The following is a 278,622-nucleotide window of genomic DNA, read 5'->3' on the forward strand; positions in this document are numbered from 1 at the left end:
TGAAGCATGGTTTTGGTTCAGTAAAAAGCATGTAGATTAGGTTAAAATGCAACTAAAATCCAGGGTTTTCACTCACCCCACCTGCATTGTGATTTTTCTTAGAAGATATATATTACTCAAAAAACAATGTGTATGCTGAATACAGGCGGAGGATATTGGTGTGTTCATGCAACACAAGCCTCAAAGCCAGCTTGATATCTAGAGGTAGCAGCCATTCATATGATGTTGATACAACCAGAGTCAGAAACCATATCCTAGCAACACAAGCTTGGTCATAACAATGAGCCAACTACTATGCTGATGTTGGTAAGCTGAGAAGCTTCTTCAAAACGTAGCCTTTTGATACGTACTACACCACAAAGAGCAAGGGGCTCTCGTTCAATGAAAATTTGCGCATTTCTAGAACTCCTCGGTAATACTGTTGGTAACACGATTGGCTTGGAGAAAGAAAACTCTGAGTGAGCGTGGGGCAGTCTAACAGGAAGGCTTTGTCGTTTTAGCCATAAATAACCCTCATTGAAAGTGACTTTCTGCTGCTGGGAAATGTGATTGCTTCATGATAAACACAGTAAATGCAGATGGTTGAGTTAAGTCAGCCCACATAGGCCAGTAGAAATGATAGTTGAGGTCCTATTGGACATAACAGGGAAGAATTTAATGTTGATAAATGGAAGAAATTCAAGTCGTTACCATGTTCACGTTTCCTTATACTTACTATTACATATGTACACAAAGGTTTCGATTACCTAGACTGCCACGGTTGAGGATAAGAACATATATACATATGTTATCAGCTTGTCTTGATGTTCACGAAAAAAAAAACCAAAGAAAAAAAACCTACTCATACACAAAATCTATTTCGAGTCAGCAGAATGGTAAGAGATAGGCCTTCTTACTTAATACGATGCCATGACCCGTCCAGCAGTCAGCCCCGCTACTGGGGATATGTAATTTTGTGCAACCAATCCAACCAATCTTGTACTTCAGTTGGTCACATTCAGAGCTCAGGAGCAGGTGGGAGACCAGGCACGAAGCGGCAGCTGCTGTGGGGAGGTGGGTCCATCTGGCTGCACCGGACCACCCATGCCTTGCAACAGAGTGTGCCGTATTCATCCATGTACTCGAACCCTACGGTGTGTCAGAGACACCACACTACTCCCACCCGCCTCACCTCCTGCCAAACCACACACACACTCAGCAGGAGGAAACAGCAGGAAATTGTGAAAAGGGGTCCAAGCTCACAGCAGGGCCTCAGTCCCACCCCCCCCCCCATCCTAGCCAACCCCATAAACTCCCTCTCATTATCAAAGTTCCCTCTCTCACTAGTGTTTTGGGAGACCAGCTTGAATGAGGAATGAGCCCTGGGCTTTCAGGACGCAACAAGGCGCACCATCAAGCCGCAAGTTAGGCAGCGATTTGAAGCATGCTTGCACTGAGAGTGTAATTGCTCTCCAAGTCGTAAAAGGGAAAAAAATTAATTAGGAGAATTTCTACTTTGTGAAGACAGCAGTGCATTCTGCTCTGCCATATCTGTACCCTGCTGTTCCAGGGTGAACCAGGTCATTAGATTGCATTCGTCCAGTAAAATCTTCTTATTTCCCTTCTCATTTCTTCTTTTTTGGACACCAGACTTCAAACAGGTTTGGTTCGTTCTCGCTCTGACTGTGTGTAACCTAACTGGATAAAGACATAGATAAGCAGACACATTAGCATGGTGATGAAGGAGATCCAGGCCAATGGGTGGTACGGGCTCTTAATAAGGCACTATTGATGGGGATGCGGTCTATTAGAGCCTGCAGATGCATTACAGATGCAAGTGGTTCAAGTGACCTCCAGCAGAGCTCTGAACATGAGCTCCCCACTAGGGGATGACTATGTGTCTCTTCTAAAAAGAATATTTTCCCCTTTTGCATTCTTAATTGAATATTGAAATATTGAAATCAGCCTGCTCACAGGGCGGCTCACACTAGCTACACACAGCCAGTCCTGATCTTGAAAACACTGCACATAAAAGTCATTCTTCTCTTCGTAATATGCAACAGTGATTACCAACTCCCAGTGGCGATGTGGCTTACGTTATGTGAATGTGCCCCAGTGTTCCAGTTGTCATTAACAATTTTTTTGTGCTGTCTCGCTGCGTCACTGTCTAGCAGACAGGTTAGTGGCTGCACATTAGAGTCCCTCTGACTTTTTTTTAAAAATGAATGTTTGGGAACAGCATGAGGTTTTTAGAGGTTAGCTGAATATTCATCTCTGCTATCTCTCCTGTAGAGATTTGATCAATGTGACTCTCGATATCTCATTAGCTAAATTGCTTTAACAGTCAGTTTGGCACTCTGCATTTATTTTCATTGAGCACCAATAGGCCTCATTTCTTAGCTAAAATGTGCAAAGCTCGCAATTTCATCCTTTCAATCTCCTGCTTGATCTGCTCCACCCACTCACAGAATCATGTCCACCCCATTCTGCGGACAAGGTGGTGTGTAGATTGACTGACACGTCATGTTTCACGGCCCCAGGCCCAGAGAGGCGTGTTCCCTACATGCCTACAATTAACTCAGTGCATTTCCTGCAGCACTGCAGCACTCTGGGACTGGTGTTGAGGTCCTGTGAGAACTCTGTCATCCTCCGCTACCAATGAGAAAGCAGTCGGTCAAACTCAGACAGACCCCCAGCAACAGACACCATATGGCACCACTGAGACTCGAGCTCAGGTCAGGCATAGCAAGCCTGTCCCCTGACGGGTCAGAAACTGAAGTTGATCATAACATAGACTCTACTGCCACAAAAACCTTCATGCTGTTACGTGTCTGAATGAGGCAGACGCGTGCAAATCACTACTGATAAGGCTTTATTGAATAAGGGCATTCCCGATACGTTGTCAAATAACAGGCAGTGGTCCAAAACAAAGAACCAGGAGTGCAGGCAGAAGCGCCAGAGGGCATATCCAGAAAACCAATGTATTAGAAAGGCAAAGTCTGAGACACAAAAATGCTGACTAGAGAAAAAACACCACTCAGTATGCTAAGGGGAACCAGAGCAATACTTCAAAAAGACTGCAAATACGAGAGAAACAAATACACAAAACTAAATAAACAAACAGATGTACACAATTAGAAAGCCCGGGATGACGATCTAGGTAGACAATGCTGTGAGGTGGGTGCAGGTTCCGAGTCTTCTACCTGATGGGAGGGGAGATGATGGGAAATCCAGGCCGCGGTAGCCAAGCTGGTAGGAGGTGTGACACATCCACATGACTGCCACTAGAGTGCCTCTACAAAGATGTGCGGATTTATATCTTATGGACCCTGCACATTGCAGTACGTTAGTTATCATTGCTCTAGGTTCATCTGCAGTACTGGAGCATGTCCACATTACAGAATTAAAATGTTTGCAATGTAAACAGTTAACGACGAGCAATGTGAAAGAAAACAAGTGTAGACTAAATGTAAATGACAGGCAATGTAAATGAGGATTCTTCAAGGCCAGTGCTTTTTAATGTATATGTTCTATTAGTCTATATCAAGCAAAAAATCTGATCTGAATAGTAGTAAGTAAATGATTTTATGAATGTTGTGCAGGGCATACAAATCCTGCGACAGCATACAAACAAAATAAAATTATGCAGCATTTGCAAATCACCATGCACAGGCAGAATGTGATGCCATATAGAGTAAACATGATGCTGGGAAAAGAGATTGTGTAGATGTGAGCATGTTGACCAGTACACTCTAGAGGTGTTAAAGATGGTGGTTTCTTTATTTCTTGTGTGCAAGTTCACTGTTAGAAAGAACCATGTCATTTGAACTATGCAAAGAAGAATAGATTTCAGAAATAAATATTATAAGTGTGATTTTTTTAAAAACATGTTGCTTCGGTGAGTTTACCTTATGACTATACAAATATCATAACATGATAAGTATGCATGACATTGACGTCAACTTGGGAATAAAACATTTATCACCTGTACTGCAAATCAGTTTTTAATTTCTGATTAGCGAGGGGTTACATGCAGGCAGATTTACATGCTAGTAGAAGAGAATGAAAGTTATTTGGCTGTAGAGATAAAGAACTGGAGCTGGACACTTGGGTGTGTATGAATGTAAGCACATTGTGTGTGAGGGGGTGTAAGGTGGAGTAGTGAAACAGATATAGGTCACAGAAGGAGAGAGAGAGAGAGAGAGAGAGAGAGAGAGAGAGAGAGAGAGAGAGAGAGGGAGAGGGAGGGAGAGAGAGAGAGAGAGAGAGAGAGAGAGAGAAAGAGAGAGAGAGAGAGAGAGAGAGAGAGAAAGAGAGAGAGAGAGAGGAGACTGTGGAGCTGTCATTGTGGGCTTGAGTTTGAGCAGGGGTAGTGAGAGAGAGAGAGGGTGAGAGAGAGGCTTGAGACAAACAAATCAAAGGGACAGATCATCACATGACACCAACACAGCAAAAGCACTTTTTCAGGGAGGAGTGTGAGGAAGAGGAGGAGAGAGAGAAGCACGAAGGAAGAGGGAAGGGGGAATCCCCACTGTGAAGCAGAGGCAGCTGAAGTTGTAAAGACGACCATTAAAATGGATGTGCTGCCCATCACACCCTGCGACATGTGCATGTCTGCCGGAGACAGTATGAAATGCCTGCACTGGCCCTGGACCTAACTCCACATCCATACTAGGCTCACACAGATGCATCGCTACATCCATGGACTCGACTCTGTCCCCTCACATGTCAAGAAATAACAATCTATTTCCCATCAGCCAGCATTTGCAGGTAAGTATACTGGCTCAAATGGGGATATATTACAAATGAGATACTTGGATTTGTAATTTTATTGTCTAGACATATTTATAATATTTATAATATTACCTTCATTTCAGTTCAAAGAGGACAACATTTGTAATTTTCTTTTAAAAATTACATTAAGTAAATGGGATGAAACAATAGTAGTATACAGAGACATAGTGAGTTCCTGTTTTGGGGAGGTTATTCTTGCTTTCCTATGTTGTTATTCCAGACTAAGCCCAAGCAAGATAATGATCTCTTTGGCATTCGTGTCCTACAGTATTGCGATTATCAGAAAATGAAACACATACATTTGCCTTGTGTAAATGTTGTTATTTATTACTTATTGATCGCAGACATATTCCGTTTGTTTTGGAATATGAACAAAAAAAAATTACTCTGCAACCAGGAGTGGGGTTATAAACATGCTGTATGTGATTGTGTTTAGACGTGAGTGTTAAAACCGTGAGCTCAGCTGAGTGTTATTTTACTGCTCATTTTGTATATGTTGTAATCAGTTACAACTATGCTTGACAGCTTCTAAAATGAATTCATCCAAACCAGAGGATCGGCCTAAAGGTGAGAGGTCAGCGGTCACAAATTAGTTATTTAAGAGTAGAAATGGCAAGAGAGAAATGGCTCTACTGGGCTGCAGGGGTCACACTGCCCCTCACTGTTATACGACAGGACTGTCTACCCCAGCCCACAGCCTGTTCGCCTTGCGTGGGCCCTTCTGTCTCACTGAACCAGCACCGTTCCGGAACCACTGGGCGGCTCTCCTCCACACGCAGCCGCTATATACCCAGCCCCTCCACGCATCACCTACCTCACCTCCTTCTACTCGGATTGTCTTGGTTACTGAGTTTGTTCTGCAGCCTGTCCCGTGAGCGAGCCCTGCACTTTTAAAGCCTGTTCATGTCTTATTTATTCAGCCAACGCACACATACAAACATCACACTCAGAACATTAGGCCGAGATTTAAACCAAGCCATTTATGGAAATGCAAGACACGGGGAAAGTTTGCTAAAGCACGTGTGTTGAGGAGATGCAGACTTGTTAGACAAAGAGGCGGAGTAAGTGCTTGTGCGTGTGTGTATGAGAGCGCTCGGCTAATCGCAGCATTGGAGCCCCTGCCCTGGCTCGGTTCCTGTCACCAGTGGTCTCAGCTAGCTGCCTCCTCCAGCGCTTAATATTTCGCTCGCAAAGTTGATGTCGGCGCGGCTGGCCACGCATGCCTAACAGAGCAGCTTGGGGCGGCGTGCGCGCCGTGTAGACAATGTCGCGGTGTAGCTCTGAAAGCGAGGTAATAGCAGAGGAGGTGGCTGAAGTATTGAAGTGGCGAGATGGGTAGAAACTGCACGCTTTGCACACCAGGACAGCGTCTGCACACTGTCTCTGCCTCTCTGTGGCTGCCAGGGTGCTCACACGCGCACACACATATTAGGGGAGTGTAAACACGTGCAGTAGTTCACAGAATCTTATCTATGTTCCCACACTGGTTTTCTCTGTGCTGCTGTGCTCCTTTGCATGAGGCTGCAGCGGAAATGAGGTTTTCTCACACTTGCAACAACAACAAAAAAGTCTCAGAAGTTTTCTCAGCTGTCAACTTTCATTGTCTGTAACGGAATAGATCAGCAAAAATCGGGTTTACACAATTTTCGCCAGATGTATTCGATCATCAAGGATATCTTCATTGTCTAATTTTCTTCTTTAGATTTGCAGTGGAACAAGGCCTAAAGTAGCTAGCAAGTAATTTAATCAATTAGAATTTTACAAGTGTCATGCCAAAATCATCAAAACATTTACCTCAAATTGTTATCTATACAAAGGGACAAAAGTATCACACAATGTCAGAAACCACAAGTCTGTTTCACATTAAGTAATAGCTCGATGTGGTTTGGGGCAGATGTGTTAGTATTTCAGCATGCAATGTTCATGATGTTCTCTAGTGAGTATACATTTCCCTTGTTGGTAATTATTCTTTTAACACCTGAGACCAGTCAGTTCCTTCATGCATTGTACTCAAGAACATTGGGAGACAAACAGAAGAGGCCAAGGTTTCTGCTTACACTAACAAAGGACCTCTGATTCCTTTCATCTAAACACAAAGACAGATTAAGTAAAGCATGAAAATTGATAAGAGTTATCAGCTAGATTTAAACAGAAATACAACACAAAAGATTTGGCTGCCTTGCCACTCAAGAGACAGAGATTATCATGGGGAAATAACATTGCCAGATGTAATGAATACATGTAGAAGCCTTGAAATTGGCCTTGAAATTCTCTCATTCAAACTGTGCTATTATTCATTGAGGGTAGCCACTTTTACTTTCACAGACATGATGCACTGAAACAATGGTACATAAAATACTATGTATAACCATGGCAACATCTGATTTTGCATTATGGGTAAAAATAGACAATGTTCTCATTGCCATGTCGCAAGCAACCAGATAAACCATTAGACATTTTGGTATTCAATTATATTCAGTTCTATTCTTCCTGAGTTCCCTTTTCTGTGGGAATGCTGAATACACATCTTTTTTCATTCATTTTTTTTCCCGCAGCGTTGCCGTCAAGCAAAGGAATCAGACGCCAGCCGCGGGTCCACTTGGGATCTTTCAGCACCTTTCTCTCTAACGGATGGCTTGGTAGCACGACATGGCTAACGCCAGCGTGCCCTGGGGGACCGGGGTGCTAATGGGCCTCGCGGACCCCAATCAGACAGTGGACGGCTCGGGGAGAGGGGGCCTTCCTCTGGTACCGCTCTGCACCATGTGTTGCTGTGGCCTGCTCAACCACGCACTGACCGTGGTATTCATGGTCACCTTAGCCTTCGCCATCGTCATCGGCAACGTGGTCACGCTCACGGTCTTCATGCAGACGCGCCAGTCCCGCACGCCACAGGGTTACCTCAAAGGTGCCCGCTAAGATTTTCACACTACGCTGCACGCATTGACTTTTTAACAGAGCTTGCAGTTCAACTTGCAGTCCAGAAGAGGGCTGTATGGAGCACATTTGGATAGAGTTTCTGACAGCAGGGTCAGATCGCTGACTCATATGAGCATAAATAAATAAAATTTCAGCTTGCACAGATAACCAAACCAATATTAGAGAACGTGAGATCAGTTTATTCTCCTTAATTTGTGTTTATGCATAACAAAGCCTCCGTATACCTTACAAAGGCCAAAAGGACAGGACAAAAAGCAATTAGTGAAATTTTAAATTTGGCATACATGAAGTTCCACACATTTTATACCTAACAAAATGAAATGTTGACGAATGCTTGCAGTCCAGTGCTAATGTATAATCTCTATACGCTTCTGGTTCCCAGTATCCCTGGCAATAGCTGATATGATTGTGGGAGTCTTGGTGGTGCCATTCTCGGTCTACACTGAAATATCGCTCATGGTGACCAGTGCTCCTCCAGTGTGGTTCGAGGGTGGAGCCGCAGCCCCAGCGAGAGGCGGCTCTGGCTCCACCTCCTGGCAGCCGTGCATGCTGATTGGCCCAGTATTTGCCAGCTGTACCTTCGTGTCCATCAGCACCATTTTCCTCATGACGGTGGAGCGTAGCGTGGCCATCCTGCGGCCGCTGCACAAGGACACACTGGTGACACGACGGCGGACGTTGCTCCTCATCCTCATCTCGTGGGTGGGCAGCTTTCTGCTGGCCAGTGCGCCACTCGTCCTGAGCGCCAACTTAACGCTGGAGTACAACGGGTGCAGCCGCATGTGCAACTACGTGCCGCAGCCGGCCAACGCCAACGTCATGCTGCTCTTCCCTGCTTTCGACTTCACCTTGCTAGGTGGCACGCTGGCCGCCAACGCACTCTCCTTCACCTGCATCCGCCGCTATGCCCACAAACGCAAGCGCTTGTCGGAGGGCGGCCAGGGGCCGGAGGCGGCCGCCAGTGGGGGCAGCAGCCTCCACCGGCCTTCTTTCTCAGACATCAAGGCAGCCAAGACCATCGGCATCCTCACGTTCGCCTTCACCGCCTCATTCTCGCCCATCGCCGTGTTCGTGCTGGGAAACGTGGTGGGCCATGTCTGGTGCGATTTCTCCTTTTTCGCCTTCTGGATCCTGACAGGCAATAGCTGCTGCAACGTCATCATCTATAGCATGCGGGACCATCGCTTCAGGAAAGGGGTGACGCTACTCTTTCAGAAGGACCGCTCACCCCCGCACTCTGAGAAGAGCTAAGCTGCTCAGACAGGGAGCCATATACGTCGCCGCCTCCATCTCTGTCTGCTGGGTTCCCGCTCAAGAGAACGTCAGAGTGCTTTTCAGGAATACCATGTACTTAAGGGACCAAAAGCGATCTAAACTGTGCCATGGCCTAGATTTTATTATTTAAATCTAAAGAGTCGTGCCATACTTGATGATCAACAATTTGGCAGAGGCAGCATTTTAAAAAGATTAGATTTTGCACTTTATTCTGCCCTTTAGGAGTGGATTTTTTAATTTTTTAAGATATCATTAAGGACACATTTTTTATCTGTTTTTCTGATTTTCTGTTTTGGACTTGTGAAAGTGTGTGGCTTCTTATCTGTAGAGATGCACTGGTTATTCAGATCATTGTTGACAGAAGCCTCTCAGGATTCTGTTTTCAGAAGCAGAAAGATAGTTGTCTTATTACACAAATGGCATTTGTATTTATTTACCACTAGTGCAGCCAAAATGCTTTCCTGTAAATTAGTGTTGTTTTACTCTTCCACTAACAGATTGACATAGTAGACAGTGCTTAGCTGATTAGCCTAAATTCCAACAGGCAACTCTCTTTGGGGACTGTAGTATGTCATAGAACACAGAAATGTTCAACCAAAAAGACAAGTTTGGGCTGAAAATCAAGGACCATTGACTCTGGTCTACAGTACATTCAGGTCATCTCCTTTGCAAATCTGCTGCATATGAAATAATTTTTATAATGTAATTCTTTCTATTACAAACCAGTAAACTGTTACATTTTCAAAATGCGTTAATATCATTAAACAAAACCACAAATTTCTGTTATGATGAAAGACTAGCAAACTAAAAAAAATTCCACACCCATTGAAACTTTATGCTTAATCTAAATCTAGCTGCAGTTAATTTTCTGTGGATGCAACAAAAAGGTTTAACTAACGTGATAAACATTGCCTGAGTATTTTGCTGTGATCTATACTCAGAACACCATAATGCATTTTCTTAGTGTTGCATTGTTCATTAGCTGATGATTTCAGTTTTTTTTTTTTTTAATAAATATGTTTTCAAATGCTGTTTTCTCAGCATATTCACTGAAGCTAATATTACGAGACAGATCATCTGGCAGCCCAGTGCTTCTGTGTTCCGTCTTCTGTCTGAGCTGCAGGACTAAAGTATCTCGGGTTACTTTAACCACCTCAGGATTCAACGTTTTACTTGTTGTGTCTAAGAATACAATACTGAAGGTGTGTATGCACAGTACAGTGCAGACAACATGTAATGCATGCTACATGGGCTACTGAATGTAATTGGGCAATGTAAGTGAATTGTATGATTTGATTTGGACAGTTTCTTCACATTCTGTCCCAGTAGGTGACCTCCCAGTTGGTTACTTCAACATTAGCCAACAACAAAACAACAGTAACTGGAACACGATTTCTTTGATGCCCCCGATGCGAATGTAATACAAATTCTATCTTCCTGGTATAAAATATTCAGTGCATATGATATGTTCCAGATATCGCATTTAGTCAGTATGTATGCTTCTTCTAGGAGCGTAAAGAACGCATATACAGATGCCAGACATGCCCTGATGTGTGCATATAAAGAAATGCATTCATAGCAAGAAGCTACTTAAATAGCTGTGAGTCTTACCTCAGATCATGCCAGTTCAGGACTAATGATGAGAAGAACCTTGAGGAGTTCAAACGCAGCGTCCCAGGGAGAGGGAGACACAAGGACAATAGCGAGCCTGGTTGAGGAGACAAGACGAAGAGTACTCATCACTGCAGTCCTATGAAACACATCAAACCTGCAGGCATATGCAGCCATTCCCATCGCAACGGGGTTAAAGGAAGGTACTCTGTGAAGGACAGCACTGAGCAAGAAGTGGGAGACAACAGAGAGCAAGAAAGGCCATAGAAATTCAGAAACAAATAAGGAAACCCAATAACATGCAACACTGCTGATTCAGAGGTTCATCAAACTTTGAAACTTAAGCCTAAACATAATCTAAGTTTCACTGCTGTATATCTTGTGGCTACTCCTACTACTGAATTTTTACAGATGTGTTTTCACTTTAAAATTTTGCAGTGGGCACACTGGCAATGACATGTTTCTATACGCATAATTGGCCTGAAAGAATTGCCTCATGCTTTGAGTCAGCGCAACGTTTGTATGTAGGAGAGAATCTTATTGGTCCGTATTGTTTGCTTCCCCAACTGTGTCGGGTCACAGTAGCATGATGTAACGGCTGTCACTTTCGCCTGCTTTTATCCCATTCACAAACAAATACGTGAAACAGCAACGCCGTTGGCAAGGAGACAGTTCAAGATGCAGTCAACACCTTTTTTCCCGCAGTCTTTGTCTTTTTATAGTCCATATTCAGTTTGGGATCTCTTAAGGGAAGATACAATTGAACGCAGGCCACCTGTGGCCTTGAATCACTTGTATTTACAGGCAACAGTGGCAGCATCACAGACTTGCTGCAGGGCAGACAGTCACTCGCACTAACCCCTAACCACACCACACCCCCACACCCCTCGTCAGAGCTGCAAACATAAACAACCATAATAACCAAGACGCGTGAGTCATTGGGTTTAGGCATGCTCGGCTGGAAATGATTAGGATGAGAATGCAGAGAGGCCTTGGAGCTATAATTTCATCAATGTGGACTGAATCTTAAAAATAAGTGGAAGATTCATATAATAAACAAACGAAAAGAAATAAATGTAACTGTAATACACAAAGATACAACACCAAGAGAGCAAGAGAGGAACATTTTCCTTCCTGTGAGGACATTTACAGAATATAGGCAGAGCCTCTCAAAATGAAACAGAAGACTCAATGCTAACTCTTCCAAGGGCACAGACTTAGTAGGTTAACTGCTAAACAATTTGCATAGAGCTGAAATTGCAGTAGGCAAGGACATCTGTCTCAGAAAGGCCCACTCACAATGGCTTTTATATTCAGTATGTCTATAAATGAATGCACAAGCACTTCTGTCAGTGATCTAAATCTGGTTTTGAATCTTAGGCAAAGAACAGACCATTATTTATCTTGCAAAAATGATTTACTATACCAATTTGCACATTAAATACTCTCAGCATGATTGGCAGATTAACCACATCCAGGAAAGTATAATAATTTAATGTGGCCTATCTCTGGCCTCTCAGTTCCCAGAAAAATTGGGCGCACAGAAAGAAATAATAATAATTTTTTAAAAACCTCATGGAAAAATAAGCTGAATATTTCATCAGTATAACAAATTAAGGGGGAGGTGAGTGCGTAGGGCATGAGCACTGGGTGACTTACCCCATGGTAAGTGTGCAAGGACTGGGTGTCCTCAGAGAGAAGGGGCCCTCTGACACCTTCTGATTCTCATACACTTGCCACACAGATTACTCCCTTAACCATCAACTCGTAGGTACAGGCAGAAGTTAAAACAGGACAGGCTAGCTGAACTGAAGTCAGCACCCTGGCAGGCTAAGATGGCCATCAATCACTCGACAAGCTTTCAATGACCTTGTAACCAAACATCTCCAAATAGTCTGTACACTGAACGCTTGCCTGCACTTCACTGTACTCACAGTCATGGTTTGCCAAGGAGAGCCTGTTTCTAATTTCATGACCCCAGCACTGTTATAATCCTCTCCCGATCTTTCAGCTGGCTTTCCTGGCACATTTGCGAGATGGTAATTGCCAGATAATGAAACAGCTCACAAGCGTCCAGTACTAATACAGCTGGAAACAAACTGTACCAATGGAGCCTTCATACTTATTAAGACTCGGGCTCCATAATCCGAACTCTCACTGGAGTGCACACAGTGCTGGAGTGAGGCACGTGAGCCGCAGGACAGGACTACGTTCCTGTTACTACGAAACGAAGTAGTGGGTTAATATTTTGTGCACTAATTCGCCAAGCCTGTACTGTTAAGATCATAGTATAATGTTAGAGTGTCAGTGCGTAGTGCGCAATGCTCAAGGTGAGACTCGTGAGCCGTCAAGGGTCAGTGAGCAGTCCGGTACTGAAGACTTTTCATTCGGTCTTACACTAACATGCTGTCACCAGAAGAATCTGTCACCAGCAACACCTGCAGCTGTCTGCTGTAACTCTTCATCCCTTCTGTAAAACATTTCAAAATAAAATGCAAAAATGTATTTATTGTTGTGAACCATATGTATTTCAATAAATGTAAATAAATAAACTACAACATATATGAGAGTATGACACAGATTATGTCATACACAGAGTATGGCGTGCTACCAGTTTGCTATCTTAGATATCTGTCCTGTTTGATCTTTGAATGCTCCAGAGCACAAACTCTGAAACATCACTCAGGATAACTGAGTGAACTGCTTTGGGGGATACTAAGCAGATGCAATTAAAGCTGAAACTATATCAACTCCATTCTAGTCAGGATAAGTACAAATGTAAGAATTTTTACAAATGTAAATGCTCCGAAATGTTCCCAGCACCTGATTAGCACCCCCTTTTCTTTGCATCTCTGGCTCCCTTTCTCTCTACAGCCAGTGGTCTTGTTAAATCAACATGGATAGTCTAGTATGCTCCGAGCTGCTACCTCTGGTCAAGACCCACAAGGCTGACAGGCATGCAGGGGATTATGTCATCATGGGTCCAGGCGAACAAGAACAGCGCACGCTTCATCGCCCACGGAGTCAGCTAGCACCCGCCTTCAGGCCAGCCATGTTCCCAGCTATCTGGCTTCAACGTGCTTCTCCACAATGCGCTCCATGTGTTTGAGATACGACGCCAAGAAGCCTCAGGGCAGAGATGATTGATGTCAACATGTCTCCTACTTTAGCGTTATTAGACAACACGATGTGTTGGTTCAAACACATCCTGAGCAAAATGCGCAAACCATAAAGTAATTGTTCTTGCTTTACTTTTCATATAGTCAATGGCAAAGTGAAAAACATAAGTTTACATGTACTCATGAGATAGTGACTTTCACTATCCACCCTTAGGCTGGAAGCTAAGCTATCCACAGAGCTATTGTCACATGACTCAGTAGAAGACACTTTCGCTCTTCTGCTGTAGTTCACTGGCTACCATTTTGGGACTGCACCAGACATGCTATCCTTTATAAAACGTGATGAAAAATCTGTCATATGGAATAGCTTTACACTGACTTTGTCTATGCATGCACATTGTCTGGAGGTGTTCCGGTAAATGTCAGGCAGGAAGGGTAAGAGAAGGTGGGGGTTTCCTGTTTGGCTCCTTTAATCTGGCTGGGCTCACTGGCCTGGGTGAAATAGGAACATAAAGAGAATGGCACGGTGAAATACATACAGTCGTGGCCAAAGGTTTTGAGACTGAAACAAATTTTGTTTTTCACAAAGTTTACTGCCTCAGTTTTTATCAGATGTTTATATGGTATATAGTGAAGTACGATTACAAGCATTTCATAAGTTGTTTGACTTTTTATTGGCAAATACATGCAGTTTAAAGCAAAGACGTCTGCAATTCACCTTGGCATGCTGAATATCAGCTACTGGGCAAAATCTTGCCTGATCAGTGCTTGGAGTTGATCAAAGTTTTTGTTTGTCCACCCTCTTTTTGAGGACTGACCACAGGCCAAGGAGAATGGCAGAAGTCTTAAAAAAGAAGGGTCAACACTAAATATTAAGACTAGATGCATAGGTTAAAACTGTATGAAATGCTTATAATTGTACTTCACTACACCATATAAACATCTGACAAAAGGATCTAAAAAAAAAACCAGGCAGTAAACTTTGTGAAAACCAAAATTTGTATCAGTCTCAAAACCTTTGGCCATGACTGTATTTTGAATGAAGAGATACATTTTACTTTTGATAATTAAGAATAGCAGTTGTCCTCACAGAAAAATCTCTGATTCCACTGTCTGTCCCAAGTAAAATAACCTTAAAAATCTGAGCACTCATTCTATATATCCCGTATGCATGTTTTGTATGTGTATGTTTATATGTACGATTTATATTTATGTTTTACTTTCATTCTTGATACTCAAATAAATTTTATTACATTTAATACAACTGTACATCTTTAACTCAAATGAAGGAACACTTCTTGTGTTCTTCTCTCACTGTTTCAATCTCCCTGCTAGCAGTAAGCATCAGTCAAACATAAGAGACCTGTTCACAAGCTTCATAGACCTGTGTCCTCCATTTCAGCTGGGTGGAGGATCCATGACAAGAACGAGATCCATTGTCTTCTGCATGATTCAAGACAGAGGGGAGAGGCTGAGAGAATTGGGATGGCATTCCAGCCCTTGTCTACGTGGTGCACGTTGCATCTGACAGATACTCAATCAAGATCTGAGAATCTCGCCTGGGTCCAAGTCGCCCAAGTTTGGGGTTCGGCGCGAGAGCTCGAGAGTGGATCCGTGCCAGTGCACATTTGCTGGCGCATCAGCAGGTGCCCTCCAGTCAAAAGCAGTTCAGGCAGCCACGGCCAGGGATGCAAGAGCTCCTCCAGGACGTATGTGACAGTATATACGCCCAGCATGGATGACATCCAATTACCCAGTGAACACCGGGGCGCAGCTCTTACGCTGCTGATTACTAGCCCTCTGACATAGCCCTGAGGCTCCTGCACAGGCATGAGGTCTGCTGAGGAGATGAGCAGATGAACTGAAGCCTGCGAGAGCTCTGCTTTCACTGCTCCCCGATGTCACAGCACTGAACGGGGCACACTGGAACATAGAGGGGGTATTATCAAAATGCGCCGCCGATTTTATCTGGACAAACGCTGCAGGATGCCAAAATTCAAACTGTTTAGGAAAATACAGTTGATCAGTTCTACAACATGGTTTCCAAGTAAGCCTATATACACCATTATTTATATTTTTTGGTAAAAAAATACTAAAAAAGCCTGAGGTCACCTCCTCAGCTCTTATTCAACCCCAGTATACATATATACACAGATTTACTATCATCACTGTGTCCACCTGTGAGATACACACTTTACCCTTTTCATCCATTTCAGTCAGGGAGTTGTTGGATGGTGATGTGTCTGTGTGTGCCCTGTCTACCAACCTACCTGGCTCTTCCCATACAGGACGTGAAAAACAGTAGCTGATGAGAGTGATGCTTAGCAAAGTGATGGGAGTAGCTGTGGATTGGGAAGAAAAAAGAGAAGAAAAAATAGGAAACGTCTTCCTAAAACTGACCCAACCAAATTTTAACAATAACAATTTTCTCAGTTGGTTACAATTGTATGTAGAGAGTCTTAAATAAACACTCACACAGTAGATGGACAGGGGAAAGAAAAATGAAAACTGCTTTTAGATCTACGTAAGCAAGCCTGTGGAAAAGTTCCTCCTCACATTTGAACTGGTATATAATCAACAGTTGAGGAGGTTTTGAAACATAAGCAAGACATAATTTATTAGAATAGACACATTTCTGTGCTTTAAAATGTTCTGCACTTTATCTAAATACATTTCTATGTACCAGTAACAATGACATCATATCTTAACAGAGAAATGTGTGTGCACAATTAATTGGTACCCATGTGAATTGTGGCTGTAATATATGACTACAAACCACATTTAATATTTGTTCAACATTTGTCTTTTTTTTTTTTTGGTAAGAAGGTAGTCCTGACATTACTTAGCAATTCTATAACCTCAAAATTATTTGAACATTTCTAAGACGCATCCTGATATAGCAGGCTCAAATCCCTGCCAGTCATCTCCCTTCCACCTGAACAGGCTCTACTGCAGCCAGTACTTGAATTAACGCAGAGCTGATTGTTTAGACAGGCAGTCACATTAGATCAAAACCATCCCCCCCGACATCTACGCAGATGATGTATTCCTTTAAGTCTGTGTAGCCGTCAGTCACTATACCAAGACCAAAATGGAATGCAGTCACATCAGCCCAAGACTATGTGACGAACCAGCAAACGAGACCAGCTAATGACAGTCAGTTCCAGTTCGGGTAGTTGGCATCTAACTGTAGCCAGAGTCATTCCCTTCCAGACCGCCCTGGAGCCTAGCTTTCTGGCTTTCCCATGGGATCAGGACGTGGACGAGCAATGTCCTTCTCGGGAGTGTACGATGAAGCTCCACCTTCACAAGCCCTGTGATCGGCGCCCACTGCTTCCGACACACTACTGAAGCCTTGTGCCCTGCAGAAACCACACAGTGCCTCACGGGTCAAGTGACAGCTGACTTATAATTAAGAAGTAGGTTTGTACATATTTTAAGTGTAATAACACCCTTACTCATGAATAGGTAATATATACTTATATATGTAATATAAATACATTATATATATATATATATATATATATATATATATATATATATATATATATATATATATATATATACACATACATACATACATACACACACACACACACACACACACACACACACACTAAACCATGCCTGAAAACAGATTCAAATTCATAATAAATATATCATACGTTTCAACTATTTTAGTTTGTGAGACAAAAAAAAGTTTTTTGACCAGTGTAAAGTACTGGAAGAATATCGGCGAATCAACGGCAAGAACGCTCACATTAAGAGCTCATGCAGTTCCCTCTTGATCTTGCTGACGACCGGATGGCCGTGGAACACCAGTGCTGTGTAGAGCTGCACCAGAGAGGCTCCAGCGCGGATCTTCTCCAGGGCGTCTCGTCCGCTGGCTACTCCGCCCACTCCAACTATAGGCACCTTCCCTGCAGGCAAGCATTTAGAGTCGTCGGCGAGGCGCAGTGCATGCTGGGCCTCGTGGACCCTCAGGAGGGCACGTTTTTGTTTTTACCTTTAGTCAGGGCGTACATCTCCCGTACTGTGCGTGTGGACAGCTCCCTGAGGGGCAGGCCGCTCAGCCCCCCGGCCTCCGTCTTGTTGGGGTCCTGCAGGCTGTCCGGTCTGGACACGGTGGTGTTGGAGACTATTAAACCATCCACGTCAAGCTAACAGACAAAGGTAAGCAAGTCAACACAGTGTGTAATTTCATGTCTTAAGAGATCTTTGTTTAGTATATTATGCAGAGTACACTGTCTTATACAGAGTACATTGTCTTCTTGTTTATGTGGATTTAAACAATGGGGAGCTGACACTCATAAAAACTTTTATACCAGATAACACCTAATTATACTACAGGTTTTTCCCCAAAAAGCTTTACTGAAGAATCCAATAAATCACTGATATGTTAAAATGTTACTTAGCTTGCTAGCTAATAAATATGCCTGTTGGGTTGTTAATAGACCTGAACAGCAATTTTTAACAGGGAAAATTTGAACATGCTAGATTCAAAATAATTAGTAATCTTTGTCACTATTAACATCATTACAGTCATCCTACATTACAAACCACCAAGGTAGAAACTAATGTTAGTTTAAAATAATCATTATTGGATGCATTCCATCTGTATAACTACTTGCTATATAACTAAGTATAGAGCATGTTTATAACTGACCTCTGTGATGACTTCAGCAATGTCCTGCTTGTCCTGTTCAGAAAGATCAGGTGCAATCTTTACCATTACTAGTGGTCGTCGTGTCCCTTGCAGAGAGTCTCGCTCTTTCAGGACCTGTGCCCGCCCACACACACACACACACACACACACAAATACATCACAAAAGAACCTTTCACCAACTAAACTGCTTTGAAAATGCATTCCAGATTACATAAAAATAGAATACATCACGAGAACAATAACAAGGAACACTAACACTCAGTGAGGAGAAGGAAACCAACCAACTCCCAACTGCAGCACAAAGCCATTGGCTTCGGAAGTCTGCTCTACCTTGGCCAGCAGATGGTGCAGTTCTTCCTTGCCCTGTAGATTTCTGAGGCCAGGGGTGTTAGGGCTGCTGACGTTCACCACCAGGTAGTCGGCCAGAGGGCCGAGAGCCCGCACCCCCTCCAGGTAATCGGCCACGGCGTCAGTAGACAGCTTGTTCTTGCCGAGGTTGATGCCAAGTGGCTTGCCTGCTGAGGGAGCACAAACAACCCAGTCACGGTGGGGCCACCATAGCAACAGCACAGTCAACACGTCCTTAAACGACCCTGTTGCAGAGCGGGGCGCCAGCACCCTCGACACTTCCTCAAACAGCTGCAGAAAAAGCAGGGTGTGTGTGGGGGTGTATGTGTGTGACAGGCGTTAGCAAGAGCTCACTTTTCTTAGCAGGTCCTATAACACCGCCGTTCAAGTGGGAAAATGGAATTCCTGGATTACCATGTGTTTCCATTTCATGTCAACATTTGTCAGGGTTTCACAGCAAAGAACAAATTGCAACTGTAAAATCATCTACCATGTGCAAGGCCAGAGGACGGGACACATAGTCAGGTTTACCTTTTGTGAGTTCTGACTGAACGTCTTCTCTGGCTTTTAATTTTTCATAAACGGCCAAAATGCCAGAGCTGTTGAACCCATATCTGAAACACACACAAACACACACACACTGTCAATTTGTTATTAAGGCTAATTTAATACCAACCAGTGAAGTCTGATATGCGGTAACCTTCAAAATTTTCAAATCAACTTTAAAAACCTTTAACATTAGGTTGATCAAATTACTAAAGCATCCTTCAAAGACAAATTAAAAGTATTTCAGAATCAAATATGAAGCATATCATTCTCAAGGCAAACTGTCTCACATCTGACACCATTTGGCTCACATTACTCTCAGGTTGTGTTTTTTATCTTGTATGCTTTAGGAAACTGTGAGATTTGGTAGTCGACTATTAATCCGTAACCTAGCTGACATCTTTCCCATCAGTCTAAAATGACAGTAATTGGTTTTGACTGCTACAAAAACATGGGCAGGGGATGGAATCCTCTGGAATCCTCCCTGAAATTAAGAATCATGCTCAATTACTACGGCATCAGTACAATGACTGTAAAAGTGCAAAGCAAGGAATACAAGCCGTCAGTAGCTGTTCTCAGAGAAAGGTGTCAAAATACCACAGGAGAGGGTGTATAATGAATGTTACGCAGTATGCGTACCTAAAAACGGATTTGCCATTCAAAACCCTCAGCAGTGACACTGAACTCTTACGTTGACGAGAGCGTGCCCAGCGTCTTTTAATTCCCTAGGAGGACCCTGCCGGATCCTTTGATACCAGTGTGAGACACATGCCAAAGCAATTCCCAACTGTGAATTTTAACACAAGTCATACAGCACAGACCCATATTTTGTGTTTACATTCTCCATACTTGTCTGTATGTCAGAGTGAAGTGCCAGCAGATGTTACTAATTCCGCCAGGTCAATTTTGAAACAAGCTGAACAAAGACTGCAACTCATTTACAGAAACTGTATAGTCACTTGACAGAGTACACAATCACTTCAGCAGAGCTTTAGGCCTGAGAAAGCATAATAACGGATTTCATGAGGTAAGTTACAGCTCATGCAGTCCCGCATGCAGTATTCCAGCACCAGTTTTCATGATATGTGCAATAGCCACAGGGGTTCTCTGTTTTGCACAGAGGCCCATCACAAGGAACAAGCTTGTGCCCCTCAGCATATCTGGTAGAATTTCCCATCTGCCATCAACTGGCCATTAAAGCAAAAATGAAACAAACAAACAAGCAAAATGGTGTTAGAAGAAAAAGACGGTACAGCTGAACCTGACACACTGGATTACACTGCCTAGCTGTAAAACAATACTTCCCAGGCAAGGTCCCAGATTCTCTCATGATGTCATGTTTTGAGGACTGGATAGCAGCCCTAACGCACACCTGTTAATGACCGCCTGGTCAGCCTCCAGTCTAAACAAGCGGGGCTTGGGGTTGCCCTCCTGGGGCTGAGGCGTGACCGTGCCCACCTCCACGAAGCCAAAGCCCAGCTGGTAGAGGGCATCGACTGCCTCCGCATGCTTGTCAAATCCTGCTGCTATGCCCACGGGGTTCCTGAACCGCTGACCCATCACGCTCACCTCCTGGCCAAACAAAAGTGGCAAGCAAAACATGCACAGAGCAGCACTGTCTTGCAACAATGGGAATCATGTCTGGGTAGTATTAGGCTCACTATCTCAGACAGCTTCAATGTACAACATAGCTTCAGTGTACGACATCTAAATCTACAGATGCTTATAATCACAGTTATAGCAAGTAACAGATGAACGAGTAAAGGTAGCAATACGGAACTCTACATTGTGGTACACCATAGTCCCACGTACAGTGTTTTATGGTATACGATCCAGGGTTAGTATAAAGCATAACAAGCATTCCAATGTCAATTAACACAATTAGGTTCCAAAGAAACCCAAGCAAAGCAGAGTACTCCGGGCACTGACCAGTGAGGCAGGATCCTGGTAACGGTTTCGGGGCACCAGCCCGAGGCCAAGAAGGCGCACGCTCATGACGTGGGCTGTCTCCGGGGCAACCAGCCTCCGCAAGGCGGGCATCAGAGTGGCCGCATAGAAGTGCTCGTCCCCGCTGATGGTGAGATAGCCCAGGAAGAGGGCACCACCACACCCCACGATCTTTACTGCCTCCTTCAGTCGCTCCTGTGCAAAGCAAAAGACCAGCTGGATGATCTGGGCAGGATATGCAGTGACACACTTTCAAATGTCTTATACTGTTTTCAACAGTGCATGCACTGCTGCACTGCAGTCTGTCACATGATATGAGCATGGATATCGTTTAACAGTATTATCAAAGTGGGCTAACCTGGAATAAAAATTGGAGAAAATAACAGATGCAGTCTGTCAAGAAAACTATTATCAACAACCAACCATGTCATTCAATTACTACTGAGATCCTTAATTTAGCATTTGTCGCAACCCTATAACAGCACAAAGCACTCTTCTTTAAACTTCTTTAAACTACTGTCCATTCCTGCCCATACAGAGCGTTTCTTTATCTTGATGTCAACAGGTCTATAGATTTCTTTGTGTCAACGCTCACAAATATCTCAAGTAGTGGGATAGTACTCTGGTACTAATCTGGGGGTCTTAATTGCGCAATACTGGTGGATTACGTGCGGGTGCAAGCATAGAAGAATAGACCGGGGTCATTGAGATAAATCTCACCGGATTACGCAAAACGATGGGGACACCATCTAACTAGACAAATAGCATTTATGTACGTTCGTGAAAGGTTGAGAGACAGAGACAGAGCAGAAAGAAAAAGTTATCTGGCTAGCGCGAAGCTTCCGTATATTTCGCTGTGCCATGTGCAGCATTCTGTGGAAGACTGAATAACGTTTGATGTTAAACGTGTCATACGTTACATAGTTATGATTGCTGTATAGTTATAATTGCTGTATCGTAATGTTTTTTTTCTTTTTGATACGGCTGCAGCAGAGTTGTGTTAATGTTAATAAAATAATTTAGAGGAGGACTATTTACCTTCAGCAGTCCCGCCATGGTGGCTCACGTTATAAATACGGCGGACTAAGTCTTCCCACTGCCTGAAGGAGTTCTCGCGATGTTTGGACTCGCCACGGCGCTGCGTCGCTGCCAAGACCCATCCAAAAATCGCTTACCCAGGAACACCCAGCGCTTCCATCTTCAGTTCCTTACTGTGCCACATTTACACCACTTTTGCTATATATTGGTGTTACAAGACATAGAAGAGTAGCACACATCAGACGCAGCCATGGTCATGGCCTGTCTTTACGAGATGATGGTGTTCTTTGTGTTAATTACTTCATTTGTATGGTTACACATTCATTAACCATTTTTTGCTCATGCAGGTTCATGACTGAGTTTAGCAAAAATTCTTACATTTTAATTAATTTTCTGTCTACAAATTACTTGGCATATTTCTTAACTTCAAATCTAGAAGTCAGACCTTAGGTTAAGACAAGTTAAATCAGACTTTGCATGTAGTTTGAGTGTCTCCTGTCATTTTCCTAATGAGGTTAGCTCACATTCACTGTTTTCACAAGAAGAGTTGTGCCATTTGCCTAAGACGGGACAGAAACTCCTTGTTTTCCAGTCTATAATCTTCACTGCAAGGAAAGTTTGCTTTTCAGGCCTTTCTACTATGGTGTTCCTAAGGCAGATATCTGTGTACTGCTGGATTTCAGGGGCTTTTTTCTTTGCCGCCTCTGAGTTCTGTGATGACAATAGCGGTGGCCCCACATATGATTACCGAGATGTCACTGAATGTGCTTTGGAGAACGTATGCTACGAATTTGCTGGAGAGCCCAAGACGTGGGCCCAGGCAAGAGACGCATGTGCAGAACGAGGGGGGAAACTTCTCAGTGTCCTAGACTGTAAAATTAAGCAGTTCTTACAAAACCGGTCGACTGAAGTCGGGGTCACAGCTGGAGCCTGGTGGGTCTCCGAGCCTTTGATGGGACTGTACATTAGCAACTCTGCGAGTGGTGAGTAGTAAGTCACAGACATATCAGTACAGGTTGCTTTTCTCACTTGTTTGTGTGGTTTGTTTGTGCGTGTGTGGGTGTGTGTTCGGGTAACTTAAATGTCCAAAAATCAAAAAATTCTGTGCCAAGAAAATGTCACTGTAAGTCTGACTGTAGAATAAAAGCAAATTGTTCGTGTAGGGTTTCAGACAGTTTTCCTGTTTTCCAATATGTAAAATAATACAGTATTCCATACAGTGTCAGAAACTACAGAAGCAATTGTATAAAGTCAATACACCAGCCTCAAATGAATACACTGCTGTATAGAATTCTCCAATGTTAAGGATGAAAGAAAAACATCCAAAACCAGTTTAAAATGCTCTGGAAAAATAATCCATAAAAAATCCTTAAAAAAAAAAATCCTTAAAAAATCTTTTTGAAGTTTAACACTCAACATGGTTGAGGTGAGTGTGTGGTGATTCAGGCATGTAGTTTGCACATGCTAAGTGGTAACCATAAACATCCTTAACCTATTAGCTGCATTAGCCTCGAAAGCTGCAGTACAACTAAAGAAAAAATTACACACCAAACATAGATTATTGATTACATTTGGGGTAAAAGGAAAATTGTGTAAATTAGATGTTTTGTTGAAACCCTTGATTTCTGTTGCCCTTTTTGCCTTATCTAGCTGCCATACAATAGATTTATAAAAAAAAATAGCATTATAAAAAAATAGCATTATAAAAAAAAAAAAGAAGAAAAGAAAAAAGGTTAACTTGATTGATTGATTGATTGATTGAACAATAGATTGATTGGTTGTTTATGGTAAATGCAGGTTCATACATTAATACGACTGCTAGCAGTAATGGAACTCTTCTTAACCCGCCATTTTGCACATATGTGACGATGGAGCCATTCCATCTGATGACAACATCTGACTGCAATATGACCTTGGGTTACCTGTGCACTCTAGGTAAACTAGATTGCATAAATGACACTTTTACTTTGAGTCAATGTAGATGACAAATTCACCGTTAATATGAGAATATGAGTATAAATTGTTAACTTGATTCAAAGATTTAAGATGCTTTATGACTCTCAGATTTTGAAACAGCAGTGAATTCTTCTGGAAATGTTAGAAAACAGAGAGATGCAAATCAGGATCAGCAAAGTAAGACAATATTATAACAATTTAATATAATATGATGAAGTCACATGTTCTGTACACAGATAGCTTTTCTCTCACACACACTCTTCCTCTCTCTCCATCTCTCTTTCTCTTCTAGTATACCTGCTGTTAGGTAATATGGATCCAACAATAATAGACTCAGTAGCATTCCTCAAGGTCAGTGAGATGTTTATTTAAATAAGTATATTTGGTAGGTGCTGATACACTTCTGTACTTCCCATCTAATCTCATGGTATAATTTGCAGAACGCCAAAAATATATTATCCCTACTGGAAACACAACAGGTCCAGATCTCACAACAACAAAAGGTGATGTATATCTAAATACTCTGATATATATATATATATATATATATATATATATATATATATATATATATATATATATATATATATATATATATATTTGTTATTTCAGCACTAAACTTTCTTAGTTTAGGCAATCACACTATGAATGCATCATTAAGAGTTTGACATGTGATGCTGAGGTTTTTCTCTGATCAGAGGTGAGAAGAGCAATCTAAGACAATTCTCATGTAAAAGTATTGTTACTTAAAATTCAAGCATAAGCCACCTACCAAGAAACAACCTGAGTAGAAGTAAAAGAACAGCAAGTTTGTTGGTTTTTCTTTTGTTATTCTTCCAGTCAAACTGTACATATAGTTTACTAATCATTTTTGCTGTGTTGAGTTTGCCTACATGTTTGTAGTGGCCTTTGACACGAATGCCACATTTTGTTTTTGTTTTGTTTTACAGTTTACGGGTGACTTTAATTTATTGCACCCTGTTTGGTATGAGTGTATGTGTGTGTGAGCTCAATTAGTTCTTCTTCCCGTTTCAACTGACAGATTAAATATCTCAAATACCTGTATAACTGGACAAAAATCAATGGTCCAAGCAACTACCAACTCATTGTTAACTGCACTGGTGGAATGCTCATGTACTCCCTAGAGCAGTGTGACATTGGTGGCCAATCAGACCAGAATGTAAGCCAAAGAAAAAAAAGAAAAAATTGTGTTGCACAGTGCACTTTACAAGCTGTAGACTGTAAATGCTGTTGCTACCAAGTGTGTCTTAATCCAACAGTATGGGGACCTGCTCGCTATTGCTGATATGATTTTTGAAGAGATTAGTCAACAGATGCTCAATGTAGGGAGTAACAAAAATGTTATGGTACTTGCCACAGGCACCCTTTATGCAAGCAGGTAAGTCAAGGACAAAAATAAAGTTGTACTTAACTGAGTGGCACTTAAATATACATTTGGTAATTACTAAACCAGTATTACTGCAAACTCATATGAATGCTTACAGCCATGCAGGTTTGGCATTTACCTTCTGTTGTTTTTTCTTTCTTCTAAAGGCAGATGCCAAAACAGATGGATAAAATGTTTATTGGGTCAAAGGAGACTGGCCCTTACTTCCAGTTGCCTTCTTTTTCTGCGATGGAGACACAACTTCCCACTGGCCCTATCACTGTTCAGGTGTGATGTTGCATTCAGCCAAGTTCAGACCATTGGAGCTTCCAAATATCAGCTTCCATGAACTATCTATGGACCATCTATGAACTATCTATGAACAATTTATGGTTGATTTCTAGGCTACTGCAGAACAGACTGCATCACAGTGTAGCATTGAAGGGTGTGAGCCACACAGATCATAATACGCAGGAGGATGAGTTTCTAATATGTTGCATTCTAAGCATGAGTTTGGGGATGAGTTTCTAATATGTGATTTATTTTCGTGAATATTGAATGTTCTTTGTCTGCACCTCTCCAGCTGATGAATTACCGTCTGAACCCACTGAGTGAAAGTTCAAATGAGAGCATCACTGGCACTGTTTGCAACCTCGCACTAAAGTCTGATTCATTAGAAATTAAACTCAGTAATCTCACAGATTTTATCGAGGTGATAACTGCTCATAACTTGGTTCTATAATAATTCATTATTAACTAATCCGAGAAAACACAATAATGGTGGACTGAAATACTCCATTTCTCTCTCTCTCTCTCTCTCTCTCTCTCTCTCTCTCTCTCTCTCTCTCTCTCTCTCTCTCTGCAGATGTTCCTACCTCGTTATGGAGCTGTGGACACCACACCTGTGAACATGTCCTTAAAAGAAGGATTTGCTCTCATCACATCCTTCAACATCTCTGACATAAATTCAACTGTGGTGATTTGTGCAAGGCCTGACCAGAATATTTCTCTCCAGCTGCAACTCTCTCAAACCTACAAGTCCAACCTTAACAGCACCCAGAAACAAACCATCCTCACCGACCAAGGTAAAGACTGTAAGGAAAAATCTAATTTTCTGTTTCCATATCATTGAAATGGCATTAAGTTCTAAAATGGATCAGACATAAGTAATTGGGTCTTAAAGCTACACTCTGTACATTAAGGCTATAATAAAATTGGACACCAAAAAGCTTAATTTGCCATATGGCTTAAAATAAGATATCTTGTAAGCATCAAATACTGACAGTTCTAGAATGGTTTAGTAGGAATGGCTTCCAGAATAATTGTAGATATACAATACTAAAGTGTTAATTATAAAACTGCTTTGAAAATCATAATCTACTTCACAATATCCAATTATGTTTGCACACCATGTCATACCAAAAAAAATCTCCTCGTTTGTTTTTACTTGCTGCACCTGAAACAGAGGATTACCAATGGCTCATCACCCCTGAAATGATGGGAGGTGTTAATGGCACCTGGCATGTGAGCATAACAGCACTCAACTCCAATTTAAGCAAACCAGTTACCATCTCAGTTTCCCTTCTGACATTTAAGTGTATGTTTTGGGATACAGTCCAAAATGAATGGAGTACCTTTGGTTGCAAGGTGAGCGTTTATCCATCACTGTGTTATTGCAAAGGCTCTGAATCTGTCTGTAGTCTACATACTACATCTTTTTTATACACCTAACTTATTCCCATTCACAAGAGGTCCGCAGTGTTCTAAAGTCTCTTTCATCTTTGTGAGCAGGAATACAGCACAAATGTGGACAGTATCAAGCACTTATGACAGCACTAAAATTATACACCATCAAATGATGGACATTTTAAGTGCTGTGTCTGTATATAATCTTTGTTACACAGGTTGGCCCCAAATCAGTACCCAACATGACCCACTGTTTATGTAATCACAACACATTTTACGGGAGTTCCTTTTTTGTGATGCCCAATCACGTGGACCTGTCCCAGACCGCAGTCCTCTTTGCCACTGTGAAGCAGAACTACGTGGTCGTGACTGTACTCAGTGCTTTCTTTCTACTGTATCTGATCATTGTGATGTGGGCGTGGTACGCCGACCGGTTCGCTCTCCGAACGGTACAGCATCTCTAGACACGCCTCCGTCCACAGTTCCATATATGTCACATGCATGCTGACCAGGTGACAGCACTTTCTCCATCTGTACGCTTCCCAGCGGAAGATGACGCTGTTGGAGGACAACCATCCATGTGCCCATTATAACTACCTGCTCAACATACAGACAGGAAGCCGGAGTGGGGCAGGCACCTCGGCCAAGGTTAGCAGGAGAACTCTTACTGGCTCTCAGGAAAAAATGGTTGCCGTCTGAGAAGTAAATGAAACACCATAAAAGGAGTTGTTGATTTAGGGAAAGTATTACCCTGGACACGGTGTCAGTAGCGCTTGTGTTCTGTGTAGGTTATGATCAGTATGGAAGGTACAGAAGGGGTGAGCAAGCCCCATCACCTGTCTGACCCAGACAAGCCGGTGTTTGAGAAGGGAGGGGTTGACATGTTTCTGCTCAGCAGTCCATTTCCTTTGGGAGAGCTACAGGGCATTAAGCTATGGCACGATAACTCCGGAGGGCACCCTGACTGGTGAACATGAGTTTAAATATCCCTCTCTTTGCATAGGCTTTGAATACATTTTCACATGGAATACACATGGAATACCTTTAAAAAATAAAACCATTCTGACCTTGTGGTCTATCATTTAACAATGGTTTGTGTAAAGCAATTTGGAGATTATATAAAGAAATAAGGCTTTCATGTCAGGAGAGCTTTAGTAGCTCAAATTTGAATGCACCTTATCTTCCCCTCCTACATGACCTTCTGATCAGACTTTTAGTCCTAAATGAAAATGCCAGGAACACATATACGGCAAGAAAAAGTCTTGTATAATTGTGTACTGTTATGCATTATTCTATTTGACCAGGTACTTGAACAAAGTGACAGTGCAGGACTTGCAGTCACGGAATGTCTGGCACTTTCTGTGTTCAACGTGGCTAACTTCGACAGGAGACAGCACGTGTGCTAGGACCTTCAACCCAGCAAAGAAGAACGAGATCGCCAGTTTCGGGTGCTAAAATAGAAATAGAAGTTATATGTATATATTTATTTATTTTAAAATTCAGTCCTGATGTGTGGGTTTGATAATGGTTTTATTTTCATGTCTTTTTTTTTTTTACCAATGGTACTTACTATGGTTTCTATGGAGCTCACACACATATTTCCTGTGTTCCATGCCAGCAACATTTTCCAAGCTCGTACATCCACTGGATTCCGGGACGAGCACATTTGGATGTCTGTCGTAGATCCACCACGACACAGCCCCTTCACCCGCATGCAGAGAGTGTCCTGCTGCATGTCGCTGCTACTGTGTACCATGGCCATCAATATCATGTTCTGGAATATTCCCAAAAATGAGGACTCTCCTGTCATCATCAAGATAGGTCCGAGAGCCCCTGCCCGGAGCAATCAGCATCAGAATGCAAATGTCACATCCTTGACTTTCATCATCTTGCCTTGTGCAGTATCAGGGGATTCAAAGTCATATATAATCAGCTTGACAAGCACCTCTGTGACTGAGATTCTGCACAGAATACACACATCTCCTTTGCCATATATGGGTATCAATCAACATAAGGGCAAGATAAAGAAGAAAATATAATTAATTAGGCATTGAAAAATAATGCCGCCGCAAAAATCTCAAACACACAGATGCTGTTCCTCTGATCCTGCAGGGTCTTTTTCGCTGACCTGGCAGCAAATCATGGTAGCGGTGGAGAGCGCCCTGCTCATGTTCCCGGTCAACATCCTCATCGTCACCATATTCCGCAGCATCAAGCCGCGTATTCTTGATGCCAAGGACAAGTCCGAGACCAGGGACAACAGCAAACCCCATGCTGTTTCCATGCACACCATTCTCAAGGTCCCCAACATGTGCCAGCGGAGCTGGGATGTTGTAGTGGCTGTGCTAACTTAAGCATCAGTCATTTTGCAAATATGGCCTTAAATACTTAGTTGTGTAAAGTGGCTTAAAATGCAACTAGCTTCAAGTTCCGAATATTATCACATTTTGATTTTGAAGGCTTATGAAAGATGTCTTATTCTCCATCTTTTAGGACACCGAGGATATTGTGACTCTTCTCAGCAAAAGCCCCAAAAACCAGATGGCACCCATGCAGCAAAAGGCTGAGTCGAGTGCAGATCTGTTCTCAGCTCTGAATCAACTGCATGAAATCATTTACATGATGCAAGGTTTCTCTGCTTCTAACAGCCATTGCATGTCTATCATTACTGTCTAGCATTTGAACGTCTTATATTAAAGTGAACTGAGATAATGAACCGATATTAAAACAGTTTTGCAATCTCTCTAAATGCTTGTCTTCATATAGAACATGCTGACACTGATGTGAATGGTTTGTTACAGGAGCTGTATTGCATGCACATTGCATGCATAGGCATATTTAGATGTGTACTAATTTGTACCCTTGGGTTATTGCTCTTTATCACATCTAGAAGTTAGAAAGCCCAGTTACAAGTTTTACTTGAAGGGTTTAAGGATTGTAACCTTGAACAAACACTGTGCACTTTGTCAGTGTGCCAAGTACTGTCTGTGTCTGTTAAATGGATACGAGTGCATTAGGCCTGAGGCTGGAGTTAAAGCCCTTCACGTGTGTGTGCTGGCAGGGCAGGGTGACAGCAGCCTGCACTGGGCTTATTGCAGCTCATTCGTGTTCTACTCGCTGTGCCATCTGGCTCTGCTGCTTGAGAATGTGGGCGAGAAGGCCTTCCTGAACCTCGAGGAGCTGCAGCTAGCCCGGAGCAATACAAGCCTGATGCTCAAGATGGCGGAGATGGTCTCCGTCAGCCACACGGTCCAGAGGTCGGAATTATGCTTCGTAAACCTTAGTAAATACAGGATTCTCTGAATCCTGTATTAATTATTCTGTATTATTCTCTGAATCCTGTATTAATAATGGATTATAAATGCAGTATATGGAATATATAATGCTTTATAATGTCTGCCATAAGCCTCATTAGTTATAGCTACACAACACCTTATCAAGCAAAAATGTATAAATTCATAGAGCCAGGTTTTATAAAGAATTATAACATTTGTTCATGATAACATTATTGTTGTAATGCACTATAATAGATTCTGACACACACACATACACACACACACCTCCGAAGAAGATTCCAGGTGGGTAACTGCAGTGCACTGCAGTCCCTATGGCCTTTTCCAAACCTTAGCCTGGCTCTTCTTTGCTTCTCATTGATGAAGGGCTTCTTTCAAGCTTTGCACATCATCCTTGCCCCTGGGAGCCTGTTTTGAACCTTTTTCACCAAGCACGTCTCTCTAGCTGCTGTTTCCCATTCCTGTGTAGGTCACTTGATGTCATCCTATGGTTATGGAGTGACATTTGAATGCGTGGTCATCCTGCTCAGTGGAGAGTTATTTTCGCTCTTATTATTTTGCTGCTTAGCCATATTCTTATGAACCTCCGTCTTTGACATTTTAAAAATGCGGGCACGCTGATGCTCACTGTATCACTCTGTGAGTAAAGCCAGGATTGAATCCTTCTTTTCTGCACTCAAAACTTTTCTTTTCCGGTCTTTTAACATAATCAATAGAGTGTTGGAATTCAACAGACATTGGAATACAATGGCTGCCATCCATGTAGAGATGCTGATATAAGTGACGTAGCTTACAGACACACCATATATATATATATATATATATATATATATATATATATATATATATATATATATATATATATATATATATATATATATATATATATATACATACATATATTTCAGACAGAAGTCCCTCGTCAGCTGTGCAAGCAAATAAGAAGCATTTCCTGTACTTGACTTCAAGATTTTACTCACCTCAAATCTTCTTCTGTGTGTGTATGTGTGTGTGTGTGTGTGTGTGTGTGTATTATAATGCATTATAACTTGTGATAAAGTAAACCAGAACCTGTTATAGTGCATTGCAATAATGTGTAATGTTCTTATGACCAATTATTAGAATTCTTTACAAAACCTCACTTTATGGAATCATATACTCTTGCTTTATAAGGCATTGTGTAGCTATAACTACTAATGAGGAATTATACAGATGTGTGGCATGCATTATAAAGCATTATATATGCCACCCAACACATTATAAATGCATTTATGCTTTATAAATACAGGGTTCACAGGACGCGCTTCCCCAGTGTCTGCTGTGCTTTATCTGTTCTTGTATCATTTGGTGTGTCATGTTTCCTCCCCTAAGAAATCTTCCTGACTTTCGTCATGCCTGCTACTCTCATCCCTTCTCTTGCTTCCTTTTATAATTACCCAGTGTGCACCCTCTGTTACATTCATTCAATCATCCTCTTTTCTCATTCATCAGTACTTTTGATCTCTTCCTCAGTTCCCTTCTCATGAGCTGTTCTGAACGACCTTCATTCGGTCGTCTCATGCATCTTGATGTTCTGACAAAAGCGATAAAGTGATGGTTTCTCTCACACCTTCTCCTCGACTGCACGCCGTCCCGTATTAACGGTTAATGTTTTATCGCCCTTTTCATCCTAGCCCTGCACCTGTGTCTGCAAAGAAGAAGAAACAAAGCTGCAAGCTCCCTTGGTGGTTTGTGTTTGTTGGTTGGACGCTTCTTTTTGGCATAAGTGGGGCGTCTACCTTCTTCACCCTGCTGTACGGCTTCCAGTATGGGAAGGAGTCCTCTGTTCAGTGGCTGATCACCCTGACGCTGTCCCTCTTCCAGAGTATTTTTATCATCCAGCCTCTGAAGGTAAATATGAAAGCTTTCAGATTCCATCTGATAATTACAGCACACCGTTGAACCTGACGTAGCTGATGGATGTCGGTTGAAACGGTAGGTTGTCGGTCTGGCCATCTTCTTCGCACTCATCCTGAGACCCGTGGCAGTGGAGGACAATGGAGAGGTGGAGCTCTTGCTGCAGGGTAAGAACAGGATGCTTCACTATGGTAATCAGTACACAACACACCGAGCCTGCAGCGCAGCATGCAGTTAAAATCAAACGAGTTTGCCTTCTTCTGCCTTTATGAGTCCTTAAGTCTGAGACTCTAGCAGTTTTTCCCTTAAAAAGGTACAATATATATTCTTACATATATTTGTATATTTCTGCAGAACAACGGAAAAGGTGCGAGATGTTCTGCGGACGGCAAACGTCATGATGTGAGGATGGCCAGCGATGCTGACATTCTACATTTTCATTCCTGAGAGTTTCATGTAGAAGATTGCAAGTCCAGTCTTTTGTATCAGAATGCGCTGTATATGTCTGGATTTTCCTCATAAATTAAATGTTGTATACAGTTCACTAGCAGTTTTCTGCAGATAAATCATACCCTGCAGTTTGTAAGTAACTGGACAAATAACACAGTCTTTTTTATGTTGAATTTGTACACGCTAAATTTAAAGCAATATTTAGTGCAGACTGTCAGCTTTAATTCAGGGGTATTTGCATATTATTGGGTGAACAAAATTGAACACTTAGTTCTTTTTATCTATAGTCCAATTGTCCCTTCATTTAAGGGGAACGCAAGTATTTAGACAAAAACATGTTTAAATACTCTTGAATTAAAACTGACATTATGTACTTACACTATTCCATTAATTCACTATGCCGGAGTACAAAGCCAAAACAACAAAACATCTCACTGTTCAGTTGCTTATGGACTGCACTAAATACTTATTATATATTTAAAAGTAGTTTTGTTGTATACAACAAAATTTTCAATAACTTCATCTGACATGCTGATGTGTAGCTAGACATTCAATATTCCAAGATTAGCAGAGCAAAAGAAAATATGTTGCTGCACTTTGTATAGTCTAGTATGTGAGAAGAGAAATGGACTGTGAACATAATCACAAAATAGACAATTTTTTTATAGTTTTATGGATTTTTTGAACTTATATTGATGTCTATTCTAAGGTCATAAACTTCAGTACTCATAAAAGAATTTACATGCTTTGTTTAAATGTCAGTGGAAAGAAAATATCCTTTTTTGGCAGAGATAACACTCCTGTCTGTGGAGTTTTATATTTATCAGAGAAGAGCTTTAAACACTTTTTACCTCTGTATGAAGAATTCAGGAATAAAGAGCTTGTTGCATTTTATTGCGAGTCTTGCGTCCAATTTTACAACCTTCGTTTCAATAGTAATTCCCACTGGTCGGATTTGTTCCATTTCTTTTACATTTAATGTTGAGAATTACCAGATGTAAATCATAGCCGGAGGATTGAACGTCATCAGTCTCCTTAAAGCTCTTCTATTTAGTGCACACTTCATGTATTGCCTGAAGGAGCTGGCAGCTGTCTCTGCGGGTCAGCGCTCTCACTGCCTATGCAGCGGTAATAAGGCACTCATCTGCATTTCAGCTTACCTTTTCTGCAGGAGGCTAATGGGAGGTGAGCAGTGAACTACCATTTGAAGCAGGTGCGGTAGTGGCAGACCTTTTCTGAAACTGGACTCTGAGAGAACAAGCAGGTGAAGGTTGCCAGAGAGCCACCCCCGACAGGCATTAAGCAGCTGTACCACAGCCTCCTGTACTCCTCGTCTTGGCCTTTCCGAGCATGCTGGTTTTTTTTGCTGCACATGGCACTGCACTAGGGTGGCCTGGCTCATGCTCTTAACCTCGAAGTCCTACCCTGAGTGTGTCTTGCTGGATACAAATGTGGCTGGTACGGGAACACCTGCAAGCATGATCTCTAGAGCTAGACATACTCTAGACCACAGGCACGTATTAACTGGGGGGGAGCATTCAGTATTCTACAGTCCCGCATAGATTTGGCAGATTCAGAGCAACAAATCAGCTGCCATTCATTGCTATCCAATTTATTTTTAAATATATAAATATCTACACAGCTGCAGTGTAGAATTTACACTGAATTTTATCATATATGTATGCAATGTATGTACTTTAGGCTCCTAACAAAACATACAACCTGGAGATAAAAGGTTCAATGATTGAGGTTTGTGGAAACCATAAGTACACAAACAGCACAAGGCCAGCCTCTAGTGGTCATGCTGCATAATCCACCTGGGCTCTGGAACCCGCCTTTTTTTCAACTAAAGTTTAAAAACTCTTTCCTCCTCCCTCAAATTAAGCAACCTTTTTTTGTTTCCCCCTGAAAGTAAGTTAAAAGCACAACATGCTATTAATAAAGAAAAGGAATACAATGAAACGCATAATTCAAATTAGTATTTTAATAAAATCATTATTTAGGAGTAGCATCAGAAAAGTTGAGTATATACTTTATTATATGACCATCTGATATGTTTCAGATACATACAAAGCATTCCTAAATTCCCCATATTGCTCCAATATCTGCTCTGTTCTCCACACAGTAGTGTTAGTCTTTTTCAGAGGGACAATGCAGAAATAATAAGCTAGCAATAAACACACAGCAACTTTACCAATAAAACACCATCAGCCAATCATCCTTCATACATCAGAAATATATTTCCAACACCACCCAGAAGCAAAATGAATGTATATTTCTCTCTCTCTCCCTCATATATATATATATAAACACACAAACACAGAACAAAGAAATGAAAACCTTCACCAAATAAGTGACTGACAATATACAGTTAATATTTTTAATGTCATTATCACTGCACCAGCTGACTGGATGGTCACGTGTCCCAAAGGGAGGAGTGGAACGAAAGGCCGCAGATGAGGCGCTGATAAAGGCAAAGGTGTTGTGGCAAGAATGCAGAGTAAATTGACACGCGTGTAAGCTACTCTGACAAAAGAACTGCTACAGGCAGTACTCTACAGCTTTGAATTACACATCACAACCTAATTTAAGAAAATGGTGGTTCAACAGGCTCTCTCGCAACTAAATTTCAGGGCATGTCGTCATATAACGAGTGTGCAAATTCTAATTCATTCCAATGAACGCTTTACATGTCAAAACTGAAACTCTCAACAACATTAATGTAAAATACAAAGAAATGGTGAGTTCAGTTCAACTGTTATGTCAACAGGTGGCTGTCACATTCTACACGTGATCTTATCTCGTCACACCGAGGAATGATGTACATCACAGGGTAAATATGGGTAAAAATATTCCTAACACTACACTGGGCATAATCAGTTACAACAGGTTAAACCAGTCTGTTCTTTAATTACTGAAAAAGACTGCTGATTCTTTGAAACAGACAGAAAAGGTACAAACCTACAAAGGTTGATACTTTTGGCTTAAACTCATACGTCATTGCATCATCATACTGTGAAACTGTGCCCTGACTGATGAGTCCACCAAAGTGACAAAGCTAAAAGCTGTCATGACAATATCATCATACTACCTGGGTGTGGCAATGCATTAATTGTATAACACATAGGTGACGATTTTGTCGTCAAAAAGGCCTTGTATGCAAAGTGCTTTAAAAAAAGGTTCAAATACGTTTTATACCAATAGTTCAGTGAAAAGTCTTAAATAATGATGTACATGTTCAATTTCCATCAGATCCTTCACTCGGTATGTTCAGAAATAAAATAGTTAAACCTCCTCCAGAAAAAACATCAGTGTGTTTCTGAATGAGGTAAGTTTACACTGATGTCTATAATGTTTAGAAACCATTTCTGCAGATGAAGATTTAGATAGCTATCTGACCTCTGCCCTTTCCAGTCCCATGAAGGCTTTGTCAACAGGACTACAGTGGGTACAGCTGGCACCTGAGGGTTTAGGTCTTCTTCTTCAGCTCCTCAAAGCGTCGGGACAGGTCATCAAAGTCGATTTCGTCTGAGGCAGCGGTGTTCCCACCCAAGGAGGAGATGGGGAGTGTGTCGGGAACTGACGGGAGCTCGGGAATGGTGTTGTTATCGTAGATCTGGGAGGATGGGCCAGGCCCTGCACAGACAAATCAAAAATAAATGGCTGAAGAAAACAAAAGCGGAACAAATAACTCAAGGTCTCCAACAAGCATATCAGTGGAACATACCTGCAATAACCTTGGGAGAATCAGAGGGTTTGACAGCCAACTCATCAATCTTCAAAAAAAGCATCACAGTATACACAAATTATAAAAATAATTGTACATATTAACATTTTGCTACTATACAAAATGTTATGTTTAGTTGATATTGGTATTAGTGTGTTATTTCACAAATTAAAAAGCATCACATTTTTCGCATTCCGGATTGGTCTTCTAACATTAGATTCATGCATGAGCAGCAACAGCAACAAGACACTGTTGGGAAAGATTCTGAGTACAAACAGCATGCACCTGAAGAACACCTGCATAAACAATCACTTGCAAAAACATTAAAGGCTAAATTTTCTAAAGTGGCCATCAATCACTGATTACAGTGAAAGTGATCCATTTCAAATTTATCTGGGGACCATGTTATAGATACACCTTTCATCCCAAGTATTTTAACTTTCTTATACCCACAAACATTTGCATTAGTCAAATATGGCATACTTGGAGGTTAGTCTATACACTATACATATTCATCTTTCTCCCCAAGTAAGAACATATAGAATTGCCTGAAAGCAGTGCTATAGGCCCAAGTAACGAGGTATATGAACTATAATAAACTCTCCTTCCCTGTAAGGTGAACAAGTCGTCCTGGTCTGTCTGGGAGGGTGAGAAGGGGCAGGGGCAGATGCACTTACAGACTCATAGGTGGGGGGGCAGCTAGGAAGCTGTGGGGGCTGCCCTCCTCTCACCGGAGGCTGGAAGTTGTTAAAGCCATCATAGGTGCCAACAGGACCATTAAAGGGTTCCTAAAGATAGGTTTGATCAAAATACATTAAGGTGTAAAGTGTTATAGGAAAAGCCACATTCTAAAAATGATTAGTCCTAAAACCTGATTGGCTAAGCAGAGTTGGAAGCCATTGTTGGAGTTGGAAGCACACCCATGACCACTTCACAATGACTGGATTCTGTATTAATGCAATCCTCCATTGAATAGTCAAGTTTTTACAATTGCGTGGCTTAGCAACAAAAGCTTGTTAACTGACTACATGGCCTGGTGGGAGATGTGTTTATGGTGAACATTGCTAACAATAAATTACAATAATTTATTGAGCTCTGATGTAGTTACTACTTGCTACTTGAGCTACTTGAGGCTGTGTGTTACAGCGATTTTATCACAGGTAAGGCCGTTTTAGGCACTTGACTTTGCGCTGTAAGACATGGCCGCTCCTGGCTTTTTGTTTTAATAAAAACTTCGACAGGATGAAGTCTCGTCCTTGACATTACGAGGGTTAATGCACTGCGGTTCGTGGATGACTGGTAAAGATGACTGCCTTACAGCTCCTTTGGGTGGAGGGTAGTTGAAGGCCGTGGGCATGGGCATGGGCATGGGCATGGGCATGGGCACGGGCACAGCAGCAGCAGGAGCAGTGAAGCCTCCTCCACCACCACCTCCTCCTCCACCGGGCTTCTTGAAGTCATGGTCCACATCTATGAGATCTGCCTCCTCCCCTGGGCATACCTCTGGCTGTAAATGCAGCAACAATTTGAGGTGGATGGACTGAATAAGGAGCAAGAGCCACATGACTGAAACTTGGGGGACTTACATGGACCATAGCATCAGGCTCATAGGGAACATTGTAATTTTTGGCAATCTCAATGAGGTAACGCTCCACCAGGATCTTTGGTGGGGCCTCCACACTCAGTTTGTGCATGAGCTGGTAAAATGAAGTTGAGTTATAGATTAAAGGAGAAAAACAGAAAATGATATTAAGTTATATTAACATGTAGTTTGATTGGGTAGGCAATTAATCCTACTCTGTCATTGACTGTTCCAATCTGGTTTGTCCTACAAAGTTTTCCATACTCCTTGCTGTATTTGGCACACAGCTGGTCTGAAACCTGTGAAAGAAACAACAGGTACGACTAATCAAAAAGTGGCAAACTGGTAACATGTGACATGTAACAATTCACATCCAAACATTTTCAGTCACATTTTAACCCCATATTGGTCCACAGGATACACCATGATATGGGCTACTAACAATTTTGAGTTCTGTAACTTCTGACTGCAGTCGAGGAGCAGCCCAGATAAGCGTGGACACTGCTTCCTGAAGGCCCGGGTCAAGCTCCCTGCAGGGAAGAAAGACAAACGTCAAGCACCGAACCAGGTACTGGTGACAGAACACAGAATATTGTCAGATAATTGCTTATGCATGAAACACACTTCATGGATTGGATTAAGCCAAAGCGTGCCAGCAGCAAATCACAGTATAACTCGAGGATCTCCATGGCTTCCACCAGATAATCTTCTCTAATGATGTGCTCTACTCTGATTCGTGCTCGCTCATCTTTCCCTGCTGACAAGTAGTCTGCGATCTCCTTCCGTGCCTTCTGAGCTAATTCAGCTAGAAAGAAAAGAAAGAATCATAGTTAAGAGAGAATTAACATCTGAGATTTTAACATGTGTGGGAGAAAATGTACTTACTTTTCTTCTTCTCGAGGAGTTTCAGGCGATTTATGACAAGTCTGAGATTGACACGCAATCGCTCTGCTTTGAATCCACCACCAAGCATGATGGTCAGCTCACTGTATACAACTAAATTACACAAGATAAACACACACAATCATTTCGCTAAGACAATGGGGCTAAATCTAAAAGTTAATCAGAACAAAAGTAGATAAAGAAGAAGAAGAAGAAGAAGCTAAATAAATGACTAAAAACTTAAAAACATTAACGACCGTGCCAGTGCTAACCACAGTCATATAACCTACAAGCGATCAGATCACATGCTAGCTATTAGCAATGTTTACCAGCTAGCTAATTCAGATATAAATACGCATTTAGCTACATTTACAAAATATCGAAGTTTGTTATACTGTTAACTTGAGCCTACGGAAAGCAAACCATTTCGGTAGAACCCATGTCACACCTCAAGTAAAACTAGACGTAAAAAACAAGGTAGCACTTATCTAGTTACCCCGACAACATCCAGCTAACCACACCAGGAAGGGAGAGCATATAGCCGTCTAGCTAACGCCATTTGAAGAAAGTAAACAAAAAACTGAACAGATATTAAAACCTACACAAACGAACAAAGCATCTCAACGGAATGACAGTACACAATATATAGATATACAGTAACTGTTACGTTTACCGTTCTACGTCGTCTCAAAAGTAGGCAGCTTATCGTATTTCGTTGTTCAAGCTTTTTCTTACTATGCAACCACTTCCGCATTGAACGTCTCTCCACTCATGACGCGTTACGTCAGCGTCTTTTTGGAAATAGTTACTCATCAACCATGATCACGTGTGTGCTTATTAAAGTATATATTTTATAAACTAACTATAAATATATATTTTATAAACTAACTATAACTGTATATTTTATAAACTAACCATAAGCATATATTTTATAAGCTATCTATAAGCATATATTTTATAAACTAAATATAAGTCTATATTATATAACTATAAGTATATATTTCATGGCACACTGGCTTTGGTAATATCAGATCTGGTGTACAAGAAAGTATGTGCTTGAAGCTTCCCTTTGCTTTTAGAGCCTTTGGGCCAATATTAACAAAACTTTAATGGGAGAATATTGGAAACTGGGACAGGAGATGATTTATTCACAAATGAAATACAGGTCCTTGTGAATGCGCTTCATAACTTTCTGCCAGTGGAAAATGTGATGGGTGTGTGAGACAGGTGGTCTTGTTCTGGAACGAGAATGCTGGAAGGTGAATGAATGGAACCAAGATGTCAGCATGTTAACAGAAGCGTCCAAAACTGCCACCTGTTTTGGTGGACCCTGTATCCTGTGAGGCTGGGCAGTTCAAGACTTCACATGGACACTTTTTGGTCCAGAAAAGGGGAGAACTGTAAATTGGACTAGATGTTAGTTTTCATATTGTGCTTTGATTAAACGTTGCAGAACTATTATAATACATGTAATTGCTACCAGATTCTTGTCGTGAAACCTATTCATATTTTTTGTTGCAGCTGGAGATGTGATATGTCTGCCTGTTAATGTTCAGCATGGCCGCACTATAGAACAGGTAAGTTAAACGGATCAACATCTTTAACAGCAGTTCCGTGGGGTAGACAAGCTAACAGGATCAAAATATTTATTTAGGCTAGATTTAGTTTAGCTAGATTTAGTATATTTGTTTATTGCAGTAATGAGTAAAACACCATAAGAATAAATAACATATTTTTATTTAGTTAATTGTAGGTTTCAGGGTTGTTAAGTGTGTTCTAAACCAAAAGGACACAATATGCCTTTATAGAATAAGAGCTAATGAACCTATAAACAAGGACAAAAGAGTCATCTTTCATTGGGGGAAAAACAGATGGCAGATAGTAAAAGATCAGAAAACCTGACGCTTAAAGATGTCAAAGCCGTACCTGAAGCTGTAAGGTCGCAGTGGTCTCACATCCCTAGACTGAGAGATTAAAGCTGTGGGAGAGAAAGAGTCTGGCAGAAAAGATTTATTTGTTATAGGCACTGGCATAATTGGAGCATAGGATTGGTTCTTACTGGGTTCAGAAACCTGCATAGCTCCTCTTGGATAATTTGACATAATTCAATATGGACTTCTAACTCTGACATCCTGTCACAGATTGGTAGTATAAAGTTTCAGAATTGCAAAAAGAATTGGAAGCCAGGAGATCACGATGAACCGGAAGGTATGGTGCCAAATGTAATGTATGGTAGAGGAGGGCTAGTGGTCTGGGGCTGTTTTTCATGGTTTGGGCTAGGCCCCTTAGTTCCAGTGAAGGGTTATGTTAATACTACAAAGATATTTTTAGACAATTATATGCTTATTAATTGTATGCCGTTTTGCCTTAATGACTAAAATCTCCTAGTAATGTAGCAGAAGCATCCTAATGTTTCAAGTGTAAGCAAAGGCTCTGTAATTCTGGTCCTGTAAGATATGGGCTTAATGGGAATAAAGCCACTTTACAAGACACTATACAAAACATTCCCTTCCTTATTATACGATGCATTCTCTAAACATAATCCTAGATAAAGACACTAATTGTCTCATAAATTTCCTATTTTCCAGAAGTCCCTTCAGCTAATATGTAATGAAACCAAACCTACAAGTTATTGCTTCTGGAGAAATTAACATATGAGGATCTGGCTACTTTTACAATTATATTTAGAAAAGGGACAAAAAAAAGATTTCATATGCACAAATATCTATCCCAAGAAAGTGTGCACTGTATCAGACAGTGTAGCTCAGCCTGCAGTTCCAAGCGAGCAGTGCGGAGAGTGGGCCGCCCAGCAAATACCAGGTCACGCTCAAGGAGTCTTGTAAGTGAGACGCATAGACTGATAGATATCATAGATGGATCATTGATGATAAATATGCAGCCTGGAAAGCATATTTTACTATGTTGTAACAAACAAGTAGTGTCAGGGGCTTTGGCTTGGAGTCTTTCTTTGGCAGAACAGGATGTAAGAATTGGTCAGACATCTCTCAAGTTGTTCAGGGAGAAGAATTTGGCTGAAAAGAGAGTAGTTCGTCAGTCTGTGAAGAAAGCTAAAGAGAGGATGGACCAACATATTGAACAACTGACACTGAAAGCGTTTCACAGTTTTCGACAGGATTAAATATAGGCTTCCAACAACTGCTGTTTGTACATACGCACTTTGTTTAAGTGCAGCTGGCAAAGGTTTATTAGTGAGTCTGGATCTGTTCCTCTCTCTTGGTGCGTTCTCACCGACAGCTGCAGGGAGAGCCAAGAGCCAAGAAAATGACAGCTGAAGACAATATGCTGCATTTCATACTTAAAATTTCTCAACGTTGATCATGTTACTCATCGCAATAAGATACTACTACTACTACTACTACTACTAATAATAATAATAATAATAATAATAATAATAATAATAATTGCAATAAGATAATAACAATAAGATAAGGTCATAGTCAGTGTGATGCTACTGGGGAAGACAAAGACTGCTCTAGAGATGGTCTCACCACAATCAATGCTTCACGAACAAATACCAGACGGCTGGGTGCGTGGCATAAAGGAGCTTGAAGTTCTGAGAGCAAAAAGTGAATGATTCTCACTACTAGATTTGACATGTCAAACTTGACAAGTCAGCACCCACATCTGGAAAAAAAGAGAGACATAACAAACCTAAAACATTGGCTGGCCAAGCCACGAGCTCGGAGACAACACATATTCATAAACCTCAGCCTTCATTTCACTGGTGGTGAATTTACCAAGTTGTGAACCAGTGACAAGAAAGGAGTGTATGAGTAGTAGGAGACACACACACATGGACAGACATACAATACACATGCACACAAGATACCTCTTATCAGATCAAATTAAAGCAAAGCTTGATTTGCCTTCATAGGAACCCTTGACATGTGACATGCCACGGCAGACATGCCCTTCGTAAATCAGTCCTTGGCATGCTGCACTGCCCGAACATGCATGCAAGGGTCAGAGTCGATAAGACAGAACACCCATATCCTATTAGGATCACATACATTCTAGCATACGGTTTAAAGTCACTGACCTCTTCTGTACAACTAATTCCACAGCTGATGTTTGTAATTTTTCTGTTTGTCTGCTATGCTATGTGCTTGATGGCTGAAAGACACAGATTTACACGCACACGCACACACACCTTGTGTAGGTGGCAGCTTCATGCTGTGGAGCTATATTTTCTTTGGCAGGGACTGGAAGACTAGTGAGAATAGAGGAAAATATAGAGGCAAAAATATAGAGCAGTTCTAGGTGAAAACCTGGGGCAAATGGAGAATGACTTGAAGCTTACCACTAAGAAAACATAGAGGTGGCTCAACCCAACATTGTATCTTTGGAGAGAGCTTAGAATGGCTGTGTGCCAATGTTCCCCATCAAACCTGGCTGAGCTTAAATGATTCTGCCAAGAGGAACTAGAGACACATACAGCGGAAAGCTGTGCTAAACTTGTCGGACCGTTCCCATGAAGACTTGAGGCTGAAGTTAAGTCTTCAGTTAGGTCCACAGAGGGAGTACATTTCTTTGTGTTTCTTCAAATACTGGCGCTGTCTTCAGCCTGGATCAAGCTTTTACCCTGCTGTGTGAGTTCAGACCCTGTAGTAGGAGTACAATCCTAACAAAGGAAAGAACTGAGAAACGCACATCACTCCTGGGTTCATTAGCATAAAAATGTGTTGCACAAGGTATATTGTGGTTCATTTTGTTAGATGCAATGTCTGGTTTAAACCGATCTGGTTTAAACTGACCTGGAAACTGTTGCCAGGTATTAGGATGCTAGCGTAGCAGGGCTCCTGTGTTCCCTCGTCATAATAATGAACAGGCATTCATATCTGGCACTGCGCTGCCACCTGTCCTCATACGAATAGATGCAGCTGTCATTAGAATTAGGTTGTGTGTAGCACGGATAATTTCTAATCATCTCATCATCTCATGTCCAGGCAGAGCTATGTGATAATGCATTCTAAGCAACTACTTATCTGGTCAGACAACTACTGGTAGTGATGGCGTTCCCAGTCTATGCCAGGCTAGTATAGGTTGCTCCAGGGTGGGTATTTCTAGCATGGGTAGATGCAGTATGAGTGATTTGTGCTTGAGTAATTCCTTTATGGCTCATTCAAGGGAATGATGGGAAGTAAGCCTGTAGGAAGTATAAAACAGTAATCCACATACTACAGAGCAATATTATTTTCTGGAAATGGAAAGAGCGATGATACCAGATTTATATATTTACAGTATTTTTATTATGTTGAAACTCTTCATTGTCAGAGCAGGGGCTTTAAATCATGGCAGCTGCTCTCTCTGCAATATAGTCCATATAGTCATACAACCCCAGGTGCCTCCGTCCCCGCCTATGACAGTCTGACAGAGGAACAGTACTGGTCTGTTAAACCGCAGTACAGCTGGCAGGCATGATATGAGCTTGGCCCCCCTCAGCACAGGGAAACATCTTTCATCCTCGGGTCTACCCTCCTCTTCGAGGAACCTTTGATAAAGAGACCTGGATGGTTGCGCAGAGCTTAGAAATATCCATGTCTGATTTCTGTCTACATATTTATTATGCCATTTTGTCAGTAGACTCCTTGGTCTGCTTGGCGTATACGGGTCAGGTGTGGTATTCATCACTTCCGTAGTCCTCCGCATGCACACACATACACAACAGCTGGGGGGCACCAGGTTCCGTCGAGGCTTCAAGAAAGGGGTAATTGGATCAGCCATAATTTCAGTGCTGGCTCCATCTCCAATTTTCTCCTGCTGTGACACAGAAAAAGAGCTATCTTTAACAGGACAAACAAAGTGTAGGCTTCCGGTTGTTTAAGAAGGCAGTTTTCTCTGTCACCTTCACACGCTGCCTACTAATGTGACACTTTCAGCATGAGGTATGCATACCATATAGGAATAAAGTGACCGCAAAGAATTCATATAGTTTAAGCCACTGGTTAATTGGTACAAGTATGTGAGCTTGAGGGTGTTCTTGTTGAAAAATAGCCATTGAATGATAAAAGAATGATGGCAGGATACACAAATAATGAATGAGATGTATTGCTCAAAGCATGACATAATAAGTCCCTCTCACCCATAAATTATTATATAGCTAATGTGACGATAAGTAGAAGAAAAATAAAAGGCTACAGATAAAACATTGTTTTTTCTACAATTAAGTATGAGGTCACATGACCAGGCTTAATGCATTAGGGCATTTGGATAACGCAGAGGATTCAGTTCATCTAATAAAGGTCTTGATAAGATGCCAAATGAAACCACATGTGTGAATGCTGGCAGTATGGAGTAAATCATGCAGCGCTGTAGTGTGGCCTTTAAAAATAAGGGTAGGCATGTTTGGAAAACAGCGTACACAAAACAAGGTACATATAGCATATATAGTGCACACAGAGGCTCTTGCCAGCCTGCAGCATGGATGTGACAATGCACACACGCACACACACACACACACACAGAGAGAGAGAGAGAGAGAGAGAGAGAGAGAGAGAGTAGGTAGTGTGAGCCATTCCTTAGCAGGAGAAAGACTATCAGTCAGAAGCAATATTGCAATTGATAACATGATTACAATGTGTCTGGCTCGCACTACAGAGCAACCCATCAAGTGTTCTTGGTGCATCTCTGTTTAATGGCGTGGCTGTTCTGAATCGCTGCTGTTAGATCAAAGAATTGCCAGGTGGGGGCACCAGTCCTCACTGCAATACCCTGCAAGCACCTACATGTTTCTCACAGCACTGACTGTTTCTTACAGTAGTCTTGGCTATACAGTGACAGGTGATTTTTTGCAGATCATTTTAGTAATGAAGTGTTGCATTTTCTCTTTAGTAATTCTTTCAAGAAGATTATATTTTCTAAGATCTTTGTCATTTCTTGAGTTTACCCTAATTACACCCTACAACACAAACACAGAATTTCATGAATCCAAGAAGTAAGATCAATTTCTATCAAAATTAAACATGTAATAATTTAATAATATAAAATGGATCAGTAAAATGTTTTAATTGACTAATGCTAGGAAACTGTAAATGGAGGTGAGGTGTAAATCTAAAGCTGTAAATTTAAACTTATGATAGTCCTCCAACTTTGTTTTGACTCGCATCCTCCTTGACGCACTCGCAGTTATTTTTGTGCAAGAAAGCAGGCGGAGAATGCAAGGCAGCCTGTTTATATAAGAGAACCTTCGTCTTCCTCACTGCTCTTAGTCCCAGGAGAGCGAGCCCAGTTGACTGGGAAGGAATTGGGTTTGTTCATGCTGGCTGCCTCGCTAATCAGGGCGCAGCAAGTGTCTTAGGGTGCTGGCCTCATCATAGAAGACACTAATTTACTTAATGTCCTGACATGGAAAGTTAAAGAATAAAATGATTAAGTGTACTGGGGTGGTGTTGTTTTTTTTTTTTGTTTTTTTTTTTTGGTTGCTTGGAGAAATACTTTAATATGACATTTCACATGATCCTCACATAGACACTTATCACACCAATATATTAGTGTGTGTATGTGTGTGTGTGTCTGGGGGGGGGGGGGTTAAAGAAGGTGTATGTTAACTAAATCACACCAGAGGAAAGAAGAAGATTCGATAAATCCTGTGAAGTGGATGGCCTGAGGCTTATTTTACCCAGCATGCACAGTGATGGCATGAACGTGATCCCATTTAAATCGACACGAAAGAACACTCCTGTATGATAAATAACGTGTCGCGGCTTTGCTGAGTCGCGGTTTGAAGAGTATTGATTTCAAATAATCTTGACACATGCATTTTTCGTTGGCAAGGTGACCACCTTCCGTAAAACCCAATCAACGGTTTATTATGACAGTCCTTTACAACTCAGATATATTACTTAAAGGAATAAAATAGCCTCTGCTACACAAATAAACACACACGCATACAGGAAAAGGGCCTTCGCTGACTGGCATTCAAATGCAGGTAAGGCTTAATATTCCGCTGGGAACCTTGCTTGGGTGGCTGCAGCCTGCTGAAGACGTCCCCGGCACAGAGATGATCAATAAGGATGCACTGGAATGACAACATCCCCCTATATGTACACCTCACTAATGCCATCTCCCTAGAGCAGGGTCCTGAAACACCCGGTTGGCCCAGACTCAATACTGTTCAGTCACTAATCACAATCGCCTTGTGTCTCCAGGCTTTATGGTCGGACTCTGAGACAAACAGTTATACTGCAAAGTAAATTACTGCTTATATACCAGAGGATGTGTGACACCCTGTACTTTTCTGCAAAAGACCGATGTCTTGAACCGATCAAGATATATAAGGGATATGAATCATGCACAACCAGTCACAACCACATGAGTTGAAGTTACAGCCATCAGGCCACAGATACTCAACAACTTTTTTTTTCCATGATGGCGGCTGTTCTGCAAGGGCCCATGGGATACGAGAGAGAAGATATGACTGGCAGTGTCACAGAACCAAGGTGCAGGCCTGCCAAGCCTGATACCCACCTGCTTTCCTCATACATGGGATTATATGGAGCAGGATCAGCGTGAGTGATCCTTCACCTGGGTACGGAGGCATGCCGATAACACAGGTACTCTGTGGAGAATGTCGTAGCCATGTCCCTAGCATGCCTGCCAGCCATCACAAGCCGTTAAGAAGCACAGCGGAGCTACGGTGAAGGCGGCCGATTTACACTGCCTTACATTCATACATTGCCTTATTCATGGTATGAGCCTTAGCGAATGGCTTTTCACTTGGTTAAGCAAGAGACAAGGAAGCACACAAATGAATGGCAACATCCAAGCTCTGTGGCCTGGGAAAGCCTTTCTTTTTGTTTTGGGTTTTGTTTTTGTTTTTTTGTAGTGCAAATAGAAAATTTTTCTTTCAACCCTTTACTCAGTAGATAATGTGTCAAGGTACAGGCAAGAGCCAGAAGGTGAGGAGAAGAGGGTGGAGAGGAGAAGAAAGAGACAGAGGGAGAAAGAGAGAGAGAAAGAGAGATTGATCTTTTCCACTGCAGCTACTTAAGTCAGCCAGCTGCCTCTCCGAGCTCACCGTGAAATCCTGAGGGGCCAAATCAGCTCTGACAAAACTAGGCCACACTGTTCCAGCATGCACCCCGGCACGAAGCAAGCAACAGGGGCAACACGGCACGGCACCCCCGCCCCGTCCACCCCAAATCCCCAGCCTCTGACAAGGAATTCATTGGGAATTTTGAGCCTTCGGGGGCCCTTTACCCTCAAGCAAGCGTGCATGCACCAGAATGGCCTGAGCCTAGCAGACATGGTGAAAAAACAGGTCTTGCTCTGAAGCTTCTCTGGATGAGTGCTGACAGTGTTTGGGGATTACTGGAGATCTCTCCAACAGTAAACAGTGTCTGGTGAGCTCCTCCTATGTAAATTAATCTCTCACTAAAGGCTATTAGTAGATGAGGGGAAATTCTCTGAAGAGAGAACAAAATTAACTGGCAGCCCATGAGTCCTATAATTGGTCTGGTCTTGGCTGACGGCACAACAGGAAAGGCGAGCAGACATTATCAGTAGCAGACACGGTGCTACATATACGCTGTCCGCCGTCCAAAAGTAACGCAACAGATGAACGCTTTTGATAAGGAAAGGTTGAAGGCCGGAGGCTGAGAGGAAAGGATTGTGTGGAGGGTTTCCTTTATGACATTTCTAATAATACAAAGTGCTGACTGAAAGGCAGCAGAGAGAGAGAGAGAGAGAGAGAGAGAGAGAGAGAGAGAGAGATAGAGAGAGAGAGAGAGAGAGAGAGAGAGGCAGTGAAGGAGCACACAACAAACGCAAACCCTGCTGTTGGGTTTCGCAGAAACAGATGGTCCTGCAGAGAGGTTCATTTCCTGGGCTGACTGCTGTGATGACCCCAGACCCCATTGCCCTGCTACAGACACCTATGCTGGCCCAAGGGCTCTCTTCTGTCTTCTGCACAGAAAGTACCACCATTTCATTCTTCGGAAGGATACCATCAAACTGCAAGAGGCTAGCAGGTAAATAACACAAGGCTCTTCGTATTCATAATTCTGCTCTCATGACAGGATGATGGCTACTCCAGATACACCTTATAGTCTATGAAACACAAAATTATTAACATTTGCATTCACTCTTGACAATTTGAGTAGTATGCTGGGAATATTTAGCATAAAGACCATTTAATATCTAAAACTGAGTCACATCCTGATAACATTTGAAAATGTAATAAATGACAGACATGACATCTGGCAAATGTTTTTAATGGCTGGACATGCTCACAGTGAACAGCAGATGTGTTGAAGTGCCAATTACACACATGGACAAGTAAACTGAGAATACTGCACACGTGATCCTTGGGTTCCCTCTGCACGGCTCCTGCTGTGACTGCCAAAGGCGGTGGGTTCTACAGCTCCACGTCCTGCACTATGGCCTTCCAACCTCACGCCAGGAGATGTCAAAAGTACCATCCCTGCCCACTGCCAGGCAGCGCCAGTCATCCGGCAGACCGGGCACCCCCAGGGCACGGCTCCCATGGTGCATGTGAAGCCCACTACGCAAACCCCCTCCACCCCACCTTTCACCCCCCGAAGCAGCCGAGTGCTCCCATCACGCGCATAGTACATGCTTGACCCGGTCAGGCAGCCGCGCTGGCATCCTGCCCACCGGGCCAGAATCCTTCCATGTGTCCGTTTTCGGATTCCAAAGTCCTGTGGAGCAACAATGTTACATACAACCAACACCTCACTCTGACTGTTAATCATAAATCATTCATCACAGCAGACACTCTTGCGGCTGGATCGACAGCCTTCAGCACACCACCTTGACTAGCTACTGCAAAGCTGGTAACAACTGATGACTAGTCCAAGAAGAATACTTTGACCAATCATGCAGCACATTACTGTCGCTGCCCTGGCTAAACCAGGCGCCTTGTGTCCCAGTAAATCTCATGGCCACCTCAGGACTCACTCAGCATCTATACACATAAATATTACAGACGTGTCTAAATTACAGTGTATAAACAGATTGCTCATTTCCCAGGCTTTTCTACCTCTGTCTCTACATCTATACACACATCTTATTACACCATGTCAGTTTCAGAATCAGCAGGCGGTTCGTACAACTACTGTTCAGGTCAGGAACATTGGCATAACAATAAATCATAAGTCACTGTCATTTTGGATTGTGTAAATTCTGTAGAGTACAGGAAAAACATAAAAAAGCCATTAGCTAGAGACCAAAAACACAAACATAAAGATGTCCCAGTTTGTTTCATCTTGCTTCAGTTGCCATGGGAAACGTAACTTCAGTGCCACTGGCCAATCGGAATTGGCTGGGTTGACATCATCATGTCTCATTATTATGAAGTCAGTCAGTTTCTGGTTATACCAGAGAATAATGATGGAAAAAAAACACATAACAGTCTAAAAAATAAAAAAAAAGAATAACAAGAAGAAGAAGAAGAAGAAGAAGAAGAAGAAGAAGAAAAAGAGGAAGAAGGAGAAGAAAAAAAAGCCGAAAACGATTTTTGAGTGTTTTGCGCTTGGGAGTCCTCGCACTAAAAGGTCCGTGCCAGTTCGTATCATCCTCCGCTCCACTCCTGTCTCCCGGTGTCTCCACGGCTTTTTCTGCCACTTCGTCCCCTGTAAACAGCGCGGTGGTATGGAGTGGGTGTCCCGAGCTCCATCTCACAGGTGGGAGGAGGTGGAAAAGCACAGCTTGAGGGTGTAAGGGTTGGAGCCATCTGTGGAAGGGCAGACAGGTCCGGTTAAACCAGTCTTTTTAGGCAAGAGGGTTTGTTAAGGATTTTATGATCCTTTTAGAGCAATTTTTCACAGACAGATTTTCAGAACAGCATATTTTTATTTGATAGAGCACACTGGCTATATAACAAGCAAAAGCAATGATTTCAGCAATATCATCCAATCATCAATCATCATCCAATCATGGAGGTGAGTTTGGTTTTCTGGCTTTCATGTCAAATATTCTTCCAAACCAAAAATGAGTAGATTAGTTAGTTGGAAAAAAAATAGTAAAGAAAAAGATTCTGTTGAGCAGAACAATCTTTTGCTTGGACACTGAAACAGGAGAAATGGACAGAGAAACAAAATATTGTTAATTTCTTCTCTTGGTTCCCCTCCCATGACTCAGATTGCTTTCAGACATAAACATAAGGTGTATGTCTATACTTGGAACTGTTTAATCAGTAAGCTTTTCTGTTCCATGGTCTCAGGTGTTGAATAAACCAAGACAGCCACTGGGAACCCTTAACAAGGGGATTTTCCTTGCAACTTGTACTATGATAACAAAAACCAGGAGCCTTCACAAACAAATAAGTGGGGATTAATGCATCTGGCAGGCACATATACAAAAGCCTGAGCAGCCGGTGTCTTTTTGTTTCCCCTGCCCCTCGCACCGAAGGAAAACACCTGCTGAGGCTATGGATTACGTTCCCCATCACGAGATTAACTGCACAGGGCCAAAACAAAGGCATAGAACCCGCCTTTGTTAGCGGCTGCCAGTCGGCTAATAGGCAGGGTGCCGTGTCACAATGAGGTAGGACATATGGAAGAGGAGGGTGGAGCCACAGTGGCAGAGTGTAACACACACGCAGCAGGAGACTGGGAAGGAGAGCACTACTCACTGGGTATTCTGATCTGGTAATGGTTAAGGACCGTCAGCACTTCCACCGCGTGGGTCTTGCTGTCAAATTCCAGGAGCCCCGAGATGGTTTTGGAGCTGGCTGTAAGTAACAGAGTTGAGGTCATCAGCAAGGATCACAAAATATGTCACACCCACCACACAGACCACTGTGACTCATGCAACTCTATATTGAGCTTTTGGAGAGCGTTTGTACTTAAGGGGAAAAAAAAACCCTGCCAGAAAAACTGTGATTTAGTAATGCATTCTGAAATTAACTCAGTGTGGACACTATATTTATATATAATTGAACTCTATTTTGATTTAAAAGTTTTATTTGTAATAAAGTTGATGTCTTTACAACTTACAAACATTTACGTGTCAAGAAATTCACCCCCACCCAGTAAGGCACACATATATACGCAGATACGCACAGACACACGCAGGCACTTACGTTTAGCATCAAACACCTTGAACTTGATGAAGCCGGGCACATCATGCTCCTTGCATAACTGGAACATATCAGTAACATGGTGGGTGGGTGAGTGAGTGAGTGGCACATGGCTGTACCGAGAAGGGGGGGGGTTGAAATGAAGAAATAAAACCCAACAAAACCCAACAGTCTTCATCTCCTCCTGCTACTTCCTTTGCTGTGTTCTACACAACATGAATCACTTTTTATGAAGGTTTAAGTAACTCTGGCTGTGATGTATTCTCCCAAGTCTGTCAGTATTTTCTCTACAATATGGCTATGCGAACAATCATGAAAGCTCGCGTGCAAAACAGGTTCGACTTATCATGTAGGGCACAAGCTCTAATTCAGTTCATTTATCATGGTGACTGGGCACAGTGGGTTCATTAGTTTGAAAGGGCCATTTTTAACAGTCCTAAATGCTATCGGCACTCAACAGAAGCTGTGTGATGACCGCTGAGGGTGACAGCCACAAAGCGTGGGTGGAATCGGAGGCGAACAGCTGTGATGGGGAGCCAGCTCGACTCTATATCTGCCTCCAAAACAGGTCTGGCTTGTACCATCGTTGAAACCAACCCCCACCCCCCAGCAATCTGTCCACCGGCACGACAAATAACTGACCATCAGCAGGTCGTCCTCGGAGATGCAGGGAGGGACGTTGTAGAAGTGCAGCACGCAGGAAGGCGGCTGGATTATGTTCTTGGAGGCCTGCCCGGCGCTGGTGAAGCGGTTGTTACGGGTCATGGCGAAGTCTTTGTAGCTACTGGAGCCGTCCTCCAGCTCGAAGACCTGGCTGGGGATGACGGCGTGTTGCTTGGACACACTGCAGAGGGAGGGGGAGAGAGAGAGAGATGTTTCAATTAGGGAAGGGCAAAACATATAAAGACAAATCGAGCAAATGGCATGAAGAAGGAAGGGAAGGAGGCCAAAAGAGGGCAAGAAACAGTGCTCATCCTTCTGAAGTGACTGGAGCATCAGTCACACATCAGTCATTCGGGACACTCGGAAAAGCCCTTGAGTAACGTTTTGGAGGACAGCGGCACCGATGACGAGACGAGACGGACAGAGGAGACACGGCCCTCGGCCAGAAGCACAGCTGAGCAGACAAAGAGATCCACGCTTCCGTGCTGGAGCTGCAGCAGACGGTGCCCTGTCTCGCGCTCGCTAACGCGCCGCTCGCAGGGGCCCGTGGCTGCTGTCGCATGCCGCGCTCGCGCTCTCTTAACTGAAGCGGGAGCCACACCAGCAAATTATTTTGATGGATGAAGTCCGCCAAACCGAGACGTCCCCTCATGCCCCGCGAGGGCTCTTCAGGAAAACTCGACGAGACAAAAATGAAACTCAAGCTTCTTTATTCTTTAAATTCTGAAGCCAGCATAGCAAAAACTCTAAAGTAGACAGTTATACAGTAGAAGTCGCCATTCCCCTAATTACTCTTCATAAAGCTTTAACAGTTATAACATTTCACCAAGTCAAAGAACTTGACCAAAAATATATATGAAAGTACGCCAAACGAGAAGTGACACACACCCCTTCACCCTCCACGCACCCAAAATGAGGTAGCAGGGAAATACTGAATAGACGTTGCTAATTTCACTTCTAACTCTTTCGCGTTAACTCTTGGCCAGGTGTGTGTCCACAGCAGGAGAGGAGCGTCCTTACCATACATTGAGCCTCTTCCCGAAGACCTTGATGCTGTTGAGGTGTGTGATGGCCCGGTCCACAGCATACTCATCGCCCATCTCCACCAGGGCTGTGCCTGGCACACTTTTCATGAATTTCACCTGTGCGCGGAAAGGACTCGTATCATCTGCAGCCCCCCGAGCCCCATCATTCCATTTGCACATATAGTTACAGGACTAACATCGTGGCTACCTGTGAGCAGCTTCTTCATGCCATTCTGTCTAATCTGCTTTCACACAGGGGAGCCGCTATCAGACATTAGGTATCGAAGCACTGCGGACCCTTTTCAATCTCACGTACCTTCTCAACGTTGCCATAGAGACAGAAGAGGTTGAAGATGCGGGTACAGTTCATCTTGCTAGGATGCAGGCCGCTCACCATGGCAACAGAGCTGGAGGAGTGGCCAATGTAGGAAGAAGTTTGGGGCAGGGGGTAGGCCACCACATCTGGCACGTCATGGGAGCTCCTTTTGAACCTGTTATTACTGGGCAGTGGCAGCAGGGGGCAGTGTGACCCTGGGCAGTCATGGGGGCATGATGAGAGACAAGAGAGAGAAGGAAGAGCCTTCATTTGCAGAAAGCAGCTGTTACAATTCCAGTGCAATTCTTCAGAACCGAGGATTTTAAATAAAAAAAACCCCAAAAAACTAGGAGAGAAATGATGGAGAGAAATTACACACCATTTTCTAGTCTGATGCACTCCGGTTCCCCCACAGCTCTTGCTAATTACACAGTACTTAGCAGAACAGTATCTCACCCCCCCAATTTCTGCCCTCTGTTTCTCCTCTCCTTTCCTCACTCTCTCTCTCTCTCTCTCTCTCTGTCTCTCTTCTGTCGCAGAGGGCGAGCAAACTTAATCACCCTAACTGAGAATCGGCTGCAGGACGACAGAATGACAGTAGGGTGCAAAAATAAAAAAGACAGGCAGTGAGGTATTTGCACGTGAGCAGTGTGTGCACGCGCCGTCGAATGCGTGTACGTGTGGCAGGTGGCCCGAGATGGAGCCGCGTGCTCACCGTAACCGTTGTCACTGTACGAGGACGGGTGTTCGCCCAGTATGGCCTGCCGTTGCCTCCCTTTGCCACGTTCTACAAATCAGAGCACACATGCAGAGTAGCATGAAAAAGAGGTTGCAAAAAATGCCATAGACAGTCTGTAACCGGCGGTCCTGCACCCATTTCACACACAGACAGACACACATTCACACCTAGATAAAACATGCAATATGTATTCACAATCTCAGAGACGGGGAGTGGAAACAAGTGACCATGATAAAGGAGAGAGACGAACAGTGAGAAAGTCAGATGGGGGGGGGGGGCAGAGAGAGAGAGATCGGACGTGATGAGTGAAATGTCAGTGGGTGGTCAGCTAACTGCCGAATGTAAGCAACCGTGTCTATATGGCAACAACAACAACCCTTTGTTTCTAATCTCACATAATAATGAATCGTTCAAAACTGCTTCACACGTAAACAGAATAGATAGAGGTAAAGAGTGAGTGTGTGTGTGTGGGGGGGGGAGTGAGAGAGCGAGAGAGAGAGCAAGGGGGGGTGTCACAGGCTGCGTAAAGCCCTTTAAATGTCATTGGTTGAGGATCACTAGAAACAGAAACTCAACCCAAGTGGGGGGAGGCATGAAAACTGAAAGGACACTGGGATGTCTGTGAAAGAGTCACCCAACCACTTCCCAATACCAAAGCCCAGATCAGACGTAGGAAAACATCTGATTTTCCACGTGGACTAATGTGACGAGCCTTCCTTAAGGCCAGTCAAGCCTTGTAATCTTTAATGCCATTCATCAGACCAATAAGTGGTTATCTGTTCCTAGAAGTAGTGGTATATTCGTCCTACATTCTTTGCTGTTCTTTTTTCCAAGCGATTCCACACAGATTCGGTTGTGCAGGGGGTGGGGCCGCGCTCGGCCTGGAAGTGAACAGCCTGGACTGTGTTTCAGTGTCTCAGGCCATCACACTAAAAGATCGTTTTGTAAGTCACACGCTGAGGAGAGCGACTTTCTCTACCTGTTGTTCTTCTAGCTACCTCACAAGATAGTGATACGTTTTTGGGTAACTAGCAAAACATTAGTTGCAATTTTATGTTTATCTGCATTAAGATTTGGATATATTTTATTTGTGATTATTTGTGTGTTATATAATCATTTTACATGCATATGAAACATCAGTGCCCAGGTTATAGCTATAGCTTTTAGTTTCTTGTTTGTCCTAACACTTTTGTACAGACACAGTTAGGATTTGTGTAAGTATTGTAAAGTAAGTCTCATCAGAAAGGTGACACCAAGGACATGAAGCTTTAAGCCAGCTGTGGGGTTGTTCAAAGCAGTTGGCAAATTCAAAGAGAGACGAAAACCCCAGCTGGCCCCAGCCAGCGAGACGAGAAACACTTGCGCTCAACGGTAGGTGTGTCCAGGTGCCTGCCCTTCCTCAGAAAAGTGCAACCAGAAGAGAGGAAGCACTTCAATGAGAACATTACACATTTTAATCTCCTTTATTAAAAAAAAAGAAAGAAAAAAAAAGACTAAATTCAGTGAGAAAGTGGAACGGAGTCTTTTGTATCATTATACTGGCTAACTACAGCATCTGAATGAGCCGTTCACAACAGAGAGAAGGAGGAGTCTTGTTATTTGTAATGTCATCCTCTTGTGTCTTCAGAGCCAGCGTCAGCAAAGCCAGAGAAAGTGTAGGAACAAAGTCCTACTCCAGACTGTCTGAGGAAGAAAGGAAGAGCCACAAAGGCCGCTCTCCACTTCTCCCCGTCTCCTTCGGCTTCTGTTCAGCTATGGGAGTCTGCAGGGAGATGTCATGCAGAGCGATGCTAATGGCTACAAAATGAGCCGTTTTCCAGTAGGAATCCTGGGAAGTGTGTGTGTGTGTGTGTGTGTGTGTGTGTGTGTGTGTGTGTGTGCGTGTACATGGGGGGGGGGGGGGGGGGTGCTCAAGGTGACCACCGTCTTTAATGTTGAACTTCTTCTCTACATGACTTCTCTTCAAATAGAACCACTGCTTTAGATTTCATAGATTCGGGACTTGTTCTGGGAGTCGGTGACACAGTTGACCGTGTTCTCTTTCCCACAGCAGAGTCAGCCAGGGTTTACTGGGTCCTGCTCACCTTTGCTGAGATTCACATTCTCACTAAATACTTCACAGTGTGACAGATATCATCCCACAGCACGACAAAATCAGTCTTACTGCCATGTTAACCTGACTCTGGACCTGTGAAGAGCCATGCACTGGGCTGAATGATCTCCAGAGGGGCTGACTGAGGGGGAAAAAAATACAATTCCTGTGCTACCATGGCAGGCCAAGGCATGTTTAGGCTGTTTAAACAAGGGTAGTTGGTCAAGGTGTAAATAAAAAGGATGTTTGGAAACCCGTGTTCCTTTTAATTCTTGTTGATGCTTAGATGCTTTGCTAGAGTGAAGCCATTATGTGTAGGCCTGTGTGGAGGGTTTCCTTTATGACATTTCTAATATTACAGAGTGCTGACTGAAAGGCAGGGGGAGAGGGAGAGAGAGGGAGGGAGGGAGGGGAAGAGAGAGAGAGAGAGAGAGAGAGAGAGAGAGAGAGAAAGAGAGAGTGTGTGTGACTCTAGTAACAGAGAAAACGAGAGGACTGGACTGGGGAAGATGGGGTGGATAGATTTTTTTATGCCTTGATTTATTTCAGTGGTTTAGGATTCAATTAGCATTCAAATTCCAGTGCAGTGTCTCCCAATGAACACACAGTCCTTCACCTCAGTGCTAGAACAATGGCGCTCGACAGCATGTAGCTGAAAGAGAGAGAGAGCGCGAGAGAGCGAGGGACTGATAGAGAGAGTGTGAGAGCGCGAGGGAGTGAGAGAAAGAGAGCGCAAGAGCGAGCAAGACAGCAAGAGGGAGCAATAGCTCTGCACCATGGCCAAAGTCAAACAGACCTTCAAATCCCACACAGAAGACGCCGATCGATTGCTAAGCAGAGGCAGCTCTCTGGTGATAACGCTCTGTTTACCCTCTACACACGAGGGGGGTGTGTGTCGGGGGAGCAGCGATGCCGTTACGATCCAGCCGAACCATAAATTGGTTAATCACACGCTTTTGTGCCTCCGCAACGTATTCGCGCTTTCCCTAAGACTGCCCCCACCCACAGCCCACAGCCCACAGCCCACCCCCCCATCTTTCTCAGATTAACGAGACTGCAGGACTTCTTTTTTTCCCCCCGTCCTACCAGGATGTCCGCCTGCTCTGCGGCTTCTAAGCCGCGTGGCCGGGCGACCTCCAGGACCGTTTTGGGAATAACCGTTAAGAAGCCTGTTGATGTTCCAGCGAAGTGAGCACTTTTTGGCCACTCGCTCACAGGTTCAGGATTTTCTGCGGCAGCCTACTTACATCGTGATACAGGATAAAACGTGAATGAAAATAACTCTATGGACCACCAGTGGTGTCTAACGCTGTCTAGGCAAAGCTATGAAGAAAACATGGCAATTTAACACCTGTGCCTGCTTGGGTGAGAGGGGACAGAAACAGATGGATGTACACACACATGGCGGAGAGTAAATGGCAAAAATTCACGCTTTCAGTGTCAGTGACCTATTACGATCTTGCATTTACACACACGCGCGTGCGCGTACACATTCACACAAGCACGGCGACACTGCAATGGCCCTTACCTCTTCTGACCAAAAAGGGTTTGGTGTAGTCCCAACTGTCGTTGTCGTTTCTGATGACGTTGAGGCGTGAGGGCTAGAATGGGGGGAGGGAGAGAGAGAGCACAGCGCCGCTGCATGTGTGTTAGCCTCGTGCGTACGTGTGTGTGTGTGTGCGCGCGTGTTGGTGCGCGCGCGTGTGCGCGTGCGCCTGTGTGGAAGTGTGTGTGCGCGTGGGTGAGCGCCGCAGATTTACCCGAGCGTACTCGATTTTCAGAGTGCAGCAGCCGGCGTATATGTCGGCTCCATTGAGTGCTGCTTTGGCTTTCTGGGCATTCTGGACAGATTCGAACGTAGGAGGCGGAGTCAAGGACAAAGGCGTTGAAACGGTAGACACCAGGACGATCGTCGCTTCTCGACCCGGGGTTTCAGAGCCAACAACCCGACGGGAAAAAACAAACAAAAAAAACACCCACACAAAGCTCTGGGAAGCGAAAGATGGCAGAACCCGTTGCCATAGAGACACTCGCCACAGCGAACGACACTGCAAGCTGCATGGCGACCAGGCAAGGTCAAAGCCAAGGGCAGTGGCCCGCGTCTCTCATGAGCCCACACGTGCAATCCTGCATTCACAGGAGCATATGGACAGGTATGGAGAGCCAGGAGCAGGTGGATCCATGTGCTGTGAAGCGCGGCAGACCCTCCTGGCCCCTGTCGGGTTTGTGGGCTGTAACATGGGTATACAGGGCCTCACACTGAGAATCTAGCCTTCAAAAACACTCAAAACACCCTAAATATTATAGGTGTGAATCCCAAAACATCGAGCTCCAAATGCAACTTTTATGGTTCGTCTTGCGCCAGCTGGCAAAATGAACGTGAACAGAGCTGCACATTGGAAAAACGTTTCCATGAGGAAACTATTTGGCGGTACACGACTGACAGAGATAGAGACACAGCTTGCTGATAAGCCTGAGCACTACGCCTCCACGTCAACTCTCTGCGGAGAAGGCTTGTCTCGTCAATGTCAGTATGTGTTGTGCTGGATACATTTATATTTGCTGAGGGTCCTCGAATGCTAGAGAGGTCCTTGCGATGACCTAGCTACTGAAAGTGATAGCAGTATGTGTGTGTGCTTGCATACGTGTGTACTGGTCAGCATCTGTGTCTATGTGGATGTTGTGTGTGCATGTATATGCTGAAAATTAGAGATGCCCACAACTTGACGTGTGCACATGCACACGTGCGCATGCCTGGCATGCCTGAGGAACAGTATGATGTAACAGACGCCTCGCAAAACGTGCACACGCATTGTGGGAAGGGCTGAAGGCAGCAACTACACTTGCTCTCAAACCCAAGACTCAAACCCAGGTCCTGCAGCTGCCAAATCAAAGAGCCAGCCAGAACACCAATTTTACCTTCCTGAGTGATGGTCTCAATCACACACACATACACATATGCACACACACACATATATGCACACACGCCCAGCTCGGTGGTGCTAATTCCGCTGCAGTTTCAGCAGTGTGAGGTCCAGGAAGGATATTCTACCATGGCCTGGATTCCGTTACGCTTGAAGATGACAATCCGTAGCACATTACCAATCGGGTTGCACACTGTGTATAAAACATCCTGCAACATCAAACAGAGGGAGAAGGTTCAGCACTAATGACAAATACATCAAACGTGCACTTCATTTATCTGCATGCATGAAGGGAACTTCCACTAATAATACACCAAAGGACTACAACGTGCACATCCATCCTCATGTATGGAACGCACACGATTTCCACACGCTTCAGCGGACCCCGAAAAAGAATGTCGTGGGACGTATCTCATTAGCTTGTTAATTACGCTAGATGCCGTTCGAAACTCGGATCTATAGGCCGATAACCGGGCCTCGCCGTTTTCCGAAAGAGCCGTGCGGCTTAACACAGCACCACTGCGGGCAGGGAGAATCTTTCAGGGCCCATTAACTCGAGTGGAGTCTTGATTGTGTCTGCTCAGGACACTGATGTATAGCAGGAGCCTCAGCTGGAATGGTTACTCTGTTGGGAGTTGTTGAAAACAGAGGAATGATAACTCGCATAATGGTGATCAATGAGGTTTCAGCTGACTAGCCATTAGTGAGCTCCTGTACTACACAATGATTCATATTTTTGTGTGTGTGTGTGTGTGTGTGTGTGTGCATATATATGTATATATGCACACACTCTCACTCACACACACTCACACTCACACACCCTTTTTGCATTTTTCAGATAATCAGTGATGGATGTGAAATAGGAACCAGTTGCTAATGACTTGGCAGTTACCCTGGTGATAAAGCAATGCATTTCAGAGTGCAATAGTTATGGCAGTGGGGATACTGGTTACCATAGTAACAGGAAAACATACTGGTTGCTGAAGCTTCATGTGGTAGAGATTTTAGTCAGTGAAAAAGTGAAAGATTTCTTTTCTTGGTTGGTAAATATTTCATTTATGCATTTCAGGGAGCTGTGGGGATGGGGGTGGGGTCAGAGCATTGGTTTTTGCAGTGATAGAGTTGAGCAAGTTTTAGTTACTCCCTGTATTACCAATTTACCATAGTAATAGTGTGCAGTGAATTGTAGTCACCATGGTGACCGGGTTTGAGTGGAGGTAACCATAATGATGGTTCTAGTTACCATAGCAATGTACTCTAGTGGCTTCTAACTGCTGTACCTAGAGAACATGGTGGATCGTAGTTACCGTAGTGATCGGATAGAGCGGGTTCTGGATGGAGAGCAGCAGCACTTTGTTCCCGCTGTTGGGGTCGTCGGCGTTGGTGGGCCGGGTGATGCGCTTACTGGTGGAGTAGTTGAAGTAGGCCTGCTGCCCGGCGATGTAGACGGCCTCGCTGGAGCCACAGGCCACGCAGCGGTCGGAGCTCTCCACGTCCTCAAACTCCACCAGCGCCTGCCTCTTAAACGGCATCATCATCACGTAGCTGGGCAGGAGGGCACAGGGTGCATCTTAGTCTGGGGCTTCAGGAAAACGACACAACTCCAGATCTCAAGTGTCAAGGTATATACAGGCTAAACCTCTCGCTACCCATATGGCAACATTCATCAGCGCATCATTCAACCAGACCAGTCAAATTCTCTTAGGGGTGACTGATATGATCTCAGACGGCTTCTGAGTGACAAGTACGACATACGGTGCTGATAAGCACTGGCTTACAGCAGCAAAAATGCAAAATATGAAATAGCCTTTCTTTGTCCTCCAGTCTCCTTCACAATGCCCTGCTGCTCTTAGTTATGACCCTGTAAAACACTTCCACAGCACTCATTTATGAGTGTGAAATCTACATTTCGATAGCATCAGTCATCTTTTTCATGCTTTATATATTCTCACACGTTTCATCACACGTTATGAGACAGCACGGACACAGCCAGCGCCAATTACTGAAGTGTGAAAATAACAGATTCTGGAGAATCACAGCGCAGGACACTAATAACTAATCGGTAATGTACCTCGACGCACCAGCGTCCAGATCGCGAGAGTGCCGGAGCCATTATCACACAACACCGAGCTCACGCTTGCATTCTGCCCCCACGGTGTCCACCCCTCTCAGTGAACAACCCCGTGTGCTGCCTGCCTGTTGCCACCCTGGCACGAGGAGAATCGCGCTTGCGCCCGGGTACTCTAGCCGTAGCTCATTACGGCGTGGCCATCGTCGGTCTTCTTCCCGAGGCGACTCGACCACCTGCGTCTGCGGTTTAAATACAATGCCAGAGCAACCCATACCAACCCACCCCCACCGTCAGACGTTCCCGGAGAAGTCCTCCGTCAATGTTGCCGCTGGCCTAAAAATACCCTGATGTGCTGCTCTATTTCTGCTCAAGTGTACCGGAAAGAAGCCCTGGGTTTGATCCCGAGCTATTCGACACCTCCCATGCCTCACGCTAACCTTAGCCAGCATATCCAATGGCACAGGCAGAGAGAGCGTACTGCTTTGTTACACTGTACACGGACCAGCCTCATTCGCGCCCAATATACTTCTGGGCCTCCAAAATTAACTGAACACCTGTACTTGCAAACTGACCTTTAATGTAAGAAAGACACTATAGGAGTTTGATTATTTTTTTAAAAACTCAGCCACATGATTTCTTTCTCCTTCAAAATAGGGGTCATGAACATTTCAACAATTACACTGCAATGTTGGTGCTACTACACGTGTGACAGTGAGATAACTGGGTACTAAATAGAACACTTCCGTTTTAGTTCAAATGTTCTCAGGAGTGTTGTCATAGGGGCTAAATCTAATACACCACATTTAAGCAAATGTGGACACAGTTAGATTACCTGTAAGTTCTTAAAAGCAATTGCTCTCCAACATATCAACACTACATACCCTATGAGATTCTGTGGATTTTTGCCATTGTTTGGGAGGGAAGCTCCTGGCTAGTGGCGTCTCACACCTGTTACACTGTCGCACACAATCTTTGTATATTACAGATATCTATTGATCTCAACAGGCTTATACTTTCCAAGATAACATGACAAGGAGACATGACCGATACCATTACCGTATACTCTTGTGCTCCACTTTAATTCATTGAATTTGGAATGAAAACTCCCATGGGACCTTGTGGGAGATTGAACCAGCTTAATATGGCGATATATCCACCACATTTATCACAACCTTATTAAGAGTTAATTGGTATTCGTGACATCCAAGAGACACAAGCTTCAAAGGACAAGTGATAGCTTTGATTAGGAGTTGTCTCTCAATTATTCATTTGAGAGCTGGGTTTATCTTGAAGGTTAATAAACCTTACACTCTCACCACTACATCAGTGTATACACAAGGAAGATTTACTGTGCCATTAACCTCTCGTAACGATACCCGCTTTGATAAACTTGAGATTCATCCATGCCTTTTGTCTTTAAGGAGCAGAGCAAGCAGATCATATTAGTACAGTATCGAGCCTGTATATTTAGAAAAAAAAAATGCAGTTTTTACCAGATGTTTCCAAATTTCTCCAAAGCCTCCACTAAGTCAGCCTCCACCACAGACTCGCAGAGTCCTCGAACGTGGACGACAGGTGACGGGGCGATCCTGTGGGTCTCATCGCCGTTGTCCTGGAAACCGAGGATGGGCGGTGTTTAGGAGGTCAACCAAACTTGGTGCAGACTGATGTGTTATAATGCATTTTAACACATCACAAGCCACAGGAAAGAGGCAGTCACATGGGCATCAAAAATAAAAATTTCAGTAATTAAATGTACAGAAGGAAACAACAACAACATCTGCCAGTAACTGCACTGTGGTCACCATCTTACATCTGTAGTTGATCACTAGACTCATTTGAATATGAAATTATAAATGTGTTATGAACTCCTACAGTACATTACCAGTTGAAAAAAACAAATGAGGTAAAAAAAAAAAAAAAAAAAACCAGCTAAAAAAAAACAGCTCAAAAGCTAAGCAGCTATAATGGTTGGCATTAAATTAATAAAAAATACATTTTGTGAGCTTATTATTTTTACTATAGCCATAATTTTCAAGCGTACATTTCAGTTTATCATCATGTGAATTATTGAGCACATAAAGAGCCTCCTCTGCCTTCTCTCCTGCAGCCTTCGAGAAACTGGATTATTCAGAGTCAGCAGTGGCCCAGAGGCAGCAGAGGCAGCCAATGTTTCCTTGGATGTGGAACACTGAACGGCAGAGGAATGAACACAGAACCACGAGTTCTCCGTCCTGTTGATATTTACAACTCCATAGTAATGTGCTTTAGAGAAACCAGCAACCAGCACTTCCTGACTTTCACACACAAGCACGCACACACCCAACAGCTACGCCAGTATGTGCTGAATCATTTACAATGTGAGCAAACTGCTTGTTTTTACATTTACAAGTTTGTGCTTTCTGATTCAATTTTTTACTGTGGTTGAAAACCATAACCCTGCTCTTAAATTACCATGGGAAGGGAGATTACTTCAAATTCCATGTTAGTTGTCACCATGATTTGACATTCTGTTGCTGTTTGCATGGAATTGTTGATTAAAAACGCATGAAACAGCAGGACATGTAAATAATATGCAAGTGTTACTTCCTCATCACCCACCAAAAACTGACCATTGATCTGACAACTAGAGGATGGCAAACACAATCTGTGCATGACAACAGAAGGGCTACAGCCTAAAAGAGGTTTAGAATAAAATAGTGTTTCTTATCTAGTGGTTGGCAAGTGTGAAATATAGAAATATGCAAATATATATTGCATTCAGAAGTTTTAGTCTGAACACTCTCTATGTGCAAAGGATAATACATAATCCTTCAAATATTATCCTATTTGTCTGGCAGGAGGGCATCACTCTCAGGAGTTTCTATATTAAACTGACTCTTGTGTGATGGATGCCCTTAGTTACAGTGGTAATGGCAAGATTCAATTGTAACCATCTTCATTTTTTAATGGTCTTAGGAATTATCCAATCGTAACAGTCTTTAGATTTTAATGGTCTTGAAGCTATAAATGTGGACATTGTATGGGTCCTAGTGAATGTTTTGGGTGAGTATTCACCAATTAGTGAAGGACATGTAAAGTGAAAATCTTAGAATGGTTTCAGAGTTACAGAGCTAAAGAGGTTCTGTGAAGGACTGAATAGCCTTTAGTGTGCTACTAATCCACATTACAAGAGATTTTAATAATGCTAAATTAAACAGGTTCAACCTTCTACTGGTCTATCTCCATGTTTGTGAAAGCCTCCAGAAGGTGTGTAGTGAAGTTAAACGGTTTAGAGGGAGCCTGAGACAGGTAAATGCTTTTAAAGGTTTTCCACACCCAGAGAGCCAAAAGGCTGTTAGAAGGCATCAGCACGCTCGTAGATCTGGAGAGGCCTCTAGCATCTGCCTCCGCCCCAATTAACCGTTAGCTTCGTCTGTGGTTCAAACTGAGCATCCCGCCCTCCTTCTTCCTTACGTCTCACCAGAGACTCTTTGAGCCGTCTCAGCACACGAGAAGAAAATCAGAACACTCGTCAGGTTTCTGAGATCATCCTTCTTGTCATTTTCCAACAGTCTCTTTCTGCCTCTCTCTATAAACCTTCATCTGGGTCCTACTTTAAAAAACAGTTCATGAATGACCCCACTCTGAGGAAATCCTGAACTCCGTGAAGTCCTTGGATATATATGCAGTGCGTTACCATGTGCCAAGTGCACATTTTGAGACCTTCGTGCGCTCACTTGCTCGAGAACGGAAGCACAAGCCCGTTCCTGTGGGCGTGCTGTAGCTGCGGGTGGGTAAATCTCCGGCGCGCCGTGACTCTCCCTGAACGTCACCGTGTTAAACACGCTCCCCCAAAAAGCGAGCGCAGCCAGCCAGCCTGCTCACAGAGCTAATTTCACTGGTGACACTTCTATTAATCTGCCTCTGTGTTTTTTTTTCTCCTCTTTCCTCTTCTCGTCCCACGGCAGCAGGAGGGATAGCGCTATGAGGGTGTCAGCAGTCGAGGCAGCCTCTCGCTGCGCTTCCTCCCGTTAATCCACGATATAATCCCGCACAACCGGCCCACCTGATAAGGTACAGTGTCAGAGGAGGTTAAGCAACTCTCTCTCTCTCTCTCTCTCTAAAACTAGAGGGATGAAGGGCAGATGAAGAGGAGGGGTGAGGAAGGGGCGTGTCTAGGATGGCCAAACAGAGGTAAATAAATAAGCCAATAAGTTTTAGCCCATGAAAGGCAAAGGAACTGGCCAATTATTGGATCCTGGGTGGTGGTGATTAAAGGAATCAATTGACAAAAACCTAATTTACCGAAATTTGCCCCTCATCCTGAATGCAGTCATTCAGCCAATTTATGTTTTAGGGCCCAATTTTGCTTCTTTACTTTTGTCTTGTCGGCTAACAAGCAATGCCTACATAAGTAGCATGTGCAAACTGATGGCTTAAATAATTACAAAATACACCCAATTGGTATCAAGTTGTGAAATCATTTCCAACAGACTTTGGTGGCTTGTGTATGTGTGAATTTCCAGCTGCTTGCTGTTACTGGTTTAGCCACGCAGTGCCATTTTCCATATATAACAAAATTTAATACAACGATTTTTGACAATATCATATGGGCAGAGTTGGTACAACTGTTATAAGGTATGCAATGTACTTTTGTATAGATAGATTGTCTAAAGACACAGAAATATATTTGAGACTACTCAGTTTAGTATAAAGCACAGGTAGTGGCAGTGGTAGCTCAGTGGTTAAGGTACTTGACTAGTAATCAGAAGGTTGCCAGTTCAAGCCCCACCACAGCCAGGTGGCCACTGTTGGTCCCATAAGCAAGTCCATTAACCCTAAATTGCTCAAGCTGTACTCAGACAATTGTAAGCTGCTTTGGACAAAAGTGTCTGCTAAGCGACATTAAATGGATGTGTGTACATCAGAGAGATGGAGACCAGCAGGTGCTGCACCTATAAGACAACTGAAGTACACTATAATATTAGTTACACTTAATCTCAACTAAGTTCTGCACTAATACTGTCTGTTCAAGTTTACCTCAATTTGGCTAAATGAATACAACAAAATTACTCTGGAATTACTGTACAACTTTATTCTGGACCTACTAAATATTTATTTGAAAAAAAAGCAGAACAACAAGAAAAGAAATTTGGAATAAATCTGTTTCAGTATACTGCACAACCGCTTTGGCCAAAACTCCTTTAGCCCTAGTCCTGTACAAGCAGAGAGCGCAGAGACACTGGAGTGCACCGCGCCCAGCTCTCACTAGGTTATGGCACAGTCTAATGTTACGAGCCCTATAGTAGGAAGAACGGTCACAGAGCAGGATGTGTAGAACAAGAAGTGGGTCCTGTTGCAACGCAGCTTTTCACAACTTTCATCGGCTCACGTGACTCTGCACATGACTCTGCGCACGTGCACTCACGTTCACTCACAGGCATAACAGCAAACCACAGGTGCATCAGCCATGTCTGGGGCTCCAGCTTGCTATGGGATCCGCAAGCAGCCAGGCTTGGAGATCAGCCACAGATATTAGCCCCGGCAGCCAGCTCGGCCGCTGCAGCCAAGGCTCCTGCAACCAGAAGAACCTGGAGTCCCATGGTGCCATATCGTTTCATGTTAGACTTGCTTAATCAAGGCATGCTTGTTTGCAAAATGTTTGAAAAATCGTTTGTCAGTGAGCCAACTGAATTTACTGTCTATTATTTATGATAACTATCCAGGTTACTATATAAGAACTAAATACATTTATCTTGGATAAATGTATTTGTTTTTGTTTTTTAAATCTTTTCACTTATATTAGACCCATCTATATGGGAGAATGACATAAGTAAGTTAACATAAACAAAATCTATGCAAAGAGCAGGTTTCCAGTTATGGTATCCATACTTTATAAACAAAATAAAAACGAATAAAACCATGATCACGTATTTGATAGAAACAATACAATGTAATGAGATGGCCATGGGAATCACAAACAACCTTGATTCTTGTTGATTGTGAAGAAACCACACCGCAAACAAGAGAGGGTAGTGGCGCCGGAAACGGACGTCAGCTCATGACGTCTTTCACAAAGACACAAAGTCTTCACCCCAGTCATCCCCTGCCCCATCAACCCTACCGGCTCTGCAAGAGACGACACAAAAGCAAAGCCCCGAAGCTGAGGCCTTACGTGCCATTCCGTCTGTGGGACAATAAGTCACTTGCTTTTTTTTTTTTGCTTTTTTTTTTTGCTTTTTTCTTTTTAAAAACTCAACTTAATAGTAGCGGAAGAGAGAAGTGGACAGGCCACGCGGGTTTGGATTTATAATGGCTTATTGCTTCACTTCCTCTGTGTCACCCACTCTCTCTGATGGGCTACTCTTGTTGTGTTAAACTAACATGAAGAAAACAGAAGTGAGCAGTGTAACTTTGTACAGAGAAACACAATCGTCATCTCCTAAATATATGTGCTTCTACAGTCAAGGATTAACACTACAGAAGTAAAAAACCTCAAAGCTGTTCAGCTGACACTAGTGGGGGATGAAGAAAAGGAGGAGCTGAAGAATAACAAATGTTTTAAAAACAGACGTCTTGTCTAGCAATGCAGTTCTGTTTATTGCAACTCCTCTGACCTGAAATGGAAGTGCAAACTGAAGGGTATTTAGGGCCTCCCAAAGTTCCGACTCACGATGCTTATCGGCCTGGTGGACTAGCTTGATAGAGCAAAACCTGAAGGCCAGGGCCTCGGGACCTGAGCCTCCATACATGAGGTGGACTCTTGGAGAGATCAAGGGCTCAGGAGGCTGTGGAAGTCAAAGGAAGGAGTTTATAGCCATTATGTACCATCTACCAAAAGGTTTCTTCAAATCTATCACCCAAAAAATGCTTCTTAGAAGAGTCTTAAGCGAAAAAGAATAACAAACATTATGGTGAGAACGGCTATATAGACTATTGACTCCTTCTAGACAATCAGCTCTAAACAAACATCTCAACACCTCGCCATTACCTACCAACTCCCAGAAGCTCGAACTGAACCAAAATGGCACATCTGTGGTTGGAAAAAAAAAAAAAAAAAAAAAAAAAAAAATCATCATCAGCCTCACTAAAACAGCACAGCTAATCCAAACAACCTTGCTGGCACCTAAAGTTTCTGCAGAAGCAAAGGTGCAGAAGAGCACGGGTCGGCCTCGCTTCCGGCACCTGCAGCTCGCTGTGCAAAGTCTCAGTGTGGGAAGCGCTACTGTGCCGGGGGAGGGTATGTCTGTCTAAACGTGCTATGCTTCTGTCTCCTGACATACTTCTCACACTGCACTGGGGACCTTAGATATTTATGATTTAGCCGGCCTTTTGATATCTTGGAGCTGGTTAGTAAGGGTGAGGAATTCACAAGACACACACATACATGCTGGCTCAGCTCTGCATGTGCATGCCCAGTTCTTGCAGGAACGCCAGAGAAACCACCAGTTTGCAGGAATGTGGCAACCGGGTGTCAGGGCAGCTCCAGGTCAGAACAGAGCACATCGAGAACAAAGAAACTAACTCAAGCAAGCAACTTCCTCTATAAAGGTCACCCTCAAATCATCAACATGGCCTCAATTTCCTCCATTACTAGAATGACGGATTTTGGGGAGGGGTTTTTTCTTACAAGAGTCCTTACTAGAAAAAAAGAAAAACATGACAGGAGTATTTAAGATGGGATGATGTGGCCTCTGCCGCTGGCAAAGATTATTGGAGTGATGAAGCCACAGAAGACAGCGGAGCTTCCGTCAGAAACGTCCCTGTGCTCGGGGTTGAGTCAGGCACGGAGGAGGCAGCGGCAGCCCAGCTCGAGCACAGCAGCCCTGGGCGACGCCGCTCACTCACACGGGGGGGGTCGCCAAGTGGCCCAGCTCTCCTGCTGTCACTATGGTAACAGCTCTCGTCTTTTTTGGCTTCAAGCGAGGGGTGATTGAGGGTGGAGGATGAGATGCTGGTAGGAGGATGCTTGAAGAGCAGTGACCCTGGTGTTTATGTGCGCTGGCGTGCGCGCGCGGGAGACCGTAAACGCTTTCATTTTCCACATTCACTCATCCGCTCTTGATCCTATAAAGAATGCTGATTTTAACCACATGGCGTCTACACGGCCGTTCGCACAAAACAGTTTATTCCATTCCCATTTCTTTTGTTTCTGTTTTTCTCCAAGATGCTAATTGGGCTGGTCCTTGACTTCCCACACCAAAAGCAAGCCATAAAATTTAAGAGGTCAGGCGTCACATACACAGGGCTAATAAGGCGAATGTGATTCATTTTTTAGTGTTGTCCACAGCACAGTTTCAAAGACCACAAATAATCCCAGATGATAAAAATTATTTCTTGGCTGTCCAGGTTTCCTAAATGAGCTCTGTGACTATGCCATGCTCTGTGCCCCCGAATACAGGACGGAAATGACTGAATGGGTTTGGGATGCTAACATGAGCCCAGACATGCCCGCCAAGCCAATGCTCCGAGAGCTCAGGACAGCACCCGCAGTAAAGAGGTGCGGAGCACGTGGGGTCAGGAAGAACGCTCATGGCACAGCAAGGACGAACGGACGCAGGCACGGAACGCCTTGGCAACCAGCCTCCCGAGCTTGCCGGTGCAATCCGAGTGAAACAACATCGGCACCGTCTGTCTCAGGCAAATGTGACCTTCTGGAGAAGCAGGACGGACAGCAGCAGCCTGCTCATTGTGGGTCATGTGGTAACTTTTAGAACAGGAAGCATTTGATTAGGGCAGTGGTAGAGAGCAAAGAGATCATGAAATAAAGATCGCCGGGTCAGTCTTTCTCAGTTCCACAAGTAACACGAGCACCGTGTTAATCAATTCTCAAATATTCTACTACAAGACGACGCGAGAGATGGCACGAAACATGGAAGGAGTGCGAGACAGAGAAAGGGAAGGAGACAGGCGGGGGAAAGCCTTGCCGCTAGGAAGCGTGCTGAATTTTTAAAAGCTTGCTGTAGTACCACAGCCTGTCTCTCTCGTCACTGCCAATTCTGTGTCACGACTGAGGAACCTGGAAGAGGGGAGGGGGGGAGCCAGATTACGGCCACAGCTCATTGGCCAAACAGATATAAGCCCGCCCCGAGAGACTGGGGGAACAGCTCTGAAGATCCAGAGGTCCACCTGTGTAGAATGGGCCCTCCTTCGTGAAGGATCACACTTTTTTCCCCCTCATGGGGCTAGAATGAAAAACAAGCCAGTGGTTCAAGCAGGGATTCCTGCGCATTTGGTAAATGGTTCCCCAGCGCACAGCAAGTTGCTCGTATGTTCCACTGCACAACACAAATCAATATTGTTAGCTCATAAAGCCAGTGGTCTTTTTGTCCCCTCCAGAAAGGACTTCCCAAATTTGTCATTGACATTTGTCAAGCCTGTGGAGAGAGCACTCTATTGTTAAGCAGAATAAATTCAAGTTGCTGTCGTATTGTCAAACGGCTCTTCATTATTCATCGGTTTCAATTGGTAGTCAACAACAAATGTCAAGAAGCACAAAACAACAGGGTTTCCTGGCCAGTGCCAGTCTCTTTTAATAACAGCATGCATAATATGGTTCATTAGAGAACTCAAGCTTGCCTAACGTGACAAGAACATTCTCTTTAGCAGTAAAGGAGGGGTTGCACTTTCTAGCAGTAAAGGATGGGTTGCACTTTCTAGCAGTAAAGGATCGGTTGTATGACAGACAACAGATAGGATCCATCACAATCAACCAGGGAGCGATATATTCAGTTCAACACGAAAAATGTTCCTGAAAACAAGATGTGGTTGTAGAACTCAACTTGTCTGTACCAAAATTATTTTTGTTGTCTTTTGTTGTTAGTGTAATATATTAGGATGACGGTCAGCAAAGAATACTGTTTTATTTCACAAGTTTGCAGTAAACAGTTTGCCTACAGTGTGACTCAACAACGCGGTCTCTTCTCACCCGTCAACTAGAACGCGGTCTCTTCCTACCCGTCTGCTAGAACGCGGTCTCTTCCTACCCGTCTGCTAGAACGCGGTCTCCTCTCACCCGTCTGCTAGAACGCGGTCTCTTCCTACCCGTCTGCTAGAACGCGGTCTCCTCTCACCCGTCTGCTAGAACGCGGTCTCTTCCTACCTGTCCGCTAGAACACGGTCTCTTCCTAGGCGTCCACTAGAACGCGGTCTCCTCTCACCCGTCTGCTAGAACGCGGTCTCTTCCTACATGTCCGCCAGAACACGGTCTCTTCCTACCCGTCCACTAGAACGCGGTCTCTTCCTACCCGTCCACTAGAATGGGGTCTCTTCCCACCTGTCCGCTAGAAGCTCTGTCCCATCCCACAAAGGCTTCATCAAATATTCAAACTCGGCACATAATTTTATTAATGCCCTATAATGTTTTATAAACTCTTTAATTATAAATAAATAACAAGCATGTCTTAAAGCAAACACAGATGGTTTGCTTTAAGAAACATTTAGATAAAACACACACAAACACACCAATTTAGTGTGTTTGTTACCAAAGTGTCGTTGTTCTCTCTGTCATTTTAGGACTCCACGAAAACAGACATACGGTCATCCTTCCATCTCTCTCCCCAAGGTAATCAAAGTGGAGGGGGCAATTAAAGTGGAGGGGGCAATTGACTGCATTACGGTTACAGAGTGAGTGGAAACTCCCACAAGGAAAAGCTCTGTTACATGGCTGATAAACGGTGCCACACCGTTCTGGTCTCCTCAGTCCTGTGAGCACCGCCTGCACAAGTAGAGCACTCACTGCAATCTCCCCCCTGATCCAACCGAACGGAGCACAGCAGCAAGGTAGCGCTGACCTGACAGACGCTGGTCAGCCCAGAGTCTGGTTCAGCCCCGCTAACCGACGCAAACGTCACTCGAAACATACCAGCACCGAGGGAACAGGTCTCCAGCCTGACCGCAACCCAGTTTATATCCATACTTAAAGGTTCATTTTTGTCATTAGTGCTTTCTCCAGGAAGCCCATAGCTACTAATTTTATGACAGTAATCTAGATGTACACCAACTTAATGTCTCGGACACTAGCAGCTGTGGGCGTGACTGCAGACAGCTCCAGTAAAACGTTGCCCTTCCAGTATGCCTCATTTAAACCGGAAGACATATGGACGCTGAGCCCAGGACAGATCCGGTCCGCTCCGTTAAGTACCAGCCAGCACTGAAGGGCTTTCCGACTCCCAACCCAGAACGGAGGAATGGTGTCGTCATTTTACCATCATTCTTCATCAGCTTCATAACATGCACTGTCTATGTGTGCATAAAGCAGGAAGAGGAAAACGACAGAGAAATTACCTGCTAGCACATTAGTGACACTTAGGTGTATAAACGCCTGCCAACAGGTACATTTGTAATTCACAAATTATGTTGTAAATGAACTTGCAACCCCTACTACAATTAATTCCACAACTTCGTGAGTGAGAACATTGGTATACTGGCTGTGTTATGTATGATCCTTCAAACTCCATAGAGCCTTGATGAATGATTAGTGCAAGTGGAAACAGCCAGCATCCAATAGGTCTATCAAGAAGGAACTCGGTTTAACAAGTGTCTCCTATTATCATCTTCTTGCTCTCTCGTTCTCTCGCTCGCTCTCTCTCTCTCTCGCGCGCTCTCGCTCGCTCTCAGCATCCCCCATCTAAACTGACAAGTGGGATCCAGCTGCACCTAAAGCTTACAGCTATGATCAACAAGCATGGAGGTGATTTTCAGACTCAGTTCACAGGCATTGTGCTAGTGCACTGTCCTCGTGCACACACACACACACACACACACACACACACACACAGGCATGCAGCGTGAGGGAGAGCGAGTGAGCGAGTGATAGAGAGAGAGGTTATTATAAATTGGATTCTCTGGCCTACTTTTATAATTACACATTGATATTCAGGCTAGAGTTTTTCTTGCTTTGATGATCTTCACAAACTCTCCCACTGCCATTTTTCCGCTCTTGCATATTCCCCCTTTTTTCTTCGCTCTCCAGTTCCCCTCAGCCTCATTTGTGCTCTTGCCAAGTAGTTTCTTTTCAACGTATACTCAGAGCTTGTTTTCTCTTCAAAGGCAAGCTTAATTTCAGTGACACTCGGGCTCTGTTTGAAATAAGATGGTGATAGTGCGTGACGATAAATCAACTTTAAACACCCGAGGAGAATAACGCACTCTGGCTCTGTAAACACGCAGGCATCAAGAGACACTGGCATTCGTTTCCAGTCACCAACCAATTGTTTTCACTCAGAAACTATTAAACCTTGGGTCGAGGTCCCGTCACAGTGACGTCTACAAAGCATCCCTCATTCTGCATTTTTAGCAGAAAGAAATCTGCTATTCAGTGACTGTTTTTGAAAAATTCTGATTAGGAAATGCTGCTACACTGAACTGTTAAACTGAAAAACTAACAAATTATTTTCTATTCATGCCATCATGTGCTACGCTGGTAAATCGACAGGAACTGCTAAACATCTGAGAAAATATATAACATATAATTGTATATTCTTTTAATTCAGAAATCAGTTCATTCTGTGATCCCCCCCTGAAATGCTTAATCTTTTAGAATTTTAAAATATTATACTGGCCTGACATATATAAATTAATATAAAATTATACATGTTTATTATTAATACAATTTTTACTATACCAAATATTTTGTGTTTGTATTTGATTTTTTATCATTTATAATTTGACCCTTGAAATTTGGAGCCGGGAGCATTTGAGGACGTCCACATAAGAAGGAAGTCAATGGAAAGCCCTCTGTGCTGGATTAGAAGCATGCTAATACAATAAAGACTACGCCTCATCGGTCTTCCTCTCTTCAAGCCTTACTGCGTACAGCACACGCACATCAGACTGCAAATAACAGTGTACTGACTCTGGTCTGTGCTGCTCTGAACCCTCCCCCACCGTGCGTGCCTTGCAAATTTTTCCTAGTCTAATAAACCATCATCTACCTCATTATCTACTTCACCAAGGCTTTCCCTGAAAAAGAGGTATGTAAGGATAACGAAAATGCCAAACTGCCTCCCGCATTTAAGTGGTCTTGTACAAGAACATGAAGCACCGTCACTAGTTCCTGGGGCCAAGTCCAGAAAATAAAACTCAACACTATTCCAACACTGCGCTGAAGATGTTGAACTTGGCATCGGCGCTGTAGGGTTTTTGGCAGTCACAGAATGAACTTAGTCCAGTAATTCGCTGGGAAATTCCAGCCAAAAGGCAAATATTCTGTTCCCACAGGCACCATATTATTTGCACTTTTGGACAAAAGGAGAAAAACAAAAAAAAGTATTGATATGTGTTTCTAACCAGCACACACACACTTAAAACCAGATGAACATGAGGTCAATTAAATAAGAACAAAATTTCAATATAAGACCCTTTTATTTGTGATTAGAGATGGCAAGAAACCAAGTTTCTGTACCGATCCAATAGCGATATCTTGCATTTGAATGTCAGCCGATATTTTTCATTAAAACCTAAGACTGTTGGGGAACTTTTTTGTGTGAGATGTATTATATACGTTACATTTTTACAATACTAAAACATTTAATTTTACAATACTAAAACATTCAATTTTTTCCTCGCATTTCTAGAGTGCATCTCTTAATGAGATTATATTTATTGCCTTGGTCATTGCTTGCTTGGTTCTCTGTATTGTACACACTCACACACACACACACACACACACACACCCACTCTCTCTCTCTCTCTCTCTCTCTCTCTCTCTCTCTCAGTACGGACGCCTCATGTGCTGACTCTTGAAACTTACACTATACTTTGTACTACCTGAACTACAAGTCTCTTCACTCGACCTCTGCCTAAAACCAGTAGAAATGTAATCTAATAATGATTACATGATGGCTATTCTTTCTAGCCAGAAAAAAAATCATCGAATCGACAGTTATATTATAAAGTTATATCCAGAGATTCCTATTCAAATTTTCCAGTCCACCTCAAACTCAACAGGCTAATGATAACCTCAGCAGCTCGTCTCCTTCTCGGTTTGAATGTACTAAAGCTTTGGAGTCATTTTAACTTCATGAATTCAGAGAAGGAGTGTATTTTACTTGTTCGGTTGCTCTCTTTCTTCTCGTCTCTTGCTCGGTTCCTGTCAGGTCGCTGCTATTCTTTCTCCATCACTGAACTTGTGTTACATCACGGCCAAACTGAAAGCAATGTGGTCTGTGTTTTTTCCCCAACATCGGATTACTAAACAAATCTCTGTTGGTCACGGATCCATGATGGTGAGCCATTTTGTCTCATTTAAATACTCCCACTAGAAGGCAGATAACCTGTTCCTCCACACTGAATTATCAAAATGATTGCAATGCAAGTCACCATGTGTGTGCGAGCGCATGAATATTTGCAGTTAAACATAACCATTTTAATTGTTAATGTAAAGAAAACAGTTCAACTCTACAGCTGCATATAAACTATCATCAGATTAACCCAGATGTTACGTGACCTGCTCAAACTAACATGGCTGTCATCACGTGACCTACGGTACACTACCGCAAAGCACCGCTGCGCTACACTCAGGATGGTATCAGACTGGTTTCCTTAAATGTTTTTCTCCCAATATCCGATCCACCATTCTTTGCTGATATCGGCCCAATTCCGATATGTAGCATCATATCAGCGCCATCTGTATTTGTGAGGCAAAGTCATAATTATCTACAGAAACAGAAAATTCCCAAGAGAACCTAAATGGCCGCCAGATGTCCGTGTGGTGGAATATTCATGCTCAGGCCATTATGTATTAAGTGTCAGATTTCAATTACACAAATGCATAAACAGCCTAATCAGGCTTAAGGGAGAGAAACCAACCTCTCTTCATCAGTGCCTGTTCCTGGGTCTTATGACACCCAAGGCATAATGACTGGTTAAAAATAGGGCATAATCACTGGAATCACAAGGAAACACGCTCATTGTGAGTGAGGCTAAAAATAACCATATGGCTAGCTCTTCTTTTTTCTGCAGGAATAAAATGGCTGCAGCATTGGAATTGTAATCCAATCAAATTCCAAAAGGTCCTCAATTTGATTACAAAAACTACTAAAATTAATTATGGAGCGTGACACATTGTGAGCAGCTCTCCGCTGGCCCAGACAAACAGGGAATTGAGATGCGATTCAGGTGGGTAGGGGGTTTGTGGCTTCCATCCATCATGCCTGTGTCAGGGATGCTGCACCAGAGCTTGTGCAAAAGCAGCAACATGGCAGCAGAGCACTGCACCCATAACACATGGCAGTCAGCAGAAGCAGCACACACTGCCTCACTTTCTTCTGCAGCACACCAGCTCTGAATTGGCCCACCGTCATCTAGTTTAAAGCTTAATAGCACGTGTGCTCATCTACGCCAACAAGACCAACTACACCCTCTACGCTTACTGCTGCCGACTCTTACTGTTCAGTGAGTTCCATGTGAGCATGTTTAACACTGACTATACAAGTCTACCGCAGGCGCAATCAGAGTGTCATGGGCCATACACGCGTGCAAACCCCCGACCGGTCTGTAATTTTTTTAAACTGCAGATTATAACACAGGATGAGGGAGAATGAGGTGAGCTGAGCAGAGGTGGAGCCATAGAAGATGAAGAAGGAAAACAATCGAACAATCGTGATATTTTTATAACGCAAAGAAGAAAAGCGTTCATAAAATATTTTAAAACAGGTTTGAGAGAGCTGTATTTTTGACCTGTTGAATTGTGACTTTTTCTTACCATGCAAGCTGTATTGTAAACTCTGTATGTAGCTATCAAGTCAGCTTTTATTTATTGATTTTGTAGATGGACTTTTGCACAGCCATGGAGAGATATTGGCAATTGTTTTTGCTCTCATACAGATAAAAAGCAGTCAGTCAATGTGCCATTTAAAAAGAAATGAAAATATATTGATAAACATGCAAAAAATGTCTGTGAAATTTTGTGTGCAGGAATTGAGCTATTAAAATTAGATTTTAAAAAAAATACTGAGTAAGTACAAAGCGCTTTACCTAAGAGAAACAATGGCTCAGACTGCCAATTTTACCAATCAACCCTGACCAAGTTTGCGCGTTTATTATTAAAACCACATATTTATTTTATTATAGTTCCGAGCAAGTTATAAATAAAAAAAAATACAATATATACAAAATGCATACAACATCTGATTTTAAATATTACTAAATATCTTAAAACTGTGTGACTAAAAGTGTCAATCAAAACAGTCATGTATTTGTGAATGGCCAACACGGCTCTACTTCATGCCCGAGGACCTGCCCACGTATCCAGCACACTCTGTGCCTTAGGAACACAAAAGTACTTTCTGAGATGACTTTTTAAAAAGCATATTTTGAAATCAGAGCCTTTGATTCTTTTTAAATACATTTTAAAAATTAAGGGACCACTGAAAAATTCAGTTTCTCTAATTTTACAATTTCAGGTATGTGCTTGAGTAAAATGAACATAATTATTCCATATACTACATTTATCTCAATTTCCAAATCAAAATATTGCCATTTAGAAAATAACAAAAAGATGCAGCGTTTTCATGACTCAATTAATGCAAAGAACACAAGTTCACATTCATATGTAAACACCACAATACAAATGTTTTAAGAGTTCAGAAGTCAACATTTAACTCAGATTTTCAATCACAGCTTTCATGCATCTTGGCATGCTCTCCACTGGTCTTTCATTGCTCGTTAAATAAGATTTGGTTTAGGTGATCACCTCATCAGTACCTCATTAAATAGAATGAGGTGAGCCTGTATTGGAAAGCAAAATACTCTGGAACTGAATAGCTGCTATACATGCAGAGACAGAATTCTGGAGTGGCCTTAATATTCCAGAGCTGTGTATATGCCAGTATTTAAAATGTAACAATTGGCTTCCAAAGCCAATTTTATAATTTAATGGGAACGCATGCTTCAGACCTTGTTTACATGCATGAAAGAAAGTAGACAGGGGAAAAGGAATAATAATTTTAAGTCAGTCACTAATTCCAAAGCACAATGATATAAATGGCTGACACAGGAAAGCTGTGGAATGTTAAGCAATGCTTCCATCAGGATGTTAGGAAGCGTTTGAGCTTCGGTAGCTGTCACTGACAATGGCAGCAAAGGGCAAGCAGGAGCTGCCGCACCTTATGAATTTCTTCAGAGAGGCGTCTGGGCTCTTATGACTCCGCAGTGAAGGCCGCCATCGAGATCAGAGCGCACAGTGCTTATCGTGTCCCTGTGTGTTCAGCAAGCATTACACTTTTATTATTAGGCACCTGGGGCCACTGCACTAAAGGACGATCTGGTCCGACCAGGCCGCCACATGACCTCATGCACCTTACCCAAAATAGCCTGCTATGCTACTTTATTATTCAAAACCACCGACATGCACTCATATATGCACACACATAGCACAACAGGGGTTATATTTCCAGTACATCAAGAAAGGTATGAAAAACGGGTTTAAAAGGAACCATAAGGGCCACAAGCCGAAAAAATGAGAATTTGTATGAATTGATGGGTGTTGGACTGGTGCTTCCCAGCAGACCTTGTGCTAGAGGAAGCGCATGGTGCTCACAACACTAAGGTCATGGCTTCAACTCCCAGGGAGTAAATCCACTGTCAAACTGATCTATATGTGTGCAAGTTGCAGTGGATAAGAGTGTTGTTTACTAAACATTTACTAAAATGACAACACTGACAGAGTAAAAGGTTTCAGATTTAACAGTGAATGTTCAGACGTGTCCTCTCTGCAATCTACATTTAGCATTGACATTGCAACGGCCACATGCACATGTCTCCAACATGCACTGTCACGAAGACATGACAGATGCAGGGTACACAGACTTCCAAACAAGTTCATGCAAATTTCCCTGCTTATTCCACTTAGCTCTGCTACACCTTGTCTGCTTCACACACTGGGTGGACATGGACACAGTGGTGCAGTCACTGCATGCCGAGGGCTGCCATGCTCCACTAGCCATGCGGAGAAAGGGCTTTCATAAATGAAGACCAAAACTGGGGCAGTTTGTGGAATTTCTCCGAAGATCATACGCTAGGCTGTTTGAGAACAGGTTTTAAAGGGACCTTAATTCCAGACGTGGTAAAATCCACAATAACATTTCGAGCATTCACCAAATTAAAACATCTCCGTAGCACGTGTTACAGCACTGTACTATCTGTGATCAGGCCATGTATTTTAAGGCCGTATCTTCAATCTAAGTTTAGGAAATCATGATAGAATACCTTCAAGTTGTTCAAACAAAAAAAAAAGAAATGGTTGTGATACATGCTCTGCTGTTTCCTGCAGGAAACTTGCAGGTTATATGCAGAACTGCTCTTTACCTGTGATCCATAACACCAGAACTGCTTTGAGCTGGTACAGATCGTGAGCAGCAGATTCCGTTACACTCACTTCTAGTGTTGTCTATCTGCCACAGTTGCTGTGAACTAGCTGATCTTAAACTTTACATCAGTGCATTGTTTTAGGTTGAACAAGTGATTTTGAAAGCCTTCACAATAGTATCTTGTCCTTTTATTTACAAAAACCTTGCTCAGGGGAGGCTGAAATGTAACAGAAACTAACCAGATTTCACTTTTTGAAAATGATGTCTATACTTTGAAATTTTCAAAATTTTCAATATTTTTTTCTTTAGTAAACATACTAAGAGTTAATATATACAGGCTACCCAAAAAAATTTCTAGGTAGCCCAGTACCTAGTTGTTCAACTATTAGACTTTGATATGTAGCCATGTAACATCATATTTCATACAGTTTCATCACTCAGTTTTAAAAAGCTAAAGCACTGGCTATGTACCTTCAGGAAATGGGAGGGTACTCAACAAATTAGGCTACTTACTGGTTACTAGTTACTCTATTTGATTTCCTTATAAGATTTGTCATATCGTTTAAAAGTGGTCAATCAATCCAACAGCATGTGTCAATGACAAAACACAAACCCCTACAAACCCCGCCACTACACACACACACACACACAGACAAACACACACACACACACCTCCCACCCACCTTGACCAGAAACTACATTAAAATTATGATTATTCAATGTGTTATAGTACATATTTATTAATAAGCAAACATATAAATAAACTGTAAAATAGAGAACTTTATCATTGTTGCAATTTCCCACAGGATAAATTAAATTGTGTCTATTTATCTATAGGCCTATATATTGCGTTTCCTTCTGTGTCCTAATATGCGTTTTCCAGGAAGTGGAAGCCAGTCTAGAAATGGGTAAAACAGAGGCAAATCTATTCTAGCCTTTCCTCAGGGGAGACAAAACCCAGAGTATTGGTGGCATGCTGGTAACAGACATAAGATGTCCTATGGATAATGTTCATGCCCTTGCACATGTCCCAAGTGTGTCAGTAAAGAATGGGTTAGCAAGTCATATGGGGACTACACGTTCCGGCACTGGTATGGTGGTATGGATCAAGTACAAACGGAGAGTAAATTAGTTTGCATAATCAAAAGATATTGTAACTTATTTTTGCATAAAAAAGAAAGTACTTGGAGTTTAAGTGGACCCAGTTTACACCTCTGCAGCTCATCTGATAGAGCCGGCACCACGTGGCACTTGTAACACCAAGGTATGTAGTATGTACCCAGGGGGTACAGGTTCTGTCACCTGATAAACACGCACGCTACACTGGAAAAGATGGCGTACCTAATGCTGGAAATGTAAATAAGGCTTCTCTGTCTGCTGTCAGCATGGAAGAACTGAGAATTGTAACGTACAAAAACTTTCTCAAAAAAAGTATTTTGCATTATTTTACAAAGTATTTTAAATACCATTTTACTGCGAGTTATACTGTGTATGACTATGTATGTGACAAATAAACCAAACTTGAAACTTGAAATACAGTACGTATTAATAAATAAAGCCACATAAAAACAGCAGCTAGAGAACTTCTATTCACGCACACAAAAGTATAGAACATCACTTTAAATTCTCGAACATCACTGCTGCTATGAGTTATGTTTTTTCATTTCTTGCCTCCTGCATTCTGAGCTGTGTCTGTAAACACCGGGACTAGACCATAGCAAACACCCCTCCCTGAGCACTTTACAGAAATCTTCACACTCTGAAATCCTTGTTTGTGGCTATAACAACATAACAGACAACCTTGTGGTTGCTACTTGAAAATCAACATGTGCCTTTTTATGCTACACACTCCTCAATGGAAGTTGAAGTACAGACATCACAGCCTTCTGATTTAATATAAACCCTTGCCTTATTCTGTGTCCATAAACTGATGTGCTGTTGTCTATCTACAATCGAATCTCTTTGCAGACATGCTCACTCAGCTTATCACACATACATACGAACGCAAGCACAAATGCATGCATATAGACAAAACCAAGTCACAACTGAGGTGCAAAGAACTTCCATTTACAGAAGACAGCCTGAGCAGGAAGTAATTGTGACCTACAGTATTTTCAATATTATTGTGAACAAAAGATGAATTTTGTAGTGCTGCCAATCTTATGCCATTTTACAGTGAATCTGGAAACATTAGCTCAGTCTCTGCTTGTTGGTTTTGCTACAAGATTTTATACCCTTTTGAATTTTCATCAACCTACTTCAAAAGACCCAAGTTTACAGTACACAAGAGAACACAAAACTGTCACACCTGCGGTATCTGAGACTGTGGAACATACACATGAATGGAAACCGATCATCAATGCTTACTTAAGAATCCCGTTAAAAACAGAAGGCAAGTGCTGACCAGTGATCAACCAGTATGACAGACAAAATTATTCTGCATTTGTGTACATTTACATGTGCAATGTAAAAATGTATTCACTTAAACTTGGTGACGGATCTGTCGTACTTTTAAGCTGAAATTAGAACTGGGCGTTCTCCCACCAGACTCATGATGAGCTCTTCAGAGGCACACACCAGCAGTGTTGCTCAGCCCTCGTGCAGCACCTTCCACACGTGCATCTAATGCACACACACTAGATTCAAATCAATAGGTAATTTCTTAGCTGGGACCAGGCCTCGTCACTCTCATTTCCTCTGGTGCAGGTGTAGCCTCATTGCAAGGCCCTGGCCGTAAGCATTGTAGGTGGGACAGCATTCGTTTCTCATCCACGCCTGTCTACATCCATCCTCATCATGGCTCCACATGGCCATCATGGCCTCGTAGGACCCAGCAGCCCGCTATGGAGAGAGCGAGAGAGGGAGGGGCAGAAGCATCGCTCTTGGCTTATCTCACCCCACCCTCATTTGCATTCACACAAAAAGTGGGAAGATTAAGCATGCAATGTGAATGTCAGACCCATATTGCATACCCACCCACTCCCCCGCCCGGGTAGTGCAGAGAATATGTTTTACATCCAAAGGCTGATAACAGCAGACAGGCACACACCTGCCCTGCTTTGATCTCATCATCATCCACCCAGACCTGACCTGGACAAAGCGCTGTTGCTGTCACACCTAACGCAGCGATGCATGTCATTCTCCAGGAGGTCACAGAGACTACGGCGTGGCCACATGGACAGGCCCATCGCTACAGTAACGACCAGCATCCGTTCCCCATGCCAATACAAGGGACATAAACGATCAATTATAAAGAGCACTCCTGACACACGGAGAGACTGGAGTGGACAGAGAGTAAAAATGTGTGCTTGTGTGCATGCGTGTGTGTGTGTGTGTGTGTGTGTGTGTGCGTGTGTGTGTGATGTGTGACAGTTTCTCACACACAAAGTGTGTTGTTCTTATGTGGTCAGCTACAGCTTTTTTAGAAGAGACAGTCAGCTGCACAGAAGATCATTTTCTTATAGAAGTGACAACTGCTTTCTAGGCTTGCCTGTGTAGAAACTGCGTAAGAGTAAATCATGCTCGTGGTAGACTTAATACGAGTAAGTCTCAAATGAACAAATCCTATATTTGGAGCCCAGATGCACAAACCCCTTACGCCTTTCTTTCTTTTTTTTAAACCAATTTCCAAAAGCGTGGAAAATAACTTGCATGACCCGGCATGTCAAATATTTTCTAATTTATCTGAGGTCGACAGACAGTTGCAGACAATGTGAAACCTGATTAGGTGTAACGGAGTTGAAGTGCATGCGTCTGGTTTCCTAACGCAAGGAGCTGTATCAACCATAAATATCTCGTCTGGTTGACTCCTTTTTGTTGTGCGTGCACGGCGAAAAATATAACGTCAACTAAGTGTTCTTTTAATTTAAAACTGCGAAAGTAGCTGTCGGTAAGGTTAAAATCTAAGTGAATCGTGTTCTGACGTCCCTGGACGCGGTCAGCACAGGGCTAAAAGTGTCCGCCGTCCACCGCAGTGCTGAGGGTCGTCCGAACTTCACCGTTCATGGATGGTCCGGACGTCGCGGTTCTGCTCGGATACGATTGTTATTCGTCTCATTATCATTTCATATAATTTCGTCTCATCTCATGTCATTTCACCGGCTAACGCTACAAGCTAATTTGTGAGCAAGGAGGTCAAATATTCTAGCAGTGAATATTCGCATCGAACTGCAAATATTTGTGTGTATATATATTTTTTTTTTATTATTATTATTTTTTTTTCATGTAGAATATTTCGACTTGGGTTTATAAAGCCTAAGGAGCGCTCACCTTTCTCCCAGATCCGTATTTTGATGCGCTCCACCGAGGTCTTTTCTGCTCACCGGGCCCTGTGTCATCCTCCTCGTCTCCTAGCAGCCCCGCCGATGCTGAGTCTGAATCCTCCCCTTCCTCCAGCTCCTCTCCCTCCTCAACCTCGGACGTCTTTAGCCGCTTGGGCGCTCTCTCGTATTCCCCCTCCGCGTATTCCTCGATAAGGGACATTGTCAGCGGGGCGGGTGGCGACGAACAGTCGGTACGCGAGTAAATATGCGAATTGTTACGGGCTTAAAGGCGGAGAGCGGGTCCGTTCCGCAGCATGTGCCTGGCTGGTGAGCCTTCTCACAGCTGTGCGCGTCTGCGGAGCCGAGCCGCATCCAGCGACTCACGCCCTCTTGTGTGAGCTCACACCTTCGCCCTTTGTTCGCGACGCCGCCTTGACGGCCTGGGCGCACATCGCGGAGCTCTTTCATTGGACGGCCGCTTGTCCGTCCTTCCTGTGCGATTGCTGATTGGCTACGAAAACCATTCGTAAATATTAAAAGATGGTGCGGCAGTCCCTCGGTATTTTAATTTTTAACTCGGCGATGGGTTAGAAATATGTTAATATTATCAGGAATATACCGTAGCTAGCTAGATGTAAAATGCGAATTTGCTTTACAGTTGGAGAATGCGAGTAGGTAGTAGGCTAGTATAAATAAAGGTTACATTAAAAAGAGATTAAAAAACCTCCGACCGATTATTTTCCAATTCTTATGCCAAACGTCATCGTAGTATTACTATTAGGCTTCGTAGAGCCGAGTGATTGGCGACGAGCCGAGGCTTTTAGTCTCTTGCCAGATCTTCTTCAATGTTACATTATCTACATGGGTATAAGAAGAGACAAATGATCCTATTTAAATAAGGGAGGAAAACCACACGTGTGAGAAAGCTTGCCATGAATGAAACCCAGTAGGTTTTTAATCATCTTACTAAATAGGTTATTGCTGCATAGGCTAATGCTGTAAAAGTAGCAGTTAACATATATTTCATTTATTTCACTTTGTCTTTCTCCCAGATATTTTATAGACAACCCGTCATCATATGATTAAACAAAAATTCGCTGTAGGTTACCAATATATAGTTACATTTAAATGGCAGCTCTTAATGTTCGTGTATTATATTTTTGCCTGGGCTTGGTTTCTGAAAGTCCCACATTTAGTTGTATAGCTATCGCCTGGCAACTGTTGTGCTTTAATATTCTCTCTGCTACATATGCAGTGTCACAAAACATTTGGGAAACACATTCATGAAATCCATGAGGATGCTCTCTGTTGTTGCAGTCTACATCACTTGCAACCAAAACCTTTTTTTTTCAGCAGTGACCGGTAAGGACTTGGGGTCTGGGTCTGCAAGCGCAGGTAGTGTACGCAACACACTTCACAAGGGTATTGAAGGCTGATGAGCGTCTCCTTGTTCAGCCTAGATCTTTCTCACAGTGAAGCATTTCTCTCCCCTGGACAGCTACTCAAGAAGCTGTTTTGTGTTGTAAGTGAGTGCGCGAAATGTTCGCATCATGCCAGAACGACGATGAGCTGATGAGCGTCCCTTTGGCTGCTGCTGACAGCACGCAAACGTGACCTCCATTAGAAACACGCGGTACAAGCGCCGGCGACACACCGACGGTAGTACCCCAGCAATTACCGCACGGATCCGAAATGCTGCACCTCGTCTTCTTCCTCTCACAAAGTAAATGTGCGCCAAAGAAATCCCAGTGAATGGATGGGAAATGGTGACACGTCTCATCGCCTTCGCGAGCCGTGTAATCGCGAGGCATTTTGGGATAATTCGTCCGATTTGTTCGTGCCATCCCGTCTTTTGTTTGCAGGTAAAGACCTTTGGTGAACTGGCATAAAAACGGGCTTTTCACAGCCAGCTGTTGCTACTGTCGCTGGAAAATGTTTATGCAAAATACTTGTTATCCACCCGACCCACGGACGCGGCGCAGCTTAGGGGAAGCCAAGGATGCGCCAAGGTAGAGTGAACAGAGAAGCGCCACTGACAGCCGGCTCTCCCATCCTCAGCGTGTGTGCTGAAACACGGGGAATTCTGAAAAACTGTCGTCACATGCTTATGGGATGTTTTCACTGTAATCTTACTAAACAGCATGCCAAAGCAACTCGGAGTACTTCATGAGGGAAATCGACCTTGAAACAACCAAGCAGTTCATAGCCAAAATCAATGGATGCCTTCCAGTGTTTGTTCAGCGATCGCGCAGACCAGCTGTGGAGATTTGTTTGCTACAGATGAAGCACACCATTTTACTGAACAGGCAGTTGAAAGGAACATGGTGAACACTGAGCTCTTGGCTGAAACACATAGTGGCAGGTATCTGTAAAGGCCCAGGCTGGTGCGTCCAGTGGGTCACATACCTGGAATGCACTGAGACCAACATCTTCAGCGTTTTATCCATGAGAAAACATTTGCTTTGCACTGGGGTTGGAATAATTGAATAGCGTACAGGCACTTCAGTAGAGGAACGTGTATTACAGGAGCATTTTATAAGTACACAATTATATATTCTAGTGCATGTGTCATGCACAAGTTATCAGCCATCCTTTAGCCCATTCACTATTGTTTCTGACCACATCGTTACTGCGGACCAGACGTTATTTGGACCAGCATTCTGTAGTGGAGAGATTTCGCTCTTCAGTAATTTAGGTTTGGAACAAGTGAAAAATCCAAGTATTTAAAAAATCGAGAATAAACATTATTCCAAAGAATCCATTCTCTGTGACAAGGAGCAGTTCATTCTCAATTTCTTGCTTACAGCTCAGCGTACTCCCAGTATCCACATGGCCAATCGTACTCACACACGTGTAGCGCAGTTCGGCTTTCCCTCTCGAGTCACATGGCAAAACATAATAGAAACAGATTATTAAATTGTATAAGTATGTAATATTAAAGTGGACAAATGTGTTTTTTGATTATTATTCCACAATTGTAAGTGCAGCATTGACACTGTCATGGTAGTAGCATAGTTGTGAGCACTGAGCTGGTACTGGTATTAGCAGTGTAATCATGCTGTTACATATGAGTCATTACCAGACTAAGAATGACCTGCCAGGCAAATGTATCCAAAGCCCTTGGGACATAATATGGTCGTACCTTTTTATTCGCATGCTTTTTTCTTGTAGCAGAAGCTGGTGAGGTTTGAGGGTGTGGTGCAGTAGTATTTATTGCCCATTCTCAGAATGACAGCAGTGATCTCAACCCAGAAGAGTACAGTTTTAGGAATGACAAAAACACTATTTCCTCTTTCAGTTAACAGGGTTGCACTGTTGTTGTTTTTCCATCTTATGTACAATAACTGTCTGATTGGTTCTCCATTACTTACTTGTCTGTCTGGACCTCGCGGTCCCACAGGATCTTAGGTTAGCTGTTTTCCTCCACTCTTCGTGGCTTCTCCCATTTGGACCTGGAGCTTTGCCTGTCTTCCTTTATTTGATCCCTGCCACTTGGTTGTGTCTCTCGGTATATGTTTTCCTAGCCATAATCTTGAATCCTGCTACTAGGTGCTGGGTTGTCTCAGAGGCTTCTTTACACAGTCTGCACTGTGTGTGTTCTGTGGAATGACACACCCCTGCTTCGACTGACCCGGGGCTTAGTGCCCATTCTTGTGCTTCCATGATTAGTGCCACCCCGATGTCTTTCGGGTCTTCCTTTTCAAACCATTGGTAGGATTGTCAGATGTCAGCCACCTCTACTGTCTGTCAGTGGCACATTCCATGAAGAACATTATCCCTCCATGGCAGCTCTGCTTCCATGATATCTATGGCACTTCCTAAGCAGCTCATCCTTGTGGGCCATTCCTTGGATGTATTCATGGATGTCTGGTGTCTCACCCTTGAGAGTGTAGTTCACCCTTTTAGATCCCTCACCCTCTTATTCTGGCTGGTGTTCACCCTATGGATGCTGGACTTTGGGTAATACCCTTAATGAAGTCTCAGCAGATATGCTGTGGTATAGTATAACCAGATTTTATATATTCTTCTGGAAGTCCTTTTTGACTAATGGGATGCACTTTTCTCAGTGACCAGACACGTTCGTCCCAAAGGAACGCAGCTGGTGGGAGTGCCAGGGACTGGCTCCAGACCTTTCTCCTAGGCTTTAGCTATTGCATGACCCCATTCAGTGTGGTATTCAGTGCAAAGATTTCACACGTAAATCACAAAATTCATGAAGTGGTTTAAAGATTCGTCACTGGAAGTCATGCGTGATTTGATACTACCGCATATCAATAAATGTGGACTTAGCTGAAAATATGATAAGCAGGTATGTCAGACAAGAGTTCAGGTACCTTTCCACTTATGTAGTGTTTAGTCAATATTGAAACACGAAAGTCTAGACATCAGGCCTTTTATTATTCTTGATTATCTGGTGTAGATGTGTTAGGTGATATAACAGATTTTTTGGGTGATAAATATCAGGTGTTCTATATTGGATAGAAGCAAATATATATATGACATTTATGAAAAGGTATCTGTAATATGAATGTTCATGGCCCAAACATTCCATGTAGTAGCAGTATTTATTTATTTTTTGCACCTGATTGGAATGTCAGGTGTGTTTAAAATTGAGCAACCTGATGTGCTAATGTTTCTAAAGTTACACAATGCTGACATCCCGGCAGGACGCAGTGGCAAAGTGTCCGTCAAACTCACACAGGGGTTAGACAACATTCACCTCTGCAGCTGCGGTTCAGAAACAATTCATTAGAAATGGCCGCTGTTGACCTAGTTTCTATAGGAGCACATTTGCTCTCGCAGCCCTGGTGAGCCTTCTTCCATCCCACGACTCCCCGCCATCCCACACGCTGCTCTGAATTCGAAATATCTGGAAAGGAAAGGGGGAGGAGAGAAGGCCGTCAGAGGGAGGGATACAGACCCACTTATATGTGCTTCCATCTGAAGCCATTTTGGATCCCTCACCTCAGTTACCAAGGTTACTCAAAGATTTAAGGCAATCACTTACTCTCACACAGTCAAATAGTCCTTAACTTGTTTGTGTATCTTCGTCAATGACAAAAATCATGAGTCATTAATGTTCTTCTTATGATCATTTATTTATATACCTAAGCACATTGTTTGTATTACCTAGTCTAGTAGGTATTATTAAACTACATGGCTAGAGGCCTAGTAGGAAGTGAAACCATGTGTTTTGTCATGGCTGGCTATTAGCTGAGAGACTTATAACTGAGACTTTTACACTTCTGTTTTCTGCAGTAAGGCAAAAGTCCCATCAGGTTTCAAGATTCAAGTAACTATTGGTTTAGCCTTTTCCCTAGGTCTACATATGTGTGCAGAGGATCCTCACCAAAGAATGGGACGGTATGTGTGTGTGGGTGTGTGCGTTCGTGTGTGTGGGAGATGCAGTCCCTTCAGTAATACCTTCTGCTTAGTGCAAACATTAGGGATTTGATTCTGAGCATTTATTACTAACACTTTTTGAGAAATTCGAGCTATATGGAATTAATGCATTCCACTGATATCGGTGTGACGCATTATCAGAATAGATGAAAGTACTGAGGAAAAAAACTAATGTCTAAACACAAAAATAGATTCCAATAAGTCTTGTCTTCATGTAGCCTTGGTATCTTGTCCTGCTTTTCTCATATCTTAGTGTTTAACTAGGATAGGACAGCTCATATTTTAAAAATCGTTTTGTTTGGATATAATAGGGATTATAACTTCAACCTTTTTCTCAATAAAGAAGTAAAAGCCTGTTTGAAATGACTAAAAATGAAAGCAAATTAAAGGACATTAAAGAAACTGAAGGGGTGAAAGGGGTAGTGTGTGTAGTGTGGACACAGAACAAGGGATTCATAGTGGGTCAAGGAAAGAGACTTTTCTCTTTCATATGCAAAACGGACTAGTTTCCTGGAAGGCAGGGAAATCATAGCTCCGTACAGATATATTCAAACTCAGTTTAAGTATTAAACAATTTTAGTTTTTCATGGATGAGGAATAAAAAATATTTACAATCGATACTAAAACATCTGAAGTCAAGCCTTCTCTTTCTCCGTGGCAGAGAAAGAAGTTAATCCGACATCTCCTGTTGTTTTGGACAGTTAGCATGCAGATTTATTGTTAGGGTTTATTGGAAAACAGCTCTCACAACAAGATTATACCTAGCAAAGAAACCTCAGGCAAAGAACGAGCCCTACACCAAACCAAGCCCAATGGGCCTCATCCAAGCAGTCGGCTCCTAACGGGTTTAGTTTGGATGGCAGCTTGTTCCTCCACCAATCGGTTCCAGCAATTTCTGGAGAAATGCAGCAATTTTCTGGCCAAATGCAAATGGGGATGTCCCTAATTGCATGCTTCCTGCAAGTGCTGAACATTTTCCCTTTCATAAAATGTACTCCTGATATAACTCATGTCTTACTGATGCAGACCTCTTTCTATTTTCTACAGAGTTTAGGTGAGGCTTTTCAGTTTACTTCTAGTCAGAATTTGTTCACTAAATGCTCTTGCATTCAAAAGAACTCTTAGCCTGCCTCATGGACTTTCCATCTGGAAGCAAGTAGTGAGAAAGGTTTGATTTTCCCTGAATGCATTCCTGTGATTCACTTAACTGTACAGGTGTGCCCCATCATCATGTCACACATTAATACCTGAGTGCCCTCCTATCAAGATCAATCAAACCAATTCATTATCAAAAACGCATCACTGAGAAGCTTGTGGTCGCTGAAATTTAAGCAACGATCATCAGTACTGCATCGTAAACGGTCGGCTGTAGAGTTTGTCTGAGGAGCACTGTGCATTATGAACAGGTTTATCTTCTGTTTATGAGGTCAAGACAGCTGCCGTGGCTGCCTGACCCATCTAAACTAGGTTAAAAGATCAATATATGCCTTAAGAGCATACCCTAGCTTCAGGACAAGAACACCACCGAGTCCCCATAAATTGGGCATCCTGTTCGAAATGGTCAAATGTTTAAATGGCTAGAGGCTCGTGCACTGGTTAGCATTTTCTTGCACATTTTAATATTTATGAACTGACTTCAGTTCATCTCTTCCCTCCCAGCTGCACAGCCCTTGATGTCTAATTGGAGTTGCTCAGGAGGCACTTAGCTTTGTTGCTGGGAGGAGACGGGGTAAATAAGTCTCGACCTTGGCTTGTAACAGACAGCAGAGATGCATGGATGCCTCGTAGCAAGGGCATAATGGGAGCAGCGGGAGCAGGGCGTCACTCTGTGGCTTTTAATGGGCCTCTGCTCTTCTTTCGCTTCTCACTCTGGCACGTACACACACACACACACACACACACACAATACGTATGTGGATTAGCTGGCCGTGCACTCTCTGGAGCTGAGAAGGTGCACACAGGCCTACCCTGTGGCTGAGACAGATCAGTGGGTTTATCTAAGGTTCCTGAATGGAGTCTCCCACCATCATAAAGCGCACTGGACAATGTTCAGGCAGCAGTGAGTCCTATTTAAAAATCTCACAGCACCCTCCCAGAGTGCAGATGGGCTCTCTAATAATCCTTCCTTCCTTCTCTTTCTTTCTCTCTCTCTCTCTCTCTCTCTCTCTCTCTCTCTCTCTCTCTCTCGACATAGGCGCTGTGTGCTTCAAACCTTGACATACATACAGGGACATAAAAGCCCTTTACCAGCACACAGAACCATACTCTGACTCTACTCACACATCTCCATTGTTTACATGCCAGATTGAACTGTGCACACACACACACACACACACACACACCCACACACACAGACGCTCCTTTCTTGCTCTCTCGTTCCTCTTCCCACTAAACAGTGCATTGCATACATAACACACGAGTGAGCTTGCTTATTACCACATGAGCTGGGTAGGTGAATGAGACCTGGCCGTTGCCGTCTACAGTCAGGGGAGAGGAGACCCCCCCACCTGCCAGTGCAACGACGCATTGCAGCCTGCTTGCACCCTTTCACTCATCCTTTGTCTGCTGCTGTATAATCAGGAGAGAGAGTGAGAGAAATGGAAAAGAGGTATGAGAGAGATACAGCAAGAGAAAAACAGCTGCGCGCATCGATCCCCCAAGTCTTGAGTATAACGGCTGTTAACGTGAGTGTGTGTGAAGGGGGATAGAGTGTGCTTCTGTGTGTGTGTGTTCTAAACGGTATCATATGCCCGCTGCTTGCCTGTCTTAGGGGCAGTGGAGATCCCACACTGCCTGCACTGTTACACACACTTTACTTTCAAGAACACCCTCTGGCTCACAACAACTTTTGTGTCGGTGGTGCATTCACACCAGCCTGCGTTAATACAATGTGAAGTGCAGGCAGCCAGTAAGCTCAGACTTTTTTGTGACCAAACAATATGACCAAGCATCAATTTTTCCTCTTCAAAAACCATGAAACAGAAATCCAAACGAAGGGTTTTTTGTTTTTTTGTTTTTCGCTGAAGTTTCATGTTGAAGAAAGAAGCAAAAGGAATGTTAAAAAAAAGACAAAAAGGTATTCAAAGAATGAAAAGGTATTCAGTATGTGCTGGTGACGCTAGTTCCTCGTAGGTGGTGATAACCTCTCTCAAGCTTTCATTCTGTTTTCCTTTCATCCTATGAGCTCCTCGAGCGACTAGTTCAGCAACAAAGCAGTAACACTTGATAGAAGTCGTTACAAAGAGGGTGATTAAAATGGGACACAGGATGAACGGGGACAGGATGGTGCCAGGGGGACGTATCTCACCGTGCCACCGTATCAGCTACCCACTGTGCTGCGCTGTGGTAATGTGCAGTCTGACAATATGGCTGAGACATGCCTGAGACCCAGTGGAGAGAAGTGCCTTAGCCGTGCTGAAGGGTGGAAGGTTAGAAGGGCTGGATCTGACAAGATCTGCTCTCTGTGAGCTCGTGAAGGAGGACACAGTGACTCTGTGCGTTTTGGAAGGTGCACCGGGGAAGTGTTATTCTGTGAGGAGAGGAAAAAAAAAAAAAACGGAAATGAATTACATTACAAATAAGCCATTATTGCCAAATGCTGGTCACACAGTTGATTTTGCTGCAATCAGCGATGGTGTGTAGATTCCTGAATTGACATAAGACATGTGCCTCAGCCTCCTCCCCCAACACCAAGCCATTTGTAGTTTCAGCTTCCTGTTGAAGAACCACTGTCATACTTCCTTTCTCATACCATACAAACTTAATATACAAAATATAACCTGACAAATGTTTGCACGCAACACTCAAAGGGCTTATAGGAACACACCTTATAGGAATTATGCCTAATATAAACACATACATCTCGATTTTCCTCTCATGCTCTGTTCATAGAATGCATGTAACAGTGTGTACTTCAATTAACAGTAAACAAAACGTATGTGTGGTACATTAGTCAGGCTGCTACGGTATGTGGTAACTTCTAAAGTTAGCTTGCCATAACCAAATATAATTTGTAGACTTCCTATCTACTAGGTCATCGCAGATCTGAAAGTTCTGCACCCTACCTAATGCAGCTCAGGTACTGCTGCGTCAAATCAAATGGCTTTTGAATGAAGTACTTTTAGCAGTAAGCATCAAAAACACCATCAGCACCAACTTGTTTCAGCAGCACCCTTGTCATAAGCGAGCAGATTCACTCCAAAGCTGCACGGCTTGCGGAGTACGTGGCTGTTTTTCATTGTGCATGTTGCTGCAAGTTAGTGTGGCTTTAGTGGGCTGCGCTGGCATGACACGAAACTGGGTGAGCGTGGGAGGCCGAGCTGGCGAGCCCAGAAGCCAGTGTGAACAGGGCCCCTTTCCTGCCTGACCATCTTCCTGTGCCAGGCTAGCTCCGAGGCCGTTGCCCTCATATGGCCGACTGTGTGGTCTGCGGCGGCGACCCACTGATCCGGTGCCAGCTTTTCCAACCCAAAACTGAACTGCTACCATTACTACAGAAAGGCACAGCTGAGCTCAGATCGGCCCAAGGGGCGTAACCTTCCCAAATGTCGAACAAACAGCAGGATCTTCCTCTGGCAGAAGGGAAACTGCTAAGGGGCACGTCAGGGAGCGAGATCTTTCCGGAAGAGCGCTTCAACTTTCTACCATGCATCGCTGATGAACATTGTAATAAAATTGATAGGATGACAAGCGACATAAAAACAAGCTTTTACAGCACATTATAAATTTGGGCAATTCACTTTTCCCCCCCTCCTTTTTATGTTTAACATCAATTGGTGTTAACAGAAGTTTATCATTTATGAAGCAGTTAACAAAGTTAAACTGGCACACTGCAGTTTTTAAAAGCTCTTGGCTTGACCCACCAGTATAGTTCTAAAGACACTCAGCCATCCTGTCCAAAGAGAAATGTTGTTTCAAGTTCTTGTTAAAACAAAAGGCATAGTGTTGAAAACAGAAGATGGCGTAAAATAGCACACTTGCCTCATTGCCAATGCACCTGAGATTTCCAGTGGAAAAACGATTTGTGGAAAAGCTGCAAATTCATCTCGCAAAGTATCAGTAATCAGTATGGAAATGCAGTCATCTGTCTGGTCGGAAACTGAGTTTAGTTGCCATGCCACGGCTTCCGTGTATCCACAAAGAGGTGAGGAGCCCTCGGTCCAGCCAACATCAGACTGAAAACAAATGAGCTCCCTGCCTCGCACCCAAGAGGCATCATTACCGAACCATTTAGACAAATGAACTCACCATCATTTCCTGTCTGGGAACTTTATAATTCAATTAGACTCATTTATCGATCACAGACGAACATTTAATGCCTCTCAGAGAAGGCGCAGAGAAATATTTATACACAGGAGTTTAGGGGGGGCCATTAATCTTCGAGGAAAATAGTTGATGACATACGCTGAGGTAAATGATTGAGAAGAAGAACAAAAGATAGGAGCCTCACAGAGCCAGTGGACAAACGGCTAAATGCCATTAGCTGATGAGACCCTTTTAAGGCCCCGACCTCTGATGGAAACTTGAGCAGTGGGGCCATTATTTTGGGTAGAAATCACAGTTCTCTAGTCCACCAGAGCACTATGGGTGGCTAGAGCAGAAAAATAAATCAATCCCTGTCTGGTCCCTATAGAGAGTGCTCTAAAGAAATAACCGATGTGTAGAGAGAGCGAGAGAGCAAGAGATAGAGGAGAGGAAAGGTCGGTTCACTGTATACGGAGGCCACATACTTGCCTTATTTCATTTTCAAGACATTTCAATCACAGACCTGTTTAATTCTAGTGACATGAAGAATGGGACGATAAACAGGATGCAATGTGCTGTTCAGATTCTGCGCATTAGAGCCTAGCCCACAAAATAACGTTTTCCATCTAGTGGGTGCCAGGAAAACCAACCAGTGCCTCATATTAAAGGTCATTTCTTGCCATAAACCCTTATGAGTCAGTCAAGCCAATAATAGTACATCTAACCAAATGAGAGCAGTATTCATAACCACAGTTGATTGGCAGAAAATAATGTCATTCACCTAAAATACACAGATGTAATGAAATCAGCCTAAAAGGACAAGCTTCTAACAATCTAGATTTTATGTTCATAAGCATATTAGAAAGAAGCAGTAATTCTATATTGGCACACTTCTGTGGAGTTGCATTACAGTAATAATCCATAGCATTTTTCACATAAAATACAGCTCAAAGTGTCGTGCAAGTATAACTTGGTTGTATCATAAGAACAGAAAAGGAATCTAATGCAAGTTTTATGCATTTTTTCCAGGATAAAATCTAGATAACAGTGCTCAGTTTGAGTCAATCCTTCTTCAAATTCCCCTATATTTAGGTGTGAAAACAATGAAATGTAACTAAAACTAATGAGCCACCATTGGACGTGAAATCAGTGACAGTGGGTAACTGGTAGTAATTCTGATAGACTCATTTGCTTCTTAATAGATTGCAGGCACACATCCTGACCACCGGGATCTATGCTATAATTGTCAATCAGATAATCATGGCATTCAGACCTTGTAATAACATCTTGGCCAGCGATGCTGGAGCATTAAAGATTTATAGTGCAAAAAATAAACTGCACATGTGCATATGTGCAGACACACACACACACGCATGCATGCACACACATGAACATGCACACACACACGCGCATGCATGCATGCACACACACACACGCTCACACGCACACACACACACGCATGCATGCACACACATGAACATGCACACACACATGCGCATGCATGCATGCACACACATACACACACACGCTCACACGCACACACGCACACACACACACACACACACACACGTTCTTGCCCCTTCTTCCCCCTCAAACTCACTCCCACCTTTTTTTAAAAAGACATTATACACATGGGAACGCCCACACATCCTCCTGATATGAAACACTTGCCTAGATCAATTCTAGGCTACTGGCAGAGCCTGGCACTCCTTTTCATTTATCAGGATTTAAAATGTCATCGCCGCATACATTTGAATAATACATTCATCATTACCAAAGCACCTTGAACCTGCGATATTTTCTCTGTGATGCAGGTCTGTTGGTCAGCCGGACAGACCCTACTCACCATTAGACACTGTGAAAGGGTGAATCCTGTCCACACACATCCCAAGGTGTCTGTTTATGGTTAGAATGAACAAAATGAACAAATAAGTGAGCAAAGAATGAATGTAAAACCTCAGGTTTTAATGTTTAAAACACATCACGGACAAAAACAGACAAAAACAGAGGTTTAGGCAAATGATCATGGTTGGGAGTGTTATTTTGAAAATGCATTCCATTACATATTACTGATAAGCTATTAAAAATGACCTGTAACTTAATCTAAATGCTTACTACATTAAAATAATGTAATCTGATTACTGTCTTTTATTTTTTGGATTACTTTTTAACCCATTAATATCTAAACGTCCTCCTGTAGTTCCAGCCAGCACTGCCACCAACACGAACCCACAAGCTTCTGTATTTCATCTCCAGGGGAGAGTGGGGTAAGATGAGCCAGTGGGTAAGTTGACCCTCCTCCTGTATCTTGGAAACCGTGCACTTTTATCGTCATGCGACCAAACATTTTGGAACCACCCATCATTTCTGCCAGACTGTGAAAAGGAGAAGCACATGGTGGTAAGCACCAATTCACTTTAAAATTGTTTTTTGTAGTCAAAGTAAAGCTAATCAAAGTAAAGCTAATCCAGGTATAAAACTATTAATGATGAATGTTTGTAATTAGCTATGCAAATAATTTAGCTGAATATTAGCCTGAATTGGTAAGATAGATATTTTTTCCAAAATGGTGAATATTGAGCAAATACTGTGGGGTTACACCAGCATAAGACACTGAAGTTAAGTTAACTCTCTGAAGCATAAACTGGTATTTCAATATTATGCAATTTTATCATATTTGTTTTTTAGTTTATTTGGTAGAAATCCAGAAGAAAAGCTCCCATGTCGAGAAACTACAAAAGAAAAACAGACTGGGGCTCCACACCCCTTGAAGAGATAAAGAGGGCAGCCATCGAAGTCACTGGCAGAAAATCCAGAAGATCCCTGACAAAGGACAGAAACATTGACAGGTCAATCCTTCTGAGGTACACAGAAAAGAGGCAGGTAAAGGAAGGAAAAACAGCCGGGTACAGTGGAACAGTGGAAGCAAAGAGGATTTTTCACAGAGGAGGTAGCGGACGAGCATGCCGCCAACATCAGAAGGCTGGCTGACCTGCTCTATGGCCCACTGCAAAGAAATGCTGCGAAATGGCATTTGAATTGGCAGATGGAAGCAACCATTTATCTTAACTTAAAGTTAAATGCAGCAGCTTGACAGAATGATTAAACTAATGTTCTTTTAGGTCAAGATTGTTTCAGCAGTTTTATGACACGCCACCATCTTTACTACCATATGCCCGAAGCAACATCTTTGGGAACCACTATGGCTTTCAACAAAACTACAGTCAGGGAGTTCTTTGACAATCTATCTAAATCTATCGAAAGTAATGGAAGCCCATATGCAACAGTTTACAGCAGATTTGCACATACACCTACCAGTTTTACCAGGTTATCTATAATGGGTGTTAAGCCACTTTTTGTATGAATTGTAAGTTGTAACTATTCAGACTCTAGTCACAACTCTTATGTCTTGTCATTTTTACAGGCATAAATTTCCTCCATACGTAATCTACAATATTGATGAAGCATGTGTCACAGTGCAGACACCAACAGCAGGTAGTGGCAGAAAAAGGAAAAATGCAAGCGGGTGCCGTCACATCTGCTGAAAGAGGAGAGCTTGTGACATCAACAGCACTGGGAATGTAGTCGTGCTCGTGCACATCTTCCCAAGAGTTAGATACAAAGACCATTTCATTACAGGGGCACCACCAGGATCATATGGAACTTCTACCCGATCTGGCTGGATCAGTGAAAACACCTTCAACAAGTTCCTTGAACATCTGGTTCAGCACACCAACTGCTTCTCTGACCACCCCATTTTACCAATCCTTGCCAACCATGAGGCCCACGTTTCCTTGCGGATACAGCAAAAACAAAAGGCATCATCATGCTCACAGTCCTGTCCCACGTCCCATTGCCTGAAGCTGCTAGACAGGTGTGTTTGGTCCATTTCAGACCTTTTACACCAGAGCTCTAGATAGCTGGATGAGATCTAACCTAGGAAGAACAGCCAGTATATGCCAAATACATGGATATGTGAATGAGGTTTTCGTGTCCTCGGTGACACCACGCCACGTCTCTTCTGGATTTAGGTCCACAGGGATTTTCCCTTACAACAGAGAGGGTTTCTCTGATGCAGTTTGAGCCATCCATGGTGTCTGATGGGCCAAACCCTGAGCTGTAGTCTGCTATTGCAAATGATCCACCCATGCCTTCAACCTCCACCTCTGTGGAGCTGCCTTCAACCTCCATCTTTGCTGAGCTGATTCTTGGAGACAACAATCCTAACCGATACACCTGAAAAGCAGAACGTAGGCAAGTGAAATGGCACATGAACAGAGAAAAAAATAAACAGAAGGGAAACAGGGGGAAAAAAACCCCACAGAGTAAAGTAAGCCAAAGAAGAAACAAACCAAGAGGAAAATCACAGTGTACAGCAGCTCTGAGGACAGCAGCCTCCCATCCCACTCGATGACGTATCTGTGCATGAGAGACATGAACCTCGACCTCGAAAGGTTAGAGGAACTGCAAGGAGGGAGCAACAATTCAAACTGCAGTACAACATTAAGCCACATGGATTATTGAAAAGCCATTTGCACTGCAGCAGTTGGTTTGTTCTCAAGTTTCCAAAAGTGAAAAAAGGACTGGTTTTGCATTTGGTATACGTTATACCGGTGTTAATTTGGGCAGCAGTTTTTGATTTAGTTTTATACTTGGTCTTTTGACTTAAAATGTCTTTTTGTTTCAGTAACATTTATTTATTTATTCAGTTTACTTTTATTCAACAAACTCACTGTTTAGTCAATCATATTTATTTATATAGCACTTTTTTTTTACAACAGCTGTTTTCACAAAGTAGCTTTACAAACGTCAGAGTCTGAGTCCCCAGTGAGCAAGCCAAGAGTGACAGTGGCAAGGAAAAACTCCCTAGAGCACGAGGAAGAAACCTTGAGAGGAACCGAGACTCCAAGGGGGGCCCGTTCTCCTTCGGCCGACAGCGGACACTACAATAGCAGCAATACAAACGAAGAGCAGAATAAGAAGTGAAAGTGAGAGAAAAATAAATTAATAATAAAAATGAAAAAATAAGATATCAATGTCTAGTCCAGTTTTCTTTAAGTCTGGTGCTGACGGTGTGTGCATGTCCGAAATCTGAAAAGGTCTGGAGGTAAGTTTCCATGGGGTGAAGGTGTGGTGGGCTACAGAAGGGGGCATCAGGGGGTGGTGGGAGGAGCCACGGCAGCTGAGTTGAGTTGAGGCCCAGTAACATCATGACATAAGAGGTAGGTGTCTGCCGGCAGAAAGAGAACATAGATTATTAGGCATGTCCAGGTAGGAGGGTGTGTAAAATCTGGAACTATAACATGCAAAGATGGGCTCCAGCAGATCTAGCTATGGCAGCACAGCCAACATGATAGAGCCAGAGGGAACATGGCACTCTCTGTCAACAACTTGTGTGAGTGACAAAAGAGAGGTGAAGTGACAGAATCATAACATCCCAGTTTACCACAACTCTCAGTGCTCATGGAGCCCCAGATCTACACCTTTACCTAAGATGGGAAGGAGTTAATAACATGCCTGACTGTACAGATACATTTTCAGCCTAGCCTTAAGTATTGAGAATGTGTCCGAGTCTTGAACATTTACAGGACGTTTATTTCCGTGTGAGAGTTTATAGAAAAAGGCTCTGCACCCTGTTGTAGATTTTCTTATTCTTGGTACTAGTAAAGAGCCTGTACCTTTTAAGCCAAGCAAACGTGGTGGGTCATAATGCACTAAGAGTTCTCTAAGGTACTGCTGGGCAAGTGCTTTGTAGGTCATTAGAAGAATTTTATAATCAATACGAAATTTTACTGGGAGCCAATGTAATATAGCTAAGATTGGAGTAATGTTATCAAATTTTATAGGTCTAGTAAGAACTCTGACTGCTGCATTTTGAACTAACTGGAGCTTTTTTAGGCACTTAGGGGTGCAGCCAGATAGTTAAGCATTAGTCCAATCTTGAATTGATAAATGCATGGACTATCTTTTCTGCATCATGTGAGGAATGTTCTTAATCTTCGCAGTGTTCCTGAGGTGGAGAAAGCCAGTTCCTAGAAATATTATTTACATGAGCTTCCAACAAGAGACTGGAGCTCGATAATCACTCGAAGATCTTTAATGGCTGAGTCTGTTTTTGAGAATGTAACATCATTGGTGTTCAACAAATTGTTACAGAAATACAAACAATTGAAGATATTGAAATTTAAACTTCATTCGGTTGGTTTTATGCCAAGTTGCCGTCACTTGGATAGACTTACCACTAAATGGGGCAAATTCAGCCACAGGAACACTTTTTATAAGGAGCCAATTTTTAGAACCCTTTGTCATGGATACATTCTGATCATTTAAACTGATAGGAAATATCCTGAAGTTAGGTTAGATACTTTCACTGTACTTGTGCCTCATTTTCCCTCATCTTGAAGACCACACAAGTTAAGAATGGTTCATCTTACCCCACTCTCCCCTATTACAGAATATGCTCATTCATTGATTCCCCTGTAACGCAGTGGTGCAAAGCATATCACTGGAACTGAACCCATCTTTGAAGAAGCAATCAGTAACTTTGTAAAGACAAACACTGCAAATCTAGCCAATGGAGACTATATGATCATGCAAGAGCTATAGCGAACTCCATCGAAGGTCCTTTTGAAACCATGAATGCGGGACATCAAAGCGCGAGGGCTAGCCCGCGGCTGCAGTCTCGCCGTGAAAGGCCCGCGGTCTCGCGGGGGCGGGTATCCGCACCCACACCATCGGGTGTCTGTTTCAGATGAACCGACTAACGCGTGGCGCTCCGTGCGCCTTTGAAAGCGCTACGCAATAGCGGAAGCCCGTATCGGCTCCAAATTGCATACATAACAGTGACAATAGCGTTTTTGTAACGCTTTAGGTGCTGAATCGCAAGCTTATACGTTAGCGTGCACAGCGATTTCAAAAGCGTAGCCTTGGCCTAGAGCTCCTGCAGTACATTTAATCGAATAAAAAGCAGGTAGGCTGCCTGTTTATTTTTCTACAAAAAAGCAGATCTCGCCAACACGATGGTTATGACGTATTAGCGCTACCAAGCGAAGCTGTGCTTACTGCCTGACCTTGTTGGCCAACAGCCAAAGTTAGGTTATGCTCCGACACACTCACCTCCGAGTTGACCCGCCAGTTCTCATCATTAGGGTTTGCAGCTCTGAGTTATGGCACCTATGGAAGAGGAGACCATGCGGAGCTCCCAGCCTGCTTCCTCCAGTCTTCGCTCACCGAAAGCACCCACAGCCCTAACAAGTATGCTTTGTTGCTGGTCTGTCATTTCTCGCGATCTGGGCTTCAACCCAGGTCAATTAAAAAGTTCTGCAAGTGTGTACCCATTTATCTGGTGTCAACACTGGCCAGTGCAAAACTGAAACTGTTGCATCAGCTTTGGGTTACAATATCGAATGGCAACGTCCACATCATAAGCGATCCCAGGATGGAAATCCCACTCCCGTTAACTGTGCACAATTAGTGAAGCGACTAAATGAATGAACGGCCCTGCGATCCAGCAGATAAGCCTCATTCACAACACAACTATTTTCACGCTTCAGAAGGGCACTCCCTCTCTGCCGCTGCTCACACGGTCCCTCACAGAGCACAGCGAAGGTGGATCGCATTAGGTAGCTGACACATTGCCTTGAGCTAATGTGGCCATTGAAAGAGAACAGGCAAACTACAGAACGAGGACAAGCGCGAGAGACGGGGGCACAAACAGCTGCTACCCCTCCCCACGTTACCGGATAGAAAGCTGCGAAGGGAAGCGGATGTTTCCTTTATTTAAATCCTACTCTAAGCAGATGCGTCAGCTTACCCTCGCTATTGCAGTTCAGATCCCATCAAGATCAAACAAGCCAGTTACTCAGATCTATATCTAACTAGCTTTGCTCTTCACGTGCACGTTGCAGCATCTTTTAAGATCAGTTTTAGGAAGAGGAAGGTTTCATGGTTTTCTGTTCGGTTTGTACTTGCCTTTTTTGTACTGATTTTAATTACTTAAAAAAGTGTAACATGGCAAAGGACAATCAACAAAGCATAGTGATTTGAGAGGAGCATGAAAAATGTTATTTATCCAAGTTAAACATTTACAGATGTCAATCTACTCAAGTCTACTAAACGCAATCGGAGACTATTTTTTTTTTTAATTTAGGGTAAACTTTGCACCACAGCTCCACCTATGGGCAGGATTTCAGACTAAATTATTGCACTGTTGTGGAAGATCAAGACAAGGACAAATCATGGGTCCAAAATTTCGTTTTGTTTAAACTTAATTTAATTTGCACATTAAAAAAAAGTCTAAATAAATCCCAGAATATTCGTACTATACACAGCATCTAAGTGAGAAAATGAAAATAAAAAATTTCTAAATCACACAAAGCTGTTTGAATGTCAATCTTGTTTAAATAATGCAACCAATTTTTTTAAAAAATCTATCCTCTGCTGAAGTAAACATTGCAAGTCATGTAAACAAGAAAAAAAAAATCACAAAGAAGAAACCTTCATTTCCAAACTGAGGTGCTCAAAAGGAAAAAACAAGAACAGGAGACAGGAGAAATTTAAAAAAGAATTAGAGGCTCAGTCATCTTTTTCTGGGCTTTTGCTTCTGCCAGGACTTCGAGAGTGAGAGCGACTAAAAAAACAAAGCAAAAAAACCCCATAAGATCATTGCTTTCCTGTCAGAGCTATTCTGAACAGCACTCAGCCTTTACAATTAAAATAATTCTACAAATAAATTGCAATCTAACAGGAACGCCATCCGTTCTAATCCCAGTGCAACCTGTTTAGAAGTGGAAAAGCCTACCTTTGCTTCAGAGGTGAAGCTCTAGATTTGGAACGGCTAAGATTAAAACAAAAAAACGTTCCTTCAGTTTACTGAGAAATTACTCAAGTAGCTTTCAGTGTGTTTCTATGTTTTTCTGTCCTCTCCCCAGAACAAAATATCTTCACAACACAATCTCATGCAAGAATGCAAAAATGTGGCATGCATTATTGATCGCCTGCCTCAGCTTTCAATTTAAATGTTTCTGTGATTGTGATACAGCCTTTAATTAGCATTATTCTGATCAATCCCAATCTTCAAATGCCATAAGCATACAGACTACACTGGGTCAGTTTATATATTCTAATGAATTTACTGACACACTCTGGAGGTAATAATAACTTACAGCATCTTACACCAAAGACTCTGCTTCCCCTAAAACACTTGCACAAACAACTTCATACATTTTATACAAAGAAGGAAATGGCAAGATAAACAATAAGGTTGCCAATCTCCACTTTTCCATTCTATAATCTCTGGAACGTAATTGTGTGCAATAGGCACTTGTTTATTTCCCCCCCGTCACTCCTAACGTGGAGGACAGCTTGACTTTGTGACCGTGGCGGCTTACTGCTGCAGAACAATGCTGTCCTGAAACGATGCATGATCACAATCCCAGCTAGAAATGAACACATCTGCACACACCCACTGAATTAATGGTGCAGAGCGAGCGTGCATGTGGAGATTTACCTCCTGGCTGCAGAACCAGACCTGGATCTCCCAACAGAGCCGGATCTGCATAAAAAAAAATTAATTAAAATGTGCAAAAAAAATAAAATAAAATACACTCTCCGACATAAGGCAATCGCTCTTCCAAGTAAACAGTTTACTGTGGAAGCAGTAAGATTTAAAGAATGCTATAAAAACATAACGGCCTGGTGTACCTGCTTCTCGGACGAGACACAGAACGAGAACGGGAGCGAGATCTTGATCGAGACCTGAAAATGAAAGAAAATGGGATCATTTTGAAAATTCAGCAGTTGCTCTTTGGGGCTTTAGAGACCTTGACCCTGAAATCTCCAGCCCAGATTCTTCTCCCATTACTGCTAGACTTTACGCTGGAGCTTTAAAACGTGCTCCGATTTCTTCAGAGTGAAAGGATTGATGCATTGGCTTGCGTTTGAAGCGCCCGGAGACGCACCTAGACCTCCGAGGTGTGCTGGTCCTGGACCGCCGAGCTGAGCCAGAGCGAGAACGCCGAGGGGAGAAGGACCTGGACCTGAAACAGCACGTTTAAAATGCTGGATAAAAGTGCATTAAAAGAACTACAAAACACAATGAAGACATCTGCACAATAGCACTTAAGAATATTTAAATTGACTAATAAACCAACAAAGAAAAGTCCAGCAATGAATCATTCACTAAACGAATATTGGTAAGAAATATGACAATGGGAATATCTGTGCAGCAAGCCAGGTGCTATTCAGACAGAACAATGACACTGACAATAAGGACGTGTACCACTTCTTAAAAAACAATTCAACACGCACACATTCACACACACTCGCTCACCTCCTGCCCCTGCTTCGGCTGCGAGAGCGGGAACGTGAATACCTTCTCCCGCGAGAACGTGAGCGTGACCGAGACCTGTCCAAGACCGGAGGGAAGCGTGAAGCGGGGGAGGAAAGAAAAAAACAACTCTCAAGATCCGCAGATCCGCAGACCAAGACAAAGCCATCCATTACTTCTGCTTCTGAACCTGTCCCTGCACCTCTTACATCATCAGCTTCTAGCATTTCTGCACCTCTACCACTGGCCTCACCTATCATGAACGAAACAAAAAAACAGCATTTCACTTTAGCATTACTTTAATTACAGCAGTCAACACTATAGGATCTCTCTGCATAAAGCAGATCTTTCTCAAGATTAACCAAAAAACAAACAAAAAACAAACAAAAAAACAAAAAAAGAAAAGAAAAAAGAGGAAAGGTTACATTACTCATTACGTTTGACTGCGGTTTCAGGCAAAGGAAAATAAATTAAGAGAGACACATTAATTTGTACTTAAAATAAACCTTGCAAGTTTGCAGGTCGACCCTCTTTGGAACCGAGGTCTAGCAGATCTAGGCGATCTAGAAGTATCTATCATCGGCCGACCTCTGCATCTAGTCGTTTTCTTCGCTTTCTAACGTTGATCGCACTGACAGCCAAATCGCTTGATTGAGACTTGATAGAAGTGTGCAAGGTGCTTTTTCTAGACGGGACCGTGGTTCTGGCGAGGTCTCGATGCTCTCGTTAGCAAAAGCGTGGGCTCAAAATCGATAGCCAAATTAACTCGGATTGCCGATCACCTGGTTTGGGGTGGGGGAGGTGGCCCATGCTTATATGCCCTGTATGAAACGATTAGTTGCTGGCAGAAGTGACAGGAGCCTTAGAGGGGTCTGGCTGTTCACGCCCTGGTCAAAGCAGGTGACCGTAAGGGTGGAATTTGCTAGATGCTTCATGAAATCGTAAAGGGTCGTGACACTCTGAATCAAACGATGAAACCTGAAAGGTTTTGACCAGGTGAATCATTAAATAAAATCGCAAACAACATTTTAGCAATATATAAATACTGAAAATAAAATAAAAAGTATATATGTGAGTCAAACAGGGAGAGAGAGAGACAGAGCAGGAGCAGAATTTGCAGTAATATACAAGTAGACTCTCCAGTGTCAATGTTTTTTAAGCAGAAATACAGTACTGACAGGTTTGTCAACAATACAAGTCTAGTCTCTGAGGCTGTAGTGTCAATCCGTAACAGGATACTGGTGTCGGCCGGTCTAGCTGCTCTTACCTGCTTCGCCGGCGGCGACTGTAGCGGTGACAGTCATAGGCATAGTGCCCCTTCTCACCGCACTCGTAGCAGCGGTCGTTGGGGTCAAAGGGGCGACGAGTGGGCGGGCGGTCGTAGCGGGAGCGGCGCGGCATTCCGGTCGATAACTCCACACGCACACGGGTACCACAGATCACTCTGGGGGGGGGGAGCAGGACACAAGAATACACAATGGGGATCACACACTGATACATAAAACCATGTAACTGGATCACAGCTTGCTCAGGAAAGAGAGCAGCAGGGAGACATTTTTTGCCTTTCATCAGCCCCAAACCATTAGCCCCTTCAAACAAGGCCAGAGGTGAAACCTTGGTTCAGACATGCACCAGGGTACCCTTAGCAGTTCGCTAATTTAGGGAAATGGCTTTAGTTTAATAAGCGTCGTGTCTCTGCACCATAGTCAGCTGACGTTCGCGCGTTTTAATATTTCCAAAGAGCAAATTACCAACACTGATCACTTAAGCAACCGTTCGACGGGGAGCCTCCTAACAACTTAAGGCAACTGAGAGTCCTCTGCTGTCCTAGCACCGATGAAATGGGGAGGGGCTGGATGGTGGCGTCTCCGCCCACTTACTTGCCATCGAGGCCACGGACGGCGTCCTCCGCATCTCTGGGATCTTCAAACTCCACAAAGGCGAACCCTGGTGGGTTCCTAGCGATCCACACAGTTCTCAACGGCCCGTAATAACCGAACGCCCGCTCAAGCTCGCCCTTCCCTGCACCAGTGCCCAGGTTACCCACGTAAACTTTAGTCTCTGCAAAAACGAGAGGAACAAATAGGACACTGTGGTTGAGCTGCTTCTTGCCTCTAGGTCTGATTTCCTGGACAGAGATTAGGGCCAAGCTTTTAATTAAACCCTAAACACTCGCAAATGTCTGTTGTTCTCATTTCTATCGTCACCAACAGTGCAGGCTACATTCAGTCCAGGGCGGGGCCTTAAACCACCATAGCAGACACGTGTGTTCAGGCATGCACTTCCTGAACTACTGACCTGGAAATCTTGTGTCCCCTAACCGTAAAGTTTACAAGACCTGATAGCTCTATGGAAATGTAAAGCTGAGTCTACTGCGAGTGTAATACATAATGCCACAGATTATTCAGGGGAATTTGTTGTGGTCACTGCAGCCACAGCCTGAATCGGGAACTCATGCAAAGCTGATGAATTCTGCTCCAGGGCTTGGGCTGAAGTCGGGCACAGCTGTTCTGAACAACTAAATGCCTCGTTTTTTTCAAATCACTGCTTACTAAATGTACTGAGAGTATCCATCAAGAATAAAAAACAAATAAACCAACCACAAGCTGCATTTCACCTTCATATTCTCTCTTGTACAGTTTCCATTCAAAGAGCTAACATCATAAAAGGAAAAGTTACCTCAAACACAAAAAAGTTAAATGTTCTAGATAATTAGCACTAATGACAGACTTCATTATTTTAAGATGCACTCAAACAATTATTAAACTGTATTTGATGAGACAATCACCAAAAATATTTCACAAAAACATTACATCAAATCAACCATTATTACCCTAACATACCTTCAGTCTTTTGAATAAAATCAAGCTTTTTCATAAGCTGTGATCATAAGACAAATCAGTAGCTTGGCGCAAAATGGGAAAACAAAATTAACTTTAAAATCATGTGAATGAACAATACTATTAATGTCTAAAATAGCATACGTAGATTATAGCACATGTAGCTTATATAATGTCATTTATTTTCTACCGTATGGATTCGTTAGATTTTACAACAAACTTCAAAGTAAATGTGTGATTTTACATTTTCCACAAAGTGAGACTCCCCAGTCCTCCATTTCTGGAGCAAGGGTTTTTCCACACAAGCATGCTATGCTGTGCAAGCTTTGATCTATCTTGTGACAGGGATTATGGGAATCAATTTTTGTTTTGAAATGTCTTGTTCTTTTTCAAATTTTAGAAATTAGTTGTCTACTTTTAAGGAGACTACATTTTTTACCTTTACAAGCCAGTCCTCCACATTAATGATAATTAAAAGAAAAACAATTTGTCCTTAACATTTGAATACAGAAGTGTATTTAATAAAATATGCAGAACAGCATGGACTACACAGTACACTGAACAGCAATATTCAGTGCAGTCATTACATGTGTATTGTATATTTCAAGGGTGTAGTGGTAAAAACAAAAAAATGACTTCGTTGTCTTATCAAATATTATTTTAACTTTTAGGCTACTGATATTTGATCACCCAAGCCAATGTAAAGCGTTGCCTAAACAGTGCCTTTGAAAGGTTAAGTCTGATTAAAGTCACGCCCTCCACACACACGCACAGGATCTATGACCTTTTCCAAAGGAGCTTAACGTAAAGTAAAACGTAAATCCTAAAAAACATGAGATAACGTACACCCGAAAGTTAATTACGCCTCTTCAGTTTAATCAGCGTTGCAAAAGTGTAATATTATTTCACAAGCACGGAAAGGGTGCTGTGCGTTAACAGCAGGTGTAATGTTAATGGAATCACACCAGTAATTTGCTCTTTGAATTACCCACAAAATGATTAATGATTATGCATCAAAACTCGCAAGCCAGCCAGCAGGTTAGCAAACGGTTTCGTGAAACCGTTTAGTCAATTAACCTAGCTAACATAAAATAGCTAGATTATGTGATTTTAACTACACCCACATAATCCGCACACCACACATCCAACTAGCTATTCAGATAACCAACGTTACTTGGAATATTTTGCCAGATATTTTGCAAGGGAAAAAAAAACTCACCTGAGCTTACAGTGACAGCCAAGTCAACAGATAAACACATTCAGGAATGAAAAGCTTCAGAACAATTTAGCTAGTTAGCATCGGTTAGCCATCTCTAGATAATTAACCCGTGCTAGCTATATAACACTCAGATTATAGATCTAGATTATATCTGGCGAGCTAATTATCTGCCAACTGCGTCCTGCGTGAAACTTACATCAAGTTAAAGAAAGCTTCTAACGTCTTTTTTTAAATAATGTCGTCTGAAGTAAATAGTGATAGCTCTTACGGCTAACCAGCCGGCTAGCGTTCGAGTGCGAATTTGACCCGTGCGTGCACCGCAGCCGCCATTACACGCACGGGAGCTGCACGCAACGCGCGACACGAGCGCATTGCTAACCCTCGAGGGATTCACTTCGTCGGGTACATTCAATTTGAAGTCCTTACTTGTTTACAGTCGACTTACCTCCTCCGTGCCGACCGTATCTTGACATCGCACAGCCACTTAGCCGACGGACGTATTGACTGCACGGAAAGGAAAACCGTCGCAAACCAGCCGACGGAAGCGCAGCGTTGCGTGTCCGTCTTAAAAGTCCCGGAAGCTACTGTCGCTTGTAGTTTCCGTGTGCGGCCATGTGGTGGACTAAATAGCATGTAACACTACATATCCCAAAATGCTTTTCGTATGCGTCGTTCATTTCCTGGCTCAGTCAAGCTTAGAAAGGCGTTGAGCCTTTGGTAACTAGCTAGCTGAGAATAGTTTGTTTTATACAGTACAGTTAATGTACTTGCCGTACGGTTTCTCTCGGCGTGCATTGCTATCCTCGATCTCCAAAAAGAATGAGTGAGTGGTGTAATATGTTACCGCAGGAATGGTACAAATATGTAAATCAAGAGGTGAAGGTTACAACGCGTGATAAACAGCAACATGAAGGCTGGGTCTTCACCGTAGACCCTGTCTCTGCAAGGTACGAACACTGAAATGCAGAGGCTCAACACCAGGCAACGTCGTATTACCACATTTTAAACGCTGCAAGTATTTTGTGTTGGTATAAGTAAAAAAAAACACAAAAAAAAAAACTCCGCACTGTTCCGATATCAAAGCCACTCCACATTACTTTCCCATCCTTTGCATGCAGGCAGTAAGAATAAAGTCGCAAAACCCATAGGGTAGACTAGTTTGTGTTCAGAAGTTTCCCATTTCATAACATCTGAATGTTTTCTGGGAACTGACGTAGTATAACGATAAAGGAGCCCGTTGAAAGTGTGCGGTTTGACTTCTGCAGCTCTTTAGCGCCACGTTTGTTTGTTTTTTTACTTTAGATTTGTAATTCTCCATGTTTAATGCTTGATAACTTTCCCCTGTTTTTTTTCTGCAAGTGTGGTCCTTGTGACCTTCCTAGAGAAAGGAGGTGCCTTTGTGATGGTGGTGCTGGGCCATGCGGTGAGGGACGTGCAGATCCTCAGGGGGGGAGACGATGAAATCGCCAGCCGCCTGAGGTCTCTCTTTATGCCTGCTGGGTGCCAGGCTTTCACCTCACAGAAACTCAAGGAGCGAAAGGAGAACCTGCATGCGTGGTTGGAGAAGAACCGTATTCCTGTTACAGACGAGGGAGATGTTCTGCAAGTGGCGAATGTCCTCACCATCGGTGCCCCGTACGGTGCCGAGCAGTGCACCAGCAGCAATGAGATCATTCTGGCGAGAGTGCAGAGTCTTGTGGAGAGCAATCCAGGAACAGAGAGCCAGCAGTGAGACATGCATGCTGAGCTTGGAGTCCAGGCTTTTCAAGTTGGGCCCTCTCTATGAGAGCAGTTCATGTATAATCCTCTCTTGAGGGATGTTGGAATCTGTCTGACTGTTCCAGACACTCTGTGCAGTGTTAAACACTTTTTCCTTTCATGTACATTTTACACATCTTTCATTTGCTATGAAGCCAGACATTATTTGATGTGGAGCCAGCCTTTTTAGAAAAAGATTGGCTGGTGATTAGTCTAATGACCCAAGTTGAATAGGGAAAACATTTGAGTGTGAATGCAGCCTGTTAGCCTCTCTATTTAAAAATTGATTAGTTTAAAACAATGTAATTACTTATGTCCATTTGTTTCACAATTTTATAATAAATACTTTGCAACGGGTGTAACAGTTTAGCACTGTCTGTTCTTGTCACTAGTCTTATGGCCGTTTGATTTCTGGGTAAGTAGGTCTGTAGGGCATATCAACTTGGAGAGACTTTCTTTTTTTCTTGTCACATGTTCTCATAGATTATATCCACTGAATCATCTGCACCTTGCAAGTAGTAGTTGTTAGTTTCCATGGAAAGGAAAGCAGAGGGAGTGGAAATATGCTGAAAACAGACCTTGGGGCTGTTGAGAGGAAACCAAGCTTTAAATACTAAAACATAAAAGAAACTGCATGCACAGATGATGAGGGACTTCTGTCCATAACATTGTGTTTCCAAGGAAACTCTACTAGTTGTAGCGCACACTTACAGCTAGGGGTCACGGCAAGGTCGTGTTCTAGGACAAAGTCACACTTTGCAACAAAATGTTTTTTTTTTGCTTCCTAGACTAAAATGTGGAATGTTTTTTACCTTTTTAGACTTGCCATCAGAGATGGGTTTTAGGATTAACTTTAAATTTTACATTAATCAGACTATATGGACAAAAGCAGAACACACATCACTGAAGTCTGATGTTTAATTCAGTCCCATCGATGCAGGTGTAAGCACCTAGTGTTGCAGTCTCCCTTCACACACATTTGTGAAAGAATGGGTCGTTCTAAAGAGTTCACTGAATTCGAGTGTTGTACTGTAATAGAATGCCATTGCTGCAACAAGTTAGTTCATGAAATTTCTTCCCTCCCCAATATTCCATGATTGACTGTGACTGGCATCAGTGATAAGTTGAAGCTTTTAGGAACTAAAGCAACTCGGCCATGAAGTGGCAGAACAGTTTGCTGAGGTGAGGAGTGTGCAATAGTTGCCAACACTCGGCTGACTCAATAACTGCAGTTTCACACCTGACATCAACATCAGCACAAAAACTTTGTGTGGGGAACTTCATGTCATAGGTTTCCATGGCTGAGCAAATCTTACATCACCAAGCACAATGCCAAGAGTTGGACAGAGTAGCATAAAGCACAGCACCACTGGACACTGGCGCAGTGGAAATGTGTTGTGGGGTGACAAATCACACTTTGCTGTCTGGCAGTCTGATGGATGAGTCTGTGTCTGGTGAATGCCAGGAGAACGTTATCTGCCTGAGTGCATTGTTCCAGCTGTAAGGTTTGTTGGAGGAGGGATAATGCTACAGGGTTGTTTTTCAGAGGTTGGCCTAGACCCCTTAGTTTCAATGAAGGGAAATCTTTTTGCTTCAGGATACCAAGCCATTTTGGACAACTGTATGCTTCCAACTTTAGTGGGAAAGTTTGAAGCAGTTAACTGAGCCACACAAAGCACTGACATCAACAGATTTGAGAATGGAGTCCAACATCAGTGTCTGACTTCACAAATGCTCTTCTGGATGAATGGGCAAAAATGCCCAAAGAGACACTCCAAAATCTTGTAGCAAGCCTTCCTAAAAAGTGGAAGCTGTTATAATGCTGTTATTACCCATAAAACAAGTACTTCTAAAATGCACCATGATTCTTGCATATATTTGGCCTCAGGAATGTCCATCTTCAAGCAGTAGTCTGCCAACAGAGACTCTACTTGGTACCGCTCTTCCTTACTGTACATAATGACATGAGCATACTGGAACAAAACAAAAAAAATGTTTTATATATATTAATATATATAAGTTAATATATATGTATATATATATAAAACATTACACACATACATACACGTTGAAAACATTTGGATTGAGCATGCAAAAATACATATGCAGCTATATATTTTTTTTTTTGCAGGAAACAATCGTTGGTCAGTGTTCGATATGTGACATTTTCAAGGTATGCCTTTAGTAGTGTGTCTGGAGCTAGCGCATGTGTGTAGAGTAAATTTTGGTATGTTTATATTGTGCGTCACCATAGTTTTTAGTAACTGCCAATTTGTAGTTATATTGAACATTAGATTTGGACACCAAGCTCTATTTAACTGGAACTTTGGTAAACAGTGTATTTTCATGACTTACAGAGCATAAGGTGGTAGAAACACTTTTATTCCCTTCGTTTTAAGAGGACCATCTTTTTTTCTTCTTTTTACATACTTATTGGCAAAACAGAAATGATTCAGAAAATAAAACTTCTAACACAAAGGACAAATGATCACTTTTTTGTGTTTCCTGAATGCTTGGAAGTACCTCTTTGGTGTGGGAGGGTACCTGTTTTTTCATGTATTTATATATTTTTCATTTTTACTTGTGGTACTCGACGCTACTGGCACACAAACCGCCTTCGGTTTAGCCTGAGGCGGATCAAAGCATAGAACACAGCTGTTGTCTGAATGACTCCCAGACCCCTTTTCATTGGAGGGGAGGCCCTGATGGAAAAAGAGACCCCCCCCCCCCATTGGTCGAGCAGCACTGCGCTGGCCTCCAAAGTCCTCTCCCATAGGCAGACATTGGCATCCAGTCTTTATGCAGTCCTATTTAGTGCCAAATCCCCTCTCCTTTAAGAGAACTGTTCAGAAAGTCGTTTCAGAGCTGGTTCTAACTGGTCAACAGTCTTTTGTGATCCAGCTTTTTTGTGTGTTTTACATGGTGTGCGTGGGTGTGGGGTTTGTTGTTTTTTTTGTTGTTTTTTTTAATTAGGTCCCGGCTTAAACTGTGCAGGGAGAGGGAATTTCATGTCATGGACAAGTACTGCTGAAAATAAGCAACATACAAAAATAAACAAACAACAAAATCAAAATAAGCAAACATTGAACAATGACGACACACACCAACAGCTACATGACAGACGGAGGGGGGGGGGAGAAAGAAAAAAAAAAATACATTGAGTCAACCCTCAAGAGGGCTTGGTAATCCCAACACAGTTTCCACTGGGGGGGGGGGGGAGAGAATCATCTTTGAATGGTTTAAGGGCACATTTTGTTTCCCATTCATCATCTTTTTTGTCATTTTCTCCCCCCTCCCCCAAAAAAGTCCAACACTGGCATTTCTTCCAATAGTTTGCAGTCATTTGTCACTTTGCCGCTCTCTGCCTCAGTCTGTAGTGTTAGCCGAACCGAGCGGCGGGTGGCATTTTATGATGGGTTGGCGTTCTCCAGGAGCGGCGGGCCATCGCGGTGCACAGACGGGTGCGCCGGCTCCCTTTTGTAGGTCTTCGGGGGGAGCTTGGGTATGGTGGTCTGTGAGGTGCTGAGGCGGGGGGGCAGAGGGGGTCCGGCAGCGCACTGCGGCGTCTCGCCATCGGTGGGCGGCAGCGGTGGCGAGGGAAGGTGCTTCCGCGGACCCAGCGGAGAGGGCATCTGCGGGGGCAGCGAGGGGAAGGGCGAGGGTGGGAAGAAGTGGCTCTGCTCGCTGCGCCGCCCCTGTGGCGGCGGCTGCAGCAGCAGCGGCGAGCTGGAGAACACGTCCGGTGTGCGCACGGGCTCCCGGGGGGGTAGTGTGGGCGGGCTGTCGGGCGGCTCCGACACGGAGGTGCGGTCCGTGACGGAGTAGCGCGGCGAGTAAGCCTTGCCGGTGGGCTGTCTTGGGGGGATGGCTGGAGGGCTGTCCAAGTGCTTCGACATCATCTGGTAAGGGAGAGAAACGCTCAGACCGGCACAAGACAAGGACAGGGGCCCAGAAGGGAAAGAGGGAAGACGCCCAGGCGGAAGACAAACAACGCAAAAGTGCCAGCCACTCCATTAGAAGCTATGGCTAGAGTAACCAGTGTGCCACACGCCCAGACCAGCCGTCCATGGGAGGTCATTGCTGGCTGGCTGTTTCTGGAGTTCCGCTCACTGATGCTGACGTGTGAAAACCCCAGCAACACCACTGTGTCTGATTAACGCTGGGTCAGTCTATGCTGTGTTGAGAATGGTATGCCACCTACAGAATATTTGGTCAGCTGTGGTCGTGTAGTCAGAAACGAACCAGTACTGAATGGGGTAGGCGGCAGCTGATGAACTGGAAGTGGCAAAAGTTGGCCCACAGTCTGTAAATTTATAAAATGCTAACCCATAGAAGACAGGGGTAACATGTTAAGTTGCCGTGAAGTTACAAGGTGGGTGTTTCTGGTGTGGCATACATAGTGAACGTTGTGTTTTTAAATTTTTTTTTTTTTTTTTTACATTGTTTTTGGCTCAATAAATGCAGAGTATTTGGTATTTGTGCAGCAGGTTTTTACCTTTGAGGGTGAGGACTCAGCAGGGGCAGAGTCAGGTCGGCGGCGGGGTGGGACAGGGGGAGGGATGGGGGCGTCATCTGTGCTCCTGTGGAAACTCACCATGGAGGACACTGATGATGATCCTGTGTGTGTGTGTGTGTGTGTGTGTGTGTGTGTGTGTGTGTGTGTGTGTGTGTGTGTGTGTGTGTGTGAGAGAGAGAGAGTGTGAGAGAGAGAGAAAGAAAAATAGTTACACCGGAACACTGACTTTATACATTTTATGGCGGATTAGACACCAGAGCATGGAAGAGAGAGTGTAGGACATACATCATGGACACGAGGCCCAACCCCCTCAACCCTAACGAACCATGTTGTTCGTTACAGAGAGGCCCAGCCTGGCAGATGTACTCACGGTCCAGACGGCTCTGGGTGACCAGGAACGTGGTGAGGATGTCAGAATGGCAAGAGTGGGGGATGTGAAACGAACACACACGCACACACGCACGCAGACTGCAGAGCATGACTTGGGCATGCATTAGGAACAGAGGTCAGAGCCATGGACCTACAGATTCAAGCAGCTAGTGAATCAAAGAATGCCAAAACTTACCCGTGGGTCTTACCACCTGATCCAACAGCAAGTTTTGGCAAAATTTACCACTAGATCTTATTTTTTGCACTAAGGCCTTTTACTACTAGCATTCAGAAGACATAAAAGGAAGGTTACATTAAAATTCCTAAATGTCAGCCATCTATTTTGCGGTCCAAATGCACATTTATGAGGCCTAAACACATGGCCGAGATGAGAATGAATGTCACGATGAGCGTAACGAGAGAGCGAGCGCGACTGACTGAACAGGATGAGGAGGGAGGAACTGATGAGAGAAAGAGGGCTTATACTAACGTGGACCATGAGGCAGAGAAACCGGGGCAAAAATGGTGTCGCTGTCTGGGAGCAGAAAGACAAGGGGAGAGAGAGAGAGAGAGAGAGAGAGAGAGAGAGAGAGAGACACCCTGAGTGTGGGCCGAGGGAAACCAAGCCTCAGGCGCAACAGGGGCGTTCAGGGAGACATGCCGGCACGCTCTTCACAGTTCATTACTTCTTTAAGCAGCGTTTCAGAGCACTGGTAGTGTTATGCTTGTTAAATGTTTGATTAAATGCAAAATGGGTTAGTTGATGTTAGCGTCATCGGGTGCTGGGTACTGGTCACAGGTGCGCAGGGCACAGCTGCTGAACTTCTGGAGATATGAGGTGTCTCTTTGGTGTGGCCCCGATCACAACAGACAGGGTGTGTGAGAGGACCCGTTTGCATGCGTGTGTGACATAGTTCAGGAACACGCATTTTTCTGTGGTGTTTTTTCTTGCACGACACCGAATGTGAAAGCTTTTGTTTAAAACCCGAAGAAAGCCTGCAGGACCTCACTAGAATTTCAAACTTGTGACCCAGTCGATGAAGAAAAAACAGTCACCTCTTTGATTCAGTGACTGGTTCCACCTTCTAAACCCACCCTGTAGTTACAACAGCAAGAGCCAGAACAGGTAAGATATAGACAAAATATTCGAACTGCTCGTTTGAAAAATGCTTGAAAACATTTCAGCACATCCCACTTCTTTATATACCCAACAGAACATCAGCTCTTATAAAGCGACCTCTGCATCACAGCTGAAGTTACCCTGCGCGCCAAACACGAAGACTCAGATCTGTGAAGCTACAGGGGTGCATTAAAGCATGTGCGGCACGTACTGGAGTGGAAGGGACTGGAGGGGCCGTGCGGCGAGTCGAAGACACTGCAGATGTCGGTGGAGCTGGAGGCGGTGGAGGCAGGAGGCGGCGTGAGGGGCGTGCGCGGGGAGTTGGGCGCAGACGCCGCACTGCTCTCCGTCTCGCTGTCGGGGATGCGGCTGTAGCTGATCTTCCGCGGCTCGTTTTGCAGGGGCGTCGGGTGGCGCATGGGGCCCGGGCGGCTGGATGACGGCCGCACGCCTGGCGACTTCAGCGGGCAGCTGTACTTCTTGTGCTGCAGGGGGGGATGGGGGGGGGGGGGGTGAGTGGGCGTCGGCTTCGGTGGGTGAGCTGGAACGGAGCAGGGCCGGGTCCGCATGGCACTTACGAATCGCGGCAGGGAGCGCGCGTTGCGGGGCTCGATCTCCAGGGACTTGTTGAAGAGATAGTCGGCAAACTCCTTTTCCATCATGTCCTCCATGGGGTTCAGGTTCTCGAAGAACTTCTGCATCGGCACAAGCGCAGCGACCATACAAGAACGAAGAAACAACAACAGCAACAGGAATGACTAATCAAATCACAGACTAATCAATAGCAATTCAAGAAACGGCCTTAAATCTACTCTCTGACAGACGCGATGGGAAAGACTTGGGCCTGACCAAGCTAGTCGCACGGCTCACCCGGATGTCATTCTCCACCCGCAGGCAGTACGGCTGGTTCTGGTACTGTTGGATCTCACCGGTGATCTCCGCCACTTTCCGCCGCTTGCTGAAGTTGATCAGCTCTTTGCCGTGCCGCTTCAGGAAGTCTGGGTTGCCTTCCTCCGTTTTCAGAATATTGGTCAAGTAGATCCCTGAACGCACCCAGATCACAGCAAGGAAAGTCACCAACATCCAGTTACATTCATACACCAAAATATTCACGCTGGTACAAATTTGACAGTTTTATTTTGTTACGCCAATAAGCTCAAACATAAGGAAACATATTCAAGTATAATACATACCAAAGAAGGGCACGCAGGGGGGGTTAATAGACCTGAGTTTGGCGAGATATTTCTTATAATGGTCCTCACTGAGTTCATGTGCCTCTTCTAAGATCTTTCGCTGTCTGCTTGGTATTTGCTGGAATATGATTTAAAAAACAAACAAACAAAAAAAACAATTATGAAAAGAGACAGAGTAATTTAGACATGTGAATGCACTCCAGGGCTGAACAATTTGGGGAAAACTAAGATTTATTTGAAGAAAGGAAAAGAAAAAAAAAACTGCAATTGCATTTATGATTGTGATCATGATGAACTCTGAGTCATCAAACATCTACCAAACATAATTATGAGCCTCTCTTGTTCAGACATGATGAGAATAAATTATATGATGCTATAAAGATGTTATCCAAGATGCTTCAATCAATCAGAACGACAATAAAACCCAACTTTAAGAATTAAATATTAAAAAATCTTAAGAAACTTGACAATACTGTTAAACACTGCAAAGTCCAAGCTTGTGTGATTTGAAAACTGCATTCTTTCTCTGTAATTTCGATATGTAGTTGATTCATAAACTTTTGAAATTGATTTATTATTGCATGCTAAGCAAAGTTGAAGACACGATTTTCAGTACAAATGACTTCCACTCAAATGATTTTGCGGAGTTTCAGATTTGGTCTCTGGGCACTTACCTCAAACGTGTGGTCAAGCCGGTAGACTGGGGAGGAGTTCATGGCACTGACCACCTCCAGTACGCCATTGAAGTTGTTGAGTTCCTGAAAGACCTGCAGGATCTCGATGATGCGGGACACCACGGCTACTCGCTCCTCCAGGTTCTCTGTCTCAACGATACACCTGGGGGGGGGACAGGATGTGGCCATGCCAGTCCTGCTGTTAAAGGCTTTATGCAGATTCAGACACAGGCAATAACCTTTAATAACCTTGGCTAAGGATCACAAATCAAGGTTCAAAATGCATTATACAGGTGCCCAACTGGCGCTGAGGTCTTGGCTTTGCCATATCTGCTGTGCAGTGTGATGCTCATGGGTTGCGAGCACCTGTTAGGCCACATTCACACAGAGCTCTGCTCCAGTGTCCTGTGACACTGTGTGATGGGGAGCTGAGAGAGACACAGTGACCGGCTTCACGCGCCATGGAGGAATCCTGTTTGGTAGGGAGGGGGGAGACCTAGGTAGGCGGGTCAGCTATAGCTGGTGCTTCATGCAAGAACATAAGACTGGATCTGTGACCCGGGTGGCCCATTCTCTGGGATAGGGGGCAGGGTTCAAAGCTCAGCAGCGAGCGTCTTACTTCTCAAACCAAAGCGTGAGGTTGGTGGTGTGGCGGATCATGCGCAGTAGGTTGGGCGAGTTCAGTTCCTTGTCCTCTTTCGTCCACACGCTGCCCACCAGCTCTGACGGCTGCACCGCCCTGAGGAACACAGGTCAGAAGGTCATGGTCAACAAGGCATCAGTGTCGAGTGTTTCCACTTCCAGGGCAAGAAAAGTGACCCGTGCACCATGAAAGGTCAATACGAGGTCATTACAGGGACGAAGCATCGAGGTCCAGCACAGACTGTTCTGGAACCAGTTAGTCTGAGACCGTATAGTGGGTTCAATGGAGTGTCCCAGTACGCCGTTACAGTAACAAATGGTTTAAATAAGAAACGTGAATCAAATGAAACCAAATCATGAAACAATACAATACAGGAAGACAGGTTAATACCGAAACCTGTGGCACATTAAGTACAGGCAGCCATCAGATGTTAAAGTACAAAAACAGCCTTAATAGTGAAACCCATGGCACATTGTAGCATTTCTAGTCTAAACACTACAAAATTACGGCTTTGACGTAGACAGCCTTTGAAGACCTGGACCACAAACGACTGCCTTGGTCGCCGATCCCTGCGGCCTGAACGCGGCAGCACCCACCCGAAACCCTGGAGGCTCCTGTAGGGGGAGGGGCTTCAGCCAGCATGGAAAAGGAGAAGCTTGGGTAAGACAGTCTTACAATGTTCTCACAGTCCACTCCGAGGTGAAGGAAGTGTGTCCCCACATTCCCGATTGTTGGGTGTGTGTGTGTGTGTGTGTGTGTGTGTGTGTAGGGGGGGTTCACAATGCTGATACAATATGTTGTACTCCCATGTCCTCCATTGTATTTAAAGTGCCCCATTTCATGGCTGATGGTTGGCAGGTGTTCAGAAAAGAAGAAAAAACAAAACAGGAAGTGGCCATTCCTTTCCCTCTTGTTTAATACACCAAACAAAACTGATCATATCATCGTAGCAAAACATAAAATAAACTGCAGAACACAAATGGACCTTTCGCGGGGAAAAAAGTGCATGCATGTGCGTCTACCTGTAGAAATCTGACTCGAGGAGTGTGAGCTGGCGTGCGATTTCAATAGGGTGCAGGGTCATGAGGTCAAACTGATCGGTCTGGCCCGGTTTGCTGAGGTGCCACTCGATGGGGGGCGGCGAACTCTCAAAGGTGATGTTGTGGCTCGGACCATTGGCTTGTGCCTGCTTCTTCCTCTGGATGATCTTGGTGATGGACTCCACCCACTTCCTCATGGCCTTGCCTGGGCAGGGAGGGTGGGGAGGGACGAGAGTGGGGACAGGCAGGGCGAGCAGTTGGTCAAAGGCGGTCTGACGCATGCTCTGTTAAGCTTCTCCACCTAACCAATCAGCTCCAGCCATTTTGCATATATGCCAAATTAGAGAGATGAGGAAAGAAAAAAAAACAAAAACAAAAAACAAAACAAAAAAAACAGAAGTTAACTTAAATCTAGGACGGAAGAGAGACAGTGAGGCAAGCAGTGAGGCAGGCTACCTCGGACCATGCCGATGAACTCCTCCAGCCGGCGCAGGAGCTGCGCGTCCCGCTCAAAGTCGTAGAAGTGGTGCTCCACCCAGTGCCGGCAGACGTTTAGCACCCTGCAGGGCGACAAAGGCGACGTCACACCTTCTCCAAACACCCCCAAAGGCCTTTACCTCCTTTTGCAACAGTCCACTACAGAAGACAATTTAGGCTCACACACTTCCTTAGCCAGTCTTAGTTTGGGAAATTCTTGTACAGATTATCTATTAAAAAATGGCTAGTACTGCCACCAACAAGTGCCAACAAGCTCCTGTATTTAATCCGTGCAGACTCGAACGCGTACAAGTTGTCCACAAAAACAACAGTATGGCATTGCTGAGAAGGTCCCTTGCTGCAGAGTGGGGCCAGTTCCTACACTTCTGTCAAAGTGGCTCCACCAATGTACACAGCCCGGGTAGTAATACAAGTATTCCGTTGCATAGCACTAGCTTGAGAAGGGGCTTATCTGGAAAATGTGAATGATAAGCTGGGTTCTTCACCACCACCGCATTATAACTAGGGTGTAAACAGAAGGTTATCATCTGATAACAATTGAGGGACGTCATAGAAAAAAAGTCAAGTGTCAACGGCAGCACCGTATCTACAAAAAACAAATATCGTTAACATAGAAAATATCCCACCTTCACAATAAACAAAAATGTTGTGACGTCATGAAACAAATCCTGTGTTGGTGATCAACAAAGCCATTAGCACTCGGACAGTATTGTGTGTTTTAATGAAAGCAAAGTGAGGCACACACGCATACACGTCTGTTTACAGCCCCAAACTGCAAGGCAAAAAACGTGCCCAGGGTAGTAACACAAAGCATAATACAAAAATTAACCCTTTAAATGAATCATTGCTGCAGTGTGACAACAGGCAATGGAACCAGTCACTCAACTGGAACCATAAAAAAAATGATCTGTTACGTGACTATGTAGCACCGTTACATGTATTCTATTCAGTTGTGTGAGAGCGTATGTACCTGAGCTGCACTGGCTGGACGAACTCTTTGCGGAAGCGTTTGAGCTCAGCACTGAGTGGCTGGTCTCCATTCTCCATGGCCATCTGATCGGCCTCTGTGGGTTTGGGCTCTGGAATTTCGAACCTACACACACACACACACACACACACACACACACACACACACACACACACACGTCGGCTACAATTATCAGCACTGCACAGTGGGTTTCACAGACATGCTCTGGAAGTCCAACAAATTTGAAGCGATTAAATGTTTGGTTCTTATTCCCATAGCCAAAATGAATTCTATAATTTGTGTGTCTGTAAACCGATTGTGTTACACACGGTAAAGAAAAAAAAATGCAGCAAAAATTAAATTCTTGCATACAGCCGCCTCAAAAGAATTTTTATCCACCATGGCTTTTTATGTCAGCATTTGTTTGGCTGCAGTATTTTTTCCAGTACTGAAGATTTTGCCCCTCCCCTCCGCACACCTCACCTCTCCATAAGGAGATCCAAGAGCTCCTGGGGCTTACAGAACGACCTGTAGGTTGTGAGGAACGTTCTCACAAAATTGGGATCTGCAAAGAGAAACCAGACAGCCATTAAAAGTTTAGGTCTCTTCCCCTCCTCATTGTTCTCATTTGAATGTTAAGGCTGTATTTTTTTTGTCCCGTTTGGCTCATTTTTGCATTGTTTTGGTTAGTGGCTCATGTGGTGACCCTGAGCTGCACCTGTTGTCATTACCGCCAAACAAAATGCATGAATAAACTAATTAACATCAAATTACTCTCCAACGTCAATGGCTTCTACTTATCCAAATTGGGAAAATGATGAGCTTAATGAAGGGGGAGGAAAGATCGGCTGTGTGCAATAATTTTCTACACACCCAAACTGATTATTTAAATCGACTCCATTTGCAAGATAACAGTTAAAAATGTGCCAAAGCCAGCAAGGAGACAGCAGGCCAGCTGTGGGGAGACAGGGGACAGCAGGCCACCGAGTCAAATGGTGGCCAGAGGAACCTGGCGGAGGGAAACTTCAACATCAGCCAAAACACCTGGCAGACGCAGCAGAACTAGCCGGTGTCGTCTCAGCATTGACCTGCGACGTGCTCAACACCTGTAGATCTCTCACATGGGCCAGACATTTTTCTGCACCAAGCAGAAAGTGAAAACACTATATATTCATGGGAACAACGTGGGGCTGGTTGATCTTACAGGCCACACAGCAGCTTCCCAGTGGCACTCAGACAGGCCTACCACAGGGGATGCACTCCCAATGCACTGGTGCTGAATTTATAGCCTGCTTCTGACAGTTACACAGAAGTACATAGTTCCACAAAATCTCCACACATACCATGGCGTAAAGGTTTCATGGGAAATATAAGGAATGCACAAGGGTTCTATATAATGTGCACAAGGGACACACCTGACCCAGTATTTATCGGGTATTTGAACCACGCAGAGCTGGGTAATCATCGCACTCAGAACAGTGTGTGTTAAGCCAGCTTTACGCTCTGATTCCAGTGGTCTTATGCAACTGTTGCATGTCACACTGTACGAGATCCTGCAGCTGAAATCTTCATCAAAATCCATGACAGACCCTCACTTGTTCCAAGTCAGACTACACGATAACATTATCTGGTGATAAACCCACGACAGCAGTAAATGACAGTATTCTGCCTTCGTTATATGCATCTTATTTTTGCCAAATGGAGACATCAGAGAAGCATCGTCTCTGCTGCCACTATTCCACAAAACCTTTAGGTCCCACATACTTAGTTTTTTGTTTAACTTTTACTTGTAGTTGACGCACGAGTTGTGTGTAATCCCACACAGCCCCTACTGGTTGTTTTCGGACAGCGGCTGTCGCCTTGTGAGAAACTTTCACAGTTGTGACACTGTGAGTAGATAAATGTAGCTAAAATCACAGAGGCTCCTTAATGGGCCACTGCAGAGCACCATGTGGTTCACACGCTCAGAGACCACAGATTTCACTCGCGAACAGGGTAATCCTGGGTTTAAGGTGGTAAACATTAAACATTTATATGTACAAGGCACCATAAACAGGATTAAAAGGCTTCACTGTTCCACAGTGGGTGGTTAGTGAGGATAGTGGTTTATTTAGACATTTACACTGTGCCATAGGCCTGACATTTATCACAATAAACGCGAAAATTATTTTCCGGGGGTAGTGTTTTCTACGTAAACAGGCAGCTCTGTGAGGTAAACCACAAACGTCTGATTGTTTTCTGAACAGACTATAACCAGACTATATGCTACGGATCCTTATGAATTTGAAGATGCCATCGGCGTGCATGAAGGATTGAGCACTTCACTACTGTCACAGTTAAATATTTACACTTGGGAGTTTATACCACTGCTGTTACTTGTGTCTGTGTGTGTGATGGATATGGCGAGTGGCGGCCTACTCTGCGAGGCCAGGCACAAACAATGGCTGCCTCAGAGAGCGTTTACAAACAATCAGCCTGGAATTATTCTGGCCAGGAAACAGACGCTGCTCTGACGCATGAGGCTGTCCAACAGTGCACTCGCTCAGACGGACAAACACGCGCAAACATCATGCGCACACACTCTTAAAATAGATACACACTCCACACAAATGCCTGTCCAAATCAGATCATAGTCACATGCTGATTGTAGAAACACACACACACACACCCACCAGAGAGCTACCGCAAGAGAGAAACTGAGAAAATGTATGTGGGGGAGGGGGGAGAGGTGTAATTGCGCACGTGTGTGTGTGTGAAGGCATCCATGTTGGTGTGTAAGTACATCTGTGTATGTGGGGGGGTGGGGGTGTTTGTGAATGCTTGTGCATATGTGTGGGGTGTGTGCCTTTATATCTGCATGAGGGGTGTGGCTGGAGATGTACAGCATCTGACAGGAGGTTCGAGATGATCAGGCAAATAGCATCCATCAATCCTCCACCCAAGTATGTGCAAGACTGGGGTCCAGGCATGAGGTGAGTTTGACAGGAAGCACCTTTTTCCCCTAGCTAATGCTGAAAGACACTTAACACCCACCCACACAAAATTTTCCTAAAAAGGCTTGTTTCCCTTGGCTTATTAGGAGGTACAGACCACTGGAATCTCTAGAGGAAAACTGAGACCTATACTCAGCACACACACTTTCAGAGAGGAAGTTTACTTAGGGGTGTGAACAGCCCGGACCACCCGCGATAGGCATTCTCACTCTAACAGACTGCAGCTCGCAGAGTCACGAGGGTCCTCTGGCCACAGCCACAGAGGAGTTAACCCCTGCTGCACCTGCTTTGTAAGAGCGTCAAACACACCACGGCAGTACAGCAGTTTACTTTTAACTAAAAAAAAAAAAAAAACTATTCGATCAACTCAAAACTCCAACTGCACGCACGCGCGCACACACACTAAAGCTAACGTTCTGTATGCGCACAAAAATGATACCGGTGTGACTGGGAGTTGCATGGTTTTTGGTTCTGATAAGTGAATACATGTGAGGGAGCTACTGTGTGCACGCTGTCCCTAGTCCTAGATGCCACACAGAGGACGGTTTCCCCAGGCTTAATGGCTCAGCTGTGATTAGGGAAACCCGCCTGCATCAGGCTGCCCTGCTCAGAGGAGCGTTCTGTAGAGCTCCTTTTAGAGGATTTAGCCCCACACACACACACACACACACACACACACACACACACACACACACACACACACACACACACACACACACACACACACACACACACACACACACACACACACGGCTTCAAAAAGCTATTTACGTAAAGGACAGGCCTATTAACCCTGACAGTGATGAGTTTTGAACCTATGGGGAAAAATGTCCATCAATCTCATTTTCTATTTTCCCTTCTGGTCTCTTAATCAGTGACGCGTCCCTTATCAGAGGGCAGTAGGGAAGTGCTATCTTATCAAAACACTCGTCGCCCGAGGCGGTTCTAGAACAAAGCGGGTTGTCATGCAGCGTTCTAGGACATATGGCATATGCAAATATTTAGCAAGCGTGAGAAAACAGCCTGGGGGGAGGCAGAGGTGGATAAATCGAGGAGAACACCTTTCAGCTACCAATATTTCCTCGTGCTTCTCGCTGCTGTCGTCAGGCTTTGCGCCTGTGCAATGAAGAGGGGAATCTCACTTTGGTGCGCTACCTGTCTGTTAGCTTTCCAGCACTAAAGTCTGTAATCACTCCCAAACACTAGGTGACGCACAGAAGGTGACGATGCTTCAGGAAAACAGTCGTAAGGACTCCCGGCACCCAAAGTTCATTTCCCAGTGTGCAAAGTTAGCACAGCACAGCGTGCATGTGATGAGTGGCAACGTCTACCTGCTGCAAAGAATCAGAACATCTTGGCATTGAGGCCGCAGGCTACATACACAGTTCAAAACTCAGCCACTGGATTGGACAATGCTGAGTGTTACACCAACCACTGCCACTTATTTTCACTTTCTGTCTCATCGTCATCATCATCATCGCCACCATGAAAAGGCACTGAGCACCCTGGGATTAAAAAAAAAGCAAAATTCCCATGCGACCCGGTACGGTTCCCACGCCCCCGACCTGCTCTGACCTGCATACATGTGGAAGGTGAGCCGCTCGATCAGCTTCAGCACTGTGCCGGCCTTGATGACGGGGATGCCCGACTTGGACTGCACGTTCTCCTCAAACACCACGTTCTCCTCAGAGTCGGGCTCGGCGAAGCGGTAGGTCTCGGCGCCGGGCAGCCTCATCTGCTCCTCCTTGTCCTCCTGGAGCATGGCAGTGTCCAGCATGCGCTCCAGCGTGGAGCGGTACTGCAGCGAGATCAGAGCCGCCATCCAGCCGCTCTTCTCCTCCGCAGACTTGGCGGCGAACACCACACTGTTGCCATCCTTCAGGATGATCTCGAAGGCGTGCCGGTACTCGCCCTCCTTGTCATCCTTGTCATTGATCTGGACCTGGTGGACAGAAGGGGGCAGGGTCGTGGGATGCGGGTGAGCTCTGGGCGTGATTAGAGCAAGCACTTGGCAGGGTGGCAAACTGTTTACTTCTCTACAACGGGACTCCTTTCATGATGGTCCTTAAATCCGTCTCGTCAACAATTCTCAGCCAGTTTTCCACCCCATATCCGCTTTCCCACCCCTATCTCCCCGATTTATCATTCCCATCTGTATCATCCCACCATTGATCCAGCTCTCCCTCATCAATCATCCAATCATCCATACATCCACCTCTCTCGTCAAACCATCCAAACCAGTTATCCACACGTCCATCTCTCCTCTACCGAACCGTTCATACACCCATCTGCCTCCCTCCTCCCCACGCCATACGTCCACTCACACCCACCCAAGCGACAGGTCATCCTGCCCACCCCACCCCTGTCGCGACCCACCTTGCGCATGAAGAACTTCTCCTTCAGCCTGTACTCGGCAGCGCTGGCTCCAGGCAGGCGCGGCTGCCCGTGGTTGGACTTGCAGCAGATCATGAGGCCGTCAAAGAGGAAGATGTGTCGCTCGTGCTTGGCCCCCACGCGGGTCAGCGTGCCCTCCATGATGAACTCGTTACAGCACTGGCCGATGTCCTTTCCCTCCCAGCCGTCGATGTTCCTCTGGATCTCGTTCATTTTCTTGATGGCCAGGTGCTTGCCCTTCATCTGCTGACTGTAGAAGCGGCAGGCCGACTCGCTGGGGAGGGGGGGTGTGGGGGGTGGGTGAGTGTGGGTCTGCGGTTCACACAATACCTCCTCACACTACCATTGTTTTGGAAACACTGAAAATAGAAGCCTTCTGAGATGGAGAGGAAGACTGCCTTTGTCTACAATCACTGTGACTAAGCCAAGTCCTGGAGGTTTCTCAGCGAGTTAAGACTGATCCGCGGCAAACTATCCAGACTGAAGCTTGAACCAAGCTTGGCGCAGTCCTCCAGAACCTGAGAGAGGCCTGTCAATCAGCTAAACTAGTGGGTTGATTCTGAACTCAGTGGCTGGAGTGGGGAGATCACCTATTCATTGCCAAGTTATTCTAGCTTCTTTCTCCTCCTGGTGGTTAAGATTTTTCTGTTTTTTCCCGGCAAGAGAGGGGAAGATGGGAGGTAATTTACAGTGGCTAGAAAGGCAGTGAGCCACGACTAGCAGGCGAAAAGGAGCTTAATGCGGAAAAAAGGGGCACGCGCAAGCGTCAGCGGTGGAGTGGGGCACGCAAGCGGCTCCCTCCTCATACCAGCACCTTGGAGCGGAGCGCAGGCCTTACTGAGCCTGCTGCCAGCACAGAGTGCTACACTATAACCTGCCTATATGCAATGGCATGCCATATATACACACACACACACGCGCACCTGCTCACTTAGGCCTTCCCTAGGTGTTCCAACAACAGCTATTGATCACTTCTGGCTTGATCTGGCATGATATAATTTCATAATAGAAAATATTCAAAAAATAACAACAAGTAAAGAAACTTGCAAACACCACTTTCAATTTACAATTTTTCAGTACTTTATCATAAAAACCATTATTTCTTGAAGGCATTTACTTTAAATCTTAAATGTTTCAATTTAAACTGACTTTGAACATGCTGTGGTACAGGCATGGTCAGTCAAAGAGCAATGTAGCTATTTGTTCTACGTCAGAGAACTTATGGGAGACAGGAAAGCTACTGACCAAACAACAAACTCAAAACCACCACCGCGCTGAGAGCAGACGGAACTGAATTCAGCAAAACTCCACATACCGTAAAGGAAGCCATCCTTTCCCCATAAACGACACTAGAACCGGGAGATAATTCAAGTCACCAGAAACAAGATGGAAATCGATTTCAGCTTCAAGTCCTCATCGTTGCCGCTGTTTGCGGCTGGGGAGCAGATAATTAACAAAAGGAACGATGTCGAGAGATTTGGAAAATAATAGAATTTTTTTTTTTTTAAATACCGGCGATATCAAGTCAAACAAAAGGCTCAGTCTCCAGAGAAGAGCTGGTGGACGCCGCTTCACAAAGGTGGCTCGAACTGCCCTCTCTCTCCAATTTTTTTCCCCTAACCTGAGAACAATAATAGCAAGGCTGGACAGCCCTAGCCCTGACGTAACATCCCTGGGACAACACGGAGCAGGCTAACACCCCCCCTCCATCTATTTTGGGGTCAGGGGGGAAACTCAGGATCGAGTATGGGTGGAGTGGCGAGGATGGGAGGGGTGCAGGAAAGGAGCTTTGTGTGTGTGTGTGTGTGTGTGTGTGTGTGTGTGTGTGTGTGTGTGTGTGTGTGTGTATATATATATATATATATAAATCGTACTGAGTTACATATGTAAATACTTCATGGACTTAACTCTGTGTGATGTGTGCCAAGTTCTGTTTTCAACTAGTTGATAAATTGTTGATGTAAAAAAAAGAAAAAAAGAAAAAAAAAAAAAAAGACAATGGATGGTTGATGTAAAAAAAGGGACAATGTAAGTTTGGGCATATCAGGGACTAAAAGAAAAAAAAAAGTGATATGCTCCAAATTAATTTCATAAAAATGCATGATTATCATTAATTATTAATGAAGTAGATGTAATGGCAGCAGCAGCGTTGCTATTATTATTAGTTGTAGTAAGATTAATATGAGATTATGAAGTGGAAGTCTGCTTAGTCGAAACGGACACAAACTTTCCATTGTAGGATTCTGAACCAACCTATGAAACCAGTACTCTATCACACAACCTACCCTAGACACTGAGCGTGTTGATGCTGGAATGGCAAATGCTGCTGGGATAGGTTCTCCACACACCCACACCCCCACCCACCCACACCCACACACCTGAGCCTCCTCTTGGCCAGACTTTTGGAGCAGATCCTCTCCATGCTGCTCTGCAGGTTAAGGAGGGCAGTGATGGCCTGCTTCAGACACTCTTTATCCTCATCATCCTCACTCTTCTCCTCCAGTTGCTGTGAGCCACCAAGCAGACAGAGGGAAGAAAAGAGAGAAAACATCCAGAAAACAGTGAGAGGGAGTGACAGAAGGGATGGCAGGAGAGAGATGCTGTAAAGGCCATGATGGCACACACACACACACACAACGTGCAGTGGAACTGTGGACAGAGAAACACCGACACGGTGTAATCCACCAGCATGTAGCTACGAGCAGCGCCCCGAGCGCCCCATTATGAAAACAGCTCGGCTGTTGACCACAGTGATCACACAGTTGCGAGACAGATTTATGGTACTCTGTGCCTCCCCACAAAAGAATGCGAGAAAGAGGCTTACTGCACCGGGGCGCGAGCACGGGCCACACGCCGCCAGATTAGGGCTCCTCGGACCACGTGGTTTGGCCCTTGTGACTCCGAGCAGAACTACTGATTAAGCCAGGCTTTTAGCTTTTTCTCAGCCATGCAGGCTTAAGAATACGACATCCCACCCGGAGACCTTATCACGCTTTTAACAGACAAAGCCCACCTTGAAACACTTCTGCCGAGTCCAGGGCCTGGAGGGGGTGCAAGCATGCAGCTGAGCCTGCAGGTGGTGCCATTTATGAGAGGAGGTGCTCACCTTGAGGATCTCAAAGTGGTGGAGGCAGTGGTAGACCGGGGTGAGGAGCAGTCGAGGCAGAACGTACTGCACAGCCTCTTTGAAGCCTTCGCATATTGACTATAAGAGAGGGATGGGGAAAAAGAGAGAAGAGGGGAGGAGAGAGAGAGAGGGGTACTGTGAGTCAAGACACTTTGGTCGCGTTCAGTTTAAGCTGAACTCTGAACCCTTTTTCTATCCACCGTGTCTTTTCCCAATAAATTAACATATATTCACGTCCGCGCTGGTCTGTCCTGCGTCATTTACTGATGAACATGAGTAAAAAGCACCGACTTTGCTTTGGTCAGAGCAGCCGTGGTAGCAAGGTCCTGAAGTCCCTACTGTCTTATCGAGCAGGTGCATGTGTGCATGCACAACTGCGTCCACATGCGCAAGGTGAACCGCGACCTCTGACCTGGAGGTAGAAAGCTGCGCCGGGCTTGGAGAGCTGACTAAGAAAGTGGTCGTGGAAGCCGGGCCGCAGGATGTCCTGAGCGTACGTCTCGTAGGGGTCAAAGGCCAGCTCCTGAAAACAGACCCCGCCCCCACCCGAGCCGAGAGTTAACAATGCACCCGTGTCACACCCAAGTCCCACCCTGCTGTGGCCGGTTAACGGTTCCCAGGACAATAGAAGAGCCTGGAAAGAAAAGCAGTAGCGTAGTGTGTGTTTTTAAAATGAAACAAGAGTCAAACCTCAGCCAGATCCTCGAAGCAGCTGCCCACCAGTGGGTGAGGGCTCCCCTCGTCCGTCATCTCCACGGTGTCTTCAATCAGGCCAAGGAGCTTCAGGGTCACCTCGTGGATGTCCACTATACGGCTGAAGATGTTCTCCACGTCCTGTAGGGGGCAGCGTGCGCATGTGAGAAATATTCCATCGTAGAACTTGGGTGAAAAGTACTCATAATACTGGTGTGCAAGCCATTCTTTTTAACGTCATAAATAGTGAGTGGAGGTAACGTGGCGACTCACGTGGTGAGAGAAGAGCATGATGTTGGTGACAAAGGGCTCCCGGAACACCTTGATGATGAGGTTGAGGTCCCTCAGGTACTGCCGCACCTCGGCCATGAAGGCCTTAACCAGGTCGTAGTAGGCCTGCTCCTCAGACGCCGAGGGCTCCTCGTCCATTAAGGGAAACCCGCTGATGTCCTCCTCGTCCTGATGGAACATGTCCATCAGCACCTGCAGCCGGGGCACCAAAGGGGCGGGGCAATAAGCGAGAGGTGGGTGGAGCCAGCGCAACATTGACTACATGGGGCCCAGCAAGTCAGGCAGTTACAACACCGAAGGCACCGGAAATAAGATCCTTTTATCTCTGCACAGGGCTTCTAAACAGGCTTGCTCCTTACCTTATCGGCGCACATGGCCACACTGATGTCCTGCTGCGAGATCTCATAGTGCCGTATGTTTCGTACGTAGTTTCCAGCTAGCTTTAAGATGTCCGCAGAGATGTACTCCAACACCGCCACAATGTACACAGAGACCTGATGGTCAATCTTGTACCCTAGTACCTCCTGTCATACAGAGAGAGGAAAGAAGATGGGGTCACTGAGTGTGTAAGTGAAAGGGTTTTTTTTTTTTGGGGGGGGGGGGGGGGCAGCGTGAACAGTCATTGTCCTGTTTGAACAGGTGATGGTATGACTACATACAAAACTTTCCACACCGTGTTTCATAAGTCACATTGTGTGAAAACAGCATGATCCCAAACCGATTGCTTTCTGGCAAAGCAACCCCCTCCACCCAACCACATTCTTCTTCTGATGTGTGCTTGGCAGCAGTCAGAAAAATGTTTAAAAAGAAATACAGCTTAGTGGATTTATGCCTAGTCACCAGAGCAAAGAACGGCTCAGTCAGGCCCCCCTCTAGTGGCAGATAACGGCAGTGTTGGGAAATTCCCACAGAAACAGTAAAAGGTCAGTTTTGTGAATGGAGGTCAAACATGGAGCATGGTGAGCTATCTGCTGTTCAGACTGAGTAGCTGAGAAAAACAAATGCATGACATTGTGACCATGAAAATCTCCCATAGTAATGCAAGGATTTCTGCAAAGTCCTGGCTTAGCAGTCCTGCTTCACAAAGTGTTTCTCAAACCGTGTTAGAGAGATGACCCACAGAAAGATAGGTGTGTGACGACTTTACAGACTGAGTGAATGACTGACTGAAAAGTAAGCCATGTGAGGTTTGGCACCTTGAGAAGTGGATGGATCTTATCCACGGGCAAAGCTAAAGGGTTCCTCCTCTTCCTCTTCTCAATGGCCGCCTGGGCATCCGCGATGGCCCACTTATCGATGGGGTGTGGAAAACTCTTCTGGACCCGCTCCTTGGAAGGCCGGGGGGGGGGGGGGGGGGGGGGCAAGAGCGAGAAAAGGGAGGGACAAAATTTAATTCATTTATTCTTGCATCCACCTACAATATTTCCAGCAGTGTTCGAAGGGTCATGCAGTATAAAGTACACACTCAGTCTACAGTCACACATTCACCTGGAGCTCCACACAAACCATCCATTCACTGGATGCAAAGGCTTGGACTGTGCATTCGATGTACAACCAAACCCCACAAAGAGGCATACTCGTATGCATTCCAACTTAAGGCCACAATACAGAATGACAGAAATCCACCGGGAGACAGATGAAAGATGAGAAATCCGTGGGGATGGGGGCACGGGGAACACAGGACGGAGTGGGCGGAGTAGCGCTAAACCCTGGATTAGGAGGAGTGTGTGGTAGTGTTATCATGTATAACATCAGCACAAATAAAAGCACCTTGCAATCTCAATGATTTAGTAAAAACAGACACACAAGCCAACTAGCACTGGGAACAGACTGCAGCTTTTGTCTGCATTTCGTGTATTGAGCAAGAAACTGTTAAAATCTTACAAACGTTAACAACGTCAAGCATGGCCTACGTGAATAAACCACAAAACATCCAGAGTAGGTGGTGCGAGAAGAGACTGATCAGACTTGCAACTCTGTTGTCAGTCTAGTCTGCGCGCTGCCTTGTAGCTTGACGGCGGTCCGTCTGAAGGTGTGCGTGCACACATGCAGGCCGGGAGCGCAGAGGCGCCAGAGTGACTACGCGCACCGCTGCGAAGACGTTATGGAAACTGAGCCCGGTTGCCTTAGCAACGGAGCACGTGCGGTCACCGTGGAGACCGGTCGTGGGCATCGGGGCAACGGCGCTTACCGCCACGTCCTGGACGGTGCGAGGCTGGGCTTGACAGAGCATGCTCAGTAGCAGCAGAATCAGCTCCTCAATGTACTGCAGAGCCTCCTCCTGAGACGACAGCTTCGGGTGTACCTGGTTTAGCACCTGCAAACAAACACACACACTTGCAATTGAGAATCATGCAAAAAGAGACCATTGCTGAGCTCCCAGGGCTCAAAAACCAGCACAGCACTGCTCCCCTGACACTCTCAGAAGGAGAGCAAGGGAGAGAGCACCATGTACCAAGCCCCATGGGAAGGAAGCCTGGCCTTTTCACACTGCTGCTGTCTCGGCCGAAGCCCAGTTTGACAGGTCATAACACGGTGCCGCGTGTCTCGACTGTGGCGCGAGGAAATTTCAGCTTTAAATCTACGTATTCACCCGCTTGTTCCATCGCCGCTATGGACTCGCTCACGCCGTCGGGGAGCGGCGTCAGAAACGCCGGCCGCGCCCCCACACCTCAGCATGCGTCTCGCCAAGCTTCGCGTTAGATGTGCCGCACCCTCCCCGGCCCCTCCCCCCTTCTCTCGCCTGGCCGAGGCCTACCGTCACAGCGTGACTAAGCACGTTCCCAGTGTCGCTTTCCCCTCCAGCTCTGCACTCGCCACGCCGCTTACCTCAGCTTCGCTTCAGGCGGCGTTTAGACACGCAGAAATGTTAACGGGGAAGGAAAAATATAGAATAACAAGAAATGAAATTGAGGTGGACACCCCCCCGGACTCTCCGTAATCATACTTTCCGTCTTATACAAATAACGAGTGTCTTTTAATAGGGCCTAGAGCCAATAAAAACATATGAGCTCACTTCTGTTTTCCCCACATGTCACTAAAACGTTGTGTCTCGAGGCGACGGCTTCCTCTTTAGCGACCAACGGTCGTCAGCGTCTTTGCCTCTGAACGGCTGCTGGTCGCGGGAGAAATGACACCAACACGCCTCTTAACATCGGCCGCATAAAGACACAGAGACTTTGGGGTGCTCTTTTAAATGCAGTTCACTGCACGCAGAGGGGAAGACGGTTAGGTCCAGCTATTTCTAATGGACGGCGTGGCCGTTCAGCTAATTCTCTTACTAGCAATTCCCGCTCAGCGGAACGCTTCATCCGATGGAATCAAATAGACTTCTGCTAACTACGTAAAGGGAGAGGCGAAGGTGACAACGTGCACGATGCCTGGTCAAGCAGTGGTGGGGCTTGAACCAGCAACCTTCCGATTACAAGTCAAGTACCTTAACCACTGAGCTAACGCTACCCCCTGACATCATGCAATACGGTATGGTATGCAAATAGCTTCCCTCCAACATTCGTGGTGCACAACTGTCACATCATACCAAAACACAGAACATCCCCGGTACATATTTGGCATCTGCCACAAACAGGAAATTAATGAAAAAGTAGTAAATCAGCAGCTAAACAAATGTGTGTGTACAGACACGCTTATAATCTTTATGAAAGCACTACAGTATAAAAACCATGATTATTATGGATGGACAACAAAAGCATAGAGGCAAAACCGACAGTGGGGTCTCATTTACTATACACAAGAACAGTACACTGGCAGGAAAAACTGGGCAAATGTATAAATATAAACAGACAGATTAATAACTAATGTTGACATTAGTTACCATTTTGATTTGTGCTCATGAACCTATAAAAATGTTTAATTATTACAGATGAACCTTCCATGAGGGTCATTCAGAAAAACCTTTTTACAGTTGACATATGAAGATGTGCAAATGCCACATAGCTTTTTACTGAAACTGTGACAATGCAAATCTCAGAGGCATATTTACTGCCAACGAGCCAGTCTTAAGGACTGCACCTCCGTACTGGTACACACACTCCCGTGCCTGAGCGTGAGCAGCCAGACCCTTCTCCCGTGCCAGAGGTGTCAGCCTCCGTAACCGCTGCCAGTAGGCGTGGTAGCAAGGCACTAGGTTCCTGCATGCTACGCCAACCTCAAACTATGCCAGGAATTCCACTCTCAGGCACCACAGCCTGCGTGTAGCCGCACGCTAGCGCCACGGAAGCTAGCTGAGCTTGGCGCGACGGCGACTCTGCAGAGGCCACACCCGTCACGGTCATCCGCGGTGGAGCAAGCGAGCTCCTTCTAGGTCAGTGGGACAAACGGCGCTCAGCCGCATCGAGGAGGAAGTCAGAGAGTGTGTGGAGGAGGAATGAACCCTGAGCCGCTACTGAACTACTGTCCATCATCTGAGTGTCAAACCTCAGCATACGAGCCATCACGTGTCCGCAAACATTCCAGATGCTGTGACTGAATGATCATAATCAATTACGCATTCCCAGACATTCACCACAGCAGTGACTTCACAGTTACTACAAGCTCATCAAGAGTTTCAAGAGGCCACAACAGCAAAACAACTTGCAAATAAACCTTCTTGAGGGGAAAAAAAAGAAAATACAATGAAGCAATCACAGGTAACTAATAAAGCACAGGCAGCGTTCACAGCACCACTTAACATTTTTTTTTTTAAAGAACATAAAAAATGATTACAAGAATGCTAACATGCAACAAGCAAGGCTGCACCGCAAAACAGAAGTGAAGCAAGGCCCGCCAGGTGGGTGTCGCAATCCGAGTGGCTCCCCGGAGCACACAAGCCCATCCAGCGGGGCCCATGCAGTGCATATGCAGTTGGTGGGATCATGTTAGAAGAGCACAAGTGAGAAGTGAGTGCCAGTGGTAAGCGATAGGGTATCCCCTGCATCACTGCTCCTTAGGAGCCTTAAGGGTAGGCAGGGGATGTGGGTGGGTTGGTGTGTGTGTGTGTGTGTGTGTGTGTGTGTGTGTTGCATGCTCGTCTGGGGTCTCCTGAAAGGCGTACACACGACCCAGGCTGACGTGGCCCACTTCAGAAGCCTGAGCTCGTTTTGGAGAAGAGAACACTCTGGAACACTGAAAGTGGGAGGAGTTTTTTTCCAAAAGTTCAGGAGTAAGAGAAAATGTTTTAATGTCATAAATGAGGTTATTTCAAAAGCATGATAAAAAGCAAGATAAAGCCTGATCTGCTACTTTATCCTTGGCCAAACACCACCACCTCCTCCCCAAACATCAACCCTGCCCCAACCTCCACACTTCGCAAACACCCATTTCCTCCTCACACTACCGTCTCTGGTCGGGTAATGATGGTTTGGCCTTTATGCCCACCACTTCATTCCTGAAATTCCTGTGGGCCACGATGGCACCTCGGTACTTGCAGGACTCCACGCAGTAATGTAGCGCAGCACTCCTCCCAGAGCAGAAGCCTGTCTGTGCCTGATTCCACCCTTCTCCACCACAGACACTCTGCTCCTGCAAGTCTGCAACTAATGGATTAATGGGGTCCACTGAAGAGAAACACTCTGGCATGGCACATGCTACGTTTTCTGTTTGTCCTGTGCAGAGCAAGCCCATTTCTTGCACTAATAGAGTTTTTTGCAAAGATAATGTGCAACACTTCAAAATGAATGCAAAGAAACTTCAAATAGACTAAAGAATGGTCTAATAAGTAGTGAACAAGGCTCTAAGCCCCACCCAATGCCACTCAGCGCAACTCCATGTTTCTGTAAGTGTGAAGGTTCTGTTCCAGCACGGAGCGGTTGAAGGTATCATTTTAAGGTTTCTCAGAATCCCGCCTGGTTTCTCGCATCTGAGATGAGAACTACAACTTCCGAGCAGAGCCCCATTTGCTTGCCTGAAAGGGCCCGACCCATACTACACACTAATGCGCAGGCCCCTCGTGGCTGGTGGTGTGACCACAAGCAGCCAGCGCCCCCAAAGCCGCCCAAACAGCAAGGGAGCCAGCGCCTTTCAGCCGGGGTGGGACTGACTGCTGCAGCGGCAGGCCCCTCGCTCAGGACGGGAGCCCGGGGGAGGCGACCAGCAGGGGCTAGGGATCCGCTAACAGAGCAGCAAGGAGACTGCTTGTGATGACGGCGTGTACAGAGACAGCCACGCTGTGGGGCATGGCCAGAACACATCCGTGTTCATCGACCCAATGGCAGCCTCCAGGGGGTTGTGGTGAACTTGCTGGAGCACTATGCCATCTCCCTCACAGAGAACACACTGCAGTTTGTGCGATGCACCTATAGTTGTGGCTGCAGGATGTGCACAAAATTCACATATTCTAGCTTCATATTTCTGCATGGCATCACACATGCCATTGCCACAAAAGGCGTTTGTGACGCGATAAAATACAATGAGGAATAACTGAATTAGCACAGTTCAAGAATGAAGTGCAAAGGGGAAAATGGCATCTATTTGTAATGCCATAAGAAATACTGCAAAACATCAGAATATTTACTGATCTGTTTGTTCTTTGCATAAGCTGACATGAGCATACTTTTCATAATACGATATCATACTGCAGAGACCAACATAATATCAGTTCGTAGGCAGGAGGCAATGGAACCTTAGCTGCAAGACTGCTGACCAAACCAGCACCAAAAACCTGTAGTGTCTTCAGCCCAAGATTGTTGAATCCTTCAAGTCACTAAGCTGTTGTTTGTGACACCTGAAATGTATACCAGCTTCGAGAGAGCCGCTGTGACTGGTGTTTAGAGACAAAAAAAAGCTTATGGTTTGCTCTCCGCATCACATGTCAAGGCCGACAAGCAGGGACTACAGGGTAGTACAGCTGCAAAAGGCAGCTGAGGGCCAAGTCAATCCTACTTGGGAAACAATCACTTGCATTCCCTCTAAACACTTACTATGACATTTGCAAATCCCAGCCCATGTCCAGTTTTAACAATACAGGTGCTCAAAAACAAATCTTGATCATCTACAATAATTAATAAGGTAAGTAACTGCTCCCCAGATTATACAACTAGTTACAAGGGAATTAATGCTATAGACATAGCAGTCAAATTAAGCAAACAGTTTAATTTGCTCGTTAGCTCCAAGCTAGCCGTTCTGAAATGACTAGCCCTGCCGGTTGCTATGGATTCAAAGTGAGAAAAGATGGAGCAGAAAGAGCCAGAGTTTGGCCAAGAAACATTCTGTGAAGTGTCACTGTATCCTCCTCCACAGAGGAACAGAACACCCCGGTGTCCCATAGTGCAACTGTACCCGCTGCCATTTTGGCTCAACTAGAAGGAACAACAACAAAAATATCCAACAGAAGGAAACCTAGCCACAGTGAAAGCCAACGACTTCTTTACCATATATTCAACGAGTCAACGTTTGAATTCTCAGCTGACTCAGCTGAAATCCCTCCTTCTGTTATTTCCTCACTTCCACAGAGCATCAGGGCAGTGCAACCGGTAAATGAGTGTGCTTTTGATTGCATAGTGTGTGTGTGTGTATACACGAGTGTGCCATGTATTGCAACTGTGTGTACACATGAGTGTGCTTTGAATTTTAGTGCATATTGCACGCGTGCCACAATACCTGGCGCTTAACCGAGCTGCACCAACACGCTAGTATTTGCCACTATTGCGAATTATGCAAGAGCAAGGCCTTTTTATCTTGGAGCATAAGAACTAAATGTGAAAATGTGTTGACACTGAAACGGATGCAGATGTTTAAAAAGGTGTCCGCCACACGTCCTCGAACGCAGCCGTGAGGGTCTCACCTTGTTCAGCGATGGTACCAGCAGCCCCCTCCACTTCGGTGCATTCTCCTCGCTGAAGAAATCGTACTGGAACTGTGCCGCTTGCATGACTTCAGCTGAGCTGGGTAGCTGCCAGGTTCAATCCGTCTGCTACCCCCCCCTCCTCTCACATCAAAACCGAGGTAGGGCCATGGGCCCGGCCTTACAAACCAGAAGTGTAATGGCTACCTCGGACCCACGCCGCGATCTCAAAACCGCCACTCGGCGAGCATTGCACAACTAAAAAGCAGATATCTAATGCGACCATGGCATCGTGGGCAGAGGGCCAGGCGGACGGGCGACGCTGGCTGGTGTTAGCCACGTTCACTTCAGCTTCCACACAGGCCAGCTAGCGTTAGCCGAGACTGCTGTTCCCAGGACCGATGAAAGAAACTAAACGCAACTTCTGGACCTGGAGTCCAAAATATGTCTCCCAAAGGCGTAGGCCGACTCCCAAACCAGCGTATACAGTCGGCTTACATTAGCCGTGATCGGGTATCGATCGATCGGGTATCGGCTAGCCCCAGCTAGCTAATAACAAACGGGATGGCTAGGCGGCTATTTGGACACAAACAGCAGTTATTAAGGCAGAACCGGACACCGCGGAAACCGGCGGTGTGCGATGTTCCTCTACAGCCCGACCGTTTCTAGTTTAGGGCAGAAGACTCCCCAGCTCCGCGCACATTCGTCCATTTCGGCCGGATCTTCGGGAGGGTGGCTAACCTTGTTATCCTCCATGAACGTTGCCAGCTTGGTGAGCCAGACAGCGCGCGAGCCCTTTGACGTTGCCCCCGCTGCCCTGGCAACTAGGGGACCGTTAGTGGACCGTCCATTTGAATCCCCCGTGCACAGGATGCCGTTAGAAACGGTCCGTTTTTCACCGCTTTTTCACTATTTTTGGGCCGACTGTTGCGACTTGGGCGCAGTTGTGCTGGTGGAGAAGACGAGAACATGCGCAATGAAAAAGAGAGTCAGTCTTTTCCTAACGCTCAGCGGTTAGAAGGCTGGGGAAAAGGAGCGTTTTGGCCTTGATCGTCAATCGTACCGTCGGATAAGTGCGAGAAACAAAACCTGAAGCGTTTCAGGCCAACGTTAAGGCGAGTGTGCTCTCCTGGCTGTCTCGAAGATCGCTCTCCAGAAATAAACGCGAAGCGTTTGCTACGCAGAGGGGTCGCAGACATAACCGACGGATGCTCGAAAAGGGAAAATAGCGATTCAGCAGACATAACCAATGGATGATCGAAAAAAAGGGTTTCGACAGCGACCACCGAGAGAGAGCTGTTCTGCTGTAGGGGGGTTGATGGGTGGTTTGTTTCTTTTAAAGTTGTATATTAGTCATATTATAAATCCAAATTAAAGGTGTGTCGGTTGGCTGTTGATTCTGGAACATGCCATTTAAGAGAAAATGTTTCTAAATGTTGATTAGGTGGTGAGTTTTTTAAAAATACGACATCGGTAAACAGCATACGAAACACTTGGTCCCATATCTGCATCGTGTAATAACTTGAATCAAAACGCACGCCTATTTCATAACGCGTTCGGGGAAATTACATTTTAATGTCAATATCTACAAATTTGTTCTGGTCTCCGTGAAAGTGAGAAAGCGAAAAATAGCATTCGAAGCTCTTGAGTAAAATACGCATTACATCAATATATCCTGAACAATTTAATGTGGCCTGATCGTATAATCATGTACACACGAGGCCAGTAACAGCTAGTGTGACGTTCCGCGACGTCATCGTCTGTGCGTCTGGCGGGAGTCTGCAGCTACGTCCTACTTGAGTAATTTAGACTCGCCAACCTTCCAGAAGTCGCCGTTTATAGGTAAGGGTGTTTTGGTAATATGTGCATTTCTGGATGTTATAGTTGCACTTATTTATCGCCTAACACTATCCGCTAGCTTCGCGTTTAATTAACACTTTCTGGTTGACTTTAGTGAGAATCGTTCTGGCCAGCGAGGTTGGCTGCTGTTAGCTCAGTTTCGCTTAATATTCTTAACAAATGATGGCTTGTATGTTGTTGTTTTTTTTAAAGTTATTAACTCTGTCTAGGACGAAAAACATGCAGGCTTTTTTGAAAGGATCTACACAAAGTGTCAAACCCCAGAGGGACAAGGCAGCAGCTTCGACCAGTGGAGAAAAGAAACAGAAACCAGTACCGTGGGTAGAAAAATAGTAAGTGGTCGTTACTGACATGTATGGTTAATTCGTCATTGTTGATTTAATGATGTGGCCCCCCAAATAATATCCGGTCAGAAGTGAATGAGAATCGCTGACAAATTTAACCTGGCAACACATGGGCTACCGTCTCTAATTCTACACCTATAAAATGCACATTTAGGTAGATGTAGCCAGTGAGTGTAACTTTTTCAGATTTATTGTCATTCCAGAACAAGTATTCATTACTGAATTGAGGTACTCGGGTTACGTTTCAGGTAGCAGCAATGCTAAAAACAAGAAAACACATTAAATACCATTACAAATAAAAGTATGACATAATGTACTGTACTCTGCTCTTCACTTTTGGTATTTCGTGTCAAGTTTTTCAGAACTGACAGTAGTCTTGTATTTACTGCATGAGGTCACTGCGTGTTGTCCGTTTCATAATAAACTGGATTCTTCTTCAAACAGCAGACCGAAGTGTGTCAATGAAGTGGCTTTTCAGGAGGAGGTTGTTGCCGTTTTGAAGAAGTCACTAGAGGGCGCTGATGTGAGTGTTTTTAAATGTACAGCCTGATTCTGTTAAATTCTTTTGGTAGAGTTATGAGGCTTTCCGTTTTCTTCCATTATAATGGCTGTACACAAAAAAAACCTTTGGATTTGAAATTTAAAATGTGAACTTAATATAGTGTCTGGCGGCAAAGGTCAAGTTCTATAACAAGCACTATGTCTGTAACAACAGTATTTAATTGCACCCAAGTAAGTACCTTGTGCGAGTGGCCAGGGTGCTAGCTGGTTCACTGGTTGTTCTTGGTACAACCACTGTACTGAGCTCACCTCTCTTTGCAGTCCTTATTAGGTTTCTGTTGGGTTATAAATAGGGCTTATTCGCTGCTGTATTGCATTCTGTGCAGCAGAGTGGTAGCTCAGTGGTAAAGGTACTCAACCAGTAATCAGAAGGTTGCCAGTTCAAGGCCCACTACTGCCAAGTTACCACTGTTGGGACTCTGAGCAAGACCCTTAACCCTCAATTACTCAAGTTGTGTTCAGTTATAATTGTAAGTTGCTTTGGATAAAAGCATCAGCCAAATGTTGTAAATCTAAAAAGAAGTGCTTATAGAGGGCACTATACAATGAGTTGCCAGTTTATTGCGTTCACCTAGGTCAAGGGTGTCAAGTATTATTGGCAAAGGTCCAATTTACAGGATGTTAATACAAACAGTCTGGAGACCAGATGAAGTTTGTACACTGAGACCAATTGATTTAAATTGGGTGTGCTCCTGCTTGGCTGGAACAAAAACCCTCCAGCCACACTTGCACACTGTCGTGGATAAGACTAGACACTGACCTACCTGCTCTGTATTAGCTTGCTGTGGGTCCTATGACCACCAGAACATGGACACACATGTTTCTGGTCTTACTTTACAGCCTACGCAATACAAGTAACTAGTTTTGAGAACATTCAGTCTGCAAACCAGATTTGTGTGTGGTTGTTTACACCATTCTTGCTGTTCTCGTTTGGTCCTGCTGATCCACAAGGCTTTTTCGTGCACAGGATTTCGCCCTATTTTCACACTGTTTTTGTTCAAATCTCTGAAACAGTAGTGCATGTACCTAATAAGTGGCAACTCATTTTATGCTGTGTTCCATTCATTACAGCTTTTCTCACACATGCACATCCTTGAACACACAGGTTCTTAGACTGACAAATTGCCATGTTATTGTCAAAGGTTTAGAACTGAAACTTGTGCATGTATTTATACTTGCGATTTTTTTTCCCCCTTTTCTCTGCCTCCAGCTACCTAACTTGCTCTTTTATGGCCCACCTGGAACAGGAAAGACCTCCACTATTCTTGCTGCAGCAAGAGAGCTTTATGGGTACAAACCTATTGTGATCATTAGACTGTTTTCTTTCAAGTGTAGAGTTCTTTGTGGGAAGAGATGGAGTTGTCTTGAACAGTTTATCTAACAGTTTCTAAGGTATAGCCAGTACAGCTATGCGCTTAGTTTAAGCTAGTTTTAAAAGGACAGGGAATGAAAAATGCAGTCTGGTAACTGCAAAGTTATGCTGGCAGTGAGCAGAGTCTCCTTTGCTTGCAGGCCAGAGTTGTACCGACAAAGGGTGCTGGAGCTGAATGCCTCTGATGAAAGAGGGATTCAGGTGATTCGTGAGAAGGTGAAGAATTTTGCTCAGCTGACGGTGGCTGGTACCCGACCAGAGTGAGTCAGACGTTTTGAAACAGAATGAAAGAATAACACATTACTGACTAATCTGGTTTGTATGGAGGGTCTCTGTGTAAGTGTTTGGCTGTACATCCTACAGCGGGAAGGCGTGTCCTCCGTTTAAAATTATAATACTGGATGAGGCCGATTCAATGACCAACCCTGCCCAGGCAGCACTGAGGCGCACCATGGAGAAGGAATCGCGCACCACCCGCTTCTGTCTCATATGCAACTACATCAGCAGGTCAGGCGGTGCCTATTCCTCAGACTGCAGGTTAACTGAGGAATTTCCTTTTGAGGGGAAAAAACAGTGATTTCTATAATGTAGCCGTTGCTTGTTCTAGAATCATCGAGCCTTTGACATCCCGGTGCTCGAAGTTTCGCTTCAAACCTCTTGCTAACGAGGTCCAGCAGGAGCGGCTGCTAGAAATATGCGAGAAGGAGAGCCTCAAATACACCAAAGAGGTAAACTGTAGGCTTTTGGCAGTGTCAAGCAAAAACAAACAAACAAACAAACACAGCAGTATCATGTGCTCTCTCACAGGGGATCGACGCGCTGGTGAAGGTGTCGGAGGGGGATCTCCGAAAAGCCATAACACTTCTCCAGAGTGCAGCAAGGCTGAGCGCAGAGAAAGAGGTCACGGAGAGCATAGTCACAGAAACTGCAGCGGTCAGTCCTCTCAGTGGCTCCGTGTCCTCCTTATGCTTGTTACTTTGTGCTTTTGTGCTTGTTTTTAAAAACGAATATATTTTCATTATAGGTGGTTCCACCTAAAGTAATTGAAAACCTGCTCCAAACCTGTTACAAAGGCACCTTTGAAAAACTAGAGATTGCTGTGAAGGTAAATACTAAAGTACTGTTAGTTATGATCTCATCCAGGCTAGGTTTACCAAAAGCATAGTAGTACTTGGGTCATTGTTAAATGTTATAGTGAGTGCGACATTGAGCACTCTAACAGTTTCAGTTTAAAACTTGCTTGAATACTACAGTGCTTTTAGCAAACTGAGCCCCACCTTGTACCAGTCTGTAAATATTTAAATGCACATTAAAATACTGATTATGGTTGGAATTTGGCTACATTCAGATAAAAGCGTCTAGGAACATAAGCATGTGTCTCACAGTTCCATTACTCAAGTCTGCCATGTCATTGCAACTAGTTATAGTCCCCTAAACTTTTAAATAGACAGGTCCACTGAAACTCTTGTGTTTCACTGCCCAAAAACGTGCTGAGCCACCATTCCCTTTGCCCTCACAGAACATAATAGATGAAGGCTATGCTGCCACACAGGTTCTCAGCCAGCTCCACGATATCATCATAGAGGAGCGCCTCAGCGACAAACAGAAGTCTGCTATCACAGAGAAGATGGCGGTAAGTGGTGGGCAACAAATGCCTAAAAACGGCAGTGCTCGTGTGAATTTCATATTCCACGTTTCCGCATTTGAAGAAAATGTTCTCGTGAAGGAACGTACCAGGAATGACTTGCAGTTCAGACGATTCTAGTCAAAGGGCATTCCCAGAGGCCTGGTCACTGTCTTTTGTGAAACCGCTGCACGTGTGAGCGAAGGCTCACTGTGTCTAAATTGGCGGGAAGCTGAGTGATGCATTTGTTACGTTGTCTTTAGGTAGTTGATAAGTGCTTGGTGGACGGTGCTGATGAGTACCTGCAGCTGCTGGGACTATGTGCTGTTATCATGCAACAGGCTACGCAGAGCAACTGAGCTCACCACAGACAGTTCCACTGGAGCCATCCTTCTGAACTACGTTGGAGTGTCCTGAATCATTCCCTTATTTTTGTACTTTAAAACAAGTTGTAATTAAACTTTTTCTGCACAGCTTGAATCCTGATCTGTGCTGGATGCATCAGTTAGCAGTGGTAGGAGATAAGTGCACTTCTCAGAATCTATTTGAGTGGATATCAAATTACACCTTTTAAAGAAACAGCACAAGCAAGACTGAAAAGTGTCACTGGAGTACTCCATAATGCTGCAGAAGTACACACTGTCTCTCCTGCATATGCAGTGCCTGCAGTTGTGATGCATGGCAACTTTTAGTCATGGTAAAACATTTCTTGGCATATATTAAGAGCAAAAGAATACAACAGTTATCCAATGTGTTGCTGTGTTGCACAGACATAAAGATACAAGTACTGTCTCAGTTACTTAAGCCTTACCGTTTACTGAGTGAGGGGGGGAAAAAAAACTCACAAGAACATTTTGCTTTATTTTTTAACTCAAATACATTTAATGCTCATTGAAGTGCTATATATTACTATATTGTACAATGGACCAGAAAACCCTCTGTGCTATGTTCTGGTTATGCATGATTTAATAGCTTTAATACAAACATTATATTGACTAAAAAGTGTTTATATAATTTGGAAAGGCCATTCAGTCTGACCTGTGAACTACAATAACTGTAGGTATGTTGGTTTCACATAGCTGGCAGACTTGATACAGCACTTATACCTTTTAGTCCACAAGTAAATTATCAAACGATAAAGAACATCTAATACACACACCTTTATTTGTCTAAGAAAAAAATCCTTATGAAATAATAACTGTAAAGACCTCATGGCGTTACCACTCTCCAGCAGACCACTGGTAAAGAGGACAGCGTCTACAACAATCCTGGCAAGAGCTTGCGACCAAAATTGCTTCGGTTTGCAAAAACTGGACTTTATGATCCACTTGTAGCATTGAGACCAGAAGATTCAAATATTTTTTCCAATACAATAATGACAATGCACCTCTGTTTATTGAGCAACAGTAAGCACCTCAATAAAAGCAAACAGCCCAGGGATTTAAATCAGATCAGCAACATTCATAGGCATCTCCTCAACTGTAGTGTTGTAAAAAGTCTCAATGTCCCGAAGGATCCTCTTGTCCTCTTCGGTGACAAAGTTAATAGCAACTCCCTTCCTGCCAAAGCGGCCTCCGCGTCCAATTCTGTGCGAGTGGAAGGGGGTGGGGGTGCAGTTAAAAAAACAAGTCCAATGACTACCCATAGATTAGGGTGAGAGATGAGAGCACCCATAGATTAGGGTGAAATGCTCACCAGTACCAACCTGTGGATGTAGTTTTCTCGGTTGGTGGGCAAATCATAGTTGATGACTAGAGACACTTGTTGCACGTCAATGCCACGGGCCTGCATTAGGAACAATAAGTGAGCTCGCATTACAAAGGTGTGATGACATAAAACTACCTTATTTTGCCAATTAGTATTCAAACTGATCAGGGCCTACTATCCCCAAAGTGCAGTAGTGATACAGTATGCATCACTTCAAATATGATGACAGTGTTATATTTATCTTTAACATTGTGATTGGGGAAACCAGCTGAGTCACTGAAAGCTAAAGAACAAAGAAACTTCACCAGCAAATCTGTAGTGATGAGCACCCTGCTGGATCCAGATCTAAATTCCCTCATGATCACATCGCGTTCCTTCTGGTCCATGTCTCCATGCTGGAAGAATCCAAGCTTTGTATCAGTATAACTGATCCAAACAGCATTTTGCAGTTACAGTGTGTCCAGCCCATGCATGTTTCCTACCAAGGCAGAGACAGTGAAGTCTCTAGCATGCATCTTCTCAGTCAGCCAGTCCACCTTTCTCCTTGTATTCAGGAAAATCACAGCCTGGGTGATTGTCAGTGTCTCATAAAGGTCACAAAGTGTGTCCAACTTCCACTCCTGTTGAAACGGATTGAGACGCAACACACCTCAGCTTTTAGACTGCACTGAAATTGCCACTCGTATTTTAGATTTTTCCCTGGCTCAAAAGGTATGGGCTGATGTTATCATCTTAGATTAAATATATGAAAGTTGTACTAATCCTCCCTCTCCTATTTAGTAGCTTTCTTTTGGGATCAGATTAACATTCTTTGAGAGTTTTAAAACTCCTGACACTTTCTGGGCAGATTTTTTTTTTTTAAACTCACCTCACGTTCCACATTGATGTAAAACTGCTTGATCCCCTCTAGGGTAAGCTCCTCTTTTTTCACGAGGATCCGAACAGGTTCTCGCATAAATTTTTTGGTCACTTCCAAAACTTCAGTGGGCATTGTAGCAGAGAGAAGCACAACCTGGAACAAGATAAGTTCTGTTACACAAAATGCACACCACCCATCGAAAAAAGGAAAAAGATTCACATTACCAGGCCTGATCCTTAGCATTAATTTATCATGCCCCAGTTACCAGAGATTTACCATAAATCAGGTCTATACTAGCCTTAAAGGCCATTATTGGGTATGGCTAAAGAAACATGATGGAAAGTTGGACAACATACTACTACATTAAAATACTTTCTGTATATTTTCATACACCATCACAAGCTGTGCTGGATGTATGAACACTCTTGCTTCTGTTCACCATTATCAATATACACTTCAAGGCAAATGCTCAAAACATGGAACACTGAACACAACAACTCAAAAAAAGGGATCTGTAAAGTTAAAATAATTCTTAGGCAATTTTTTTTGAAAAAATATGTTCAACACAAAGTTGCCAAAGGCAAACATAGCAACTTTAGTCATGACACAAAGCATCCAGTTTTTGAATGGAACTGTCCAGAGACCAAAACAAGTGGCTAAATGGTACTGAGAGGATGAAATAGAGTGATCTGATGAATTTGATAACATGAAAAGAACTGATAAACTGTATCCAGGCCAGAAGATCAGATCTGATTATTAAGCATATAGAACTGCTTAGCCATCAAAGAGCTAATTATTCATATAATCTAAGTATAGAGAAGTGCATGCCAGGTTTATACAGCATGTCCACACAACCAGTGAGCTTGCTTTGAAAAACTGTTTGCTTTGGGATCAAGTGGCAGTCTTTTTTTTTAAAAAAATCACCGGCACTCACTTGAATATTGGTGCTTAACTTTTGAAAAATTTCATAGATCTGATCCTTGAATCCTCTGCTCAGCATTTCATCAGCTTCATCCAAGACAAACATCTTGATCCACTTAGGAGCTGGGCAAAATGAGAGGAAACAGTTTGCCTCCCAACTACAAAGCTCATGTGAGCCTGCTACTCCACCAACATGCTAAACCATGTAAACCACACCACCAAGATCATGTCGAGTGAGCATCTCTCTAAATGCTCTTTAACCATTACGAAGATCCTCTACGCCACACTGCCTTTGGGTAGGGCAGTAGAGTGCTTGGTTGAAGAGCACATCATAGGAGAGTACAAGCATAAAGTGCCCATCAGGGTGTTACTTACACAGGAATCGCCTGTTCAGCATGTCAAAAACGCGTCCTGGGGTGCCAACCACTATGTGATAGGCCTCTGCCTGGAGCTTCTGCATCTCGTTTCGCACGTTTGTTCCACCAATGCAAGCATGGCACGTGGCTCCCATGTAGTCACCAAGAGCCAGGATTACTTTTTGAATCTGATTTAAAAACACATACGTGTAATTATGGTTTCTAAAACCCGATAGACGCTAGGAAAAAAAAAGCAATTTCTGATGTTATAAATTTGAAATATGGTGCAGCATCCTGCATCGGTGTCTTACTGCATAGCCTCAGGGAGAGCGCACCTGTTGGGCCAGTTCTCTAGTAGGAGCCAGCACCAGAGCCTGCGTTTCTTTCTGCTCTAAATCCAACTGCTGCAAGATGGAAATGGCAAATGTAGCTGTCTTTCCAGTGCCTGACTGAGCCTGAGCAATAACATCATAACCTTTTGAAAGAGGAAAAGCAACATGAGTGATAAGTTATCAGTTATTTAATGAATGTTTATAGATCTGTGATTTTTGAAGTAAAATCAAATGGAACAAAACTAATGATTAAAAAAAACCTGTCGTGGAAGCTTTATCCCAGCGGACACGTAAAAGAAAGTAGTTTGTGATTTCGCAGTTCTTACCTTTAATGCAGGGAATGATTGCCCTCTGCTGAATGGCTGATGGTTTTTCAAAACCATAAGCATAGATACCTCGAAGGAGGGTTTCCTTTAAGTTCATGTCATCAAAATTGTCTGTAATCTCATTCCAGTTGCTCTGTAGAGCAAAAAATGGTTCTGTTCAAAGTTGGCACAATACTATAACACATTTATTACTATACTATTATACATGTAGCAACTCACCTCAATGATGCCATCGGGCTCCATTCCATCAGGGCCCCCATGGTCTCTGTCTCTAGAGCTGAAGTTATTACCAACTAACAATCAATACACACAACTATAAAAACCATTCACCTTTATGATTATACTAGTTGTAGTTATAACGTTAGCTACCATTTATGAAATGCACTTTAGCTGTAATGCGAGGGGTGTGGCAGTCAAAGCACACTTGGCTTTTACAAAACTCAAAGGGCTAGTTATGTGTGTATTATCTAGCGTCTTATCAGTCTGAGGGATGATTAGTTTACGTGATTATGATCAAGCTGGGGATGTGGATATCGGAGCTGGTTAAGTTCCAGCGGAACATCTCTGGGCCAGAGTAGCTAACCTAGCCTAGCTGGGGACTTGCTTGACAGCCTCCAGGCTCAGGGTGGTTGGCATTTCGGACTTCGTCCTTTAGACAACTACCGCAGGTAGGTTAAGACATGCATTTTACACGTATAAGTAGTATATTTATTCGCCTAATGGCCAGAATGATCTTTTGCTGGCGATACAGCCTAGACAGCTAGCTACCGTAGCTAACAAATTGGCCAGTTGACGATAGCTATCTGTTAGGCTACCAACCCAGACATTGCTAGCACATTTGGATAACAGATGGGCATCCACGGTGAACCAACAGTGGACGTTACAACTCATATCTCGGGGGTTGTAACGTACACAATGTCAAGCTCGTCCCAGAGGCGTCTGTCCCTGCGTGCCATTAATACCGGTTATAATGCCGTTAATACCTGTTATAATCCGCAGAACTGCTTGACATGGTCCGACCGATGCCTCAGCGCTCGATTGAAGAGGAAGTACACTGCACGCGCAATACGTTTCAGTCAGCCAGAACTCTAGCTTCCGGCAAATTTTTTAAAATAATTAATACATTTAAAAAAACATCGACCATGTAAAGACGTATTTCGTTTGATTTTATTGTCATTGTTAAACAACGTTTGAACACGATATGGAGCGACTTCAGATCCATCCATACGAGTGTGTGACATATGATACACAATTTTGTGAACTATAGAAAGTCGCGGAGGGATATTGCGGTAAAACAAATGAACGTTTCCAACTACTACGGGGTCTCCCAAGGACGCTCGGGCGGGCGGAAACCTCGACCCGTTGCTTCCAGGGAATTGTAGTCAAAAATCGTAGGCGACGTCGCACCAAAGATGTGGCATTGTTCTCCAAAGTGTGATCAAACAGTAAAAAGTTTGTAATTGATCCACCAGAAAATCAACCCTACAATAGTGGATATATTAGTTATGCTGTCATACTAGTGTTAAACCTTTTCAAAGAATAACAATCAACTGAAAAAAACCCAAAACATTTACATTATCTTATCATGCATTTCAAAACCCACAATTTTGTATTAAATATTCAATCTCAGTAGTAATCATGTTGTAAATAATGTTATTAATTTAGCAGAACAAATAAAGGCCTCAGCTCATCTTAAACAAACTAATATAAATGAGGCTGAAAACTTCAGTGCAACAAAGTGGAACCCAAGCAACACTAAATGCAAGTGTACACAAATTTGGAGTTACCCACCATTAAAACGAAATATGCTTTATGCCAAGAGGATTTAAGAATTGACAGTGTGGGCATCCTTTTTGTTGTAATAGGTCTGAAGTGGAAGGGCTTAAATAGTGAAGTCAAAAAGGTCTGTTCCTGGAGCGAGTGTTGATTAATCCGAGCACCGAGAAGGCACTTGCTGCTGCTGTCACCAAACTTATGGCCCCAATAGCACGCGTTGCCTGACAAAACAGAACACAATGTAGTTTTTTTAATGCACTTGTGTTCATCTTTTCATTTAAAAAATAAAACATGAAGTGGGAATGCAGTAGTGAGACCTTTCCTCTCATGAGAAGGTGTTAGCTACATAATATTCCAGACATCAAAGTTTGGCTTTTTGTTGTTAATGCTTCAGTTTATATATTTGTTTAAGTGGTGAATGGACAAGATAGGAGATGGAAATGGACAGACCTGCTCAGATACGCCCTCACCATAACGCAGAAGGGTGACAAAGTGCTCGCAGTTATTACCCAGGAGGTCATATGACACTTCCTGACCAATAAGGACTTCAGCTCGCTGAATGATATTACCAACAGGTAAGGGGGTGTGATTGTCATCATATTTGTTGTTAACACGGAAAGTATCTCCCCCCACCACATCTTTCAGGAGCTGCATACGAACCACTGCCTTACGACTGAACATTGATTTCACACTGGACATGGCCGCTGCTTGATTCTCATCTGTCGGAAAAGTAGAAATGACCCAGAAGATTGCATGCAGTACATGTTTTGGATATGTGAGTAAATGTACACAAACACACATTGAGCACTGACCCACTGGTGTAAGGTTGATGATGTATCCCTCTCCCAAATACAGTGCCCAGTGCTGATAAGCTGGTCGAAAGATCTCGATGAGATCACCAGGCTGGGGCTCATTATAAGGGTCTGGTTCAATAGTGGCCATCTGAAACACAAATATGCACATTAATAAATTATTAACACATTAATAAATACTAAGTATAATTATGAACACCCAGAGAAGAATACAGTGATGTACATTATAACCTTGCTGAACATTGTTTTGCTGAACATTGTTCATGAAAAGGTCTGCACTGAATATTAGTATATTTATTAATAACAATGCACCGATTAAAGTCTACAGGAATATTTGTCATGCCATCAAATGATTCCAAATAGATATTAAAAATGTTAATTTATGCATAATCATAGCTTTATGCTTTGTGTAGTTTTATGTATAGCGCTTTTGGGTTGAAAGCATAGGATTCAGTCAGCTCCTAGAATCTTCTCACAAGCACCATCCAAGGTAATCCTTGGCTAAATTAGTAATATACTGCATGCTGCATTCCTACATGTTTGCTTTATTGAAAGTATGTGTGTGTATATATAATTTGACTTTTGCCTCATTTAAAACTGTTTAGAAAATGAATGTATGTAATTATTTCTTTTTTGTGCACATTGGGTACATAATAGAGTTATTATCTTTGAATTAATCATTTAGTACTTTTAAAAGGTTTATTACTCACAGGATAGGTTGCCCTTAGTTGTTTATCCATCATCCCACTGCATAACTGTATAGATTCTGTGAGGAAAAGCAATCTATGATTCTATGATTTTAGATGGCATTTTTGTTTGTTATACCATACTTAAAAATGCTTACGTGTGATATCATTTAAGTAGCATTTTTTAACTGATTAGGAAAATTATATATATATATATATATATATATATATATATATATATATATATATATATAAACAGCTTTATAGACTATGTAATATTCATATATTAAACAAACTTTTTATCTTATCTATGCTATGAATGTTATGTGAATTGATTGTAAAAGTGAGATGAGAAAAGGCCGGAGAGTGCTGGAGTTTTGCAGGACAATGAGGATAGATGATGTCATTAACACACACATGCACATACAATACACAGGCTAACACACAATAGCCACAACAGAAAGAAACAGAAAGAAAATGATATAGAAAATAATGCCCAAAAAATACAACCTAACCTTCTCATGTAATGTTAATTTAAATCAAATAGAATTATGATGGCTCATCAAACAACCTAAAAAATATTATCAGCCTACTATCTAATATGCTTTATTCTTTTACCTTGAATGTTATTGCTGAGATGACAAAGTTCCTCCATTACATACTTGTACATATATACTTGTGATTTAAACCTTTACATACTTGTAACCTGACTGCTTCTGATTAGGCTGTATTCTTTTCTCTGGGTTTACCCCCTGGGGGTGATCAGATTATTTTGTTCTCATGTTTCAACTGCTGCACCATGCTCATTGGCTGAACTGTTGAAACCTAAAGCCACTGAGGTTTCCAAATTCAATCTATAGCTTTGACAAAAATTGCACAGTAAGTAAAAATCAAATAATTTAAACTTAATAAAAAGGGCACACAATACAGGCAATTTTTTCTGGAGATGAATCGATACTCACTTAACAGGCAGGTTCATTTTTGACCAAAATTATATTAATCTTCCATTAGATTCAGTCTGGGTTGTAGAGAAACCAAGAGAATATTCCTCTAGTCCATAAAGTGATTGATTACCAGAAAGCGTAAAAATCCAGCTACTGATTACCACTTGCCAATGTACAAAGAAACCATTAGAGATCCCATAGTGGTACTGCTGATCTGGGCAAGCTGTCTGTGGTCTGAACTTGCTCCGGTGGTAGGCAGAGCAGCACAACAGTGTCATTCACAGGTCAGTGCTTTCATTGTGCTGATAACACTCATTGTCCTCTGCTTTGGGAGGGAGACCAAATGGATATAGCTAGTTGGCTGTAGTCTAGCTAACTAAGTATTTCACATATGCACTGGACTCCTAGAGTACACCACTATAGATCATACCATGTTTAATTTCTGTGCATACTGATTATTTGCATTTCTATAGTTTAAAAAAAACTATTGTGTTACCTAGAGGATATACAAACAGATATATAACATGGTATTGAAGTTAGATTAATTATTTCAATTTTTCTATATGTAATTACATTTTATTGCTGTAATGTTAGGCTATTAGGTTTCAGTCAATTGTACGCTAGTAAACAGATAGCAATGTGTTAGTCTAATGAGATGACTGGCTTATAAATAGCTCAGGCTATCGTGTAATGTTATCTTCGTTATATTTGACGCTGAGTGTTAATATGTGGCGTGAGGGGAGTGTCTCAGTCACAGAAAGTAGTGAGTTGTTGTTTTGTTTTTCACTACACTGACTAGCAGAGACACTTTAAAAAATTTAGTCATAACAAACAAATAATGCACGAGAAAACAGGTTTGATTTGGGGTGGGTTAGTTCACTCTGTACCGTGCACTTGGGTGCCCACACCCAGTCCACACCTACAGTAAAACAGGAAGAGCTTTATCCAAACAAAGCTTGTGATTCCCAGTTCCCGCAGGGCACACTGGGTGGCAGTAGTTGATGCCTTCTGAACATTTTGTAAAAGTACCAATACTGCGTCCTATTTGAATTGTTTATTTCTGTACCGCTATACTTAGGTACATGTGCTTACTTCCGAAGCCACATCTGTGATCGTTCTTAATTCATATTCAGACAAAGTCCGGTATTCAACAGGCATTAATTAAATGAAATACACATAGTAAACAAGTTCACACAACCAGTGGGCTTAGCCATGTCCTCACGCAAAACGCCACCGCCAAACGGAATCTCGCGAGAGTACAGGCGGAAGAGGCTGATGGGGCTTCCTCGTTGGACGGTATGCACCGTTTTAGCTAGCATGACACTATCACGGGTGGAACATGAAAGTAGTCTTTCGTTTAATTTTCGGCATGTTGTGAAAATCCGTTTCTGATGCCGAGTGTTACAGTTGATTGATTAGAAGTTTTAATGTGGTGCGAGTCATTGTTGTGCGACCATCAACTGGCGCTGTTAGCAGCGACGACTTGCACTCATTTTTCCAGGGTCAAAGACAAACTGCATCCTTTTCTTTTTTTACTGCTAGTTTGAAAGATGACAGGAGAAAAGATCCGCTCCCTCCGCAAGGACCACAAACCGGGCAAGGAGGAGGATTTACTAGAACCAGACGAGGAAGCTGCGACCGGGACGTTCACCTCGTCAACCAGGACTAGTAGCAAAGGCAGAGCCACCAAGATCTTTAGCAACCATAAGATAATCAAATCCACGTCCCAGCACAACAATCAGCAACAGCAATCGCAAATCAACGCCAACACTAATAGTATCACCAGTTCGGAGGCCGTGGATGATAAAAACAAAAACCCGATTATTCGAACCGGCGAAGATTTCCCGGTGCACGAATGTGTGTTCAAAGGGGACGTGCGACGATTATCATCACTTATCCGGACCCAGAGCATTGCACAGAAAGATGTGCATGGTAAGTTGGCGTCGAAGTCGCTTTCCTTTCGGCACTTTATCCAAGGTGGACATTCAAACCGCGACATCGCTTCCCTGCCTAACCTGCAGTTCTGGTTTTACTTGGAGAAGCCCGTGTGATCGTAACTAGTTGGCCCGCTGACCACTTAATGACTGACTTTGGCCTACGTAACCTAGCGAAGGGTTTCAGCGCTGCACTCAATTCACTGGGGCACACTGACATCTGTGGTACTGCTGGGAAAATAAGTCCTCTTTCCCCAGATAGTATTTCCGTTTGTAACCTTTATGCGTTATTCTTAAGCAGTAATATAAACAAAACAAGAACTGGATTTACCTTAAGCAAGGGTCACAAAATGCAAGTATTTGTAGTCCGGTTTTCTAAGTGGGAAGGCAGCAGGTGTTTAATTTTCTTAAACAAAGCCAGTTAGAATTCTAACTTCGAGTTAAGATTTGGAAATGTGGTAGGCCTTCTAAAAGGGGTTTCAGCGCTGCATCAAAACAGACTGAATATTTTTGTGAATATGAAAATGAATTTGTCATAGAATTGTTTTTCCCTAATAAGCACCTATGAGTGTCCCATGTTGGGAACCAAACATAGACCTTGCCTTAGCGGATAGTGTTTACAGTGCCATTAAGAAGCCACTTCTCTGTCAGTCATTTAAAATGTGTATTTTTATGGATAACATGACAAAAATGAAAATGTTCCTCAGTTGATAAATTGCCATAGTCAGCTAAGCTCATTAAATGTATTAACATGCCCCGCTGGTGGTACAGGTTCATTTTTTGGTTTCTGCTCAGTTGATATTTTGCTTATTCCGAAGTGGCAGTAAAACTAGGCCATATAGGCCATGCCAACAAGTACATGGCTTTTTTGAGCTGCCTCGTAGAGTGTAGTCTTGAAATATTCTCTTATATTCTTATATTAATTTAATATATAACAGCAGTTTCCTAGCTACTATGGTACTATACTAAGTTTAATATGACACGGGAAGCAATAAGGCTTGTCTTCTGGGCCTAGTGTATACTGTTCTTGCAATCCTCAAAATTTGTCAGTCTAATTATATGATGAAGTGTTCATTGCTGAAATACAGCCTTTCTTGCCATGTTCATGTCTGATGCGCTGTGACTGTTGTGGCGGTTGTAAGTGGGATAAGGTGTTCAGTCGCCTAGAGTGGTCATTCATGCATCTTCTCTTCCTCAGGAAACACTCCTCTTCATCTGGCTGTGATGATGGGACATAAAGGTAAGCCAGAACTGGAGTTCCACGTGAATGTGGGACAGTTGCTTTTACTCTTGGGACAGTGGGGACAGTTGACAGTTCCACGTGAATGTGGGACAGTTGCTTTTATACTTTGCTTTCTCTACTTTTAAGTAGTTAAATTAAATGCAAATAGACCAGTGTTCCACTGTCAATGGGCTGAAATGAGTTTATCATAAAAAGATGTCCAGTCCTGAATGAACTGTAGCCAGGCTGTGTGATGACATTGTGTTGAACTGATACCTGAAGTCAAACTGTTTAAACACATTTCTATGCATTTAGATGTATTTACATGGGTCTGTATTTTCCCCCAGATATCATATACCATAACAGAAAATATTTTATGGTTGACTACAAAATATAGATACAGATCCCACCCGAGCTCTACAAATAGCGTATTTGTGTAGTCGGTGAATGCTTATGGTTCTCTGAGTGTATTATAAATACAGGACTTTTAAATAAATAATGTACAGGTGGCTTATGAGTGCATACAATCCTTTTAATTGAAGTAATATATTACAAGCTTTTAATGATTCAGTTAAAACTTTTAAAATTATTGATTTGGTTAAGTGATTGCAATAAAATATTTATTATTACAGTAACCCTGGTACATATTTAGCCACAAATGATCCCTTAATTTCTTTTCAGTCACCTTCATGTCTGATGTGTCCATTACTTAAATCGTCTGAGCACACTTTAATATTCAGCAGTTTTATGTTTTGGTCTAAAATCATATGGATAAGCAATGTCTCTTCTGGTTGAACCCATAGTGAAAGTATAATTCACCGTTGTCATTTGTTTTTGGGAGGGAGGGAGAGAAACACACACACAGAAAAAAGGTGGCGGAGCAAGCTTTGCGGCTGAAACACTGAGCCTAGTGCCCTGTCGGCGTCCCACACGCACATGCAGTCAGGGTTCCTGGGTGAGCGGGATGGCGAGGTCCACCGTGACACTGGTGACCAGGCACCGGTCCAGCCGTCCTGTTTGTGTTCACTCAGTTGATGAAGGGTGAGCCAAGCGGAGCCCAGGCTGAAAGCCTGGCTGGCCTGACGGGGAGAGGCCGAGCCGTTTGCCATGAAAGTCTGCTCTTTAAGTACAGTACATCTGCTCATCGCTGTCATTAATACACAATCCAGGCCTGGGGGCGGGGGACCGGGAAAGGACGTGCTTGCATCATCATGCAAGATTGACTGTCTGTGGTGACTGTGTGGTAATGCACTGTGTGGTAATGCACTTTGGCTGCAGTAGGCCAGAGTGGCCTTTCCAAATGCAGGCTCTGACGTTTACACCCACATTCAATTCACTGGGGCACACTGACATCTGTGGTACCGCTGGGAAAATAAGTCCTCTTCTCTCTGTCACCAGCTGCAGATGTTCCCAGATAGTATTCCCGTTCGTAAGCTTGTTACAAAGATAATGCGTTATTCTTAAGCAGTAATATAAACAGAAAACAAGAACTGGATTTACATTAAGAAAGGGTCACAAAATGCTGCAAGTATTTGCATTCTGGTTTTCTGAGTGGGAAGGCAGCAGGTGTTTAATTTTCTTAGAATTGTAACTGGCTTTGTTTAACCTCGAGTTAAGATTTGGAAATTTGGTAGGCCTTCTGAAACTAAGTAGTCACCCGAGGACTCTTTAGGAAAGTTCCCCAGAAAGCTCTGACATGAACATTAAATAATGCGGTTAATTTTCTGACAAAAAATATATATCGACATATCAAAAGGATAAGAAAAATAAACAAACTGAATAACAACTTTTTTTAAAGAAGCATTCGGCAACTTCACACTACATCTACCAAGCAGGTTTTTTATTATGGTATACATAAGTCAACACGTAAGACAACAGAAAGGGAGCATACATTTCAATATGTTCTGTTACAATTCTGCCTTTTAGCATGCTAACTTTGCTCATCAATTGTGCATAGGAATGAGAGAAACAAATGTGCTGATCAGGGTATGCAGCAGTTCCTTCTACACAAACTACATCAGTTCCTCCAGTCTTTGCAAGTCTGTAATGTAACATGTGTTTCCAGTGTTCTACTAAGAGAGAGAAAATATATGAATCAAGCCTGTGTCATCCCATTAATTTTTGCTCAAGTTTAAAAGGGTGTTTTCCCCACGTTTAATGTGTTGATTTAAATAGGCCAAGCATAGCCTGACAGAGGCTTGGGTGGGAGTAAAAAAATATGTCTTGTTCAGCACCACTAGAGCAATGATGTGCCTTTTGTTAAATAATTATTTTTGCACAATCAGTTGCAGTGGGTTATGAATCATTCCTTACTAATAGCTACCTTACTGCTTATTCATTGCTGCCTGTTCTTCACTCTCCCCTCGTCCTTTTCTTCTGAATCAGGGTCACCTGTTTGGCTGCTAGTGTTTACTTACTTATTTTCCTCACAAACGGGGTTTATGGAACAGTGGGTAGGAAAGGAACCACCAGTTTGCCACTACTTTTTCACAGGGAAGGAAATATTCTTGTGTGTGATTGGCTAGTTTAAAGAGGAACAAGCAAGAAGAAGAAAATGTTATTTCTATGGCTTCAGAGGGAGGATTAAGCATTGTTATTGCCGTAACCATCCATTCCACCCCTACCCCCCTTAAATCACAGGTGTTGGGTTTTAGTTTGGTTACTGGGCTACCAGGCGAGGGCTTCGTTAGCTTCTCTGAAGCTGCAAAGTTGGATTTGTTCCCTGGGGGGTTGGAGTCTTTAATACAAAATTAGAGCTGTTCCTTTGTGCCTATGGCATCAGTGTGATGTTAAATTAAGCTTCCTGGGCCTCTTTTTGTGTTTGAAACAGGGAAGTGTGCGGTCTGAACAAGACACTGAAGCCCTAGCAACGCATGCAGAGGTTTAGAGTTTAAGGGTTGGTTAGGGCTCGGCGTGTGTAATAAAAGATGGTTTTGAAATTTCTTCCCAATTTCAGTGTTTAAATATGAATGGACTCATACTGATCAGTTCAGAAGAGTTGAATCCTTCGAAGAAGCACCGTTTCTATTTTTGTATGTCGTTTCCTAATGCAGATTTCTTCTCTTTTTGCGCTTCAGAATGTGCCCACCTCCTGCTGGCCCACAATGCACCAGTGAAAGTCAAAAACGCTCAGGGATGGAGTCCTTTGGCGGAGGCCATCAGCTACGGAGACCGACAGATGAGTAAGTCGCCCTCACCGCGCCATGGGTGCTGGAGGGCCGTTTTCTCAAGCGTCATCCATTTTGTTTGGAATCTGCTCGTCAGACGGGCACTTCACCTAAGTGCTTTAAACCAGTGAACCTGTTGCTGACCTTAACTCGGTTGACACTGCAAATTATCACTGTGTTCAGAAGTCGTACCCTTTTGGCTAATTGCTTGAGGGGAGGGGAATTCCACTTAGCGTCGCTTGGTTATAAGATGAAAAGGAATTCATTAAGGTGTGTGCATGCGTGCGTGTGCCTGTAAGCGCTTTGGTCATGCATCTTAGCCCAGCTTCGTGTACACTGTGGTTTGCAACATTAAAGGGTTAAGCTGCAGAATGTGAACAGCTATCATCATTCTTAGGGAGTGAAAATATACATCCCGTGTACAGTCTGGATATGAAGTCTTTGAACAGGCTTCCTTTATGCACAAGGTTTGAAATTATTTTCATATTTACTTCCTGGTTTTTCAATGAAGCTGCCAGTAACATTTGTAACATTAACTAGCAGTTTTGTTTTTTCTAATTTAGTGACTCAAAGTGGGAAGTAAGAGCTTCAAACGCATGTAACAGCACAAAAAACTTTTTTTTTTTTTCCCCCTCTCACCAGTGATTTGGATGGCAGGTTTAGAAGTTCAGACAAGATCTGTTTTCATGTCAGCATGCCGTGTGAAATCACTGCTTTTCATGGTACAGTTGAGTCAAGATTGTGTCGAGACTGAGTGCCACCCCTCACCACAAGCATGCTTCTTTAGTGCTCGGAGCTGTGCGCATGTTGGCGCCTTCAGTTCTGACTTGTGTGTGTGCATGAATGACTGGCTTCTTTTGTCCGTAATTCAGTGAGGGTGCAAATGTATGCCTGAGAGCTAGTAGGAGGACTTGTCATCTCAGAGTGTCAATATTCCTTTCTTAGATTAGCCTTGGCTGGGCTTCTCAAAGCGAAAGCGTAAATGTGAATGTTGGAATACATGCTTTTCCGTAGCCTCCTACGCGCCCTGCGAGCCAGAAGCAGTCGAGCTCATTCAGCTGTCCCTGACCTTTCCCTCCCCCGGCCCCTATCAGACCCCGTTTTGATGTCGTGCTCGATGGCAGGTGTTTCCTTCCACCCGCCCACATGTAAAGCCCAAGGTTGTGTCATAGTTACGTATGTTGGGGTGAAGGGTTGTGGGATTTTCAGGCCGTGGTCAGTGGAGGCGGACTGGGTTCGACGTGTTGTTGACCCTGCCTTCCTGCACTCTAGTTTAGGTTTTTCAAGGGCTCTGCCTCTGGTTGTTTTTCTCCTTCCCTCATGTCGTATCATCTCTCCTTCTCTTTGCTTTTCTGCTATTCCCATCCTGGTTTTTCTAGTGTTACAGTAAAATGTTGGGAAAATGCAACCATGTCTCTGATGGTACAGTTCTTTTGGGTTTGTTGACTTGTGGATTAATTTGTGGTTATTTTTATACACACCTGCTAGTGCTAATATCTGCCTTTTTTTTCCACAATAAAAATCTGGTAGGAGCCCCAGTTGGCTATGGGTGCATTATAGTTTAGGTTGTTGATCTCCAGTTTGCTCAGAAATCTCTGGAATACAGAATGTTATTGATGACGATAACATCAGCCATTATGATATGATGATGTGTGGGTTTTATGATATTGTATTTTTGAAGAAACTTGATCATTTTAAGTTCAGGCTACCCCCTGCTACATGGAAACACTAATGTAAAGTGTTATCTGGGCATTGTCAGAATTTTTAATATAATATATTTAATATATTACATTAATTAAATATATTTAATTTAATATATTTCTGTGCATACATATGACCATGTCATCAGCACTCAGAGAGACGAAGCCTCTCAAATTCTGCCAGTAGCAGTACAAGATTGTCACTTACATTTATGGCATTTAGCAGACGCTTTTTTCCAAAACGACTTACAATTATGACTGAGTATAAGTTGAGTAATTGAGGGTTAAGGATCTTGCTCAGGTGCCCAACAGTGGGAACTTGGCAGTGATGGGGCTTGAACTGGCAACCTTCTGATTACTAGTTACCTGGATCACAGGGCTGTCGGGAGGAAAACGGACGCTTGCCTGCTGCGTCTGCACTTTTGGTTTTTGTTTTATTTGCAGGGTGATCTTCTTGCTCAGTAATCCAATGGCAGCATTGCGCCATAAATACTGAAAATCCAAGTGATATTGAGTCGCCAGTTTTAAGTGCTGCAACCCAGTAAGTGGTTGGCGTCTCTGGCAGCACACTAGAGGAGCGAGGCTAGAGGATGTGAACACTCCAGATGTGATCTCCAGCCCAACGTTTGGGTGGGTGATATGGCAACATATGACCATCATATCATGGGTCATCGATGTATGATGCGACTCACTCATTAAGTCAATATTTAGTTTGTTAAGGTAGATCAGACACAATGCGACAGAAAAACCATAGTAGTGCGGTAGTGCCTCATTTTAATAAAAATGAGCAATTTTTTTTTCTTTTCTTTTTTTTTTGTAAAGAGCTATTTTGTCTTTACAAAAATCATTGACCTCTGTGAGTGCACTCCATTAATGTACAATAGTCAGAGATGCATCGGTCTGATTAACTAGTAAAGTTAGGACCCTAATTTGGATAGATGGTCAGTTCTGTGGGCAGGGCAGTTGCTTTTGAGACAGGGCAACGGCTGAGGGAGATGGTGGAGTGGTTCTGAAAAAGTTTCCAATAAGAAAAACAAACCCTATATGGTAACTAGTCTCTGTGTAACAAGGAGTCTCTGCAAGATGTGTAATCCCATGTGTATCTTACTTACCCCTGAGAGTGAAGCGCTGAGCCAACAGTCACTCCTAGACTGCTGATTTAAGCTTAATAAAAGTACTCCTTTGAGCAAAAGGCAATTAGTGGTTTTCTGAGCTTTTCTTAACTTGCAGAGAGATCCATCACATGTTGCTCCGCTCTGGGACGGAAAGCTGCCTTTGGATGGAGGCCGTTTGCCTGCCCAGCCAGAAATGGAGCTCCTCACTGGTCCGCAGGCTTTGCCCGGCCTCGATATCCACCCGCTGTCAGCCGAAGCTTTAACAAGGCCAGTCAGTAATGGGATGTGAGCCAGAGGAAGTCCTTTATCTGCTGGGGTGCCATGTTGCTCTGAACCCGGCGCACTAGCAGCAGTCTCTCTAGCATGCCTTGGTTGGAGGTTTTGTGGCGAGAGTCGCTGGACGTCGCGCTGCGAGTCATGTCGGGACACAAACGCTTGGAGTCATGTTTACGTCTGCTCTGCCAGAAGCCGAGTGCGTGCCATTGGTAGGAAGCTGGTTTGGAGGCGGAGTGTGCGTGAGACAATGAAAGCTGCCGGTTTTGGTCTTCTCATTTTGTCTTTTCGTAATGCCTTTACAGACGGATTCCAACCTTACATTTTTCCTTATGCTATTTATATACTTTTCTACAAAAGCTTTGCACACTCTAGCTAAACTAAACACAGATTTGCATTTCACATGAACACACAAGTAAGGAAACAGGTGTGTAAACAAAGCGTACTCCTGGACACGCATGGACAGGTGGTGGGGCAGTTGCTCCCTGCGGAGAGACGGTGAAGATGATGAGACCCCTCTTCGGGTGGCGTGCTGTTGTGAGTTAGGCCACTCCCACGAGCCCGGGCCGCGTCATTCGTACAGGGCCGCGGTGCCGTTTGCATCTGTGAGGCGGCATGTTCCAGGCGCCTCTGAAAACGACAAGCTTGAAAGAGGCGACCCCAACCTCACTGAGCACTGAGGGCTTTGAGCGGCTAATCACCAGGCAGAGTATCGCAGAGAGAGAATTTTTTCATCTGCTGTATAAACATTGGGGTTTTTTTTCCCCCGCCTATGCTTTTGATTGCAACACACAGCAAGTAACAAGAGCTGAAATTCTATTAGGTAATATTGTTGAAGTGTGAAGCACTGGGGCAAAGTGTGCAGCCTACGTTCTCCAAGTTCCCAGCAGAGCCTGTTATTGCCTTTGTTCTGACGCAAGTGCAGCTTCTTGCTGACGTCTACCGACTTGCGCGCAAGTCATAGGGTACAATTTCTTAGTCTGCTGGCGCGTTGGCTGCGGCCAGTCTATTTAAAGAGGGATTTTTGTGTCAGCATCTCCGCAAGTCTCCCTCGTGCCGGTCTCCTATGCTGTGCCCTGTGGTGCTAAACATGGCTAGTGCTTCAACCTCAGCCACTGCCCCTGTATCTCGCCAGTGTCGTGAGTTTACTCAGATGCCCAGTTGAAATGTCCAGACTTGCAGCACTTTATCTGCTGGAATTGCTTGAACATGCATGTGACTACATGAACAAAAGAGGAATGATTTTGATCACATCTTTTTATTGTAGTTTACTTAGCGTATTTTACATGTGGGATGATGTGTGTTGAATTACAGCTCTTTTAAATTTTAACTGCTGAACTTCAGTAGCAAAACGTTCACTAAATATGGCACTAACATATTCTGTAATTTGTGTTAAGATAAACTGCATAGCTCTAACCTGGAGAGCAAGAACCCGAGAAGATGGGATCAGGTAATCCAACCCTCTGCCACGGCGTTTCCGCACTGGTTATTAAATGCACAATAACGTAAACAACAGCAACAGTGCTAGTTGTGCACGTCTTGCTTCTGGTAGCATATTTTGCCATAGTTGTTAACCATGGATACAATTCGAGCTAAAGTCCCTCAGCACTTTTTAAACACTTGCAGCAGTGCAGCCTTGCAGGGTTCAGTGTGATGACGTTGACACTTCAGAAGATGTCACAGAAGACAAGTCCAAAGTTCATGAAGCCGGCGTCCGTGTGACCAGTCAGGAGACTTAGACTGGGCAAGTCTAGGGTTTGGTTAGGGCTGACCCAAGCTTCCTCCATATCCTACTAATGTGTCCCCTCTGAATGCCTTTAATAAGCTTATATAATTATTATGATGCAGTGGTTATAGTAATAACCACTGCAAATGCTGTTGTATCTACCTCATGTTGTTGCTGACAGGTGATGGATCCGTTAACTGGTGGAGAGAGATTCAAATTCAGTGACATTGAGACGAGACTGAGAAACTTCACCTGTTCTGCTTGATGAGTTTTAATTCTCCATGTGCTCCTTTCAGCACGAGCTCCGTTGGTAATTGGCAGACTGTTCATGGGGATCGATTGAAGTTCTCACTGTACGGACTTGCAGACAAATGCGTGGGCATTGATACACTTGTAGCCATAAAGCAAAGGGCTTGGGCTGGTCAAGCTAATTTCCCGTGAAGTAAAATGTTTGCTCTTGGATCCATATATTTTTGTAACCGTCTGACTTGCCACTTAGGCTGAGCATTTGCTCATGTCTTTTGGTTCAGTGGACCAACGGAAGCCCTAAGCAATCGAAAAGTGCAACAGTGGCTCACGGTCTGCTTTGGTTTCAGGTCAAGCGAAAAGCACAAGAAGTGTGAACCCTCTCTTGAACTACAGTCCTCACTGACAGTGAAACTCGCCATCTGTGGCGTGATGTCCGGCCCTGGGGCATGATTGGCATGGAGAGCTGGGGTCCTGTCTCACCAGGGCACGTGCCTTTCTCACTTGAGTGCTCACCTTTGCCTTGTGAGCCTGTGCCTTTTTCTCACGAGTGCGTGCCTTTGTGTGTCCACAGTCACAGCACTGCTACGGAAGCTGAAGCAGCAGTCCAGAGAGAGCGTGGAGGACAAGAGGCCGCGGCTGCTCAAAGCCCTTAAAGAGGTAACCACACCACACACCACCCCCAGTTGTTGGGGCTGCATAGACCTCTGGCTCTGTGTGCCAGCTAGTTCCTCCAGTACACGGCATGTTGGCCCAACTGAAAGCGCTCAGGGTTGCTTGTCTGCAGGCATGAAGCCTCGGCAGGTTCCTCTGGGCAGTCTGTGAATCTGCATGATGCGCGCACACACGCTGGCATACATTATTATTTTTTGATACCGTTTCCTCTCTCACACTTTTTTTTTTAAATTTTTTTTTTTTTTATCCCACCCAGTCACAGACACACGCACGCACGGATAAGTCTCTGTGTTTAGTATGCTTGATGCCTGGTGTGTGTCTGGACCCCATAACGAGTCCTGCTGTAATGTTGAACTTCCCTGGGCTGGTCTGAGCACTAGTGTGCAGGACCGACTGCAGACTGCTCGGGTAGCATCTGATGACTGATGTGAAGTGCTATTGGAGATGAAAGCATTTAAAAACATCACAGTGAGTCCGTGTTCTTCTTTTCAGCTTGGGGACTTCTATTTGGAGCTTCACTGGGATTTTCAAAGCTGGGGTAAGTTCCTCTATTTGTAGATTCCTGGATCTCAGACAGTGCCCCTGGATCTCAGCAGGCCGTATGTAGCTTTATGGTATAGTGAAGCGCGGACAGTGGCAGGACAGCATCTAGCTGTTATTAGTTCATGAAAGCACAGCGGCGCAGAGAGGGATTACATCAGATGCACAGACTAGACAGAGGGATTGGTGGGAAAGAAAGGGTGCACCAGAGAGCCAACTCTATTGGCCAGTGGCCTCGCTCAGAGGTAATGGTTAGCAGAACCTCTCTCTGTGGGAGTGGCCTCGCTCAGGGGAAGTGGTTAGCAGAACCTCTCTCTGTGGGAGTGGTCTCGCTCAGAGGGAGTGGTTAGCAGAACCTCTCTCTGTGGGAGTGGTCTCGCTCAGGGGAAGTGGTTAGCAGAACCTCTCTCTGTGGGAGTGGTCTCGCTCAGGGGAAGTGGTTAGCAGAACCTCTCTCTGTGGGAGTGGTCTCGCTCAGAGGGAGTGGTTAGCAGAACCTCTCTCTGTGGGAGTGGCCTCGCTCAGAGGGAGTGGTTAGCAGAACCTCTCTCTGTGGGAGTGGCCTCGCTCAGAGGGAGTGGTTAGCAGAACCTCTCTCTGTGGGAGTGGCCTCGCTCAGAGGGAGTGGTTAGCAGAACCTCTAGTGGTCAGCCAGTGACAAAGCAATAAGGCCTAATATATTTGTTTTTACTTTGCCTCGTGCAGTGACTCGCTCTTTTTCAGTTCTGATGAATCCTTTTACTCTTGTACTGAAACTTGAGTAATCTAGACTTTCTGTACTCCATGTATTGTTGAAGCGAGAAATAGTGTCCACTCTTTGACTAAAGGAGTTCTTAATCTCTCCTCCCATCAGTGCCTTTACTGTCTAGAATTTTGCCCTCTGATGCCTGCAAGATCTACAAGCAGGGGATAAATATCAGGTATGTTCCGTTTGGCAAAAGAATGGTGTTCCGCTTTGCAATTGTTGTTCTCACCACATTGCTTTGCATTTTAAAAATGTACTTTGTTTTGTCTGTTGTATAATTCCTTCAGGCTATCTAACCTCTAGATTTGGACCGATTGGAATAGCCTCTTTTGGCTTGTTATGGTCGCCACAGTTAATGGGAGTAGGCAGCTGTCTCAGTAGTAGGCCAGTGTTATGTCTGAGCCTCTTTGTAGCGCATGCTTCACTGCTCATGAGTCACTCGGGCGAGGGCAGTCTAATGTCATGTAAGCCTCAATGATGCCGTTCATCAGCATTAGTGAATATGGGACCCGGAGCTACTGGTCAGAACAGCAGCCCGGTAAACACATGCACACGTACACCCGAGTCTTCAGCCGTCTGTGGCCTGGCGCAGCCCGACCGACAACAGCGCCCATTGGAGTGCGAAATCCCAGCATTGGCGGGGCTGAGAAATGACTCGGCCTGTTGCTTCTCTTCAGATAATAATGCCATGATGGGACGGAGCTTTCTATATGGGTCCTGTCCGGATTTGTCTCGTCCTCAGGGTGCTTAGTAGTAGCCTGCGGTCAAAGAGCCCCTTTCTCCATTGCCATCTGGCTCACTGGCAACACTTTTGCAAGTCCTGCTTGTCTGCATCTAGCAAAACAATCAAGATTCAAGATTTCCTTGGGAGCACACACTGACCAGCTTTTCCTGTGCGCCATTTTGTCCACTTCAGAGTGTCTCGGAGGACCCCTGAGAATGCTGGGCATAATATGACACTATAAACTATATTCCAGGCTTCTAGGATATCGGATCCACTTCTGGCCCCACCAGCATGGTATCAAATCTCCCCGGAATGTATTTATGTGCAGCATTTCAGAAATGCAGAAAGAGCAAAAAGAATGTTATGGTAATTTATTTAGATTTTATATTGGAGATTCTGAACAAGCTGTTCTCCCCCAGCTTTGTAATTATTCAAAGTGTGCCTTTAGTCCCTTAGTGTCCCTTTTGTTTTGCATGATGGCAGAGGTGGAGGCTAAAAAAACATTTGGATTGTCTTTGCTCACGTGTAGCTTTGTGGTCGAGCTTATTCCTAAGCTGTTGTCATTTTGTGTTTAGGAGGTTTTATCACCTTCTCTTATGTCCTGCTGTCTCAATCTCCTGCTGCCTCCATCTGTGCCTGTCTGTCCGTCTCTTGCCATCTCCCGCTGTATCAGGTTGGACACTACCCTCATCGACTTCACGGATATGAAATGCCAGAGAGGGGACCTGAGCTTCATCTTCAATGGCGACGCCATCCCCTCCGAGTCCTTCGTGGTGCTCGACAATGAACAGAAGGTGTACCAGCGGATACACCACGAGGTGAGTGCGGCACGGCACAGTCCCGCCCTCCGCTGGATACCGGCGCCGTGGTCCTGACCCCTATGCCTCTCGGCTCTTTAGGAGTCGGAGATGGAGACAGAGGAAGAGGTGGACATCTTGATGAGCAGCGACATCTACTCAGCCACCCTCTCTACCAAGTCCATCACCTTTTCCCGAGCGCAGACAGGGTGGCTCTTCCGCGAAGACAAAACCGTGAGTCCTCCTCAGGCTCGTTTACCAGATGAGGGGAAAAAAAAACAAACCTTGTTTTTCAGGCCTGATTTTGTTTTTTTGTTTTTTTTTGGTGTTTTGTTATTTGAGGCATTTGTAGTGTATGAGAGAATTTGACCGCTGCACCCCACCTCATGTTGTTTCTCTGCAGGAGCGTGTTGGCAATTTCCTAGCCGATTTCTACCTGGTCAACGGCCTGGTCCTAGAATCCAGGAAGCGGAGGGAACACCTGAGTGAGGAGGACATTCTGAGGAACAAGGCCATCATGGAGAGCCTTAGCAAAGGGGGGAGCCTCATCGAGCAGAACTTCGAAGTGAGTCAGCACTCCTCCATTCCGTTGCCGTGGTTTCACAGTGTGAGCCGGCGCCATGGAAACCGCACGCGATTTCCGCCTCCTTGTCTTATGCTGCCTTTGCACCAAGGATCCCGGCCAGTTGGCATGCCCGAGCCGTTCCTCACGAACGCGCCAGCGTGAGAGTGGAGGGGGATGAAAAAAAATGACCAGCTCTTCTGCAGACTGTAACTGAATAATTTGAAGATGAGTGAATTTGTGCGCTCCTTGGAAATGTGAAGAGACGGGGAGGAGGTGGACAATGAGGCAGTGCTAGAAAACATGGCTGCCCATTCAGGACTGGGAAACTCAGGTAGCTGAGAGAGGCTTTAACCCATGCGGTGCTTTCATCTGCACCTGACATCGTCCTAAGCGTAACGCTGCCTTTGCCTTTGAGTTTGTTCCTGTGGCTTGTATTCTGGCTGCTAGAACACTATGGGTTCATCTGTCACTTTAATGACGGGCTGAATGGTGTGCAGTAGTTGAAACTCCTAACTGTGTGAATGTTATGCACCTTCCATCTTTGTTTGGGCCTTTTGAGTGTGTATGTTTTTTTAGTACTGGCCAGCTTTGAAGCACTCGGACAGTTTGGAACAAATGTTGGTGTCCGGTTAGTGCAGGCTGGTATCTTGGCACGACAGCCGCAGGTGTGTACAACAGACCGTTTGTCCTGCAGAGATAACCGTAAGAATGAGTGGTAATCGGACGTACATGCGTGCGTTTCTGGCGGTTTATTTGGACCGGTGACATAATCGTCGTCTTTTTTCCTCAAGCGATTGGCTCTTCGTGTTTAAGAAGGGTAGGGGGAGCTGAATGTTCCACAACACTGGAATCTGGGTTAATAGCAGCAGTGGGTATTAGAGTAGCCTGGCCCCTATTTTTGGAACTTGGAGCGGCAGAGACGTGGGGGCGGTCTCTGAGATGAGCTCCGAGCTCCCTGGTGATGCTGGAGATCCTGGAGATCTTGTACAGCTCCTGCTGAAGATTAAAATAGAAGACCTGCCTGTCCGCTCGTCTCGGGCTCCGCCTCTTCCTGCTCTGCTTAGGGGTTTATTCCGAGTTGAGCTGGAGTCACGTTGTTTTTAAAAATGTGATTTTAATTTTAATGCTGCTATTCTGAATTTGTATCGTACCCCTAGAAATTGAATTTTGAAAGTTTAAATTTTAAGGTTTAGGAAGGAGCATTCTAAAAGTTGAAAATTTAGTTCATGTTTGAAGATGTGCAATGGAATTTTAGAACTTCAAGTAAGCATATAATCCATTTCCAAAAAGCCGTTCAACCTCTGTTCATTTCCAATTTTAGATGAGCTTCCCAAATACATTTGGATACCTCACAGGAGAAGCAGTGGAACACAGAACTTAATACAGCCAACCAAGATCAACTAGCTGCCACTTTAACTTGGACATTTCCATCTCACTTTGCTAACATGAGCTTGATTTCAGCATCACCAAATAATACCGTCTTATGCCTCCCTGGACATCGAATCTTTTCAAAGTGAATGTAAAAACTTGAATGAACTGAGAGATCAAATGGCTTCTTGAAAACTGATTATATCCTTGGTTCATTTTCAGTTTTAACAATTTAATCATGTATCATCAAGAATGAAATTTGTTTTCAAATTTTGCACTGCTCCTTTACAAATTTTGAAACGTATTTTAGCTCAGCATTCAGTGTTTCTATCTCCATGTAAAGGCTTTAGGCTTGATTTTAAAATGTCTTTTGTCATCAAGGCATGGTGGAATTCACTGACGTGACATGGTTTATAATTATTTTAGGTTTTAAGGGTTCTTTAATGAAGATGACAGGAAACTGAGCATGTGACTTCTGCAGCATTGACAGTTTTGGCAAACCAAAACACCTGCTGAATCATTTTACAATCAACATATAATTTACTGTCATTATTTTTTTTTCTCACACAAACACCCTCTCTTTCCCTTTCTCCCTCTCACTGTTTCTCTTTTGTCCGTAGCCGGCCAGACGACAGTCCTTGACTGCTCCTGCTCCGAGCTCCATTTCCTGGGAAGAGTACATTACAGCTGAGGCTGGGAAGTGAGTTCCATACGGCGTCCTGTCTTTAAACTGTCAGTGAAGCCATAGCCGTTACACTGTCTTGCGTTTTAGTAAGCCATTATATCGGTATTTACCGTTTCATGCAAATGATGGCGCTGTTGGGACCTCTGAAACAATCTTGAGATCGGCTCCATGCTCCGCGTTTTCACTCATGCCCCGTTATTCATGTCAGAAATGAGAATTGCTATTTTTAACAGCCACAAATGACCAGTTGGATTCAGTAGATCTTTTTCTCCCACTGATGGTTCCCTGTGTTCTTCTGTCAATCAGGGCCCCCCACCTGGGAAGGGAGCTTGTGTGCAAAGAGAACAAGAAAAATTTCAAAGCAACTGTAGCCATGAGTCAAGACTTCCCTCTGGGCATTGAGTCGTAAGTGGTTCTGTTCTTTTAATAAAAACCTGTGTTGGAAAGAAGCTTTCAAAATGAAATATGTACACAAATCAACAATTATCCAGCGGTTTTTCTCAGTGTTGGTGATGCAAGGCACCAACCTGGGCCACATGTAGCCAAATAAATCACATGTCTAGACATGGAGGGGGTTTTTGTGGTGTTTGTCAGTAAAGATTCAGCAGACATTTCATCTTCTTTTTTCCCCAGATTATTGAATGTTTTGGAAGTGATTGCCCCCTTCAAGCACTTTAATAAACTCCGAGAATTTGTTCAGATGAAACTACCGCCAGGCTTCCCGGTAAAATTAGGTGAGACGAGGCCAAATTCTCTTACACGCGATGTTTGGTTAAGTTAATGAGTTTTTTTTTGTGTGGGGTTTGACGTGTTTGATTCCTGCATGTGAAGGAACCCAAATGAAAGGTCTTTTCTGCTGGACTTTTCAGACATCCCGGTGTTTCCCACCATCACGGCAACCGTGACTTTTCAGGAGTTCCGCTATGACGAATTCGAGGAGTCCATTTTTACCATCCCCAACGACTACAAAGAGGATCCCAGTCGCTTCCCAGACCTCTGACCTCTCTCTCTCTCTCTCTCTCTCTCTCTCTCTCTCTCTCTCTCTCTCTCTCTCTCTCTCTCTTCTCTCTCTCTCTCTCACACACACACATTGCCTGTTTTCCACCCCTCCTTTCTCTCCCTATCTGTCTCCTTCCACCCCGAGTTTCTGTGTCCTTTCTGTGTTCTCCTCTAACATGCCAGATCGATGTACTCTCCAGGGGGGAACAACAACTATCCAACTTGTGAGCCCTGATATGAGCGTCATCTCTGAGGATCAAAGTGTCACACTTGGCTTTAGAAATGCAGGCAGAATTAATTTCCTGTCTAAAATACTGTGATATTGGTCTAGAGGGATTGCGCCAAACCGTCGTGTAGTAACACTGAGTGAAACCGCGCCCAGAACCTCAGTGTGCGGATGAGAGCTGCCGGCTGCCCTAATGGTGTAGTGAGGAGCATGAACAGGCACCGTTCCAGTGCACTCTGGGTTTCCTCCCACCCTCTCAGAACTGCAGACACTCCAGTGTAGCTCTCTGTACACAGTGATAATGCATCAGAAACACAATATCCTGAAGGTGGAAACCCTCCCAGTCCGAATGGCAGGAAATCAGGCATTATAAGTTCTGTATTTATGTAAGCCTTGTTTTCATATATCTTTGTAAGAAAAAAGAAAAAAAAAAAAAAAAAACGTTACAAAATTGTACTCTTCACATAAAGGAAAAGAAAATGTGTGTCTGTACAATGGTGGGGGAGAAAATTACCTGTATATGATTTGCGTTGTATGAAAACTGTCACAAAATATAATCGGTATGTTCTTTCTACAGATGTAAATACTTCTATTAGGATAGGAGTTCTTTTGGTCATTTGTGTTTCAGGAAGCGCCTGGAAAACTGTCCTTTCGTAGTAGGGTGTGGAGGAACACTCCATCTTTACGCAAAGCTTTATACGGAATTATTCTGTTACGCCTCTTTTCCTTGGTTTGTATGATGCCCTGTGATTGGTCATCTCTTCTTCTGTTTCACCCTTGACTGCGTGGGACCACCCCAGTTCCCCAATGGGCACACACCTGTTTACACTCATGCCGCCCAGCTAGTGGATGGCTGAACACTCCGGAACCCCCTCCTGTTGCGTTCGTCCCAGTGGCAGGCATTCATTTCTTAAACGTGTATGATTTCAGATCAATCTATATAGTTTTTGTTTAGACCTCTTAGCTGGACTTCAGCCATTGAATGCAAATGCATTGTTTATTTCCATCTTTATCAATGGATGTAGATATAACACTTTCGAGATTAGAATTTTTGACACCTATACTGACAGCCATTTGGTAAGGTAGTAGTGTATAAAAAAATGTTTGAGTACATTTTTAATTAGCCCCTAAGATATATATATATATGTGACTTCCTTAACTGGAGATTTTGGCTTGAGGCTTTTGCTGTGTGCAGCAGAAGAAAACAGAAGAATGGTCAAATTTGCACCAGCAAACATCGTTAGAATGGTTCTGAATAGAAATATTTTATTTATATAACCAGTGTGTTTCCTTTTTTTAATGTACACTGGATTTTGGCCTTCAAGTGGCCACAAGTTTTAATATGCTTCCAAGCCTCACTACTGGTTAGTGTGGCAAATTCTTGTAGACATTTCTTTTCTACCAGCTTCAGGTCTTTTTGTTGTTTTTCTCTAGACTTTAGTTTGCGCCTTGAACTCTGAACCTGGTTTTGACAGAAAAACATGGACAAACTAGTTGTACAATGAAAACCTTGTATGCCACACTTTTTCATAAAGGATTATACTTAATAAAATGTCTGTGTACCAAATCACTTTTGAATAGCTGTTTTTAAGACACGAGATATCATGCAATCCCGTTTTTCAATGAACTGGACTCTCTCGTCTATACACAATCTCTACAGCTCTCAAAATCCAACCAACCCACCTGCCCCCTCCCTATTTTAGAGAGAGAGTGTGTTCTAAAAATGTGGATTTTGAGTTGATTAGTCCTTGGATGATGCTGTGAATATTTAATGATTAACTCCAGTTGCCTCCAGAAAGGACTGCAGAGAAAGCTGTGGTGGAGAATTCAGGAAAGGGCTTTACAAAGCAGAGATCTGGGGGAGCAGTGACCTCCCTGAGCAAGGTAGGATGACAAGTGAAATGGAAATTTTAAGAAGTAGTGTTAATAAAAGCCAGCGTAGTTTAGTGTTTACCAAATGTAAAATTCTTACAGTTCTAACCATCGTATTTTAGATTAAACGTTTGTCACTGAATAAATTCATATGATGGACACTGAGTTAGTTTTATTTTCAACTTTCATATTGCAAACAATACAGGTAACCATTCTCTAAGTAATCTACAATAGATGATAGGAAAGACGAGTTAAGAGTATTAAACAATTTTTAATCTAAAGAAACTGCAGCACACATTTGAATTAACCTGTAATACTATTAGCAGTCATGACTTTAAACTAAAAATCACAAATAAAAAGCCATGTTAATGTCATTGGTAACCCACTACCATCTCTGCAAAGACTTAAAATGACAAAGTATCATACAGTAGGCCTGACGATTATTAAAAAACATGGGATTTCAAACACCACCTGATTGTGAGAATGTTTAAATCAAAAGCAAGTCAGTGTCTTGTGATGCAATATCCTACAAACGATCCAATGATCTCTTTAGTGTCAAAAGGTGTCTAGTCTAACCTAAAGTAACATCATTCCAAGTCTCAACAGGATATTTGGAAGGAGTAAAGGCTCGAAAATGTGAATGAGGACATAAGACTACAAGTACAGTAGTTCGGAGGAGGACATAGCTAGATAAGTAGAGGAATACTCCACAGATTCTGGCTCAAGGTGCCCATGACCTTCCCCACTGATCTAAGAACTGCCACCCCTGCCCCAACTCTAACCAAAAACACTGTGGGAGGAAAGGCAGCGCTAATTTCCGATCAGTGAACAGGGCCGCCACCGTGTCACTCGCTCATGTCCATGTCCTCGTCCTGCGGCTCGTCACTGTGGCCATCTGACTCCCCTCTCCCGGCGCTGTCGGCCCGAGCGCCGACCACCTGCGGGGACAGCATCGTCTCCACGCTCCTCTCCCGCTCTTCCTCCCTCTCGCTGTCATAGCCCTGCTCCTCTTCGTCATAATCCCTCGTCACCTGCGATAGGAGGGGGGTCACGTTAGCCGAGTCCACGTTTGGCACCCCTGAGCGCAGGAGCTGTGAGGACGTGTACGGTACCTTGACGTCGCCCTTCTCGCCATCCGTCTTCCTGTCTCGCTCCTTCTCCTTGTCTTTGCTCCTCTTGCTGGTGGAGCGCTCCCTCTTGTCTCGGTTGCGGTCGTCTTTCCGCTCGCGGTCCCGTTCGCGGTCCCGTTCGCGCTCCTTCTTCTTTTCCTTCTTATGTCTAAGCGACAGTTCAAATGATAGGTCAAAGGGGTCAAAACACTGGAATCTGCAGGGGGAGGGGGGGGGTACCTGAGCCATACCTCCTGGGAGAAGGAGATCTAGACAGTCTCTTTTTGGGAGATTTTGACTTCTTTGGCGAGCGGGAGGCACTGCGGCTCCTCCGGTGGTGTCTGCTGAAGGAGGAAAAGAAAAAACCCTCAACTGAAGACGTGTTATTTTGTGTCCATGTGCGCTGAGCACCTTGTCAGTACATACCGGCTGGCGCTGCGCGAACGCCTGGCACTGCTGTAGCTCTTCGGTGGGGTTTTCGAGCGCTTCCTACTCTTGTCCTCTTTCCGCCGATCCCTACTTGAGAATCATCAAAAACCAAATGGTCTAGAAGAGCAAACTTGTCTCAAAACTTCTCATTGCAGAGACTGTATTGAGACCATGTTATTTTCCCTTTGTAACCCCCAATCCCTTTTCCCACTTTTTGAGAACAAGTACTGCTCGTCACTCTGCTCACCTTGTTCTGGACCGTCTGTTCCTGTCTTTGGAGTGAGATCTCCTCTTCCTTGGACTCTTCGACCTCCTCCTGCTCCTGGAGTGAGACCTTCGCCGTGACCGGCTCTTTGAACGCCTGCGACACAGCATGTTTTAACAAAACAATGCTGGCTCAAAATCTTAAGAGCATGGTGATGCTTAATGCTTAAATTAAACTTTTTTTTTTTTTGGAGAGGGCAACCTCAGTGTGCATGATTGTTTCAGAAGTATTTTCCTCCAACCTGTATTTGGAGCGGGACCTCGATCTCCTTCTCCGTGACCTTGAACTCGACCTCGAATGCTTCCTTTTGTCATCCTTCTTATCTGAAAGAGACAATGAACATAAAACCATGCAATACATTACACAAGGTGTATCTGACCTGTGGACAGGTATGTTTGGCCACTCTGCGGTCAAAGAGACTGTCCATAATTATTTCCTCATGTCCATAATGAGGTTAGCACTCACTTCCTGGCTCAATGGCAGCGGAGATTAGAGACTGGGCCTCTCTCACCCGCTTCATAGCCTCCTCAATCTCCTTGTTTGATGCGTCTGTCTTGAGTCCAGGGTTCAGGTTCAACCCAGCGGCCAGAGGGTTCAACCTGCAAATAGTGTTGCAGTGAGCAGCTAAGCACCTGTGCCCTGTAGTCACTGATTAGGGCTCAAGTATAACCTGTTACAGAAAATGCTTTAAAAAAAAAAAAAAGAAATCCTGAAGTAATCGGAAGTCTGCATTGGAGAGTTTCAGACGCTTACTTGGGATCCATTGATGCCATAAGCTTCATAAGCTGCTCGGCTGACAAAGACTGAAGAGAAAATGCATTCAGTCAGTTCCTAGTTTGACATGAGTAAATAAGACAACTATAAAGTGCAGTGTTTTTCAGCAGCTTTGAGTGAGAGGTGTGTCAAACCTGAGGGTTCATATTGGGTCCAGGCATGCCCAATGCTGCCATAGCATCCATGGCAGGCCCTCCCAGACCACCCAGTGCTACGCCACCAATCTGTAGGGCAAAGGAATCAAAAGGGTGAATACAGTATTCAGTTACATGGTCCTTGTTTTATAGACACCTCTTACATTATGTTAAAAGTAGGACAAACACTTACAGATGGCATTGGATTGGGTGTGGGGAGAAGCCCGCCTCCTGGCAACAATCCTGCAACGGCATTGGCTGGAGCGAGCAGTGATAGAGCTTTAGATTCATCTGGTATCACTCCTGCAGCATGAGAGCCAAACAAAAAAAAACAAAACAGAAAAAAAAAAATAAATAAAAAAAATAAAAATAAAAAAACACACCCCGCAAACCATGAGTTAAAAGGAGACCTTTGATGCATCCACCACACCAACAGAACCACAAACTCAAGACAAGACAGTTTTTTCCAAGTCTACAATTGACTGACATCAATAGATGATTTTCAGAGGTATCTAAGAGATGAGGTCCCTTTACAAATGCATATTTTCATGATACTACAATAAGAAAGGGAAAAAAAAAAAAAAAAAAAAAAAAGTCACTAGACACACTTCCAAGATGGTATCACCTGAACTCGATTTTTTAAGTCATGAACCAAATGTAAGCAAGCATAGCCGGCTGTCCACTGGGGGTGTGCTCTCAAGTTTCATTAGATGTTTTATGAACAAGCGACTCACGTCGGCGGCTTCGCTATAAAGCACACAAAGACATCAAGATAGACAAAACAGAGTTTATGATTCGGGGGTCAACATCATATGACAGTTCATTACTAATGGGTTGACTTACCCTGAATACAGAAATTTAAAAAGTAGCATGTTTTTTCATTGGGCTTTTGCTGGTGTCCAAAGTTGAATGATCTGAGCCTACTAATTCTGAAAATCTTTTGAGTGTCAAATGTGCGCTATGTTCAAACAGGCACATATGTGCTAAAGGTCACAACAGCAGGAAAGGACAAGAATACCCTGCCAGCAAAAGCCCACTTTAACTGAAATACAGAGCTTCCCAATGCTGGAGAAAGAGAGTGAAATAACGCAGATGTTAAGTTTAATAACGCAGGTCTCGTGACATGCACGTAATCCGTGGGACATTGCAGCAAAACTGCAATCAATATTTTACTCCACACAAATAATTTCTCTTCACTGAAGCACGAGAGAGAGAGAGAGAGAGAGAGAGAGAGAGAGAGAGAGAGAGAGAGAGAGAGAGAGAGAGAGAGAGAGGGAGACTTGAACAGGACAAGCTGCAGAGGACAAAACTGTTGAGTGGGGTTTTCTGCTTGGTCTGGTTTATAGGACTGGAAGAACCAGGGAAAAGAACTGGAAAACACAACAACAAAAAAAACAAAAACAGAAAACCACTGTTAAAAAAGGTTTTCAGCCTATATGAGAGTCAAGTGGCGAGGATGAACATTACATTCTAGACCACCGCAAACACTATATTGACTTAATTGTGTCACATCTCATTTTCATGAGACCACTAACAGAGAAACAATGGATTTAAATGTGAAAAAGGTCCAAGGTGACAGTCAATGAAAAGAGTGCCATAAAATTAACTGAACAGCACAACTGATTGTGTGTATGTGTGTGTGTACGCACCACTCCCAGGGCTTACAACACTTGCACATGCAAAACCTATAAACTCTAAAATTATACTTAAAACACTGATCCTACCATGCCTTCCTGTTAACATGCTTTTAAAACAATGCATTTTTTAAATCCTTTTCATCAAATATTCTGATTTGAATTATTTGAGTATGCACCATGTAGAATACTATTTGATGCATCCAAAAGAGATGTGTCTCTGGGAAGCATCAATGCAAACAGGCAGGCACATATGTAACAAAATAGTAACTTTTACACCAGGACAGGCCATGGGCTGAGCACCTGTCATTTTAAAGATTATAGTTCCCTGATGGTAGCAGAGGAGCACTGTCAGTCATCAGCCGGCTCTGCAATTGCCTTGTCCACTACAAGAGTCACACACACAAAAACACACACACGACAAAAAAACAAAACAAAAACGTAACAAAAAGCTGTGAGTAAACCTGAGCTGTAAACAGGTACAAGCCCTGTTCATTTGACTCCAGTCTTTAGGCCATTTCAGCTCATGCCCAACCAAATATTTGGTTGTGTACTCAGTATCTATTAATCCATTTGGAGAACAGTGGTATTATCCTCACATCCAAGACTGTGAAGAGGTTGGATTGGATCAAATGTGAAAATACCACATGCAAATGAATGTCCTGTCATCTTAAAGGTAGGCACAAACCTTCAGCAAATGGGACGACAATCAAGGCTCTGTCCACGAAGACTGTGTTCGTCAGATGCTGGGAAACTCCAACTGATTCAGATTCGAGGAACTTTACAAAACAGACACGTGAAGTCACAGGCAAGGGAGAATCACTGAAAGAAAATATAAAGGCTTTTGCAAGGTGTACATGTAATGTTTGGACACACCTTCTCCAATCAAGCAAGCTTAAATATTTTTGCACTGTCTGGGTGAAATGTTCCCATGTATTTGATATCCCAAATCCCTGCATTAAAGTGAGCCAGTGTTACAGATACACCGTCTGCGCTCTCTAAGTCTGCCGTCAAATGAACGTCAGAGTACAAGCTCTGCACAATCCTACCTTAACTGCAGTTATGACGTGAAGCCAGATGTTTTTGGACAGGTGAAAAACATCAAAAGAGCAGAATATAAGTTAGCTTTTTTAAGTGTATATAAAATATTTAGCCTGTTATACCGCTTAGGTTTGCAGAGGTATATACTAGCTATTAAAATGTTATCCATTGTAGAAAAATCCATAATGAATAATCTAGGCTGTGTCTAAAATTTGGTGGATGACAAAATGTTGCATGCACAATTCAGTCAAAAGACAGCCAATTTAGAAAAGTTTTAAAAAGCCAACAAAGGTATATACCCCATAACACTATATAAATGTAAACAAAAGAAAAACTTTTCCAAAATACCCAGCAGGCTGTATCCTTGGAAGGTAAGGAAACAAAGTGCAGGCACGTTGACTAAAACAAAATACTAAACCTCATTATAAATGCTGCACTGGTTGAACAACTGGTCGCGTATCACTGGCTTGTCAAACTGAAATGCCACAGAATTCGCATTTCGGCGTGTCTGGGCAGTGAAAGGGTTATGCAGCCCACCAGGATTCACGTTTTGGTGTGTTACTGGAGTAATAACAGGGGCAACCATCGACATCCCATGGTGACTGAATTAACGTTATCTAGATGGGTGGAAGAGCCTGTTCACTATCGTAAAGTGAGTTTAAAGGTTTCATTTCCCCTTGAGCATGAATACGTATGAACCAGCGTTCATGAACGCATGCTAGCATACAGCTAACTGGAAGTAGCCACTAGAAGAAAAGTAATGACTCCACGCTAGTTAGCTAACGCTAGAATGAATGAATGAATATGTCTATCTAGAGCTGATTAAACTACCTAATCTACCGTAAATGACAAATGGACAGAGCCCCATCATCTCATGACCCATTTCACTTCTTAAAGAGCAACGAAAACCATAACAAGACGTTTATCGCGACTGACACAGATGTTCCCACAAGCTTGTTTCCTTCTCGCGCTGCAGTAGCTAAGGTTCCGGAACAGAACACGACGGTTAACGGCAGCTACGCTAACCTAGCTTAGCTTATTTTAGCCAAGATGTAGCACAGCTCGCTAACCGCAGATGCACACCGTAGCTACTCACTCGGGTGGGAATAGCTTCAGTTCTTCAATATTACCCAGGAACCCAAAAAGTGTCCTCATCTGCTCCGAAGTTGTGCTGGGAGACACATTTGTCACTTGGACTACGTTAGTGCTCGAGTTCATTATTGGGCCCGCTGGTTAGCAAACCTGCTAGCTAGCAAAATTAGCGTTAGCTCGTAGGAGCCCAAAATTTAGAGTACTAAACCGCACCACAGACGGTCAGGTCATACGCGTTTAAATGTGTGCACGACGCAGTTCGTTAAGCCCGGATTCAGAAGGTTTGTTATCTTATTTCGAACATAGGCTGTGGCTTAATGGGTCGCGAACCTTCCCGTTTTCCTCAGGACCGCTGCAGGAGAATTCAGAGACGTTAAGAGATATATTTCAAAATAAAAGGCTCTTATTGTAAAAGTAGTGCACATAAAGGAATTTTAAAACGCTCTTTGTGAGCGTAACCTACAGAGCCCTGTTGGTGACGTTCCTTCTTAATAAAATTAAGGCGTGGCCGCGACTTATTAAGGAAACGATAGAACCATATCATAATGCGATAAAACGAATTTGTAAGGCGTGGACGCGAGATATATAAGGCTATGAAACGATTTAGTGAATCATCAAGACCATCAAGATAAGTCTGAACAGATAATTATTTCAAGTGTTCATTCCCACACATTAATTAAGTCGTGCGGTGATTTTTTTAAAGAAGTAATGTCACCAGCAAGAGCGCCATAATTTACATATCAAGAATGTATGTATTTTTGTTTTATCTTTTACAGAACTGCTTTATATTTGTATATTTGTATCAATAAGCACTTATAGCTAATTTACTCTTTCTTTGTAGTACCTTGGTCAAATTCTTGAAAACAGCAACAAATGAACTTTTTTTACTCCTAAATCAAGGTTCGCATAGGACTTTTCTTTTAAAATGTCGAGACTGTGATGATTGTTACCAGGAAGAACATGACAAGAATGGAGTCACAAACAGAGACGAATGTCCTTTCTCGTACAGAAAGAAAAGCGCTTGAAAAGGCTAAATTGATCCAGAAAGAGACTCAGAGGAAGACGTTTAAAGTCGTGAGTGCATGGACGTATTTTTTTTTCTTCTCGAAATATCTAATCTGAATAACAAAATCCACTGATTAAGACCAATGTTACAGCCGGCAGAAATCCCTGCTGATACGGGCTTGTTGTGTCGACTGTAACAAGTTGTCTTGTGTGTTTTTAGCAGTGTTGAGAGAGCTATCCACGCACTGATCTAGCTACGTTACTTACTGATTGCCGCTATGGCAGTTGCTTAGGTACAGAATTTGTCAGGCAAAGTAGATATTCGCCGAGCAGTAGAGAGGTTGTCTGCAATTCTCTTCCGAAGAGTTTGTCTTGGTTTAATCCATAGCGCTGGAGACACACTTTCAAACCCAGATTAAGTCTGTATATAAACTGAACAAATGGTTATTTTCAATGCTGAATTACTATTGTCATTGCAATCCAAGACTGGGTTTAATTCATGTATATAAATGTAAATGGGACAAGTTGTGTGTACTGCAGTACAAGACTGGTTTTGTGTTCTACAGCAGTGCACACGCCTTGTCCCATTTACATTTATGGCATTTAGCAGACACTCTTATGCAGAGACTTACAAAAGTGCTTTTTCATTTCCCCATAGAACATATTCTGGCCAGTACAGTAAGTTAGAGTCCAATATACCAATGAACTAGAATACTGTTGAAATACAGAGATCAATAAGTGCAATAAACAATAAGTACTAGAGTTTTAGTCGACAAAGAAGCAGTCAACATCATTGTAATAAACAATACCCTACAATAAGTACTAGTTTCAGTTAGTCAACATGGGAGCAGGTTCAGTGGTCATTTAAATATTCCACAAATGGATGGGTCTTTAGTCTGCGTTTGAAGACTGCAAGGGGCTATGCTATCTGGACAGCAGGAGGAAGTATGTTCCACCATCTAGGAGCCAGGACGGAGAATACTCTCGATGCTTGTCTTCCATGAGTCTTGAAGCATGGTATTTCAAGCCGAGCCGTACTTCAGGTTCAAAGTGCTCAGGGTATGGATTGGGCTTTGACCATTGACCTCATGTATGGAGGGGCTGGTCTGTTTTTGGCTTTGTAGGCAAGCATCAAGGTTTTAAATCTGATGTGTGCAGCTACTGGAAGCCAATGAAGGGAGCGCAGCAGTGGAGTGACATGTGAATTTCAGAAGATTGAAGACCAGTCGTGCTGCTGCATTCTGGTCAAGTTGGAGAGGTCTGATGGTTCTTAGAGGAAGACCAGCAAGTAGTGAGTTGCAGTAGTCGAGCTTTGAGACGACAAGAGACTGCACAAGTGCCTGGCAGCTTCCTGCGAGAGAAAGGGCCAAATCCTTCATATGGTAAAAAGAAGTCTGCAGGACCAGGTCAGATTTGAAACATGAATTGAGAACAACAGCTGGTTGTCCAAAGTTAAACCCAGGCTATGAGCAGCTTCAGATGGTGATATCAGGGAGTTCTTGTAAGGGTTTGGAGTTCCTGGGATGTATAGAAGCTCGATTTTAGTGAGGTTGAGCTTCAAGTGGTGGGCTGTCATCCATGTCGCAATGTCAGTCAAGCATGCTGAGATGCATCTGGAGACCTGCATGCCGGAGCGTGGAAAAGAGAGAAATAATTGAGTGTCAACAGCATAGCAGTGATGGGAGAAGCCATGAGACAGTTTTACATCAGCAAGAGAATGAGTATACAAAGAAAAGAGTAGAGGGTCTAATACAAAGCCCTGTGGAACACTGGTGGAGAGTCTATATGGTTTGGATGTGGATCCTGTCCTTGTTACCTGATAGGACCATCCCTTCAGATAGGACTGAAACCATTTCCATGCAGAGCCAGTCACACCAAGTCTGGAGAGAACAGAGAGGAGAATGTTGTGGTTTGTTATCCATGTGCAGAAAAATTCTCATAAACTAATGACATTACAATTAACCTTTCTGTTAAATGTTAGTTTGTAGCAGACATAATGTAGAAATTCAGTCTAGGACTAGGCTTTATCTATAATGTTTTTTTTAACTATAGGTGGCCAGAATCCTAAAGAAATCTGAATGTGAACGAACTGAGGAGGACTTTGCTCTGCTTCAGTGCCATCAGGATACGGTTCAAGAACTAAATAAGCGTCAAAATCGAAGAAGTGTCCTGAAAAGGAAGCAAGAAGAGGTAGGATTGTCAACTAGCTTCTTAAACTGTAATCGGTTTTATGGCTTTTACTAACTTCCACCAGATTTCAACACAGAGAGAGCCCACTTGCTCCCATCAATTTGGCATCCTTCATTCAAATCTTTCTCCAAAGCTTCTGCCGCCTAAGACTCTCGCACTCAGCACTCAATGCGTGTGCACACAAGATAGCTGGCAGGGAGGGAGAACCAAGTTCCCTAATTGGGTCATACAGCTGGACTGTGTTTAAAATGTTTCATTGAGGGGGGGTAGCTCAGCAGTTAAGGTTTAAATTAACTAAAAGTTTCCTGGTTTATGCCCCACCACTACCAAGATACCACTGTTGGGCCCCCTTAATTGCTCAAACTGTACTCAGGCATAAATGTATGTCGCTTTGGGTAAAAGCATCCGCTACGTGATGTGACTGTTAAGACCCAGCTCTCCTAAGGCACTGCTTTGTTTTTGTGCTGTGCTGCTTTCAGCTCTTTGATGATGCTGAGGAACTGAGGACCAAAGTGAAACAGTTGGCTGATGCGATTTGCCAAGCCCAGCATGCTATCATCTACACAGGGGCCGGCATCAGCACGGTATCGTTGACCTCAGTCATCCTGCACCTGCTTTCCTATATTCCACACTCAGTGGAAGTTTATAAAGTCTTTGTCTGACAGGCAGCCTCCATCCCAGATTATCGTGGACCAAATGGAGTGTGGACTCAGTTACAGAGAGGACAGACTGTCAGGTGAGTGATCCTCCTTACAGTTGTGGTCTTTCTACATCCTGTGGATTAAAGACTTTTAAGATCACCCAAAGATTATTGCCTGTTCCCCAGGGCATCGGACCTAAGTGATGCAGAACCGACTCTGACTCACATGTGTATCCGGATACTGCACAAACTGAGAATGGTATGTATGTCATTAATGCTTGAAATTCAATTAACAGGCCTTGAGTATAAAAATCCTGATTATTTAAATTGTGTGTGGTTATTCAATTAAAAACGGTTATTTCACAGATATGTCTTGCCTCCATGTTGTTCTATATAATGTGCATGTAACATTTTGTGCCTGTTTATGGGTAGGTTCAACATGTCGTGTCCCAGAACTGTGATGGTCTCCACCTGCGTAGCGGCCTGCCCAGACATGCCCTCTCTGAGTTGCATGGGAATATGTTCATAGAGGTGACCCTCACTCCCTTACAATGTCACTGATTGAACCATCTGTCATTTCATGAAAAACAAAAGCAATTCATGGTGTGTTCAGTTGCACCCAAAGCATGTCAGCTGTACACAGAGTGTGGGGCGTGCTTCTCGTTGGCCCCACTTTAATTTTGTGCCATGTTATTTGTCACCCCCTAAGCTAATGTAACTTGTGCTTTGGTGATCGAGAACATTTATTATCAGGCAAGGAGCTGCTTTGCACGTTTGCCGTGTGTAGCGGTCCAGAATTGGGCCGCTTCTCAGTCTGAGGATTTAATGTCACCGCACCATTCACATAGGTGTGTACTTCTTGCTCTCCGGTGCGGGAGCTGATCCGGCTGTTTGACGTGACGGAGCGCACGGCGCTGCACCGGCACGGGACGGGACGGCTGTGCGTGCACTGCGGGGCCGAGCTGCGGGATACCATCGTGCATTTTGGCGAGCGGGGCACCCTGGAGCAGCCGCTCAACTGGAAAGGAGCCGTGCAGGCGGCACAGCAGGCTGACCTCATCCTGTGCCTCGGCTCCAGCCTGAAGGTGGGCCAGCGAGGGTCTTGTACCTCCAGCTATTTCTGTTCTCACCTTTTGCGAGGTCGCTAATTTCACGTGTGTTCCTGCTGCAGGTCCTGAAGAAGTATGCCTGTCTATGGTCCATGAAAAAGCCAGTGGCTAAAAGACCCAAGCTATATATTGTCAACCTACAGGTAAGGACTTCGATAAGCAGACTCTTTTTGCTCTTGCAGTGATTGCTGTTTAATGTAAACGTATGAGAAAAAACTAACCATAATGACTACAAATAGACACAGGTTGATGTTGATTAGTTTTTTTGTTTTTTGTTTTTTTTTCTAAGTGGACACCAAAAGATGATTTAGCCACTCTGAAAATACATGGAAAATGTGATGATGTAATGCAGCTACTGATGGAAAAGTTGGGTGTTGAAATCCCAAACTACAACAGGCAAGAAATCCCTTTGTGTCTGGTCAGATTTTATATATAATGTGTGTGTGTGTGTGCGCGTATTTGTGTGTGTGTGTGTGTGTGTGTGCGCGCGTATTTGTGTGTGTCTAATATGCAATATATACATTTTCAAAGCTTAGATACTAACCCATGCTTTCTAAACACCAGAATAGAGGACCCAATCTTCATCTTGGCAACACCCCTGAGCCCAGAAGAAGAGGACAGTCACAGCCGTAAAGCGCTAGCGGCCCCTGCTACTTTGGAGGGCTCTGTGCCAAATGATAGGAGTAAAGCTGAAGAGAATATGATACAGGGTGGGTGGTTTGGACGAGGATATTCCAAAGCCAGGAAAAAAAGGAAATCAACATAGTTAACTATGGTTTCACTTCAGAAACATCCAGGGTAAGGAATATCAAAAGACAGAAAAACAAAAGTTAGCATATAAAGGCCTGAGTTAATTTTGCTTTAGACCCCAAAATTCTGTGATTTTTGTCAGTTGCAAGTCAAGGTGACTGGACTTACTTCTACACAAGTCAGTGACCTAGATGACATCAAACTATAAACAACTTCTCTACCTTGTAAGGAGACATTTGCCTTCTACAGCTAAAAAATAAGATGCCAATGTATTCTGTGAATCTATTATTTAGAACAGTCAAAAATGTCATTGAAACTGAGAAAACCAGACTAAATTTAGTCTTCACTGTAAGGAGTCATATTCATCCATGAATTATAAGTGAGCTGAGCCTTTAAGGGAACAAATAATTGTGCTATAACAGTGGCAATGGTGATTGGTTTCAGTATTAGCTGTTTGCACCTTATTATTCTCTCAGGTATTCAACCCAAGCAATACGTGGTGTTTTTACAAAACTGTACAAGACGCATGTAGACTTGGTTGTGCTGAAAAGATTTCTTAAAAGCAGAATTATAGAATAATGGATCATTGAAAAGTGATCTATAAATCTAACAGGATTTATGGAAAACCTGACTTGATATATTATTCTGTAATCGTCATAATCAGTGTTGGGGAAGCTGAAACCGGTCAGTGTTTACAGCCACTGGCTCTTTAGACGTGCTGGAGCTGGACAATGCATATAAAGTCATTCAGGGTGCTTTATGGCTAGCAGATGGGTTGTATCAGTGTTAAAGTAAATTGTGCAGTGGTCATAAATTCCAGCTGCTCTGCACTAGATAAAAGTAGTTAGCTATGTTAAAACTAATTTTTACAGACTACTAGGAATCCATTTCATAAATAATATATAAAGCTTCGTGACTAATAAAAAAAAAAAAAGAGAGAGTTTTGAATGGGCAATTCAACTAAGTGTAAAACAAGCTGGCTCCCTGAACCTAATAGATTTAACAAACTTAGATTTAACTCCAACACTGCTTTTTATACTGGTGTTTACATGAGAAATATAAGTAATGTTAATGAAGAAAATCTTTTAAGTTACTGATTTTTGCATCTCATCTGTGAAAGGAATTTACTGATCCACAAATAAATGGAGTTTGCATTTAAAAATAATGTTTGTTTAGTAATGTTTATCTACTTATTTACTATGTGTACCTTTAATATATCTAATTCAGATTAATATTTGTTCAGTAGAGGTTTAATCCAGTGATGGTTTGATTTAGCTACCTCTTGCAGTGTGTTTCCACAGATTAAACAATGCAGGTAAAGAAAGGATTTAGTCACAAGATTAACTAGAGTGATTGACAGTTACAAGCTAGATCTGTCACTCTGGACAGCGAAATGAGACACAGAATTTCCCCTTCAGTTTTCTGTGGTATTTTTAGTTGGTTTAGATTAATGTAAGTTTATATGGGTATTATATGTCTTGTATTTACAAGAAAAACCACTTTAATGCTTAAATGTTCTTGTTACTTTTAATTTTTTGGTGTGTCCTGAATAAACAAACATGGATTTAAAAAAAATATATCTTAGTCGGAGTTTTACTTTAATAAATGTAAGGTATCTCATGTACCTTATTTAATCATTGTAGTATTTTTGCATGTTTTAATAATACAGTAACCAAATCAAATTTCACAGTATTGTTTGGCAGAGAGTACATTTCCATAAGCCATTTATTGAAGAAATTGAAGAAGGATTAAGAGACATACTACCAGGGGACTATGTATGTAAAAACGTTCAAAAGAGGTTGGCAGGAGGCCAGATGTGAAGGCCCTTATAAAGTGGTTTTAGCAACACCCACTGCTATAAAGGTGGAGGGATGTGGAGTGTGGATTCATTTGAATAATTGCTCTAGGGCCCTGGATTTATTAAACCAGCACAACACGCAGAGACACAACCACAAGCTCCAGTGACTGACAGCAGACTCGATGATCGAGCTGCTTAGGCAGGACCGAGTGGACTTTCCAGGCCCGTAACTCGGAAGTGTCACTCATCAGACACCACTAGAGAGGCCACCTATAGACAGTGAGGATTCTGAACAAGAGTCTTGACTACAACTGGTAAACAGTCATTCAGACTCCAATGCAGATAACACAGTAAAGGTGTGAGCCTAGTGCCGCCCATACTGTCTCCATTAATGCTCCAGTTGCAATTGGATTACAGCTTCATCAAGAAAAAGTGAATTAAATCATGGAGTTTCCAGTGGATGTTGATGGAATTAATTGGGTGAGGAGCATGAACTGCACATTGTTTCTAATGGTTTTTGTCTGTACTGTTGCTGTGTCTACTGGTTTTCATACAAAATCCAGTTGACTGTAGTGACATGTCATGCTGTGTTAATCACACTGATGTAGAGGACTTGAATCACACAAGTGCTCTTAACTACACCAACCAGGCTGATGCCCAAAGGTACGTACGTCGCAAATGTAGCGTTGCCTCAGCCATGAAAAACTTGCTCATAACTTTGCAAGGACAGAAGATGTATACTGCAATCAAACACCCAGATAATGTATGGTTGTCCTGTTAGTTACACTGCTCGTACCATTACAAAAGATAGTTTCATTGCATGCACCAAAGGGAAAATTAAACCAATCATATGGCCCCTTCCTTTTAACTCATCCACATGCGTTAGGGGGACGCCTTGTGACTTTTGGTGTCTGATATATAATGCAAGCACTTCCTAAATAGGTATAATAGTGTCCTTTCGCCATCCTATGTCGTATTGTAGGGGGTAATGAAACTGACATAAAAGCAGAGTGGCTTAACACTACAACATTTCCAGATTGCTTTTATAGTATGGGGGGAACAGGTCCGAAAATGGGAAATTTTCAGGGAAGTGTGAAAAGATTTGGATCTCAGACCATGCCTCCAGCTGTGCTTATGGTAGAAATGATACCCTGAGTATTTTGACAGTTCAAATGGCAGAATTCTATATTCAAGAATTTCACCTAGTCTTGCCCAAATCACCACTGCTTGGGACGGTGTCACGGTTCCTGATGTTGATTGGATATGTGGACATAACAGATTATATGTGACCCTTGCAGCCAAATGGACAGGCCCACGTGCCCGAGTTATGTTAATAGTGCCATTTTCCATGATTCCAGTACCTAAATCCGCATTGATAGAAACCCATCATTATGCTCATCAAATACATCACCACATTGAAAAACGATGATAAAGTGCACCTTGATGCCATTGGAGTCCCTAGAGGGGTTCCAAATGAATTCAAAGCCAGGGTCAGATTGCAGCAGGATTTGAATCAGCGCTTTTCTGCTGGGTAATTATAAACACAAATGTAGATTGGATAAATGATATATATTATAACCAGCAGTGTTTTATTAATTATACTGATGATGCATTATTGGCTGTGGCTGAACACTTACAGGCTACTTCCTTAATGACATGGCAGAATCATGTGTCGCAAGATGTGGTGTTGGCAGAAAAGGGAGGTGTTTGTGTTCTGTTTGATGAGTCCTGCTGCACATTTATTCCTAATAATACAGCCCCTAATGGCTCCCTGACAAGAGCCTTATCTAAAATTCAGGAATGAACAATAGTGTTACTGGATGGGTTGACTCAATGTTTGGCAGTTGGAAACAACTGATTGTTGGCACTGACCAGTGTAGTAGTGGGAGTTGCTTTGTAGGCATTATGTGGGTGTTTCATTATTCTTTGCACTAGAGGTTTGATCATAAGAGCAGTTGATAAATCTATTTCATCCCAAATGTATACTGGATATCCAAAGATAACCATCTCCACCTCCTTAGCTTGGGAGATTACAGCCACATGTGAGACACAGACTGACACACATCTCGATGTTAATAACTGGGGTTAGGTTGTTACTTTAGCTTGTGGATGGTACTATATCCTTAGAGGTGAAAGGCGTCATTAGGCATATGCTTCTCCTTATTCTCCCCTCACAAATAATGATCCAATTGGGATATTTGATATTAACTTTCAATTGGCAAGCTTTGGTCATTTCGGCTAGAGGCTGGGGCTGGTTAGATTACTTGACTATCACCTGAGGTGGTGTGTTTTATAAATAGTTGGCAATTCAGCAGATGGGTAATGTAATTTTGTTTTAAAAAGTTTTATAATAAAACTTTGATATCCTGACTCACTGTGTCATCAGCTCCTGGTACCGCCGAGATGGCTGGTAACATGTGGTGATGGTGCCAACATAGGCTGGACAGCCAATGACCGGTAAGATCCTGGACTGAGTACAGGACAACCTCACTCATCATTCTAGTTAATAGTTAATGTGGTGTGTCCTCTTCAGGGAAAATGAGGAACAGCATACAGCAGCATAGACAGATAATTACATTAAAGTCTATCCTAATTTCAAAGTCTCTAATGTTTCTAACATTTTAGGTTTACTCCTAATTTGCTTTTTCTTGTTTTTGTTTTTTTGTTTTATTTCTATGTTTTTCTTGTTTTTGTTTTGTTTTATCTCTTTGACTACAATCAGTCAGCATTTAATCAATATTTACAAGTACAATCCAGTATATATTAGTTGTAACTGCATACAGCACGAGAATGTATTAAGGTTGCATACAGTCGAGCACATTGATGTACTACAATTACTCACATCATTAGAAACATCTTGAATTGTAATAACGTCATTACTCACATCATTTATGAAATGTGAAAATTGTGTTTATATAGCAGAAATGACAACTCAAATGTCCTACCCCATGTCTAATGACAGTTAAACATGGGCTCTTCTGGCGAGGATAGCCACCTTGGATACAAGGTGTAGGTAAGAAGGAAAAGTTGGGGCTAGTTTATTAACCTGTAATATCAATAGCAAACATATAGTGTTTTAGCTGTTTGAGTATATCATTAGATATATCGTTCATAGGTTGCAAACAAAAAATGTTGACTTTATTAGGTTCGTGACAAGTCATGAAAGGGGGGAAATGAGGTAATAAAATGATACTTTAAGAAGAAAAGTACGGATGGTTTAAAATAAACTGGGCTCACATAGAAAAAGGCCTCCGAGGGCCTCTGTGTCAGATCTCTAGAGGCCTCAGTCTAAGGCCAGAAAATCAATTTGCATATATTAACTAATGTATGATTTGAACATAATGGTGGAACCATGGAAAAGTATTATGAAAAAAATAAAAGTAGTTATGTAATTGTCCTTGAAGAAAATGTATAAAAGTTATGCCTACCTGAGACTGTTGGACATATTCCAGACTATGCCTTGTTTGTATGCAACTTTGATCTCACAAATAAATATTGGACCAGCTGTTCTCTTCAATTAATTCCAGAGTCTGCATCTTTATTTATATTTAGTGTGTATTGAATAAACTGTTGAGAATTTGTGGAAAAATCTAGGAACCACACATCCTTGGATTTCTTCAGGGCATAGTTATAGCCTACTTTTATTTTTCATTTGACAAAATAAAATCCATCAAGACCATTTGAAACTGATCTGATTGATGCATGAATCGACATTTGTTTGCGATTTAGGCTTGCAGTATTCCTCTAAGAGTATGGTACTGCGTATACTCTGGTGTGCTAGAGGAATCTGCGCGTGTCCCTACTGGACCGGCTGCACGAGCACTACCCCTCCGAGTACCTCTGCAGGATTCTGCTCTGTGAAAACTAGTAGGTGTGACCTTTTTTACTTCACTTTTCCTGACGAGGCTGACGTACAAAGCAGGGGAAAAGGAAAGGGGGGAAAGCAAGCATGCATGCGATTATAATTGATTATAATTAATTGTGGACCGCAGTCCTGCAAATTAGAACTTGCACATATGGGTCTCGTGTAGGGACTTTTTTTTTCGTCTTCATATCCCTCAGATTTTTCATACTTTTGCTGTGAAGTCAGTTTGTATGACCATATTTTTGTCAGATTCAACAAGCACTCGAAAATTCCACAATTTGTTCCAAGTTCCCATTGTAAACGTTTGCACAATAGTGTTCATTCATGAGAATTTTGTATTATCTTATTTGACACCAGAAAATCGTTAAGTGCCCTGCCCAATTTTGTCCAGAAGCATCATTCATAAAAACGTCATCCTCTGATTAAAAAAAAACTTTGTTTTCATAGATTAGCATAAGAAAACCCACCAGGATTCACATCTGCTGTTGCAAGTTGATTGCTGAGGGAGAATATCAGAGTGAAGATTAATTTTTATTTTCACCCATATTTCTAATGAAATTAATAAAGTAGTTACAGTCCTTTCATCAATGCTGTCTTTTTCTTTTGGCAACAGCTGTACACATGTATGACAAGCCTGGACCACTATTAAAAATGCTGTTTGTGCCCAAGAGAAAATGACCAGTTAGAGGAAACAAACTGGTGAGCATGGCAAACCTTCTTAAATTGCAAACAAATGATTTTTAAAGAACGATGATTTTGCCTGAGACCCAGTGTATCCAGCTACACAGGGTCATAAGAGCTGCTCTAATGGGCCCAGTCCAAACCAGTAGGCACTGGTGGATTTCCAGTGTGTCCAGCAACACAGGGCCATAAGAACTGCTCTAATGGGCTCAGTCCAAAACATGTAGACACTGGTGGATTTTCTGCTTTGTTTTGGAATTTACACCCTATTGGACCTCAACCATAATTCTAGGAGAGATTTAGTTTGTGTGCTGTTATATGGCTGATTTAGGATGCAGTATGTGGCCATGGATGGTGGTTCTAGACCAGCGAGAGACGAGCAACTGAAGGCCTGTTAAAGGCTGCGACTTTGAACACGCTTACAGGAGCAGCAGTGGTTGCAGAGTTAGATTGGTTTGTGCTTAATTGATGTAATGGACGACGACCTGGGCTTGTGCGCTGAAATTGCCCTTGAAGGGGTCCGGGTCCTCAGGTGCTTGTTTCCCACAGTGATTAGTGTGAAATAATTCTGTTCTGTCCCATGGTAACAAAGTCTCAAATCATACTCGATTCATTGAAATGGGGCACGGTCCTTTGAGGAGAATGGCTGTTGCGATGCAGTGACCCTCGAATCCCCCGCAGGTAAGCAGTTCCGTGTGCTGTTCCTGAGCACTGTCCGCACGCGTCACACCTGCAAGCACAAGCAGATGGCCATCAAATGGAAGGAGCAGCTGGTGGAGGATTCCACAGAGGACCTGGACTATGGCTTCCTGTCCAATTACAAGCTCCTCAACACGGCTATCACACACACCCAGTCCCCGGTGGCCGCCATGGGAGACCCCATCGCGCTGTGCTCCGTTGGACGCTGCAGGTAACCCAATACGCATGGGACAGAATCCACAAACCAGTCAGTCAGACAGTCAGTTGGAGTCAGTGCTTAAAACCCGCTTTAGGCGGTTGAGTGACAGATGAGTGAAGATGGTACAGGTTGCTTAGGCATGTGTGTGTGTATGCGTGTGAGAGAGTGCTTTGCATAAGATGCTAATTGCTGTTATTTTAAGCAGTGTTGTGATTACATCAATACATATGAATTCAATCACCAATTAGTACATTATAGGAGCGTGATGGTCGCACCCCCAAAAAATCTTCAAGACAGCATTTAAATCTGGTTTGAATTTCAATGAAATTGAATGAAAATGAACTAAAAATCCTTTCAACCAGCTTCATTTTACTCATACAGGCTTACTTATTTAGATAGACACCTCTGCAGCTTGGTCCGACTGACAGCAAAATGTCCAGCAACCATAGGTGTCTATTAAAGCATAATGTAAACATAAATATATAATGATAATGGCCATTGTAATGTCATTTGAAAGTTTCCAGTTTGGACTTGCTGACAAAACAAATTAACTAATATCAGCAGATGGGGAAACTGGGTTTTATCCCCAGTGAAATTTCACAAATGAAAATTAAATGTACTTTAGTGAACAAATCAAAAGAACTTTGAGAGGGCACTTGGTATCCTGACTATTACTACTCTAGGAAATGCTCTTTGGTGGCATTCTCATCCAGTTATAATTTTCTGCACAGCAGTGATGACCTCTGGGAAATGTGTGTTTTGAAAATGTCCACGGTCGGAATATTTGCGAAGGTCTGCATTTAGTCCATCAGCTACTTCCTGCTGCTCCTCCCATGGTAGGAAAGGGTCATCTGTTGATCCGAACTGGACAATGTGGTTTGCATTTGCCATAATCTTCTCCCATTCCCATGGCCGACTGAAATACCCTAACGTGACGAACAATGGATTTAGAATAGGCACCTTAATTTAAAAACAACAAACCAAAAGAGGTCTGATAGATGAAACAGAAAGGCAAAGGGTCATATGGCCAAAGGTTTCAGCTTTGGTTAACACCAAAGTGTACATTTAAGCTCATCAGGATGCTTGAGCTATGCTCACCACTTGCACGCTCATTCTCGTCTCCCAGGTCTGAGGTGTAGGCTCCCACCAGAACAATGCCAAATACCTTGTGTGTCTCAGCATATCTGATGTGCAGGTGGAGGGAAAAAGTGCAAGCTGTTATAAGTTGGAGAAACAGCATCACACCAGTAAATCTGCCTTCCCAACCCTTACCCAGGTCACCAACAGTCACAAACTGCAATTTTTGCTCAAATTCTGCTGACCAATAAGACTATAGAACAGATCTGTACACGTAGCTATGTGAAAATTCAGGGCTAAGTAGTGATGGGACATTCTATACCGAATCTCATATCACTATTGCAAAGCACACTGATTCCACAGTGTACCAAAGACTGTACCAAAGTTACTATTAACTAAGAATATCCGAAGCTCCCAACGTCCCAGAGGACTGTTTCATAGGTTTGACACTGTCCTATAACTTGCAAGCTATCTAAGAGGGTGTAAAATCCCCAGACATCCTTTTACTACAAAATTGGATATGTGGAAAATATGGAAGCAAAAATGGGGAATAAACGTTAAAAAGTCGCCCGTCGCCTCCCAATATAGTTTGTAACATTCTATTGTATAACATTTTCACATAAAAGGGAAACAATTATTTTTAACTAATTATTGCAAAACCTTTCTGACTAAACATCACTATTGATCATCAAATCTTTTTTATGAAGTATGAAAACAGTGTAGTGTTTGCAGTTTGCACTGCCTCTTCTGTAAGAATCAGTCCTGCTCCTTCACAGACGCTGCCTGTAAAATTCATAAATCAATAAAATTATTTACAGAAGAGTGTACTAGGAGAGAAGAGGACAGGCCACTGTGTGTGTACGCAGCTTTGAACCTATGGCTGCTATAATTCCTGAAAACCACCAGGTGTCACTGTTTTACACAATGAGGAAGAAGCCGCAGACGCCTGCCAGGGCTCCGTCTGCCTGTCGCTGCGGTACAGACCTCATAGCGGCGGCCGCTCCGGAGCTGTGACCAACGATTACGGTCTGTTCGTCACATCCAAGCTCTTTCTCCATGAAAGGCAGCCATATGCTTTCCCTGGCGGTGACTAAATCACTCCAAAGAAAAGCAAGAACATGTGAAAAATCATAAGTTGGGACAAATCTATAAACGGCTAAACTCCGTTTCTAATTAACTTGTCAACATACCCGGGTCTGGCATGTTTTGCAACTGACAGGACACACCGGGAATCTGCAGAGTACAAATCAAAAGATCTTTGAGAGGGACCCGGTATCCTGACTCTAGGAGGTGCTCTCTGGTGGTGTTCTCATCCAGTTATTTTCTGCACAACATAAATGTGCTACAGTGTGCGGCACCAAAAGCTAAGGAGCTACCGTTGTATCGCGTGAATAAACTGGTTTCTAGATGTTTCAGACAGTGCTGCGAAAATCACTACATCGTCATGCATGAAAATATGTTGGTCTTTTAATTACAATTAGCAAGAATCACAGGTTCGCCAAATTGACACGTTTTATCTTGCTGGCCACGGCAACATTACAGCTGATCGGAATCCAGTACTTTCATACCTTATTTATCCGTTCATTAACCCAGCCATACCAGTTGCAGTGCTTAACATCACCTGCGCCATTTCCCGGAACGATCACGACTTTCTTCGGGGACATTGATCGCATAATTTCTACTGTTTTGGGGTTAGAAAATGAACACACTCCCACTGGTTATCACCTGGACTGCAGCTGGTCCGGTCCACCGGCGCGAGACAGAGGCCCACATCGCCCCCTGCTGGACTGGCTGAGTCAGCGAACCCTCCGCGCTAATTTACAACACGCACTGCCTTTAATGCTGTCCTATTTGGGTATTCTATAGCCGACAAAGGACATCAGTGTACGTTTGATTTGTCTGAATTATTCTCCCAAATGATTTATTTTTTATCAGGTAGGCAAACAGGTTTACGTAGCAGATTTCTCATCAACGGAGGCTGTGGATGCAAGCACGCTTAGTTCATGTAATCAGGATGCTACCATCATATAAAAAAAATACATTTTTGCAGTTCAGTAATTATTACCCTACTTATACCCCCCGTGGGCAAACCTATGTGTTGCTGAAACATGGTAACTGCTAAGCACTGTACGAGTCTCCCCGTCAGCAGAATGCTGCAACACTAGCGGTTAAACGCGTAAATGAACGAGCGTCGCTCACACTGGATGACCACAAGGTAAGCTACACGGACCGACCAGATGAATAAGAAGCCTTTTTCATGCGGTTGGATCAGATCTTTTCCGAACTTCTTCTTGACATTAATTAATTACTGGCATTAATGAATTCATAGAATGTATTATTATTATTATTATTATTATTATTATTATTATTATTGTAGAATTTTTAACCATCACCAGAATCACTTTGCAACAAAAGACACACAGAGCATCTTTTTTTTCTGTCCATATTATATTTTATCCAGCATCTTCAGCTTCTTGCTCTTATTTCCACAGACCTGTGCTGTAGAAAGATGACTTACGTCTTAAGGCTCTTTGGAGTTGTTTCCATGGCTCATATCATGTCTGGGCGCAGTTATGCAAAAAATGTAAACCCAGATGTAATCAAGGTGGCCAGCTTTGCCATCCACATCCACAATCACATGAGTAACTATCCCTATGCCTATAAAGTTGTGGACATCTTGTCTGACACTGCTAAGGTGAGTAACATGACTTAAAGTAGTCAGATACAGCAATAAATGTTGGGGGTTTGGTTTTGTTTTGTTTTTTTGTTTTCTTATTACTAATTTGCATTTAATGTATTAAGTTCTAATATTTTACTCTTTTTGGTGATGTGGTACCCAAGAGGTACATTAACATGTGTTAACACTAATATGCTGAATAATTGTGTGCATGGTGACAAAAAGCAGAAAACTGGATAAAGTATAGCAGAATATATTGTGCCAAATGTAGGAGGTAACTACTTGTAGTTTAAAGCTCACATAAGCCAAGAAAAAAACATTTAAAATAAATTTGAATGTAGTCTATATTCTATAATATCATGTAGCTAATGAATAAATTATATATTTAAACTTGTTAATTACTAATAAATAGTGTGTAACACTACACTTTCTGTTGTATACCACATTTAGCTCTGCCCTCCTGCCCGGATTGAATACTCTATAGCAGCAAAAGTGGCTGAGACCACTTGCATAAACAATGGCACTATAAAGCCTGAGGACTGCAGCCTGAAGACTAATGCACAGGTAAGACGCCTTTTCCACCATACTGTCTCTTCTGTACTGCAACTGCATTATAAATTAATTACATTAAGTATTAGTTTTAGCTTACTGTATTACAGTGTAGCGGGCTACCTTACAAACATTATCCCGTACTTGATTATATGTGAGATTTGACAGACATTTGTATTTAATATTGTGACATTTTTTCCCTCAGACAATGATCTGCAACTTTGTGGTTCTGGCACTTCCAGGTAGGAACACAGTGCCCAACCGCCTTCTGTCAGACTACTGTACCTGACTGTTAATGGGATTCTTTACAGGGGATCAGTTTCATCAGTAATATCTATGGAATATGTGTATATGAAATGTTTTATATTTATATATAGAATATGCATAAGAAATGTATTCATCAGTGTTCGAGAACAATGCAAACCATGTTATGCTTGCAAACTCAGTTATAAGAATTAGACATTAAACTATAGAAATAGAAAATTGAAAAGGTGTAAAAGTTTTTTAGTAGGCCTACTTGACTCATAGCATCTTTGGGAGCTAAGCACTATTGGTACAATGTTGCAATAAACAGAAAACGAAAGAACCAGATGCCTCTTCCCTTTTTAATGACTTTAACCATATTAAATCATGCAGCCTTCTGTATAGGCTACTGAACAAAATAGTCATGTGAATGTGAGGACAGGAGAGAGAAATGCCTTCCAATGTTTTTGCATTTACGCAAGTGATGTAGTTGAAACATGTTAGCGTGTCTTCGGCAGGGCGAGGGGGCACTATTTGTAATGCCTGAGTTATTTTGATGTCAAATGAGACAAAGGTGGACCTGGGTGCATCTGGAGCTCTCTGTTCACAGCAACTACAAACCAACTTCACATATCGCCTTACTGTACATTTTTGAAAAATGTGGTTTATATTCAATTCTACGTTATCTCAATATGTGGTATTCCACTCTGGATTTCAGGCTCATCACATTTCACATTTCTCAGTGATCTAAAATGAATTAAAATGCAGGAGATGCTCTCCTTTTTGGCCTATCAAATAACTCCATCTCTAGCTTCCAGAAAGTGCAAAAATGCTGTGGTGAGAGTTTTGACATGCATAAGAATGAGGCTAAATATTTCACCTGTTCTCAGATAGCTGGACTGACATTTCAATGGTGTTGTTGTCTTACCCACAATTTATTACATGTCATTTAATTTCGACTCTGTAAAGTACTTTGTAAACCTTATAAAGGTATAAAACCATAGACTGTCTATGCATAAAAATGATGATGATGATGATGATGACGATTATTATTATTTTATTATTAGTAAGGTCCTTTGCTGTATGTCGCGAAAGATTTTATAGGTTTGAGCTTTCAGATCTTCGACGTTCTGACCAGTAACGTTTAGCCCTTTTAAATATTAGCCCAGTTTACGGTCCGTATCATATGCACCACTGGCTCCCAGCGTAAGGCCATGCCGGCCGAACTGATGCAGCAGCCTACTTTCGGCTCAGCGACGTCATCACACGGAGGTCGGAGTGCCTCAACTTTGACCTCTGACGTCTCAGAAGTTTAGGAACCACATCTGTGTTTTTTTGTTTTTTTTTTTCTCGGGCAGAGTCCCATTGTATTGAACAGAGAGCGGCGTTGCGCATACGCGGTGGTAAAGCATGGGAAAAGCATTTCAAGGGATATAATAACCCTTATTCGAAGATGACGGAACCGGCCTCAGCTCTCACCAAAGAAGGCTGGTGGGTAGCTAGCCAGCTAGCTTAGCCACAGCTCGCGCTGTTAGCCTGATAGCATATATTATCTGGGTAGATAGCATTCGCTAGCCTCTAATGCCGGGGATCAAAGTAGATAATCTGTTTTATTGCTCCCATTGAGAGAGCGCTGTAATACAAGATTAACAGAACTAACGCTGGCTACTTGACTAGCTCATTACTGCGACGGACTGGGAACACCGCTACTAAATGTTTACGTTTGTTAGCCTTAGCATCTTACTAGCTAACCATCTAGCTAGTTATCGCCACAAAGAATAAAGCATTTGCCAGTCTGTCGCGACACACCCATTTTTGAAAGCTACATATCTAACCTAGCTGCCATTTGTAGTCAGAAATTGTGTTTTACTCTATGCATTTTTAATTCCACTTTGTCAGTGAGCTAGCTAAATTACATTTGGTGTAGCCTTCGTCTGCATTGTTTCATTTAACGCCGCCAGCGTCAGCTGCCCAGGTCTCGTAAAAGCTTGAGTAGCCTAAATGGAAACTAAGTCAGAATTGTTTGTTTGCGTGTGTGAATTATTTTTTTTTTTTTGGGGGGGGGGGGATTTGCATTTTTTAAATATGTTTGCACTAGACAGCATCAGTCTACAGAGGAAGCCCACATTTTCAGGTAGATTAAGTGGTTGTTGCTTACTATGTTGCGTTGCAAAGGAAAATGATCCTCAAACGCGCCGCCAAAGCTTATTTGCAGACATACGAAGACGACTGTACCTACCGATAAGGCGTAAACGCTAAACGTTCTGTACTCTGGTGCGGCATCAAGCCTGGAAAGCTGTGTCACAAGTCTTGTCATTGCGCAGACGTGAAAACTGCTGCCAGTATGTCACGGCCCTCTCGGACTTTATATGTCATTCCTGTAACAATGAATCTAAATAAGTTATCGCCAAAAGTTCAACTGTCACTCTAGGCCTAGCACTGAGTTGGCTAACAGAGAAGTAATAAGTACATATTACATATGGCTTTTCTTTCTTTTGACCAAATACTGGCCTGTTAGTTTCAGAAATTCCTCATTGGGGCTTTAAAGATACATTGATTTCTGGACAGCAAAGTAGTAGACATTTATAGTAGGTACTTGATTTGCTAAACTTCAAAATACAAATTTCAGCTGCGATCACAAATTTCTAGGCAATACACAGATATCATAGGTTGAAAACAGTCATGTTTTTGGGGATGGAGTTTGGAGTTTATAAATCCAGTCACTACAGAGATGTGTTGAGAACTGCACGGTGTTCATTTTTGTATGCAATGCCAGCAACAAATCGGTAAAAGTCTTTAATTAAACACAAATTTGTTCATTTTTTACCCATACTGTAGTTACAATTTCTAAGACTAAATAGTACTCTGGAAAAGGAGTATTTGTTTAGCTGTGATTGTTCTAAATGTACTTTCTTTATCCTAAACTGATGCACCATTTAGAAAGTATAGTGCACATACTATAGTCCCACCAGTTCAGGGCATTTATACATATTTTATGGCCAGATGTTATGTGCAGTGTATTTCTTTTCTCTATATTATTTTCTGTAATGCCTAGTCATCAGATGCTGGATGTCCTTGTATGTACACCTTTTGTTCATAAGGTTCATAGTTGAAAACTACCACATTCATCTTCTAAGTGTGTGAAGCTTTTGGAATTTGAATTGCCGTCATGCAAGCTTATAGAGCAGTTTAGCTTGTTGAGAGCAGTCTCTCGAGGCTGTCGAGAGCCTTCCAGGCTTCATGCCATCACTGCAAGCTGGGTTTGGCTATTACACAGGGAGCAGGCTATATGTTCTTGCTTCGAGGGTTTTTTTTTTTTAATCCTTTAACCCACAGTTTTTAAGCAAATCCAAATCTCAAAATGTTTGCCTTGTTTATAACTAAGTAAAATTCTACATTATTTTGACTTGGATTTGGAATACTACTAGCTTTATCTTAAAGAATAAATTGGATGCTTTAATGCAGATAGAAGCAGCTTCCTAAATTCCTGACTGATGTGAGAGAGCAAGCTTTGATTCATGTGTAGAACACTGAAGATGGTGCAGTTCACAGAGTAGAACTGACCCACATACCCTCACAAGGCAGAAGTGCAAGCTGGATTTCCAAAAGTTACCAAATCTACAGTTAATACACTGCATCAACATCTTAACACACTGCTTGTGTTGTTTTTCTTTGAATTCCTGTCAGGTATCTCACAGATGAAGGAATAGCAGAGTGCAAAAGCTCTTCAGAGAAAGAGAATGCAACACTCAGTGACATCATCGTCGTAGCATTAAACGTATGTTTTATACATTTTCAGAAAAGCTGTCATAGTCTACATACAGCTATAATCTACTACTTTAACATGGCACTCATAGAGCATAACTCAGTACTTTCCTACTGTTTTGAAATGGTCAAAGATGGTAAGATTTTTGTCTGCACGATTTTAACATGGCTAGCCAGCAGATTACATATAGCTATGCAGAAGTATGGGAATTAGCATTCGATTGTCAGTCTTTTCTCAGTGATGTGATTTTAAATGTCTGCACAGATTAACAGTGAAAACAAGTATATATCACATGAATTTAAAGCTTTTTATTATGTCCCACAGAGTGATCTGAGACCAATTGGAAAGAGTTTCCTGCCATCTGACATCAACAGTGGCAGAGTGGAGAAGGTAGTTTTGTTTGAATGATCATGTGTGTATGTGAGTAAGAGACAATGTGTCAGTGGGGTTGTTTTCATGCCCATCTGTGTTATTGCTGTGACCTGGAATAGTAATTCCAGGAAAATACTTTTTCAATACCACATTGTGACCACTGGAGGTCCCTGTAAGTAAATTTAAAGCAGGCTTTGTGTGGAAGAAGAGAGTACAAGTGATGAGGACAGCTAGTTAAATTGTCTTAAGCCTGAGTCTTTCGTTTTTCCTTGAGGGAGTGAAATTACAGGAGCTACGTACCTGGGGTTGGGCCGTTTCTCTGAGGTATAGATGGAAGTGAAGCAATTATAAACTGTGTGGGTGTTTTCCTGATGATTTCCTAACAGGTTGTCATATTCTATGAGCTCACATTTCTGCGCACTAGTAAACATTACTGTCACCTATAACTTTTACTACATGTATAATTAAAACAAAATAGAGCAAGCAAAGAAACTGTGTTGAAATCAGATTGCTTAATCTTCTTATGTGCAACCAAAAAAGCTTTAAGATTGTTTATTCGATTTGTATTGATGGTTACTCCCATGTAGGGTAATTCTAATAAGAGGTTTAAATACTCTCACCTTTTTTCATTTTTCTCCCTTTTCTATTTGCAGTTGGAGGGCCCATGCGTGCTGCAGGTACAGAAGATCAGGAACGTTGCTGCCCCAAAAGAGCATGAGGAGTCCCAGGCCGCCCCTCGAATGCTCCGCCTCCAGATGACCGACGGCCATACCATGTGCACAGGGCTGGAATTTAAACACCTGTCAAAAATCAGGTAAAGCTATTCTTCCAGGATTCCTTTCAGCCATCCTTTCAGCACCACTCTGGTTTTAACGCGATGCATCTATATAGCTTTTTTTTTGTTTTCCACAGCTACACGTGTTTTATGAAAGCTATCAGAATTCAATTAACTCATATACATTGTGCTGACCACCCACAAACAAGCTTAAACAAAGTCATCTCTTGTATTTAATTAATGTGTTTTTGAACATTAGCGTAGTTAATCAAACATGAAATTAAAAACCAGCCAGTCCACCTAAGCTCATGTATAAATGTCTTCTCTATCAAATTTTAATTTCTTGCATAGTCGTGACTTTGAGGCTTGCTAAGCAATTAGGGGATAATTAGCTCAATTTTACCTTCAGCCAAAAATCAGTAACTGTGAAACTGGAGAGCTTAAATATATTAAAGGTACCACTGATAATGATGCGTAATTGCTTTTATTTTATCACAAACTCAAAGCACTGAACATTTCAATAGGAATGTTCAGATTAATTCTGCCACTTATGGGAACGCAAACCTTATTTGAAGTAAGGGCCCTCGTGATCACCTCAGGCTTGACGAGAGGCATGTTGCTGCAATCAGGTTGTCATCTTTTTTTTTTCTTCTTTTTTTCCCCCCGCCGAATAGCTCAAACTGCCTTTTCAGGTCTCACCTATAATTTTCTCCAGGCTAGGTTTGTACATTTTCCTCTACATGCACTTTCACGTGTTTTACACAAGATCATTACTGCCCATTTTATTTGTTAACGTTATTAGCTGAGCCGTGTTAAATGCTTTTAAGGCAGTGCAGTGAAATGACTATCATACTTGATTAGTTATTTCAGTTGGTTATTCCTTTAACCATAGGGAACTGTAGGTAGGATTGTTTAAAAGTGTGTGGTTGCTGCAGAAATTGCAGTGTCTTTGAGATATGCAGTGTCTGGTAGATTTTAACATTCACTGCCTGCAATTTTGACATCTGGCTTGCAGACACAATTAGCAAAGATGTCCTGTTCTAGGGTGAGTCTTGTGGTCTAAATCACAGTCTATGCAAGTCCAATTTTACAAGGGGAAATCTGATCCTAGATCAGTATGTAAGACCTCTTCTTTATCAGAAGCTGCCAAATTCAAACCGCAATGACTGGTAATCTCTACTTGCTACCCCTTCCTTTATCCTGGGTTTTACCCATTTTCATTGGGCCGTCGTCCTCCAATCAGCACGCCTTAGTGACTGCTCTGGCCGGGCAGCAGTCTTCGTTGTGGCAGTGTGCCAGCCTCTACAGGTGGAGACTGTAGCATTTCTCTGCCATGCAGTCTCAAGAACAAACTTCTCTTTATCCATGTAGACCTCCTTCCTCCCTCAATCTCTTGCTTTCTTTCTTCCACTTTACTTCATCCATCCCTCGCTTACCCCACCTCTTCAAGAGATAATGCAGACTACTGTTTCTTTTACAAGACGAGGTCAAATGGAAGGATAAATTTAGCATTGCACTATAATTTAAATGATACTCTTGGCATTTGTATAGCGTTAGCTTAATTGTATTGGTAGAGAATGCCCTTTGTATTGCAATTTAAAAAATTCCAGGTTAAAAAGCACTTTTCATGAAAGGAGTAAATCTGTGAAATTTTCTGTATGTACGGTGGGAGTGGCTTTGTGTTCTCGAACTGGATGAATCACAAGTGTTACTGCCACGTGACAACACAAACCTGTTTGTCTGAAGGTATTGAAATGTACCCATCACTGGGAAAAAACAAAACAAAAAACAAGTGCAGTAATACTGGATGTTATTCAAACGGCCACACTTGCTTTGGCTGCATGGCTGCTGGATCACAGTGTTGGGTGATACGAGAGAGTTGAGGGGGCCAGCTAGACGCTGTCTGCTGGCTTTCATTGCGCGCTGCTCAGCAGCAGGCCGGGATGAGAGGGAGGGCGGCTTCAATTGCGCCGGTTGCATCCCATGTCAGCGACTCGAATCCCCTTAAACGTCTTTGCATTTCTACTGAGAGGCCTCAGAAGCCCCCAGGCCTGACAGGGGTGGGGGGCTGCCCAAGCACTGTCCGAGCGAAGTCGCCTTAAATAGAGTGGAGTCATTCACGATGGGAAGTTGTGGGGAGGGGGTGCAATATTTATTTGAGGCAATAAGCGAACATTTTGGCGTGTTCACTGCTCTGGGGCTTCTCTGGCTCGGGCCTTATTGGAATGTTTGTGAGGTGGAAATTGAGTTTCCTCCTTTGTCCCTTCTGTTTGCCTGTGTCTCTCTCTCTCCTTTCTCTTAATTTACTCCCCCTTTCTTCCTCTTTAGTAACTTCAGTTTAATTAAAATCAGACTGCTGGTTGGTAATCCAATTTGCACAGCTGATGTGGAGAAGAGGGGTATTTCACAAACTCAGTAAAACTGAGGGAACTTCTAAATGTGGATTCTCCCTCTGAAAAACAACTACCAGACAGCAGAAAGTGGGTAAACCCCCAGGCAACTGGCATATGGTAGCCTTTCTCAGACATTCTGTTGATAACTCAGTGTTTCGGACGCCTTGTCTTATAGATCCGAATCGATAGTGGCATCTTCATTCCTGAGCTTGCTGTGATTTTCACTCTGCTTGCAGCCTGAACACTCCACCTGGAACCAAAGTGAAGCTCGTGGGCTCTGTGCCACTGAAAAACAGCTTTTTGCTCCTCGACGATTCAAACATCACAGTCCTTGGTGGCGAGGTGGATCACATGATCGAGAAATGGGAGTTGCAGAGGGTGAGCAGCAAATCCTTGAAGCAGAAGTAAAATCTTCAGCACCAGTTAAAAGCTTGGACACTCCTACTCTGTTTTTATTTGACTATTTTCTCCATCTTAGAATAAGACCGTAGAACAATAAAATGACACATACTATTATGAAAAAAGTGTGAAATAAAAAAAAATCTTATATTTTAGGTTGTAGATTGAATTATAGTTGCCAGACATTGCGCTTAGGACAGCTTTACACGACCTTGCCGTTCTCTCTGCCTTCTTCCAGGAGAAAAAGCCTGGAGATCTCACATATGCTGAGCATTTCTTGGCTCAGGGAGTAAAATTGTAAGAATAAAATAGTTGAGGAGTATTTTTAAAATTGAGTTTTTAAAATAAACTCATACATTTGACAGATGGTTGCTATTTATGTTTGTCTTAGAAACAACTTTAGGCATGTCCAATCTTTTGTCTTGTACTGTATGAGAACTTATTTTCAAATAATGTTTCTCCTCAGTATTTGTTCTATGCACAGAAAAGGTATGCAGCACACACATCTTGGGTAATTGTTGGATGTGTTCTCCACCTTTGGCCATTAGCCACTGTACTGGATGTGTATGTCATTAAGCACTGACAGCTCTATTTTCCACAGAGTCTGGCCAAGCACAGCCGGAGTAACATAGGTGCAGAGGGTGGGCCACCCCCATTTGTGCCCTTTGGACAGGTAAGTTGAACATGAGTGACAGTTTAATTCATCTTAACAAAATTTCTTCAAAGAATAATGACTCAAAACTACTTGTAATTACAGACAGAATGGCAAATTAACACCAGACAACAACCAAATGTTGGTAAATATTTATATTTAGCAGGTAGAATCGCTTTATCCCTCAAGAAAGTGTGGCATAACAGTCAGATTAGTGTACAGGTGCACACAGTTTAGCATGCACTTACAGGGAGAGACAAAGTGGGTATTAAAGGCATATAGTAAAACAGTGGCTGGTAAGGGTTTGGTCCTGCACAGTGCCAGGTGCTCTCGAATGTTGACTTGCCACGCTTGCAGAGTACCTAATTCTGTGCATAGAAAGACAGATAGAAAGTCTTTTCTGTCCTCAGAAATGCATACGCAAGGAGGAGGTGGACAGTAAGGTGCTGGACCAGAGGAAAACCTTACAGAGCAGCGGCATGGGCAAAATCGCCAGTGAAAATGACGAGTTTGAGAAGCAGAGGATTGCCGCAATCGCTGAGGTCGCCAAGAGCAAAGAGGTGGGGCCCTACCTCTTGTACCTCCTGTCCCTCCTGTCCCTCCTGTCCCTGCTGTGCCTGCTGCTTCCTGTCCCTCCTGTCCCTGCTGCTTCCTGTCCCACAGGTCCTGCATTGGCAGGAATGAAAACATGCTTCTTTTGTGACTGAAACTTATTATTCCTTTAATTACATCTGCTTCTCTAGTGGTGTAAGTGCTAGTAGTAACAGCTATTAATGGAGGTATTTTCTTAATTTGTGGGGGTGTGTTCCACAGGACATTGTGTGTTTCATCAGAACATTTGCAGAACACTCTGGGGAAACCTCAGTCACCTCAGCACCAGTTCTGTAATAACTCAGAGGACAATAGTTTTCATAACATAATATGTAATTGTTGTGGGTTTTTTGCCATTCCTATAATTTCATCCTTAGGCTATGCGTAATTATTCTCATACAGAATATAAGTGTTCTCAAGTGAGTAATGAAAAATGTAATTTAATATGTTTGGCCAAAATAATAATTTCTGCCAATAACTCATTTCCAGTATTACAATGTTCGTTGTAATTATGTTATAATTTTCTGTCCACAAAGAATGTTGGAATTTACCAAAACCTGATATCCCCTCTGTCACAAGTCCTTGATGCTGCTGTTGCTGCTATTTATCTGTCTGTGTGCAGATGCGTACGTTTGGGGGTGGAGGCTGCGCTGGGGGCAATCTCGCCAACCCGACGGCAGTCTCCAAGAACCGCGACACATACCAGCGCAGAAGAGAGGAGCGAGATAAGGCCTGGACAGACAGCAAACCGGAGGGGGTTTATCGAGAGCTGGTAAGGGTTCAGGCACCTTGAACCCCTGGAGTATGTTTCACCCTGGCTGGTAGCGTGATTAGATTACACCACATAAACCCAGATGAAGAATGCTATAATTTACCAAAACCTGATAAAAGTTTAGCAAGAGCATGTGATGGTTTAGCAAGAGCATGTGATGGATAGATGTTTTTATTTCTCTCTCTCTTCTGTTCTCTGTATATAAATTCATGTGCATGAAATGGGGGAAAAATATCATCATCACTATACTTGAAACTTTTTTGATGCACGAAATATTATTTGATTTCCAGAGTTTACTGATGCATATTAATTTAATGTTTAAACAAAGAAGGAAACGGGGAAAGTCAAAGCACTGGGAAAAAGAAGTGAATAAGATGATGCATAATACATCATTCTGTCAGTGAATCGGTCTTGTTGCTATGCAGCTTAAATTTGACAGTGACACCACGGATTGCTGTAAACAGTCTCTATAGTTATGCTATCTTTATAAAAGTATTGTGGAGGTACTAACGATGGCCATCGTTATATTCAGAAGTTCATATCATATGCAGTTTAATAGAACAATGACTATATTGCCCAGCCCCAATTAGTGGCCTCTAACCACAAACATGGGGGGTTCTTCTCTGAGGTGGTTGTTGTACACTTTCCCAGATGGACATTTGCTCGTACTACTTGCCATACAAAGAGTTGCTGAGTATGTGCTGCCCTTTTTTCTGCCTATGTTCTGTCTTCACTGTGGTCCTTTACATGCCCTCACTGGTTTCTCACCCATTGTATCTTTTCTTAATTGTAGGTGGATGAACGGGCTCTACGGGACATTATGGAGATGGGCTTCAATAAGGAGGCAGCCAGACAGGCTTTGCTGGACAACAACAATAACGTAGAGGTGGCCCTCAACTCCTTACTCACAGGAGCCAGTCAGACCAAAGCAGCTCCCGTGGAGCCTGGCCGCCCTCCGCCCCGAGGTAGCAGCTCCTGGCGGTTAGCCATGAATAAGAGATTCTTCCCTGCTAGGGCTCCACACAGAGCTGTATTTGCTAATCAATTTTTAAAAAAAGACAAATATTATAAGTTAATCGGTAATTATTATGCACTATAATAAGAGCTCGGTGTCTTTAAATGTGGCACTGTCAAAATGTATGTCCTACTAGATCTGACCCAGTCAGCTGGAAGTGCTATTATTGTGAAATGATGTTTTTGTGAAGCATCTTAGAGCATCTTAAAGCAACAACAGCTCAGCCACAAAGCAGTAGACCATGGAAACTCACACAGCAGGGCTACTAAATGTGGAAGCATGTAAAAGTCTCCTAGCAACCGTTGCTTCATTCACAGAGTTCCAAACTATAGATGCAGCACAAGAACTATGTGTCAGGAGTTTCATTTATGGGTTTTCATGGCCAGACAGCTGCACAGCAGCCTAAGATGTAATATGTATGCAATGTCAAGCATTGGTTGGACTGGTGTAAAGCAAACAACCTCTGGACGCTGGTGAATGTGTTCTCTCGAGTGATAAATCACTCTGCACTATCTGGTAGCCTGATGGAAGAACCTGGGTTTCATGGATGAAAGGAGAATCTTACCTACTGGAACATACAGTAAAGTGTGATGGAGGGGGGATAATGATATGGGCTGGGGGTTTTTTCAGGGTTTGGGGCCCTTAGTTGAAGTAAAGGATAATGTTAATTCTACAAAGACACTTCTGTGCTTCTGAATTTCAACATGGCTGTGCCCCTGTGCACAAAGCAAGGCTCATGAAGATGTGGTTTGATGGGTTTGGGTTTGATTTGGAGGAAATGCAGCTGCCATCAGAGATTCCTGATATCAACTCCACTGTGGACCCCTTTGGAATTCATTGAAACATCGATTGCAAGCCAGGCGTTCTTAGCCATAATCAGTGCCTGATCTCATGAATGCTCTTTGGACACTAATTCTCACACACTGCAAAATCTTTTGGATGACAAAGGAGGAGGCAACTCCATATTAATGCCCAAGGGTTCAGCATGGGATGTCCAACAAGCTTCCATTTAAGCTCCAAGTAGTTGCTGAGTATGACATTAGGCCGTATCTCAGTCACGGGATGGCTGGCTGTCACTAAATTTGAATAAAATGTAAAGTTCCACTTCGAAGATGCATGTCAAATTTGGTTTGAATTTGTCTCAGCAAAAAGTTACAATGCTTAATGCTGTGTTCCTTTGCTATTATATGAATACCTTGCTTGAATAAAAGAAAAATACAGTACATTTTTTGCACTTGTGCACCCTATTATATTGGAACACTGAACACCAGTCGGCGGGTAATCATAAATAAGGACAATTTTTAGTGCAATTTGTCTTGGGCCGGGTCTCCAGTGATTGCTGCTTGCAGTTATATTTTGTTGTTGAAATTCTTATGCTATGTTAATGCCATGTCTCTAAACAGGTAAGGGTAGAGGGCGAGGAAGATCCAGGCAAGATGAGGATGAGGAGGGAGGAGGAAGACCCTCTGGCCCTAGCACGCTGTTTGACTTTCTGGAGTCCAAAATGGGAGCGTTCTCTATTGCTGGTAAATGGAATGTGCTTTTTTAAAAATGTTTTATTTTTTTTATAGACAGCTAGACCAATCATATTTTAACATGCAAAGAATCACTGAAGTGTGACTGCCAGTTCAGTAGTACTGATGATAACATCAAAGTATTCATACATTCCCTTTCACGGTAACTTGCGTTCACATATCCCATGCTGGCTCTGAGCCAAAATGTGTGGGAGATTGAAACATATGGCATGTGTCAAATGAAGGCATTAATCAAGTGGGAAGTTTTATTAGCCAGCTTTTGTTAAGTCTTGGACACTAGGGCTTGATGATAAGCTCAGGTTGACATATGGTCTACTGAGGAAATGAAGGAGGCTTATATGGTGAACGCACACAGTTTTCTGCTTTATGTTATCACTAAAGCAGTAATGCTCTGTTTCTCAGTAAGCCTTTATCAACTCTGAAACTGCATCTAAATTGATTGAGTTTATATGTGTAACAAATGCAGTGCTTCGGTGCTACTTGCTTAGCAATTGGTTAAATCCATAGTGAATATTCTTAAAATAATTGCCAGTACAGGCATAAATTAATTTGCTGCTGCCTACATCTATTCAATTGTTTTGCATCCCTTGATGTAAGATTTTGCTTTCATTAACAAAGGCAAGATTACACTTGGCATGACTGTCAAGCATATAAATTAGAATGCCAAGTTAATATAAAATGTGACACTTCTTTTTGGCTCAAATACACCCTACAACTCCTTATATAAAATTTTCTTCATTTAATTGATGCTTTAGAGTCAAAAAGACAGCCAGTGCAGAAGGCACAGGAGCCTGTGGGCAGAACGAGCTTCCCAAATCCCGACCACACCCCCCGTGACGGCCCGCAGCCCAAGCACGGCAGCCGCACCGAGGGCAGGGTGCAGAGGAGCGACAGACCCCCCCGCTTCCAGCGCGAGGTGGACTTCCCCAGAGCCATCCCTGCTGAGCCCCCACTCACAGCCCCCTTGCAGCCTCCACCACAGAGATGGAGGGATGGAGAGAGAGCGGGTAGGAATGGGTCTGACCGATGGAAGGACGACAGGCGGGATGTGAAGGGTGGGCAGGGGAGCTCCACATCTTCAGGGAACCCGAGATCGAAGGAGCAACAGGGTCCTTCTGGCAGCTTCTACCAGGGGTCAAAAGACCAGGGAGGGCCGAAGGGGTCCGAGCAGGTGTTGCAAGATGGAGGGTCAAGAGAACAAGGACAGATAGGAGGGTCTGAATCACTTCCATTTAGGAAGAGCCAGACGAATGGGCCATTAGGAGCCAGAACGCTGGAATCTTCTCTGTTAACCTCAGACCCTAAAGCGAGACCTGAACCACACAGCAGGAAAAAAGGCAAGTCAGAAAGACCCAATTTGGCCCACTTTGATCGTAATCAGGAGGCAATGGGCAACTTGAACCCTGTCCAATTTACAGGGGCAAAGGACTCTACCATTATACAGGATGGGAGAAAGGGTCAGCTAGCTAAAGCGGTAGGGAATCCAAACATGCATCTCCAAAATGGTGATTCCGATCATAGACGGACTGGTCCCATCAAACCACAATCTTTGGGTCCACCAAACAAGAACAACAGCTCTTTCAACTCTGCTCCCAAGAAAAGGTCTGGACCAGTCAGAGGTTACAGAGGGTCAAACACAGGTCATGCACCGGAGTATAGCAGCCACGGAAACTGGAAACCTGGTGACCAGTGCCTTGCACTTTACTGGGAGGACAACAAGGTCAGTCAGAAGTCATGTTTTAAAGTTACAGTTTTAAAGTCAGCCAGCCATATTAACTTCAGTGTAAAAGCTTTTTAAACCGGTGACATGCTTTGCTGAGAATCTGTTGGAAAGATCAATCCAGTCCAAAGATGTCAGGGTATTTAGTTCATGTCAAACCAGTAAAACAGGGTTAATTGCCAAAAGGAATTTAAAGCCTTTACAGTGTTTTTTCTTTTCTACGTACTGAAGAAGAATAATGTTGGGCAGGGTGCTCTTCTGTACTTCATAGGTGGTTCTCTGAACTTTAGAAGCTGTCAGTAAATGGCATAAAGAGCTGTATTTAAGAGCTCTGAATGGATTGTTTATATGTGCATTGCTTTTAAGCTGGAAACTTTGCAATTAAAATGTGTTTTTAGCCCTCTTCAAAATATCAGTTAAACCTTTGTGAAACCTCTGCTATCTTTTCTGGTGTGCAGTTCTACCGGGCCACGATTGATGCCATGCATCCCTCAGGCTCCACGGCAGTGGTGGTGTTTAGTGATTATGGGAACTGTGAAGAAGTCCTGCTTCACAACATCAAACCTGTGCACATGGATGCATGGGTAAGAGCTTCCACCAGCATGGTCCCATACTGTCTCCATACTGGTACCGGACCTCTCCCACGGACTGTTTCCCACCTGACAGGACGTGACAGATCAGATATAGTCAACCGGGTAGTGAGTGCTTCCTGCATTCCTATCTGCCACGATGGACATGTTGTTATTATAGTCATTAGCATCTAAGGAACCTTCACGCTGAATGAACAGATTGGGTTTTGTTTGTGTTGTGCTGAAGTTAATCCTTTGTAACCTGATGCCTTTTCAATAGGACGAGGACGATGTTTACTACGAGAATTCTCTGGAGTTTCGGCGGGGAGGAGATGGACAGCCAAGACGCACTCGACCAACACAACAGTATTACCAACCACCCCGAGCAAGAGACTGACACTGGGTACGCACATGCATGCGCGCACATGTGTAAAGTGTAAAGCAGAGAGAATAACTAGTGCATGCAGGTAGATCCCTCCACAACTCAGGCCTGACAACTGTTTGACAGCAACTCATAATCATGGCTGCCTTGTCAGTTCCTGTGTGTTACCAGCCTTCACACATGCATCAGGATGTAAATATTTATAAGCACTTGCACGAACTGAGGTTGGGCTTACTCTGACCCCACATTTTCACTTCAGAACGAGCTGGCATGGCCTTGCCTCTTTCTTAACGGTGCTCTGCTGGTCTTGCGCAGTTTGCACTGTGGTTGCTGTGAATATGTTGGATGGGATGCAGCAGGAAGCATCGGCCCGACCCATAGGGCCCGCCCCCTGATTGCGCAGGACTGCAGCTCTAATTGGCCATCACGCACCACTGTTGCTAGGCCTTTACATCATCGTTTAAGGCTGGCGTTCTGTAGACACTAAGCCAGTGGTCCTGTGAAACCACCTGCCACTTCAGATAGTCTTGTATTGGCATGTTATTCACAGGCTTTTCATCTTCATATATCCAGTATGTCGATCTTCTGCTGAAAACATTAACAAACAGGCATGGTTAAGGTTGGGAAGCAGCACACACATGCGTATGGCTTAACTGGAAGTGCTCTGTGCTTTGCTCCTTTCCTCAGGCCAGTGCTGGGACGGTATGCTGAAGGCAATCGATCACATCTGATTCAAAGCTACGGCTCCGGGGCAAAGTCAACCCACACGCTCGATGATCATCTCTGAATCTCTTTCTCTCTCTCTCTCTCTCTCTCTCTCTCTCTCTCTCTCTCTCGCTCTCTCTAAAATGGGGAATGTACTGGGAGAGAACCTAAAGGGCTTGCTGCACAAGATGCATCGATCATATCTGAACATACGTTAACATGAAAATGCAAATGGCTGCTGTACATGTTGATGATTTGTACCACACTCGGTTCTAATGATCATAAAAATCACTGCACCCGTGTTTTTTTTCTTTGGCGTCTGTGTCTTTTATTTTATATTTATCTGAGCAGTGTGCAAGGTGAGTATCTACGCTTGTAATGGAAAACACCTGATGCTTAATCACTGGTGAGGTCGGATATGGTGGTGTTATATAAACCCGACCCCTGAGCAGTGAATACCGGATAATATTCAATAGGGTTTAAATTTGCCCTGCAGTGTGACATCGGCCATCTGTTGAACAGATCCCATTTTTAAGGCGCAGGGCTATTCCTTGACTGTGCACAACCCAGCTGGTCCACAGTTTGGTTTGTGTAACAAACTGAGGCGTGTATGTATAAGAAACTAGGCTCACCTTTGCTGATTCATGTTTCAGTGAATATGGCTAATGAACAGGGGTGATCTGATCCCAGATTAGCCTTAGTTTATCCCGAGATGTTGCCTATACCGTGCAAGGGTGTAGTATGCAGCTCACAGTACCAGGTTATTACTGTTAATAATGTTGATGAGGGGCTGCTCATGTTGTGTCTTTTGTTATCGCCAAACATCGCAGCAGGCGAAGCATGCATTCAGTAAGCCGATCCCATCCGCCTGAAACAGAGACCTTGCTGCTGGGAAGATATCATTTTTCATGCTACAAAAGACATTATGGCCAGCTTCATTCATAGATGGCAAATGGTCTCTGCTCATTGCTTTTTAATGTATAAAGACAGTCCAACATCAATGGTATACAGACTCCATTTAAGATGATTCTCAGAAAAGGGGCAAATGGAATATGATGTTTCTGTGATAAAGTTTTGGTTTATATTAGACTTGTAACTTGCATATATAAATTATTGACATGCTGTAATATAGACACCAATCCTGAATAGATGAAAGTTGAGTGGGCAGAGTCCAGGCTTGATTGAGGGAGTGTAGTCCTATACTACCACTGATTAGCCAAGACAAATTACCTGAGGGCTTTGTTGTCTACTACTATCCCATCCAGTTATCTACTAACCAGTTATCTAGGTTAGGGCTGTGCAGTCTACTATCACTACTAACCCAGTCAGTTATCTACTATCCAGTTATGTGTGTTAGGGCTGTGCAGTCTACTATCACTACTAACCCATCCAGTAGTGATGATCTAGGGACTCAGCAAGGTGAACATATAATAACATCAAATCAAAAATAATTTATAATGCGCTTTTTACAACAGATGTCCAAGTCCAAGCAAGCCAAGGGCAATAGTGGCAAGGGAAAACTCCCTAGAGCATGAGGAAGAAACAAACCAAGACTCAAAGGGGGGCATCCTCCTCTGACCAACATTAGTCATCACAATAATAACAATTTTAAGATAAAAATAAATATAAAATAACCAATTAATGTTTAGTCCAACTTTCTAGAGGTCCTAGTCTTGTCCAGATGGTGTGCGTGTGTCCGAGACCCATCCTGCAAGAGAACGTCCATTAAAGGCAATGGAGAAGTAGTTGGCTAGGGTGGAGGTATACACCCCTACTACTGTGGAAATGAACTAGTCCTAACAAACCTTTAGTGCATAAATACTCGCATAGAAAACATCCAGTCATGCATGAACGTGTGACACACTGGGGCCATGTTGGTATAGTTAAACTAAAAACATCACATCACTAATTCTTACTTGAATCTTCCATATTTATGTCTAGTAAATTGAAATAAGGGTCCTATTGTGTCATTACAATACTGGCTAAAGATGACAAGGAAGAAGAGCCTCAAAGCGAAGTTCTTTTCCACTAATGCTATCTCTGACAAAATCCCATTAGACACTGTGTGTGTGTGTGTGTGTGTGTGTGTGTGTGTGTGTGTGTGTGTGTGTGTGTGTGTGTGTGTGTGTGTGTGTGTGTATGTTGGGTCTAATCACCTCTCATTAACTTCCCTGTTAGGGGCTGGTATGCTGGCAGCTGACGCGCCCCAATTATATTACCCCATCTGAGAGAGCCGTAAGCAATCCACTACAGGCTGTAAGTAGCGAGTCTGCGGTTTATGAATGCTGCTGATAGTAAAAGTGGTGCTAATATGCTGGTGTGACACAAATCCTTTTTATTATGCACATTTTCCCCTTCACTGGGCGCTTCGGGGTAGTATATGCAGAGGTGATTAGTTTTAAAGGGCAGCAAAATAATTGAGGATATTGTGACTCCCTTTTTTGAAATGTAGCCTTGAATCTGGAACTGATTTCCATACTTAGTGATCATCCATACCTTACAGGTGAACTTCTTGAGCTCCTGTGATTAAAACTTTGAGGCATCTATTGCTGGAATGACCATGACTGGTTATAACTGGTTATAACTGGTTATAACTGACATAACACTCAAGCTATAAGTCCTGAAAGGCTTGAATTCTTGTTCACATGGATCAGTAAAGACTACTCAGCTGAGTTCTTGTATCAACTGCATGATCCGACTGGATTTTGCCTCACTTTAACGTATTTGCCTGCTGTGATTGTTCTTTGTGTTTTCTGTCTTTTGAGGAAAGATTAGAACTGTTTCTAATGGGTTTTTTTTGTTGTTGTTCTGAGCTGTAGAACACAATTCCTGTGACCCCTGCTGAGAAGTCTCACAAAGGTCATGATGTAATACAATATCCCATTTAATCACATCAACTTGTTGGTTAGGTAGTAAGTAGAGTGGAAAAATCCTACTATGGGCATGCTGTGTTTTGGTTTTTGATCATTTCTGCTGTCCTATGTATATTGTTGTTAAATATGTTTTGCTGACTGGATATGATGTAGGATATCTGCCTAAATCAAGTACTCAAGTTCCTAGTGTTATTTACTCACTGTATTTATATATTACGTCTCTCTCTCTCTCTCTCTCTCTCTCTCTCTCTCTCTCTCTCTCTCTCTCTCTCTCTCTCTCTCTCTCTCTCTCTCTCTCTCTCTCTCTCTTTCTCTCTCTGTCATTCCTGCCCTTAGACAAACATACACACAACCCTTCTCTGGTCTGTACAGAGCCCCTCAGTGTCTGCAGTCTCTCCCATACAGCTTTCTCTCACAGTGCCCACTGGAACCTGATAGGCTGAGGTAACAGGATAACTGCTTTTCCCTCCGCCCCCTTCCAGCTCCTCTCTGGCATGGGCTGGCTCTCACCGCCTCTCCCTGCCTTGCCTATGTCTGGAGCTGGGGCTGGAGTGACACATGAACCCTGCGGTCTCGCCTGCGCGCTACCGTTTTCCATCTTCCCTGGGGAGCAGCAGTGAACAGAGGGGGCATAGGCAATGAAAGGCAAAAACAGGTGAGAGAGACATATGCCACACAGAGTGAATTACCCAGCCAACAACAGATACGTAAGAGTCTGGTGAGACTCCGAGATGGGTGTAGGGGCTATAGGGTGGGGAGGGGGCGCCGAAGCCCGAGTGTTTCATCCACCTGAGTGGAGTTCTATGCGGCAAGCCGGAGGGTGGAGGGGCACTTCTGACATATCAATTTCTGATTTCACCCTGAGTAAAAGGCCCCCCCACAGAGCCTGTCTCCTAATCACAGCCACAAATGGGTTAATTTTGCCCTCATAACAGGTGACAGAATGAACACTGTGAAGCGAGATATAAAACCTGGCAGAAAGGGTGCTGAAAATTGCAAGCACAGCCAAAAACCATTTACAATGAATGCTTATCAGTGTATATCAGTATCAGTAGAATGTTTATCAGTATTCATTATTATTAATATTTATGTTTTCTACATTTATATTGAATTTATAATATTTTTGGGGGGAACTCTAGCAAAAGGATCCTTATGTCTCTGGTGAGTTTTTACTAAATGTTTCTGTTTCAGTGAGGTCCTTTGATCCTGTGCTGAACTCTTGAACCAATGACACTGCATAGTTCTGTGGTGGCAGATCAGTGAATCCATTTCCTGCATGCAGTCGGAGTCATCCTATTTCATATTGACCCAGAGCTTGTCATGTCTGTCCATTTCATCTGCCTTAGGGAGTGTTGCGGCACTCTTCCAAGCTGCTTTAAACGGCTGCGAATCGGTCTGCTGCATCACTGCAGCAGTTTGGGAGTGCGCTGCAGTTTGTGCTGTGCAGATGAACCGGAGACGAATCTGCTCCCCTGCGAGTGGCTCCGTTTGAAAGAGGCGAGGAGCGACTCTGCTCGCCGAAGATAAATGTGTTTACTGTGCGAAGACGGGCGGGCGTGATGGGTTCGGGGAACCGCCCTCAGGCCAGTTGCTGTCGTGGTCTTCTTACCAGTCTGTGCGTGTGTGCACACGTGCGTGTTTGAGAGAGAGAGACAGTGTGCTATCGCTGCCAAGAAGGAAGGATACAGCTGAAGACCTAAATTAAAACATCCAAAGGCTCGCATGCTACAATGGCGGACCCAAACCAGAACCAAGTGCTACCTGAGAACACAAAGAAAAGATTATTGAGCAACAGTCTTATACTAGAAAAGAATGGAGCACTTTGACAAGTAGAACATGAGGAAGTTTACATAGAGATAAATGAGTCTCTCTCTCTTGCTCGCTCGCTCTCTCACATCCTGGGAGCATCAGCATTGGGTATTCAATTCATGCAGCAAGGCCTGTTTGTGTGAAAAGACTGAGAAGAGATGAGAGAGACCTTCTGAGGGCTCTGCTTCACACTGATGATGTGGGTAGTAGAAACCAGCTCTGTGCTCTGAGGCGAAAAATGCTCTGGTGCCCATGGGACATAGTGAGCTTAACACAAACTTATGAAAAAGGCCCCAGAATTGCTGAGCCCTTTCCACTTCCTGGGTTATTAAGCTTCACATCTGAGCCACTGGGCTGCTGTGATCTCTGGTGGAGCAGGGCTGTATGGAAGGCTACTGCACTAGCATTTGCCTAAGTATCTCCACAATCGATATTCCCAACTCATCTCCACACTCCACTTGTGTATTTAGTAATTAGGTGCAGATCGTTGATTGGATTCAGCTTTTTAAATTCCTGATTAGTACCATGAAAGCGCAATTTGGCAAAACTTCTTAGAGAGCAAAGTTTTTTGAGTGCAGCGTTATTGTCTCTGGCACTGCGTTCACTCTTTTGCAGATATGAATAGGAGAGTGGGCAATCAATTACCTTTACAGCATTTAACAGACCCTCCTGTCCTAAACAACTTACAATAGCAGTTTTTTGTCTCCCTGGGGAAAAACCTTTATGCTAGCCAGAGTCCAAGGACACCATTAAGCAAGAAAATACATACAAGGATTATATATATATATATATATATATATATATATATATATATATATATATATATATATATATATATATATGTGTGAAGGTTTAGTGATTGATCTTGTTCCTTGCAGTTGTTTCAGTCTGTGTTTTAAAGGCATCGAGGAACTCTGCTGTCTGGACAGGTAGTGGGAGTTCATTCCACTGTTTGGATGCTAGTGTATAAATGTGTCTGGTGGCATGCTTTCCCTATGACTTTAGGGGTGCTGGCTCGACACATGCTGTACTTGAGGCATGAAGGGTGCGAGATACAGTGGGGGGTGAGACAAGGGCTTACAGGTAGAAGGGAGCAGCTCCGTGTTTGGCTTTGTAAGTGTCAGGGATTTAATCCCGATGTGGGCAACTACAGCAAGCCAATGTGCTCAAAAAGACTGAATACAAATCATGCAGCTGCATTCTGGATCCGCTTGCAAGGGTCCAGTGGCGTGTGCAGGGAGGCCTTGCCAAGAGTGAGTTCAGTAGTGCAGTCTTGAGAATGACCAGGCCAACAAATCAGTGGCTTCTCTCCTCCTGATGTTATATAGGAGATACCTACATGTGTGGGTCGCGTTAGTAATACAGACACTTGGCGTTTGTCTTTGTCGTTCTGTGGTGTCAGCGCTGGCTCACTGGTGCTGGGTTTATCTAGTATCTTCTGTACTCTCTTCACTCTGTGCTGACCCTAGCAGAGACAGCCTGGCAGGATTTGCTGCCAGGATTAGAGGACAGCCTTATTGGCACTTCACTGGGCCAGGCAAGGCGAGGCGAGTTTATTTGTACAGCATTTTCATACGCAGTGGAAATTCAAAGTGCTTCACATAAAAGAGCTGTTACACAGACAAATAAAACGACTTACTTAAACAGAAAAGATAAAATTAAAAGCAGTTGATTTAAGCAACACGTTTCAAAGAAAGATTTGTATAAGCATAAAAGGCTAAAAGAGCTCAAATTAAATGTGTAAAGTATTGAGATAAACGATGAGAAGAAAGACAGAGTAAATTAAAGTCAGAAGTTTTGAACGTTAAAAGTGCAGGGCTGCAGGAGTTAAGGATATAAGGAACAGCTCCAGATACAGATGCCATGTCATGTGTGACTAATCATAGCTCCAGTTTGAGTCATTTCCTTCTCATACATTTAAAGGCAGGGGGCCTGCATGCTGCTACCATGTACTAAGAAGTGGAAAAACTGTCTTTCCCCAGGCTGGAAGCTGAACACACACAGTGTTTATGAGTGGCTTGCAGAAGTGTGATCTGTACAAAGATCCAAGCCAAAGCACATGATCCGAAGTATTAATGAAGGCTCTTAATTAAATGAAAGTGGTCAGGTCCACCCTGCTATAGCTTAGAAAGCAGCTCCTGGCTTAAAGCAGATTTGTGCTTTTTGTTTTTGGTGATGGTATGCCAATTTAAGTGCCAGTATAAAACTTCTGTTTGTTTGCAGAGTTGGCCTGGATAGTTTTTCTCTTTGTACTCATGGATGCTTTCTCTAAGGATCTCATTAAGATCACCAGCAACAAGCCTTGTTATGACCAGTCAAGAGTGAAATACAGCATAATTACAGAATAAACAGTCTCTCTCCTTACTTATTTGCCTGGTAACAATAGCATTTCCTAGTTTTTGTCAATAATACAATATCTTGCTGTGACATTAAGCTTTTAATCAAAGAGTAAAGCAATCCTATTATGCATACACATTTCCCAGGCTAATTTTGTTATGTTTCCTTTTTTAGACAGATGTGATTTGCAGTGCAGGGACAGCCAGTTTTGATAGTAATTCATCAACTTCATGTGGTTAAATAATGGCAAATCACTGGGGCTGAGCTCCTTTCTGGCATCTTTTTTGACCACATTTGCACATGAAAGGAGTAAAACTGGTTTACCTCAACATTGCAACATCTTTAAAAATGACTGACATTTTACAAGTTCAGAAAATTTCCAGCAGATGTTTGAAATGCTCCTGAACTGTGGTCAAGCATGAAAAATTCTTCATATCAAAGCATCTGAGCAGGGATTAACGATGTGGGTTGAAATACTACAGAACCAGCAGGTGAAAGCACAGTTATCTGTGTGTCTGTGTGTGTGTGTGTGTGTGTGTGTGTGTGTGTTTGTGTGTATCTTAATTAAATACACTCCATGGAAATTAAAACATTCTTACATGACAGTAAGATGGTGTGGCAGCACCTTTGACACAAATGTCACTAATCTTTCCAGCTGAACTGTGGACTTCAAAAGAAACAGTGGCACTGAATCAAAGCTTGCCTGCAGGATTAGCCCAATGTACACAAAATAATTTATTTTATACACAACTGTCCCAATACTTAATCATTTATATATTTACATGAAACCTACTAGAACAAAAGTCATTGCTTATATAACTATTGCAGTTCATAAAAAAAAAAGGATTAGATTATGGTCAACATTTTGCTAGTTTATAATAAAAGTATTCCTTCTGGCCTGAGCAACACAGGATTTTACAGCTGTTTACAGAGATCAGCAAAGCGCACCTTCAGAGGTCAAAGGAGGTCATGTGGTGTTTAAACCATAAAATTGGCATTCATGACAAAATATTTGCATGAGCACCTCAGGCAAGTGGCTATTACAGAGACGAACGGGCCGCGCGGCAGGCTGGCGGGAGCAAGAGCAGCATTTCAGCAGTGCGATTGAAAACCAGACGTTGTACGTAGACGCTGATCGTCACCACCTGTCACTCGGAGGATTCACACCATGCTAATGATCCAACAGAGGGCCTTAATGAGCTCCAGAGGCCAAGTGACTGAGGAAGAGCTGGTCTGGGATCTGGGTGTAGACTCACGCACAGCGAGGCGAGGAGCTGCTTTCAGGTCTGGACTCTTACGTAAGATGGGGGTTCACGACAGCCTTTCACCCTCTGCAGCCTGTGCCAGGCTTTCGTCAGCACACTCCGTCTGCACAAACAATTTACCTTACCTTTTCATTAATAGCATGTTATCGACAAAAGGGATATAGCGTCTGTTGATGTCAATGTGGAAACAGTGTGTACTCTTATCTAAATCAGAAGTAGCGTGTGCTCATAATTTGTCATTTACATTCACTTTTTAAAAATTGTGATTATAATAAGTTAATATATACTTATATTTTAATGATGACTATTTGTCATCTGGCTGCCTAACAATGCCAGAGGAGGGTAGTACTGCCTGGGGCGGTGCCGGTTATATGACTAGCCCAAGGACAGAATAGCAAACTGGCAGCTTAGTCACCAACCAGGAATATCAAGTCACTGTTGGCATTCAAGCTGCTGAGCCTTAATGGCTTGCTTCAAGCGTGCAGAACAATGCATATCTCATGTAGAGTCACAGGTTCAAAGGAGAGGCTTCCTACACACACAAACACACACACACACACACACACGTTGGCCCCTATTCTTGTAGTGGGTCATAAGCCTCTTGTGTTGCTGTAATTGCATTTACAAGTTCGCCAAGATGGCATTAACAAGGTGATTGTTGCTGGCGAAATGTTCTCAGGGAAACTGAAATAGATGTGGAGGAAGACTGTCAGGTTCACTATAACCAACAGCACACAGGCATGTATGCTCCCTTTCAAAGCATTGTCAATGTAGGACTAAACTTGATAATTATCAGGTGTTATTCGACATATGAGTTAGAGTGGATAAGAACACACTGTATGGTGATGTGGCCATGTTGTGTTACAGCTGTGAACGGCTAGGCTTGCTCACTCGGTGATGCATGAGTTACACTGTTGACAGCAGAACAGAGCACACAACCTTTTGATAGACCGACATGCTGCAGGAATGCATACCATTAGCTGAGTCACACAAGGAAAAACAAACCACAAACATTTGTCTAATTAATTATGCATCTGAAATAGCCTGCTGCTCCACTGAATTGCTTTCCTTTCTAATTACTGCTATTTAATGCTGGTGGTGTATATCACATTCTATTTTTTGTTGGTTTGTTTTTGGGGGTTTTCAGCCTTGGCACCTCACAGCGCAACAGCAATTACCTCACAACTGGTTTATACTGAACTATAAAATTTGGATATCTGCTAACTCAACTGTCCACATATCTTATCATATTTCATACACACAATAACGCATATTGCAGTATGTTTTTGCATTTCTACCAAAACTCATCCCAGATCCCTGGTATAATTTTTTTCATTATATATTTACAGTCAATTGCTAATACAGTTGCTAATTTGCATGTGTTGCAGTTTGCAGTTGTCGGTTACCTATGTGAATCCACCCATGTTGCCCATCTACATAACACAGGTGCACCTGTGCTGAAGCGTTAACCTCCCGCACTGGAATGTAGTGAGGTCTGTGACCACATATGCCCTTGAACTCAGGTTTTCATGTAGCCAACTCTCCTCCAGGGCTTGATGGTCTCGGTCTTACTGCCCTATTTATGCAGAGAAAGCAGAGCACAGCAACCAACACCCCCTGGAGGAGACGGCAGTGAGACAGATTCCATCAATCCATGCTGAGACCATCACCATCACTGCTGTGCCCAAGGGCTGGCAACCTGAAGACCATAGTTTATGATGTCATTTTGCTGTTCCTAGGACTGCACTCTTCTGGACTGCGACTGATGTCGTCATTCCTACAATCAGTTGGAAACAGATACTTTTCATTGCTTTCAATAAAAGCTCTTTTAAAGATTTTTGCAGCATTTCAAAGAACTTTAGCATTGTCGTGGGTATGAAGTTAAGTCATTGCTATTGTTGAATGCAGGACTACTTGACCTTAGCCTTTGTTCAATTTGAGCTTTAGTCATGATAATATATCAAGATATTTATGGAACTTGATGTATGTAACTTGGTAGATCACAATATACCATTAGACAGACTTGAAAAACAGGCTGGACTATTCTGACGTTGTTCTAGACATTTATAATCCATATACAAGATTTTGTTAACCTTGGTGAACTTGTACAGTATGTGGAAACCATGGCATTCACTATGGTATAGCTTTGTGCCACTTATTTTCTAGAACTATGATTCCACTCAGCTATATCAGTGATGCAGATGACATGCGGCTGTACATCTGAGTTGCACTTGAGGAAATGAATGCCAGTATTCAACTATTGAACTGCTTATCCAATATCAGGAACAGCAAATTTCTTAAAATGGATGAGGAATAAATGGAAATATTTCTTATTGGGTCCCGGGCAAAAGGAGCAAAACCAGTAAGGTAGGAAGTCTGGTGATTTATATTAAATTCAAAGTGCTAGACCTTTTGTAGTGTTATTCCGAAATCAGTCTGAAGTTTCATCTTCACAGTGTTACTAAAACAGCACTGTCCCCCTTAGAAACATCGACAAAGGCAGAGGTTACATAACTGCACGACACTGAGAGGTTGACTCATGCTTTTGCTTCCTCTCCTCTGGATTACTGTAAATGCACTGTGCCCTGACTTACCCCCAACAAGAGTATCTGCAAATTATATCTGCTCCGGAATGCAGCAGCGAAAGTTGTGGCTCAAATGCAGAACAATTAACGTACATGTCTGACTATGTAACTGAACAACTGTGTAACTGAACTGAACTAAGTCTAACTTTGCTCCAGATTCTATGTTTGCATAACTGTTTCTTAATTTTATTAACATTATTTATTCATGGTTTTCAACTCAGTCCTTGTTTAAATCGTTTAAATTGTTCACTGATTTTATTTCTATGGATCTCTTACAGCTGTTTTTATTTGCTTTTGGTTTTTTTTCTATTGATGTTTTAGTACATAAATAGTGGTATATAAATGAAGTTCATATATTCCCTCCTGAGTGTGTGGTCATGGTGTAGTCATCATCAGAGATCAATGGAAATAAAGCTTTTTAATCTCCTACAGTTTATGTAGTAGTATCATATAAGTCTTGCTGTCTTATATTCAAACAGCCTACCTTCTGTTGTGTGTAGTGAGATGAAAAACAGAACTTCCTTATGTGGCACCAGCTTTGCTTACCTAATGGCACTTTTTGCATTTTAATGCATAACTCGGTTTCATTTCACTCCTGGTCAATATTAATCCAACAGCTTTAGTTGCGTGGGTGAACACAGTTGCTTGAGATGGAATCAGACCACAGTTGTGAACTGGGCTAAAGGTAAATTCAGCGTAGTGCTTTGGAAAATGACCTCTACAGCGAGCCTACCACACGGTCCACCTTTTTTCCACTCACCATGCATGATTGAGGCCTTTCCTCTGGAGACGTGGAGATGCGTCAGATCACTCACGTGTGGGCCGTATGGCCGATGGACCCTGAACGGGGGGGCAAAGCCAGGTGTCCCAGCTGTTGCTGCCTATGTGGATGCAGCACAGGAAACAGATTACAACAGCACCCTGAGTGCTGGCTTCTGCAAATGGCATTTAACCTTCTGAGAGGGTCAACAGGGCAAAAGGTAACACTGTTTTTCACTCTCTCTGTGTGTGTGTGAGTGTGTGTGTGTGTGAGAGAGAGAGAGAGAGAGAGAGAGAGAGACAGAAAAAGATGGACTGTTACTGTATTGGATGGTGTCATATCTAATAAAAAAGGAGCAGATTAGCCAGTTTGTAACATACATATTTGTCTGACAAACAACACAAGCCAGTAGGATACCGCAGTCTTTGTGTGAGAAACAAATCCACTCTTTCTGCTCCATCCCTTACATTCATTTAAGGCTTCCCCTACATTTTGTGTTGTCTTGTGTAATGTCTGCCGTGGGTGGTGGGAGAGTTGATGGCCCATTGGGGATGTTCAATCAGCCACATCCTTAAGAGAATTGAAGAATTGTAAGTCTCTCTCTCTCTCTCTCTCTCTCTCTCTCTCTCTCTCTCTCTCTCACACACACATACACAAACAAACACACACCAGACAGGCCGAAATGCATCAGTGGCTGGAATTAACAAGCAGCCCAGTCAATGAACTGGCCACTAATTCAATCTGAAGTCACCGTTTTCTCTGTGACCATATAAGGCCATTCTCATTTAATGTGTGCCTGTGAGAACGAGAGAGAGAGAATGAGAAGGAGTCAGAGTGAGTTTGAATCACCTGGATAAGGACGAATTGGAATAGACGGTCAGTCCAAAGTGTTGCCATCACCTGAACCAAGCAATTTATAAGATCAGACCGAGATGCTGGTGTATAGTGAGCAAACAACACAAACCAATCGGTCTGAGTAGAGAACATAAACATTGCTAAAAGCAGAGGGAAAGGGAGATTTAAAAACACTGGTAACTACAAAATAGCTTCGATCATATAGAATAACAGCAGGATTGTATGCTAAAGCTTCTTGTTAAACTAACATAGCCTGGGCAGCCTCTCTTCCCCCTAAATTTCAATTTTCAGTGTGATTTCCTCCCCCAAAGCTCCTGTCACATCCCACGTCACGCCCTATATAAAGAAAGCGACATATGGGACCTAATGGCTCTAAGTTCTCTCAATCAGCCGTCCCGATAATGGACCTCTCAGTACAGACCACCAGCCAGCCGGCCTGCAGTTGCCATGGATACCAACAGCTTAATGACAACAGTGAGCACCTGCCCATTCCTGCCTGAAATTTGATAATTGACGTGATGCTGAACGTTAGTGGTCACACAGAACTTCAGAGGATTTTTTAAATATTCATTGGTGGACAGACCTTGTATTGCTGAATGGCTAGCAACATCTGTACTTTATTTATTGCACCAGTATGATATAAAGTGCACAATGATTGGATGTGATCAAAATGAACATTATATCAATTTAATCCAAATTAACTCCCTTACGCTGCTGAAACCTGAACATGCTCACTTAGATGTGTGGGGTGATCGTGCCTATTCTATCCTACTGTTTAATGCAATGCCAAATGTGACCATGCATTTTTAACTTGGCTTCATCTATAATGCTCTTTGTTCTCATGATCCCTATAGAATGGACCTCATAACAAGTTGGCAATGCCGGACCTGAGTTTGTATTCCGCTGAGTGGCTGGGTTGTCCATCTGCACAGACTTACCAACCAAAGCCCTGTGCACAGCTAACATGACTCTGTTCTACACTACAGTTTTACACCACATTGATGCAGCAGTTGCAAAACATTCTTTGAGAGGTGAAATTTGTTTTTTCTTCCCCTAGTATCAATAAAATCCAGACTTGTACAAGATCCCCATCTTCCATGCAAATTGCCACAACTGCTGCAACTCAAAACCTGATACTCTAGAAAGGCAGTGACTGTGTGTGTGATTAAGAAAAAGCATCTCTTCAAACTCCAAATAAAATAATGAAAACCCCTCTTGAGAACATGAAAGAAAATGGGACCCATTATGTGGGAAACTGATCTGTGCTCAGCTCTGGTAGTAATATTAGCATAGCCATAATTACTGATTACACAAGCACAATGATTATAGATTTCTTTAATGGTGAGCTAATTAATTTTCAGCCTTTGAAATATGAATGCTTAAAAACAGCTTTTAGTGCAGTAATTTAATCCGATGACGCACCTAGAATGAGGAGCCAGGTGAAGGGGGTGAATGGAAGGAAACACCATGCCTAGGTGTGTGTGTGTGTGTGTGTGTGTGTGTGTGTGTGTGTGTATATGTGTGTGTGTGTGAGAGAGAATTAAATACACTCCAGGGAAATTAAAACATTCTTACATGACAGTAAGATGGTGTGGCGGCACCTTTGACACAAATGTCACTAATCTCTCCAACTGAACCATTGACTTCAAAAGAAATAGTGACAATGAATCAAAGCTTGCCTGCAGGATTAGCCCAACGTACCCAAAATAATTTATTTTATACATTTACAGCATTTAGCAGACGCTCTTATCTAGAGCGATTTACAAAAGTGCTTTGTCATTTACTCATAGAATATATCCTAGTACAGTACAGTAGGTTAGAACTAAAGATACCAATGAATTAGAATACTGTAGAATACAGGGATGAATGCTGATACCTAGAAGTACAAAATACATAAGGTCTACCATAAACATTGATAAGTGCTATAAACAATAAGTGCTAGAGTTTGTTAAACAACGTAAACAATACCCTACAATAAGTACTAAATTAGTCAGTCAATATGGGAGCAGTGTCAGTTGTCCTTTAAATATTCTGCAAATAGATGGGTTTTCAGTCTGCATTTGAAGATTGCAAGGGACTCTGCTGTCCAGACAGCAAGTGGGAGTTCTTGTCTTGAAGCCAGGACAGAAAATAGTCTCGATGTTTGTTGTCCATGAGACCTGAAGCAAAGTATTTCAAGCCAAGCTGTACTTGAGGTTCAAAGTATTCGAGGTATGGATGGGGCTTTGACCATTGACCTCATGTATGAAGGTGCTGGTCCATTTTTGGCTTTGTAGGCAAGCATCAAGGTTTTAAATCTGATGCGCGCAGCTACAGTGAGCCAATGAAGGGAGCGCAGCAGTGGAGTAACATTCGGAACTTTGGAAGATTGAAGATCAGTGCTTCTGCATTCTGGACAAATTGTAGAGGTTTGATGGCTCTTAGAGGAAGACCAGCAAATAGCGAGTTGCTGTAGTCTAGCTTTGAGATCACAAGAGACTGCACAAGCACCTGGGTAGCTTCCTGCGAAAGAAAGGGTCGAATCCTTCATATGTTACAAAGGAGGAATCTGCAAGACCGGGTTAGATTAGAAACATGAGTTGAGAATGACAACTGGTTATACACAATATTCTAGTTTGTGTGTGTGTTTGTTTGGTGAGGGGACTATTAATTAATGGTTTTGTATGGTCTCTGCCTTTTAACTTCATATGCTCCTGAGGGAGGCAGACAGAGAGAGAAAGACAGAGAGAATATGCATGCTCAGGAACTGCTGGCTTGTGTGTCAGAAAGGGGAAAGAAGAAGAAATGTGTTTTGTTTTGATGTGTTTTGAGGTTCCACTGTCAGTGAGCCAACTGAGAGTCACTTAATTAAATCAGAGACAAGGAGCTTTAATGGGTCTCTCTCTCTCTCTCTTAAATTATGTACGCCTAATATCCCAGATGTGCATAATAAAATGCCACTGTGCAAGCATTTGGAAAAGAAACCCTTTCAGCATGGTTCTCTGTGAGGAAACTGTATGGGCTACTTTCAGCCAAAGAACATGGTGTGTGTCTTTTTATGGTGTCATGTGTTCAACATGACACTTGCTGCCAAAAGAAAAAGTGGATTAATGGTTCGAATCTGCTTCAAGGAGCTTAAAGGAGTCCAAGTTTGAAAATAAAATGGCATATATCGCTGCTAAACATGCTGTGAGTATCCTCAACAGCCACAGCTATTTACTTCTTTTATTTCTGTCCTCCCATGGCAATCGAAATCACACCAATAGCCATTAATCTGAACTACCAAGCCCTGAGAGCTAAAATGTCGCACATGACCACACTGCCCACTGGTTTACGCAGTGATAAATTAGCCATCAATTAAAATTTAATTACACCATTTACTAGTTATTGGTGTCAATACTGACAATCGCTGTGCAGCGAAACATCTTACATTGTTAACGCCTGACCGTGAAACATTAGCTACCTGCCCTCACACCTGTCTTTTTAAACCTGTCCTACGTTGCTTTGTTTTAAATCTAATTTTGTCAAAGCACATATTTTTATTACTATGGGTTTTTTGCCTTAGCAGTTCTAGATTCCACCACTGATACTATGTTTATATTTATTAAGCTCTGTGAGCAGGAATGCTCTTATTTACCATTAAACCGTCGGAGGAAACTGCAAGGATGAATACGCTAGTGTACATGCCCAAGTCCCCGCAGCCCCGTGTCGTTAGACGGCCTTTGCACTACGGGGGGGAAGAAGCGGATCAAGACCGGATCAGCGGCATCATAGTTTCGTTGTTTGAATCCGTGGGGTTACTTTGCTTCAAACGAGTTGATGAACTGCCGCCTGTGGTCCGCAACAGCGCTGCATGCCCTGGCAGAGGATTAACTAAGCTCCTAATAAACGGAGAGCAATGGAAATAATGCCGAACAAAAGAGAATTCCCGAGAGCTGCCATTATCCTGCTGAAAGAAAGAATATTCGGACATTACATCAGTAGATTTAATCACAGTTAGAATCGAATGGCTCTCTCTCTCTCTCTCTCTCTCTCTCTCTCTCTCTCTCTCTCTCTCTCTCTCAAGTGCATTTAATATTTTATTTATGGATTTTGCACGATTCTAAAAATGAGTCAAAGCATGGGAGAATGGTTTAAAGTGAAAAGCACTCAAGCATAATAACATGACATAGATCCCAACCTTTTAACTATATTTTAGATTATTACATAAATAGATTTATTTTTGCTTGGATGTTTGAAGAAATGTTTGGCGTAGTGCATGTCGTTGAAACTTTGATCTATTTGTACTGATCTTGTATTGTCTTCCCGAGAAGCGCCACCTAAGCAATTTACTTGTCGAAGTTGTAACACCATGTTTTAACAGTACAGTTCGATATTGCTTTAAATGAGGTGACTGAACATCTTTTTAAAGTTTGAGGGTCTGTGAGATTTCTGGAGTCCGTGCACTGGCGACGGTGAAAACGGAAACTTGACGTCTCACACTGAAATAATCTAATTAAATTCACTAGATTTGTAAAACGTCACAGCCGTGACTCATTCCAGTTTCTAGTTAACTGAGTATACTCAGTAAATGATTGTCTTGGTGTTCAGTGAACAGAAATGATTTACCCAATCAGCGGTGGTGAATTACATGCTATATGTCCACTTTTCTTTCTCGGAGCCCAGGCTAATTTCGCTGCGCAGATTTGTGGGTGAGATGAAAGCGTATATCTTCACTCCCAAAGGACTGACTGAACAGAACAGAGGGCCCTCTTCTCGACACCCGACGCCCTCCTCCACCATGTTAGCCCGCTTCTCCATTCACGACCAGAGGCCGAGACACAGTGAGGAAGGGGCACAGAGGGCGCAAACCCGGGAAAATAAATGAGTAACGTAATCCGCCAGCGGATCAAAGGGTTTGGATTAGATTATTTTCTATTGCATCACAGGCCCGAAAGACCTATTAGATCAAAGGCTGAGATTTTGGGGGAGGCGAATAATATCTGAATGCATGATTGAAGTTCTGCTATGAGAGCAAGATGGATGGAAACAGATTTTTTTTTTTTTTTTTTTGGTCATAACAGCGTGGCAGGGGACACTGGCGTGGTCCACGACAACGTAACCCAAGCAGCGGCGCTATTGTGGCTGCATTTGTTTGAATCCACGGCATAGGAAGAACAATAAGGGCAATCTGGAAATGGGATCGGGCCATGACTGATAGTAATTACTTGCCGTCTACGCGATTAATAATTTAACGTAATTTCAGATCCAGCACTTTCCAGAGGGAAACAATGGCCCTCATTACGCATGCGAACACACACCCATTGCATACGTACCGTGCTTGCTGTGGAACAAGGTTCTGTAGAATGCGCATACCTGGAGACTGACTTTTCACATGAACTGTTCTAGGGACGTCTGTGGTGTCTTGTGTCCCTATGTGACATTCACAAATGCAAATGAACAGTAACGAACATGCAAATGATATAACAACGAACATGTATGTTGTGCACACGCAACAGCCAAGAGCTCTTTGCCTCCCGCTAGCAGTAGACACCGAGGGCTACTGCCGAGACGCTGCAAGCAATGTTCCGTGTCTCAACCCGTGTCTGGAAGAGGTCGGCAGGATAAATAAAAGGTCAAGCGCTAATGTTAAGAGGCTGCTACCAATTTCCCGTGATCAGATAAGTTTCACATGATTAAATGGGTAAAACGTGTAAAACTTTATTAGGGCAATGTTTTATTACTCATTCACATAACATATGTACTATAAAACAGAAACAAACAGTGAGGCAACAGGTAATATCGAACTAGCTCCTAAAAAGGTATACTACACAAGTGTAGCTCATGCTGCTATTGTTGTATAGATCGCTATGACTGTGCATTGTTTTCTTTGCTTGGATTTCTCACCGCGACATTTGATTACAAAATCTACAGCATGGTGCATGGAGCCACAGCTAAACTAATGCTTATTAGGTGGCCAAAAAGTAAAAGGTGAGTTGACAGATTTCCACTGAACCTCATCTATCATGCAAACAATGTTTTTTAAGGGAACAGTGTAAAAAGAAAAAACCTAAATGAAACAGGCTTGGGCTCAATACAGACAAAAACAGACAAGCCAACACAATTACCTAGAAAAGTAAAACAGCAACACTAACTCAAACACTAGCAAGTCAACAGAGGAAGGAAAGTTAATTAAATTTGAGGGTCCATTTGTGGTTCACACTATCCCCACACAGTGCTGCCAGGGGTGGAGGAGAGCCCCATCTGTTTTATTAATCAGCGAGTGAGTTTGTTGTTGCACACAGTGACCCTTCATGACAGGTGCGAGTGTAATCAGGCTGCGATTCTGCAGGCTGTTTGTGTTGGTCTGTGCTGAACAGAGGGCTGGCTGAAGGAGGGGAGGAGGATCATGGGAAGGGAGGGCACATGTGCGACCAGTTGGGTGCGTGAAATGGAAAACCAATGGGACGCGGCGGGGGAGGCGGTAACATTTCAAATGTGCATGTACACACCCACACGCACACATAGACACATACCTGAGTGATTACTGGAGCGGAGATCTCAGCACCCAAAATTGAAATTAATGATGGAACTAGATTTTTTAAAAATCTGCATCAACACTGTCAGTATAGTGTGAGAAAATGCACCTTTTGGTTTTTCAGATTCTTGTTTCTTTCACTAAAGCTACTCCAGATGGAGTCTTCTTTAACAGCCATATGAATGGTGTTTTGCCATGAAAGACTTTACCACCAAATCGTATGAGGACTGTAGCATGATAAATCTATGCAGGCTTCCTTCAGCGGTTCTGCAGCTGGTAGGGGGCACCTGATAGGGCCACTTTACATTAATGTGCCTGCATTCACATGCTTTGAATATCAGTCCTGTTCAGAGTGGCTTAGTCTCGATGAAATGGACGGCTGCAAACATGAGGTGGAACCTGTTTGATGTAATAGTTTGTTCTGGGGCAAATGTGGGCTGTTAACATCGAGTGTAGGAAATTCAAACCACATGTTGCTGGAGCATGTGTTAAACAGCTTAGCCACGGAGCCTGCCCCCAGCTACCAGGCCTTACCCACAACCTGCACTCTCTGCAGGCACAAATACTTTATCTGTCTTGCAGCTTTCCAGAGCTTTAAGTGTCTGTCTGCCAGTGTGAGTGAATGAGTGTGTGAGTGTGTCAGAGAAAGAGAAAAATGATCCTCTACTCATTTGGGGAAGAATGGAGTTGTCAAATGGCCAGCTAAACAAAGATTTGATATCTGTATGCGTGAAGTTTAAAGTAGAATTTAGGCATATGATCTAGTTCTCAAGAGAAACTATTGTTCAAAAAGTTTTCAGTAGGCCAACTAAACTTGCTGCTGTTGTAGATGTTCAGGTTGGCACGAACACAAAGCTGAAAGCTCAGGTAGAATTCTCATCAGTGTAGCTGGCATGCGCTGACTGCTGCGGCAGAAACATGTCGCTCAGAAGCATTGATCTATAACCTGATGTGGGATGACCCAACTATGTCTCTACAGGAGAAGCTGTAAACAGCCCTTCTTGCTTCCTGCTATTGCATGTTTACAGAAATCGCGTGACTGCCTGTGGAGAGGAGTATGTAAATATGGGAAGAATGAAGATAAGATGTTCTCAACAAGTTGGCTTTTAAAAACATGATTTGAAATAGGGTCATTCTTATCAGTCATTGGTTTGGTTCCAAGAGCAAATCTTTGCAATGATAAAAACTGCAACATTTGACAAGATAATGGTTGTCTTAAATGTTTTTGGGTTTTCATTGCAAATTTTGGGGGGTTTTGAGCTGGATGATAGAAATAGAATAGAAGAAAATAGAAAAATACTGTCCAGTGTCTACTGTCTAGTGAGCATTTAATTTTTAACATCAAACACAGTGGTCAGTGAGCTATTTGTTAAATTAGGTTGAGAATAAAAGATACCACGTAGCATAAAAATTAAATAGTGGATAATGGAATAATAAAGAGATAGGTGTGGTAAGAAAATAAAATTTTAATATTCATGTACAGTTTGTTTTCACACCACAGGCTTAAGAGGTCTGAGAATGTATCACTGTTTTGGTAGGAAAGGTGGAGAGGGTAGCAAATCCAGGGCAAATATTCAAATCCCACTACAGACTCCAGTGCAGAGTGAAATCGGAGAAAGCAGGGTGGCAATCCAGTAGATAATCATGGAAAATGCATTGCAAAACAGTCTGGAATGAAAAACACAAAGAATGGAATATGTCCACTAATGAGTCAGGTCTGGCAATGACTTATGGACTTCCACTTGTCACTGTACAGCAATTGTTTTGCACTTCATATTCAACAGCAATAACACATGCAGAATATTGTGCTTGACTGGGTAACTACCGTTTGTCCTCTGAAACGGTTCAAAGTGGCTAAAACAAAGAAGTATTTGACACCTTGATAAGGGCACCACTTATGTTGTAATAAATTACAGTATCATGTAGCTGGGCAACAACTGATTTGATAAAGTTTGGGTTTGCAAAACTAGACAAGCTTAGATGCAATCTTATTTTTTTATGCTTTCTCTTTTTGTCATAAAATTATAAAATATTATACATACAATATATACAATTTTTTTTTTTTTACCATTTTACACTCCATTTGTTTCTTTGTAAATTAGAAGCTGCACATTTCCCATTTGTAAACAGTTTTGTTTAGGCAGTAAGCACAATCTTGGAGAGGCCCATTGTCACATGTTGGAAAGTTCCATGAGCTTCCGGTCCATAGCCTGCATGTCACTGTTCATTTTTAATGGTAGCTCCACTTCCAGCCTCTTCTTTTTATGTTTTTTCTGTCTCGTACAGCATATGTATGTAGTCAGTGACACCACTATAAGAAACAGTCCTAGACAGGTGGTACTGAGGGCAATAAGAACTGGCTGGCAGGGGAAGATCTCACTATACTCTGGCCCCCGGGCCAGCCTGTTTGGTGGTCTAATCTCCTCAATGCCGATTTCTGCTTCCCTGGTCAACAAGCTCTGGATGTAGGTCTCATTGCTGATGGTCTCGTTGACAAATAGGTTGACCAGGACGGTGGAGTACAGCGGTTCAGGCTGGCCATGGTCGCTGACTTTGACCAGCAAGCTGTAGAGGCCCCGGTTGCTCAAGGCCTTTCTGAGAGTGATGTTTCCTGTGTTGGGGTCGATGTCAAATGAGCCTGTCTCACCACCCCTGCGTTTGATGATGCTGTAAGCAATTACAGCATTCATGCCGGTGTCCCTGTCCACGGCGTATACTTCTGTAATGGATGTCCCTGGGAGTGTAGATGGAAGAACCAGCATGAAGGATTGGTTGGACTGAGGAAACAGCACAGTGGGTGGGTTGTCGTTGACGTCCAGAAGCAGAATGGTGACCATGGTGATGCAGGAGAGTGCAGGATCACCCCCGTCCACAGCCTCGATCCAGAGGTAGTATGTTCCCTGTTGCTCCCTGTCCAAGGAGGTCTTTGCCCTCAAGGTCCCCCGTCCTGTGTCGATCACAAAAATATCACTTCCATTGAGGATCGACAGTGCCACCCAGCCATTTTCTCCTGCATCTGCATCCGTGACAGACAACACTCCGATCTCCCCGAATCCTGGAAAGTTCTCTGGCACAAAGAAAGTGAAATCTTTGTTGATGAAGCGAGGGCTGTTGTCATTGCGGTCCAGCACGGTGACAACCACCGTGGCGATTGACTCCTTCCTCGGCGTGCCACAGTCCACAGCTCGCACTATAAACCGGTAGGTCTCTTTCTCCTCACGGTCGAGAGATGTGCTCACAGTCAAAACACCGGACAACCGATCCAGGTGGAAAATGGAGGGAGCATCTGACCCCAGGAGGTAGAGCACATCACCCCTGCTCTCGCTGTCCTCATCCGTGGCCTGCAGTTTAGTAAGAAATATGTCTGGGGTGTTGTTCTCCTCAACCTTGATGTCGATAATTGATTGCTTAAAGATGGGCGCATTGTCGTTAACATCCAGCACCTGCACCTTCAGCACTGTCTTAGCAGTTAATCCGATTGTGCTTCGGACCACTACAGTCATTTCATAATCCTTCTTCTGCTCATAATCCAATAGGTCAGTGGTCTCCAGCAAGTACTCGTTTTTAAAGTGCTTGTACGGCAAGAGCCTGAAGGGTCCAGTCCCTTCCAGAAGGCACACCCCCCCTTGCTTCGGGTCCATATTCTTTATGGTGAAAAATGCAATTGGAGAAAATGGTGGCTCAGATTCGCTTAGGGAAACCACACCATTTTGCTCTGAAGCAATATAGCGTGGTATGATGGTTGGTGGGCCAGAGACCACCCTGACAACGTTGAGAATGACTGTAGCCACATCGGGGATGCAAGCTGGCCCATTTGCCAGCACAGCCAACCTGTAGAACTTTACAGCATCTGTGTCAATTTTTCCAGCTAGCTTAATGACCCCCGTGGATGCATCCAAGTGAAAGCGGTTCCTGGTTTCTTCGCTGACCCGCTCACTGAAAGTGTAGGTGATTTGGGCATTGGAGCCCTGATCAAGGTCAAAGGCATGGACGCGTGTCAGCTGTGTGCCCTTAGTAGTGTTTCCAAAGAGTGTCACATTCACCTGGGACTCAGTGAACTTGGGGCAGTTGTCATTCACATCTGTGATGATGATTCTAAAAGTGGCAGTGCCCAAAAGTGGTGGAGACCCTCCATCCTCAGCTATGATTTCAGTGACATATTCCGCCTGCGTCTCCCTGTCAAGCGACTCAGTAATGATCAGCATTGGTGTCAGTTCTCCCCCCTCGTTCTCCTCCACATCCAGGGTGAAAACGCCATAGTTGTCAACCAGCCAATAGGTCTGCACGCCGTAGATTCCCACGTCAGGATCTACAGCAGATTGCTCTACTGCAAACCGGCTGTTCACTGGTGCATTTTCGGGCACCGACACCCTGATCTCATCCATGGGGAAATATGGCCTGTTGTCATTAATATCTTCAATGATGATTTTGATCTTAACTAGCTGGAAGTACTGTTGTGGCAGAATGATCACATCCAGAAAGAGGGCACAACCCTGGCCCTCGTGGGAGTCTGCGCACAGAGCCTCTCTGTCGATCTCCAGAGCAGATGTGTACAGCTCCCCTGTGGTATTATTCAGGTGCACATACTGAGCACCAATCTGCTTTAGCTCCAGATTGAACAAGCGAGGAGGATCAACTGAGAAATCCAAGTTTAAGTCTGCACCGGTAGCCCCAATGAGAGTCCCCTTGGGTAAGCCTTCATTTATCTTATAGATGAGATGACTAAAATTTGAAAAGCAGGAGAGAGGGCTGGTAGAAAGCAGAAGAATGCACAGAGCCTGGAACAAAAAAAGAGAGAAAAAGACACAGTTCAAGACATAGAAAGATTTACAAGCAACAGAATAATAAAGCGTATGTAATATATCTTTAATGATCAGACCTCAATAACAAAATGAGTTTTTACGTCAAGGTTGATGTAGCTATACTAAAACACTAACAGCTACACAAGCGGGAGACTTAGAAAAGACACATAATGCAACATTTGTAAATCGTGGTTTCTTTACTAGAACAAACGGCCATAATACAACAACAAACTGCGCTAAACGTGCTGCCGTGCTTATCATTTTCTCGCCTTAAGTCTTAGTTAATGTCATCCAGTTAATGTAAGTTACATTATAAAGCGCAAGTTAAAAAAAAATCTGTCATAGAAACTTACCCAGAACTTTCCTTGACTGACAAAACAGACATCTCGATTTATGTTTGACATGTTTCCCGTTCGGTGTTAGCACCACAGGGAACGGGGGGAAATTAGTGCCGCGGACGCATCCTAAACGCCGGTACGGGTGAGATCCGTCAGTTCCAATGCCTCATCTGCGTCTGAGCCGAACCGGTCATTCATCTCCTTCTCAGACTGCAGACACACCCACAGCATGCAAATTAGATTTGGACCCGGCCAATGAGTATTTACGCTTACAAAGTTGGGTCGTTCCAGATCTGGCAATTTGCGTATTTGAGCAATTCTGCTGTCCGCTGCGTTTTTTAATTTGCGTGGTTCATGACTGGTCTGCAAGCGAACATGCTGGCCATGGGGAAAAAAAAACAAAACTTGTGTCCACGCAGTATTGCAGTACGTAAGGGTTAAAGCAATGAGCAAACCAGTGCTGCTGTCTGTGAGGGATGTCAACTGAATTTCTTATTTAAAACATTCCACACGCAGCACTAGACAATCATCTTGTTTCGGATGATCAGTAATTTATTTGGTTTTGTTTTCTTAAAAGCGGTGTGTTCACAGTACCATTCTGGTCGCGCATCATTCTAAGAATAGCACTGTATTAACACCACAAAACGAGAGAGGAGGTGGGTCTGAAGTGCTAAATTAGTCATTCATTCACTGTCATCTCAAAGCTGATAGTAAATAGTTCCAAACAAAATAAGTGCTCGGCGGCAACAGAAGTTTTTCTGTTTCCTAAAGCTTTTGCATTAATTCTGACATTAAACGCACTTGTATAAAACGTAAACCAGCAGCTCTCTAGTCATCGCTCTGTGCGCGACTGCAGGGCAGAAGGGAATTAGTGGCAGAGAGCTAAATACGGGGAGACGAGCGAGGGAAGAGCGGAGAAACGAGCGACCGTAAACAGATAAGATCTTCATCCCCGCGTGTTTTAACCAGCGCAGCGGCTGCTTTCTGAGAGTATCTATGTGGGATGAACTTAGAGACTCAGTCTGAATGAAGCAGAAACGGAGCTTTGAACGTGCATATCTCGAAGATAAACATCTTCAGGACTCGCAATTTTGCGTGCCACTGTATTTACAGTGTGTCCATGTTTTTATTTCACGTTTTCTGGCCCGTTCCATGTTTACATGACTCAGTGGGTTGTTGATTCTCAATATATTATCTAGCACATGAGTTTCCACATTATTCGTAATCAAAAAGCTGCCATCAGTGTTGCCAATTTCTCTATATTGGCGGCAAATCACTGAGATTAAAAAGAAAATGCATGACAAAAATGTTTCTTATTGTTAGGACTGTTTTTGTCCCAGTAGAACTAAAGAAACGATGCCTTTCAATTATTTGACCTGCGCAACTAGTGTACACACATGCATGCATTCACAGACACATACATGCATACACACCTTTTGTGGAAATATATTACTTTCTTTGTTTGTATTGTTGATTCATACCAAGAACACTGGGCCAAACTCCTGTACAGATAATTGAAAGTAGCAGTGCAAGCTGAACTGATCATGTCAGCGGTTATTATCTACAATGATAAACAGGTAGCTGCTAATCTTGATGTGGCATTTTCGGATCTCGGGTTATGCAGACATGCTTGTGTCAGCTAACTCCGCTGTGTCTCACCTCACCAAGCATATCGTGTCTACTGCTGTTTTGCAAGGATGCCTACAAGACATGTCTACACAGGCACTGTTCCTCCAGAGTCAACACCAACGTTTGGAACGTAAATGTTGGGAGAGGCCAAAAAAAAAAAAAAAATCAGTTTAATGGAGTTCTGCCTGATCACGTTAGTGCCACATGTCTTTCAGTGGAGTCATTTTAGACATGTCATTCCATGTCAATCCATGTCATTCCATATAAGATGACTTCCATATAAGATGAACCTCTGACACACTTACACATACAACCTGCAGCTTTGTGGTGGTAGTGCTGTTTAAAATATAATGCTACGACTTAGTGACTGGATTTTAAGAAGTTATTTGCGTGACAAAATGATTCTCTTTTATCCAACAATGTCCTTCACCAGATGAGCTACCGGTATTGCATTCCGAGTGGATTATAACAATGTGCTGATGCCACAATAGACACTTTCATGTTTTCCGTCCAGTGCCACACCTGCTTCTCCGTTGTGTGCAAAGAGGCACTCTGAGTGCTCAGGGGCCCAGCAATGAGAATGAAAGGTGCACAGAGGTGCTTTCACGGGGAATTGGGTTCAGTCCGTCGCTGGGAACTGGTCAAAAGGTTTGGACGTGGATAAAGTGGTGGCAGGGTTTCACTCTCCCTCGCTGCTAAGTACAGCGACGGCACACCCGATATTTATACCTGATCAGTTGCTTAGTATTCTGCTTGGAACACTTGCATTTGCTCAGGACTATGGCTGCTTTGTACCTGTGGAAGTGGAAGCGCTGTCCTGGATAAGATGAGAATCCTGTGGGCAGAACTGTGGGCAGAACTCCTACCAGTGGCACAACTGGCTATGAAAGCAGGTTGCAAATGAATGAACAAAGACATATTTAAAAAAAATATATTTAAAAAGCAAAATCATTTAAACCCACTTGACAGATATGTCTTGATCAATCACAGCCCATTTCTATCCATGTTTTGTACAGATGACAGCGAAGCAATATGTTATCAGACTATTTGGAGAATTGGGTTCAGGTAACAGGGTTCATCTATCAGAAAGCAGGGCTGAAAGTTCCTTCATCTTTTTGGACGCAGGTAACAATAACAGTCCCTCATCTATTCCAGGATCTATTCCTGTCTCACCTCATCATAGAGGGCAAACAGTGATTGATACTGTGCAGGTCTTCAGATCAGTGTAATCAAAGTGTGTCTAAAAACGAAGACGGCTGTGCGTACTTTATACGTGTTTGAATTTTTTGTTATTAGATACACCCCCCCATTTTCGCTAGCCTGTGGCTTTGCACTAATCTCATTATCTTGGCTGTGAGTGTGTAGCCATTAGACAGCTCACATTAAGATCACATTTGCACGAGGGTATAATTCTTATTCTACCCAATATGTCTGCGACACCACGGGCCACTGTCCATAAATTGCTGCATAAAACCAAACTTGCGCCGGATGATAAAACCACAGCGATCAAATGGAAAATCTGCAGGGTAGAAAGATGAGTTGCTTCGAACGCCGGTGGTTGCTCATTATAGTTTGAACAGGTGCATCGGCACATATTTATTCGGGAAATGAGACCGCGTCCACGGGAGAGTGTCTGGCAGCTTTTTGGCTTTTATCAGCTCTGGAGAGAAATCGCGTGTGTACAGCGACTCGTTTAAAGGTGCTTCGAGGACGTGAAGAGAAACACGTTATGGAAAGGGTATTGCATCAGTTGCCTGTTAATGTCGGTGACTGCAGTAATCTCGTTGCAGATATGTCCGCCATATGTCCGATCACTCAGGGTAGAGGTTTTAATTAAAATGCCACTAAGCAGTGGTAATAGAGAGACGAAAGCGTGGAGAAGATCTAAAAATCAGAGTAGGCCTACTATGTGAGGGGCATAAGTAATGAGACAAAGGGAGTGATCAAAGACCATACATGCTTTAGTTTTTATTAAAGGAAACAGGCGGCTGTGTAAAAATTAAAAGGCACTGGCCCTTCTAATAAAAAAAAAATATGAAATCACCAACAGGACTGATATATTACTCAAACTTTGCAGATTTAAGTGTTATTCTAGTTGATTTAAAGCTGTTAGATATTGGCATGCATCTGCTTTGACCCATATCAAACATGTACCACTACTTAGCTTTCAAAAGTGCCTTAAATAAAAATAGTATCTCTCTCTCTCTCTCTCTCTCTCTCACTCACACACACACACACACACACACACACACACACACACACACACACACACACCAATTTCGGTATAAATCCAAGTGTTCAAGTGTTTATCCACTGATAAACCTCATAGCAGAGGTATGAATTTTGGGTGCCTGGATAAACCTCCTTTCAGACATCCTGTACTCCTTTGTGCATCTAAAGCAGGTAGTAGCAGGTGAGGGAGGCCAGCTGGAGCTCCTCTCTCCTCTGGGACCACATGCCCCAAATCCTCCTTCTGCCCCTGTCAGCTGCCCCAGACAGGCCTTAGACCCTGAAGCCAGATTCCAGATATAACATGCTTTCTCATTGATTTTATTTTTTGATTGACTCAATATGGACTAACATTTTAGAAAAAAGCTCCAAATGCAATTTTGCCTTCTGCACTTTTAAAACTAGTTTAATTATTCATTAAATCAATGTAAAAATAGCTAACATGAGCAAATGCATCAGTGTGGTAATGGGAAAAAAACAGCCTCCAGAACTAATTTTCAAAAATGAATTGAGAATGTGGAAATATTGCTTATGATTGTAAGTGTTCATAATCGGTAATTTGTTTCTCTAATATCAAGATATCAAGAAGGGGTGAATGCCACCATTGTAATACATTCACATACCCACACACGGAGAGTTATACCATGTTTATGAGTGTGCGTAGGAATGTAGAGTGTGGTGTGCGTTGGCCTGAGGGCTTTGTGAAATTATTAGTTTCGGATGTCATGAAAACTAGGTATGTGACATTTCATGTTCCATGACAACATGACTACAAAAACAAGAGGAACATGTAGAGGTCATGCAGAATATCCGGCCTGAATTGTTTTTAGCCCAGAGCCCCTCACAAACAGCTCCAGTGCCTCGGTTCAGCCTACATATGCAAATCATGCAATGAAGTGAAAAAGCAGTTCAGGAGTTAGACACCCATTCAACAATTTATGAGCACAGATAATAATAATAATAATAATAATATTGTTGCTTGCAGAACCCAGCTCCAAGTTCTGGTGAGATCGAGATGATGCTTGAACGTCGTGAGAACAGTGTGGCCCACCAATGTCCTGGCGTCATGTGGCACATGGATGTACTTATTTCACCTCGAAGGGAATGAAAATTAATGAAATATCACTAGTGTCACAGCAACGTTTCATTTAATTGTAAAATAAATATATATTTTTTGTCTACATTAATGCCACTCATTCAAGTTTTGAAAGAAAATATATTAGTACATCAAACAGACTTGAACTGTCAAGATCATGCACTGATTTGATCTTTTAATTACATATATCTATATTTTGACATACACTACAAAAATCAACATATACATTAGATATTTTTGATATCTGTACACAATAGATACATTTGACTTCACACCACTGTGTACCAACAGCTATTACTTCATAACACAGACCTACTCCATACGATATCACTACACTAGTTTCTTACTATATTGAGATTTAAGGTTTTTTTTTTGCATTTTTGCATTTTTCATTTGTCTGCAAGATCTGTACTATTGACCAACCATGTTGCATACTTTACACATAAATGCATACACACATTAAAAAATAAGTGTGATCTTTTAACAAAAATAGCACACATTGAAAATAAGATCTACATATTGAGTTACAGTACTTATGCCTTAACAGGCTCCTGAGTAACACATTTTTGGATAAATGTTATGTACGAGGAAGAGCTATAGTAAGTGGATATATCTGACAATGTACAAAATAAAAAACAAAAACAAAAAACATTTAAAGTTGCAGTTGCATAATGTATGATGAAGTTTTCCAGACCATTCAAAGCCCTAAATCGACATGTTCCTTATAGCACCAGATATGCACCAGAACCAGTTAATGGGCAAAATTCAGCAGACTCTGTATTTAAGGCACTTGATGTCAAAACCAAAACTAATACATTTATTTATTTGAAATATTGGCATGATTGTTATTCTTTTTTTTCAATCCACATTTGTCAAAATACGTAAAAACATAAATATTACTTGATTGAATGGTGATAAATTCGCTATTTTTGTCACAGAACGACAGCGTGGTCAGCTGGAGTTCAACTCGTCCACATGCAGCATTGAGGGAGTGCAGCATTCAGCTACTGGAGGTATTGGGGAGAAATCCCTCGTAGATATGGTTTGGTGGAGAGCTTTCCAGCACAATGAGTCACCTCATCACAGACATCTCCATACGAAAACACTGAGAGACACGGAGAGGCTTAACGTTAGCTTAAAAGAAGTTGACGTTCATGTTAGGTTGTGATAGGCGACAGAGCGGGGGGTTAGACAGACCCAAAAGGACTACCAGCATGCGAGTTGGCAGAACATTTAGTCTCATGCAGAATATTGCCTTCAATCAGGGCCTGCTGACCTGCAGTCGTTGCCTCCAACGCTTATCACATATTTGTCATCGTAGGAGAAGCGGATGTTGGTCACGTGAGCCGAGTGGCCAAAGTAGCGCTTGTGTTTGGCCTGCCGACGCATAGAGAACCGGATGTATCGAAAGTCGCCCCAAGTCACGACATGCCAAAATCATTCGACACAAATCGGCACTTACAAACTTCTCAGCGCAGGGGAAGTCGAAGAGCTTGACGAGGCCGAAGTCGTCGCCGGTGACCGTGTTGAGGCCCGCGTGCGAGACGCAGGCACACGTCACGTCGGCCCTGTCGGCGTTGCGGGGCCACGCGCCCAGCACCTCGTCGCCCAGGATGCTGCGGGACAGTGACAGCAGCGCTCACCGACTGCGCGGGGCACACACGAGCGCGCTCGCCGACTGCACGGCAACCCACGAGCGCGCTCGCCGCCGAGGAATGGCTCGAGCAAAGGCGCGCGCGCCCTACCTGGTCCAGGTGGCCCACGTGATCCGGTCCGCAACCGCCTGCTCGGTCACAGTCTTGCCGCTGGGCACCTCGTGCACCTGCCGCTTATAGCATCCCGTAGAAACCTGGAGAGGCAAGAGCGAGAACGCCCTGGTGACCGTGGTGGCAGCAAATAACCGGGAAGAACAGCCTAGTAGGTGGCACAATCATCAAAACTCTCATTATACTATAAAATCACTGGCAGAGAATACCGTCTGCAGTATCATGTGCTTATTCTAAAATCAGATAATTTGCATTATAGGACACATTTTTGTTGGAGTTAAACTGTTGATTCAGAATAAGAGCATGTACCCTAACATCCGCTAATCCTATAATGGCTATTAGCCGACAGTGAAGTTTGTGTGTTTGCTGTGAGTCATGTGCAATATATACCCAACTCTAATGGGAATATAGCCTAAATTAGCATAATGAAGATTACTATTAAATGGGTAATAAATGAGCCAGCATACGGCCACGGACCGCGATGAACTTGCTGTCGGCAGAGAAGTCGAGCTGGATGACGAAACCCAGGATGTCTTTGGCGTAGCCGATGCGGTTGAGGGAGGACCCCAGTGTCAAGTCGTAGAAGTCCACAGCGCCCTCTACTGAGCCCACTGCCAACAGGCGGTTATCAGGACTGAACCTGCAACAGCGCAACGCCCACCTCAGGTCGCCCCAGAGAAACAAATACCTATCTACACATCAACCTGATTCATCGTGTGTGATGTGTTTTTGGGTCTGTAACCAGAATCAAAATTCATACGATATAAAATCTACTTCACATAAAGTACTAAACCACAGTGTTGAACAGTGTGCAGTTTGAAGGGCAGTTGCTCGAACCTGCACAACGGCGTCATGTACCTGAATGGCGTAAAATATCTAACTAACCACAAATCAATTTCAGATTTGTAAATTATTCTAAATTTTAATGAATAATGAAATGGAAAAAAAAATCACACTGTTCATGAAAGTAACATATTATTGCAGCTATATCCTGTAGTTTCTTGTGAACTGGTTTAAGCAAGGTCTTCAGCTCAACACTGCCATCTATCTGACAGTAAAAGACGCGTAAAGGCCGGTAAATACCACGCTTGGCTGCGATGTGATGGGGGGAGAGGTCATTGCGTTGCGGCGTTTTTAAATTGCCATTTAAAGACATTCCTTTTGGGTAAGGCCTTTAATCTGCTCTATCAACCGTTTTGAAATCGTTTTCACTTATACTTTGCACTTTGATCTCACTTAATGCACTTTTATTTGATTCATTTTATTTTTATTCTCTGCATGTGACATTTTTAAAGTGCCCAGGTTGCAAATAAATTAATGACTAAACCATAATTAAAGGGTAATTTTGAAAGTTAAGGCATTGTTAAGGCTTGTTCTTTAATAGGAGTATTAACACAAAGCACACAAGGCTAATGGCGCTATGTGACAGTTCTGCCTCTGATTGAATAGACTTCTTGGAGGGAAAAATGTCGTATACCACTAAGAAAGCAGCCAAGCGTAACAGACACACTTGACATTATCATAACGTGGTATCATAATGTGGCTGTTTCCACGTTTACTTTTAAAATAAATGATATGTGAGGCAAAAACATTCTGAAACTGCTGCGGTCCAGATCTCAGTGGCTTCATTTCTAGTTATAGCCCTGTGCGTAATGTGTGTGTGGGCTGTTGTGTGGGTGTGTGTCCTGACCGTATTTCCTGCGTGGCTACGCTGCGGTCTCTTTTCTTGCCCCACACGGTGAGTGAGTTGACCAGCAGCACGATGAACTCTCCGTTCCCCATGCCGATGGCTACCATTTCACCGTTGGGACTAAACGCCGTGCACTTGGCCGGGTGACCCAGGCTCACCTTGTTCAGAAGTTTCTGGAAGGAAATAAGATGGGTTCATGCAGTAACGTCTAAGTCTGTCATCTCTGTTCTGTCATAAACAAGCAGCATAGATGGGCGGATCCAGACAGCTCAAAGACCCGAGAGTGGAGGTTCAAAAACTGCAGGCAGAGAACGCCCACAAAAGGCAAAAAAGAGAAACAAAACCCACCAGAGACCAACCACCAGAGCAACACGCTTCACCCAGACAGAAACGGTGCTTCACACCGAGGAAGCCAGAGAAGAAGGTTTAACTAAGAAGACTAGAAAGCAAGGACAGGCATAGGATATCAGTATTCTGGAGCTGAAGGACAAGGCAGGTGTGGTAGGTTAAGTGATGGGATTTGTTCGGTGGTTCCGGGAGTGGAACAGAGTTTGCAATCTAATAAAAAGTCAACAGAAAACTTTTCAACTTAAATTGCTCAACCAGCCTTTTTGGCGTTGATTTGACAAAGCATCTCAGAATGCCTTACTTTATCGGTTAAATCCCAGATGCGGATGGTTCCGTCGTCGCTGGCTGAGATGAAAATGTCTTTGGAGGGGTGTGTGGCCAGGCCCCAGATACGCCCCTGGGTGTGTCCGTTTATCAGGGTGTTGGAGGCGGCGTTCTTCTCTCCCACCTCTATGATCTCTCCATCCTTCGTCCCCACCAAGATCTTACCCTGTAATTCAAAGCATAATTTAGCCCCCTGGATGATACGAGCCTTTCAAGTCATAGTTTTTATTTGCATAAAACTTGCATAAAACAAAGAAAAAAGCAGAAACTGTGAATAAATGGCTAATTGCACACACGTATACATACACACACACATACACACACACACACACACACACACACACACCTTTCCCCTGCACACAGATCTGACGCTCTCAACAGGGAGGCCAGTCTCTAGTTGAAACGCACGACACCTCTTCATCTCCTGATCCCACAGCTTCACTGCTCCCCCCTCTTTAGTCCTGAGTGGAATTCACACACACACACACACACACACACACACACACACACACACACACACACACACACACACACACACACAGACACACACACACACACACACAAACACACAGACACACAGACACAAACACACACAGACACACGCACACACACGCACACACACACAAACACACACACACACACGCACACACACACACACACACACACACACACACACACACACTTGAGACGTTATTAGAGAATTTATATTAACTTATACACCCACCCAATTTATCTCTAAATGAAACTGAATCACAATTCTGGAATAAACACACGCACACGTGCACGCACGCATACACACAAACACACACACAGATACACAGAAACACAAACAGACACACACAGCTGTTGCACGTACGGTCTCTCCTTGCCCCCGGTGACAATGAGGCCATCTCGTAGGGTGGTGTACATGGTAAAGACGGGACCCGTGTGAGCTTTGGCCACCACCCGCACCAGGAAATGATCCCTCCACACGTACACGTCGCCATTGATGGCACCCGTGAATGTCAGGTTATTCTACAGCACAGGGGCAAACCATTAAACCAGTGATGTAGCAGTGCCTCGGAGGCCAAAACTCACTGGACAACTGCTCAGTGTTATGAGACTCTGTGGCGAGTGTGTGGTGTGCATCTGCGCTGCTGCGAGTGTGTGTGCTTGTGTGTGTGTGTGAGACTCACAGCGCCGAAGGCCACAGAGAGCATGGTCTGTATGCGTCCCTCTTCCACTGCCCCTAGCACGCCTTTCTTATGCAGGAGCGAGCACCCCACCAATGTCCAGAACTTGATATGCTTGATCCCCACGGACACGAACTGGGTGTCGGAGTCGGGCCGGAACTCCACCACAAAGATCCGGTCAGAGTGGCCTGCCTTGCTACTTACTTTAGCTCCTGTGGAGAGGGTGGCGAAGTTAGCATTAAAGCAAGGCAGGAATATAATACTATTATACAATACTACTACTATACTATTACTACTAATGCTACTACTGCTAATAACTTACAAGTATTTACATAGTACCATCTTAAATCATGTTTCTAAAGTGTTTTACAGTATGATTAAAACAGATATTGAGACAAGTATAAAGTATAAAATAAAATGTATATATACAACGTATAAATACAGACAAAAAAAGCAAACCATGCAAAGTTTACTGTTTGACACAGGTTAAAGACAAGACAATGAAATTACAAAAACAGCCTAATTAAATGAAAGGAAATATTAAATATTAATTAAGCTTTAATGTAGATTTGAAGCGGAGACGTGGGAAGTGTCTAGATGAGCTCGAGTTGACTCTTAGCTGCATCTGACTTAGGCTTTGTAGTGTTCTTTCACTTATACAGCATTAAAAATGTGCATGTCCATGTTCTACGGACACACTCACACAGACACACACACACACACACACACCTTCCTGCCAACGCCACACAGTTATGGTGTACTCAGGATCCACTCCCACAGATAGCAGCAATTTTCCAGTGGCGCTGAAGTTGACGTAGCCGACACCTTTAGCATGGGAGCAGCGTAACACAGAGAGCGTCTGTTTGCTCATCGCATCCCACACATGGATGGAGGGTGCCAGGCCTACACGCACACACACACACACACACACACACACACACACACACACACACACACACACACACACACACACACACACACACACACAGACAGAAGTGAGGTCAGCATCAACCCCCACAGTACGGTTGGATTCCCTTCTAATTAGTGCTTCCCAAACTCTTCCTTTCTTATGTCCGATCTGTAGTTACCTGAGTCAGAGGAGCAAGTTGACAACGTAAAAGGCTAATCTTGAGAATTAGTTTGGGATCACTACAACAAGACAATACAGGTCAGCCTAATGGAGGTAAAAAAACATGTACACATGCCACTGGAATACAGAATGGCTTAAAAACCTGTTGCATGTCTGTCCCATAGCACCATGCTAAAAGACAGGAAAGGAAAACACTTTCATGATAACTGAGTCTAGGTGACTCATGCATGTCGATGGTGACGTATTTGGGTTTGGTTTTTTTTTGGATGCTAAAGGTTTACATACAGAGATTTCAAGATCCACACACATAATGTATGGGGAATGAATGCAAATACAGATGGACCACAAGAGCATGGTAGTCCTTTGTTTACTTTAGGTAAAGGAGTCCAGACTGCAGATGTAGTTTCATTAGCTTACCTGGCAGATCAGTGATCTCGCCTGAGTGGTGAGGTGTAGGTGAGGGAATGAAAGCATGGCCAAAGGAAACAAAAAGCCATGAGAAGGGGCTTCAGGGACAAGGCAGCTTTAAAAACGGCAGGTTAAAAAAAAATCAAATCTGCAAAATTATAAGCAAATTTGATATAAAAACATGATCAGAAAGCAGTACATGCTGGAAAGTAGGGAAAGTGAGCTAAAGCGAATGATAATGAATACAACAAGCCTAGCTCACGTACAGCAGACTGAGCTCTGCTAATACTGTACTTCCCACAGGAAGCTCTCATGAAAAAGGCAACCCACCTATCTGGCCTGTGGCGATGATGTTTAGATATTTGGGATGTTGGTTGACAGTGAGGCAGAGGATGTCATCTGTGTGTTCAAGGTAAAAGCTCTGTGTGCCTGTGGGTAGGTAAAAAGGACTGCGATTGGAAACTCGACAAGAATAATATTAGCATATAGGTTATTATAGCATAGAGAATAAAATAATATGTGATGTTACTGAGAATGTTTACTTAATCATATGTGATAACAACTGTAATTAATTAGAGGTCCTGCGTTTCCCTGCACGTCCTCAAGGAGTCAGCACAACCACGGCTTTAGCAATGGCATGGACAGCACTGATCTAAGAACAGGTTTGTGTTCAAGCTCAGGAAGGTAAAAATCAGTCACCGACAGAAGACGGGCTGATCCCGAGTCAGTGTTGCGTGAGGGAAAAAAGGGCCTTCAGTACCAGCAGAGAGGTTCTGGATCACAGCTGCAGCTGCTGTGTGAAAGATGATGTCAGCTCCATCGTTGAGGTAGTGCAGATTGTTACGGCAGTCAAAGCCTCTGTATCCAAAAACATGATCAAGTGCCAGTTCCTAGACATACACACACACACACACACACACACACACACACACACACACACACACAGAGTTAAACACTAGATACAATTCTCCAACTGTGTGTTTAATGACCACAAAATGCCACAAACCTCCACTAGTTTCTTCTTCTTGGTGATGTTATTTTTTAGCAGTTTCTCTGGTAACGGGGCTGCTCTGCTTACTGGGGGCCTACAGAATCCAAACCAGCACACAGAGAGCATGTGAGAGTGTGTGAGAGCGTGTTCAGCCATGCCATGGCCATATGAATTCGGCCACTCCAAAGTCTAAGGAGAAATCTCTAATGGAGGTGGTTGGCTAAATAAGGCATTGCTGATCTCTAACGGTTACCGCTCATCCACTGGAATCTCCTTCTGCTGTTGGTGAGGCTTAACACCACTCATCTCTCTGATGCTGACAGCATGGATTTTAGTGGGGTAATCCATGTTCTTCTCTCTGGCCACATCGCTGTCATATCCTACACACACACACACACACACATAAATAGTTTAGACAGGTGATTTCAGCTGTCTGCCTGAACCTGCTTAACCTGATCACCTTGAAGGATCACCTTGACCTTACCGAAACCTGAACTACCCAGTCTTACCTTTTCTGATCCTGGACTACCTGATCTCTCCTTACTTGAACCAGGCCTATCTGGCCTCGTCTTACCTGGTCCCAGACTACATGGTCTTGACTTACCTGGTCCTGGGCTACTTAGTCACCAGGACCCACCTGAGGTATCACTTAATAGCTGCTCTAAAACAATATTGGGCTCCCATTTGAGTCAAATCCTGCCAAGGTTTCTTCCTTCAACCAAAGGACTCTCCCATTGCCACGGTCATCTCTGGCTTAGAGGTCTAGAGCTGTGTCCTAGAAAAAGCTGCCTTAAAACAATGTCTTTTGTTCAAAAAGCACTATATAAATTAACTGGGACTGAACTGAATCCAAATGTCCATTAAAATGGCACGGCACATGCACGCAGGCACGCACACCTCCATCTTCCTCCACATCGTCGTCGGACTCTTCACTGTCGACGGCTTTGCTCTCACGTGGGCCAATCCCCTCTCTCGCCCAGATCATCAGCGCGGTGTCTGCCCCGCCCACAGACAGCAGCATGGTGTCATCACTGGACCATCGCACATTCGTCACATTGGCACTATGGCCCACGTACTTCTTAAATTTGGCAAACTGCCCCTGCAGGGAGCACATGTAGGAGAAGCTTTGACTCCCCGTGTTCAGCGCGTTCCTCAACCCTTTCCCAAACAGCAGCCAGCGACGCTGCCACGGCACCGTGATACGCACGAGATGCAGGCTTGGGAGGGTGCTTTTCCCACCCCGCCGAACTCTGACCCCTAACGGGTCGCTTTGAGTGTAATGGCTGCTCCGTTACCTTGCAGGGAAAGCTGAACAGTTTGATGAAGCCAAAGTCATCGCCGGTAGCCAGCAGCTTCCTGTCTTTGGTAAGTGAAGAGGCATTGACGAAACTAAGCGTGGGCCAGATCCCCTCACAGGTGGGGCCCAGGACAGAAGTCCACGAGGCCCACTCCACCTTCTCAAACTGCACACACACAGACACACACACACATACACAGATTGCACACTGCAGTGTGTGTGTGTGTGTGTGTGTGTGTGAGAGTGTATGTGTGTGTGTGAGTGTGTGTGTGTGCGTGCATGTGCGCGCACGTGTGTGTGTGTGTGTGTGTGTATGTGCGTGCATGCATGCGTGTGTGTGTGAGTGTGTGTGTGTGTGTGTGTGTGTGTGTGTGAGTGTGTGTGTATGTGTGTGTGTGTATGTCTCCTGATCCGTGTTGATCCCCCTTTACCTCAGCAGCTGAGATGTTCTGTCTCCTCCCACGAGGAGCTTCAAAAAACAAATGCTCTTTGGCACCAGTGTTGACCTGCAGCAATTTACCTGCATCCACATGTGAAAAGGTAACAGGTGCAGTATTTATCGCTCACAGGCCACCAATTAATGATGCAGAAATTCATCCAATATTCACACACGTCTTCATCGCGCACATTGATTTACTGATCCCGAGCGCTTTAATGTGTGCTGAATAAAGGCTTTATCTGGTGAATGGGAGCGGCGGCCTCACCGCGGGTGTCCCAGTCGATGTGGGTGATGTAGCTCGTGGAGCCTTTACAGATTCCTACTCTCTTACTAGTCAGAACATTGTAGATGTCCACATAGCAATCATGGGAGGCCACCGCTAGATATTTTCCAGCATCTTAATGAGAGATAACAAATACTGCACGTCAAATCGTAGTTAGGGCTCTCATAGTGGATCTTCTGCCTGTTTTTCAGTAAGTGAATGTGGGTGGGTAATGATCAGAATTTGATCATTAAAAAAAAGAAAAAAAAGAAATACATGCACATTTCATGTAAGGTAAGAGATGGGCAAGAATGCTTAATATGTTTAGATTCTCTCACATACTCACAGATGTTACCTTGAGAGAACTTGAGGTCAGAGATGATTTCCTTCCTGTGGTGAAAGGTCACCATGTCCTCCAGAGTATCTGCATTCACCACCAGGAAGCTGCCGTCATTCAGACCTACAGCTAAGGCTTTCCCATCCGGGGAGAAGGCACAGCATCTACCACCTAAAGGCGCATGTGCACACGCGCACGCGCGCACGCACACACACACACACACACACACACACACACACACACACACACACACACACACACAGACACACAGACGCATGCACACGCGCACACACACAGACGCATGCACGCGTGCACACACACACACACACACACACACACACACACACACACACAGACACACAGACACACGCACGCGTGCACACACACACAGATGCACACACGCACGCGCGGGCACACACACACACAGACACACAGACGCATGCACGCGCGCACACACACACACACACAGGTGCACACACGCACGCGCGGGCACACACACACACACAGACGCGCAGGTGCACACACACACACACACACAAACAGATGCACGCACGCACGCACACACACACACACACACACACACACACACACACACAGACGCACGCCCACACACAGACTCACACACACAGACGCACGCACATGCACACGCACACACCATTCTTATATGTCTGCATTTTTAAGTTGAAATACAATGTTTGCATAGTTAGCGTGCTTCATTATGCTCACATTTTTTATTGCATGTGGACATTTTGCCAAGGGACATTTTGTTCAGGGCATTGGTGAGAACTGATGTAGATTAGCACACCTTTTTTGAGTTTGCGAACAGCCACCATTCGATGGTTGGCAGAGAGCTCCCAGATGCGGAGAGTTTTGTCATCACTCACAGTGGCGCATATAGGCAGCAGAGGGTGAGCAGCAAGACCCCATACCTCGCCCTCCATATGACCCTTAACACAAGACACACACATACACACACACACACACACAAATATTAATTTCCCTCACTGGTTCGTCCTGATTAATCTCCGCTCCATTCACTGTACAGACAGTCCTACCTGAACCAGAAGAGTCATCGGGCCGCTCTTATCCATCTCCAGGATCTCTCCGTTCTTGGTCCCCACCAGGATGTGTCCGTGGCCCAGGGTGATAGCCCTGATGGAGGGGTTATCTTCCAGCAGCAGCCCTGGACACAAAGCCACATGGCCACACTTACCTCCCCAGGCCACAGTCCACAGAAAGGGCAACAGCAGCACATTAGGGCCTGGATGCTGCCAGTTCCGGCCCAGTGGTGGGTCCACACCTTTTGAGGATGGGGAGAGAGCTGCCCTCTTGATGGCGTAGGTCTTCAAACGCCTCTCAAACATCTCGTCCCACAGCTCCACTATCCCGTCCTTACCTCCCGTCACAAAGCCCTGTAAGGCAGCACAATCCATGCAGCGTCCCTGGATTATCCAGTGCCTTTTAAAAAAAAAAAAATTTTTTAATTAAAGGTACAGTCAGTGATTGGGACCGCTAGACCAATGTCAGTCTGCTGTCTGTTTGGAAACGCAGCAGTACACAGATGCAGGACCTCCATTCGATGACTCCTCCAGGAAAGATGCCTCCTCGTCCAGACTGAGTGCATGTTCATGTTCCATGTCATTTGTATTTTTTCTCTGAATTACAAACCCTGGGGCAGCCGCACAGCACTGAACTTTTTAAATGTTATTGACAGTTGCTGAAACGAGAATTTCACCATGTATTCGGACATATGTTCAGATTCAAAATCGCTGGCATGGTCTCAGCAAAGCAGCCCATGTACCTTGTCCAGAGAGCACATGGCAAACACAGGCCCATCGTGAGCCTTGATGGTCTTCATCAGGGAGGTGTCCTTCCAGATGTAAACATCGCCTGTCATGGCCCCGGAGAACACCAGGTCCTCAGAGCGCCCGTAGCACGCTGACATCATGGTCTCCTGCTTGCCCAGGTTGCCAAATATTCCCCTCTTAAACGTCAAGCCTCCACCTACATCAGCAAGTAGTCATTGCACACAGTGATTAGGTTATGAAATATCTACAAGCTCCATAACCATGTATTTACAAATGTTCCTCTGTATAAAGCACACTACACTACTCTGTATAAAGTACACTACACTGTATAAAGCACAATACACTACTCTGTATAAAGCACACAACACTACTCTGTATAAAGTACACTACTCTGTATAAAGCACACTACACTACTCTATAATGTACACTACTCTGTATAAAGCACACTACACTACTCTGTAGAAAGTACACTACTCTGTATAAAGCACACTACACTACACTGTATAAAGCACACTACACTACTCTGTATAAAGTACACTACTCTGTATAAAGCACACTACACTACTCTGTATAAAGCACACTACACTACTCTGTATAAAGTACACTACTCTGTATAAAGCACACTACACTACTCTGTATAAAGCACACTACTCTGTATAAAGCACACTACACTACTCTGTATAAAGCACACTACACTACTCTGTATAAAGTACACTACTCTGTATAAAGCACACTACACTACTCTGTATAAATTACACTACTCTGTATAAAGTACACTACACTACTCTGTATAAAGTACACTACTCTGTATAAAGCACACTACACTACTCTGTATAAAGCACACTACACTACTCTGTATAAAGCACACTACTCTGTATAAAGTGCACTACACTACTCTGTATAAAATACCTGTGTGCTGCCAGAACTTGATATGCTTAAAGCCCACTGTGAGAAGCTTGTCCATGCGGAATGGGTTCCCCTTCACCACGAAGATCTTTTCCTTGTGTCCCCTGCAGACACACACCATTTCATTTGATGCTGTTCTGCTGTCAGAGGGAGGGTGGAGTTTGTGTGAGTTCATTTCCCACCGTGCTTTGGCTAGCTTCTCTCCCTTCTTCCAGTCCCACATGACGATGGAGTGTCCATCATCGATACCCACAGACACCAGGCTCTTCCCATCAGCTACATGCACCGTGGCAAAAAGCACGCAGCTTATGAACCGCTTGTGAGCAGTTTATTCTTGTCAATACCGTGTCTTGTGTGGTTTGGATTTCTGGGGCGTTCTGAACGCACGCACCTGTGAACTCAAGCGCACACACTCCTCGCTGGTGTTGACCTCTCAGCACAGACAAACACTTCAGCGACTGAATGTCCCAGACATGGATGGCTGGGTCTCGCCCCACCTGGACAGGGCCACCAGCACAAGTACACACACACACACACACACACACACACACACACACACACACACACACACACACACACACACACAGTTAGCAATTAATCTTATCTTATTACCTGTGCTGCGCATAAATTTGCAATTACTAATGAGCTGTGCATCTGTGATGAATTTACAGTCCATTTACATTTATTAACGTGACTGGCATTGGCTATCAAGTTATTTCTGGTTCATTTAACTCTATCTAGTGCAGATCTATCTAGTGCAGTCTACTTCCCATTAGGCGCTGATGGACCAGTGCTGGGGTTGAACGGTGGCATGCTCTCACCTGCCCCGTGGCCACATAATCCTTGAGCGGGTGCATAGCGAGGCTGAGGATGTCGTCATCGTGGCCCAGGTAGAAGCGCTGGGCATGCTGCTGTCTGTTGTACACCACGGCCACGGCTGCCACATGATACACCACCTCACCAGCCTGCGTGTAGAACAGATTATTCCTGCAGTCGCAACCCCTATACCTGGACCAGAGAGAGACACACACAAAACAGAGACAAGTAAAATAGCTACACAGTTACAATTTATAGCATCTGTCTGTATGTAGTCAGGTGTATAGTCAGAAACAGCATTATTGAATGAAGTCATTTTTTATAAAGCCCTTATTAAGTCCTCTTCCCTGTGCTTCATGTTCAAATGACATTATTTACCTCAATTCATTGATTAAACTAATATAAACAAGTATTAAGGCGTCTTAAGGTGGCTTAAGCATTCAATATCCCACCACATAATGCATTTCTGTACCAGTAAAGCACATTCAGGTTCATGTATACTTATATTTATATATACTTATATTCCCACTTCCCTAAAATTACACTCAGTAAGCTTATGCCCATGTGCTTTACATCACAGGTGTCATGTTCTCTAATGTACAGCGTTTACAGAGAGCATAAACACATGAGGAAGAGCTCACACAGAATAATAAAAGCATGTCGAGTGTTACCCATGGACAAACTGTAGACTCAAGCCCTCGTCTGGAGCTTTCTGCCTCTTCAGAGAGCCCAGAAGCTTCTGCTTCAGTTGAGGGAGGTCCTCCTTATACACCTGAAACAAGCACATACACACACACACACACACACACACACACACACACACACACACACACACACACACACACACACACACACACACAAACACACAGGTTCAGACACTGAAAATGGATGAAGGGCAACTCCGGTGTAAGGCCAGTCAGCTGTGAAAATAATTGGAACTACAGGCTTTAGTCACTGAGTCACAGTCGAAATTAAAACAGCCAATGGCACTAGGGGGATAAAATATTCTGTGCGGTGTGCAGAATCTGAACGGACAGTGGAGCAAGAGAAGAGCTCTCAGACTTGCCTGGCGTTCGTAGTTCATCTGAGCTTCCTGTTCAATGTCCGAGTCCAGCTCAGGAACATCGGACAGGTCTGAATCTGAATCGCCGCTGTTGGAGTCAGCGTAGCCCTCTATGGAGAGAAGTGGGACAGCGCGCCACAAAACGTCTCAAAGTTTCTCAACAGTTCCACAACTTTTATAAAACTTGTCAATGTCAGTAACAGTTTTGAACCACAATGTCTTGGTTTTTGACCACATATCTGAGAGATATTTGAGCATTCCCGGTCGGTCAGTAAGTGTGATATGGTCACCTTGGAGAAGGGGTTCGAGTATGCCATTCATGACGCCCTCCGGCAGAAACCTCCACTGGAACACAGAGTGGTCGGCCCCACCCGTGCTAACAACCCACTGCAGGTCATGTGACCAGCGCACATTGGTCACATGGGCGGAGTGACCTATATACTTCTTAAATTTGGCAGCTGTGAATTAAGGTTACAGAGAGCTTCTGGGATCAGGATGACACATACCAAAACAGATCTACGACCGCTTAAGATACCACACGTCACAAATCCTGCAGGATTTCTGACTTTAAAGGCATTAGCTGCAGACAAAGAAACAGCCTACAGACCTTTTTTAAGACACGGGAATCTGAACAGCTTGACCAGACCAAAATCATCCCCCGTCACCAGTACGGCATTACTGTAGTTGGCATCCACAGAGTTGATATCGTTGACGTTGGAGTACTTGGGCCATATCCCATTGACCTCGGGGCCTAGGACACCTGTCCATGTCATCCAGTGGATCCCTTTGGCCTCCTCCTTGGGAAGGTACTTCCCAGCTTTGAACACAAAGTGGGTTTTTTTCATAATTTTTTCATAATAATAAGAAACGCTGAAAATTCACTACCATTACAGTAAGACACTTCAAACTGCAATGTCCCAGAAAACAGGAAAATTCTAACCAATAACTACTAAAGCGTAAGCAAAATCGTCCAGCATGCCAGCCGTGCGGTACCTGGCATCCGGTAGTAGAGCCTCTCCCCGGCGCCGTCGTTGGTCTGCAGGAAACGGCTGTCGACGGACCAGTCCAGGTGGGTGATGAAGCAGGTGGACTTGTTGCACTCGCCCACCTTCTTATAGCGCTGGGCCACGGCGTAAACGTCCACCAGGCCGTCGTTGGAGCCCACAGCCAGGTAGGACCCGTCCGGAGAGAACTTCAGCTCGTGGATCACCTCCTTCCTGTCTTTGATGTGCACCACCTCCGTCATGTCCCTGGCGCAGTGGTGGCAGGGGGGGAAGTGGGGTTGTGGGATTGGTCAGGCCTGGTAACATGGTTTAACACGAGCAACTTTGGTGGCCACACTACCTGACGCGAAGCACGGTGAAGGAGCCGTCCTTCATACCCAGAGCGAGCTGAGAGCCATCGCTGTTGAACGACACGCTGCGCACGGCTTCCTCCATGTTGCAGCGTGCGATGAGCGTGTGATCGGACAGGCTCCAGAGCCTAGCACAGTGGCGCGGGGCAGACAGGGCACGCTGATTTTTAACGACAAGCAAACATCCTGGAATGTGCTCATAATAATGGGCGAACCTGCCTTAAAACTGCCCTAGCATGCAAACTCGTGTCTTGAGTGAAAGAACTCCAGAGAGGCGACTGACCGGACAGATCGGTCATCGCTGCCGGTGACTGCGATTGGCTGTTTGGGGTGCAGGTCCAGAGCCCAGAGTTCCCCTTCTGAGTGCCCCTGCATGACCAGCTGAGGCTTATCCCTGTCCCGCACCATCACCTCGAAGATCTCGCTGTCCTGCGTCCCAGCCAGGATACGGTCGGCCTTCCAGCACACGCTGCGGATAGACAGACCTGAGGCAGAGGGGCGAGAGAGAGAGTGAGTGAGAGAAGGGAGGAGTGAAGCAGCAAGTTAAGAACTTGCAAAGTGGATTTCAAAGAGCCAGTACACAAAATACGGTGCGAGCGCAAACCAAATTGGAGCAGCTGCTTTCTCTGTAATGAGCCACTACTTACATATTTACATATTTAAAGAACATGCTATCTCAGCTAGCAAGACCTGCTGTAGCTTTCAGGTCAAGGTTTGGTCCTGGCAACAGGCCTGTGTCTATTGTGCAGACCCATGTTGCTATTGGCCTGTTGAGAAGGTCCTGGTTGGGGCTTTGAGAGATTAACGAGATTACTGTGAAAGCAGAGGGGAAGAAAACAGCGAGAATTCAGGGCGTTGGTCACTACTCAACCACTTACGTCCTGTGAGGTTTCACTCACGTTGACCAGGTCGGGGTCCTGAGGACATTACTGAATATGGAGATGTATTCTGTTAGTTTTATTTCAGCTGCCACCACTTGCTTATATATTTGGTGGCTGCAGCTAGATGCGCTCTGTTGATGTTATTTGTTTATTTGTGCATTGACGTTGTTTGTTTATGTATACTTCCTGGCCTTGATCTTGGGTAAGTGAGCCAAAATCTGGAAACGCAATCACTACATGAATGTGACTGAAGCTAGTAAACCTCTTTTCCTGGCTTGAGACAGTGAGGAGGAGTCACCCTTATAGCCCTGCTCGGCCTCCCGGAGGTCGATCTTGGTGATGGGCTTGAAGTCGACATCCCAGAGTCTCACACAGCCATCCCGCCCGCCGGTAGCGAAGCCTTCTTCACACGCGTGCATGCTGAAGATCCCAGCCTACAGACACAGAACACGCCGGATCACATTCCGTTTGGGATTTAACCTGGAGAGAGGAGCACTGAGAACAACAGAGCAAGTGGGGGAGAGGGAGATAGAAAGAGAGAAAGGCAGAAAGAAACAGCAAGTGCTTCAAGGCCATCCAGACCTGCTGTATCATCAGATGGAATATTCCAGAATGTTTGTTTCATCTAATGTACACACATGCCATTCACTAACAAAGTGGGTTTTCTATCTTCACTCTAGAATTACACTTTATATAACTATTAGAACTCTGATGGCCTTGAACCATGTGATTTCCTCCAATCACACAAGGATCCCATCTTATGGGAGCGGAATGCATCAGAACTGGTGAGGTCGGGAGGGTTTCTGGGAAAATCAGCTCCACACACCCCGTGAGCAGCTTGGATGGTTCGGACCAGGTTCAGACCCCTCCACACGTAGACGTCTCCGTTCAGAGCCCCTGAGTACGTCACCTCATCCTTGGCCGTCGCCAGACACAGGATGGTCTGCAGGTCACCCGCCTTCCCAAAGATACCCCTTTTGGGCGTCAGCGCGTTGCCACATAATGTCCAAAACTGAGATGGTTAAAGAAGAAAAGCGTGAGAACAAACGAGCGGAGGAGCCTGACAGAGCTTGGCAAATGAATTACACTCCTCCCTGGCCATTAATTGAGAGGCAAATTGAATTGAGCAAGGACTTCACACAGCGAGCCTTTTTTTTGTTATCAGCAAAGCGCTTTCTGACAAATGGGCTACTGCTGTTAGGGACTGATACTTTTACAAGCTCTTATCTAAAACAGATGTGAAAGAGTAATAATAACAAATGAGTTAGATTCCATCTTCCTCAATCAGCGCTCCTCCACCAGTAATTGCCTTCGCATTAAGACAAAAGAAAAATGGGGCGAGTGTGAAGCAGGGGGTCGGGGAAGGACACTTTCTCCGTGAAAGTATTTCCCAACCGATGCTTTCGCTCGGCTTCTCCGAGACTGTAGGCGTGACTTTTCCGAGACGGAGGCTTGGGTGGAAGGGAAAGAGTGTAGGCCTGACTCACTTTGATGTGCTTCACTCCACAGCTTACTAGTCTCTGAGGCAGGAAGGCGTCCCAGGAAATATCAAAGATCTGAAACAGCAGCACAGACAGGCAGCAAAAGGCTCGGTTTAGGCAGACTGGCAGTGCCAGCCTGTATATGTCTGATCGTTTCCTTGAAGTGTAAACAGTTTTAGATAAAGACCATAACATAGTTGTGGGTCTAAAGCCGTGAATATGATTTGAACTCGGCAAGCACCCTCTAGCATCTTATAATAAAAAAAACAGGTCAAGGAGTGGACGATTTGCCTGATAGGTGTGTCGCAAAGCGTAGGCTGCAACTGAGATCTGTTGGTTCCTTGTTAGCATTGTCCTCCGCTGTATTAGGGCATGCATGAACGAACTAACAAAGACTTCGGGTCATGTGATCTGAAGGTTTCCACCCCCATCAGGTGCAGTGCTAACCTTGAGGCTTAAGCATTAATATGCAAATAGTTGTTTATCCTGTTGTAATTTCATGATTTCAGAAGCCCAAGGGGTATTTTGCTGGGAGTCACAATAAACAGTTGGTAAGTAGGCTATGACTCGGCACGGAAGGCCAGGAAGCATGCACCAGTCGCACATTCGAAAATTCTCCATATCTAAGCTGCATGTGTCTGCCATACTCAAAAGGATGGTTCATTATGGAGGAGCCTTCTGTAACGCCGAGGTGGAGAAGTGCAAATGGCCTCCGCTGCATACCTAAGCTTTAAGACACACCTGATATCTCTCTTTAGCAGAGGTTTCCAGCCCTTCAAAGAGTCCAGTGAGAGATGGGCTCACTCAGGGATAGATAGTGGGAGAAAGAACTAGAAACTGAGAGGGAGAGAGCTTGCCTCTTGGCCTGCTCCTAGATCATTAGAAGGTATATTACAGAATTTAACACAAACACATGCAACCACACAAAGATAAACACTGTAAACAATGTAAACTAAGAAATCCTATATATACCAATATGCAAATGCACACATTAATATTCATGTGTACAAACTCTCTATCAAAACCTACCTTCATCTTTAACTATATTGCACTCTGTCATATAGCATGACAATTACAATTCTCTCCATTTACTTATTACATGACGCTGCCTTACCCTATCAGAATGTCCCGTGGCAGTAGCCAGCATCCGGCCTTTCTTCCAATCCCACACACACACAGTGTTTTTGGCGTCGAGACCAACAGACACCAGACGCTAAACACCAGTGGGAAAAGACAAACCGTCAGACAGGTCAAAAATAGGTGGACGTTTTGTTGGCACTACCCTGACTGGGATCGATGCAAACCTTTGGCATACATGATGGAGAAGCTACTCACCTGCCCGTCTGTGTCAAAGCCCAGGCAGGCCACGCCGTGCGTGTGCACATCTCTCAGGATGGACACAGTCGTGAGCGAGTACGAGTCCCACACGCACACGAACGGGTCCTTTCCCACCTGGCCTGTGGCCACTTGGATCTTATCAGGGTGCAGAGCAAGACTGCAGAGAAGGCAACACAGACACTTAAGGCTGGGTTTCCTGACAAACAGTAGCCAAACGCACCAGACCAAACAAGCCCGTAGCACCATGCCGCAACACGGTGTCAGAAAGAAAGAAAAAAACAGCTACACAATGACAAATTTGATGAAATGAATTCCCATTTCAACACATGGAGCGCATTAGAACCACAGTGAACCAGGGACCTGGATCCAGTGCTGGTCTCAGGGAGAAGCAACTGAACATTGTGGCTGTTATCAGTGTGAGGAGCTACAGCAGAACACCAGCAGACTGCACGGTGCCCACTCCAGCTCCCCGACAGCTTTCGCCCTGAGTCGCAGCTTTCCACTGTGGTGGGCCTCAGAGGAGGGGGAGGGGACCGCCACAGTGCTCCTCGCAGCGGACGCAGTGCCATGCACATTCTGACAACACTCGAGGATGCTGCAGCGCGGAAGCACCGCTAGAGATAAGTGCTCCTAGCAGATGGAAAGGAAAGTTCAGCAGCTGTTAATGAGCACTGCTTGGGTAGCTCAGCCGCTTCTGATTAGGGCTGACTCTCAGGTGCACCACTCTCCATTCAGTCATAAGGAGGCACGGAGAAGCTTTCCATATAATGGAGACTTGTGGATAAATGGTTAAATGGCTCCTCATATAGGATCTGATCTTCCATGAGTACATAAATAAATAGTTACTCGTTCCTTGTCTCACACAGCATTTTGAAGTTTAAAACAGCACACAGCGTTTTACAGCACATGGATCCGGAACACAGCAGGTCAGGGCCACCGTGCTCAAAACCAGGAGCTGTAGGCGGCGGGAAAACCTGCCAACGGCTGCAGGAGGGGAGTCTGGATCAGGGGGCTCCAGCGGCTGGAACATCTCAGGTCAGGTAACAGAATGTGAGCTACATCGTGGGCTGTCACTTCCTCTGCAGCAGGACTGTGTTTGCTCCAGTCTGAGCAGCTGAAAGATCCACTTTCACACCATCTCCTCACCAGGTGGAGGTACAGGACAACTGCCCAGAGGATCCATAAAAAACAGATCAAAGGCAGAGGAATAGAGGAAAGGGGAGTGAGCATTCTGAGTGTGTGTGTGTGTGTGGGTACACAAGTGTGACAGTGTGCTTACAGTCTCACTCTATTCACCAGTGTGAAATCCAAACCTACTTATCACAAGAAGAGTGTACCAATATAGATGCAAGAAAAAAGTGCTTTAGAAAATATAAATGCGCGTGTGCCTGTGCCTGTGCGTGTGCGTGTTTGTGTGTAGGCATAGCAATAAAACTGGTCCAGGAACAGTTGACGATGATGATGATGATGATGATGATGATGATGACAGTACACAGTAATGTGTGACAAGAACTCTCCTTAACATCAGAGATTTCTGTAAACTGCTGCTTTTACAAAACACAACACAACAGTTTTATTCACACAAATGTCTGAGAAACTGCATGTTCACATCATATGTACGATCTGTTGGAGCACAATGTGTGCAGTGTGTGCATGTGTGTGTGTGCTAAATGTGTGTGTGTGCATACATGTAGGTTGTTGCAGAAGCAGTTTACTCATGGCCCCTTAACCACTGCACTGGGCTCAATGAGACTCTGAGACTTACAGATGGATTATGAGAAAGATCTGCCCTCTTGGTCCAAGATGTACAGATGGACCCCGGTCAGCATGATATGGGAGACAACAGGGAGAGAGATGGAAAAAGAGCGCAAGAGAAACAATACCAAGAGAAACAGACAGACAGAAGAACAGGTGCAAAGATTCACACAAGAAAACAGAAAAAGAGGATATGGAAGGGCCGTGAGAGAGAGAGAGAGAGAGAGAGAGAAACAGAGAGAGAGAGAGAGAGACAGAGAGAGAGAGAGACAGAGAGAGAGAGAGAGAGAGAAACAGAGAGAGAGAGAGAGAGAGAGAGAGAGAGAGAAACAGAGAGAGAGAGAGAGAGAGAGAGAAACAGAGAGAGAGAGAGAGAGAGAGAGAGAGAGAGAGAGAGACAGAGAGAGAGAGAGAGAGAGAAACAGAGAGAGAGAGAGAGAGAGAGAGAGAGAGACAGAGAGAGAGAGAGAGAGAGAGAGAGAGAGAGGAAATGACACTGCCGGGTTCGGAACTCAGAGGAGATCGCGATCAGGGTAGTGCTCTCTTTTGCATGCTTAAGGCGTTGTGTGGTGGAGTAGAAATCCCGAGGCTCACCATGACGGCACCACTCTGGCAGTGCTATAGCATTTTCCAACTGCCCTCAGACAGAACTCAGCATGCACAAAACGGCACAAGAAAGGTGTGGGTGTGTTAGAAGCAGTCTGCCAGCCACTAGGCAGATTTAAAGACTTCTTGGCTTGTTAGTGTCACTCACAGGCCTGCAATGTCTCCATCCGGGCATCATGTAATCTGACCGGCTGCCAGAGCCTTCAAAGCTCTCACTAGTGCTGAGGCCCAAAAACCAAGCAAGTCACAGAGGATTTTATATATATATATATATATATACACATTATATAAGCTAATTAAAATGTCCCCAGTATTTAGATTTATGCCTAATTTAACCCGTTCACAGCTAGAGAGAAGATGAATATTGCTGAGTGACAGAATATGAATTATTCATTTGGGTAATTCAATTATGAATGCATCTCAGTTGGGAGTTCATTAGATTTCAGGGCTAATGAAAATTCAACAGCTATGTGCAGGAGGGTTCTATATAATGACTTTAATTTCTGCAGCTCAGAGAAGGACTCCGCGTGCCATATTGAAAAAGTATGCAGCAGAGGAACCGGAGTGCCCAATCGCCCCATTAAGTTCTGAAGAGCTTCTGAGGGGTTTGTGTAAAGGGCACATCTGCTGTGTCTGTAGTTAACAAGGAAATGGAAATAACTGAGCACATTTCCTGTCCTTTCCAGCAGGGAGACACCAGAATCAGATTACCAAACGCGTTTTCATTTCTTTAATCAAGGGTCCCTTACCGTCTATAATTTTTTGGGTTTTTTTTGTACTTAAACAGCATCTACAGCTTTTCATGGTTTGTTTACAGTCAAGGACCAATTATTTATATGTCAAAAATGGGTTATTAGATATTATAATAATATCTAATATTAGTTCTAATATTCGTATGAATATTTAGACAAGCGAGACACCATGCAAATTGTTCCCAAGGATACCTGGTATAATGTAGAGGTGGTAATGAAGCCCATGTAGCTGTAGCAAGGCTAGCTTAGCCAGCTGCTGTTTAAACAATACTAATGATCCCACGGTCTATGGACAGTCAGAAAGCAAAAATAAAAGCACCAGCGACATTTGCTATATGCCCTCCCAGGATTACTATTGCAAGGTAAAACCCAGCTCACCTTCCCTGTTAGTGGGTGAGCAATCCAACACTTGGTGAATTCTGCTTCACAATGATAGGAAAACAATGAATGGACAAAAAAACAATTTTGCTACAAACCAGTCATTGACCAGGTAAGTGATCTTGAGTATGACAAAGACATTATATAAATTATTATTATTTATTCTTATCCAGAAAAAGAGTGTGAGCTAAAGAAACACGCTCCCTGGCAAGCAGGATGTACCCTAAATTCCCTTTACACTAAGCAACATTTCAATAGACAATTCTCTACAGAACATCTTAATGGAGCCTTTAAAAAGCTTACCTCCCCCTGGCTACAGGATAAACTGGGTTAATACATGCACTCCTCAGAATACCCTAATACACCATGACCAGAGATTTGAGCCTTTCCCTTTCTTTCTTTCTTTCTCTCTCTCTCTCTCTCTCTCTCTCTCTCTCTCTCTCTCTCTGTGTGTCTGTGTCTCTGCATTTTCATGGGTGCAGGTCTCAGAAGGTGCAGAGTGTATGTGTGTGTTGGTGTGTGAAAATTAGTTTAGCTTTATGTGAATCCCATTAAAGAAAATCAGTGTTATTTTTAACTTTAAGCCTCAAGGTGGTATAGATTAGTAGGTTACTGCGTCCATCTGTTGATGTCATACCCCAAGACAAGCTCCTATAGCTTCTGTCAGGTCGGCAATCATCTTACATAACAGATGACTTTTCATGGCATTGTTCACATGTGAAGGTGTGGAATAGACAGTGACAATTTAAGTCCTATGCTTTAAGACGCTTAAGACAATTACAGTAATCATTGCTCTAGAATAATGAAGTCATTAATAAGGATCTCTTTCTGCTCAACGCATTTTTCATTCTGAAGTTCATGGTTGACAATAACAGATATTAGTAGTAACTCTGATTCTGGCTGACTCTGTTGATAGTCTGAATGAAATGGTAATTTTGTCTTGAGTCGAATTCAGGGATAATAATAGCAAGGATCGCGCTTGTTTCTAAAGGGAATGGAGTAAAACCCATTAGAAGCTTGTTGCATTTCACTGGGCTGATTCTCACTTGACTGAGAACGTTAAGAGGGAGTCAAAGATGGTTACTTCAACTTGGCAGTTTGTTGTGTTCTGCCACACAGTATGACCAAAGGGCCAAATGTCTGAGGTAAAGTATGGCATCTCTTTATCTCTTACAATCAGGCTGAGCAAAACACAGAAAGAGAAGAGGACAAAGGACAGAAGAACAGCACAACGACAAAAGATGTGCCGAACTATTTTGCGTGTGGCTTGTAATCCATTTGTGTTTGGGTGTTTACTTGTCTTCTCGTATAGTGTACAAAGCCATGACATAAAATCCTTCACGATGAACTAGATTGCATGGGTTCCTGCACCCTTGGTAACCCAGTTCCTAACGCGTGGGATTTGCTGGCTCACTTAACCTAGCAGACCAAGTTCACCTACAGGCAGAGGAGGCAGAAAAGGGAGGCCGTTGTCGTGGTGGTTTAGTGCTCTGATTCCGCCTCCTCCCGTCGGATCTAGCTTTAGAAACACGAAGAGCCGTTAAATACTGTGAGCACATTATCACCTCCGCGTTATCGTTTAGTAAAAATGAACCACATTCAGTTCTGAAATAAAGGCTTCGGAGCTACGAAAAACACTTCCGTGACGACAGTAGCAGTGTCATTAGAAACACGTTACGGGTTTGACATGAGCAATATTAGTGTATGAGTGTGGCCAAGATTTTGTGTCTATTATAACTACTGGTGGGCTTTTAAAGCTTATGACTGCTGATCTGTCTTCGCAAGCGTTCAGAGGTGACCGCCTTGTTAACCCACTGCGCAGATGTCACAGCATCATCAGGTATGAAATACCTCCCGAAGAAATCACTGCGACGTTTTAACAACTTAGTAACTGCCCCAAAAACGGTAGCGACCTTACAAAGGCCCAGCAAGATGCATACAGCACATCATGCTTAGATTTGATATCGCTGAGAGCAAACGTGTAGTAGGGCCTTGAGTGAACGTTGAATAGATTTAGTCGTGATGCTTGGAGCAGTTGCTTAGCCTTACCTAATTATGTCATCATTGTGTCCCAAATAAAACTTCTGGGTGTGTTCCCTCGTGTTGTACACCACGCCGACTCCTGCCACAAAGTACACGATCTCCTTTCCCGCGGTGTAGAACAGGTTGTTGCGGCACTGATGGCCCCGGTACCCGTGAATCCACTCCAGCCGTAACTGGCAGCGCGGAGCTGTCTTACCGGCCATGCTCACGTTGCAGTGGCACCATCGACTTCAAACGTGCAGCATGAGCGCAGGAACTGAACTTACTGTTCCCCCTTCAAACCAAAATTCTGAGGGACGGCGTTTGCTAACCGCTTAATATTGGCCGGCGTTTTTTTGTTTTTTGTTTTTGTTTGTTTGTTTGTTTTTTTCTAAACAACAATTTATATGTTTACCTGTACAAGCGAGGGGCGTGTACCGATAATCAACTAGCTTCATGAAAATCTGTCAGCTGTTATGCCCGATTTTACGTTTTACGTTGGAGCCGGTGTTAGAGCTGACAAGAAACCACAGCTATAGCCTAGAGAAACACACATAGTCTACTCTGGTGTAACTAAATGTGCATGTCTAAATTGGTGGCCTATAGCCAGATACTAACATGAAATCGTATGCGTATAAACGACTGAAGATTGGAAAGCTGGTGGCTGATAAGAAATATGGCAAGTCTCTGCCCGCTCGTCCGTCGTGAGTAGGCTTGAGTTCACCCGGAGCTTGCGATCATAAACCCGCGCTTCTTCAACCCCGGGACCTTAGAGGATCCTTTCGTTCAGACGTTGTTGGGTAATGAGGCGACACAGCTCATATGACCGCAGCTACAAACATCCAGTTCACAGTTGTTGAATAGGCTAATTCCCCATATTAATATACAGTGTCCGTAATTGCTGTCTCCGAAATCCCAGCGATCAGTCGGACAGTTTTCTGTCAGGTGTTCCGCATCGCTGAATGCTTGGGTCATCCAAGACAGACGTCTTCTTAATTAAGTTTGGCTAAAAAAAATCCGCATCTCATATTCGTTTTGTAAGGCGTGTCACGAAATGATCAGCGGTCAGCACTCTTAACGGAGGAAAATCACAAACCCGTTATCTGTGGGTAAACCCTATAAAACGAATTCTGCGCAGTAATGCTGATTCAAATATGGTTTAGGCTTAAGCCTTTACGTAGTATTTTGAGGAATATGGTCTGCAGTTTGTAGTTAGCTATTCAGCTTGGTTACTACGACGCCTTGTGGCCAATTTGCGATGATGTTGACGCCTACAAAACTCTTTCGAATCGAATAGGATGATGGTTATTGGAGTCCCAAGTTTGTCCGACCTTATTTATATGACCGAGGCAGTTTGGCAAACTGACTGCAAATACCGACCACATCCGACGCTGTCCAAGGTCCTGAATACGACTCCGTAAAGCAAATATAGACTGTTAGTTCATCGTAAACCCAACGCACTATGAAGAGGCTACGTCGCCTGCGTGTTACGCCTCACCCTTTATTTGATTAGACTATATGGAAGAACTCTATGACCATATCTCCCTAGGCAACAGCAGGCTATGCAAGGAAGGGCTTTCCCCCCAAAAATCACCGCGTCTGACGAACACGAGCTGGGGCGACCGCGTAATTAAGACATATTCATTGTGATCTACTTACTACGTCGCTACTCTAAAGGGGACGAAGGACGGATGTTTTTGTTAAGCTGTTGAAAACCATACAAGAAGAATATCACTGCTCAATATATCAGACCGGAACACGTGCTCAGTTTATTTAATTAGTGCTGACTGGGGGCGGGGGTGCGGGGGTGCTTAAGCGTTCTATATTTTATAATAATCATTTTATATTAAATATAGGCTACAAGTTATATTATTTATGTATTTTGCATATTGTATGTTTCACTATCTGTATGTTATCCTGCATTACAAGTGAGTTGACCTACGTCTCATACAGCAGTGTGCAGTGTTTAAAAATGTTCAGATGTCATGCATGTAGTATGTTCCATACCTGACAGCAGGACTTCCATTAGGGTTTCATGTCACTCCAGGCTAAACATTAAGGTCTGATCTCAGTCTACATTGCAGCTGGTGGAAAGACAATACATATACAATATGTATACATAAAGGTTATAAATATCGATGGTAGAAAACATTTTAATGGTAGAAAACCATTAAAACAAAACTTTTCTTATCATATTGAAAATCGCTTTGTAAAAAAAACAATAAGCAGGGAAAAAATAAATTCCATTATTTCTATTTAAATTCCACTAAGTTCAGTGTTTTATTACAATCAAAATATAAATCACCAGAGCAGTTGAGGAACTCTGACTGGTAGGAATTGGCCATAACAGTGACCCCCTTTAGAGAGGATCATTACTCTGAACATGACGGGTTGCAGTGTACCTACACTATAACCAGCCAAAAGCTTTTTCTCTGAAACAATGTGAACATGATGGATTATGCAAACGGTTCCCTGCAGGGGTTCATATAGGTGGATAGGCATCCTAAAATACAATAATGTTTTTTAAATGTCACGATTCTGTCATAGATTATGAAATCTAGAAATCTAAATACACATGAGAACAATTACCGGCAAGGTGCCTACTTAAGCAGAAGGGAATATTATTCACTTTAATTGTTTGTGCTCTTTCATATGGAAGACTTGGAAATGACTTGGAAATGACTCGATAATGACGTGAGAGTTTTCATTTTAACATGTATGCATGCTGAGGAAGTGCTGTGGAAGTAAGATTAAATTTGGCTCCCACTGAAATCTAAGCTGCACAGCACAGTTAGGGCAGTAGTTTGTGTGTGCATGTGTATGTGTGGTAGGCTGTGTTGAGTTTTCTGTAGTGATACATTAAGAATCTAGAGGGTCCATGTCTGTGCATAATCCCAAACATATGGTGGTCCCAAATGGTGTTTGCTTAGCAAAAGAGAGAGATGCACCCCCCCCCCACACACATTCATGTGAAAGTGTGAACACACCATTCAATACACAAGATATAGTTTCAAAAACTTACATACAGTAACATTTCCAAAAAAAGTAGATTCTAGCAGATTTTTGAATTTTCAGCACGCTGAAATGTTTTATTTCAATCGTACACCTCCTTTTGAATATACTAAAGGTACTGTATTAAATCTAGGTCTATGTCTTTGTGGACTGTAGACATGCTAACATACAAAACCTAAACACATGGACACGAGTCAGTAGGCAGCACTAATGTTTAAAAGCTTTTTAATGACATCGCACATATTTAACAGAGAGGGGGAAGGTCTACAGGTGCAGTTTCATACATCTGAGTCAGGCATGAGGTTACTATACGCCCCCTAGAAGCCTGACATTGCAAAGGATTTCATTCCTATTATGTTGGTTTTGATTGTGCAGTAGATGAATTTTTTTTTTTTTCATTACAATACATACAGTGACAGAGAAATGCACACTATGTATCAAATAGCAGGATAATGTTGCAAAAAAGAAAAATAATTATAATGCGTAATGCTATAGCCAACAAGCAAGCAACTGTATTTTTTTGAGTAACTTTACCTTATTCCAGTAAATGCTTGAAATCCACTTTCCACTTAACAATGATGCTATAGTGTTTATAATACATCTAGTTTTCCAATACGTTGTACTATAATGATTTGAAACATATATTATGAGGCAACTGAAGAACAAAAAAGAAAAGGAAGGAAACTCTGAAGGAAACGATGCATTTCTAATTCCTGATCCTTCTGTGCTACATACAGCAACACTCCTACAGGTCCCAGGAGGCTGTAAGCGCCACCACTGGTAATTTACTTTCATGTTAGCAAACATTTCTGCAACTTTCAAACCTGCAATTATCAAATGGCACATTTGTTCGTCTGGTCACAGCGACTAACAAAAGCAAATGAAATTTTGCAAAGGTTTGTTCTTCTGGAATTTTCTAGGTCGGTCCACTTTTAGGTAGACGTGCACAGTGGAACTGTTCTGAAGCATCACTGTCTTGCGCCCCAACGGCTAAGAGAGGACACCCCTCCAAGACAGCCTCACAAAATTGAGGAAAGTGTTTTAAATAGCCACACCCTTCAACAACACACGGTTACAAAAAAGAGTGATATTAATAATCAATAATTAAATTGTAAATTTCAAATTCAATGATAATAAAAACAGAACAGCATAAAAAACACATCTGGTCCTTGGAATTACCAAACTTGACTTAAGGTGGGAGTTCCCCAATACACAACACACCCTAGCTAAAAATCCCCTTTTATTGACTTATCTTTTATTGTATAATTTATATATATATATATATATATAATTTTTTTTTTTCATTTAATGCAACTTTGGAACCCAATCATAGGAACCAGGCACAGAGTGTGGTGTTCTTGTTTTTGAGCTTGCATGCTGGAATATCACTGAAGATGGACAGACATGAATGAAAGAAAAAAAGGAAGGGTGGAAAAAAGACAAATAAAAGAAAGCGAGGGAAAAGGAATGTCTCCGTTGCTATGGGAACAGGTGTCTACTGCTTCTTCTTGAAGAGACTGAAGCGTTTCTCTTTGTCTTTCTCCTTGTCTTTCTCCCGCTTGCCTGGGCTTGACTCGGTCGTCAGGGTAACGGTTGCCGGAAGTGTGTGGGCGCGGGTGGAGGCGGGTGTGCTCTGGTTGCTGGGGGTGATTTCTGACTTTTCAGACGGGGACAAGCCGCTGGTTGCATTCTGAATGGCCTGGATCCACGTGTTCATCTCCTCCTGTGCAAAGGTCATTCATGGGTGAACAAAGGCCTGAGATGAGACACTGCAGGAGCTATTCCGCTATTTCACATTTATACACCTAACGTTAAGGGTAAATTCAGCTGAGTTCGACATTAGTGTAACATTACAAACATTACAAATGACATCCTGCAATAGAGAACTCTCAGCATGGAAATAGTGAAACCCACGGTAAGCGGTAGCAATCTGGTCTACTGTGAGAGCACAAACCCTTGACAGATGACACTTCACATCCAGGTTTTGTTTACCATATATTTGCCCCACTGTGCTACAAAACAGAACACTTTGCAGAGACCCCTGCTCCGGTTTCAATGAGCTGAAGTTTCCCGTCATGCTGACTGAGCTGTTACAGAGCTGACCTCCACCAAACTTGCACAGAGGCATCAGAGTTACATAGCAAGCAGAGTCAGTTACTGACCTTCAAGCCTTTGTAAGTGCAACAGACAGGAAGGTGCAGAAGGTTTACACACAACACAAAATCCGGCAGTGAGATCACAGCACGTCAAGTTTGTTAACTTCATCTGGTTCCCTGGTCTCACACCTCAGGCAATTTGCTGAGCAGTTTGTCTGACAAAAGCAGCAGGCTCGAGTTGCATGTTAACATTGAAAGGTGACTTACATCGTCTTTGGCTTGGAAGAGATACTCGTTTCCATCCGTCACTCTGTAAAAGAGGAAAGAAAAAATCACTACACACAAAAAGAACAAAGTTCGAGAAAGGCACAATATAAATGTAACTAATAACAATAATAGTAATAACAATAACATAACTAGCTGGCGACAATATTCCGGTAGTGAACTTAGGACTTGCCAAGAGATTCACAGGCCGTTTCTCTTGTTTACCTCAATTTGAAAACGTGCTTCTTCTTTTTGTAGTCGATGGCGACCTCACAGACGGCCTCCTTCAGGCTGACGGGGATCTCGTTGTGGTAAGGGATGCCCTGGCTAGCGTTCTTGTTGTCTTTGTAGAAGCCCATCTCCTGGCTGTTGATCACGCAGTACACGTTATGCCAGGACCTGCGGGGCCGAGGTGAAGCAGGGAAGGTGAGCTGTGGGTGAGCGGAAGCAGGAGCAGGCCACATGGTGGGCAGGGCTGGCACAACGGTGCAGCCACGTAACGCGGCTGAGATCCGAGGCCAACCGATGAAAACGGCACATTCCGTAACGAGTAACGATATGCAAATGGTCATTTGCCACACCCGTTCCAGTCTGAACCAGGATGGGACTGGTTCAGTACCTGTTAGAGGCCTTCTTGTTGTGGCCCTCCCACTCATGCTTGCGGTGGAGGAAACCCTCCAGCTGGGCAGAGGGTGGCTCCTGGCCCTTGGCTGGCAGTGTGGATGACTGGCTGCCCTTGGCACGTCTGCCAGAGGACGGGGACGGGACAGGGCTGGGCTCCTTGGAGCTCCGCTCAGGCACACCATTCACAATCTCCCCATCCACTACGTCCTGATGGGGAGAGAGAGAGAGAGAGAGAGAGAGAGAGAGAGAGAGAGAGAGAGAGAGAGAGAGAGAGAGAGAGAGAATGAATTCAAAAAGGAGGTTCATAACTACATCTAACTTCATCTCTACATGAGGTAATAAAATAAAGTTTAAAAAAAAAAAAGTTCAGCTGAACTTTCTATGCAACCTTACATCAATGTAATTACGTAATTATTCAAAATTTGTATGGTGCATTAAAAAAATGGGTTTAAAAACTACCAAAAAAAAAAAAGATTTATTTTTCACCAACTCCAGTACAAACAGATCAAACACTATACTTTAGTTGTGTAACACATTACCAATATATATTTGACTGGTTTTGGCCTGGGGGAAGAAAACACAAGAGAGCAAAAATGTTCTTTGAAAAGGTTTCATTCTCTTGGGTAATAGTTCATTTTAACTGTTAATGCTTTCAAAATAGTGATAAAGAAAACAAATCGCATGCAAGCATCCAGAATCACTCAAATCCAAATGGAATGTGAATGGCAAAACACTGGAAAACCCAGTAAAAAGAAGACCAAGCCACAGCAGTAAACCAGCCAGTAACCTGAAGACCACAATGCCCAGAGAGCAATCACAGATACATAGCCATGGCTTCACCTTACCATGGCTATTTGTAGATGAATTGCGATTACCATCACACACAAACACACGCGTAGGAAAGCCATGCCAAACAGCTTACTGTAACCCCTCTGGAGTGCCTCCAAACCCGCCTGACGTAAATCAGTTTTGCAGGAGGCATTCTCGTCGAAGCAAGATTGCCTCCATAAACTCAACGTACCACTTTCAAAGATACGTCACATGATCTCATATCACACCGTGCAGAACACTTTAGTCTACTACATTTGTAAACAGGGAAGATAAACTATGTTTAATGCAGAAAAATGCTTGAATGCTTAGATTTTTACATTGTGTTAATAGAACTAAGCTACAGTTTTTGGAAACACATCCAATAGAGCAGTGTTAGTCACTTTCACAGAATTGCAATTTATATTAGATTTTGTAAACGGACATAAACTAGAGGTTGTCAATGGTCAAACATTGATGTATGTAACAGACTTGCGCACACACAAAAACAGATTTATTATTAAAGCATTATTCATTGTTAGTAGCTGTCAAGGTGTTGTTGTGAATTTAAATATAATGATATCAAAATTAGGCTACAAAAACCTACATACCAGTAATATCAAATTAGTGATGTAAAACAAAATCAAACGTGTTTTGGATTGTTCACTGGCACTTCACAGATCATATCCAAACACATCTGAAGTCTTTAGAAACAAGACACTGTTTCACTCGTAACTCCCTTAATTCTCATCAGAGATATATTTGGATTGCATATATATGAGCCAGTGTTTTATTCAAGGCACCAGAAGCTCCTGAAAAGGGTCATTTACAATACTAAACTAAGCTTTTCAATTAAGCAGTGCTCTTTAAAAGACCTGACTAATACAGACAAAACAGCAGACACAGTTAACATGTCAACATGTTAAATCAACAGTCCTTTAAGTTTTCATCTTTGCAAAGCTGCAGCAGTAAAAATACTGGTCAAAATTAGAGGATGATGGGAGATGGAGTTTATTGCTCTGTTCATCAAAGAGACGGAGTGCTCAGCATCCCTATATGATGGAGGCCCATCTGCAAGTTTAGGGTAGAGGATGGATCACTAACCCGAGGGGACTCTTGGTCCGATGGCAGTCCGTTCTGGGCAACCTGCTCGCCTTCTCTGCGGAAAGATAAAATGCGCTTATGCCGCAGTTAAACAGAGACCCTAACGTGTGTCTGCCTGCACCAAAGCAACGGCGTTCCAGTACATCCAAAAAGGAAAACGCAAAAGGCAAAGCTCTCAAAGCTTCCTGCACAAATTCCGACCGAAAGCTTATGCACGTGGGTGTGTTCTAAAGCAACGCACTTCAATGTAAAAGTCTGGAGGAATACTGATGACATTTTTTGTGCAGCAGTGCCTCAGTGTGCCTGGCTGATCGGTGAGCCCTGTGAGGAAGAGCCGGCTATTCTTCGGCTGTGCGGCTACCTCTGCTGCTCTTTGGTGTCCTGCACTGGCTCGGGTGTTGGGATTTTTCTCCGTCTCTCCTCTTCCTCTTGCTGTCTTCTCACTTCCAGTAACTCCAGCTGAAGAAGAAAGAAAGAAAAGTCCAACTAGTCCGACTCGGAGACAAACAGAACGCGCTAAACACATAAATGAAGCGAATTAACGTTATACGTAATATAACCCACGCAGTAATATTTTGCGTATATATAAATAGATAAATGAAATGTTGTGTAATGTTCTTGCAGGTTTCTTTGTCATTTAGAACATAAGATTAATATCTTTATTAAAAATGAAAAAATTAAAAGCTTTATTAAAAAAGAGTTGCACAAAGTGCTTTTTCAGGACAACAATGTAGCAAACTATTTGATTCTGTAACATTCGATGCTGTCAATACTGAATATAGCCTGAACAACCGAATCAATATTCTGGATATGTGAATCAAACTGAGCATGCAAAAGACGGCAGATTAGCAAATATAAAGGCTACACAGGGGAGCGTTCTTCCGTGAAATCTGTTTCTGAGATGAGCTTTTAATCGTCCGGTTACGTGAGCTCCATGAACGTGAACGTGAACATGTTCATGTTTCCATCGCCAGTAAGCCAGCAAGCATGTAGCCTGCCTAACTGTTACATTTCAGGAGGGATCATTTTAAATGATAAAACATTGGTGTCTAAAATGGAGCATTGGGTGTACGGTTTAACCTCAAATTATGGATGTTCTTCTTACTCTTTATTTTTCTTACTAAGAACTCAATGTCTTCTAATCAGGCCACCAAAAAAGCCTAAACAGATTAAACAAGGATAACGCAAAGATAATGAGACTGATAGACTGGTCTTCCTAGCTAAACACCTGAAACAGGCAAAGAAATGCCAATTACATGTAATTACAGAAGAAGAAAGTTTGAAGTATTTAGTTTATTATAAAGTAATTTTACTTGCTTTATTTAGCATTTTAAAAACTAACTTTTGCAATCTGATCTTTCTGCGTTCAATCCAACAAACGTTTTACGTTCTGACAATGGAAGGACTCTATTTTGTGGGGTTCTTATGGCAAGGTGTCACGCTCTTAAGCTTATACACATCTGACTACTGCCAAACCACGTCGACTGTCTCTCTGGGCCCGGTGGGCCCCCTCACCGTGGTCAGCCTCTCCAGGGCAGAGAAGCGCTCCTCCCAGGTGGCTGCCGACTTCTCGAAGGCCTCGTGCCTCTTGATCAGTTTCTCCACCTCGTCCACGCTCTGACCCATCTCCCTGCTGGACAGGTACGGCTCCTGGCCCAGCAGCCATGCCTCGGCCACCCCCGCATCCCGGGAGAACTGGTGCACTTCCAAAACTGCACACAGGAGCACAGGCACAACATACCCACACACATGCACACACAGAGAAGACAAGGGAAGTGAGTGTGAAAAGTAATTTAAAGGGAGTCTGTGTACATCCTCTTTCACTCTGAGCAACGCCGCTTGTGTTTCGTGTCAGAAATAAGTATGAGCAACAAAAGGCAGGACCATAGTTTGAGTAGTGAAGACACCATGGCCAAACAAAGAATTCAACAGCTAAAAAAAAAAAGTTATGCCAAGAACTAGGAAGAATAGTTATGATGTGATCTTAGCCAGAAGTTAAACCGTTTTTGCAATGAAACTGATATGAAAACTCCCCAACA

The 278,622-nt window shown here is 43.5% G+C and overlaps 22 protein-coding genes and 2 long non-coding RNA genes across 73 annotated transcripts in view; 11 read left to right on the forward strand and 13 right to left on the reverse strand.

The window, feature by feature from the left end:
* The first annotated feature begins 4,254 nt into the window (after positions 1-4,254).
* Positions 4,255-10,584, forward strand: LOC113578591 (trace amine-associated receptor 7d). Of its 2 annotated transcripts, XM_027011951.3 has the most exons (3): positions 4,255-4,749; positions 7,329-7,681; positions 8,096-10,584. In XM_027011951.3, the coding sequence occupies exons 2-3, from the start codon at positions 7,423-7,425 to the stop codon at positions 8,962-8,964; spliced, it is 1,128 nt and encodes a 375-aa protein (XP_026867752.3). In that variant the 5' UTR covers positions 4,255-4,749; positions 7,329-7,422; the 3' UTR covers positions 8,965-10,584. The 2 variants fall into 2 exon arrangements, with proteins under 2 accessions (XP_026867752.3, XP_026867761.3); XM_027011960.3 differs by having other exon boundaries at positions 4,255-7,681.
* A 5,724-nt stretch (positions 10,585-16,308) lies between these two features.
* On the reverse strand, positions 16,309-22,341 carry dhodh (dihydroorotate dehydrogenase). 2 transcript variants are annotated; one of them, XM_027012557.3, is made up of 9 exons: positions 22,264-22,341; positions 21,208-21,420; positions 20,651-20,850; positions 19,264-19,346; positions 18,715-18,899; positions 18,385-18,498; positions 17,725-17,878; positions 17,479-17,638; positions 16,309-17,080 (listed from the first exon to the last, which is right to left on the reverse strand). In XM_027012557.3, the coding sequence occupies exons 1-9, from the start codon at positions 22,279-22,281 to the stop codon at positions 16,945-16,947; spliced, it is 1,263 nt and encodes a 420-aa protein (XP_026868358.2). In that variant the 5' UTR covers positions 22,282-22,341; the 3' UTR covers positions 16,309-16,944. The 2 variants fall into 2 exon arrangements, with proteins under 2 accessions (XP_026868358.2, XP_026868350.2); XM_027012549.3 differs by having other exon boundaries at positions 18,715-18,902.
* On the forward strand, positions 22,009-28,270 carry LOC118242363 (uncharacterized). The gene is made up of 13 exons (XM_035533148.2): positions 22,009-23,246; positions 24,061-24,198; positions 24,328-24,396; positions 24,512-24,570; positions 24,660-24,722; positions 25,262-25,399; positions 25,500-25,618; positions 25,774-25,894; positions 26,472-26,691; positions 27,072-27,253; positions 27,511-27,741; positions 27,839-27,940; positions 28,081-28,270. The coding sequence occupies exons 1-13, from the start codon at positions 22,904-22,906 to the stop codon at positions 28,261-28,263; spliced, it is 1,968 nt and encodes a 655-aa protein (XP_035389041.2). The 5' UTR covers positions 22,009-22,903; the 3' UTR covers positions 28,264-28,270.
* A 12-nt stretch (positions 28,271-28,282) lies between these two features.
* On the forward strand, positions 28,283-33,918 carry LOC118242143 (polycystin-1-like protein 2). Of its 2 annotated transcripts, XM_081709881.1 has the most exons (8): positions 28,283-28,740; positions 28,911-29,113; positions 29,405-29,592; positions 29,786-29,921; positions 30,354-30,549; positions 32,259-32,475; positions 32,564-32,648; positions 32,836-33,918. In XM_081709881.1, the coding sequence occupies exons 2-8, from the start codon at positions 28,963-28,965 to the stop codon at positions 32,880-32,882; spliced, it is 1,020 nt and encodes a 339-aa protein (XP_081566007.1). In that variant the 5' UTR covers positions 28,283-28,740; positions 28,911-28,962; the 3' UTR covers positions 32,883-33,918. The 2 variants fall into 2 exon arrangements, with proteins under 2 accessions (XP_081566007.1, XP_035386702.2); XM_035530809.2 differs by lacking the exon at positions 28,283-28,740 and having other exon boundaries at positions 28,801-29,113.
* A 982-nt stretch (positions 33,919-34,900) lies between these two features.
* ist1 (IST1 factor associated with ESCRT-III) lies at positions 34,901-39,912 on the reverse strand. 2 transcript variants are annotated; one of them, XM_027012195.3, is made up of 10 exons: positions 39,796-39,912; positions 39,126-39,236; positions 38,865-39,045; positions 38,683-38,770; positions 38,456-38,539; positions 38,245-38,355; positions 37,977-38,165; positions 37,336-37,446; positions 36,659-36,707; positions 34,901-36,567 (listed from the first exon to the last, which is right to left on the reverse strand). In XM_027012195.3, the coding sequence occupies exons 2-10, from the start codon at positions 39,211-39,213 to the stop codon at positions 36,401-36,403; spliced, it is 1,068 nt and encodes a 355-aa protein (XP_026867996.3). In that variant the 5' UTR covers positions 39,214-39,236; positions 39,796-39,912; the 3' UTR covers positions 34,901-36,400. The 2 variants fall into 2 exon arrangements, with proteins under 2 accessions (XP_026867996.3, XP_026868014.3); XM_027012213.3 differs by lacking the exon at positions 37,336-37,446.
* A 9,426-nt stretch (positions 39,913-49,338) lies between these two features.
* Positions 49,339-84,949, reverse strand: hnrnpll (heterogeneous nuclear ribonucleoprotein L like). Of its 5 annotated transcripts, XM_027011276.3 has the most exons (13): positions 84,575-84,948; positions 63,506-63,624; positions 61,249-61,486; positions 60,065-60,150; positions 58,778-58,874; positions 58,546-58,618; positions 54,902-54,973; positions 54,187-54,401; positions 53,866-53,987; positions 52,825-53,026; positions 52,186-52,243; positions 51,736-51,834; positions 49,339-50,835 (listed from the first exon to the last, which is right to left on the reverse strand). In XM_027011276.3, exons 1-13 carry the CDS (start codon positions 84,785-84,787, stop codon positions 50,780-50,782), a joined length of 1,650 nt encoding a protein of 549 aa, XP_026867077.1. In that variant the 5' UTR covers positions 84,788-84,948; the 3' UTR covers positions 49,339-50,779. The 5 variants fall into 5 exon arrangements, with proteins under 5 accessions (XP_026867077.1, XP_081566009.1, XP_026867088.1 ...); XM_081709883.1 differs by lacking the exon at positions 52,186-52,243 and having other exon boundaries at positions 84,575-84,949; XM_027011287.3 differs by lacking the exon at positions 58,778-58,874 and having other exon boundaries at positions 60,070-60,150.
* A 4,013-nt stretch (positions 84,950-88,962) lies between these two features.
* LOC118241072 (uncharacterized) lies at positions 88,963-93,699 on the reverse strand. Its single transcript, XR_014122506.1, has 3 exons — positions 93,278-93,699; positions 92,407-92,538; positions 88,963-89,437 (listed from the first exon to the last, which is right to left on the reverse strand). It is a non-coding gene; the product is annotated as an uncharacterized LOC118241072 (long non-coding RNA).
* Positions 93,700-97,935: 4,236 nt separating this feature from the next.
* On the forward strand, positions 97,936-99,337 carry LOC113577839 (uncharacterized). Its single transcript, XM_081711684.1, is given in 3 exon segments — positions 97,936-98,151; positions 98,153-98,477; positions 99,246-99,337. Coding segments are annotated over 3 exon segments (633 nt in total).
* Positions 99,338-103,463: 4,126 nt separating this feature from the next.
* On the reverse strand, positions 103,464-110,248 carry srsf7b (serine and arginine rich splicing factor 7b). Of its 4 annotated transcripts, none has more exons than XM_027012103.3 (9): positions 110,046-110,192; positions 107,422-107,602; positions 106,809-106,985; positions 105,545-105,619; positions 105,174-105,251; positions 104,917-104,970; positions 104,723-104,767; positions 104,015-104,050; positions 103,464-103,843 (listed from the first exon to the last, which is right to left on the reverse strand). In XM_027012103.3, exons 1-9 carry the CDS (start codon positions 110,071-110,073, stop codon positions 103,789-103,791), a joined length of 729 nt encoding a protein of 242 aa, XP_026867904.1. In that variant the 5' UTR covers positions 110,074-110,192; the 3' UTR covers positions 103,464-103,788. The 4 variants fall into 4 exon arrangements, with proteins under 4 accessions (XP_026867904.1, XP_026867895.1, XP_081566020.1 ...); XM_027012094.3 differs by lacking the exon at positions 110,046-110,192 and adding an exon at positions 109,601-110,020; XM_081709894.1 differs by lacking the exon at positions 107,422-107,602 and having other exon boundaries at positions 110,046-110,248.
* Positions 110,249-110,285: 37 nt separating this feature from the next.
* Positions 110,286-111,720, forward strand: gemin6 (gem (nuclear organelle) associated protein 6). Its single transcript, XM_027012135.3, has 2 exons — positions 110,286-110,547; positions 110,960-111,720. Exons 1-2 carry the CDS (start codon positions 110,420-110,422, stop codon positions 111,330-111,332), a joined length of 501 nt encoding a protein of 166 aa, XP_026867936.2. The 5' UTR covers positions 110,286-110,419; the 3' UTR covers positions 111,333-111,720.
* A 1,999-nt stretch (positions 111,721-113,719) lies between these two features.
* Positions 113,720-140,795, reverse strand: sos1 (son of sevenless homolog 1 (Drosophila)). Of its 2 annotated transcripts, XM_035534101.2 has the most exons (24): positions 139,654-140,795; positions 134,068-134,193; positions 133,073-133,204; positions 132,236-132,400; positions 131,859-132,068; positions 131,583-131,726; positions 131,305-131,415; positions 130,872-130,970; positions 130,144-130,271; positions 127,748-128,039; positions 126,947-127,313; positions 122,862-122,943; positions 122,382-122,504; positions 121,370-121,473; positions 120,896-121,118; positions 119,850-119,969; positions 119,231-119,393; positions 118,557-118,674; positions 118,234-118,406; positions 117,942-118,058; positions 117,575-117,848; positions 116,734-116,778; positions 115,854-115,975; positions 113,720-115,257 (listed from the first exon to the last, which is right to left on the reverse strand). In XM_035534101.2, the coding sequence occupies exons 1-24, from the start codon at positions 139,738-139,740 to the stop codon at positions 114,766-114,768; spliced, it is 4,017 nt and encodes a 1,338-aa protein (XP_035389994.1). In that variant the 5' UTR covers positions 139,741-140,795; the 3' UTR covers positions 113,720-114,765. The 2 variants fall into 2 exon arrangements, with proteins under 2 accessions (XP_035389994.1, XP_035390033.1); XM_035534140.2 differs by lacking the exon at positions 116,734-116,778 and having other exon boundaries at positions 139,654-140,794.
* A 58-nt stretch (positions 140,796-140,853) lies between these two features.
* Positions 140,854-145,894, forward strand: rfc4 (replication factor C (activator 1) 4). 2 transcript variants are annotated; one of them, XM_027012081.3, is made up of 11 exons: positions 140,854-141,495; positions 141,706-141,845; positions 142,302-142,380; positions 143,629-143,708; positions 143,931-144,050; positions 144,154-144,297; positions 144,398-144,518; positions 144,598-144,723; positions 144,815-144,895; positions 145,310-145,423; positions 145,678-145,894. In XM_027012081.3, the coding sequence occupies exons 2-11, from the start codon at positions 141,733-141,735 to the stop codon at positions 145,771-145,773; spliced, it is 1,074 nt and encodes a 357-aa protein (XP_026867882.2). In that variant the 5' UTR covers positions 140,854-141,495; positions 141,706-141,732; the 3' UTR covers positions 145,774-145,894. The 2 variants fall into 2 exon arrangements, with proteins under 2 accessions (XP_026867882.2, XP_026867873.2); XM_027012072.3 differs by having other exon boundaries at positions 141,723-141,845.
* An 896-nt stretch (positions 145,895-146,790) lies between these two features.
* Positions 146,791-151,006, reverse strand: LOC113578663 (eukaryotic initiation factor 4A-II-like). Its single transcript, XM_027012058.3, has 11 exons — positions 150,899-151,006; positions 150,135-150,192; positions 149,916-150,048; positions 149,593-149,732; positions 149,277-149,445; positions 148,915-149,024; positions 147,990-148,133; positions 147,604-147,741; positions 147,427-147,516; positions 147,120-147,199; positions 146,791-147,000 (listed from the first exon to the last, which is right to left on the reverse strand). Exons 1-11 carry the CDS (start codon positions 150,925-150,927, stop codon positions 146,856-146,858), a joined length of 1,236 nt encoding a protein of 411 aa, XP_026867859.1. The 5' UTR covers positions 150,928-151,006; the 3' UTR covers positions 146,791-146,855.
* A 54-nt stretch (positions 151,007-151,060) lies between these two features.
* Positions 151,061-154,422, reverse strand: plaat1 (phospholipase A and acyltransferase 1). Of its 5 annotated transcripts, none has more exons than XR_014122504.1 (6): positions 153,808-153,933; positions 153,214-153,269; positions 152,504-152,633; positions 152,142-152,410; positions 151,707-151,912; positions 151,061-151,397 (listed from the first exon to the last, which is right to left on the reverse strand). XR_014122504.1 is itself a non-coding variant. In XM_081709896.1 (6 exons), the coding sequence occupies exons 1-6, from the start codon at positions 153,857-153,859 to the stop codon at positions 151,392-151,394; spliced, it is 699 nt and encodes a 232-aa protein (XP_081566022.1). In that variant the 5' UTR covers positions 153,860-154,086; the 3' UTR covers positions 151,061-151,391. The 5 variants fall into 5 exon arrangements, 4 of the variants coding, with proteins under 4 accessions (XP_081566022.1, XP_081566023.1, XP_081566021.1 ...); XM_081709896.1 differs by having other exon boundaries at positions 152,162-152,410; positions 153,808-154,086; XM_081709897.1 differs by lacking the exon at positions 153,808-153,933 and adding an exon at positions 154,152-154,422 and having other exon boundaries at positions 151,061-151,912; positions 152,162-152,410.
* An 891-nt stretch (positions 154,423-155,313) lies between these two features.
* ankrd13c (ankyrin repeat domain 13C) lies at positions 155,314-174,407 on the forward strand. 5 transcript variants are annotated; one of them, XM_027012045.3, is made up of 14 exons: positions 155,314-155,429; positions 155,676-156,065; positions 157,266-157,307; positions 160,367-160,471; positions 166,091-166,176; positions 166,684-166,729; positions 167,585-167,651; positions 168,874-169,018; positions 169,100-169,231; positions 169,401-169,562; positions 171,551-171,630; positions 171,922-172,020; positions 172,249-172,349; positions 172,485-174,407. In XM_027012045.3, exons 2-14 carry the CDS (start codon positions 155,684-155,686, stop codon positions 172,613-172,615), a joined length of 1,578 nt encoding a protein of 525 aa, XP_026867846.1. In that variant the 5' UTR covers positions 155,314-155,429; positions 155,676-155,683; the 3' UTR covers positions 172,616-174,407. The 5 variants fall into 5 exon arrangements, with proteins under 5 accessions (XP_026867846.1, XP_026867838.1, XP_081566010.1 ...); XM_027012037.3 differs by lacking the exon at positions 155,314-155,429 and having other exon boundaries at positions 155,436-156,065; XM_081709884.1 differs by lacking the exons at positions 155,314-155,429; positions 157,266-157,307 and having other exon boundaries at positions 155,436-156,065.
* Positions 174,408-174,869: 462 nt separating this feature from the next.
* On the reverse strand, positions 174,870-181,541 carry srsf11 (serine and arginine rich splicing factor 11). 9 transcript variants are annotated; one of them, XM_027011846.3, is made up of 12 exons: positions 181,195-181,541; positions 179,746-179,879; positions 177,617-177,726; positions 177,424-177,513; positions 177,269-177,318; positions 176,981-177,114; positions 176,757-176,838; positions 176,498-176,611; positions 176,248-176,340; positions 176,073-176,162; positions 175,825-175,990; positions 174,870-175,743 (listed from the first exon to the last, which is right to left on the reverse strand). In XM_027011846.3, exons 1-12 carry the CDS (start codon positions 181,314-181,316, stop codon positions 175,558-175,560), a joined length of 1,371 nt encoding a protein of 456 aa, XP_026867647.2. In that variant the 5' UTR covers positions 181,317-181,541; the 3' UTR covers positions 174,870-175,557. The 9 variants fall into 9 exon arrangements, with proteins under 9 accessions (XP_026867647.2, XP_026867655.2, XP_026867639.2 ...); XM_027011854.3 differs by having other exon boundaries at positions 176,248-176,337; positions 181,195-181,540; XM_027011838.3 differs by having other exon boundaries at positions 176,073-176,165; positions 176,248-176,337; positions 181,195-181,540.
* A 166-nt stretch (positions 181,542-181,707) lies between these two features.
* On the forward strand, positions 181,708-188,459 carry sirt7 (sirtuin 7). 3 transcript variants are annotated; one of them, XM_027010632.3, is made up of 11 exons: positions 181,708-181,938; positions 182,091-182,264; positions 184,248-184,385; positions 184,865-184,969; positions 185,051-185,121; positions 185,212-185,284; positions 185,458-185,556; positions 185,874-186,110; positions 186,197-186,277; positions 186,424-186,530; positions 186,699-188,459. In XM_027010632.3, exons 2-11 carry the CDS (start codon positions 182,130-182,132, stop codon positions 186,898-186,900), a joined length of 1,248 nt encoding a protein of 415 aa, XP_026866433.3. In that variant the 5' UTR covers positions 181,708-181,938; positions 182,091-182,129; the 3' UTR covers positions 186,901-188,459. The 3 variants fall into 3 exon arrangements, with proteins under 3 accessions (XP_026866433.3, XP_026866442.2, XP_081566018.1); XM_027010641.3 differs by lacking the exons at positions 181,708-181,938; positions 182,091-182,264 and adding exons at positions 182,271-183,254; positions 183,354-183,601; XM_081709892.1 differs by lacking the exons at positions 181,708-181,938; positions 182,091-182,264 and adding an exon at positions 182,271-183,577.
* Positions 188,460-192,294: 3,835 nt separating this feature from the next.
* Positions 192,295-201,458, reverse strand: rbbp9 (retinoblastoma binding protein 9). 3 transcript variants are annotated; one of them, XM_081709902.1, is made up of 5 exons: positions 196,772-196,907; positions 196,394-196,436; positions 196,188-196,293; positions 195,225-195,310; positions 192,295-193,958 (listed from the first exon to the last, which is right to left on the reverse strand). In XM_081709902.1, exons 1-5 carry the CDS (start codon positions 196,874-196,876, stop codon positions 193,828-193,830), a joined length of 471 nt encoding a protein of 156 aa, XP_081566028.1. In that variant the 5' UTR covers positions 196,877-196,907; the 3' UTR covers positions 192,295-193,827. The 3 variants fall into 3 exon arrangements, with proteins under 3 accessions (XP_081566028.1, XP_081566027.1, XP_026868459.2); XM_081709901.1 differs by lacking the exons at positions 192,295-193,958; positions 196,772-196,907 and adding exons at positions 194,476-195,052; positions 200,912-201,458; XM_027012658.3 differs by lacking the exon at positions 192,295-193,958 and adding an exon at positions 194,476-195,052.
* Positions 197,286-199,010, forward strand: LOC118242329 (cystatin-2). Of its 2 annotated transcripts, XM_035532629.2 has the most exons (4): positions 197,286-197,418; positions 197,696-197,898; positions 198,331-198,444; positions 198,635-199,009. In XM_035532629.2, exons 2-4 carry the CDS (start codon positions 197,713-197,715, stop codon positions 198,716-198,718), a joined length of 384 nt encoding a protein of 127 aa, XP_035388522.1. In that variant the 5' UTR covers positions 197,286-197,418; positions 197,696-197,712; the 3' UTR covers positions 198,719-199,009. The 2 variants fall into 2 exon arrangements, with proteins under 2 accessions (XP_035388522.1, XP_035388525.1); XM_035532632.2 differs by lacking the exon at positions 197,286-197,418 and having other exon boundaries at positions 197,630-197,898; positions 198,635-199,010.
* tdrd3 (tudor domain containing 3) lies at positions 199,974-214,629 on the forward strand. Of its 3 annotated transcripts, none has more exons than XM_027012291.3 (14): positions 199,974-200,163; positions 202,360-202,450; positions 202,763-202,828; positions 203,464-203,624; positions 206,215-206,356; positions 206,979-207,050; positions 207,440-207,589; positions 208,243-208,392; positions 209,186-209,357; positions 210,811-210,933; positions 211,698-212,662; positions 213,121-213,246; positions 213,512-213,634; positions 214,301-214,629. In XM_027012291.3, exons 1-13 carry the CDS (start codon positions 200,126-200,128, stop codon positions 213,626-213,628), a joined length of 2,373 nt encoding a protein of 790 aa, XP_026868092.2. In that variant the 5' UTR covers positions 199,974-200,125; the 3' UTR covers positions 213,629-213,634; positions 214,301-214,629. The 3 variants fall into 3 exon arrangements, with proteins under 3 accessions (XP_026868092.2, XP_081566026.1, XP_081566025.1); XM_081709900.1 differs by lacking the exon at positions 199,974-200,163 and adding an exon at positions 200,775-200,806; XM_081709899.1 differs by lacking the exons at positions 199,974-200,163; positions 202,360-202,450; positions 202,763-202,828 and adding an exon at positions 204,260-204,305 and having other exon boundaries at positions 203,485-203,624.
* A 2,946-nt stretch (positions 214,630-217,575) lies between these two features.
* LOC145657116 (uncharacterized) lies at positions 217,576-225,604 on the forward strand. 3 transcript variants are annotated; one of them, XR_014122968.1, is made up of 3 exons: positions 217,576-217,846; positions 223,991-224,095; positions 224,191-225,604. It is a non-coding gene; the product is annotated as an uncharacterized LOC145657116 (long non-coding RNA). The 3 variants fall into 3 exon arrangements; XR_014122967.1 differs by lacking the exon at positions 217,576-217,846 and adding an exon at positions 221,579-222,635; XR_014122969.1 differs by lacking the exon at positions 217,576-217,846 and adding an exon at positions 221,579-222,621.
* Positions 225,605-234,744: 9,140 nt separating this feature from the next.
* Positions 234,745-238,625, reverse strand: pcdh20 (protocadherin 20). Of its 2 annotated transcripts, XR_014122508.1 has the most exons (3): positions 238,454-238,625; positions 235,367-238,076; positions 234,745-234,966 (listed from the first exon to the last, which is right to left on the reverse strand). XR_014122508.1 is itself a non-coding variant. In XM_081709907.1 (2 exons), the coding sequence occupies exons 1-2, from the start codon at positions 238,502-238,504 to the stop codon at positions 235,470-235,472; spliced, it is 2,658 nt and encodes an 885-aa protein (XP_081566033.1). In that variant the 5' UTR covers positions 238,505-238,625; the 3' UTR covers positions 234,745-235,469. The 2 variants fall into 2 exon arrangements, 1 of the variants encoding a protein (XP_081566033.1); XM_081709907.1 differs by having other exon boundaries at positions 234,745-238,076.
* Positions 238,626-243,757: 5,132 nt separating this feature from the next.
* eml6 (EMAP like 6) lies at positions 243,758-269,891 on the reverse strand. Of its 8 annotated transcripts, none has more exons than XM_035527357.2 (42): positions 268,704-269,873; positions 263,161-263,320; positions 262,940-263,038; positions 261,832-261,900; positions 261,171-261,356; positions 260,643-260,778; positions 259,747-259,948; positions 259,454-259,591; positions 259,103-259,359; positions 258,717-258,926; positions 258,400-258,567; positions 258,113-258,219; positions 257,718-257,818; positions 257,052-257,238; positions 256,622-256,727; positions 256,413-256,506; positions 256,234-256,334; positions 255,318-255,520; positions 254,817-254,928; positions 254,572-254,699; positions 254,322-254,463; positions 253,526-253,687; positions 253,183-253,314; positions 252,910-252,998; positions 252,477-252,644; positions 252,079-252,280; positions 251,435-251,561; positions 251,197-251,275; positions 250,951-251,080; positions 250,521-250,619; positions 250,200-250,220; positions 249,422-249,595; positions 248,696-248,904; positions 248,377-248,534; positions 247,867-247,981; positions 247,498-247,686; positions 246,849-247,021; positions 245,636-245,798; positions 245,138-245,241; positions 244,855-245,008; positions 244,669-244,769; positions 243,758-244,497 (listed from the first exon to the last, which is right to left on the reverse strand). In XM_035527357.2, exons 1-42 carry the CDS (start codon positions 268,898-268,900, stop codon positions 244,473-244,475), a joined length of 5,877 nt encoding a protein of 1,958 aa, XP_035383250.2. In that variant the 5' UTR covers positions 268,901-269,873; the 3' UTR covers positions 243,758-244,472. The 8 variants fall into 8 exon arrangements, 7 of the variants coding, with proteins under 7 accessions (XP_035383250.2, XP_035383255.2, XP_026868113.3 ...); XM_035527359.2 differs by having other exon boundaries at positions 243,759-244,497; positions 253,535-253,687; positions 268,704-269,868; XM_035527362.2 differs by lacking the exon at positions 250,200-250,220 and having other exon boundaries at positions 268,704-269,878.
* A 2,005-nt stretch (positions 269,892-271,896) lies between these two features.
* The window catches only part of sptbn1 (spectrin, beta, non-erythrocytic 1), a 53,656-nt gene continuing 46,930 nt past the window's right edge, over positions 271,897-278,622 (reverse strand). For all 4 annotated transcript variants that reach the window (XM_035524116.2, XM_035524112.2, XM_035524121.2 and 1 more), the window contains 7 exons: positions 278,099-278,295; positions 276,945-277,042; positions 276,584-276,638; positions 274,668-274,879; positions 274,274-274,447; positions 274,052-274,094; positions 271,897-273,411 (listed from right to left, as the gene is read on the reverse strand). In XM_035524116.2, the coding sequence (XP_035380009.2) occupies positions 273,184-273,411; positions 274,052-274,094; positions 274,274-274,447; positions 274,668-274,879; positions 276,584-276,638; positions 276,945-277,042; positions 278,099-278,295 (1,007 nt within the window). In that variant the 3' untranslated portion in view covers positions 271,897-273,183. The remainder of the gene's footprint in view (positions 273,412-274,051; positions 274,095-274,273; positions 274,448-274,667; positions 274,880-276,583; positions 276,639-276,944; positions 277,043-278,098; positions 278,296-278,622) is intronic.

The sequence above is a fragment of the Electrophorus electricus genome, chromosome 3 (genome assembly GCF_041902795.1).
Source record: "Electrophorus electricus isolate QZ-2024a chromosome 3, ASM4190279v1, whole genome shotgun sequence".
Taxonomy (NCBI): Eukaryota; Metazoa; Chordata; class Actinopteri; order Gymnotiformes; family Gymnotidae; genus Electrophorus; species Electrophorus electricus.

What these genes read in the sequence shown, in the direction of transcription:
- rbbp9 (XM_027012658.3), bottom strand. Translation starts at nt 196,876, where the DNA reads ATGCGATCAATGTCCCCGAAGAAAGTCGTGATCGTTCCGGGAAATGGC. An exon ending in TTAATGAACGGATAAATAAG is followed by an intron (nt 196,437 to 196,771) that starts GTATGAAAGTAC and finishes TGTACTCTGCAG; the next exon opens with ATTCCCGGTGTGTCCTGTCA. An exon ending in GGAGCGGCCGCCGCTATGAG is followed by an intron (nt 195,311 to 196,187) that starts GTCTGTACCGCA and finishes CCTGCACATCAG; the next exon opens with ATATGCTGAGACACACAAGG.
- dhodh (XM_027012549.3), bottom strand. An exon ending in TGCACCATCTGCTGGCCAAG is followed by an intron (nt 18,499 to 18,714) that starts GTAGAGCAGACT and finishes GGGCGGGCACAG; the next exon opens with GTCCTGAAAGAGCGAGACTC. An exon ending in GAACTGCATGAGCTCTTAAT is followed by an intron (nt 17,081 to 17,478) that starts GTGAGCGTTCTT and finishes TGGTTTCTGCAG; the next exon opens with GGCACAAGGCTTCAGTAGTG.
- ankrd13c (XM_027012045.3), top strand. Translation starts at nt 155,684, where the DNA reads ATGACAGGAGAAAAGATCCGCTCCCTCCGCAAGGACCACAAACCGGGC. An exon ending in TGCACAGAAAGATGTGCATG is followed by an intron (nt 156,066 to 157,265) that starts GTAAGTTGGCGT and finishes TCTCTTCCTCAG; the next exon opens with GAAACACTCCTCTTCATCTG. An exon ending in CTACGGAGACCGACAGATGA is followed by an intron (nt 160,472 to 166,090) that starts GTAAGTCGCCCT and finishes GTGTGTCCACAG; the next exon opens with TCACAGCACTGCTACGGAAG.
- LOC118242143 (XM_035530809.2), top strand. Translation starts at nt 28,801, where the DNA reads ATGTGTGGGTTTGATAATGGTTTTATTTTCATGTCTTTTTTTTTTTTA. An exon ending in GTCAGCCACACGGTCCAGAG is followed by an intron (nt 30,550 to 32,258) that starts GTCGGAATTATG and finishes TTTTCATCCTAG; the next exon opens with CCCTGCACCTGTGTCTGCAA. An exon ending in TTATCATCCAGCCTCTGAAG is followed by an intron (nt 32,476 to 32,563) that starts GTAAATATGAAA and finishes TTGAAACGGTAG; the next exon opens with GTTGTCGGTCTGGCCATCTT.
- eml6 (XM_035527357.2), bottom strand. Translation starts at nt 268,900, where the DNA reads ATGGCCGGTAAGACAGCTCCGCGCTGCCAGTTACGGCTGGAGTGGATT. An exon ending in CGAGATCACTGATCTGCCAG is followed by an intron (nt 249,596 to 250,199) that starts GTAAGCTAATGA and finishes GTGTGCGTGTAG; the next exon opens with GCCTGGCACCCTCCATCCAT. An exon ending in TCCCCTGCGCTGAGAAGTTT is followed by an intron (nt 244,770 to 244,854) that starts GTAAGTGCCGAT and finishes ATGCGTCGGCAG; the next exon opens with GCCAAACACAAGCGCTACTT.
- ist1 (XM_027012195.3), bottom strand. Translation starts at nt 39,213, where the DNA reads ATGCTTGGTGGTGGATTCAAAGCAGAGCGATTGCGTGTCAATCTCAGA. An exon ending in TTGGAACAGTCAATGACAGA is followed by an intron (nt 38,356 to 38,455) that starts GTAGGATTAATT and finishes TCATTTTACCAG; the next exon opens with CTCATGCACAAACTGAGTGT. An exon ending in GCCCCCCCACCTATGAGTCT is followed by an intron (nt 36,708 to 37,335) that starts GTAAGTGCATCT and finishes CTTTTTTTGAAG; the next exon opens with ATTGATGAGTTGGCTGTCAA.
- LOC118242363 (XM_035533148.2), top strand. Translation starts at nt 22,904, where the DNA reads ATGGTGTTCCTAAGGCAGATATCTGTGTACTGCTGGATTTCAGGGGCT. An exon ending in ACTCAGTAGCATTCCTCAAG is followed by an intron (nt 24,571 to 24,659) that starts GTCAGTGAGATG and finishes TATAATTTGCAG; the next exon opens with AACGCCAAAAATATATTATC. An exon ending in GGCACCCTTTATGCAAGCAG is followed by an intron (nt 25,619 to 25,773) that starts GTAAGTCAAGGA and finishes TTTCTTCTAAAG; the next exon opens with GCAGATGCCAAAACAGATGG.
- srsf7b (XM_027012094.3), bottom strand. Translation starts at nt 109,640, where the DNA reads ATGTGTTTATCTGTTGACTTGGCTGTCACTGTAAGCTCAG. An exon ending in GTCCGTGGCCTCGATGGCAA is followed by an intron (nt 106,986 to 107,421) that starts GTAAGTGGGCGG and finishes CCCCCCCCCCAG; the next exon opens with AGTGATCTGTGGTACCCGTG. An exon ending in AGCCGAAGCAGGGGCAGGAG is followed by an intron (nt 105,252 to 105,544) that starts GTGAGCGAGTGT and finishes GTGCTGTTTCAG; the next exon opens with GTCCAGGTCCTTCTCCCCTC.
- srsf11 (XM_081709887.1), bottom strand. Translation starts at nt 180,016, where the DNA reads ATGCAGGGATTTGGGATATCAAATACATGGGAACATTTCACCCAGACA. An exon ending in AACAGACGGTCCAGAACAAG is followed by an intron (nt 176,341 to 176,497) that starts GTGAGCAGAGTG and finishes ATGATTCTCAAG; the next exon opens with TAGGGATCGGCGGAAAGAGG. An exon ending in GCGAGAAGGGCGACGTCAAG is followed by an intron (nt 175,744 to 175,824) that starts GTACCGTACACG and finishes CTCCTATCGCAG; the next exon opens with GTGACGAGGGATTATGACGA.
- plaat1 (XM_081709895.1), bottom strand. Translation starts at nt 153,859, where the DNA reads ATGTACAAGTATGTAATGGAGGAACTTTGTCATCTCAGCAATAACATT. An exon ending in TCTCAGCAATAACATTCAAG is followed by an intron (nt 153,270 to 153,807) that starts GTAAAAGAATAA and finishes TTTTCCTCACAG; the next exon opens with AATCTATACAGTTATGCAGT. An exon ending in TGTCACCCTTCTGCGTTATG is followed by an intron (nt 151,913 to 152,161) that starts GTGAGGGCGTAT and finishes CTGTTTTGTCAG; the next exon opens with GCAACGCGTGCTATTGGGGC.
- sirt7 (XM_027010632.3), top strand. Translation starts at nt 182,130, where the DNA reads ATGATTGTTACCAGGAAGAACATGACAAGAATGGAGTCACAAACAGAG. An exon ending in ATGGGAATATGTTCATAGAG is followed by an intron (nt 185,557 to 185,873) that starts GTGACCCTCACT and finishes CCATTCACATAG; the next exon opens with GTGTGTACTTCTTGCTCTCC. An exon ending in TATATATTGTCAACCTACAG is followed by an intron (nt 186,278 to 186,423) that starts GTAAGGACTTCG and finishes TTTTTTTCTAAG; the next exon opens with TGGACACCAAAAGATGATTT.
- gemin6 (XM_027012135.3), top strand. Translation starts at nt 110,420, where the DNA reads ATGAGTGAGTGGTGTAATATGTTACCGCAGGAATGGTACAAATATGTA. An exon ending in GTAGACCCTGTCTCTGCAAG is followed by an intron (nt 110,548 to 110,959) that starts GTACGAACACTG and finishes TTTTTCTGCAAG; the next exon opens with TGTGGTCCTTGTGACCTTCC.
- LOC113578663 (XM_027012058.3), bottom strand. Translation starts at nt 150,927, where the DNA reads ATGTCAAGCAGTTCTGCGGATTATAACAG. An exon ending in ACTTCACTGTCTCTGCCTTG is followed by an intron (nt 147,517 to 147,603) that starts GTAGGAAACATG and finishes GGATTCTTCCAG; the next exon opens with CATGGAGACATGGACCAGAA. An exon ending in CGAGAAAACTACATCCACAG is followed by an intron (nt 147,001 to 147,119) that starts GTTGGTACTGGT and finishes CCACTCGCACAG; the next exon opens with AATTGGACGCGGAGGCCGCT.
- LOC113578591 (XM_027011960.3), top strand. Translation starts at nt 7,423, where the DNA reads ATGGCTAACGCCAGCGTGCCCTGGGGGACCGGGGTGCTAATGGGCCTC. An exon ending in GCCACAGGGTTACCTCAAAG is followed by an intron (nt 7,682 to 8,095) that starts GTGCCCGCTAAG and finishes TCTGGTTCCCAG; the next exon opens with TATCCCTGGCAATAGCTGAT.
- rfc4 (XM_027012081.3), top strand. Translation starts at nt 141,733, where the DNA reads ATGCAGGCTTTTTTGAAAGGATCTACACAAAGTGTCAAACCCCAGAGG. An exon ending in GTGGCTGGTACCCGACCAGA is followed by an intron (nt 144,051 to 144,153) that starts GTGAGTCAGACG and finishes TACATCCTACAG; the next exon opens with CGGGAAGGCGTGTCCTCCGT. An exon ending in TAGTCACAGAAACTGCAGCG is followed by an intron (nt 144,724 to 144,814) that starts GTCAGTCCTCTC and finishes TTTTCATTATAG; the next exon opens with GTGGTTCCACCTAAAGTAAT.
- LOC118242329 (XM_035532629.2), top strand. Translation starts at nt 197,713, where the DNA reads ATGACTTACGTCTTAAGGCTCTTTGGAGTTGTTTCCATGGCTCATATC. An exon ending in TCTTGTCTGACACTGCTAAG is followed by an intron (nt 197,899 to 198,330) that starts GTGAGTAACATG and finishes TACCACATTTAG; the next exon opens with CTCTGCCCTCCTGCCCGGAT. An exon ending in GCCTGAAGACTAATGCACAG is followed by an intron (nt 198,445 to 198,634) that starts GTAAGACGCCTT and finishes TTTTTCCCTCAG; the next exon opens with ACAATGATCTGCAACTTTGT.
- hnrnpll (XM_027011276.3), bottom strand. Translation starts at nt 84,787, where the DNA reads ATGTCCCTTATCGAGGAATACGCGGAGGGGGAATACGAGAGAGCGCCC. An exon ending in TGAAAATCGAGTACGCTCGG is followed by an intron (nt 58,619 to 58,777) that starts GTAAATCTGCGG and finishes CCCCCATTCTAG; the next exon opens with CCCTCACGCCTCAACGTCAT. An exon ending in CCGAGGACGACCTGCTGATG is followed by an intron (nt 52,244 to 52,824) that starts GTCAGTTATTTG and finishes GATATGTTCCAG; the next exon opens with TTATGCAAGGAGCATGATGT.
- pcdh20 (XM_081709907.1), bottom strand. Translation starts at nt 238,504, where the DNA reads ATGTCAAACATAAATCGAGATGTCTGTTTTGTCAGTCAAGGAAAGTTC. An exon ending in TCAGTCAAGGAAAGTTCTGG is followed by an intron (nt 238,077 to 238,453) that starts GTAAGTTTCTAT and finishes TTTTTGTTCCAG; the next exon opens with GCTCTGTGCATTCTTCTGCT.
- sos1 (XM_035534101.2), bottom strand. Translation starts at nt 139,740, where the DNA reads ATGCAAGCGGCACAGTTCCAGTACGATTTCTTCAGCGAGGAGAATGCA. An exon ending in GCTTCGAGGATCTGGCTGAG is followed by an intron (nt 131,416 to 131,582) that starts GTTTGACTCTTG and finishes GTCTGTTTTCAG; the next exon opens with GAGCTGGCCTTTGACCCCTA. An exon ending in CGCGCTCCCTGCCGCGATTC is followed by an intron (nt 117,849 to 117,941) that starts GTAAGTGCCATG and finishes CCCCCCCTGCAG; the next exon opens with CACAAGAAGTACAGCTGCCC.
- tdrd3 (XM_027012291.3), top strand. Translation starts at nt 200,126, where the DNA reads ATGACGGAACCGGCCTCAGCTCTCACCAAAGAAGGCTG. An exon ending in ACAGTGGCAGAGTGGAGAAG is followed by an intron (nt 202,829 to 203,463) that starts GTAGTTTTGTTT and finishes TTCTATTTGCAG; the next exon opens with TTGGAGGGCCCATGCGTGCT. An exon ending in CATTTGTGCCCTTTGGACAG is followed by an intron (nt 207,051 to 207,439) that starts GTAAGTTGAACA and finishes TTCTGTCCTCAG; the next exon opens with AAATGCATACGCAAGGAGGA.